At 43.1% G+C, this 288,358-nt stretch overlaps 3 protein-coding genes across 3 annotated transcripts; all 3 read left to right on the forward strand.

Annotated features, from left to right (window-relative positions):
* Nucleotides 1-7,881: 7,881 nt before the first annotated feature.
* RNF38 (ring finger protein 38) lies at nucleotides 7,882-123,852 on the forward strand (the record flags this gene model as incomplete). Its single annotated transcript, XM_084278080.1, has 12 exons — nucleotides 7,882-8,392; nucleotides 63,899-63,969; nucleotides 86,319-86,512; nucleotides 97,363-97,576; nucleotides 100,556-100,723; nucleotides 105,780-105,950; nucleotides 107,733-107,894; nucleotides 110,482-110,588; nucleotides 112,157-112,241; nucleotides 113,603-113,724; nucleotides 114,492-114,591; nucleotides 123,790-123,852. The coding sequence occupies 12 exons, from the start codon at nucleotides 7,882-7,884 to the stop codon at nucleotides 123,850-123,852; spliced, it is 1,968 nt and encodes a 655-aa protein (XP_084134206.1).
* Nucleotides 123,853-144,065: 20,213 nt separating this feature from the next.
* On the forward strand, nucleotides 144,066-158,383 carry TRIM14 (tripartite motif containing 14; the record flags this gene model as incomplete). The annotated part of the gene is made up of 6 exons (XM_084278488.1): nucleotides 144,066-144,248; nucleotides 150,196-150,291; nucleotides 151,174-151,407; nucleotides 152,436-152,598; nucleotides 154,608-154,700; nucleotides 157,009-158,383. 6 exons carry the CDS (start codon nucleotides 144,066-144,068, stop codon nucleotides 157,542-157,544), a joined length of 1,305 nt encoding a protein of 434 aa, XP_084134614.1. The 3' UTR covers nucleotides 157,545-158,383.
* Nucleotides 158,384-174,055: 15,672 nt separating this feature from the next.
* HINT1 (histidine triad nucleotide binding protein 1) lies at nucleotides 174,056-178,525 on the forward strand. The gene is made up of 3 exons (XM_084278083.1): nucleotides 174,056-174,211; nucleotides 177,304-177,408; nucleotides 178,186-178,525. The coding sequence occupies exons 1-3, from the start codon at nucleotides 174,101-174,103 to the stop codon at nucleotides 178,348-178,350; spliced, it is 381 nt and encodes a 126-aa protein (XP_084134209.1). The 5' UTR covers nucleotides 174,056-174,100; the 3' UTR covers nucleotides 178,351-178,525.
* The last annotated feature ends 109,833 nt before the right edge of the window (nucleotides 178,526-288,358 follow it).

A 288,358-nucleotide genomic window follows, 5' to 3' on the forward strand; every position in this document is an offset into this window, starting at 1 on the left:
GCTGTGTTTTGTGCCTTTTTTTCCTTCTTATGGGATCTCCTCTACCATTCCCTATTTCAGTTTTCTACCAAGTTCAGACCTTCTTAGCATTTACTGCACATCTATCCCTTGAGATCTGCTCTCTGGATATTCCCTGTCACATCAGCAAATATTTCTACCCTGTTCAGAAGTGCCCTCTTGGAAGTTGTGTTTTTTTCCTTTTTTACTTTTTTACAGTATTTGAGCTAGTGTTCTGGGGTTGCTTCATACTTTGGGATCAACAGTTCCTTGAATTGTTTCAATTAACTAGGTTTTATCTCCCAGGTTTAGGTGATATTACATCTGCTCCACAGTTTTAGGTGACGTTACACCTGCTCTTTTACAATGGCTGACTGTTGTCAAGGAATGAAGGATTTATCTACAAACAGGCAGGAAAATCTGGTCTAAGGTGAATTTATGTTTTACAGTGTTATATAGCCTCACATGCAGTATTTTCCTTGTAGGACAGAAATCTCTATGTCTGCACCAAATGCCAAGACCAAAAAATCTTTTCCAGAAGAAGGATTAGGTAGATGCTGCTGTGTTTCATTTCTCTTTGGAAATGGGTGATGTTGAAGCAAACCCTAGCACTGAAAAGCACTGTGCTCACAAAAACTTCTGATTTTGTGTTTTGGCTCCGACTAGCTGAGAGTGCCACCTCCAAACTGCTACCTATCCGGAGGCACAGTACCTCAGTCAGCAGTTGAACTTATTCCACAATGTTTTTGTCCGTGTCTCATAGGAAAAGTTGTAAGACATTTTTCTAAACCAGTTTTGATATGTTGAGACACAGACCAAAGTGCAACACAATACTCTAGTGCTACTAAATGCTTTTCCTGGTTTCAGTCAGGATTGAGTTAACTTCTTTTGTCGCAGCTTATGGAATGCTGTGTTTGAGAGTTAAAATGGGAGCAGTGCTGACAACACCCTGATGGTTTTAGTTGAGTCAAGCAGTCAAGGACTTTCTCAGTTCTCCATATTTCTCTATTCATGAGAAAGGAGGGGACAGAGCCAGGACAGGTGACCCAAATGGACCAAAGAGACTATTCCATGCCAATTACGTCATGCTCAGTATAAAGGGGGGCTGATGGGAGGAGGAGAGGGACAACTCCAGGACGCGTGGTTTTTGGGGGACGGTCGGGTTCCAGGATGACTCTGGGTGGCACGGCCTGAATTGTGGGTTCAGTGAGAAACTGCATTGTGTATCAACAGCTTCATATAATTTTTGCTCTAAAGTCTTGTTAGCATTGTTATATTTTATCTTTCTGCTATTTTAGTGAACTATCCTTATCCCAACCCATGGGCCTCTTAGTTTCTTGGTTTTGGGTTGTTGTTTTCCCCTTCCCTTCCCTTGATTCCCCCTCCCCCCACCCCCTTCATCCCTTCCTCTTTTCCTTTAAAGAGCAGGCAGCTGTGTGAATCTCAGCTCTCAGCCGGGGTAAAACCATGACAATGCTGCATTTATTAGGCAACATCTTTCTTTCTGTACTTCACTGACGGTAAGTTAATTATAGCAGCAAAGTTTTTCTGTTCCCCTTACACACTGATATTTCATGTTCTTCTATGTCATCTTCAGACATCATTTCCTCTCTCTGTCTTCATCAAACATTAACAAATGTAATGTTACATGGGGATGCAAGAGCATTCACAAATGGGATATTTTCAGTACCTTTGGTCCTCAAAGTTCCTCTGTCTGTCATTCTGAACACTTTCAACATTTTTATGGCACTTAAGGGTTGTATCTGTGAAGATACCATACATGAAGTGGAGTTGTATTTTGACTATTCTTTTATGCTCAAGAAAATTACTTAGCTGTCTTTTTTTTTTCAGTGCTCAACTTCCCAATGCCCCTCTATGCTGAAATAATATCATATTAGTACCCTTTGCTTGTGCATTTCAAAAAGTACAAAGTATTTTCAATCCCCTTGAGGAAACGATCTGTGATGTAACTCCCTCTTAAGGAAACATGCAGCGCATCTAACCCTCAGCGCTTTACAGACACACAGAAGGAGCCCTTGGTGGATACACTGAAATTGCAGAGCTAAATATAAACTCTGTTTTCAGAAATTACGCTGGTTTGAACCACTCATAACTGTAAAGCTCAAAAGAACAACTTGCCACTGAACTCCTGCCCACAGAACTGGCAGATCAAAAGCTGTGCCCATTACTGAGGGTTTCCCACTTGTCACTGTATGTGTGACCACAGCACTTGGTGGGCAAACCTGCAGAGTAACAATGAGGAGAATGAATCTTTATGAAATTACTCCCGATGAAAGAAATGCCTGCTGAGCCCTATTTTCTGGAAGCAGTCCACCAAAATGGAATGAAACTGTACTAATCCTTCCCCATTTGCCACCTGTATGTCAGTAAGTGCTTCTGTAGTCTAAAATACAGTGGCTGAATCACAGAACGTGGGATGACCCCTCTCACACTTCAGTAAGATTACCTGACAATCAATAGTTACCAGGCATCCCAAATCCTGTCCTGGTCAGAAGCCAGATGGGGAAGGGATAGGGAATGTGTGCAGCCTTAAGGAGCTGATTTGCAACATCTTACTGAAAACTGAGCATCAAAAAATTAGTGTTACAGCTATGCTTTCCTACCCTTCCCTCTGCCCAAATCCTTTTCCATTTGCATATTCCTGTTGTCTAAGTTTCCTTCATGTTTGTATTGTAATTACTGAGTGTAATGGAAGCAGCACTGCAGACTATTTCTATCATGCTTTCTGTGCATGTATGGTGAGAAAAGTATCTGTTAACCTTGGTGTAAAATAGTCATTCTGTCAAGGCAAACTCTTTCCCTGAATTACTGTATTTTGTGCTTCACATAATGGGAAATACACTCATGAACCATTTCTGTATCATTACTGCATTATAAGGCAGACTATTATCCTTTAAAACATTGGTCTAAAATCCAGTCACAGTAGAAGGTAGTGTGTCAAGCACCCTGGATGAGGCATACACAGCAACAGATTCAATCCAGGATAGCCTGCGTATTCTGCTGCCCGTCAAGATAGGGTATTTGTGGCTTGCTATTAGTGAGCATAGGACATTTTAAACAAAAAGAATTGGAAAAAAAAAAACCTGCCAGGTTGCACCATATAAACACCTTCACCACTCCTCCATTTTGTAGAGCAGGCTCCCATGCTCCCATGTTCAAACAAAGAAAGAGCTTTTCCCCACATTTCCAAGCTCCAAACAATGTATTTGTGAAATAAACGCAAATAAATCTACACACTTAAGTCAGTGTTTCAGACAAAACAAGGATGTTTTTCTGAAAAATAGTTTGTTTTATCAAAGCCTTATTCCAGCATCTTAGCTTTCACAAGGGACACCCTGGAATTCAGTGCTGGGGACCACCTTTGCAGTTGCACAAGCTCCTTGGAGGGAGCTGAACTCCCATGGCATATGGTGCTGTCTTGGGAAGGTTTGTGCTTGCCATTTTAACCAAGTAGGCTGCTGTCTTTCTTTCCTGTCATTTTCATTGCACCTCTCATGTTTACAGGATGACCATTCTCAGACTCTAAATGTAGCTGCTACAGTGTTGAAACACAGAGAGGTGTGTGTCAGGTCAAAATGTAGGCCTGGTTTGTTCTCTGATGCTTTATCACCCTGTCCCATTCCATTGAACTTTGCTGCTACAGGTTCATACAGCTAGGTATCTGTTATACGCCTCTCATGTACACAGCTGCTTCCTTTGAGGATCCCAAATGAGATGAGCCAATGAACCTGGAGCTTAGGTCTTCAGCCAGCATCAGACTTCACTACAAGCTGGTGACTCATATTTTTCATCAAGGATACAAACCTCAACCAAAGCACTTTAGTGTTGTGGTCTATCAGTATTTTTCCAGATGTCTGCAAAGTATCAGCAAGAGAATTCCACAATTTTCTAGGAACAAATCTTCAGGAGTATATGGTGCTGTGTGCAATGTGCCCATGGAAGTCCTAGAAGAACAGAGGAGCAGTATCTTTAAAAACAAAATAAGCTGAGTCTACATTTTCTCCATGATTCTTCATTCAAAACCAAAGCCACCCAGGATGATCTCTTCTGTGTACCACAACCCAGAAATTATTTAACAGACATTCTAAAGCCTTCAGCTGCTTTTATGTTCCTATTCATCCAAGAGCTTGCTGCTCAGTGCTCAAACCTGCAGAATAGCCATTAAGGACTTTTGCTGCAACCCTTATCTTCCTCTATTGAAAATGACATCAATAATATTCAACACATTCAGCAAAATTATAATGATAATTTGTTAGTTAACTGGTTTGTTTCCCCAACTGGTTGGTGAGGTCATTTCATATAACGTGGCCCTCTGGTTTTATTACATTTTTTATTATGGTACACTTCTATTTCATTACTTTGCAAGATCCCCTGCTGAAGAAATAAAGTGCACAGAAAATATTGAGATGGCCTGTAACTGATTCCTCCATCATGGGAGTGGAGTGTATGGTTACTTACAGAAGAATGGCAAGGAGACAGGCAATGGAGGTTAGTATGTTTCCAGACTCCTTATAAGAAATCCCTTTATGCTTTAATAAGGTAGCAGTTTTCTATTCCACCTTGTAGCATATCATTTACCTGTGTTGTCCTTGTCTAAGTTCCTCTGTCACATGCCTTCTCTGTACCTGGCCATGCATTTTCATTTGTCTGCTTGCAAGACTGTTCTGTTAGCCATCACATCGCACAGATTTATTGTGTTTGTCCATTCTTACATAAAAACTTCATAAGGTCATTGCCATTAGATGTTCCCGACCAGGGGCTGTCATTCTGTGGTGCTAGGGACCTCCCTGCTTGCCGCTTGTGTTTGGGTATGCAACTCTGCTTGGGCCTGCTTCAGTGGTGGAAGCCAGCCTGTTGCTGTCATCCGGATCTCACAACCTCTCTCAATCCTGCTAGCTTGGAGAATTTGGACCTTTCAATCGGCCTCACAGAGGCAGGTACTGAGGCATTGTATGCAAGATACAGAAATAGAGTTATTTTTGAAATGTGTTATACATTTAGGGTAGTTAAACATGAGCCAAAGGACAGCTCGCTCTATTCTTTTAAAGACTAATTATTTGCTCTGCTCATGACAAGAATCTTGTTCAGGTATCTCAGTAACTGCAATAGAATAAAACTGAGTAGAAGCCCATCTGTTTCTATGGAGAGCAGCAGGTCACGTCAGCCAAATAGACAATGGAAGTCTATCCAATTAGTCATTCACTCTGTGGTGGCATTCTTAAAGCACAATATTACTTATTCAAGGCATACCATGTCCTGTAACAACACAGTATCTGAAAATTAATCTGAAGCTCAAAAAATAATCCAGCATTGATAGCTCCATTACTTTGATTTATGGAACTCTCAGCTGAAGACAAAACAAATTGGTGCCAGCATCAGAGGTTCTCTAAGGTAACAGAAAACACTGGAAGACCTTCCTCTGAAATTAGAATGGAACAGATCATTGAAGAAATGTTCAAATAAAGAGGTTCACTTGTTTTTCCAATTAGTAATTCATGTTGTATGTAGTTTAAGACACTGCGGCCACGTCTGGAGTTAACAAATTTGTCATATTGTTTAGCACATGTGTGGCCTGGATGTCATGGTGGCAGTGTGGCTGATCTTATGGACTGTAATTGTATTCTAATCTGCTAAATTTTGGAGGGCTTAACAAAAAAAAAAAAAAAAAATGCAGTCTTACGTAGTTTCTTCATGATGGGACTAGTTTTAAATCAACTTGGTGTAACCGAGATGGTGGACAAGGGAAGGATGACAGACATCCTCTTCCCCAACTTGTGCAAGGCATTCGACGCTGTCCAGCATGACATCCTTGTCTCTAAATTGGAGAAACATAGATTTGACAGATGGACCGCTCTGTGGATAAGAAACTGGCTGAATGGTCACACTCAAAGACTCGTGGTCAACTGTGCAATGTCCACATGAAGGTCTGTGATGAGTGGTGTTCTTCAAGGTTCAGTACTGGGACTGCCTGTGTTCAACACCTTTGTTGCTGACATGGACAGTGGGCTAGAGTGCACCCTCAGCAAGTTTGCTGATGACACCAAGTTGTGTAGTGAGGTTAACACACCTTAGGGAAGTGATGCCACCCAGAAGGACCTTGGCAGGCTGCAGAGATGGGCCCATGAGAACTCCATGTGTGTAGTTCAACAGGGCCAAGTGCAAGGTCCCGCTTTGTGGGTTGGTGCCATCCCAAGCACATCTACAGGCTGGACAGACAATGGATTGAGAGCAGCTCTGACCTGAGGGTGCTGATTGATGACAAGATCAACATGAGCCAGCAGTGTGCAGCTCAGAAGGCCAACTGTGTCCTGGACTGCATCAAGAATAGCACAGCCAGCAGGTCGAGAGGGATGATTTTGCCCCTCTGCTCTGGTGAGAGCTCACCTGGAGTACTGCCTCCAGCTCTGTGGCCATGAAGATGATCAGGGGGCTGGAGCACCTCTCCTATGACAACAGGCTGCGAGAGCGTTGCTTGTTCAGCCTGGAGAAGAGAAGGCTCAGGGGAGACCTCATTACGGCCTATCAATACTTAAAGGAGGCCTACAGGGAAGTGCGAGAGGGGCTGATCATCAGGGAGTGCAGTGACAGGACAAGGGGTAATGGCTTCAGGCGGAAAGAGGAGAGGTTTTAGGTTAGACCTCAGGAAGAAATTCTTTACTGGGAGGGTGGTGAGGTCCTGGCACAGGTTGCCCAGAGAGGCTGTGGAAACCCCTGGCAGTGTTTAAAGCCAGGCTGGAAGGGGCTTTGGGCAACCTGGTCTGGTTGCCCAGAAAGAGATGCATGCACACAAAGACAATTTAGAGGAACCCTTAGTTACGTTCTCGGTATCTTCTCATACCGGGGGATTAGCTTTAACAATGCCTGTCTGACAGCAAAGCAATAAGCCGTCAGTCCCGTGGCAAATAAAGGATTTTACCGGCATCTCTGACTTTTTCCGCAAGCCCGCAGGCGCAGTTCTCCCCCACACCACGAGCAGCCTCTATCAGGCGTAACCCGCTGACACCTGCCAAGCTGACGGTAAAGGGATGCGGCGGCCCCCGGCACCACACGTGCGCACAAAGGCCAGATCCTCCCGGCTGCCCCCGACAGCGCAGCTGGAAGCGCCGCTCTCCAACCGCAGCACTCCCACCGCAGCCGCGCTGCCGCCGAACAACGCCGGCAGGTCGCCGCGCAGTCCCTGCAATCGCCCGCCCACCCAATCGATCGCGGTCTCCCTCTCCCGGGAAGTCTGCCCCAGCGGGAGCGGCGTGCTGCCTCGGAGAGCGCGGGGAGGGGTCCGCGGAGCAAAGGGCGGGCGCTTCGCCCGTCGCGCAGTTTGCCGGGCGCACGCCACACAAAGAGGACGGGCTGGCGGCTGTGCCCGGCCGCCTGCACAGACCGCGAGCCACGTCGAGGATGATTCCGGGCTCTGCGCGCACGGTCTGCTCGGGGCGGGCTAAGGCCCGTTGGCCCAAGGAGCCCGGCCGGCCGCTGATTTCTGCCCCCCGCCTGGCCGAAGGGGCAGCGCGGGCACTGTCGCCCGCGTGCTCTCCGTACGTCGTCGCGCCTCAGTGCGGCGCTGTTTACGAGCGGGCTTAACCCCGCGGGAGGCGGCGGCGCGCTGAACGCACCCGCTCGTTGGGCCGCTGGCGCCGCGACGGAGCGAAGGGAAGGAGGAAGCGGCGGCGGGGGAAACTTCCTCCTGGGCAGCGAGGCGGCGGCTTCTTTGCTCGTAGCAGCCCACGCGGCTCAGCACCGGCTTCCGCTGCCGGGCCGGTTGGACGCTCCCCATGCCGCCCACGTGCCTCCGCAGGCGCTGAGCGCCCCTGCCGTGGCGCTGGTCTCGGGAAGGCGGGCGCCGCCGGCTGGCCGGAGCGGGGAGAGATGCCAGTCGCCGCCCGCTCAGCGCCTCGCGGGACGCACGACGCTGGCTTCCTCGCCCCCGGCCGCCGGCGGGACCGTGGCGCCGCTCCTCGCGGCGAGCAGAGCAGCAGCGACCAGCAGCAGCCCCTCCGCCAGGCCGGCGAGGCGGGTCGACGCAGCAGATGGGTGGCTTCTTCCGCCGCCTCCTTCCTGCCTGCCTTCTCCTCCCCTCTGCCGCCCCCCGCCTCCTCCCCCGCTGCCGAGGCCGCCTCCGCCTCCCTGTCGGTTGCTTCCCTCCTCCCGGCATCCCCACGGACCCGCGCTCGCTACGGCTTCCCCGGACTCGCCATGAGCGGCGGCGCTGCTCGCCGGCCGCCGCCCCCCGCCCTCTGCCCGCCACCGCCGCGCCCGCCACCACCGCCCCTCCACGGGCCGAGCCTGCCGGAGCCGGGAGCGCGCAGCCAGGGCCAAGACAGCACCGCTGGACACGGTGCACCCCGCGCCGCTCCGGGCGCCAGAGGCCCGCCGTCAGGTGAGCGGGAAAGGGGCCCCGGGGGAGGGGGAGTAGCTCCAGGCGTCCCACCCCACTCGGGAGAGCAGCCGGCCCGGAGGGACTCGAAGTTGTTCTCCGCTGAGCACGGAGTTGTGGCCGCCCCGGGGATCCGACCAGCCCCGGTGGGGTCCGGCCCCGGGAGGGGATCAGGTTGGGACGGAGAAAGAACTCGCGCTGGTCACAGCAAAGTGGCTGCCGGCGGTCCGCGTATCGGCCGTACTGCCGCGGGACGCCCGGGGAATGCGACGGGGTGCCCGTCGCCCTCTGCGCATCAGTGGCCGGAGCAGCTATAGCTTATTCTCCGCCGGTCGGGATGCGCCGTCGTGAGGTGCAGACGGCCCGCGGTGCTGGGGGTGTTGCCTCCGGTCGTCGTACCGCTTGCCATCCCTTCCCCGCCCAGTGCTCCCATCAGTCGGGTACCGGTGCAGCCCTGTGCGTCGGTGCTTGACTCGCCTTCGTGGCGACGGTGGTTGGGTCTCAGGCCAGGCTGCGCAGTGCCCGCTGTAGCGCCGGGGCCTGGCCAGCCCTGCCCGCCCACCTACCACGGCCTGCAGCCTGCCCTCGGGCTCCGGGATGCGCCCGTTCTGCAGAAACTTGTCAAAGGTTTTTAGCGTGCATGTCCATGTTCCCGAGCCAGGCCTGCCCCTCGCAGAGGGCCGCTGGTGTCTGTGAAGCGCACGGCTAGTGGCAGGTACCCTGCGCCTAGCCCCGAAATGCTCTGAAAGTCAGGCAGCCCCTGTGGGTCCCCCAGGTGAGTGCCTTCGGGGCTCCCGACAGCTGTCTGCCCCTTAAGCGTGTGCTTGAGATCCTTTTCAGAAACGGTCAGCGGCGGGGTCTCTCTTCGGAACGGGTTTTAGGCATGTGGGTCACATGTCCCGCTGCTGCGGTGTTTGCTGGGCTGAGGTCCCAGCGTTTGAGTTGATGTGTTTCTGGTCAGGCACCGGAGCTGCTTCCAGGAGTGCAGTGGGGTTTCCCACCTACTTAAATTTAAATGAGTGTCTGTGTGCCGGCAGACACCAACGATTACCCACTTTCAGCATAGTAATTGTTTAATATGCTGTCAACCACAAATCACAAGAGGAACTTACCTATAAAACCTACCTATCAGCATAAGCGCCATGCTGCAGACTCCTGTAAATTGCCCTGGTTGAGCACCACTAAAAATACGTTCTAAGACAAGACATCTCATTTCTTCACCCTTCAGGCCAAAACAGTGGTGTCTTGTTTTCTACTGTTCTTCCATACCACTTCCTAGTTCCTAATTTCATATATACATAATGGGTTCACTTGCTGCTTTTCACAAGCAACAGCTTAGGAAAACATCTAAGGCCCCAGTCCTGGGGGTGGGGGCTTTGAAACTTAAATTACTCTTTAAGATGCACTGGAGGCTAAATTATCTAGACAGATAACTAGGCACCTACTAAGTCTTCCAGTTTGGAGAAGCTGAAACTCCTGATGAGAGGATCAGCTCCAGTTGTCAAACATATGCATGACTGTGGAATGTGAGGGGATGGATGCGCTTATAAAGATAGTACTTGTGGGTTTATTAGTGGAAAGTTGTTTGAATTCATACAAATTTCACTCCCTAGCGCTGTATATGCTAAGCAGTTGTAAGTACTAAAACTCCTTGTATGTATCGGCACATGTGAGTTTTTGTGCCTTGAGCAGTTATGCATAGTTATGTGCATTTATGTGTGGTTTTGTTCTTAAACTCAAAGCAATTACTGTGGCTTTACAGTGAGTGTCATACTTAATTTTGGCATGCCTGGAGATAGGTGCGCGCTTTCTGATTTATGTCACTATGATACAAAATAAAGCAGGAAGAAAAGGTAGCTCCTTAGAGAAAGTGAAGTGCATGGAGTATGTGGATGATTTTCAAGAGTTGTAATTGATTTTGTTAGATTAAAGCCAAACAAAAACTGGAAACTAGTATTGCAGCACTTTTATTTGAATTATCTTAAATTGTCTGGTTTTGTTACTGATGGTCTCAAATCAGTTAACTAATAACAAATAATTGATGACTGCCATACAGTTTCAGTTTAAAGAAGATTAATATAATGAAAACTAGGTATACGTACGTACATATCCTATCAGTTCATTCTTACATCTGTATGATTTTTCTGTATTTAATGAGAATTCAGGTTGAGATATGTCATCTAAACATGAGTCATCATTATTAATGTGATGCAGGATGTGGGTGGGATTAACAAGAAGGTAGATTCAGAGAGCATCTTACTGAATTTGCATTGGGAGCTCCATTTGCATGAATATTGTAATATGATGGTGCTGCTTTCTCTCACCTTGGTGTTTCTGGGATTTGTTTTTTTGTTGCATATGTTGTTTTGGTTGTGTGTCGGGGGTTTTAACACCTTCTGGTTGCATTCCTCTATGCTTCTTGTAAACCAGTTTGGGTTTTTTTCTGACTTTGTGTATGTGAAGTGCAGTAAATGCTTGGTTGTTAGAATTCCCTGAACAAGGAAAAGATTCTCCATTCTTAAGAGGAAAAATACCATTGTTGTGCTTGCATGGCTTAAAATAAAGCTTCCTTCTGGAAGTTACTTGATGTATAATGTTGAACAAAGAATCCATGCTTTGCTTTGTTTAAGGAAAGATGCAGGAAGTGGTTTTTGAAATAATAAGTCATAGGTATTTTCAGAAGTATTTTGAGCAAGCACAATGGACAGCATTAGTGTTTTCTGAGCTTCTCTAATGTACACACATGCTCCAAATATTTATTCTTAAAATGTGCTTTGCTAGATCTTTCGCAGTAGAAACCCTGGCGTCTCAGCTTTAAGATCCTGCATTGCTGTTCCTGTTATCATTGTCATTGAGTATAGGTTGAGCCTTTGCATCCTCCTTTGCAGTCATGGTGTGTGTTAAAGTAACATCTATGATCAGTTTGTTGGTAAAGTGTGTCAGGATATTTCTCTAATTTCACAGATAATCTGCAGCTGGTGGGGTTTTCTTGGTCATGGACTGTCATAATAACCAGGCTTCAGTGAAACATGGTATTTCAGAGCTCACTGTCCTAAGCATTTGGGCTTGGTCACCAGTTTTTGGGACTGTCCCAAAAAGGATAATCTCAAAAGCCGACATACTTCATCACTTTAATAGCAGAAAAAAATAATAATCAGAAAACCTTGCCTAAGTCTTTAATTATTGGCTTTTTTTCTTTTGTATTTTGTACACATGTATAGCACAAGAGTACACAGCCAGTATCAAAAAGAGCATTGCTTACACTGTTAAATGGTGTTTCTGATTGTTTGCAATATCCTTTATGAGAAAGGGATCACACTTTTTCCTGTAATAGTACTGATCTGTGCTCCAGGGGCCCCTTTTTTTTAATGGAAGGAGGGTGGGAGGAAGTTTGCTAGTTATGTTACATATTTTTTGCTAGTCTATACGCTGTGGAGTAAAGTATGAATTCTGGGAACCCTATTAAAATACTTAATAATCTGCATACCTGGAATGTTGCCTGTTAGGAATAGTACTCTTAAATAGCTTGAAGAATTGCTAAATGCACTATTTCTGTTTGTAGGGCGGCCAGGGGAGTGGCTATTAATTGACAAAGTATGGCTAGTAACATTAAGTGTGTCTATAGAACGGTTGGGTCTTGGAGAATTTATTGGACAGCGGCAGTGCAATATGACTGAACCTGCCCCAAGGAAGTGCAGTGTTCAGTTTGAAAACATTTGCTGTGTGTTTTTTCAGCACAGCCAAAAGTTATCCTTTCCCTGTGTTTTGCTGCTTTGCACCTGGCATGCTTTCCAAAGTGAAGATGTTAGAGACTTTCATTTACTATCTGCTTGGATTCTTGCTCTGTTAAGAGCACATGGGTACTTCTGCTTTCATTAAGAGCCTGTGAAAATATTTGCAGGATCTGAATCATGGTGCATTTTTTTCCCCCACCTACAGATCGACATTTTAAAGTGAATTTTATTCCTCTTGAAAATGTGTTTATCTGCCTATTTTTAGTGTGTGCAGACTCTCTATACAGATCTTCTGCATGGCATCACTTTTTTCCTGTTTGTAAGTCGATACAGCGGCAAATCAAGCATTCGGAAAGAATCTTTGTGCAGATTTAGTAGTAAGCTGTTGAACCTTTTGACTCAGAAACCCCGGAGTCTGTGATTCTTGTGCTTTGTGTGTGTTCTATTTAGTGTTTACAATATGATCTGAAAATTGCTTTTACAGATTACTTTGGAGGTTGGGTACAGGTTAGACTTCTGAGCAGTTTCAGAAATTTCTTATGATATTTGGAGGATTGGGAGTGAAGACTTTTAGCCACTGTTATGAGAAGTGTGGTGAAACCTCAAAAATCTGTGACTCGTAAAGGAGTGCCAGACTGTGCAATATGCTGCAGTGGCATATATTAATAAAGTGGGAATCAATATATATATATATGATGTTGTTCTTCATAGGTGTCTGTTGAGTTGTGCTGAAGAAATGAGGGAGGTACACTGAGAAAAATACTCCTTTCTTCATTAAAACTTAACTTTATTTTTAAAACTTTGGCAGCCTCTTGCCACCCATACAGTCTTTCACTTGCTTGACTCTTTAGTATTTTGGCTGGTCATCCATGATGCTAAGCCACAGACATCTGTATATAAACATTTATTTAAATCAGTAATCTGCAACACTTTTGGATTAATGAAATGTTAAATATATTAATTTTTCTCCTCTTAAATTTAAATTAGTCTAAAGGTGGTCGTCCATTTAGTGGTTCAGCCATTTACATTCTGCATCCTGCACTGGAGTTCTCAGGAGAAAATGTTTAGCCAGTTTGTAAATTCATAATATGCTTGTTAGCTCCTGGTCTGGAAAATGGATATTCTTTTCTCTTTTCTTTTGTTTGGGAGAGAAGAGAATGGGACAAAAATCTTTCTGATCCTGCTTTTTTTTGCAGTGGGATACAAAAAGTACTAATAATGAAGAATTTGAACACGGGAAAAATAACTCAAAGGATCTGTTGCATTTGGAACAGATTAATTTCTGGTCAGATATTAGGAAGAATATTTTCACCCTGGAGGTGGTCAAGGACTGGAGCAGAAAACTAGAGACAAGGAATGTACGACTTTGGAGATATTTAACACTTAGCCAGACAGGGTGCAGCTCTAAATTGTCCTGATCTGAACAGGGGCCTCCAGCTGTCTCTTAGCCTGCATAACTGTATAGTGCTGTAGTTGGCATGTTACCCTTTCCTTGGAGATGCCTGCTCAGGCACTGTAAATAGACTGCTTTAGTTGCAGGTGTCCAGAATTGATGGTGAGTACTCAAGTTGCATAGGCATACAAGTGTCACCTCTGTCTTGCAAGATTATTTTTCTTCAACCTTAATTTTTTCACTATGATCATTTTAACGTGCTTCCTCCCCACACATCCAGAAATACCTCTTTTTGATGAATATTTTGTGCTTAAATGCTTTTGAGTATAGCACCAATAGCTGTTTTATTTAAAGAAGTGCTAAAAGCAGAGAGCTATGGTTCTGCCTCTTTTCAGCCCTTTTCCTAAGTTACTTACTTGCTGGTTGTGTGCAAGCAGGCTGTTTCCTTCTGACAGACAGAAGTGTACACTTAAATTATCTTTTTTTTTTTTTTCACTTTTAGCAGCGTAGGGGATATTGAGTCTCGGTTTTGCTGTCATACTTGGTACACTTTCTCAGAAGGTGGCAGATAAATGAATGGAGAGATGTGTTGTTCAGAAATGGAAAGGTTTTTTCCAGCTTACAGGGTGAGTAGAATGCACAAATAAATAAATAATAAAGGTATGATCTGAGGTATTTTCATCTTTTTCTATTAGACTTTACCTAACCAATACTTAGATGTGATGAATCTACTAGAGCGTAAATCTACTATAGGAACAAATGGTACAAACAATAATTCAGTTAGTAACATAACACATGAACGTAGCAGAAACTAGGCAAGGGGCAAAAACCTGTATTATATGACCTCCTCAGGTTGCCTTCCCATGCAAATGTAAAGCTGTCATGCTTGTTCTGTTAGTCCTGTTTCTGAGCAGCTAGCTTGTGAGTTGAGAAAGGCTTTTTCATTTCTTAAAAAGAATTGTAGGAAGTCAGTGATTAAGTAGCAGACAAATTACTGAATTTCTACCCTGGAAGAAAATGCTATGGAAGGAGAGGATGCTGTCCTGTTAGGCTTACTGACCCATGGACGTACGTAGTTGCTGGGTAGTTAGCTCGTGATTTGCTTCCCAACAACAGCATTGTATAGTCTCTCTTATGGGGGCACAGGAAAGTATGTGGTGGGGGGTGGGGGGGGTCAAGGACTAGGAAAAACAAAGAAGTTGCAGGGAAGGGGAATTGTAAGCACTTGGAGGAAAACTAGGTTATTACAGGGAGGGCAGCATAAAATATAGAAGAGAAAACAGTGAAAAGCAGTTTTTGTTAAATCTGCTGCGTAACTATTGATTACTTTTGAAGATCAGCCTTAAAATATCTGTGTCATAAAAGAGAATTTTCTAAGTAAATGAGTCACCCATATGCGTATGGACTTATTCAGTGTGAATTAAATGAAGTGTCATCTGTATCTCTTACTAGCCAGCTACATGGAGGCTGTGTGGCAAAGTGAGGACAAAAGACAGTGCCAGAATTTGCTGGTGTTTGTGAGTCTCTAGTTAGGTTGAGGTTAACTGACCTTAAATCATTTTAAAGCAAAGACTTGTGCCATTTGATTCATGTATTGTTCTTTAACATTATGTTTCTGTGTTAGGTCAAGTGTTCATTTCCTATCAGTTATTTTTTAGATGCTGCATTTTCTGTTTAGGTCTGATGTCTCAGAGAGACTTTTTAGTATCTTAGTTCTCCCTTACCTTTGTGTTTCTCTTTTTTTCTGCTGTTTTACCCTTTTGGTTTCTTTCACTTAAGTTTAATAGTGACATAAAGAAGAGCAGCAAAGAAGTCTGATAGTCTGCATCAGAAAGTGAGATATAGGAAATGATTCTGTTGTTGTACAGGGCTGTAGCAGAGCTTTGTTTTCAAGGCAGCATGGCTAGTTCTAGGAGTATTTTCTATACCTAGGAATTTTCAAATTAAGGCAGATTGTCCAGCAAAGAGATACAAAAATGATTGCCTACTGAACTATTTTTAATTGTGATTGTTTGAAGATACTGAATGAATCAATTTGGATCAGAAATGCTGGCTAATTTTTTCATTTCTAGCAAGGGCCTAGAATAACCACTAAAGATTTTATGATCTCTGTGGGTACCAATAGGTGAAAATATGCTTTTTAATACAGTTAGCATGATTATTGTTAAATATCTGTTCAGTATTTAGTAGCCAGCTTCTGTGGAGCTATTGATTAGGGTTTGCCCATGCTAGCAAGTTATGCCATGCTATTTTGATCAGTAAAGCTAAAGTGGCAAAGATGGTCTTCTCAGATATCAAAGTGACTTTGAATTGCTCGTTCTGGGAGATTTTGCCCTGTCCTGAGAAACAGGGTAGTAAGTCATCAGTAGAAACATTTGGTCTGATAACCCCATTGTTCTTGGGTTATTGACACAGTGCACCTGCAGAATCACTGCTTACCAATACACTTCAGTGTTCTCTTATGTAGACCATCAGCTTACAGATGCTTGTAATTCAATGTTCCTAACATTTGTATTTGGTATTGATAACATCTGTTATTTGGTATTGATAATAAACTTCCTATAATGTTGGGAGTCCACATAGTACCTTTCTGAAGTGTTTCAGCATCCTTGTCCTGGCAGTCCACGTGACTAAATTGAGATGTAATTTCCTGCAAAACCTTCATGGTTTGTCTTTATCTTGTTTTGCCTAACTTTTGCTGTCTTGTTTTTGTTGCTCCCTGTGTTAAAAAATTTTGTGCTGCTCTCAGCTTATTTGATGCTGGAGCTTCCTGGATCGTTCTCATGGTTTTCCAGGCTTTTTCCTTGCCTTTGCTACCTCCCAACCCACGTATGATTGCCCTTTTTAAGGCTATTGCTGAAGGAATGGATTTGAAAGTGTGATTAAAAAATACTTCATTGGGGTGAATTGCACATCTTCTTGATTATTGTGTTCAGTATTCTTGTGGTCAGTGAGGCTGTTTATATTATCATAGGAGCCGTGGCATCAAAATAGGAGAGCTGTCACACAGCCTCAGGAGAGGGGAAACCAGGACATGGGTATCTGTGTTCTTCAGGGCTGTCCGCAGATCTCGATAGAAAACACAGTTCACAGACTGAGGTTGAAGAAACATTTGGGAGATGTTTCTGGGACATAAAAGTGATTCAGAGTTTAGTAAACAAAACTCTGTCTTGCTCCAACTTCTTGGGTTTCCAGTGTGGATTTTGTTTGGCAACTGGCAAAACTGAGTTTAGAACTTTGTTTTTATGCTTTTACCAAGGAAGCCTTTGCCCATGAAGCAAACTGCTATTGTTTTGAACATAAAAATATATATGATCATAAAATTGTCTTGATTGGAAGGGACTTTTCATCAAATCCAACCAGCCAAAACCACCACTAAACCATGTGCCTAAGCACCACATCTAACCAGATGGAGACTCTACCACTTCCCTGAGCAGCCTATTTCAATGCCTAACAGCTATCTCTGTGAGGAAGTTTTTCCTAATATCTGACCCAAACCTCCTCTGGTGTAACTTGACGCCATTTCCACTTGTCACTAGGGAGAAAAATGTCAGCACGCCATCTCTCCACAGCCTCCTTTCAGGTGGTTGCAGAGAGCAATTAGATCTGCCCTCAGCGTCCTTTTCTCCAGATCAAACAACCCAACTTTCCTCAGCTACTTCTCATAACATCTTTTCTCCTTTCCCCTTATCATCCTCATTGCCCTTCTCTGGATACGTTCCAGCACCTCAATGTCTTTGCAGTAGTAACAGACCATAGTGAGGGGCTCAAAACTGAATGCAGTACTCAAGGTGAGGTCTCACCAGTGCTGAATGCAGGGCAATTACTTCCCGAGTCCTACTCACCACACTATTCGTAATACAGGCGAGGATGCTGTTGGCCTTCTTGGCCACTGGGGCATGCTACTGGCTCATATTCAGCTGTCTGTCAAGACACCCCCAGGTCTTTCTCTGTCGAGCAGCTTTTCTAGCCACTCCTGCCCAAACCTGGAACATTGCTTGGGGTTATTATAACCCAAAGGCAAGATCCAGCACTTGGCTTTGTGGAACCTCGTGCCATTGGCCTTGGCCCATTAATCCAGACTGTCCAGATCCCTCTCTAGGGCCATCCTGCTCTCAAGCAGGTGAACACTCCTGCCTAATTTAGTGAATTTACTAAGGGGACACTCAATCCTCTCATCCAGATAATTAATAAAGATATTAAAGAGAACTGGCCCCAGCACTGGGCCCTGAGGAACACTACTGGTGACTGGCCAGCAACTGGATTTAACTCCATTTTCTACCACTCTCTGGGCCTGGCCATGCAGACAGCTTTTTGCCTAACAAAGAGCAGACCTGTCCAAGCCAAGAGCCGCCAGCTTCTCTAGGCGAATGCTGTGGGAAATGGTGTTCAAAGTTTTGCTGAAATCCAGATAGACAACATCCACAGCTTTTCCTTCATCCAATAAGCAGTCCATCTTGTCATAGAAGGAGATCAGGTTGGTCAAGCAGGACCTGCCTTTCATGAACCCTTGGTGACTGGGCCTGATCACTTGCTTTTCCTGCATGGTCCTCACAGTGATACCCAGAATGGTTTGCTCCATAATCTTCCCAGGCACCATGATCAGACTGACAGGCCTATAGTTACCTGTAGGTCTCCTTCTGACTCTTTTTGTGGATGGGTGTCCCATTTGCTAATCTCCAGTCAACTGGAACCTTCCCAGTCAGACAGGACTGCTCATAAAAGATGGAAAGCAGACTGGTGAGCAGTTAGGTCAAGTCCCTCAGTACCTTTGGGTGGATCTCATCTGTCAGTCAGGTTCTGGGACGGCTCTGGGTGGCATGGCCTGAGTTGTGGGTTCGGTGAGAAACTACATTGTGTATCAACAGCTTCATATATTTTTGCTCTAAAGTCCTGTTAGCATTGTTATATTTTATCTTTCTGTTATCTTAGTAAACAATCCTTATCCCAACCCATGGGCCTTTTAGTTTCTTGGTTTTGGGGTTATTTGCCCCCTTCCTTTTCCCTTCCCTTGCCTCTCACCCCCCCTTCACTTTTCCCCTGCTTTTTTTCCTTTAAGGAGCAGGCAGCTGCGTGGATCTCAGCTCTCAGCCGGCGTAAAACCACAACATCAGGGAACAACTGGTCTTGCTTAAAAGACAGAGGCAAAGGTGGCCTTCACCACCTAAGTCTTTTCCTCATCCTTTGTCACTATGTTACCAGCCCATCCACTAGAGGATAGAGGTTGTCCTTACTCCTCTTGTTATTACTAAAGTATTTATAGGAATTTTTTTGTTGTCCTTAACATCAGAGGTCAGTATAAGTTCTAGTTATACTTTTGCCCTTCTAATTTTTTTCATGCATAGCCTCATACTTTTTTGTAATTCTCATGAGTGGCCTGCTCTTTCTTCTAGAGGCCATAAATCCTCTTTTTTGCCCTGAGTTGCAGCTGCAGTTCTCTGCTCAGCCAGGCTGGTTGTCTTCTATGACAGCTTGTCTTCCAGCACATGGGGACAGCATATATATATATATATATATATCGTTCAATTTTCCCAGAGGCTGGTGCATGATAAAGAATGTGGTACACCCACTCAATGCCAAGCTCTTTGGCCCAGGTGTCTGTGAGAGCGTTTCGGAAGTGAGTCCCGTTGTCTGACTCTATTCTTTCTGGGATGCTGTGTCGCCATAGGACTTGCCTTTCAAGGCCCAGGATTGTATTCTGGGCAGTGGCATGGGGTACAGGATATGTTTCTAGCCAGCCAGTGGTTGCCTCCACCATCGTAAGCACGTAGCGTTTGCCATGGCGGGTTCGTGGGTGGGTGATGTAATCGATCTGCCAGGCCTCCCCATATTTGTATTTCATCCACCGTCCTCCACACCAAAGGGGCTTCAACTGCTTCGCTTGCTTGATTGTGGCACACGTCTCACACTCATGGATAACTTGTGCAATAGCATCCATGGCTAAGTCCACCCCTCGATCTCGAGCCCATCTATATGTTGCATCTCTCCCTTGAAATCATGAGCCCATTGAGCTATGAATAATTCACCTTTACGTTGCCAGTCTAGATCTACCTGAGCCACTTCAATCCTAGCAGCCTTATCTACCTGATGGTTGTTTTGATGTTCCTCCATGGCCCGACTCTTAGGTACATGGGCATCAACATGACGTACCTTTACAACAAGCTTCTCTAACCATAAATATATATATATGTAAACCATATATATATATATATGGTTTTGGGGTTTTTTTTACATATATATATATGTAAATATATATATATATTTATGTAAAAAAACCAAAAAAATCATGGCATTCTGATTGCTGGTTATGTCTGAACTGTGAAATTTTGCTTTGGCTATGGCATATTTTGTCTTGCAAAAACTTGGGTAGTGAAAGCTTAAATTCCAAGTTTACTCACCCTGGCAGTACAGATGTTGCTTGTGAAACAGAACCAATGCAGGCAGATTTTCAGAAGCAAATTTGCTCTACTGGCTCCTGAAGTGTAGACACAGTTCCCATCATCAGCCACAAACACTCATGCTTTAGCTTTGCAAATCAAGTATCATGGACACAGAATCGATCTGTGATCTAGTGCTCTATTTGTTGATTTCACTGTTTATACTTAAATTAAAGGAGGCATCTCTGCTTTTGTACTGTGAGGTCTGTATTTGGAAAGGGAGAAGCAAGAGACACGGTTTCCACGGTTTCCACAGATTCCCAGAAGCCCAGTGACTGATCTTCATTGTTACAGAGAAGCTACTAGAAGGCTTCCTTTGACTTTTGGAGATGATCCTGAAGCTGTTGAAGTAGGAGCAGCCTAAGAAAAGGGTAGCATGTAAAAATAATGTCACAAAGTTGTTGATCATTCAAAGTCTTGTTTAAATATACATTTACATATCTGTTGAATATTCTGTATTTTCCCACTTGCTCTTATTGCTGTTACTGGCATACTAATGCTCTCCAGGAAGGGTTGAGAGTTCAAAACATGCACAGCTGGTGGTAAATCTGGTGCCCAGGTTCTAATTCTCTTGCCGTGCATATTTTCACTTGTTTGTTTGCTGCTGGAGACAAACACCCTATGCACATGGAAGTGCTCATGAATGTACGTATCTCAATATCTAGAAGTCTACAAGTTCTACAGTTTGAGTGTTTACATACCTTGACTTCTAATAGCCTCAGTGCATTATTTAAGGTACAAAAAAAAAGGTTCTGCTGGGGAGAAAACTGGCTTTATGGCATCCTAGATTTAGGTGTGTTGAATGCATTGTAAACTTTGTGGGGTTCTTCTGTGAAACTGCCTGCAGTTTGTAACTCTGCTAGCTAATGACTTGCTATTGTGGTTGGCTGGCCTGACTTCCTAGATACTTCTCTTCCAGTTCTACACACTACTTCCGATGTTCTTGGCTTCAACTGAAATATGCGTAAAAGTAAAGTGGACTATATGTATATTTTTTAAATCTGTGTATATACTTTCTGTGTAAATCTGAGAACCCTCTGTTTTGGATTGGAGAGAGGTATGCCTTCATTAAAATCAAAAGTGCCAATATGTGTAGTCATACAAAGATGCTAGTAATAGCAGTCCTGGTCAGAAGTTAGTCAGTTAAAATGGCCATATAAACTGGCTGTAAGTGTAGTAGCTAGCCCTCTTTCTCAAAAGTATCTAATGGAGTTTGAACTCAAATGGATATTTTTGTTGTTAAGATGCTAAATGAACAACTGAAAACTGCTGAGCTATGTGGATATGTCACAGGTACTGGCTGACATTCATCTGTGTTGCTGCTTTTGCTTTCAGATGTTACCATGAGTATCAGTTGGAGCACAAGGAGCTATGGTAATAGGAGTGTTTGGGAGAGCTGGGTCTTGTTTACTTGAGAAAGGTAAGAGTGTGATGGGATTGTGGGAACTCCTAATGGAACAGTGAGAGTGGGTGATAACTAGCCAGGCAAAAACACCAGGGAATGTAATAATTAATACCAGAAGCTGAGAACTGGCAATATGGAGAAAGAGACACTAAGAAATCCAGTAGAAAGAACAGTGAAATGATTACTTCTGTAGCTTGTTACTGAATTACAAGGCATGAAGAAAATTCCAGAGTGCAGTTCTTTTACAAAAACTTAAAAATTAGAAACTAGGGAAACTAAAATCCAATCTTGTGCAGAAACAAGTTGTCACACTGTGTTGACTTACCTTTGACTGGATACTATGTGCTCATTGAGCTGCTCTATCACTCCCCTCCTCAACTGGACAAGGGAGAAAAAATACAACAAAAGTCTTGTAGGTCAGGATAAGGACAGGGACATCACTCAGTCGTTACAGTAACAGACAAAACAGACTCATCTTGGGGAAATTAGTTTAATTCATCACCAACCAAAAGTTAGAGTAGGATAATGAGAAATAATACCAACCCATCCTTTCTTCCCAGGTTTAACTGCCAGGTTTAATTCTCCCTCCTCCCCCTAAACAGCACAGTGGGAAGGGGAATGGGCGTTGTGGTCAGTTCATCATGCATTGTCTCTGCTGGTCCTTACTTCTCATGTTCTTCCCCTGCTCCAGCCTGGGTTCCCACCCATGGAAGACAGTCCTTCACTAACTTCTCTGATGTGGAGTTCATGACCGGCTCCAGTGCGGGTTTCTTCCAAAGGGTGCAGTCCTTCAGGAGCAGATGCCTTCAGCATGGGTCCCCCACAGGGTCTCAAGTCCTCCTAGCAAACTTGCTCCAGCCTGGGCTTCTGTCTCTGCAGGACCTGCCAGGACCCTGCTCCAGCACAGGCTTCCCACCTGCTTTCTGCATCCGCCTGCTCCAGCATGGCTGCAGATGGATGTCTGTTCCACCATCATCCTGCCTCACCATAGTCTTCTCACAGGCCGCTGGGGAATCTCTCCTCCAGCAACCTGAGCACCTCCTCCCCTCTTCACTGACCTTGGTGTCTGCAGGGTTGTTCCTTTCACCTCTCTCTCTTGGCTACTATTGCACAGCAGTTCTCCCCCTCCTGAACTCTGTTATCGCAGAGGCCCTACCACCCTGGCTGGTGGGCTCAGCCTTGGCCAGCAGCAGATCTGTTTCAGAGACAGTTGGCATTGTCTCTGTCGGAGATGGGAGAAACTTCTGGCATCTCCTCACAGAAGCTAGCCCCAAATCCTTGCCACGTAAACCAAATAAAAAATGGCTTAGAATAAAGACATCGTAATTACTCACATAGATAACCACTGCAGATAAACATTGCCTATCTGTATGTGCTTATCTCTTCTTTGACTACACAAGGAATAATTGAAGAGGGAAACACAACTGCTTTCCATCGTCTGTCCTGGGGCAAAATGAGGTGTGGGAAGAGACGGGTGAAAAATGTAATGTAGTGAAGCAGAGTGAACTCGGCACTCAGTCTTTTATTTATGTGTGATTGATTATGACTTCAGCAGTTTGCTGTCTAGAAAAGTTCTGCAGCTGAGAAGGGTAATGCAGTTGACCCCAAAGGCAGGTTTTTCTGTGTTACTTATCCTATACTTGTGTCTAAAATAGAAAATTAGGTGCACAGCAGCCATTATTGTGAATAAAAAAATGTGCATATACAGAAGAATTTAGGTAAAAGCTATGAATTCTACTGATGTTCTCTAGATTACTCTCTAGTCAGAGATCTTAGGATGCTCTATATACTCATAAGTTTGGCATGAGGGAAGAGTCTTGAAATATAAAGAAAATAAAATTACTAAGTTCAAAATGAAATAATAAACCAAAACCTTTTGATGTTGAGAGAGGTTGCTATACTGTGCCTTTGCTTAGCTTTTGGGGGATTTCAGATTTTTAACTTTAGCCAGAAGGCTTCCAAAAAGTTGGGGATTGTGTTGTGCTTAGTTATGTTTTTGGTTTGGTTTGGGTTGGGTTTTTTGTTTGGCTGGGTTGTTTTTTTTATTTTGCTTTTTATTGCACAGCAGAGAGAAAGCTACTACAGAACTAACAAAGATGCAGAAATAATCCAGCTGTATAAATGGAATGTAAACATTACTGTTCAGACTGATGTGTGATTTGCAGTAAAATCTACTTCTGAGTGACATGCTGCTTTGTCATTTGATAAAACTGCTACATTTTGTCCTTTTTTTGTAAATGCAGTATGTAAATTTTTGTGTGTATTTTTGCAAGACTTTTTAAAGTGGATTACATCTGTTTAATACCTATCTCATGGTCAAATGTTGATGGCTGTGATTGTCAGGGTAAACTTCAGAGAGCAGTCACATCCAATACAGGGACAGAGGGAGCTTTGTTACAGATTTTCATGTAAGGACAGAGGTCAGCAAGGTTGTTGGCAGCAATAGAGAGTAATAAACTTCACTCATCAGTGAAACCGTATGTCAGTGAAACCATCAGAGGGGTTGTGGAGTTGCCTTCTCTGGAGGCAATCAAAACTCAGCTGGATGCGTTCCTGTGCGATTTAGTCTAGGTGGTTGTGCTCTGGCAGGGGGATTGGACTAGTTGATCTTCTGAGGTCCCTTCCAACTCCTTACATTCTGTGATTCTGTGAAGACTGTGTAGGGTTTGTGAGTAAGGAGGAGAGGAAAATGGCTTCTGTCCTTGTGCATATAAGGAAGTGCTCCTTTCCAAGTAGCATTTGGTTCATATACCAAGAAGAGATGTTTAAGAGCTCTTGTATTTGTATTGATCAGTTTGTGTTGCTCTAGATGACCTATCTTATATTTTGTATTGCAGTGAAAGTTGGCCCATTTGAGCCTTTCTAAAATCATGCAAAATCTGTGGTCTGTCCAAGACACCAGTATGTTTCAAGAATTTTTTATGAAATGTGTTTGAGGAGGTCAGTTTTTTTCAATGGAATGAGTGGGTGTGGGACCTTTTAATGAACTGTTTGGTAGGTGGTCTCTCAAGAAGGCTTTAACTGTGATGACGCACAATCTCTTTAATCTAAAGAATGCAATCTGCATCCATTGCTAGCAGTGTTTTAATACTGGGCAGCCACTTTCTTTGTATTGAGTATGAGGTTGAGGACCCTTTGTGGCAAAACAGGGGAGGAAGGTGAAATCATGACATGCTGTAAGAGCTGTTTTAGATTTGCATTTTTTCAAGTGTTTGACTGCCTTTGGTTGCATAAGGGTAGGTAAGGACAGTTTTGTTTTTTTCAGAGTAGTTCATAAGAAGCATTTGCTTTGTCCGTGTGTGATTTTTCTCAGTTCATGTCATGAAGCTCTGAATTGGGTACCTACCCATTTATTGGCTGTCTAGGCATAAGGAATATGCATATGCAGTATAAGGAATGTCCTAAAAACTAACTTGTTTCTAAGGTCATAAATTCATGCACACTTAAACTGTGTGGAATAGCAGAAAATACTACCTGTTTTCAGCTGGATTCTGACCACCTCCGAAACTGTACGAATGAACTGCTGCAATTTAACAGCAGCATTAGGTGTTAACTGAACTAAATTCCTTGTCCAGGTTCACCAGCTGTTTTTACAGCTGCAGACTTACAGTATTTGGGAAGTCAGGAAGTACTCACCTTAGTGGCGGTACTGCCCTGACATGGGATCAAGAGATGTAAGCAAAGAGCTTGCAACCACTTTCAGATCTGGATAGTAATTACTAGGTGGTGTTTATTTCTGCTTCTTTTCATCCATTGTACCTGTTGGTTAGATTCCTTGAAGCACTGAGTTTCAGGGAGGGCTGGTAGCTACTACAGTGTTGAATATAAAGATCTTTTCAATAACATAAAAGATTATTTGCCCTAATTAGTAATTTATTTTAGTAATCTTTAGGAGGCTATTAGGATACAGAAATTAAACTTCAAACAGACCCATAAATGAGTAGTGATGGCATTGATTTGTATCTTTAGTTGTTAAAAAAGTTCCCCATGTAGACATATATGTAGCATGAATGCGGAACGAACATATAGTTGAGAGGGAGAGAAATAGGAATAACTTGATATTTCATGAAGAAACATTTTCTGTTGTGAAACATTTTCACACAGTAGAGTGAATGAAAAAATTCAGACACCCAGTGGTCTCAGGGTGCAGGTGTTTGAACTTTGCCTTCATTTCTGTGGTTCAGTTTGTTCATGAGTCAAAAATAATAGTTTGGCTTTCACTCTGTACCTGCAGTTTTGAGTAATCCTTGCTATTCAGGAGACTGAAGCTAGAGGCCTCAGATTTTGAGGACAGTGGTCCATTTCATCTAACCCCCTGTAATACTGTGAAGCACAGTCTTAAAGGCAGGTATATGCTAACTTCAGCTGCTGAATGGTTTTCTCGTAGTCCCAGTGCCTTCTGTGCTTGTACATAGGTGTTAGGTGCTTTTTGCCTCATTTGCACTGGCAAACGATATAAACTGTGTTTAAGGCATATGATGAATGTTAGGTAGCTTCTCTAACTTAGTAATTAAAATGCATAAAACCTGAATTGTCCTTATTGCCCAAAAGCATGTTACCATTTCACAAAAGTGTATTAAACTTATCCTACAGAACTAAACATCTGACTGCATTTTTTTTTTCCCCTTTTCTTTCAGCTGAACTGTTCATTAAAAACATTTTGGCATCACAATTACTTTCAACCTAGATGTCATTCTCGTAGGCTTTGTAGTATGCTTGCCAGTATTGGAGAGAAACAATTTCCTGTAAATCTGTGAGGGTTTCCCATCATAAGATGCTGTTTCTGCTATGAAAATAATGTAGAAAACATTGGCAGTTGGACAACTGACGATCTGTGTCTAGAAATCCAGACCAGAGCTTTGTCATTGGACTCTAGGAGAGCTAACATTAAATGGCTTTCTGAAGTAGGCTGCTGGTAGTGCTTCAATTATAAAATCTGTATTGTGCTCTCTCTCAAAGTAGGTCTTGAAAGGAGACCTAGACAGAGCATTATTAGGACCATTAAGGAGGGTCTTCCAGCCTTTCTGATGGCTTCTGAGAGACAGCCTGTATTGAGAGCACTTACTTTAACTGTTGCTCTGTGCTGGGTTCTTGTGAATGGATACTTTGAACTCATTGCAACATCCCACTACTGGGAGAAGTGGTAATCTTTTAATTACAGACAGTCCCCAGGATGAGCTTGTGTCTGGGAGGTGTTCCCTCTACTTCCTTTTGTCCTAACCTTTAGTGTTGGCCACATGTACACTTATTTATTTCCATGGTACTCAGATCCTAAGTCCTATTAATGTTCCCCTGCATTCCATCTTGTCTTATGATCCCTCACCGCTGTGTGTCTTGAGGAGGAAGAGAAACAAAGACGTAATTTCCAGAGGATATACTTAATATTTTGTTTACTGTTTCCTAACTTCTCCAGCCCTAAGTTCAGCTGCTGTTTCTTCCTCTACTTTAAATTTTCAGATACCTGAGCACAGAAGGGTTTGTCTTGTGCTACATTTCTCAGCCCTAGAAATCAAGATCTGAACCTTGATCATGTTCCAGAAAAATCGTAAGCTTAGTACCTGGCTTCTGAAACAGGAAATGGCATGCCGTGCTTTATTGCTTCATGATACAGGTTAGTCCCAGGTCAGTCTAGACTGTACCCTGTTGCTATCTTGCGGCCCTCAGTGGGTGCTTAAGAATGGAGTTTGAATGAGGGACAAAATTCTTTCCATATTACCCAAGCTTCAGAAAGTTCTGTTCAGGGACTTTCTGTGCTGGAAGTTGAGTCAGGCACATTGTGTTCAGTCAAGTGGACTTCTTTTGAGTCACAGCGAGTAAGTTTTCTTTGTCCACCCTCAGTAATGTTGCTCAGCCATCTGAGTGAGTTCCCTGCCCCCAACCATCAGCCACCCACACTGTACTTGCCACCGGTCTGTGACTCTAGTTACAGGCTCTGAAGAATGTAGTTTTCAAAGTACTACCAAACCCTGAGTATATGGCATTTTCAGCCTTGCTCTGTAGTCCTTTTCTACTAATTCCATCTATTAATTCTATCTGAAATATTTCAAAGAGATCATTTCCATTTAAGGGGAGGAAGCAAAAGGAAGCTTTTGGTCTACAAGTGTATCAGGGATTGTTTTTCTCCTTGTGTGGATTCTTTTGTTGTTATTGGCAACTGAATTTCATCTGCCACTATACTTGGCTCTTACTTGGTTTTGTTAAATCCTGTCATAATTCTGTTTTATTTATCTTCCATGTGACCCCAGGTCATGTCTGCTACTGATCTTAATAGACTAGAAAATGAGGATTGCTTTGAAATTATTAAAGCCTTATCTAGTATCACATAGCAGTGCTAGACTGAAGAGGATAAGCATTCATTAGTTGAACAGTTCTGCCCACTCTTCATCCATTGTATTTGTGTGGAACTGGCCAAGCCACATCTCCCTAGTGTGCTTTTCTGGCAGTGGGCTACTCTGTTTGCTTCTGAATGGAACATGTCCTGAGGATGTTCAGGAAGTGTGGAAGCAGTGCCTTGGCAAAAGGAACAGAGGTCTGAAACGCACAGATTAACAGAATTGTAGGGGCTGAAAGGGACCTCAAGAGATCATCAAAAACAACACCACTGCCAAAGGCAGGATCCTTAGGACAGATCGCACAGGTAGATATCCAGACAGGTCCTGAATATCTCCAGAGAAGGAGACTCCACAACCCCTTTGGGCAGCCTGTGCCAGGGCTCTGTCACCCTCACTGTGAAAGGTTCTTCCTTGTATTGGTGTGGAACTTCCTATGCTCTAATTTGAAGCCATTGCCCCTTGTCCTGTCTCCACAGACAACTGAAAAGAGGCTGGCTATTTCCTCCTGTGTCCCACACTTCAGATATTTACAAACGTTAACAAGATCCCCTCTCAGTCTTCTTTTCTCATGGCTGAGCAGCCCCAGCTCATTCAGCCTTTCCTCATTGGGGAGATGCTCCAGGCCCTTAATCATCTTCGTAGCTGGACTCTCTCCAGGAGATCTCTGTCTTTTTTGTACCATGGAGCGAAGAACTGAATATGGTACTCCAGGTGGGTCCTGACCAGGGCGGAGTAGAGGGGGAAAACCAGAGAGAGACATACATACATCTGTCTGACGTCACTCATGATTCTGGCTTCTTGCTTCCCTTAGGCGGTATTGTTTTAGCCCTCTCTGTGCTTCAACTTTTGAGATTATGTTAAACTGTTTTTCCTCTTCAAAATGGTAAGTAACTGGATTTCTGGTCAACAGCCTTGATTTTAATTGCTGTTAAAAGTTACAAAGGCTTTATAGTAACTTCTCACTGCTTCTTCAAGATGAATCTATTGATCTCGCCTTCTCCTTTCTGAAAAAGTGTCCACTCCACATTCCACTGCTGGGATTGTCTCTTCTCCACACCATTCTTAGATTATCTTGATGTCAAATGAGAGAATTTCACTTGAGTTGAATAGAGATTTGAATATCTTAAAATGCCTACACAAATCTAGTGTCTTGCTGCAAAGGTGCTTCCAGCTGTTCATGTATTCCAATTTTAGCTAGTGTTTTTAGACCTGCTTGGGAAATTTGGGTTGTCTTCTAGGTAAAGCAACTTTCTACTTCCTTGAAATTGGCAATACCAAGACCAGTGTCTCAAGTCTGCTTTGGTTTTGTTTTTTTCTTTTTTTAAACAGAGAGGAAAATAATCCGGTAATTATCCTAAGAGATCTGTAAATTTATTGAATAACATTTAAACAGTGCTACTGAGGAAAAGTCTCCTGAATGTAATTGAATATGGTCGTAGCACCCTGTGAGCAGTCAATGCTCTAATGACTGAAGAACTCAGCTGTTCAGGCATGAAGTATACTCTGCTCTGAGGGAGTGTCACAGAAGATGATCTACAGTTGAACTGGCGGGCAGAGAAAAAGCAAAAGGATTGACCATGGAAGTTGGTGTACTTCATCAATGTCATGACCATGTCCTTCATGTTTCTCAAATGAACTTTCACTGGAATCCCGAGCTTTCTGATACACGATACCTGCTGCTGTCCAGTTTAAGAAATGAATGAGTATTTGAGTCTGGCAGATGGGGAAGCTGAAGCGTTATACTTTCTGTTAAAAGTAAGTCCTCAGTGAAATGTAGATTATCATTAGTGTGCCTATTGGCCTAGATTACTGGCTGGATGTTAAAGTTCATGTTATGAATCTTGTGTTTATATTTGGCAATATGCCTCATATAGACAGTAATACCCAGGCTGAACGGAGAATGAATGAAAGAAAAAAAGCAGCAAGCACTGCAGGGAGAGAAACAGACATTTTCCTACTTGCCTTGGATGGGATAGCAGATCTAGTCATAGCACGAAAGAAATCCGCCATGTTTGGGGTTAAGAGAGAAAGAAAATGGAACATTTCAAGTAATATGTGTTGTACTGAGCCACTGGCTGCTTAAATTGTGAGTTTCCAAGAAGACTCAATAAAACTTGTGGTGTGGTTCAGTTTTTGCTGTAGCCATGCAAACATAGGACAACTTCTCTGTTTCTTGGTTCTGGGTAAGAAAAGACTGTTTTAGGAACACAGTTTAGCTCTGCGTTAAGGCAGCTAGTTGCCTGATCTATTTTTTTTCTCACCCACTGCTGGTTTTCTCATGTGAGCAAAATCAGCAGCCTCTTGTCCTGGTAAAGCCTTAACTTTTAAAACATCTTGTATAACTTAGGAAACTGCAGGTTAAAATTTTGTGATGTGTGACTGTTACAGAAATGGTTATAAGCTTTGTTACATACCATTATTTCATAGTAAAATTGGTACAATCTTTATTTTATGTCAGCTGCACTTTGCTCTTTTTCCAATTCCTCCTGTATCAAAACTCCTTCTGGGTAATTTTTTTTAGAACTTTTACTCAACCTTTTGCTTTTTCTACTGATTTGTCTTTCCTGTACTTTTCAGAGTTGTTCTTCCCTGTCTAATCACTGACTTTAATATTGTTAGCTGAACTTACTACTCTGTGAAATGTCTCTATCATAAATTTCTGCAGCAGACAAATCTGTAGACCCAGGCCTGGAGGTTGGTGTCCCTGCCTGTGGCAGGGGGGTTGGAGCTCTATGATCCTTGGGGTCCCTTCCAACCCAGATCATTCTATGATTCTATGATTCTATGATTTATATCTATGTCTTTCATGTAACTAAACTTTGTCCTGACTTCTGACTTTTCAGTTTTTCTCTTTGGAACTTGGTTATTCCTCCTGTCCAAGGACATACAGGATGCCACATATGGTACAGGTCAAGTCAGCATTGTCAGTATTTGTATGGAGTACAGGGCTGTATGTGAGATGAGATTATTTGGGCTGTTGAATTAATTCGAAACAGTGTTGATGCCCCGAAAATTTTTAATGCAATGTTTTCATAATGGCAGCTCTTGTATGTGTATATTCCTGTTTTAGTATTGGATTACAAGTCTGTGATCAGAATTAAGAAATTGCCTGCAAGGTTATCTTGTAAGGAGGGCAAGCAGAAATGACAGCACAAGGAAACCAGGAGGGGAATAATTTCGGAGCTATTCTGGTTAGATTGGCTGCGCTTCCCCCTGCCTTCTTAGAGACTTTGGGGAAGTGTCAGGTGATTAGCCTGTCCTTGCACAGGAGAGAGAAGAGGCAGAAAAATTCTGCTTGGTTGCTTGTCTGTCAGAAGGAAGACTGCCTAAGTATCACTGCCATGATTTTAAAGCCCACAGACAGGGATGACAATACCACTTTAGGGTTGGTGAGAGTGGAACAGTATATGAAACACCTCGATCCTTTTCTTCTGGTTTAGTTAGTATAGGGTACAGTTTTATAGATTTTGCTGCCTTTAAAGTATCCAACTTGAGTGCTTCCCAACTTGGGAAGCAAGGCTTCCCTTAGGAGTGTAACAAGATCAATAGACCAGCTGAAGTGCATCTACACCAATGCACGCAGCATGGGCAACAAACAAGGAATTAGAAGTCCTTGTAACTAAATGAGACTATGATGTGATTGCCATCACAGAAATGTGGTGGGATAATTCACATGACTGTGGAGTGCTGCAATAGCTGGTTATAAACTATACAGGCGTGACAAGCTGGGTAGGAGAGGAGGTGGGGTAGCCCTCTATGTCAGAGAATGCTTTGACAGCCTAGAGCTAGAGTATGGTGAAGACAAGGCTGACTGTCTCTGGGTAAAAATCAGAGGAGCACGAAATCAGGAAGATGTAGTGATGGGAGTCTACTATAGACCACCTGACCAGGAGGAGGAAGCTGATGAGTTGCTTTGCTTTTTTAAACAACTGGGAGAAGTCTCACAATCACCAGCCCTCGTCCTTATTGGGGACTTCAACTTACAAGATGTCTCCTGGAGGTACAGTACAGCAGGGAGGAAGCAGTCTGGCAGGTTCCTGGAGTGTTTGGAAGACAACTGCCTGACCCAGCTGGTGAATGAACCAACCAGGGAAGGTGCCCTGCTGGACTTGTCTGTAAACAGAGAAGACCTAGTAGGTTGGAGGATGCCAGGGGCATAGTGATCATGACCTGATAGAATTCTTAGTACTAGGAGAAGTAAGGAAGGGAGACACCAGAACAAGCACCTTGGACTTCCGTAGGGCTGACTTTGGTCTGTTCAGGAAGCTGCTTGATAAGATTCCATGGGAGGCAGCCCTTGAGGGAAAAGGAGCCCAAGAGGGTTGGTTGCTCCTTAAGAAGAAAATCTTGGTGGCATAAGAACAGACTGTCCCAGTCTGTCAGAAGAGGAGTTGGCGAGGAAGGAAGCCAGCTTGGCTGAGTAGAGATCCAGGAAGATATTCGGGAAAAGAGGGAAAAATATGAGCTTTGGAAGAAGGGGCAGGTGTCTTGGGATGACTACAAGAATGTAGTGAGAGCATGTAGGGAGGAAGTCAGAAAGGCTAAAGCAGAACTGGAACTCAGACTGGCTATTTCTGTAAAAGATAATTAGTCCTTCTATAGGTATATTAACAGTAAGAGGAGGGTCAAGGAGAATCTCCAGCCCTTCTTGGACACAGGGGGAACACTAGTGACAAGGGATGAGGACAAGGCTGAGGTCCTTAATTCCTTCTTTACCTCAGTCTTTAATAGTAAAATTGGTCATTCCCTGAGTACTCATCCTCAGGAACTGGCTGACAGGGAGGGGGAGAATAACAAAGTTCCCCTGGTTCAGGAGGAATTGATTAGTGACCTACTTGGCCAACTAGAGCAATGGGGCCAGATGGGATCCACCTGAGGGTACTCAGAGAGCTGGCAGATGTGCTTGCCAAACCCCTTTCCATCATCTGTCAGCAATCTTGGCAGACTGGAGAAGTTCCACTCAACTGGAGGATGGCAGATGTGACACCCATATATATGAAGGGCCGGAAGGAGGATCTGGGGAACTACAGGCCTGTCAGTCTGACCTCAGTCCCGGGGAAGATCATGGAGAGTGTCGTCTTGGGAGCTGTCATGCAGCACATGCATGATGGCCAGGGGATCAGGCCTAGTCAACATGTGTTTACAAAAGGTAGATCCTGTCAAACTAACCTGATCACCTTCTATGACAAGGTGACCCGAGTAATGGACAAGGGGAAGGCTGTAGATGTGGTCTACCTGGACTTCAGTAAAGCCTTTGACACGGTTTCTCACAGCATTCTGACAGAGAAACTGTCTGCCACTGGCCTGGACAGGTGGACCCTCAGCTGGGTTAAAAACTGGCTGGATGGCTGGGCCCAAAGGGTGGTGGTAAATGGAACCAAATCCAGCTGGAGGCCAGTCACGAGTGGCGTCCCCCAGGGCTCAGTCCTGGGTCCAGTCTTGTTCAACATCTTTATCAATGACCTCGGTGAAGGGATTGAATGCTCCCTCAGTAAGTTTGCAGATGACACTAAGCTGGGAGGAAGTGTTGATCTGCCTGAGGGTAGGGAGGCTCTTCAGAGGGACCTGAACAGACTGGACAGATGGGCTGAGACCAATGGGATGAAGTTTAACAAGGCCAAGTGTAGAGTGCTGCACATGGGACATAACCCCATTAAGCGCTACAGGCTTGGGGGAGACTGGCTGGAGAGCTGTCAGGAATAGAAGGCCTTGGGGGTTTTGGTTGACTGCAGGCTAAATATGAGTCAGCAATATGCCCAGGTGGCCAGGAGAGCCAGTGGAATCTTGGCTTGTATCAAAAATAGTGTGGCCAGTAGGTCTGGGGAAGTAATTGTGACCCTGTACTTGGCCTTGGTGACACCACACCTCGAGTACTGTGTCCAGTTCTGGGCTACTCACCATAAAAAGGACATTGAGGTCCTCAAGTGATTGCAGAGAAGTGCAACCAGGCTGGTGAAGGGGCTGGAGAGCAAATCATATGAGGAACATCTGAGGGAGCTGGGGGTGTTTAGCCTGGAGAAGAGGAGGCTGAGGGGAGACTTTAACACCAGCTGCAACTCCCTGACAGGAGGTTGTACAGGGGTGGGTGATGGTCTCTTCAGCCATGGGACAGGAGATAGGACAAGGGGAAATGGCACAAAGCTGTGCCAGGGCAGGTTTAGATCAGATGTTAGGAAAAAAATTTTTACTGAAAGAGTTGTCAGGGCCTGGAACAGGCTGCCCAGGGAGGTGGTTGAGTCACCTTCCCTGGATGTGTTCAGAAAAAGGGTAGATGAGGTACTTAGGGATATGGTTTAGCTTAGGATGGGAATGGTTGGACTTGATGAACTTAAAGGTCTCTTCCAACCCTGTGATTCCTTGACAACGCTTGGACTGCTTCTCTGAAAACATAACTTTGGAGGGCAATTCTATACCAGTTTTGTTTTCTCTGAAGTAGGAGTACTTGGATCACAAGCCTCCACAAAACAGCATGGTATTTTACATTCTCTTTCCCTACTGTAAGAACTCAAACTGGGATTTTAGTGAGACTGCAAAATTCTCTAGGGAATGAAGTTTCAGAGTGTTGTGTATTGAAATGCGTTACTTGAGTCTGGACAACAGGACCAGAAGTTGCCATATAATGAGATGCAGCTTTGCAGGAAGGTGTCATGATAAATCATTTGTTCTTCGTGGGGACTACCACAGCTGAAGAAACACTAAGGAATTTAGGAACATCTTTTTGGTAGAGAGTTCAGAAATAGACTGTAAGGAGAGAAACAAGGAAGTTCAAAGACAAGTTCAAAGAAGAATGGTTAAAAGGGAAGGAGAAAAGGCTCTGTTTGAAATTTTTCATTTCAAAACATGTGTCTTCCTTCTCAGTTAAAAATCATTAGTCAGTTTGAGGGGTGTAGTGAAACTCCTGGTATGCATTCATAGAAAATGAAATGGAAGTAGCTAGTGTAGTTCTATGTTAGATTTATAGTTGTCACTTAAGGAAACAGCCACATGCTTGATAATTGTGCTTTTCCTTACACTATTTTTTCTTAAATTGTGCATAGCAACTGGTTGTTCTTATATGGCTGTTTTTCTGTCCCCTGTGAATTTTGCTTAATTTTACTTTAAATTTTAATTTATTCACCGTGGAAAAAAAACTGCACTGACTGTAAATGTTTCATGAACAGAATGGTGTGGGGACCTGTTCTTGTGACTTTTCCCTTGACATCGTAAACCAGTTGCTAGTTAAAGAAGCGACTGGAACACGTGATGGTGGCTAAGCTTTGAACTGGTTTAAGACAAGAAGATTGACTGTATCTGGGTCTCTGACATACAGAGCTCATGACTGCAGTGCTGCATGAAGATAAATTTTTTTATGATTCATGAAAGTTATTCTTGCATTTAAGATCTATGTCAAATTTGACTAAAATTTTACACATTTTTTTTCCTGTGCCTTATGTGTCTTATTGCATGTACGGCTTTAGTCCAGAGACTCGGGGGGGAGTTTGCTTAATTTATAAGAGCAGTTTTCTAACTATTATCTTTGTGGTGGCGAAAACATTCAGATAGCAACCTGTAAATGTTTTGAAGCTAAAAGCCTCATTTCTGGTCTTTCATTGAAAGCAATGGACTGTCTGTATTTCATTCTTCCATAGTACACAATCTTTTTCCCCCACTCTCTATGCTGATATTTTTAGAGACCTCAATGAGAGAGTTGCTTACAGAGTATGAAAGCAGAAGGTCACTTCATGATTATTTTGAAAACTTAGAAAACTCCCCAGGCACATTGTGTGGAAACTGTAAGAAAAACATCCTGTCCTGCCTTTCCTTCATTGTTACATATGTTCTCACATCCATTTCATTATGAATCTGTAATATCTCACCTGTTGAAACTGGTAGTGGGTGTGGGAGGGGTTGTTATGAAAATCTCTATCTTCCAAGTGAAAGTTTGGTAAGTTCATGAGTGTGCTGACACGTGCCCATGCAGACTCTTGGCTGCTCCCTTGCCTGCTGGCCACAAGGCACACAGTCTGTAGAGCTGGTAGATTTGACTGCATAAAAAATAGTGAAGCAGTACTATTTCTTTTAATTTCCTGTGTTGAAGGAGCTTTTTTATTCACACAACCGCATCCTGCAGAGGGTTATGGTTAGGAAGGTAGCACAGGTTTTGGTGAAAAACAAGACCTTCCTATAGCCATTAGGTAATAGTCGCTCTCCAGAGTTGAGCTTAGGAACACAATTAGCTACCCAGTATGTACTAATTGAAGATTTTATTCTTTCATTCTTCTTTTCTGTTAGCTGATCATTGCGGATCACGTCTGCTTATTAATGTTCAACTGCCAAACCTTCAGTAGAAAACTTAGGGGTAGTTGAAATCCATGTCACTTTGCTGAAGTCTCCTGTGTGTGGCACTATTTATGCATTGTCTTGATTCTGCAGAATGAAACATTTTGTTCAGTTTTTGTTGAAACCCAAGAAACTAAAGCTATAATTTAAGTGCAGTTGTAGTTAACCCAAGATAAATCAAGAATTTTGAAACTACTTTGTAACCTTTGAGTGAGGTTACATTAAAGCCATTAAAGTGGCTTTATGACTACTATTTATTATTATGCTGCCTTTCAGTACATACTTTGTTTGAAATTTGTCTGTTTTCACACTGTCATAATACATAGAGATCTGAAATTAATGTTGTACAAGATATGGTAAGTAATTCAGCCATTTCCTGAAGTTCCCCTCTTGTTTCCCCTCTTGATACTGTTTCCCATGACATCCTGATAGCAAAGCTGAGAAAATACGGGATAGATAAATGGACAGTGAGGTGGGTTGAGAACTGGCTGATGGGCTGAGCTCAGAGCATGGTGATCAGTGGAGCAGAGTCCAGCTGGAGACCTGTGACTAGCAGTGTCCCCCAGGGCTCGGTATTGGGTCTGGTCTTGTTTAACATCTTCATTGACAACCTCAGCGAGGGAATAGCATCCACCCTCAGCAAGTACCCGATGATACAAAGATGGGAGGAGTGGTTGACACGCAGGAACACTGTGCTGCCATTCAGTGAGACCTGGACAGGCTAGAAAGCTGGGCAGGGAGAAACCAAATAGGTTCAGTAAAAGCAAGTGTAGAGTCTTGCACCTGGGAAGGAATAACTGCTTGTATCAGTACAGGCTGGGGGGATGACCTGCTGGAGAAGAGCTCTGCGGAGAAGGACCTGGGGATCCCAGTGGATGACATGTTGGCCATGAGCCAGCAGTGTGGCCTGGTGGCTAAGAGAGCCAATGGGATCCTGGGGTGCATCAAAAGGTCCATTGCCAGCAGGTCAAAGGAGGTGATCCTCCCCCTCTACTCTGCCCTGGTCAGGATCCACCTGGAGTATTGTGTCCAGTTCTGGGCTCCTTGGTACAAAAAAGACAGAGATCTCCTGGAGAGAGTCCAAAGAAGGGCTACAAAGATGATAAAGGGCCTGGAGCATCTCCCCTATGGAGAAAGGCTGCATGAACTGGGGCTGCTCAGCCATGAGAAAAGAAGACTGAGAGGGGATCTTATTAACGTTTGTAAATATCTGAAGTGTGGGACACAGGAGGAAATAGCCAGCCTCTTTTCAGTGGTCTGTGGAAACAGGACAAAGGGCAATGGCTTCGAATTAGAGCATAGGAAGTTCCACACCAATATGTGGAAGAATCTTTTCACAGGAAGAATGACAGAGCACAGGCACAGGCTGCCCAAGGGGGTTGTGGAGTCTCCTTCTCTGGAGATATTCAGGACCTGTCTGGATGTCTACCTGTGCGATCTGTCCTAAGGATCCTGCCTTTGGCAGTGGTGGTGTTTTCGATGATCTCTTGAGGTCCCTTCCAACCCCTACGATTCTGTGATTCTGTAATTTTTAATGTGATTCTGCTTTAGAGCAATTTCAAACATTTTCAAACCAGCTGGAATTTCAAAACATTTCCAGTATTTTCAAAACCTTCTGCTTACTCTCTGCGTAAGCTGAGATACGTTCTTTCCCTGCAAAGGTGAAACTAGTGAGTAATACTTTAAGCAATTGTTTAATGTGTGTTGCTGACTTCAGTTGACCATAAAAGTGTTTGTACTTAAATTTTCCTTGTTGTGTCCAGGTGAACACCATGCTCTCTATTTTGTTTTTGTCAAATGAGGAGGTTCTGTTCTGAAAGACTTGTGTTTAGTGAGAATATTAGTATCAGATTGAAAGACTCTTCCTTTTCCTTTCCCTTGAGTTTAACTGATTTCTTCCCTTCCCTTGCTGACAGATGTCAAGATGACCCCTGAATGAAATAATGCACTTTGTCCTGGTTTAGGTCAGGACAGAGTTAATTTTCTTTCTAGCAGCTGGTGTCATGCCTCTTAGGGAGTCAGGATGAGAGCAGTGTTGGTAACACACTGATGGGTTTAGGTGTTGCCAAGCAGCCAGGACTTTTCAGCTTCTCATGCTTCCCCACCAACAGGAGGGTCATGGATGGGGGGGTGGTGGGGTGGGGGTGAGAAGGGGCACCCAGGCAGCTGGAAGGGGACACAGCCGGGACAGGTGCCAGTGTCAAAAGTGGCCAGAGAGTGTATTCCATGCCAGTGACGTCATGCACAGCATGAAGGTGGGTTGGTGTGGGAAGATGCACACAGCTCTGGGATACACAGTTACGGGGACAGTCCAGCTTCGAAATGGCTCTAAGCTGTTTGGTTTTGTGAGAAACCAGTTTTGTTTATCTTGCTATAAAGTCCTGTTATTGTTATTTATCTCTCTTTGTGGTCCTAGTAAACCGTCCTTATCTCAACCCATGAGGTTTGGGGTTCTTTTGTTCCCCCCTCCAATTCCTCCCCACACCCACTTAGTGAGAGCGGCTGCGTAGTGCTTGGCTCTCAGCTGGGGTGAAATCATGACACGCTTTCAGTTATTTTTCAAAAACTCATTCATTTAGCATTGCACCAACCTGGGAACAGAAAATCAGACAATATCTAAGAATGTTGGTGGAAAACTGAGAGATTGATGTGTTAATATCCTGTAAACACACTTGTGCTTGGACATAGACACACCTGCTTTCCTCTCCTCACACCCACCATGGGGGAATAAATGGGATACAGGTTTGTCATTTTGCCTCACTTTGGCAGTTTATCACCTTTCAAATTAGCAGGTGTGAAAAATACTTTAAAAACACAAACTTGCCTATGTGCCTTAAGTGTAGAGTGTGCAGAGTGAAAAGGAATATAGCTGCCCAGTTGCAAAGAACTATGAAAGTAACATACCTCACCTTCTGCATTTTTCATTGGTACCCAGCTTTGCCATACACAGAAACATCTTTACAATTTTCTTTTTAAAAAATTAAAAGATTCTAAAATTCTGTGCTTGTGCTTCCAAAAGAAAGCAGTCCAAAAACTTCAGGCTTTGGCTAAGGCTGATTTAATAGTGTCCTGGTCCAGGCCAGGCCAGAGTTAACCTCCCCACACAGCCAGCCCAGGTAAGCTGAGTTAACCACCTGACATCACTCCCCATCAAATGGGCTGGTCAGGGAAGGGCACTCCTGGGTGTCTTCAGGGTTGTCCCAGTGGGGTCTAGTAGTCATGGGGGTCCTTGCGCAGCCCTCTGTTACAGTGGACTCAGGAAGGTACTCTGTGCTAGCACTGGGTGTGAATGCAATTTGCCATGGGCTGTCACTGTGCCCCTTTCATGGTGAATTTATCAGTAAACTGTCCTTATCCCCAAGCCACAGAGGCTCTGTGGGTCTATTTCTCCTCTCCTCAGGGAGAGAGCAAGCAAGCGGCGTGTGGCGCTCAGCTGCTGCTTGAGGCTGGCATGCTCCCTGGCATACCTCCCCTCTGTCCTATTTTAAGCTATCTTTAAGAGCAGAGTTTTAAATCTCTGGTGAGCTGTTTGTTTCTGCCAAAGCAGGGTGGTAAGCAAAGAATGAATGGCAAGGAATGAATAGGCAACTAAACTCTAAAAGCAGCTCTTCATTTCTATGTAGTTTATGGTAAAAAATCCACAACTGAAAGACTATAGGCAGGCCTGTCCTTGGCTCCTCTGTTCTCATCAGCAGCAGGACCGATGTCTGGAGGCTGTTTGCTGCTGCCAGGCCCCATTGGGATGGGGCTGGGGCTGAGCCAGGTGGGGGGCTTTTATACTGTCAGCCATGCAGAGAGCAGCGCTGGGTCGTGAGTCTGCACAGGAGGTTGCACTTGGCTTGGTGGTGCCGTAGAAAATCTGCACCCAGCAGTGCAGGCTGATGGGAGAGCAGAGCCCTGGGCCGTGGAGGCAGAGGGTGCAGTGAAGATGAGGGCAGGCCACGGAGTGTAGTGAGGAGGGATGGGGCCAGAACTGGATCTGGAGGTGGCGTGGTGGCCCAGTCCTGGATTGGGCATCCCCTGAGGCACCCTGCCGTGCCACTGTCATGGTGCTGGCCTCTTGCTGGCAGCTGGAGAGGTCTCTGTTGTGTCCATCTTCCTCTCTGGGGGTTGCCATGGCCACCCAGGGGAGCCTTTGGTGCCTGGGCTGGAAGTGAAGGGCCCGGGCACAGAATCCCTTGGCTCCTCTTGGAGTTCCTCTCGCTCCAAAGGGATGGTAACAGGAGCAGAGGGCTGGCCGTCAGCACGCCAGGCAGCAGCAGCAGATGAGGTGCTGGGCTCCTCATCCATGCTGGATCTTTCAGGGCTGCCAGAGGAGACTGGTCTGGAAGCGAGAGACCCTCCTTGGGAGGCAGTGGGGATGGAAACACCTGTAGGGTTGCCCTCACTCCGCCGGGTAGCACGAGTGGCCTGACATGCCAGATGATGACCCTCTCTGCAGCACCCTGTGAATCAGAGAATCATAGAATGCTTTTGGTTGGAAGGGACATCAAGGATCATCTGCCATGGGCAGGGACAGACTCCACTAGGCCAGGTTGCCCAAAGCCCCTTCCAGCCTGGCTTTAAACACTGCCAGGGGTGGGGCTTCCACAGCCTCTTGGGCAACCTGTGCCAGGGCCTCACCACCCTCCCAGTAAAGAATTTCTTCCTGAGGTCTAACCTAAACCTCTCCTCTTTCCGCCTGAAGCCATTACCCCTTGTCCTGTCACTGCACTCCCTGATGATCAGAAGGGAGATGTCAGGAGAGGTGTTTTAAGATTTGGAGTAACTTCTCCTTATCCTACTCTGTCTTCTTTGTGTGTTTGTATAATAAATTAGATGTGGGTTTTTTTTTATTCTGTGTTGAGTGTGTTTTAGCCATGATGCTAATTGCTGACTGATCTCTACCAGTCCTTATCTCGACTCCTGAGCCTCTCAATATATATTTTCTCCCCTGTCCATGGGAAAAGGGAAGTGGGTGTCTGGCCTGCAGCCAGGGTTAAACCACCGCACCAGATTACTCTCTCCTAATCTTTCAAACCTTGCTCTGGCGTTGTCTTTACAGATGAATTGTTAAAGCCTCCTAGTGAATATCCTGAGCCATGTAGCTCTGTGCTTGCCTAGCTTCAGGAAGTAGACTGTATGGTTTGATGGGGATTATGGGTATGCTGCAGTGAAAACCAGGCGAATACCCTGTTTCATATATAGATACTCATCCCTATGTTTTCATACTTAAACTAATTAATTGTACAAATTTTTCATGTAGGGAGTGATTCAGAAAGCATACTGATTCTGAAAAGGTTACACAATTGGGTTATCTGTGTTTCTTCATTTCCTTATCAAATTAGCAATTGGAAGACTTTCTTGACTGCAAGCAAAATTCATTCTGAACTCAAAACGTTTTTGTGATCTTTCTTCATTTTGCTTACTAATAAATGCTGAAGGCCCAGTTAAGTTCTCTTCCACTCAGGTGTGACCTCACAATGAAGTGTTTTTTGTCAGTCTGAACTAGCAAACAGCATGTCACAGAATCACAAGGTTGGAAAAGACCTTTGAAGATCATCAAGTCCAACCATTCCCATCCTTTGCTAAACCATATCCCTAAGTACCTCATCTTCCCTTATTTAAACACATCCAGGGAAGGTGACTCAACCACCTCCCTGGGCAGCCTGTTCCAGGCCCTGACAACTCTTTCAGTAAAAATTTTTTTCTAATATCCAATCTAAACCTGCCCTGGCACAGCTTTGTGCCATTTCCCCTTGTCCTATCTCCTGTCACTTAGCTGAAGAGACCATCGCCCACCTCTCTACAACCTCCCTTCAGGTAGTTGTAGGTGGTGATGAGGTCTCCTCTCAGCCTCCTCTTCTCCAGGCTAAACATCTCCAGCTCTCTCAGCCATTCCTCATAGGATTTCCTCTCCAGCCCCTTCACCAGCCTGGTTGCCCTTTGCACTGCTCGAGGATCTCAATGTCCTTCTTACGGTGAGTAGCCCAGAACTGGACACAGTACTCGAGGTGTGGTGTCACCAATGCCGAGTACAGGGGCACAATTACTTCCCTAAACCTACTGGCCACACTATTTTTGATACAAGCCAAGATACCATTGGCCTTCTTGGCTGCCTGGGCACACTGCTGGCTCATATTCAGCCTGCAGTTAACCAACACCCCTATGTCCTTCTCTGCCTGACAGCTGTGCAGCCAGTCTTTGAGTAGCGTGGACACTGTTTACTCCTTTCGGAGCATGGTATATTCAGGTTTTCTGGTTGAAATTAGTAGTGCTTCAAAGGTCATGAGAAACAAACTCTTTGATGCAGGAGACCACCAATATGTATTCATTTTTTTGGAAGGCAACCATTTTTAGTCCAGAGATCTTAGTTTGCTTGCCTAGAGTAGTAGCTAGTCCTTGTATTAGATCACTATTTTGAATTACACGATTTTCAAACAAGAAGACAGTAGCGAGCAGTGTTGTAACAAATTTCCTTAATATGAAAATGTAATATGGAAATATAATAATTTCCTTAATAAGGAAAAATATTTCCTTAATAAATTATACCACAGGTTATATTACTTGGATATGTAAGTTCCTTGTTTATATTGGTAACATCTTTGGCACTACATATTAGTTTATTTTGCAGTCAGTTTCACAGTGTCCTCCACTTAGTACCTGTGGTGCCACCTACTTAAAACTTTACAGAAATCAGCAAGCTGAATAAAAGGGAACATTTTGTGGAAGGTCTTTATAAGATTTCCGAGTTCTAATGAACAATTATTGTTCAAGCCTGTAGCCCTTCCTACTTCTGTCACATACACACCAATATGATTCTGTATGCTTAAAATTGTGGATTCAGAACTTTTACCACAACCCAGTAAGGTAAGTTCCTCTTGAACTATGTGTTTTTTAGAAGGGCAGAAGAACTAAAGCACAGTGGTTACTACTTCTTGCAGAAACTATAGACATGTTTTGTAAATTCATGGCTTTTGATTGAGCACATGTAGTTGGGGTACTGTTTGCACATTTCCTCTGATATACTGACGTCCTACTGAAGATAAAAATGCTTCTTTATATTTTGATGTGAGTCTATACTGGCAACATTGCAAATGTACATTGAAAGAAAGAACTGCTGGATTTTCTTATTCTTCAGAATGGAGACAGCACTGGTTTTTTTGAATAGTTTCATTTTCTATTGCCTCAGTATGTTCTCACCCTAAAGCAAGTGAACAGTGTATTATGTTTTTGGATCCTCATCTGTGGGTTACATGCTGTCTTGAGAAGCAGCCAGAACAGCTACAATTTAGAGGAAAATGCCATCAGTTGAGACAATTTGGATTGCGGGATAAAGGATGAGAGTCAGCACAAACTGAAAGTTCCTTCTGTATGTCAGAAGGCTATGACAGCGATGAGCTTTGGCAAAGATTGCATAGAGAGTAGAGCCCATTGTCGAGTCTCTCACCTGGGAGATACTCACAAGCCATCTTGACATCAACCTGGATAACCTGCTCATGCCAGGGGGAATGGACAAGATGACCTCCAGAGCCCCTTTCCAACATCAACTATTCTGTGATTCTTGAATCTTTTTCTCAGCAAAGACTAGTTTCCATAGTAGTCAGCAGTCATAATGGGTCACTCCTTCCACATTAAAAGGGCTGTCAACATTTTGCTCTGAAGCATGAAATGGGAAGTTGCTACTTGCAAGGATGTTTTCTTCCTTCTAGAAGTGCTGCTTCTTTTAATACTTGGAGGTGATTTTTAAGGCATTTCAAAGAAACTGAGCTAACTTCAGAAGGTGACAATCAAGTATTCTGAAGTTTGTTTGTGGAATGCAAACTTCATCACGCAAACTGTGATGAAGATCAGTGTAGGTAGAGCATCTCAACTTCTGCTTTGTATTTGGAAGCCCTCTTGCAGACCACCACCTGCTGCCTTATTGTAATGGTAAATGTGGAAGACAGCTTTCTGTAATAAGCTCTTTGAGGGAAAGGGAAAACTGAAGCAATTTTTTGTTAAAACATTTGTACCTTGGTAAAATATTTAATTACTAATTTAAAGTTAAGTTTTTTTCTCTTTTTTTTAGGCTGTCAACTGCTCTTCTAATTTCAAATTTAAATAAAAAATACAGCTTTTCAGTGACGAGAAATACTGCTTTCTGACCATGTGGTGTAACATAGTGAATTAATTTTATAATGGAAGGTGAGAACTATACTTTCATTTGAATGGCTGGGTTTGTTGTCTTTTTAATCTTTGCTGCTGCTGAAAAGCATAATCTTTCTAAAGTTTTGTCACTGGGAAAGTCTAGTCTAACTTTTTACTCTCTAGAAAAACTCCTGCTCCATGGAGAGATAGGGAGTGATGCAAGATTTTCTGCAACGAGAGTAGTAACTGCTCCTCTGGGGACAACAGAAACCTAAGCATTTATTTGTCTCAAAAGACAGACGGCTTTATTGCAGAGGTTTCTTGTTTTGTTAGGACAGTTTTCTTGAAAGCAGGGTAACATGCTTGCTTTCCCATTCTGGGTTGTCAAGAACTAGGTGGCATCTGGGTCTGAAGTTTTGCAAGGTTAATGAGGTTTTATGGGGGAAAAATAGCTTTTCAGAGAGAAGAAAAGAAGAAACCAGTTCTTTTGGAAAAATGAGGTGTTTCTGATGATTCTGTAAAGTGAAAATGCATATTCTGTCTCTGGAGTAGCAAACAGATGAGGTGGTCTAACCAAGGCACACATTCAGGTGTGTCAGCAGTGTAAATTGCTGATCATTGAGGAAAATCTGTTCATTTGTTCTTTCCTTCAGTGCTGAGGTAGCACTTCACCTTGCAAGAAGTTTCTCCCTTCAGTATAAAAGAAGAGCTACCGGAAAAAGGAAATCCATGGCATTCTAGAGTGATGTGTAAAGCAAAATAATCTGTTGGGCCAAATTTTAATTATTGTCCCTTCTAGACATAGCCTTTGTGAAATACAGTACATAAAATTTCTGGGTTTTAGTAAGAAAAATGATTGGGGTGGGACCTGTGAAGAAGTTTGCTACAGGGAAGTAGCAAGGGCAGCCCGTTCACCAGAACTTTGATAAGGAAGAAAAGAAGCATTAAACCAAAAAAAAAGCATTAAGAAAAAGCATAAAAGCAAAGGTCTTCAGAAAAATTAAGCACATCAGAACTTGTGACAGCTACAAGGCCTTCAGCTGTAAACAAATTCCCCTTGTTTGTGAAGATGGTGTTACTAAATAAGGTGAATGCTTCTCATGTGCTTTGAAAATCGCTTCAGGCATGACTGTGCATTACTGCCAACAAAAGTACTTGTAGGAGGCCCCATGTTTGGTAACCTGGTAACTTTGGTTAATTCTATTGCAACTACTCTGACTCTGGAAAGTTGTTCAGAAGTCATAAGGGAAGCACAGCAGGCATTTTTTAGTGTGTGGTTGTTGGGCTTTCTTTGTGATAGAACTCTTAACTTCTTGATACTGTTTGGTTTATGTGATAAAATGCAGGGAAAATTGGTGAGGTTTGATGAGGGTGAGAGATTGGGTTACAAGTAATCTAAAGCATTTTATTTTTTTAGAAACCAGATGTTCATATTTTTGCAACAGCTTTGATGGTTTGTCAGACCGTTGATGTCCTACAGTAGACTGTGCTGTGATTTTTAAAGTCAAGCAAACAGAAATGTTTTGTAATTCTGTTGTACGAGTATTGTCTTTGAGACCTCACTATTAGCAACATGCTACCAAAATCCTGCACCAACAGTTGAGCTACATTAATTGCCTCTCAAAGGATGTTCCCTGTGGTTCCTGTGACTACCAGTAGGTCACATACACACATATATTGAATGTAGCACTTTGTGTTTCTGATGGCCAGTGTGTCCCTTTACATGGTAGGTCCACAAACAGGTTTATGGAGCCATGGAATTTCCAGCAGCCTCCTGCAGGCTTGTACACTGCAAGTGCTGTACAGTGACTCACAAATAGTACAGCAGTTTTAAAAAGGCAGTGCTGCAGATGGAGTGCTCTGTGTGTCCTATTATATTTAAAAAGATTTAAAGTCAGATCAGGATTTTGTACAGCATTCTTGCTCCATACTGATACAGCCTCCACTTCTTCCAAGGACAGAGTCTATGTGTGGTATTGGAAAATGTTTAATAATACCTGAAGCACTCAGGAAGTGTTAGTGAATGTGAAAAACACTGGTCTGGGTCACATTACTACTTAACAGATATTTCTGATACTAAGACTTTTCCAGTGCTCTAAATCTTTGTGGAGACTGACAATCTAGCTTTAGGATGCAAACATAGAAATTCTTAGTCAAATGTACTTCTGCTGTTGGAGTGTTTTTGTGAATGTCCTTCATTATGTGGGATGTTGTTGCTTAAAAGAGGAAAGTAGCTGAGGGTTGGAGTTAAAAGTGTATTATTCTCCATGCAAAGTTCCCTCTCCTATTACAAAAACAATTTGCCTTTCTCCAGAATCAATCAGAAGCTTTTTCTTTGACCTATGCTCCTGTCCCCAAATGTCCTCACCCTTTAACTGGTCAGATTGTGTTTCTATCAGAGAGTTTTCCCTTCACTTTATGTACGTTTGCATTACCACACTGTGGAATTGTATGTATGTGGGGTTTTTCCACATTCCCTTACTTTTGATCATGTTCTGAGGCACGTATTAGGCGGAGTTGATAATAGAGGCATAGTTAGAAGGAAGTTACTGTCTCCATTTGCTCTCTAATCAGGGATCTAGATGAGCTGGGGTTTTACAGAGGAATTGATTACTGAGGAGCTTTGTGAATAGGTGGGAGCCTCAGGGAAGTCCTGCAGGTGGCCCCAGTGACACCGCTTGGAGTGTGGTGGTCCAGACTCCTGGAGAACCTGACTGGCAGCCCACCAAGAAGCAGAGGATTGCTGTGATGGGAGACCAAGGGAACTCTGAAGCATTGTCAAAACCAAACAATTTTGGCTAACTGGCAGGTTCTAATTTAAATAATGCTGTGTAACATTTTTTCCTAATCTGCTGTACTTCTGACCCTCAAATCATGCTATGTGGTTCCTTGTCTTTAAGCTCCTCTGCTTTCTATCTGCCCAAATGGCTGACCTCAGTAACTGACTTACAGTGTCCCTGTAGTAATACATGGGGTATTTTTTTCTATGTTAGCTACAGCATTTTGCAACTCTTAAAGCCTCTTTTTATTATTTTTTTTAAGCTTTGTATTTTCTGTGTAGCTGAAAATGGGAAGAATACTTTTAGATGTCACTCAGATCTTAGCTGAATGAACTCTCCTGAGGCTGGTATCCATCCCATGGGTTTATGTGTTATTTTTAGTACTGGGATAGCACAGTATTATATATTGTTCCCATTAATTAGAAGTCTAGCTTTTTATTAACAGGTACTGTATGGGGAAAACACGTTTAAAACAAAAATCCATGGAGATTAACATAAGCTGAGCTGAATCAGAAGTCTTTTCCAAAATTGTCTACAAGTTAAATCCACTTGGCAATACTGGTTACGTAGTTCAAAATACTGTTGATTTTTCTTTGGAGACCATGCAAACTGAAAACTAGGAGAGATCAAGTGTATGTTTGCTGTTGCATGTACAGGGAATTGTCACCTGTTAAAGTTAAGTGAGCAATCTCCCCAGCAGGCTACCAGACAGATTGTGTAGACCTGGTTGTAAGCTCTGATACTTCTTTGTTAGAAAGTTTTAAATACTCCTAGGGTGCCACTGAAGCACCTTAAATTTATTTAGGTGTATATACTGTGCAGAGCGCAGAACTGGCCTCTGCTGTTCAGAGGTGGTTAAAGCTGTAAATGAATTCCATCACTCACAGTGTCAGCTGGCAAAAAGAGGCATTCACTCTTCTCAGTGCAGGTTGAAAACTAAAATCCAGAAAGGTCATGGTAAAGCTCTGCATGGTACACCAAGAAGAGATACAAACCTTGATATACAACAAATACAGATTCCTTGAAATTGTGGGAGGCAAAGGTTTACGAGTTATAATAAAGTGTTGGGGAATCTCCTTGGCAAAATATTTTTTTTAAAATGCTGTGAGTGATGAGATTGGTGATGCAAATATCAGATGAACCTTTACACCATACCCCTGGAGAATTAATATCTTCTCTCCCTGTGAAATGGATCTGTAATGTGCTGTGAAAAAAAACAGCAGCACAGTACTCCTCATTTTTTGAAAGAAGCAGGCTGCATTAGTCTGAGTGGAATTAATCCTCTTAGAAGCTATTTCTGGGTACATGAAGGAGGAAAAGGATGAATCATGCTTCACCAACCTCTTGTCTTCTGTGGTGAAATGACTAGATCTATGGACAGTGGGTGAGTAGGGGCTGTCATCTGTCTTGATTCTTAGCAATGCTATTGCTGTGGCCCCCACGACATCCTTGGATCCAAGTTGGAATGGTAAGGTCTGGATGAGTGAAAAACACGGTAGATGGATGAGCTTGGAAAGTAGCAGTTAGTGTGTAATACTGACCTCTAGATAGTAATATCATGGGGGTCTATCCTGGGATACATTTAATGTCTTTACATCTCCTTGTACATTGATAATTCACATCATCAAGGCTATGAATGACTCCGGTCTGATTTTGCAGTTTATATACTTGAGATAAGGGCTGCCCTCGAGATCTGTCTAGATAGTCTGGAAGAGTGGACAGTCATGTTGTAAATTTAGTTCCACAAAGCATGTCCTGCTGCATTTGTTTGCATCCGTGAAACAATATAGGGTGAGGGTGACTGGCTGGGAAGTAGCTGCCAGAAAGCTCTTGGACATCTTGGGTGACAGTAGGCTACACATGATCAGGGAGTACACTCTGGAAGTGATGAAAGCTAATAGCTGTATTAACAGGAGCATAGCAAACAGATAAAGTGATGTGAATCCTTTTTACTTGGTACTCATTAGATTTCATGTGGAATATTGCACTTTGGCCCCTCAGTATGAAAACAATCACTGAAAAACTGGACTAAACTCAGCAGAGGACCATAAAGCACTGTGGAAACTGGGGTTTATTTGGCCTGGAGAAAAAACAACTGTGGAGCAGGTGTATGCAGTTGCAGTTTGCCTGTATCTATTTTATATCTATTTTGCCTCCTATTTTAGGTAAAGGAGTTACCTAAAAGACAGAGACAGGCTCTTTACACGCATGTACAGCAGAATGAGAGACAGCAGTCATTAATTGAATCACATCATAAATAATTTATTTTTAATATCTAAGGTTAATACTATTTTAATATTAAGATTTTGATGCTATTTTTAAAATAGATTCTTATAATACTGATACTTTATGTGGGGTGCCCACAAAGGGATATGGCAAACTTTAAAATACCCCGTGATGTTTGCTTGGGATCATGTAGCTTGTTCTGAAGTAGCAGGCTTCTTTAATTAGCGTAGAGTAATATTTGTCAGAGTATACAGATCACAGAATAGTTGGGTTTGAAAGTCACCTTTTGAGATCTTTTAGTCCAACTTACCTGCTCAAGCAGTGTTACTTGGAAGAAGTTCTCAGGACAGTGTCCAGTTGGGCTTTTCACATCTCCAGATCATGAAACTAAATGAGAATGATAGAATGGAAGGGACCTTAAAGATCATCTCATTCCATACCCCCTGCCATGGACAGGGACACCCTCCTCCAGACCAGGTTAAGCAAAACCCTATGCAGCCTGGCCTGGGACACTTCCAGAGAGGTGGTAGCCAGAACTTGTTTGGGCAGTCTGTGCCAGTGTCTCACCAACCTCGGAGAGAAGAATTTCTTCCTACTATCTCATTAATTCTAATGTAATTGATTATATGATCTGTATTCCTAGTTGTAAACTGCTTTAGTCAGCAATTTTGAGGTGATTGTAGCCCTTGCCTGTAAATTATAGTTAATAAATAAGATGCTACTTTTGGTATTTTGTAGCACTAGAACTACTTGAAAGTCTTACCAGTCCTGAAGTTGTCACTTGGCTCACTTAATCAAGAAAGGCAACAAAAAACAGAAAGAAAAAACCACCCAAGACAAAACACAAAAAACCCCATCATAACCAAAAAAGCCCCACATACCTATGTGACTTTTTCATGAAAAGAGCTTGAGTAGGGATAGCTTTTTCCCCCAACATCCTTACGTGCTTCACTACTGTAAAGTCAGATTTTTCATTCTTTTTTATTTATTTTAAAATGTATGTATGCGTTGTAGTTCTATATAGGCAGAATGCAGCTCATGACCTTTACAAGGTGTGTTTCTTTGCACTGCATATCACAGAATCATACAGAATCACAGAATCATAGGGGTTGGAAGAGACCTTGAGAGATCATCGGGTCCAACCCCCCTGCCAAAGCAGCTCCCTAGCTCATATTACATAGATAGGCATCCAGACGGGTCTTGAGTATCTCCAGAGAAGGAGACTCCACCACCTCCCTGGGCAGCCTGTGCCAGGGCTCTGTCACCTTCACTGTGAAAAAGTTCTTCCGCATGTCGGTGCGGAATTTCCTATGTTCCAGTTTACAGCCATTGCCCCTTCTCCTGTCCCCACAGACCACTGAAAAGGGGCTGGCCAATTCCCCCTGCATCCCATGTCTAACATATTTATAAACACTAATTAGGTCCCCTCTAAGTCTTCTTTTCTCGAGACTAAACAGTCCCAGTTCACTCAGCCTGTCCTCATATGGGAGATGTTCCAGGCCCCTAATCAACTTCGTAGCCCTTCTCTGGACTCTCTCCAGGAGGTGCCTGTCTTTTTTATAGCAGGGAGCCCAGAACTGGACACAGTACTCCAGGTGGGGCCTGACCAAGGCAGAGTAGAGGGGGAGGATCACCTCCTTTGACCTGCTGGACATACTCTTCCTAATGCATCCCAGGATCCCATTGGCTCTCTTAGCACACTGTGCTAACATTAGCACATTGTGGCTAAGAGAGCCAATGGGATCCTGGGATGCATTTGGAATGAGCAAGCTTAGAGAATACCCAGGACTAATCGTGGGAGACAGAAACCTGCTTCAAGGTGCAGGTGTAGCTTTTTCAGTGGGTTTCTCTATCTTGACATGAGCTCTTTACTGCCTGCCTTCTATGTATGTACTACATTCAGTTACTTTTCTGTCCTTGTTTTGGAGCTACATCCTCATGCTTACTTGTTCAGTTGGAGGCTGGGCTGCATCTTGTGTGTGCATGTAATTTTCAGTCTTGCTGTCCACTGCTGTCAAAAATACTGGTAAACTATACAGTGAAGATGTCTTTGTCTTTGGTTAGACAAAACTTTGCAAAAGTGAAAACCCTGAAAAATAAGTCTGCTGGTGACCTCCATAAATTGTGATATTTCTGGTTAAACCCGTTACCTTATCAAAAAAACTAAGCAGCTAAGGACTGTCCAAAGTGTTACTCTTAAATGCTGGGAGATACTAGTTTCCATCACTATGTTAGCAATTTTTTATAAGTGATTCTCTGCTTTCCCAAATAATGTATTTCCTTTGGAAATGCAGTTTAGCTTCCTTTTAGGCTGGCTGCTACTAACTAAAAGTTTCATTAATTGTTAGCTTTTGCTTCTCTGTGAAGTCCAGAAAAATGTTCTGAAGCTGTCAGTTTGTGTTTTTATGCTTGGTATCACACCTTAGAATCAGAAATCATACTGCTTGAGGGACAGCATGTAATAAGTGGTCAGTTTAGCAATTTCCTCTGGTTTTGCTTGGTTATTTGGTGTGATTTGCTGGACATGCAGTTACTCACTGAAGACATCATTTGTACACAGGCTTGAGAGATATACATAGCTGGGGAAGACCTTTCTATATTTACCACTATATAAATCTTTCATTCTTTTTCTCTTTGTTTTAATATTTGAGCTATGTGGGAATGATGTAATTTTAAGGTTTGAATGTTAGCTGGTTTTCATTCAGATTTTCTGAGTAAGCCTGGATAGGTCAGAAAGGTTCACAATACCTAGCATACTGCAGGTGGAGTACCCTGAGATTTAGTTTTATGCTTTAGTGTCCAGATTCTGATTATTAATACACCTGTGTATTGATAGACTATGCTTCTAGGGGTTTTTTGTTTTCTTTGTTGCCTACGGTGGTTTGGCACTGGCTGGAGGCCAGACGCCCACCAAAGCTGCTCTATCACTCCTCTTTTCAGCCAGAAAGGGGAAAAAATATCTATTGAGAGGTTTAGGAGTCGAGATAAGGACAGGGAGAGATCATTCCGCAATCAGCATCACAGGCAGAACAGACTCAACATAGAATAAAGGAAAGAAACTGTAATTTATTACACTGCACTGCACACCCAGTGACACCCGAGTCGGACAAGGAGTAGTGCAGCCAGGTCTTAAAGCACCTCCCTCCACCTCTCCCTTCTTAGCAGACTTCACTTTAGTCATGACTTCGCTCCCTTCTTCCCCTCATTGTGGCATAAGGAGGGGCAGGGAATGAGTGTTTTGGTCAGTTCCTCACGAGGTGTTCTCCTTCTTAGCTCGGGGGAGCATTCCTCACAGCCTTCCTCTGCTTCTGTGTGGGATCCCACCCCTGAGACACACTCCTCCGTGAACTTCTCCAATGTGAGTCCTTTCCCATGGGGCTTCAGCTCTTCACCAGATGGCCCAGCATGGGTCACTGCTATGGGTGCAGTCATAAACTCATAGAATTTCTCTCAGTCTTTGAAGCCCAACCTGCTCCAGCCTGGTCCTCCACAGAGTCGTAAGCCTCCCCCCAGCCCAACAAACCTGCTCCAGTGCAGATCTCTCTCTCGCTTATCCGTGTGTCTTCATCTGTCTCTACGGGCTGCAAGTGCTGGCAGAGGCTTGCTCCAATGCGGGTCACAGCATCTCCTGTATGTCTCCACCTGCTCCAACGTGGGCCTCTCCACGGGCTATGGGTAGGATCTGGGCCTTTTCCATGAGCTGCAGGGGGACACCTGCTCCACCATGGGTTTCTCCACAGGCTGCAGAGGCATCTTTCTCTCTGACACCTGGGGCGTCTCCTCCCCCTGCTTCACAGGCCTTGATGTCTGCTCAGCTCCTTACATCTTCTTACTCCCTTCTCTGGTGGCAAAAAGCAGCTGCTTGTGTTTTTTTTTTTCTCCTAAACGTGATTCCCAGAGGTGCTGTGACCGTCACTGATGGGCTCGAACTTGGTCAGCAGCAATTCTGGCCAATTGAATCAGCCAATGTTTACTCTCCAGGGCCTGCAGAGAGCTTCTAGTTGCTGCTTGCAGCAGCCATCCCTGCAGCCTCCCTTCCTCTACCAACACTTTGCTATGCAAAACTGAGACAAGGACCTTCCTCTCCTGACCCCATGTTGGCTGTGACCATTAGTTCGGGGTTCACTAGGAGTAGTCATGGTCCTCCAACTCGGGGCAACTGGAGTCTCAGAGTCCATCAACTGTGCTGAAACAGTGGCATAGAAGGTGTTAAACATTTCTGCTTTGTCTGTATCTCTGTTAGTAAGGTAACCATTCTCATGGAGTAACGGATCCATGATTTCTCTGGTCCTCTTCTTGTTACTGTATTTGAAAAACGTCTTTTTATTGTCTGCCACAGTATTGATTAGCCTCAACTCTAACTGAGCTTTGGCCACAGAAATTTTCTCCCTGCAAAGACAAACTATGTCCCTGTAATCCTGCCATGTTGCCCGACCTTGCTTCCATTTGCCATTAAATTTCTTTTTTCCACCTAAGCTCTAGAAGATCCATGTTCAGCCAAGCCAGACTCCTGTCACAGCTTCCTGACTTCTGATGTTTTGGAATTGCCTGTTCCTGTGCTTTTAGGAGGTGGTACTTCAAAAGTGGCCAGCATTGATGGACCCTGATGTCTTCAAAAGCAGTTCCAGGGGACCTTGCCAACCAGTTCCCTGAGCAGCCCAAAATCTTCTCCCTCTATCTAGGGTTGAAGTTTTGGAGGCAGTATTCTTCCTCTCACAAAAGATTTTAAATAGCACTACTTCATAGTCACTATGGCCAAGACGGCCACCTACCACCACTTCCCCCACAAGACCACCTTTGTTCACAAGCAAGAGACCTAGGACAGCACCTTTCCTTCTTGTCTTAATTAAGGAAGTTATCATCCAGTTGCTTTAGGGATCTACTGGACCTGCTGTGTCATGTTCCCAGTTAACATCTAGCAAGTTGAAGTTCCCCATAAAGACAAGGGCTGTTGATCTACAGATGTCTCTTAGTTCCTTGAAGAACAATTTAGACAATATGCTTGTTAAAACAGTCTTGTAAGGCAGACCTTTCAGTGTGCTGAGCATAAAACACTTTAGGAAAATGAGGAAAATTAAACAAAAATATTTGGTGGAGTTGCAAATTTAGCGTTTTTTTTCTTCCATATATACTATTTGTAGAACTGGTGATTTTTTTATTCACTTGTACTTTGCCACCTTTTTCCAGTCTAGAAAAATTAGGCTATTCTCTCCTACAATTTTGAAAAAATTTCCTTACTTTGAATGATTAAGCTACTAAATTGAGAGAAATCGCTGGTTTCAACTCAAAGAGGAAAAAAGGCTACAGCTTTTCAAAGAACGTCATAAAAAATTCTGACTTCATTTGCTTAGCCAAGAACTCCTCATGAGGCTTGACTGATCCTAAAACATCAGGACTATTACATACCTTTTCTAATAGTCTGGTTTATATTTTATTTTAAATACTAGATAGCTTACATTTTAATTTCAAATACACTTAAAAATAACTTTGATTATGTTTAAATTCAATGTCTAACTTAAATTTATAATGCTTTACCTGCTGTTTTGTGGTGTTCAAACACTTCCTTGGTTCAGGGATTGGAATCAAGGTTGTGCATACAGTATTTTTGTTATCTTGAGGTTTTTGGGGACAGCGTATTACAATGAAATTTCATTGGTTTGAATTTTTCTTCCTTTATTTTGAAGGGTTTGGAATGGAGATGGCTCTGGAGAGAGCTCCAGAGTAATCTTATCTTTTATATTACTGGAAAGTTGAATCTCCAGTACAAAAAGTGGGGTTTCATGTCTACTAAAGTCTCAGAAGATGTCCAGTTGGAAAAATCTTTTTTGTGTGCTGTGAAGTAATGAGAACCTGCCTGTATGCTGCATGTTTTACAGAAACAAAACCAGACCTAACCTTCAGTCTTGGGCCAAGATTTGGGCTTAGTTAAGCAATCCATACGAACTTGAGTATTGGTTCTTAGGTAGCAAGTTTTCCAGAATGTCTAAATAAAGGCAAAAGAAATGTAAACTTCTCTTTTTTTGCTTAGTTGCTTTCTTTGGTCCAGTTTACAAAACCCATTCCTTGGCTGACAGGTTTCTAATCTAGGTGTTGGGTATGTATGAAGAGTGCCTCTGTTAATAAACTTTGCAGCCTAAGGAATCAGGAAAGATGGACCTAGGAATATTTATATTTTTAGAAAAGAAAAGGCAACAATATGCAAAAATAGTGACTGACATGAACATAATAAAAAGTTGCCTTATTGCTTATTCAATAGACCAATGTGGGACTTTTGCTGACACTGAAAAAGAAGCCTATTTAACCCTGGAAGCTTTTCACCTCCATCCTAGGGTGCACAGTTGTTTCTGTAGCGTGTATTCAGAAGATGCTTTCTGTCTGTTGATATTGCTGGAGAATGTAAAGTGAATGGAAAAAAAATATACAAATTAATATTGGGTTTGCTGGGTGATGTCATAAAGATACCGGAGGGAGACAACCAGCTAAGGTTTCGAGTTTACCATTTAAAGTCTTGCTTCTGTCCTTGGGTTTTTTTGTAATGATGACAAGCTTAAGTTTTAATGGTGACAAGAAATGTAAGCCAAAGAAAGCAATTTATTCACTGCAACCAAAAAGAAGTTGCTGGAAAGTTTGCGTAAGCGGTGTTTGAATTATATTTTTCAGAGTCTTAATGAGATTCTCAAGGGAAGGTGAATTTCAAGGAAATAAATTTAATGGTCTTGTTACAAATAGAGAAAAACAAATGGCTTGAAAATACAGATAGCTTTTGCAAAAATAGCTTATATTCAGGAAGCTTAGAAACTCAAGAAAACTGCATTTTCAAAACCATTATATAACATCCAAGAAGGAAGAGAATAGAGCACTGTTAAGTGTATCTTCATGCTCTTACCTGCTTACATGAAGTTGTGCTGGGTATTTGTCTGCATCTCTTCAGCTCCCACACAGCTTATGATAAAAACTGAATTCCATGACAAGAGTAAAAAATGTTTTAAAATGCTTTGTGGCTTGCCAGTTTTATTTTTCGTTCTAGGACTGATTTACTTTCAGGAAAACTCACCTTTGAGTTATTAAATACTTGTTTCCTTTCCTTCTGTATTCCTATTTGCATATGGTTTTGAGTAACTGTGTGTCCTGGTATGGGAAGGGACAGGGTCCCTTTGCCTAGCAGCTGAGAATCATGTTCACAGAATCACAGAATCACAAGGTTGGAAAAGACCTTTGAAGATCATCAAGTCCAACCATTCCCATTCTTTGCTAAACCATATCCCTAAGTACCTCATCTACCCTTTTTCTAAACACATCCAGGGAAGGTGACTCAGCCACCTCCCTGGGCAGCCTGTTCCAGGCCCTGACAACTCTTTCAGTAACATTTTTTTTTCTAATGTCCAATATAAACCTGCCCTGGCACAGCTTTGTGCCATTTCCCCTTGTCCTATCTCCTGTCACTTAGCTGAAGAGACCATCGCCCACCTCTCTACAACCTCCCTTCAGGTAGTTGTAGGTGGTGATGAGGTCTCCCCTCAGCCTCCTCTTCTCCAAGCTAAACATCCCCAGCTCCCTCAGCTGCTCCTCATAGGATTTGCCCTCCAGCCCCTTCATCAGCATGGTTGCCCTTCTCTGCACCCGCTCCAGGACCTCAATGTCCTTCTTATGGTGAGGAGCCCAGAACTGGACACGGTACTCGAGGTGTGGTGTCACCAATGCCGAGTACAGGGGCACAATTACTTCCCTAAACCTACTGGCCACACTATTTTTGATACAAGCCAAGATTCCATTGGCCGCCTTGGCCCCCTGGGCATACTGCTGACTTGTATCCAGCCTGCAGTTAACCAACAGCCCCAAGTCCTTCTCTGCCTGACAGCTCTCCAGCCAGTCTCCCCCAAGCCTGTAAATGTTGATAACACATTGATTTCTGCCAAGCAGTCAAAGACTTTTCAGCTTCTTATACTACCTGGTGAAGAGAAGGTGGGGGCCACCAAGAAACTGGGAAGGGACATAACCAGTCCAAACTGGCCAAGGGGACATTCCATACAATACCATCTGTCATTTATAATGGGGTGGAATGAGGGGCTGAATGGCAGCTGGGGGCCTGGAGGGGCAGCTGGGGGTCTTGCGCAGCATTGACTTTGGCGTGATGGCTAAATAACTGTCTGCTGATGGGGTGGTGAATGAGTTACATGTTTTGCTTTGCATGCACCGGTGGCCAGAGAGGCTAAGCAGTGGCGGGGAGGGGAGAGGCATGTCTTGTGCATCATTGATTCATCCTTAGAGCTAAAGGAGGGAAGATGTAGATTAGATATTAGGAGAAAGTTCTTTACAGAGAGAGTGGTGAGGTGCTGGAACAGGCTGCCCAGAGAGGTGGTGGATGTCTCATCCCTGGAGGTGTTCAAGGTCAGGTTGGATGGGGCCCTGGGCAACATTGTGTAGATCCAGGACTGGAGGTTGGTGTGCTTCCTGTGTCAGGGGGGTTGGAACTCTGTGATCCTTGGGGTCCCCTTCCAACCCATGCCATTCTGTGATTGACTTTGGGTGGAGAGCCATTGTGCTGTTCATCAGTTGTTTTCTGTATATATTATTATTTTAAATATTATCTTCCCTTTTTGTTGTTTGGTTTTGTTTGGGTTTTTTTTTGGTTTTTGTTTCCTATTGAACTGGTTTTGTCCCATTTCATGGGTTCTCGCACTCTTAGGATTCTCTCCCACATCCTTCTGCATGGTGCTTAATTGCTAGCCATGGCTAAACCAGAAAACTGTGTTTGGATATATTTTGGGCTTATGGTGCTATTAGCTTCCTTTTGTAAGATGGTAACAACAGGAAGAAAGTTTCTCTTTTTATAGTAGATACTGAACTTCCTGGAGGAGAGGCTTTGCCTGAAAAAGCAAGCAAGGTTTTGCCACCTGGATAGTATTTTCTGTGGTCATTCTCACCCCACTATTTATCTTTATAAATAAATGTTATGCTGCACTCTGGAACACCATCAAATGTGCATATGCAGGGTGGGAGCATCCTCTACTGAACTATACTTGAGTAGGAGCATACCTGATGAAGTAGCCACCCGGCAACACCAAAGGGACAGTGTAACCACCCTTCCAAGCAAAACTGCCTCTGAGGCCAGACCAAATACACTGGACTTGCTACTCAGGGAGTGTTGGCAATAGTCTCAGTCTTTCACAGAGTTTTATTGCAGAAAATGACGTTCCTTGTAGTTTGTTAATGAATTATTCTATTTGATACATATCAGAGAATATCCCAGTGTTGGAGATGTGAATTTTATTGTGCAGTAGAGGAGAATGGATTAAAAAATCATCGCTAATCTTTAATCTCTGTTTTAAAGTATCAACCTTTGTCTCTCAAGTATCAATTTTTGTGTAGGGTACGTCTTCTAAGTGGCCTGTAGTACAGCAGCTTAGAGGAAATAGGTGTTTGTGCTCTAGCAGCAGAGGTGGTATGTTTCAAGCTGCCATTTAATTTTGTGCTGATTTTGGCTGGGATAGAGTTAATTTTCTTCATGGTTGCTAGTGTTTTGAGCTGTGTTTTGGTTTTGCAGTGTTGATAATGTAGAGGTGGATTTGTTATATCAAGATGTTTTTGTTACTGTTGAGCAGTGCTTATACAAAGCCAAGACCATATCTGCTTCTCACTCTGCAATACCAGCAAGTTGGCTGGGGGTGCACGTGAAGTTGGGAGGCAACACAGCTGACCTCAGCTGACCAAAGGGATATTCCATACCTTATGACATCACACACAGCATGTACAAGGGGGTTGGGAAAGAAGAAGAATAAGGGGGTGTGGCGGCATTTGGATACAGTATGGGCATGCTCTGCTGCTGTTCAGGCCAGTGCAACTGCAGTGATTGATTCCTGTGGCGAAATATTTTCTTTCTGAAGTGATGTCTAGAAAGAATCTAATTGTTATGAAACTCTGTGTTTGAGCTTAAATATTCTTTTTTTTTTTTTTCAATATAATTATTGTTCAGAAACCAGCTTGCTCATTTGGGTCTGAAGAGACCAGCTGATTCACTAGGAACTCATGAAGTCATGTCTTTTAATGCATCTTTGTCAATCTTTACATCTTCATTGGTGGTGTCACCAAGAACCTAACTGGCATTCTTTATGTAATTTGATGACAAAAGTCTTAATTGTGTCTTGGAACTATATACCCGTAAATTTTTAGAATGGAAGTAGTGTTTTGTCCAAAATTATCACTCTGAGATACAATGACAAACCCCCTGCCTGATGAAAAGAAGTAAATCTATTTTTTGTTTGCCTAAGGACTATGGAAAGAACCAGTCTCATGCTGACTGTTGTTGAATTTTTTTCTTCTCCAGGATTCAGGTTGGCTTCTTTTCTTCTCAGTGCATTATTTCTTAAACTTTCCTGGTGGCTTTAAGGTGACCCTGGCTTCTTGGAAGTGCAGAGTAGCGCAGGAGTGCAGGTGAATTCTTGGAAGGCAGAGTTTTGCTGTGTTTTGATTGCCAGCAAACTTTTAAACAAAAGTTTAGACAATAATGACAACAACAAAACAAAATCATTGTTTTGCTTCATTGTGCTCTCCAGCAAAAATGTAGACAAAAACCATAATATATAATAAGTTTAATAGTACTGTACATGTCAGGTGTGCTTATTTGTGGTCTTCCAAGGACATACTGGGAGAGTGAATTGAGATGTATCTGGTCTTAGCCTCCACAGTAAAGTAGTATGGAGAACCTCTGACTATTAGAGTACACGCTCCTTTTTCCCCCCCCAAGTGTCTTTCTGATACTCATTTCTTGAACAACAACGGTTAATAAAGGGCCTGTGGTTTTGTTTCTTTGGGTTTTTTTTTAAACCTAACAGCTCCAAATAAAAATTGGTTTGAATCTTGGAGATATTTTGCTTATAGAATCTCTGTCAGCTTGCAAGTTTGCAGTGATTTGTGGAGACAGGGGAAGCAAAGCAGTCAAAGCTTGTATTTCTAGTATTAATATAATATATATTAATATATATAAAAACTACATATTTAATTCTTTAAACTGCAAGCCTATTTTCTAGTGTTCCTGAGCCTTTTTTTACAAAGCCTTCCTATTCATGTTCTAATTATATATGCTTATCTGGTTAAATAATGTTGATCTGGTGGTAGTGTGTTACTGTCTTGTCCTTTTGCGATCTCTCCAACAAAGACTTCTCTTACCCTTCACATTTTAACGTGGGCTGTATTTTGCCCAGAGACTCCATTCTGTCAAATAACGTATTTATCTCTGCAGTTCTGTAAGTAGGAGTGAGTAACAAAGCTTTGGAGACAGTTTTGCTCAGGTTTGCACATTTACAATGTTTCTCAGGATTCCTTTACCACAGACCCGTATCTAGACGCAGACTTTCTCAGTTGTACATCTGTCTGCTCCTGTTGTCTGATCCTGAATGAAGTCTATTATTACCTTGCTAGTAACTGTGATGTTGCAACTGAATGATAGATTGTGGACATATATATGTGTGTAGGCACACATATTTTATACACCTCTGTGTATGTACATACATGTGTATGTATTTATATACACACACGCAGAATATAGGCAGAATATAGGTTGAGATGCAACACACTAGTAATTTGTAGGTGCAAGTGAATTCGTGAAACAAAATAGTTTGTTACAAACATAGACTAACATCTTGTGAAGTATATGATTTAAAAAAACCACCAAAACCCAACAAACCAAATAAAACTAAAACCAAACAAAAAACCAAAACCACAACCAAACAATAACAAAGAAAACAATCCCACAACCAAAAAAGGCATTACTTTTGTTCAGTTTCAGTAACTCAGTATTTTATTGGTGGTCCATTTTCTAGCAAACACGCGTCTAAACTAACCACCAAAGACTCCGTTGCAGACCAAGCAAGAAGGGATTTAGTTTTCCTCATATTAACTTTTAAACTTTTTTCAGTAAGCAGATTGCTAGTGCTAAATGAGTGGTTTCCCATTGAAAACATCAGACAGCAGACTCCAAAGCTAGACCTGCTAAGAGAATAGGGATAAAAATCAGTAGAAGTGACATGGGAGCTCTGAGAATCTCTCTTCACTGTCACTGCATAATGATGTTAGGGACCCCAGAGGAATGTTTTTAATTGTTCTTTGCGTATGTACACTGCATAATTCTGCTGTAAATAATGGTTTTCCTATTTTTCTTCATTTGTAAAATGGTATTGTCATCTCTATTATTTTTGAGTAGCACTGAGATGCTCAAAATAGTTATGCTTAGGATTGTAATGCTCACTGTGAAAAACGTACACAATATTTGGTTTAATGATGAGAAAAGGAAATACAGAGGTTACTATAAGCAGGGTCCGTTTCCACAAATTTGAGATAAATTTGCTAGTGTTTTTGTCTTTCAGAAGTGGATAAAGCAAAGCAAGAACTTTCTATTGCTGTGTGCCCATCGTCATTTTATGTACAAAACTTTATACCAAACTTCTTCCAGAAATGTGGTCTTCTAATGTCTGAATGATAAAGGGTACTACTCTTTCATATCCCACTATCATTTAATCCCATAATATTTTGAATATTCTGACTGCAAGAGTGAATAATTCTAAATAGTAGCTATTTATAAATAACAGCATTTTGTAAAAATAATAGAATATTGTTACAAATAATAGAGTAAGAAATTGTATTCTGCACGTATGTGTACATATACATTTACATAAGTCTGTACATATGCATAGGTATACATAAATATTTGTGTATGTACACATATATACATATTTTACCTATAGACGTGTATTGTTGCTTATGGATTTCCACAATCCGTTATTCATCTAATAGAAACCTTCGCTAAAGTATCTAGAAGCCCTTTTGTAGAATACTTTTGCTCAAATTGCCCGCTCGAAGTTTCTTCAAAATGAGGTTGGCCAGTAAAAAAGACAAGAGTTAAATACATTTGTGGAGAGAATCCTTTTTTCTTGTTTGGTGAGTCCTGTCCCCCTCCTCCTTCCTCCCACGCCCCCCCCCCCCCCCCCCTCCTTATTGCATTTCATTTCTTCTATTTGTTTTTTGTTTACAAGTAAATTTAAACCAAATTAATTATTTGTTCTGAGATTTACAGTATTACATGTACCTTTCAGGAAAAATTAAGTCAAATGCTCAGTTCTTTTTTATAACATCAGAGTATTTTGGAATCTTGTGGATTAAATTTTATTTGATGGAGACTTGGAAACCTCAGGACAGTATCTATATGCAGCTGTGACATGAACTGTTACCCAGTAGCTGTGGTAAAGCCACTTAGTCTGCAAGTGGTGTCAGTCAAGCCTAATGTGATGTGAATTGGCTCAAGCTTGTGAATGAACAACATCCAGATGTGAAGTGCTGGATGTAGCTCAACATGTTGCTGACTGGGGATAGTGCATGTGCATATAGTACTGCTTATTCAGTACTTTGTACTGTATCTAAGGTAAGAAGGGAAATCTACCACAAACAAGAAAACTCACATGGTATAAAGAGAGCAGTAGCAATTGCAGTTGAAATACAAGACAGTATATTCCTTGGGTACCAGTGTGTGTGTGTGTCTGTGTGTGTGTGTTTCTGTGTCTGTGTGTGTGTCCCCCCGCATCCCCACACATGCATATATGCAAAAGAGTGAAGGAGAAGGCAATTGATTTTCCCTCTCTCACATCTTTACTTGGTGTTTTAGAATTCAGGGGGTTTTATGCTGTTTCTTACCTGAGGTAGTGATGACAATAAGCAGTGACAAACTCTCCTTCCCTGCCCTAATATGGAAGGATTTATAGGGAGCTTGGCCATGATTTCTGCTTGGCTTAATGATGAGAAAAGGAAACACAGGGGCTGCTGTAAGCTGGTTCTGTTTCCATAAATTTGAGATACTTGTCTTCCTTGATCACTTCTGTCCAGGTCCAAAACAACACAAGGACTGCAAAGTTTTATGACAAACTAGATCTTCTGTAAGGGAAATTATGAAATTATATAGTTATGAACTAAGAATCTTTTTCCTCCTTGTTTTTTTAAATGTTGTTTTTCTCAGTATTTGCAGAAAGAAGTCATGTAAGGGAGGTATAAATTCAACAATAGCAGTTACCCTTCTCCTGTACTTTGTAGGCAAGGAAATAGCACATCAAATAAAACTTTACAGTATGAGTATGAGTTTTGTAGATCAGTTTGAGAATCACTATGGATACAATCAAACTTTAGTTTGTCTCCTTCCTTGGGCAGAAGTAAGCCTTTGCAGAGGTGTGCTGTCCTGTTTTTCCTAGGCATAAAGAAAGACCTTAAGCATGCAGAAATTGCACTACAGATAAAATGGGTATCATTACAACTTCTCTGCTTTGACCTTGGATTTTTCCACTCATTCTTAACATACCACTGGAGAGGCTGATGTGTAGTGGCTACACAGGGTGCTGAAAATTTTCTGTAGTGAAGCATATGGAACAGGACTACACTGCTGAAATATGGTATATAGCTTCCTCTTATTTCTCCGTGTGTGTATGTACTTCAGTGCTTTTTTAAAATTTATTTATGAACTAGTTCTAATATTATTCTGTTTAAGTGTTTAGAAAAATATATGTGAAGACATTGGTGGCACACTGCAAAATGTCTCTCTGCTTATTCCATTGTCAGTTTAATCCATGACTTGTCAGATGTAGCTGTTTGGCAACTAAATCTCTCTTCTGTGTGGGGAAAAAAAAAGAATGTTTGCTAAATTTGCTATTATTTTTAATGTTCACAGGAATCGGGTTATAATTTTAATTATTTATTTTTTCTCTTTTTTTTTTTTCCCCTCCCACCTCCTTTTATAGGTAGCATTGGTACATCCTTTCAATGCCACTCAATCCATCAAGATCACATTTGTAATGATGACAGTGACAAGGTGAGGCTTACATAAACGTTTCTGTCACAAGATGCATATGCATTGGGGGTTTTTTTATGTATTGCTTTTACTATACAAAGATTGTTTTGCAGGTGTAGCAGCCAGTTTTCAGAGTTAGGTTTTAAACAGTCTCTGTCATATTAATTAATACATTTTAGTCAACAATCATTTAGTCAGTTAAGGAGGTATATTTGTCTTTAGTACTGTATTTTTCCTTTTGATTGTAAACCTTTGCTATTGTAAACATTTGTGATTTGTCCTATTGATACCCTCAGTTAATAAAGAACTGCAATGTTTTTGCCACTTTTTTTGTAGGTTAGGATGTCTTGTTGCATCTGACTTCAGATATTACAGCCTAGCTAATAGTTCAAAGCCTTTTTGCAGTAGCTGTATGTTCCTGTATTGGAGTTGGGAACTGAAGAGTTTTACAGATGGGAAGCTCCAGTGCTACAGCTGTAAATATTAACCTGTCCAGTAGCATGCAAGCATTTTCCTAAGATTCTTTTGACACATTCTCAGGTTAGCTTGCTTTGAGTCAGTAATGCTGTATGTCAAATGTTCAATGATCCTTGGATCATTGTGGCATAAGGAATGGAAGAGTTTTGATGTTGAATTGCTTGTGAGACTTGCTTTCATGTTCCTGTTATTGTTGATGGTTTTATCTTAAGTGTTACTGTCCTTAAGTAATGTGGTTTGCTTAGCATTAGTTCAACATGTCACCTGTGTTACACTGTTAGCAAGTATGACACTTGAACTAACATTTTGGCTTGACATGCCCAGAAAATCACATGTATTAGTCAAATTTTAAATGATCTTTCTTGGGACCTGTCGATGCTTTGGTAAGTGCACAAATCCTTGTGTTTTGAAATTGTTGAGGAAGTTAATTTTAATAGTAGTTCCACATTGTCCCAGAACTAGTTTTCAGTGCAGGTTTCTTTTACAGCCTTATTCTATTCTCTTGTTTTGGTTTATTCCTATCTATTTTTTTCCCTGCTCTTTTTTAACATGTAGTTTTATTTTCAGGTATCATCACATTTAGGGGCTGTTTGAACCTACAGATACTGGTCAAACAGGCTATGCAGAACACACAAAATGATTTGAAATTGCCAGCAGATTAATTGGTTAACTAATTTCAGTAGTACTCACTGCTTGCAAAATTTGGTGGTGTTTTGTTTGGGTTTTTTTCTGTCCTTGTCAATGTGTTCCTGCAACAAGATTCTTGGTTGACAGCCATGCTAGTACACCAATTTAATACTGTCACTTTCTTTTAATATGCCTCCTTTTCTGTCTATACATGGGAGATCACCTCTATGATAGAATGTCTTCCCTTAGTTTTATTTCATATCAGGGGTATTAAAACTTTCCTAAATCTTAGGTGCTTCACAGGTTTGGGGGTAGGGAGTGGGAAAGGGTGTGGCAGCTTACCTGGTTTAAATTTCAGAAGAGTGCACAGCCCTTTGGGTTGTTTGACACACCACCTGCCTTCACATTAATTGAGAAACTGGGCCACAACTTCACCTTTTTGCATATTTAGGGATGGTGGGAGAAAACAATCTTTGCCATTGATTCTCCACGAACTGTAAAAGCTGACTGGAGTGGCACTTACACAAACAGCAGAAAGAATGTGCTTTGGGTGTATTTCACATCTGTGTTTTCCCTCAAATGCCAGTTTTATTTGATAGGAGCTTTGATTTTTTTGTGAGAATGCATAAAGCTGTTTGCCTTGCATTTCATAGGAAATTCTAGTTGATCCCTAGGTTAAAATGACCACTTGTTGGGAAACAAAGCAGTGAAATACCTTCAGAACCAATGTATCCGCTCTTCTCAGAGCTGAACTTTGTGCTCTTGTTTTAAAAGAGAAGATCGAGCACTTGTGTTCAGTTTGTGTCACTGAGAGGTGTAGGCCAACTAGATGTCTGTTACTTGAATTTTTTGATGGGCTTGTGTATATGGATATTCGTTTAGTTTGTTTGTTTTCCAAATCATGGTTGGCAATGTGCATATATTTTACAGTATGTTCTTCACAAGCTCAGTCTTCATTTTCTGGACAGCAGCAGCATGAAAAGAGTTCTACACCACATATAAAAGGAATGCTGCAGTCTTAATGAAAACAATTCCCAGGCTTCCTCCTCGATTACTTGATTTTTTTTTGACTTGGCACATGCGAATCTTGAATTCATGTTCAGTGACATCAGCAGGAAACCAAAGTCTTAAGATTTTTTTCATGGGTAGCCTCACTGCATTAAGAAGGGTGTGTTGTTGACAGCATTATTGGTAGTACTACAAACCTTTCTTTTTGTAGTATCAAAACCAGTACTTTGCCTTTTGTGTTATAAAAATATCTAGCATATCAAAGATACAGAGTCTATTTCCCATTTTACTTGGTGTTGCAAAGTGATTATAGTTGAGATACATCTTAAAATAATTGTTGCTTTGGAGATGGGATCCTCAAAGCATGCGTTGGGGGGACCCTTTTTCATGTTTGTAACTTAATTGATTTTTCTTTGAAGTGTAATATGCTGTGTATGTTTAATACAATCTTAAAATTCATTAATTAAAGCTGGAATTGTCATTCTTAAAACATTAAATAGCAGAACTGAATACATTTCTTCATGGCACACAACATTTAAGGAATTTATTTGTAAGAAGGTGCTACTCTTCCTTGGGATATTACTTTGCTTTAATGCCCAAACAGTGGTTTCCTACTAGTGGTGAACAGAGAGGTAAATGCAAGTGCCTTTCAATTATATTCAGTTTATTTAGCTTTTAAGTTCTATATTTTTGGGGGGTGGTTGTTTCACCAGTTGTGTACTTTCATTAAAGGATGCTTCTGCAATTTGAAAAGAAACTTCAAAGATGCAATGCTGAACTACTCTTGAGATATCTCTTTTCAGAGATCTCATCAAGTTATCTACTCCTTAGTTCTCATACAGTAAAAAACCCAAATTGACCACTCAGTAATGATGAAAAAAAAAAAAGCACCACAGTCCAGTGGAATTTTTTTCACTGGCATCTAGGTGGTTGGAAATGACTATTAATTTCCAAATGTTTACCTTAGCTTTTTAAAATTCCATTTATTTTACTTTCATAATATTATTCCAACTAGATTTGCTGTCTTATAGTAATAGTTTCTCTTTGCTTGTTACTTAAGACCCAAATACATAACATCTTTTGATTCACTATTTCTAATCTTTGAATTTCCTGGTTACAGTTGGTACATCTTCCATTTCTTTAGTAATTTCTTGTTTGTCTGCCTTTATGGGTACCCAGCCCTCAGTCTGTCATCTAGAGGGTTGTCAACTCTTTAAAATGGATCGACTTTTTTCTTCTTTACATGTCACAGAGTCGGATAGAGTAAGCCTGGCAGGTGCATCTATAGCTGAATTCAGGTATTTTGAAGTCCATCATGCTTATTAATATGTGATAAAATAAGGCTATATGCATCTTTTGTGGGGAACACATGAGGGAAAGTATGTAGAAAATTGAGACTATTAGGAGTTTCTTTTGCCCCCTCTAGTTTCAAAACAGGAAAAATTTCTTCCTGCCCAATTAGGGCAGCAATAATTCACTCCTCTGTGTGTGTGTGTTACCTGTCCATCGTCATCGTGCCCCCCCCATCCCAAATTTCAATTAATTCTGCCTGTTCTGAGAAGCTTCCCGGAGTGATATGATTTACTGACTTCCAGCCACTCCCATGCCCAGTGAACTGTCTCCTTTAAAGCACTACTCTTTATTTTGTTTCTCCGGATCAGACACGGGGAAGCTGTAACCCGACGGAAGCAGGGAGAAGGGAGGCTGATTCGGGAGGTGAAGTTAGCCAGGGCGGCGGTTTGTTCGAGAGGAGTAGCTCGCGTAGGCCCGGTGCCTTGCTTGTCCCATTCGCTGAGCGTGAAGGCGCAGCGTGGCTCCGGCGCAGGTAGCAGATGGCCGATCGCGCCCCTCTTAACGACCCACGGGCAGGTGACGCAGCCCCTGCGGGGTTTGTTGGCGCTTTTGGGTCAGCCTCGCCCCTCTCCCGCAGGCCCGGGAGGCAGAGCAGAGCCCCGCTTCCGTAAGCATGACTGGATGGATGTTCGAAGGCTCCTGTTCCATGCTTCGGTGTTGGGCGCGGGGCCCCCAGCGCCCCGGCCCCAGCGAGCGCCCCGCCCTCTCCCCCGTTGGGGGTGGCAGTGCCCAGCGCCGTCGCGCCCGGAAGCTTGCGCGGCAGCTGCTAGCGAGCGGTTTGTGTCGCGTTAGGCTGCGGGGACGGGGAAGCGTCGCGGCGGGGAGGCGCTGTCGGAACGGGTATTCACGGAGCGGCCCCGGGAGCGCCGGGGCAAGGCGGAGCGCAGAACCACACCGCCGCATCGGAGGGCGCGCAGCCACAAACCGAAACTAAGCGGGGCGGGACCTGCGCCTTCCCGCGCATGCGCGCAGAGCCGCGCCTCCGGCCGCGAGCAGCGGCGCTCCGTTGCGCAGGCGCGTAAAGCTGTCGGGCCGCTTCGAGAACGTTGGTTGGCTGCCTCGCCGCCTCTTCCGGTCGCGGCGGTGACGTACGCGACCCGGCCTCGCTGCTGCCCCAGGTGCAAACAAAGGGCGCCCCGTGTTGCCGCCCGCGAGGCGGAAGCCAGCTTCCGCGGGGCTGGGCCGGCCGCGGGGTGACGTCACCGCCCCCGGGGACGGCGGGGCGCGTGCGGGCTCGCGGCGGTCCGGAGGAGCGGGATATGGCGGGCGGCGGGGGTGGCGGGCTGCGGGCGCAGGCGGCAGCAGCAGCGCGGGCGCGGAGCGGTCGAGGGGCACGCGGGGCATTCGTCCTGTGATGGACGGAGGTCGCCGGGCCGACGCTGCAGGAAGCGGTCTCTTGGGCAGGCGGTGCGGGCCCGGCCGGGGCGGCAGCAGCGGGGCTCCTGGCCGACGCGACAGGAGGCGGCGAGGCAACCCTGACGGTGACTGCGGGGCGCACGGAGAAGGCGGAGGCGCGGCCCCACCGTGCCCCGCGGCCACAGGTACCGGCGTGGGGAAGCAGGTAGGGGTGGGCAAGGGGGGTGGGGCCGCAGAGGCTCCGCCCGGGGCCCCACGAGTCACCAGCGTCGAGCCTGGCAGCTCACGGGGAGAAGGGGCGGCCTCCGGCGGTGGGGCAGGCGGGCGTCTCGGGGCGGCTTTTGTGGGGCCGCGGGAGACTGCGGGTCCTGGGCGTCACGTCGCCGGTGGGAAGCCTGAGCGGCCCCGTGTGCCTGCGTGGAAGCCGTGCTTCCGCGTGGGGGCACCTGCACGGTGGATGAGAGCACGGCGAGGTTAATTCGGGGGTGTACGCATTTGATCTTGTTAAAAGCGCTTCATCTGCTTTGGCATAAGGTAGAAATGGAACTTAAAAAATCACCTGGCTTTCCAGAACTGAATTGCTGTGTGCTGTCTGCAACAAGGCAAGTGGGTTCAATGTGCTGCGTGCCAGTAGGTAACAAGTGTGCCTAAGGCTTGGAACAGCTGATTGCCCTCCCGCTCTTAAGAGTTTTAGGCATCTGATTCTTCAGTAAGTTGAGGAAAGAAAAAACTGTTCAAGGGAACATTGATGCTGGTAGGCATATGTTTTACAGCATTCATTTTTCAGCATGTGTGAGCTAATTCTCATCGCTGTATAGCATCAAGGGGAATTTTTTTTGTACTTAGGCCAAAAGGATGCATCTTGTTTCCTCAAGAGCTTGTGTATTGTAAAACCGATAATGCACTGAGGTTTTTTTCTGGAGACATCCATTTTCATTTATAATAGCAAGTAATATAGTAATTCCTTATGCAGAAGTTTATTGAAGTGGAAGTGATGAGAATGTTTATGAATGTATAACATTTATGTATTAGAACAGCTTTTTGAGGGTAGTGTTTGGAGCAAATGTGTATGTTCTGAAGTTCTTCAAAAGCACAGTGAATCAACTGGAATGGTAAGATGAATGCAATTAGTAATGGCCTGGTTTATTCACGCATTGCTTACTACTTGATTATGTGTTGCTGCTGACCTGCTTGTTGTTAAATGTCACTCACTGAGGCAGCTACTTTGGTTTTGCCTGAGTTATGGTATTTTTCCACACCCCATGGATTTTCATATTTCCTGGACCAGTAGACTCCTTACCTGTTTTGCAGCACTATAAGAATGAAAAATACAAACTTTTTTTTTCCTTTGAGAAGGTATTGCAACTGTGGTATTAGAGACTCCCTGCTCTGAGAAAGATCAAGAAACTTCATGTGGATGTGGGCATTAAGAGAGAGGAGGGTGCAGTCGCTAGAGGATTGTGTGTGAGGTGCGAGAACAAATAGGTGCCATGGTAGATTTAATGATTGTTGATAATGTTTATCTTCTTTAATCACCAAATCTCTAGGAAAAATACTATGCATACATAGAATACCAATGTGAAGAAAGTTTCCAGGACACTTCTAGGAGATAAGATGTGTTAAGAGATTTTACTACAACAAATGGTGTATCAATAAAAGGAGCTGTAATTTAAGGGATCTCAAGATGCTTCTGTGTAAAACTTGCTTTGCTATCTCCCTGACTCACATAGGAGCTTGAACTTTATTTACATCTAGTTCATGTTGATTTTTATTTTTTTAATAAAAGTGTAATAAATAGTAAATTGAAGTTGCAAGTTGGTCAGTCTTTGTTTTGCGCTTACAGTGGTGTGGAAGTCAGAGTATATAATAGTGTTGTCTTTTTTTCTAAAAGATGGGATTTTGGCTGCCATTGGTGGCATCAGTGTTATTGTGATACATGAAGGTTATATATTATCTGAGTATGTTTTTGTCAATATGTTTTACTGACATTACAGTAGGAGATTAGTTTAAATGATTTAAAGGTAGAGTGTTGAAGTCAAGTTATTTTTTCAACTTGCTACTCAGAAAACCTTCCAGAATGAAGAAAGTCTTAATGAATCAAATCTATGCAAGCCTTTACTAGAGCATGAAGAATTGTGTCATTCGAAAGATAAGTTACTTCTTTAGGGTTACTATTGAGTTGAACCATAAATTGTAATCTTGTTCATTTCAGAGGTGTTATACATGATTGTCCATGGAAGCTACATAGGCTAAATTCCTACTCGGAATTTGTACAGAGCAAGTCTTGAAATTCTGCAGGATTTCTCATTTAAACTTTGTGTGTAGCTCAACCATCGGCCCCTGTCCCAGAGGGATTTGAAAGGTAGGAATAAGGGTACGGGTTGGATGTGAAACTTCTCTGTTCCTATTTTCAGTCAGAGCACTGTTCTGACTGTGGAGGACTGGTTCTTGAAATGTCTGGAAAGGCAGAGGTTTGACTTAATGAGTTCATGCAGAAGTAGAGGTGGTGGATTCCTTTTCTATGTAAGCATCTGTTTCAGTGTAAATAATCTGTACTTCACGCCCATTTCTAAAAAGGGTGGGAAGGAAGACCCTGGAAACTGCTGACATGTCAGCCTCAGCTCTGTGCCTGGACAGATCATGGAACAGATCCTCCTAGAAGCTGTGCTAGGGCACATGCAGGACAGGGAGGTGATTCGAGGCAGCCATCATGGCTTCACTTAGGGGCAAATCTTGCCTTAGCAATCTAGTGGCTTTCTATAATAGAGTAACTGCATCACAGTAGACAAGGGAAGAGCTATGGATGTCATCTGTCTGGATTTCTGCAAGGCCTTTGACACCATCCCCCACAACATCCTTCTCTGCAAGTTGGGGAGATACGGATTTGATGGGTGGACTGTTCAGGGGATAGGGAATTGGCTGGATGGTCACATCCCGAGGGTGGTGACCAGTGGCTCCAAGTCCAGATGGAAGACTGTGACAAGCGGTGTTCCTCAAGGGTCTGTGCTGGGACCAGTGCTGTTCAGTATCTTCATTAATGATGTTGTCGGGGGATTGAGTCGGCAGTACTGAAACAGCAGGTTTGCTGATGATACCAAGCTGGATGGTGCAGTTGATATGCCAGAGGAATGGGATGCCATCCAGGGGGACCTGGACAGGCTGGAGAAGTGGGCCCAGGTCAACCTCATGAGATTCAACAAAACCAAGTGCAGGATTCTGCACCTGGCTTAGGACACCCCCCATTATCCATACAGGTTAGGAGATGATGTGTTGGAAAGCAGCCCTGAGAAAAAGGACTTGGGGGTACTAGTGGATAAAAAGCTGGACATGAGCCACCAGTGTGCACCTGCAGCCCAGAAGGCCAACTGCATCCTGGGCTGCATTAGGAGAAGTATGGCCAGCAGATTGAGAGAGGTGATTTTGTCCCTCTGCTCTGGTGAGACCTCACCTGGAGTACTGTGTCCAGCTTTGGAGCCCTCAACACAAAAAGATTTGGATCTGTTGGATTACATCCAGAGGAGGATCACAAAAATGATCAAAGGGCTGGAGCACCTCTCCTGTGAAGACAGTTAGGCTTGTTAAGCTTGGAGAAGAGAAGGCTCCAGGGGGACCTTATAGCAGTACCTGAAAGATGCCAGTAAGAAAGCTGGGGAAGAACTGTTCACAAGGGCATGTAGCAATAGGACGAAGGACAATGGGAGAGGAGATTTAGGTATTAGGAAAAGGTTATTCACTATGAGGGTGGTAGATCACTGTAACAGGTTGCCCAGAGAGGGGTGAATGCTCCATTCCTGGTGATATTCAGGGTCAGGCTTGATTTGAGCTCTGAGCAACCTGATCTAATGAAGGGGTCATATTGCAGGGCAGACTAGATGATCTCTAAAGGTCCCTTCCAACCCAATATATTCTATGACTATAATATGGCATATTAAAATTATGTTGTAGGCAAAGCTTGTCTGGGTCTCCAATTTAACGGGATAATATTCATGGGTTTTACTCTTTCATTTCACTTGTAAGTGTGTAAATTCCTCTTGTACTGAGCTCTTCAAAGACCAGAGAAACTTCCTTTGCTTTTTGGTGCCCTCTACTGTTTTCTCTTTGTGATAATATTGAAAGCTGGGGGGTGGTTTTTTGTCTTTTAACAGCAATAAAATGCTAAGAGCAGCACCTCTTTAAAAACAGTGGGAAAGGAAAAGAATGAAAGGAACCCTTTTATCATCTTGAGCATTTTGCTGATTGCTACCCAACCAGTTTGCCTGGATTACAGTGGAATTGTTCCTCACCTGGTAGAAAAATAAGCATCATAAACTGCTTTGCCTAATGTCTTACAAAGGTATTCCAGCTCCAGAAAACTGGTGCCTTTGCTTGTCCCCTTTCAGAGAAATAGAGACTTTCTTTCATGTTGTCTTGGCTCCAGCTGAGGTAGAGTTAATTTTTCTTTCTATTAGGTATAGTTCTGGTGTTTTGAGTTTAGTACAAGAATAGTATTGACAGCACACTGACGTTTTTTAGTTGTTGCTAGGTAGTTCTTGTGTCTACGCTAAGTCAAGGATTTTTCAGTTTCTCACACCTTCCCAGGTGCACGAGAAGCTGTGAGAGCAGAGCCAGGACAGCTGACTCCGGTTGGCCAAAGGGATGTTCCCTACCATGTAACACCATGCTTCGTGTGTAACTGGGGAAGTTAGCCAGGAGGTGGGATTGCTGCTTGGAAACAGACTGTGGATTGGATTGGTTTATTTTCCTTTCACACACATGGTGAGCGTTTGTGCATCTCTTGTATAATTGCTATTGTGGTTATTGTTGCTATTCTTTTCCCTTGTTATCTTATTAAACTGTCTTTATCTCCACACATTAGGGTTTTTTTTCATCCTACTTTCCACCCCATTGAAAGGGGAGGAGTGAGCAAGTGGCTGTGTGATGCTCAGTTACCAGGTGATGTTAAACCACAAGATATGTCCGTGGCTCCTGATTCTCAGGGGGCACATTCCAGATTTGCTGCCCTAGAACTTTTCATGTCCTGGTTCACTTGCAATAACAGTGATTTTGTATTTTTCACCACGACCTCAGATGCTGCAAAAGGTGTGCTTCATGCAAGTGCCACTTCAGTGCTTTATTTGCTTCCTTTCTGTTTTAAGTAGCTCTTCTGTCTTGCGATTCTGTTCCTGTCCCTGAAATCTGTGAACACCTCTGTCCTGGGCAAACTCAGCAATTGCATGAACTCAACCCTGTCCTTTCACTGGATCCTCTTATCTTGGTCTAGTGTTCTGTCTTTGCCAGCTGTGTTAGTTTCTGACAGAACTGGACAAATCTTTCTCTCACATTGCAGTAATAGTAAATCATTGGGGAGACAGCATTCATGGAGCAACTGACAGTGCTGTTGAGCAGATGCTCTCTCTGCCAGTTTTCATGAAGGCTTTAGAAGATGATCTATCTAGACAAATAAAAGTTAGAATTTTTTTTTTCCTTATTCAGGTTGTTTCTTTAGATGAATCTCTGTTAGGATTGTTCTTTTTAAAAGCTGTGATGCCGTGAATGTTTTTGATGAGCTGCATTTTAATCTGATTCTCAGAAATCAATCTCTTGAAAAAACATTTAAAACTATTCTGCTGGTAAATACTGAGGGAGGGCATTTCTGTTTTGATACCCTCTTTGTGGAAGGATGTTGGGAAAACACTGGAACTGAATAATTAAGAGGTTGAAGGCATAAATGAGTAGGAACAGGTATTAATTTTAAACAATGTTGTGGAAGGAACTTGAGAGAGATAGCGAAGTTCTAGGTGGGTAAGTATGGATTTGAGAAGAATGCTCATATGTGAGCACAAGGAGTCTGGCAAGACCAGTGTGCATTTGGTAGTTTTTGATGCAGCTCTCTACTGAGCATAGAATACATAAAGTGTTCTTCCTCTTTATTGGAATTTCCTTATTGTATAGAGAACAGTCCAAGCACTCTTACTCAAATATAGAAACCTAGTATAGTCTACATATTCTCTGGCTCTGCTTTTAATATGTGGATGTTTACATACATCTGTAGTTGAAATGTGACTTAACAGTTCATAGCTGTGATGGTGACTTGGTTCAGCATAGGGCAGAGCTTCAGGTTGTATAAAAAAGTACCAAATCTCTTGCATACTTTACATTCTTGTTTCTTTTTTCTCCTTAGTAAAAATGTGGGATGAGGTTTGAGAAGTGAGAAGAACATACTTATTTGACTGCATTTGGGGAAGTGAGGCATTTTTCTTTCACATATTTCATATGTATCACATATGAAACATGGTTTGTTGTGTTTCTTTTTTAACAAAACTTCCTCTGACCTTGCATGAGAATAATCCTATTTTCTGCAGTAAATTAGAAGTTCTACACATGTATAAGATGTGTCTTGAAGCTTAGGACATGCAATATTTTCTCATATTCCTCTTTTAGACTAAGTTAGCAGGAAATAGCAGGTTTTTCTTGGTTTTGCTGTCCACATAATTTTTCAGTTTTAATAAAAGGACTGAGTTCTTTATTTACTACATCTCATTGTAAGGATTATATACATTTCTAGATGACTTCTGTTAGATGATAGCCTCCCAATACAAGCATGTTATAGGAGCAGAGGAATCAGCCACTCTTGTAGTTAATGTGTTTGTAGGGCCAGTGTTGAGTTTCATGCATGCAAAAATGAAGTTCTACAAGGTACTGAGGGTAAAAGGTGTGTTCAGATCACAAGTAATGCAGAAGAGCATCTTTTACTCAAAGCTTTTTAAAAAAACCCTATGAGTTTTTACTGACCGCTTGCATAAGTTAAATGGCCCATGTAGGTTGCAAACAAATATTCTATAGTATGTTGTGCATAGCCTAAATATAATGAGCTTTAAAAAAGAATCCTTAGAGTTATTTAGGTTGAAAAAGACCTTTAAGATCAAGTCCAGCCATTACATATAGCACTGCCAAGTTCACCACAAAACCATGTGCTTAAGTGCCACATCTACACGTATTTTAAATACCTCCAGGGATGGTGGCTAAACCTGGGCAGCCAGGTTCCAATGTTCCAATGCTTGATAACTCTGTTCAGCAAAGAACAAAAGCGAAACCTACTCTACCACACTGTGAGGCCGTTTTCTCTTGTCCTTTCACTTGCTACTTGGGAAAAGAGACCAACACAGAATCGCAAGGTTGGAAAAGACCTTTGAAGTTCATCAAGTCCAACCATTCCCATCCTAAGCTAAACCATATCCCTAAGTACCTCATCTACCTTTTTTTTGAACATATCCAGGGAAGGTGACTCAACCACCTCCCTGGGCAGCCTGTTCCAGGCCCTGACAACTCAGTAAAGATTTTTTTCTAATATCCAATCTGAACCTGCCCTGGCACAGCTTTGTGCCACTTCCCCTTGTCCTATCTCCTGTCACCTGGCTGAAGAGACCATCTCCCACCTCTCTACAACCTCCCTTCAGGTAGTTGTAGGTGGTGATGAGGTCTCCCCTCAGCCTCCTCTTCTCCAAACTAAACACCCCCAGCTCCCTCAGCCGCTCCTCATATGATTTGCCCTCCAGCCCCTTCACCAGCCTGGTTGCCCTTCTCTGCACCCGCTCCAGGACCTCAATGTCCTTCTTATGGTGAGGAGCCCAGAACTGGACACAGTACTCAAGGTGAGGCCTCACCAATGCAGAATACAGGGGCGCAATCACCTCCCTAGACCTACTGGCCACACTATTTCTGATACAAGCCAAGATGCCATTGGCCTTCTTGGCTGCCTGGGTACACTGCTGTCTCATATTCAGCCTGCAGTCAACCAACACCCCCATGTCCTTGTCTTCCTGACAGCTCTCCAGCCAGTCTCCCCCAAGCCTGTAGTGTTGCACGGGGTTGTTACGTCCCATGTGCAGCACTCTACACTTGGCCTTGTTAAACACTTCCTCCCAGCTTAGTGTCTTCTGCAGACTTACTGAGGGAGCATTCAATCCCTTCATTGAGGTCATTGATAAGAGTGTCAAACAAGACTGGACCCAGGACTGAGCCCTGGGGGACGCCACTCATGACTGGGCTCCAGCTGGATTTGGTTCCATTCACCACCACCCTTTGGGCCTGTCCATCCGTCCAGTTTTTAACCCAGTTGAGGGTCCACCTGTCCAGGCCAGTGGCAGCCAGTTTCTCAGACAGAATGCTGTGGAAAACCGTGTCAAAGGCTTTACTGAAGTCCAGGTAGACCACATCTACAGCCTTCCCCTTGTCCATTAAATGTCACCTTGTCATAGAAGGCGATCAAGTTATGACACACATCTGGCTACAACCTCCTTTCAGGTTGGTGTAGAGAGTGATAAAGTCTCCCCTGAGCCTCCTTTTCTTCAGGTTGATCAACCCCAGTTTCCTCAGACACTCCTCATAAGACTTGTGCTCTGGTTCCTTCACCAGCTTTGTTGTTGTTCTTTAGATGTTCTCTGTTATTTCAATGTTTTTGTTGTAGTGAGTGGCCAAAAACTGAACAAAGTATTTTAGGTGCTGCCTCAAAGTGCTGAGTACAGGGGCACATCACACTCTGATGATCACTCTTCTGATACAAGTTGGGATGCTGTAAGCCTTCGTGGCCACCTGAGCACACTGATGGCTGATACTCAGATGTCTGTCAGTCAACACCCCCAGGTCTTTTTCTGCCAGGCAGCTTTCCAGCCATTCTTCCTCAAGCCTGTAGCATCACATGGAGTGGTTGTGACCCAAGTGCAGGGCCTGGCATGGGGCCTTGTTGAATCTTAGTTGGCCTGGGTGCACTGGTCCAGCCTGTCCAGATTGCCTCCAACCCTCAAGCAGATCAACACTCCTGCCCAATTCCGTGTGGTCTGCAAACTGTCTGAGGGTGGACTGGTTCCCCTCATCCAGATCATTGATAAAGACATTAAACAGAACTGGCCCCAGTACTGAGCATTAGGGAACACTACTTGTGACCAGCCACCTATCGGATTTGACTCCATTAACCACAATTCTTCAGGCAACTATCCAGGTTTTTTTTTATCCAGCAAAGCATACATCCATCCAAGCTGTGAGCAGCCAGTTTCTCCAGGAGGATGCTGTAGGAAATGGTATCAAAGGCTTCACTAAAGTCCAAGTAAACAATCGCTTAAACAACATCGTAGGTTTGTACTGTCATTAAGGATGGTTCTGAAATGCATAAATACTTAGTGTTTTGCATTTTAACAATAAATTGGTTAACAAGATACCGGCCGTAACTAGAGACAATGAATTGTGATTTGAAAGTAAAATTAGTATATTTCCAATAATTTTGTTCTTTAATAGGGAGGCATAGCTGGATTTTTTCTACTTACTGAAGTTTGGCTGGTGTTTTATGTTACAAGGAAACAATCTATTTGAAAAAAACACTGTGATACAAAATAAATACAAGGTGGGTTTGGGAGTTTAGCAGCATTGAAATGGTTTTGATTTCTCTGAAAAAGGATTGCAAATCGTTTCATATTTCAAAGAATTCTTGTTTGCACAGAGCAAGTATTGTAAGCAATAGCAAGTGCAAATAAATTTAAATTTGAGGAACTTTCAGGTGGCTGTGTCTTTCCTTGATTCTTAAACCTGCTTCAGTGTTAGGAAAGGATGTGCTTCAGATGTGCTATATGTGGTGCACTGTCCCTTTTGTGTGAGCAGTAGAACTTCCAAAGAAGAGACGTGTAGTCCTACTAAACACAGTTTGCTTGTTTTTTTTCTTGCTGTTAATGAGTGCTGTGGTTTGCCAAGATTTTTTACTTTTTGATATTTTTGTGCCTTTTTAGATTTAGATGCAGCAAAGAAATATTGTTGCATTTAATATGAGAAATTGACAACTAAGAAATTCTTGAAGAGTGTTTAAAGTATTTAGTGTGTGAAACTTAGGCATAACTGTTTCTTACTGTTTTTTCTTGTGTATCATAAACATCTGGTTAAATGAGAATTGCATTTCAGAAAAGAAATTAATACATAGAAAACCCTGGAAATGACTGTCAGCCTGATGTTGAATAAACTATAAATTAAATATTCAGGTTATGAATGTATTTTGATCACATGTAAAATAAAGAGGTACGTTTGGTCGAATATGTTCTATGCTATTGGTGTGCGATTTGCTGCTGCATGCCTCAGATCTTTTGCAGATGCACTTTGCTTTGAGGATTCGTTGTGCTCACTCTCAGTAAATAATGAACTGATAGTGTTAATAATAACACTATTAACCATGAGTGAATTATGGGTGGTCCAGAAAGTTTACACATGAGTGTTCTTGGTACAGCTGTTAAGTACAGAAATGATCTAGTTCATATATACCATCACAGCATTGAAACAAACAACAACCAAAAAATAATAGATGGAGTTGCATCTGGTTTATACCATGTTTTACAGTGTTGATCTTATTTTTAAAATTGTGTTCCTTTTACTAAACACTGTCATTTTTTGTTGGTTTTGGGCTTTTAATTCACAAAAATTATTAAGAGAACTGATACATGTAAACCTACTACAATAAATTTTGTGCTGGCAACCTGACATTGTAACTGTAGATTGTTTTGTATTTTCAGGTGGAATTCCTAGGTTTTTTGCTTACCACATAGTAATATTTCAGAACACAGTTGGAGACAACATAGTACACTTCCTTTCAGAATGATGAGCCTCGCTAAAGACCCTTCTGACTCTAGGAATTTAAATACATACTATTCTTCACCTGATGCCACAAGAGAGAGTGTCAGGAGGGATTTTCTTCTGAACTACTCCTCTGTGCATTTTGCTATAGCCATAGGATCAGTATTTATCACATCTCATGTTTATTTATCTCTTACTTGTGGAATTTTGAGCCCAAGTACTAGTTACTGATTTTCCTGATTGACTGTCTTTTATGAAGTTCATAGGAAAATGGTATCCCATTTACATACTCAGATGTATCTGGTGTTCAGTGGGGAAACGTGTATATTGACAGGTGTGCTTTACATCCCCAAGAGTAGCTCTTGGAGATCTACCCCAAAATACTATGTGTTGCACTTTGCTTCTTTCTTTTTGCTTTGAAAAGCCTAGTGCTTAGCATAGAGTGAAAATCAGTTACCATTTTCTTTTGTGCTGTCACAGAAGCACAGAAAGGCTGAGGCTGGAAGAAACCTCTGGAGGTCACCTGGTCCAACCCTTCTGCAAAAGCAAGGTCACCAGAGGCCCAGGACTTCATCCAGACAGCTTTTTGTAGCACCACTGAAAAGACTCTGGTTCTTTGCAACCTTCCCCCCACCCCGAGCCTTCCCTTCTCTACACTGAACAGTACCAGCTCTCTGTCTTTCATCAGGGAGAAATGAGAGATGCTTCAGTCCCTTCATCATCCTTGTGGCACTTTGACTGTTTCTCTTGTGCTTGGAAAACTGGAACTGGACATAATACTCAGTGCGATCTCTTAACACTTTTGAACCTACCCCAAGAATTGGCTTATTTTGGCCTGACTTTTAGCCACTTGATTTCTTTAAGTCATCTTTCATGTTTGGGAAAGACTCTCTTTGCCAATTTTTCATTAGACCATATTCAGATTAATTCAGTGTTTCTTCATGGGGAGGTTGTCTTGTATATGCCCAACCAGCCATGTTTCCAAGGTGTCTCATATTCACAACTCCGAAATGAAAGCTCAGGTAGAAAGAAATGGCTTTGAATGTTAATGGTAGTGGTGTCTTTCTGAATGGGACTTAGACAATATCTGCTGCATTGTTTAAAGCAGTTGTTTGCATGATAGGTTTCTGTGTGGTCCCTGGAGAGTGTTTGTGTGGACGGCAATATTAGAATTTTTGTTTTCTCACCATGTACCCACTTAACCTCCACTTTACCAGTCTGTTGTAACATATTGTGCTCACTGTCAACGGCTGTAAAATTTTCCAGTTCCTTCCAGAAAAGTCATGGTGTCTGTTGCAGATGCTCTCTTATTCATGAGAAAGGCAAAATGGTGATGTAAATGGTGGTGGCCTGAAGCAGAGATTCTGAATCCTGCTTAACACTGCAGAGGTTGAACAAGCAGCATTTTGTGCTCTAGCTGAACTGGCATACATTTGGCAGAATGAAAAACATCACTGCATTAACCAGTGTGACTAAGCCAGGAAAATGCTTTGGGCAAACCCAGTTATACTGGCAAATGATTCATACTGCTCATGTTTATTCTCTCAGCTGAAGATCCTCTGAAGAGCTTTGGCCAGTAAAAGCTGTGGGACATTACAGTGTCATGCTGCTGGCAAATCTTTGTACATAGAGCTGCATGACAACAATCTCTGTCCAACTGGATAATCTTCATTTTGTCTTGTTAAAAGCACAGCTGCTTGGCTTCATAATATTCCATCTTTACATAAAATCTTTAACTTTTTTGGCATTTGTAGAACAGGGCTCTGAATTTCCTGCGCATAGAATCATAGAATGGCATGAGTTGGAAGGGACCCCAAGGAACATAGAGCTCCAACCCCCCTGCCGCAGGCAGGGACACCAACCTCCAGCCTGGATCTACACAAGGTTGCCCAGGGCCCCATCCAACCTGGCCTTGAACACCTCCAGGGACGGGGAATCTACTACTTCTCTGGGCAGCCTGTTCCAGCACCTCACCACTCTCTCTGTAAAAAACTTGCCCTAAGATCTAATCTAAACCTTCCTTCCTTTAGTTTTAATCCATTCCCCCTTGTCCTGCCAGTGTCTACCCTTTTTAAAAGTTGATTCCCCTCCTGTTTGTATGCTCCCTTCAGGTACTGGAAGGCTGCAATGAAGTCCCCCCCGCAGCCTTCTCTTCTCTAGGCTGAACAAGCCCAGCTCCCCCAGCGTCTCTTCATAGAGGTGCTCCAGCCCTCTAATCATCGTTGTGGCCCTCCTCTGAACCCTCTCCAACAGTTCCACATCTTTCTTGTATTGGGGGCCCCAGACCTGGACACAGTACTCCAGATGGGGCTTCACAAGGGCAGAGTAGAGAGGGACAATCACCTCCCTGTCCCTGCTGGCCACCCCTCTTCTGATGGAGCCCAGGATACCATTGGCCTTGCAAGTATAGATTGTTTGCAGGTAGCATATGCAAAGTGCTTGGTTTCCCAGCCCATTAGATGCCTACAGTTAAATTTTAAATTGATGATAAATTTTCGGGTTTAACCATTCATGTTATGAGAAAAAATCATTGCCTTGTCGATATTTGTTCATAAGGAGAAAACAGGCAGCTGCAGATTTCCAGTCAGCCCAGCAGGGCTGTGTAGGGTGTACCCTTCAGATGGCACTTACTGTATAAAACCTACTAAGGAAAAAGCTATGCTTGAAAATACCCTTCAAGTATTAGATTAAAATTAAGGTCTTCCAGAGCTGCAGGATTATGGTAGTTTATTCTGTAAATTTGCGATTACGGGTTATGGAGTAGTTTCTTGGTGCACTTCCCAGGACCATTAAATGAGAATATTTGGACGGTTGGACAAGAGAGTGATTCTTCAGATACCACCATAGTTTTGGTAATAATTCCCTTCTCTGATGGTTAATCTTCCATATGTATGTGTGCAGTCCTTATAACTTGACTGAAAAAGCTCCTTGTATTTTCCTCATGCTGCTATTATCTTGGTACAATCATCACATGAGAATTGTTTTCCTAATAAAACACCAAGGCTTTAGAATTTACATTTGTGTTGGGCTTTTTTTATGACATTTGTTTGCTAATAAGTTTGGCTTAGCTTTAGGTTACTTCTTGTTCAGTATAAGAAAATACATAATTACACATTAAGTCTACATTTATATGTAGTTACAAAAATTAATTTATTTCTAATGGGGAACAATTTTGAGTGAAACTACAGTTGCTTAGTGCAGGGGGCAATTAGTTCTTACTACAGAGTTTGAAATAGCTATGCAAGTTAGCAATTTGGAATGATGGTGAAGGCTACATAGCAGTTTGCATCTCCATGGTCTTAAAGTGGTACACTCCACCTGCAGAAGGAGAGATAATCCAGTAACTGTTTTTCTAAAGCAGGCTCCTTTCTACAGGTCGAGGTATATTGTTGTTAATGCTTGGGAAAGGTGCCAGATTTAAATCAGGGCAGCAGCCCTGGGAGATCCCCAGTCCCAGGCATGCATAGAATTTATCAGGACAGCAGTAGTTACTTTGTTACTTCATTGTTGTTTTCTGCAGTCACTAAGCCCAGTGTTTCCTCCACTTGACTTTTACTTTTGCATTCCCAAGACCGCAACATACCTTATTTGCCTGAATTTCTATTACCGGTATCTGAGTGAATTTCAGCCATCCTGATGAAAAAAATTCTCTCGTACTGAAAGCTCTGACTTGTTCTATCCAGACAATAAGGTTGATTGAATAGGCAACTGGGAATGGCAGAACAAATGTTGCATGGTTCCTTTACATTTTTTTCTTTGGCAAGTTTCTCTGAATTGCCATGCTGAAGCAAGTGGTGCGAAGGACTGTCTCCCATGGGTGGCACCCCATGGTGCAGCAGGGGAAGGGTGTGTGGAATGTCAGTCATAACCTACCAAAAAGTAATTGATAGGATGGATCCAGTGTAGTAGTTTGTGCTGCTTTTCTGTGTGTTCAGTCCATGAGCTCTGGAGTAGAAGTTGTATTTTTCTGCATTTTCCGTTGTTCTGCTTGTTAACAGCATGATGTGGAAAAATTTTGGCAGGATAGTGGGGTAAAGGGGAAGGGACCATTATTGCATTTACTGCTGGATTCAGAGACTAGAGAACAATGACTGCTTTATTTAATGATTCAATAGTATGAATGAAAAGGGGCAGCAGTTACATGTGTTTAGAACCAACTAGGAGAACATTGCTTGGAGGTGGATGGCCTTCCTGTCGCTAGCACTGAAAACTCTAGGCATCATGTAGGGCCTGCAGAACTTCAGTGAAGTACAGAGTCTTAACTAGAGAGTGGTGGTTAGGTTTCTTTTGGGTTGTGTGTAAGCCCTTTTCAGTGAGCATTATTATGCTAACAGGTAGGAGGATGAAGCGTCTTTGTCCTGACCTAACAGAATTAAAACAGGCTGTAGTTCAGAGCAAATGTCTGACTGGCTATGTAAGTGCAGGCTTGGTAGGGAAGGGACACAATGCGTAGTGCAAGCTCAGTGTGACATTGCTAAATGACAAGTAGTCCTGGTTTCAGTCAGGATGGAGTTAACTTCTTTAGTAGCAGCAGATGGAATGCTGTGTTTGAGAGCTAAAATGAAAGCAGTGCTGATAACACCCTGATGTTTTTAGTTGCTGTCAGACAGTCATGGACTTTCTCAGTTCTTCATATTTCTCTATTCATGAAGAAGGAGGGGCGAAGCCAGGACAGGTGACCCAAATGAGCCAAAGAGAGTATTCCATGCCAGTTATGTCATGCTCAGTATAAGGGGGGGCTGATGGGAGGAGGAGCGGGTGGCTCCAGGACGCGCGGTTTTTAGGGGAACGGTCGGGTTCCAGGACGGCTCTGGGTGGCACGGCCTGAGTTGTGGGTTGAGTGAGAAACTGCATTGTGTATCAACAGCTTCATATATTTTTTGCTGTAAAGTCCTGTTAGCGTTGTTATATTTTATCTTTCTGCTACTTTAGTAAACTATCCTTATCCCAACCCACGGGCTTTTGGTTTCTTGGTTTTGGGGTTGTTATTTGCCCCTTTGCTTTTCCTTTCCCTTGAGACACACACACACACACAGACACACATACACAGACACACACAGACACACACACAGAGACACACACACACAGAGACACAGAGACACAGACACACACACACAGAGACACACACACACAGAGACACACACACACAGAGACACACACACACAGAGACACACACACACAGAGACACACACACACACAGAGACACACACACACACAGAGACACACACACACAGAGACACACACACACAGAGACACACACACACAGAGACACACACACAGAGACACACACACACACACACACAGAGACACACACACACACACACACACAGACACACACACACAGAGACACACACACGCAGAGACACACACACACACAGACACACACACGCAGAGACACACACACGCAGAGACACACACACGCAGAGACACACACACGCAGAGACACACACACGCAGAGACACACACACGCAGAGACACACACACGCAGAGACACACACACACACACAGAGACACACACACGCAGAGACACACACACGCAGAGACACACACACACACACAGAGACACACACACACAGAGACACAGACACACACACACAGAGACACACACACACACAGACACACACACACAGAGACACAGAGACACACACACAGAGACACACACACACAGACACACACACACAGAGACACAGAGACACACACACAGAGACACACACACACACACACACACAGAGACACACACACACACAGACACACACACACACACACACAGAGACACACACACACAGACACACACACACAGAGACACACACGCAGAAACACACACACGCAGAGACACACACACGCAGAGACACACACACGCAGAGACACACACACGCAGAGACACACACACGCAGAGACACACACACGCAGAGACACACACGCAGAGACACACACACACACAGACACACACACACACAGACACACACACACAGACACACACAGAGACACACACACAGAGACACACACACACAGAGACACACACACACAGAGACACACACACACAGAGACACACACACAGAGACACACACACACACACACAGACAGACACACACACACACAGACACACAGAGACACGCACACACAGAGACACACACACACAGAGACACGCACACACAGAGACGCGCACACAGAGACGCGCACACAGAGACGCGCACACAGAGACACGCACACACAGAGACACGCACACAGAGACACGCACACACAGAGACACGCACACACAGAGACACGCACACACAGAGACGCGCACACAGAGACGCGCACACAGAGACGCGCACACAGAGACGCGCACACACAGACGCGCACACACAGAGACGCACACACAGAGACGCACACACAGAGACGCACAGAGACACGCACACACAGAGACACGCACACACACAGAGACACGCACACACACAGAGACACGCACACACAGAGACACGCACACACACAGAGACACGCACACACACAGAGACACAGACACAGAGACACACACACACACACACACCCTTCCCCTGCTTTTTTCCTTTAAAAAGCAGGCAGCTGCATGGTTCTCGGCTCTCAGCTGGGGTAAAACCACGACACAAGTATGAATCCCACTGTCAGGAAGACTGCTTTTATATCTTTTCATGCTTCTATAGCCTACAAATGCTACAACAGGTTGGATGTAAAATGACTTAGACTTCAATTTCTTTATGTTACTGGTTTTGCATGGAAGTTAGAATTTTTATTGTTTAATATTGCTAAGATACAATAATATGCCATCACAGATCTGTGTTATAAAGATGAATATGCAACTATTTGAAGATGTTGAATTTCATGGTAGTTTAGTACATTCTTCGACAAGTGTCTTCTAATGCTAGCTGCAAATACATAACTGTGGATTGTAAGTCACTCATCTGGAGGTGGGTTTTGTTTTGTTTTGTTTTCTTGTTCTGGCATAGAGTGAAGACAGTCCTAGTCCCAAGCGACAACGCCTTTCCCATTCAGTCTTTGACTGTACAGCAGCATCACCAGCTCCATCACCACCAATGCGACCATGGGAGATGACATCAAATAGGCAGCCACCTTTGGCTCGACCCAGCCAACACCACTTCTCAGGGGAACGATGTAACACACCTGCACGAAACAGGAGGAGGTAAGCAAACTGTGTGGATTGAGAAATGATTTCTTACTCTTCCTAATTTCAACTGAAGGGAGCTATATGTCAGGCAGCACTGACTAGCTCACTCATGGTAAACATGTTAACATTTCCTTTGAGCTGTAAGATATCACAGTTGTAAGCGTAGTTACTGAAAGTAATTCGGATTCATGTATCAACTTGTAATTTGTTTGAATAGATGATCCAGGCAAAGGCATGCTCATTAGCATTTTTAATTATTTCAGTCCACACTGGAGCAGTAAGCATCTAGAAAAATGAAAAACCTTTCTCATCAGGGTACTTTCAAAGATATTAGGAGTTACTGATTTAGTACTATAATTTTCCCTGCAGTCACAATTATTTTCAGTCTAAGTGAGGATGATGAATACTGGCTGGGGAGAGCGAGGAGGTTAGCGTACTGTCAAATGCTTGCTGAGGTGATGATTCACATGTATAGTCATGGATCATTAACCTCTCAAAGCCCAGATTTGAGAAAAAATTCTAGCAGTTATGGAAAAGCAGAGATTTGGATGGCCAGGTTAAACTGGTGCCTGGGTGTATGGTAGTATAACAAAGCATAAAACCACAGATTTGTTTCCTGTTGTAGTTAAACTAATTGCCCAAAACAAGCTTTCATTGCCTCCCATTTTGCTTCAAAAATGCTAAATCATCTAGTGCAAGTTAAAACGCCCTGTGTCCCTCTGTTTACTTATGAGAAATATTGTGGCTTGTTTTGTACTGAAATTGAAGTCTGTGCTTTTTTTCATTAATATAAAATACTAGAATTAAACATATATAACTGGTTTTCTTCTGATTCCACAAATACCATTTGTTAACCATGATCAGGCAGAAGTAGTTCTGAAGCAAAAGATTTTAAAACATGATAGTTTTGTATCTTTGCTTCAAGTCTGTGAATCTGAAAGCTTTCTGAAAATAACACAGCTCATGCCAAATTTAAGAAAGAGATTGAATTAGGAATGTGCAGGCGTTATTGTGAACCAAAGATTAGGCCTTTTGTACAGTTTGTTACAGGGATGCTCTGTGGGGGCAATTGGTCCATAAAGTGTTTTCTACCTTAAAGTGGTTTGAAATGAGAGTATGCCTAGAATATGCTGCATTTGGCCATTTTTCTTGGTGTCCAGTCAGCCTACACAGATTTCTCTGAAATGTTCACTAACATCTCCTGCAGAGTAAGTAGGGTACCTAACAAGCTACCTGTCAGGTAGCTGAATCTAAACAGTTTGGATATACCGTGGGATGAAGAATAGGATGTGTAGGAGCTGAACATGCACAGGCAAGTGTCTGACATTCAAGTGCAGAGAGGTGTTACTGAGGTAGTGAAATATGCCCCACACAGAGAGACACCTCAGTGCGGAGCCATCCTCAGTCTGAACAGGAGTTGGTAGATTGGCTGTAGCATTGTGGATGCAAAGCATTGCTTTTTCTAGGGTCAGCTCACCTACTTTTGAGTAGTAACACCTGCTTTTGCTCTAATCAGAGACATTTGAATGTGCCAGTACTTTGTTTCCCTGCACTTGAGTGAGCATATTTTTTTAACTTGGGTGCACTGTTGCATTTGGGCTGGCGCAAGGTCAACTCCAGAGTAGTACTGCACCACTCAATCTTGTCCCCTAGAACAGGATCATGAAGGAGAACAACACATACATCTCTTATTTTGCAGGAGTCTTTTTAAGTCTTAGAGTGCTCTGGAGCCTTATGAGAACTAATAATTACTTTCATGGATCAAAGCTTAATTCCTTAAGATCATTGTGAGTGCATCTGTTATTAATGCTTCAGATGAGGTTATGCATGTGCTTTTGGAGCCAATTTCCTGTTTTCCCTGCTTTGTTTTCTCTCTTCCCATTGCAGAGTGGTCTCAGAGTTAATGAGGTTTTCAGATGAAGATAAGATGAAAAGTGCACTCCAGTTGCAAATGGTCATTCAGCTCAAGGGAACAGACTAGGGCAAGTGCAAACAAAACCTGAAGTGTGTGTAGTGTGGACATCACTCTGACCCAACACCATCAGCATTAACTCTTGTTCTACCAGTTCACTCCTGTTGGTCAGCACAGGCAGTGCTGGTTTTATATTATCTGGATTTTTTCCATTACCTGGGTTACTCTTTAGACCTTCTCTCTTTGTATCAGGGATTTTGTACTCTGACTAGCACAACAGTGCCATAATTCATTGTGGGGTTTTTGGTTTGGGGTTGGGTTTTTTTTCAGATTGATTGTAAGCAAATAAATATTCTGTTTAGAAAGGTAGCCTTCTGGTATGAATTTACAGAAAGTTGTTATTTTTGTCCATCTACTTATAGTACAGATAAATTCTGAATGTAAAATCATAATGCATGCCTCTATAATACAGGGAAGGCTATTCAAGTTTGTCCGTAACACTCATTGTGAAATGGGAAAATCTGTACCATTCCTGTGCTTCACCTTTCATCTGTGCTTCCTTTTCTCTTTGCCTTGAATGTAATTCTGAACTATCAAGATTTAAGAATATGTTACTGCAAAGAAATCAGTCTTGTTAGAAAACACTATGATCTGCAAATACTAACTCTGCATTACAGATACCTTTTGATTGCTGTTCCTACACATGAATAGGAATTCCTGCATTCTTTCATCTTTTCTATCCTGTCTCTTCGCTTTAACTGGGCATTTAACATATTTATTATGTGCCTGTAAAACCAGAGGAGGTTTCCTGTGAATACTTTTTGCAGCTTCGGGCACAAGTTCATTACTGATGTTTACTAGTAGTTTAGACCTATGTCTTGAGAACTCTGCTGAAGTAATTTACAATAATTCAGGATGTAGAGCTATGTACCTGAATGCTCTGAACTTTGGGGAATGAAAAGAATAGTTTCTTTATAAATCTGCCTGGGAAAGAATCCGGTTTTGCTTTTTCCAGAGGATGATACTCCATGCATTTAAAAAGCACTCCAGAATTTTTGCCAGCTTCTGCTGTCTCTCCTTTCTCATAGTTCTAGGTTCATAAAAATGTAAATCCAGACAGAGAGGTAAGAGTAATTTTATGAGAAGCTAATGTGTCTACTTCGTAAAAAGCATTTAGTGGTCTTTTGTAACTTTATTCCTGCAGCTTTTCCAAACATAACTTAAAAAAATCCTCACCTAGACATTTTGTTTTTCAGAGCGTTTCTGTTTCACAGCAGTGTCATGGTTCAGCCCCAGCCAGCCGCTGAGCACCACATGGCTGCTCGCTCACCCCTCCCCCATTGGGATGGGGAGGAGAATGACCGCAGGCAAACTAGGATTGAGACAAAAACAGACTACTGTGACAGCACAAGTTGAGGGGAGTAACAGGACTCATGACAGAATATATACAACGGGTGATAGCACAAGGCAATTTACCAATCCAATGACTGACTTGATGCTTAGCCCACACTCTGAACGTCCTAGAGCTATACTGATGCACCCCTCCCTGAGTAACCCCCTTTTATGGTAAGCATGCCGTTACATAGTGTGGAATATAGCCTGGGCCAGTTTGGCTCACCTGTCCTGGCTCCTTATTGAAATTATTTATATCTTAGTCAAAGCCAGGAATATCCAGCCATTATTCTATACTGTTTATGTCATGGCCAGATCCAGTGCTTTTAATTAACTACCACTTTCCCCATCTTTTTTTTTTAATATACACACACACACATGCATACACAAATAGCATTCCCTTAGTCTATGACCCATCCCTCTAAAATGTATGTTGAGTTAATTTAGACTGTGACTCTGGGCTTTGTATGTTGTAAGTCTGTCTGGGCAGGAGCTGTTCTGTGTGCAGTAGGCTTGGGGCATGATGCATCTGGATCTTGCAGCTGACATACGTGCTCAGGCCATGCTCACAGTCTGCGGTTGAAGGTGTTGATTTCAAGGAAGTTGCTGAGCACCAGTTGCTGAACTTGGCTCTAGTTCCATCCTTGCTCAACTTTGCTCCATTCTATCAAAATCCATCCTTCATTAGTTTGGGAAATTGTTATACTAATATCACTGATAGAGCATATGGCAGTTCTGGCAATGAGGACATTTAATGGCAGGGCTCTTTAACAATTAACATCATACAATTCAACTTACTGGCAATTCTTACCCAAAATCAGATTACCTGGAGGTACATATCAGACCACCATCCTTCCACATCACCCACCAAGCGCACCCAGGTCTCTGAGCAAAAGCAGTCCCACAGATGTGTTTGCCTTTGCCCAAAGCAGTAATAACCCTGCTTGTCTTCCCCACCATATTCTTCATGCATGCTGTGGGGCCCTTATCTCCTTATATAGTATGTGGAGGTTTTGATTGGGCAGTGCCAGCTTGATTGGTAGATGCACTGGTGTTAACTACCCATATAGTCTTTGCTAAATGTGAATTCCAGTGTTTGAAGGTCTAACCATCAATGGCTCTCAGTGTAGACTTCGTCAGTACATTGTAGCATGTCTCAATGCCATACCTTTTGGCCCAGGTGTCTACGAGGGTGTTTCAGAAATAAGTTCCATTGTCTGAATAAAAGCTGTCTTGGGTGCCATGTCACAATAGGATGTGAGTTTCAAGGCTCAGGATAGTGTTCCGGCAGTTTGATGGGGCATGGGATATGTTTCCAGCCATGCAGGGGGTTCTGTCTACCATTGTGAGTACATAGCACTTGCCTGCGTATGTTTGTGGGAGTGTGATGTGATCAATCTGCCAAGCACTCCTATATTTGTATGTCAGCCATCATCCTCCTTGCCACAAAGGCTTACTTGATTGCAGCACAGGTCTCTCATTCATGGATGGCTTGTGAGATGGTGTCCATGGTCAAGTCCACCCCTCAGTCATAAGTCCATCTATATGTTGCATCTCTTCCTTGATGACCTGAGGTGTCACAGACCCACTGAGCTATAAGTAATTGTCCCTTATGTTGCCAGTCTAAATCTACCTGACCAACCTAAATCTGAGCAGCCGGGTTCACCTGCTGGTTGTTTTGATGTTCCTCACTGGCCCTACTCTTGAGCATCTACATGAAATACTTTTACAACGAACTTCTCCATCCAGGCAGCAGTATCTTGCCACAACATTGTAGCCCTGATGGGTTGTGCTTCCATTTCTGTAACCGCTCCCACAGGGCATTATACTAATGATATTAGTTATATGTTATACTAATTGATATTAGTATAACAACCATGAGTCAGTATAGAGGTCGAGCATTGGCCACTTTTCAATTTTGGCAACATGTAAAGACAGCTGGATGCCTTTCACCTCTACATACTGACCAGATTTACCTCGTCATTCAACAGCTTCTGCGACTTTTCATGTCAGACTCTCTACAACAGCCTTGCGCCTCTGATGCTTCACCACAATGCAACAGGACCGTTTATTATGTGGTGGGGCTTCTTCAGTGCGTGTCACCTCCCCTTCTGGTGACATTCCAAAGTCTGTGCCTTCTGGCCAGTCCATGGTCAGTTCCAGAATTCCTGGGAGATTGGGGTTTCCTGTTTGAGCCCACTGTGTGATCAGTGTAACCCACTTACTCCATTCAGTACCAGTTGCCTCGTGTGTAGCGGGGACCCTCCCATTGAACATCCAGCCCAGCACCGGCAGTTGAGGTGCCAGGAAGAGCTGGGCCTCAGTTCCAGTCATTTCTGAAGTGGATCAGACCCTTTCATAAGCTGCCAATATCTCCTTTTCAGTTGGGAGTGCAGTCAGTTTCAGATCCTCTGTATCCCTGACTCCACAGCCCCAGGTCTCCTGTGGTGCTTTCTGGTGGAGACTCCAGGTAGGGCCATTCTCCCAGCTGTGGTGCAGAGTATGTTTTTAACATCTGGCCTTGCCCGGACTGACCCAAGGGCTGCCTCCTGTTTAACTTAAGCAAAGGCTTGTTGCTGCTCAAGGCCTCATATGAAATCGTTCTTCTTCCAGGTTACATGGTAGAGAGGGCTGACAATGAGACTGTAACTTGGGATATGCATTTGCCAGAACCCCATGCTGCCTGAGAAAGCTCGTGTCTCCTTTTTGTTTGTCAGTGGAGAAATAGTTGCTGTTTGGTTGATCACAGCCATTTGGAACTGTAGATACCCATCCTACCATTTTATTCTTAAAATCTGAATCTCCTGTGCAAGTCCTCTGATCGTAGTTTTATGGAGAAACCAGCTTTCAATACGATATGGGTAATGTTCTTCCCTTTCTCAGCAGTGTGTTGTCATATATAATGGTGTCATCAATATATTGCAGGTGCTCCAGGTGTTTACCCTTTTCCAGTGCAGTATTGGTCAGTCCATGGCAAATGGTGGAGCTGTGTTTCCACCCCTGTGGCAGTTGATTCCAGGTGTACTGGACACCTCTCCAAGTGGAAGAAAACTGTGGCCTGCACTCTGCCACCAGTAGGGATTGAGAAAAGAGCATTAGCAATATCAGTTGTGGCTTACAAACTGGCTAACTTTGACTACAGTTTATACCTGAACTTTCAGCAGATCTGATGGGCAGCACGACTTTGTTCAGGCTACAATAGTGTACTGTTGGCCTCCACTTTCCACTGGACTGCTGCACTCTGATTGGGATTGGTAAAGGTTGAGCAAGTTCTGCTGGTCACTCCCTGGCTTTCCTGCCAACAAATCAGATTATGGTACTAATCAGAGAGTCTCAGTTGGTGCAATATTGTCACCAGTGCACACTGTGGCAGCACATGGCATCAGCTATTCTTGAACTTTCAGCAACTCCACAGAAAAAGGGCCCTCTGAGTGACTAGGGAAAGTAGATAACAATTCAGTTTCCTCCATCTCCAAGACAGCTATTCTAAAAGCCCACTGGCACCCTTTTGGGTCCTTGATATACCCTCTCCAGAAGTAGTGTGTGCTCAGGAAGCATGGAGCCTCTGGGCCAGTCAGAATGGGTTCTTTTTCCCAGTCATTCCCAGACTCTTGGTATCCTCCTGTTAGTCCAGAAATACAGATGGGTTCTGCCTCTTCATGGCTGGATGGCATTAGGGAACACTGTGCACCGTTGTCCACTAGAGACTTGTACTCTCGTGGATCGTACATACCAGGCAATCAGATCCATACAATCCAACTAGGTTGTCCCTCTCCTCCACCTGGCTGGAGGCACGGCCCTTCTAATCCTGCTCATCATATTTGTTTCCTACTTCTTGTAAAACAGACTTTTAAAACAGAGGTCCCTTTAAGAGGATCATAGGTACAGTCAGGCCTTTCACTCTGTCTGGGGGGCTGCCTGCTGGAAGCTGGAGCATCACTTTTCCTGTAAGAATCCCTTTTTAATTGTTTTGCCTTGCAGTTCAGGTACTCATACCCCTGGGTGAGAGACAGGCTTTCCATCCCACTTCCTCATGTCCACTCCATGGTCAAATGGGTAAAACCACTAAGACACCTTGTTGATGCCTTCTATATTATCTCTCTTTAACAGAGGAATTGTTACCCCTAATAGCTGAAATAATGTTCTGTGCAGTTGAGGAGTAGGGTATGGCCTCTTGTGGTTACTGGACCTCGCAGGGCACTTTCTCCATAGCTGAGATAAGGGAGTAAGAAAGACTTTCTTTATACTGTCAAGAGTCAGCCAGATAGTTCACCCAGTGTTGGTACCTCTTGACCTTTCCAGTCTGTCCCTGCCAGTGAGTTGGCATACGGTGATGGTAATCTCCATATAAGTATGATGGTAATCTCCATTAAACCTCGTGGGTAGAGTATACCGGACTTCATTGGGATCTGTGGGTAACTGCATTATTTCTTTTTCCCGATCACCTTGTCATTGCTCCCTTCCCTAGACAGGGATCCCAGCTGATTAGTCTCTCTGCCTTCTACCCTCCCTACCTTGCCCTGTTAACCCTGCATTGAAGCATTAAGGTAACGATGTGCTCGATTGGAAGGCAACTGAAATCATTTCAGCTCACTCAGAGGCAGGGATTGGGTGATGACCTCTGGTTCTTGCTGTTCTCAGTGATAGGTGCAGTTCATCATCATCCTTGACTAAGCAAACTTTGTGTTTCTTCCTCTGTATAAAGACAACTGATAGCTGGCACAGGTTGAGTTTTCTGGCATGGGGGTATGAGTAGCAGCAGTGTCTGTTGTGGGAGTTGGGGTAGCTGCAGTTCGTATTGGTGTGGTTTCCCTCTCTTTCCCCCGAGAGCGCTGCCTAATACAGAACACTGTTTGGTAGATACTAGCTAGGGCTGAGCACAGCGCTGTGAGTTTTGCTCCTGTAGAAGAGGAATTTACTGCAGCATTTTCCTTTCAAAAATTCTATCACTTTATCAGGGCCCTGTAGCTGTTTGGGGGTTAAGTTCCAAACCACTGGAGGGGAGGTGGTCTCTAGATACTTGTCCATACTCTCCTACATGCCATGCTACCCCTGGCTTTTCAGCCTTGGGGCAGATTTCTATGTTGTATTCTTAAAACTGTATTTTGAAACCCTGAATAGGACTTGGAGGTATATTCAGGAGACCCAGTAATAGGAACATGCTGGTTTGAACGTCTTAAGTAAATTCAGAATTCTCAAAAGCTGCTACAATCAGCCAAAATGGAAAAGGGGGGATGAAAGAGCTGGAGAAAGTACACACCCCTCCCCCCCCACCATCTTCCCCATAGATTGGGTGCAATTTTTAGTTGTGTGAAATGTTGTCCATGCTATGGGTATGACAGTAATGTCTCATACAACTACCAGCTTACTCTCATGACCACGTAAGTTGACCCCGGCAGAGACTGCATACAGGTTTACATACCACAGCCATGTGACCAAACAGAACATCACTGTGAGAAGCGACTGTTAAAATAATGTTATAAATACTTAACAAAACGTTGTTTCAACACACTCCTGTTAGATCTGTCGTTCTCTCAACCTTCATACCACACTGGGCGCCAAAAAGGACTGCCATGGTTTAGCCCGCACTGCTGCTTGGTCACCCCTCCCCCATCAGGATGGGGAGGAGAATGGGCAAGGGCAGACCTTGAGGGTTGAGGTAAGGACAAGCTACTGGGACAACACAGGGAGAGGGAAATAATGAAAGGCCTTATAATGGAATACACACAGCAGGTTGTAGCACAAGGCAATTTACTCAGAAGATGCGCAGCCCACACTCAGACCTCCCCTCCCCAGCTAGCCCCTTTTTATGATTAGCATGACATACAGTATGGAGAACAGACTTGGCCAGCTTGGTTCAACAGTCCTGGCTCAGTGCTATCCTAACCAAAACAAGGACAAGCAAGAAATAGCAACTTTAAAGCAACCTTAGTACTTCAAAAATGTAACTTCTTTTGCGGCTAAAGCTCTGTGGTTAGAAATCAGATATACCAGTTTTATCTAATAAGTATATAACAGGAGCATCATACTAGTGATACAGAGGTGGAGAGTGAAACAAAGCCTCTGGGAAAGAAGACAGATACTGAGATAAATACATCAGTAAGACTAAATTTAAGACTCGATACTTAGAGGAAGACACAGCTTGTGTGTTTAGACATGGTAATTTGTAAAGCTAAAGAAGGCTATGTTTTTTGGGGTTTTTTAAATTTTGTTCTGTTTTAAGAATGCTGTGTAACGGTTTGTCGTTATGCCTTCTGTGTGATCTGTCATGAATTGGCATTTGTTTCAGTTCTAATAAAAGCATTGGTGGCAAAATACCCCTGTGAAGCAGAGCAGAAAAGTAGTGGCTTGAGACATTGTATCATGTACTCAGTGTAACATCTGAGTAGCTGGTAGTATGCTTCCCCTTCCTCAGAGTATGTCTGTTTTACACAGCACAAAAACTGGACTTGAGAAATGTCTGCTATTTGTCAGCATCAAATAAACCTAGTAATAGCAGTGGAGTAGTCAGGGGTGAAGAATCTTAAGTTACCTTCCATGTACCATTAGAGAGGACATATTTCAATGGTCACAGACCATTCTCGTGTCTTCTCTGCAGTTTGGTGCCTTCAGCCTGTATCATGAGTGGGAAACCATTTTGTCCCAGCTTTAAATGGATGTTACCTGTGGGACCTTTAATTTATATGTTGTGGAGATTGAAGGGCATGCATTGAAAGTGCTGGAGGATGTTTTTGTACTTTTCGATTCTTTCCTCTTCCGAATAAATGAAAAGAAACTTCATCAAAGCTGCTAATATTGTTAGCTGTGTGTGCATCATTTTCTGAGTGCTGAACCTGAGATGCTGGTCTTTGATTCACAGAAGTCTTGGGTCAGGATAGTAGCAGCTCTGTTCAGAGCATACACAAAATAATATAAGAATACATGATCAAATCCTGTTCCTGTAGGTCAGTCACTCAAAAGAAGTGGATGCCATGGTCTCAATAAATCTACACAGCAGTACTCCACTCAAAAAAAATAGATTTCTTGGGATCTTCTGGAAAGGCTTCTATGAGGCACTCAGTTATGTAGTGAACATGTGAGAGCTGAAAAATTCATTTGTTTCTTCAGAGGAGTCTACTGCCATCACTAAGTGAGGAACCATTCTGTGGCCTGGTTGGGGAAAGGACCCTGGGGAATTAAATGTGATCATGTAACTAAGGATTTTTACCTAGAATAAATGCATGGAAATCTCTTGAAGTTTGCCATCCTGATTTTGAGTACTTTTTTTGGAAGTCAGAGTGCCTTTTTAACAACAGGTTGATATTTACATCAGAGTTCTTCTTGTTTCCTGTAGTACATAAAACTATTGTGCTCTATTAAGCACGTTTACCCTAAAAAAAAGTGTCATCTCTAAGGCCCTGAAAAGTTCTGTCAGTGATAAGTTTTAATCCAATCTAATAAACCTGACCTCAAAATTCTCCAGTGTAAAAATTTTATTGATACCTAATTCTCTTGTGGGTTTAGTTATTGAGAAGGATTTGTGTTGATAATGTAATCCCTAATTTTTTTAATGCATTTCCAGTCCTCCTGTTCGACGTCAGAGAACAAGGAGAGATCGTTTGTCTAGACATAATTCCATTAGCCAGGATGAAAATTACCACCATCTCTCCTATGGACAGCAGCAAGCAATAGAAGAGCCACGAGCCTTTCACCCACCGAATGTATCCCCTTGCATGTTGCACCCAGCTGCTCATCCACCACAGCAGAATGCAGTGATGGTTGACATTCATGATCAGGTAAGAGTTTTAGACTACAGACAGAAGGGTGTTGAAGATGTGTTTGGTGGGTTTGGGGGGGGTGTTGTCCTTGAGTGTTTTGTTTGGGGGGGGTTTCCCCCAAATCTTCAAAATTTAATAAAGATGTTCAACAGTTTGTCAGTGCATGTATTGGCATAGTGCTTTAGGCCTCTGCTTCAAACCTTCAGAATGTAGTTGTTTTGCTTCTGAAGTTAATTTCATGTAATAAAGATGTGATGTGATACAATTAAAGATGTATTCTGTTCCATGTGAAATACCTCTCTTAGGCTTAGGAGTCTTTAAATACTTTACGTACGTTATTTAGAAGTAGAATTTGCAATACCTTTAATTTGTTGCAATACACTTAAAATAGTATAGTCACAAAGCCAAATTTACCATCCAAGCCTAACCAACTCTTTAAATCACATGAAAAGATTAGATACATAGTTTGTCCAGAAACTAAATAATTCCCCTCTGCAACAGCAATTGATACAGAATTCTGTAACTAAGGACTTGCAAAAGAAGTTGTGTCCTATTGAGGTAACCTTTGTTGTTGTCTTTGTGAAATCAGCAGGCTTGAAGTACAAAAGCATCAATTGCTACTTATTCATGAACTAGAAAGTAGAACTGGTGGTCTGGGAGTCCACTTCTCAAACAGCGTTTGCATAGAATGCAAGCCTAACATCCCTGCTTCGCATTCCGTGCAGCTGCATGCCACCAGCCTGTTGTATTGTGCCTGCAGAGCAGTTCTTGGTGGGGAAGTATTCATATTTGAAACCAGGTGCAGGGGTGGAAGCCAGTGCTACTACAGCCACCTCACAACCTTACATTTAGATGCATGATTTTGTTGCCAAACCATCTCAAAGATTCGTATTGTGCTCTTGCTTTGCATTGCAAGATTACAGCCGAGAAGCCTGGATAAACAGTTACTCCATCCCACCACCTCTATCATCCAAGCACTATCTGTGATCAGACATCAGTGTTCAAACTCACTGAGATCTTTTGTGCAGATGTCTTATATTTCAGGGCTGTAACCATTTTGATAAACCATTTTTACTATTCCTCTGAGCAGTAAATGTTGCAGAATCACATCCAACATTGCAGTGGATGCCCAACTTTTGTACCTGAGCCAGAACCAGATCAAATTCAGTGTCTCTCCTGAGACTGGCTTCTGTCATTACTGTTACAGAAGTTGAGATTTTAAGTTCTGTTGAGTGATCTTTGTTCTGTTTTGGCCCCTGTGCCTGACTGTACACTACCTGTTAGTAGGTTAGCTATCTTTACTCATTCTCATCTTCCTAATGAGTATCTGTTTTCCTTATTCTATGTTAAGCATGCATGTTTCAGTAGTTCACTAAGAAAAAGGGACCAGCCTTGAAATAACCGTGCTCCCTGACACTAAAGCATTTCAGGTTTATTAGAGCATCAGAGATTTCTTGTTTAGTGTTGAGAAAAAAAAAACAAAACCAAACAACAACCCACAAAACCCCATGAGTGTTTTGTAGGTCCAGAATACCTTTGGATCGTGGTTTGATTATTAAGGTTTAGGGAATATCACTAGCTAGAAAATTTGGTTACATGTGTTTGTTTCCCAATATAAATGTGGATACTTAGGGTTTGCTGCCTCATAGTCAAGTTTGCTTTTCCTTTTTTCCTTTTCAACTTTCCAATGAACTATACTGTTACATTTTGGTTAGGAGATTTAGCCTGAGTGTTGGTCTAAGAGCAAATCAAAACATTGGTCTCTTTGGAAGAAAGAAAATCTGCTCTGTTTTTTTGTTCTTTAAAGATACAAGTATCTGAATGATTATTGAATCGATTCCTTCAGAGCTGAGAATAATCTTTAGCTACCTGTAGGTGAACTTATATGTGGGAGTGACAGCATTCTTATTTCTTAAGGTCTAACTTTAGTATGTGAGGGACAGGTGTAATGGATTCTCAGATGCTACTGAGTGACTCTAAGATGTCTTTGAAATTACAGAATCATAGAATACACTGAGTTGGCAGGAACCCATAACGATCATCAAATCCAACCCCTGGCTCCATACAAGGCCAGCCAAGTCAGATCATGTCACTGAGTGCATCGTCCAGATGCTTCTTGAGCTCAGTCAAGCTGGGTGCCGTGACCATTTCCCTGGGGAGCCTGTTCCAGTGCCTGAGCACCCTGTCAGTAAAGAACCACTTTCTAATATCCAACTTAAACATCCCCTGCCTCAGCTTCATACAGTTCCCTCTGATCACCACAGAGAGGACATCGCCACCTGCCCCTTTGCTCCCCCTTGTCAGGAAGCCTGAAGCCACAATGAGGTCTCCCCTCAGTCTCATTTTTTCCAGGCTGAACAAACTGAGGGACTCCAGCCTCTTCCTGTAGGACTTCCTCATCCCAGACCCTTCCCCATCCTCGTTGCCCTCATCTGGACACTGTCCAAAAGTTTTGTGTCCCTCTTGTACTGTGGTGCCCAAAACTGCACTCACTACCTAAGGTGAGGCTGCACCAGTGCAGTGTAGAGTGGGACATTCCCCTCCCTGGACTGGCTGGCAGTGCCATTCTTGATGCACCCCAGGACACGTTGGCCCTCCTGGCTGTCTGGGCACACTGCTGGCTCATGTTTAACTTCTTGCTGTCAACTGAGATTCCTAAATCCATCTCAGCACAGCTGGCCTCCAGCGTCTGATCCCCAGTCTGTATGTGCAGCCAGGGTTGCCCCTTCCCAGGTGCAGAATCTGGTACTTGCCCTTGTTAAGCTAGTTGAAGGTTTAACATTTTAAGTTGTGAGATCCCTCTTGGTGTTGCCCAGAAACGGCTCATAAGTAAGTAATATTCCAGTGAGAAGAGCATTTTAATGAGTAGGAATTGCAAGCATGTGCCTTCTTTTACACTAATGTGAGTACATTTTTTTGTGATACCATATCTTACTCATCAACACTGTTAAGAGTTTATAGTAAGTTACTAATTTTTCTTTCCCCTTTTTGCTGCAGATCCATCAGGGCACAGTTCCTGTCTCATACACAATGACAACGATGGCTCCACATGGGATACCACTTTGCACAGGCCAGCACATCGCAGCCTGCAGTACGCAGCAGGTGCCAGGGTGCTCAGTGGTTTTCAGTGGGCAGCACCTTCCAGTTTGCAGTGTGCCTCCCCCAGTAAGTGGGTCTCTGTAGTTACTCCAGTTTCAATCTTAGACATAGAAATGGCACCTTGGAGCTTCAGTGTCTTGTGTGACTTTAATTGTGTTGGAAATAGCCTTTTTTTTCCCCCTTTGGTAAATTGCTTTGGTATAACAGTGTAGGCCTTAGGGCTGATAAACCTCTTTGTAGAGTATGACTACAATATAGGAGTCCTAATGGTTTTTAACTCAAACTAGATGCTGGTTTATGAACTGACTTCGTATCAGGAGCTATTCTGCATACTTTCAGATAGTAAGAGAAACGTTTATAAGGCTTTTATTAGGTAGCTCACCTAGAAAAAAATCTTACTCAGAAGAGACTTTGTTCAAAGGTGGGTTATATACATAAAGGTCTGACATTCCAAAGTCAGTTTTCTTCTGAGAACTTTTAAGATCCTGAAAGAACTCTAAAAGCTGAATGCACTCATAAAATCAGTCAAAATATTCTGTAATAATGGTGTCTCTCTGTGCCTTTCTGAGAGTAAAATAAAGTGCTCTGACTGGCTAATTTCCCAGCTCTAAGTTTGAAAGAATTTGAACTGTTTTCTCAGGAATTTTTATAATCATCCTGGAGATATGTGGTGGTTTGACCTTGGCTGGAAGCCAGACACCCACCAAAGTTGCTCTATCACTCCCCTTTTCAGCTGGACAGGGGAGGAAATATATACTGGGAGGCTTAGGAGTCAGAATAGGGACAGGGAGAGATCACTGCAGTTAGTGTCACAAGCAAAACAGACTCAACACAGAATTTTTAAAAAAACATCTAATTTATTACATACACACACACACTCACACACACACGCACGCTGAAACCTGAGTAAGATAATGAGAAGTACAACCAAACATTAAAACATCCCCCCCACCCCTCATTTCTTCCTGGGTTCAACTTTATTCATGATTTCTCTGTCTTCTTAGCTGGAGCCGGGGGGGGACACTCCTCACAGCCTTCCTCTGCTCCACTATGGGGTCCCACCCACAGGACACTGTCCTCCATTAATTTCTCCAACATGATTCCTTTCCCATGGCGTTTCAGCCCTTCATCAACTGCCCCAGTGTGGGTCACTTCTATGGGGTGTAGTCCCTCAGGCCTAGCTTTCTCCAGCTTGGCACCTCACAGAGTCACAATTCCCACCAGCAAACCTGCTCAGGAGTGGGCCTCTCTCTCCACAGGCTGCAGATCCTGTCAGGGGCTTGATCCAACATGGGTTCCAGCATCTTCCATGTCTCCTCCGCTTCAGTATGGGGTCCCTCTGTGCGCTGCAGGTGGGATCTCTGCTCCCCATCATCTTCCATGGGCTGCAGGGGGGGGACAGCCTGCTTCACCATGGTCTTTCCCATGGGGTGCACGCAAATCTCTTTCCTGCAGTACCTGGAGCGCCTCCTCCCCTGCTTCTTCACTGGCCTTGGTGTCCTACAGTTTCTTACCTCTTCTCACTACCTTCTCTGGTGGCAAAAAACAGCCACTTGCTTTTTTTTATCCTCATAAATGTGATTCACAGAGGCGCTGTGATTATCTTAGCCTTCATCAGTGTCAGATCCGTCCTTGAGCCCAGCTGGTGTTTACTCTGTCTAACCTTGGAAAGGATTCTAGAGGCTTCTTGCAGAAGAGACCCCTGCCCCCCCCCGCTCCTCCTCCAGAGTCTTGCCACACAAAACTACAAGAAGATACCTCTTTTCAGTTCATAGCACTCTCATGCTACCGTTCTGCAGAAATTTTTGTCATTAAGTGCTAACAGGCACTGGAGCTGAAGAAATGTACTGCTAGAAGTTTCAACTGTACAGATGAATGTTGGAATACTCACAGCTTTTTTTCCCCTCCTGTTTCTAGTTTAAATCTGTAATATCATACATAAAATGTATATATAGTGTCCAGTAACCATTTATAATGTTGGTATAAACATTGGTCTCTGCCAGTAGTGCATTTGCCAGTAGTTGTAGCTTAACTTTTCCTGTTGCACATTCTGTGGCCTGAGGACATGAACACTGAAACAAAACCCTTGATGTGATCACCTGTGTCTATAAGCTGCTCATCGACGCGTGAGGGTAATTTGCATTCATCTTGTCTACATGCCATTTATCTCTGTAAGTGACAGCAATACCTGCAGCATTCTGCTGGCCACTCTGGAGCATTTATGACAAGTATTTCTGTGTAACTTTCAAATTAGGGAAGATCTGTCACATTTGTCAATGTGTATCCTTGTGGCAGGATAAGAGACATCTTTTTTTTTCTATTTAGTGGTGGTATTAGTGGAGCAAAGCAATTTCAGACTGGGTACCCAGAGATTGGAACAATACTTCCATAGGGTATTCAGCAGGGCAAGAAATCAGTGTGTTGTGAGAAACAACAAAAGCTAAAACTATGTTGGGTCTTAGGGAAATCCAAACAATGGACTAATAATCTTACTCTGCGCTTTATTATCTGCGCAATTCATAAAACATTTTATAATTCAGCATTGCATCTTTCCTTTAAATAAGTAAAGCTTACTCTATAGGAGTAAAGCCTTAACCATGTTGTTTGGACTGAATGTACACCAGTTAATCAGGTGTTTTTTGAGAATGGTTGCGGTACAAGTGAATATAAAGAATTATGGTTGAGTTTATGTAATGTCAGCAGGCAGATTTTATGCTTTCTTCTGTTACGTCAGAAAATTGGAGAATAGCGTAAATTAGTAGGGGGCTCTGGAGGTCATCTGGTGTCACCTGCTAAGAGCAGCATTCCAAGGTTGGAGATTTCACAACCCATCTAAACCTCTGTTTCAATGTTTGACTCTCCTTGTGAGGAATTTCTTCTGTGTATCTGATTGAATTTTCTTTGCTTCAGTGTAGTTGCATTGGTCCTTATCTTTTCAGTTTACCCATCACAGAAGAGTCAGGTTCTGCCTGTGTGCTCTCATGAAGTAGCTGAAGACAGGGATAAGATCTTCCCATAGTTTTCCTTTTTTAAGGCCAAGCAAATCCAGTTTTGCAGCCTTTTCTTTTATGCAGTGTGCTCCAAGCTCCTGGTCATGACGATTCTGTCAGTGGACTCTGTTGAGTATGTCGGTGTCTTTCTTTGGCACTGAGAGGCCAGACTTGGACAAAGGATTTCAGATATGTTTTTACAAGGTCCAAATAGAGGGGTGGAATTGCTCCTGCGTACCCACCATTTATATTCTTAATAACTAACTTTCCCAGTATGCAGTAGGCCTTTTTGACTGCAGGACTACACTGTGTGGGCTCTTGTTTGTTTCTATTTATCTTACCCATGAGAACTCATCTTAGTTTTCTGCAAATGTGCTCACCAGCCAGTTGATCTCAAAATGTTCTGCTCCATGGAGTTATTCTTTCCTAGTGACAGGCTTCCAGTTTACCTTTGAACTTCACATGGGTCCTTTCAGCCAGTTTCTGCAGCCTGTAAGAGTACATGTGAAAAGTAGTCCTGCCATCCAGCATGTCATCTTGCTTTGCCAGCTTCATGCGTGAACTTCCCTGTATCCTTTTGTTACCTTCACAGTATTTGACTCCCTTGGTACAGATGTAACTACAATACAAACAAATGTAACTTATGAAACACCTTTATCAGTTGTGAAACTTCTTGGAAGCATGTGCTCAAGCAGCAGAAGTTTTCCAAAAGACTGAATGAATAAACAGGTAGTTTTCATTTCTTTCCACTCAAAAGATTTACTCGAAAGACTTACAGCCTTCTTTACTGTAACTTAAAAAGTGCCATGGGCATAGCACAGATCATTCCAGACATTGAAGCTATGCTGCACTTTACTATATAAAATCTTGGGATGAAACATATTTACATATGTTGCCCAAAATAGATCCTTTTTCAAATAACAGTATGTGACGTTCTAACTAAAAATTTATCTTCTGCTGTTTCAGACAACAGTTTTCAGTTTAGTAAAATACAACAAAAAATATTTTTGACAATAGAACCACTTTCCCGTTGCATGATGTAGAAAAATGTTGTTGTAGCTGAAGGTGAAGAATAATCAGCACTTGAGAAAAAGTAGTAGTCAAATCAAATTAATCTGCTACTGCTTCAGTGCACGTAAAGATTTATGTGTGATCATGATCACAGTAAATTGAGGTAATAGTCCTGCCTCCATTACTATAATCAGATTTAAAACTAGATCTCTGTACCATTTAGTCAGTATTCACAATATATGTTGTGTGACATGACTAAAAAGAAGAAAAAAATGAGATATTAGAGTCGGGTCCTCTGTCCATATTTGATAACAAATACCTTATTACTTGTTCTTTTAATTGTCAGAAATGTAACGGAAATGCCTGACACTCTGATGATGGATCAAAGAGCAGGAAGAGGAGGATGCAGGTTTTCTTCCTCCTCTATATCTAGAGTTAGAAGTAAAACTGAACACTTCCACAAGCACATTGCTGCTCCCCTGCAGTGCCTTCATCACTTCAGTGTTCAAACTCTAGTGCCTGAAGTTACTTTTGTGTGAGGAATTTCAAAGAGGAGAGACAAAGCTGTCCCACAGCAGCTGTCATATAGGGAGCTGCCTTCAGAGTATGAGGCTCCCCTCAAAGTGCAGAACTGAGCAGAGCTTATGAAGATTTCATAGTATATGAGGCAACAGGGGTTTTAAGGTGCAATCTGACATCTGAGACCCTTAGCTACACCTAGAGTTAAAAATGGTTGCAAGGCCCTTGTTGTAGCATGTTTTTTGAAGGCAGTACATGAGAAAAAATAAAATTAACTACCATAAGCGTATCTGCTCAACACTTAGGTGACTGTCTAATTCTGGAGTATTAAAAACCTTAACTCCCAGTGACCTCATGAGAAGTGAGGGCTACATTGCACTTAGCAGATGTCACACTGTGGTACTTCTAGAGCCTGTTCTTTACTAGTCATTGTTCCTTGTTTATTTGAAAGAGTTTACTATTTGTAACTCGTTACTATTTGTGTGTTTTGGAGGCTCTTCCAGGGAGGCAAGAGAACTGCTGTATTTCAATACCTTTCCATAATAAATAAAAGGAATCTTTGTGCTAGAGGCAAAAAATATGTTGTTCTCATTTTATTTCAGATGCTTCAGGCGTGCTCAGTCCAACACCTACCTGTACCATATGCAGCATTTCCACCCCTCATTTCTAGTGACCCTTTCCTTTTGCATCCTCCTCATATCTCTCCACACCACCCTCCTCACTTGCCTCCTCCAGGACAATTCGTTCCATTCCAAGCACAGCAGTCACGGTCGGTAAGTAATGCTTCTTACCCCCCTCTCTTGGTGGGGCTGGATGGGCAGATCGTGCTGATACCTGACTGGGGAAACAGGATAGGTTTTCGCACTTATGCTACCTTAGCAACTCTGTAAACAGTGTGAAGATGAAGAAATAATTGTAAAGTTCACTGTGTTTCTCTTCAGGTTTAATTAGCTGTCGTCTGTGCTGTTTCTCCATAGGCCTTTACTTCTGTCAAAAACATGTATATCTGCTTCACCAACTACTCCTTCAGGTATTTCCCAGGAAGCAGAAGAGAATCCAGAAGAGGTTCTGTAGTACAGTAGTGATATCAGATAAAAGTGTAGCAGAAAGAGAGGAAAGGAAGAAGAAAGCACAAAATTTTACTTTCATTGTATTATTTTTTTATTACTTCTCAGTTAATTTTTAAATGACCAGTGCTTTTCCTAGAAAATAATTTAAGTTGTCCAGTCATGTCCTATACTCTCTCTTCCCCCAACGCCCCTCTTTTTTTTTTTCACTTACAGAAGTTATTGATGCCTTCTGCTTAAGCAGAATTGGCTTGGTGATAGGGACTATGCAAACATGGGAAAATGTGACCCTTTTATGGATTTGGGGGAGGGGGTGGAGAGGGAAACAATTGATACTCAGTCCTGTCCTGCAGCGCTTACTGTGGGGCTATCTATATGCTCCTGTCCATTTGTTTGCCCCCTGATTAGAAGATGACAGTACTTCTCTAATACAGGAATAGAAAGCAGCTTCATTGTTAGTTACAAACACTGCTGAGACTTCTTCACGCCATGTGTCAGGTGTGAGTAGGATTGTAATCACTTTGTTATGATGATGGCAGAACAGCGGGGAAGACATGGTTTTCAGTGGTAATCTTTATAAGACTTCCCTTTAGAATGTGTATGGACTTAGGGTTTAGATTGGGTTGCTTACTTAGGCTGTCGACTAGGCTTGCCTGTCAACTTTCAGCCCTGGCAAAAAGCTTGTATTTAGTGGTTTAAGAATATCCTGTGTTTAAAGTTTGCTCAGCAAACTTCTGGAAACAGAGTATTCCTTTGGTTCCATAAGGTGGCTTTCTCAGATTAATTTCTTGAATTGGTGGAATTCAGTGCCAGGAAAAGTGTATTAATGAAACAATGGCAAGTCCTGGTTATTTGTTAAGCACTTTTGGACCTTACTGATATACTACAGTTGGTTAGATTGCAGTACAGAACTGGAATCTCATGCTTCTGAAACCACTGGACGGTGTGTTCTTTGTAGGACTGCTTGCATGACCCTCCTAGAAAAGCATCTCCTTGATTACTGAATATCATTAGCGGTTAAATCCACTGCAGTCCCCTTGTTTCCTCTCCACTTTTCAGATTTTCTGGCACAATTTCAGTTCTTGTCTATGGTTGTTTATTTTTTTCTCTCGCATAGTTGTACAGTGAGAGCAGCCTGGCAAGAAGGAGAGCAAATATTTGTCCTGAAAAATGCAAGACACAGGAAATTACAGCCACTTCTATATTTGCTAGATCGCATAAATTCCTGGTCTATAAGCATGGCTAGCTGGAAAAGGTGAATTTATATAACATGTAGTGTTGTCTTTGCTTTTTGGTAGTGTTAATGGCACAGGAATTGTTCACAGAGTTACTGTGTGAAACTGAGTACAGTTGTACATGTCATTTTTTTTTTTTACCCTAAAAAACTGACTACAGGAGCTCAGAATATACAGCTGGGATTGCAGTTCTTTATTGGGGAAAATTGCATCTCTTATTATTGCCACAAAGCCTATCTCCTGTTTTTTTTAGCCACTTCAAAGGATAGAAAATGAAGTAGAACTGCTTGGAGAACATCTTCCTGTAGGAGGCTTTACGTACCCTCCCTCAGCCCATCCACCAACATTGCCTCCCTCAGCTCCTCTTCAATTCCTAACCCACGACCCTTTGCACCAGGACGTGTCATTTGGTGTAGTGAGTATTGTTTTCTATGCTTCACTCTCCTTCATGCTGCAGTAACATTTATTCTACTGTACATTTTCTTGGAAAATGGCACTTCTTCCAGCTGTATTTTGTTACTTGCTGTAGCCGCACACTGTGGCATTTTCTTCAAGCTTGTTTTAATCAAGTTAAGGATAATTTAATGATACCAGCAAATGATTTCTGATAACATTATCCGCAGAGTGTTGTAGCAGATGTAGCATGTTGCCGCACAGTCCAGGGCTTCTAGTGTAGTCACCAATTAGTACAGTTTATTAGTACAGTCATATGTTGAGTTTCCACAAGCCAGGAATGCTTTAAAAATAGTTCTTCTCCAGAGTGTTTGCAATTTGCAGGCAAGAAGTTGTATAGAATGCTTCCATAATTTAAACTTCACCATGTTACAGAGACAGCCAAGCTTGCTTTAAGCCAGCTTTCTGGGGCTCTACAGGCAGTTCACCTGCAGCAACACAAAAAACCCAATTAAAAAATTCTGATTCAGGATAAAGTCTGTGCTGAATTTTGTGCATTTGTGGTGTGTCTGGTATTGGGTGCTACCTCTGGGATCATTGTGGTGCACTTCACACTGCAATTACTTTAGTCCTGAGCTGGTTTTTTTGGTGGTGGTGGTTGGTTTGCTTTGGCTTTTTTAAAAAACTGCCTGTGTAATGCTTGAAGAAGTTTTCAGTTGCTATGAGTCACTTTGGAGACAAAGACACTTTAAAGTTTCCATAAACTGCTTTTCAGTATGCTTGTTAGATGAATTGAATTCTAATCACAAACATTTTGGTTGGAATGAGGTTTTCTTGATTTTCAAGTTCAGTCTTTAATGTAGATAAGGAACAAAATACCATCTTTTTTGCAGATATGTAACATCTGTCCCCTCTGATTCTTCAGTTGCAGGTTGTATATTGCTGAGGTGTACAGTAGAGGTGTATTACAAGTAATTATATGGTCTTTCATAAAGCAAACTTAAATCTAAATTTATTAACATTACGATGAACTGGATGTACTTCTGATTCTTGTTCATTCAGTAAACACAACTGTTTCTAGTTGTGTTTTGGAATTGCAGAATTGAAAAAGCAGTAAAATTGATACTTGTTATGTCTAGTTTACAATCTTACTTTAAAGAAAAATATTCTGGGTCTCTAGAATTGCTTTTATATTCATATTTACATTTTATGTATGACCATAAAGTTCAGAGATTTGAGGTTAGCCGTTGGTCATGTTGGACATTCGCATTTTTTTCAATTTCAGACATTGAAGAAGAAAACCAAGAAAAATCTTAATGCCTTCAAATATGAATTCAATACTGTTACATTAATTTCAGTTTTAAAAGTTACTAGAATTATTTTAATACTTGGAATATTTCTGGGAAAACATAGTTTGCATTTAAATTGAAATCTTTTGCCATGAATGTCTCCATTTTAGTAGGTATTGCAAGGAATTTTGATCAACCATAACAAAAAAATCTACAACTAAAGAGCTTAGCATGCAAATGAAAAAACATGTTGAAATAAAGCCCAGTTCTATCTACAGAAAGGATGTATCGAAGCTTTAGGCAGGTCCAGATGCAGGAAATGTACCGATTAAACTCTCCACATACACTTGAAAGGCTTCAACCCTTCTTTAACATAAATGTAAATGTACGCCACGGCTAGTTGTGGGGGTTTTATTAAAGAGGGGAGGTGTTAAATCTTTTTTTAAAGACTTTTTTTCAGTGCTTCTGTAGTTAACCACTTGTGGGCAAGCCTGCATAATAAAACCAAGTCTAAAGCCTGGGCTTTTATATTTACAAGAGAGTGAGCAGTTCAAGTCCTGTTTCCCAAACCAGCTTGCATATAGTCCAAGCACACAAAAGCTTGCAGGGATTTCTGTTGTGTGCTGGTACGTTTCACGTGGAATGCTGTGATTGTGTCTTACTGATGGTAGTAATTTCAAATTGTGGCTGAGGTTCTTTTGGGTTTGAGGGGGAGCTGTTGTTGGTTTTGGTGGGGGTTTTTTTATTAAAAATGGATTTCAATATTCAGATTTCATTTCATGAGTAAGAAACAAAATGTTGCATCACAGACTCACAGACTGGATGAGGCTGGAAGGGAGGTCATCAGGTCCAATCCTCCTGCTCAAGCAGAGTCACCTAAAGCTGGTTGATCAGGCCTGTGTTCAGACAGTTTTTGACTATCTCCAAGCATGGAGACTCCACAACCTCTCTAGGCAACCTGTGCCAGTGCTCAGTCACTCTCACCTAAGGAAGTGTTTCCTGATATTCAGACAGAGCTTCCTGTGTTTCAGATTGTGCCAGTGGGCACCACTGGAAAGAGCCTGGCTCAGTCTTCTTTGCACCCTCCCTCCAGGTATTTGTAGACATTGATAAGAGCTCCCTGAGCCTTCTTTTCTCTAGGCTGAACAGTCCCAGATCTCAGCCTTTACTATATGTGAGATGCTCCAGTCCCTTCTTAGTGGCCTTTTGTTGGACCCTCTCCAGTATGTTCATGTCTCTCTTGTGCTGGGTAGCCCAGAACTGGACACAAGTTCCAGTTCCACAAGTTCCAGTTGAAGCTTACTTTCTTCTTTCTTGCAGCCTTACCCATCTTTCATGCCTCGAAGACTCACAGGGCGCAGCAGATACCGCTCACAGCAGCCAATACCACCACACCCTTACCATCCCAGCCTATTACCTTATGTGCTGTAAGTTCAAAGTACATTTCCTTCCACGTAAGCTATTAAGCTTCCACGTAAGCTATTAAGAAGTCACGTGACTTTCTACACAAGTCTAAGCACTTCTTGTGGTTGAACTCTAGCAGAGAACAGCATAGTTCACTAGTCCGAGTGAAGAGGAGAACTTCATTTCTCTGTAAATTTTTCAGCCTGTTTTGAAAAATACCCTTGAGCAATGAAAAATATAAGTGAACTGTTTTGTTCTATGTAGGGTTTTTTAGGGTTTTTGAGGCACAGTAGTCTCTTGTTCCTGAACTCTTCATACAATCTTGAACAAATTTTAAAACTTGGTTCTCAGATCCTCTTAGAGAGGCACAGTTACACTCTTAGATAAAAAGACTGGAGTCTTCGCTTACAGAATAAATTAGTTTGGTTTTGTTCTTAGTTATGAAAATAAGATGGGAGCTTTCTGTGATGTTATTAGTCTTTATTGGCTGAACTGCTAATATGTTACAGCTGTTGAATTTCTGTTCTGCCTGTGATTTGCTGTTTCCGGAATATATGTGGGATAATTAGCATTTAGAAATTACCTGTAGTGTGTTATTATAGACCCTCTGAGGGGAGTTTGGTTATATGAGATTTATTATTCTTCTGTTTTGGAAATGACAGTATGAAATATTTGGAAAACAATGGTGATTTTCTGTTGGCAAAGGTGACATTGGCAAGGAAATAATCTAACATTGGCACTAGATCTGTAGCTTCTCTCTGCAATTTGGATTGGCATGAAAATGGCACCAGATATCTGATCAGTGAAGTTGTCCATCTTTGCATCTTACTGTCTGAGAGTGATGTCATAGCTTCTTGCCTGTCCATCGAGAACACAATGCAGCACAGGAATTCCTTACTAGTTTAGTGGGTTTTTAGTATATTTTATATTTGCAATTTCTATACCTGTGCAATAAGTTTTGACCTATAGGATATCTTGGGGGATAAAAACATTTCTTAAATATAAAACCGGAAAAACATCTCTCTGTTGCCCCTCCATCTGAAGAGATTCTGCTTTGACCAACATCACAGTGTGGGAGAGAGCAAGTTTGTGCTTGCCTTCAGTATGAAAGTTGGTCCAGTAGTAAATCATGTTTGTCTTCATTGTGTGTTTTAGGCTTATAGAAGTTTCAAGCCTTTTGTATAGGAGAGCCCAATGAACTTAGAATTCCTTATCTTTGTCAATATTTTATGCACTTAAAGAAAGAGAACGTATTTAACACCAGAATGTCAATTCATTGTCAGTTTTCATTAGCTCTCCATTACCTTGATAATCAAGAGATTAGTTTTTTAATAATGCTGAGCCTGGTTGGAAGTATCAGTTGAAGACATGCATGTCATTAAAAAAAATAACACTCAGTATCAAAAAGTGGCAGAATTAGATTTTTCATTTGATTCTCTCACTTTTCTTGACTACAAACGTAAAAATTTTAACAATTCTGAGAAACTATTGATTTAAGAGGGATCAGTAAAGTAAGTTTACCTCCACCAGATATTTCTGTGCTTTCCTTCAGCAAGATGCTGTATCTTACCATTGTGTGCTCTCATGGTAGATCAATGCTCCCAGTGCCACCTGCAGTTGGACCAGCTTTCAGCTTTGAGTTGGATGTGGAAGATGGAGAGGTAGAAAACTATGAGGTTGGTGTGCAAACTACAGCTACCTTTAAACAAAAGATGTTAGTGCAATCAATACATAAAATTTCATTATATTATGCTTTTAATCCTGCTTTTGTCTTTCAAATAAATGTAAGGGCTGTGAAGACAGAATGCAGAAACCATCCTTTCAGATTGTTTTTCAATGCTGGATATTAGGAGTGCTTAGCTTTATTTTTATCTGTTGCTTTTTCCCAGAACAGGGTAAGTTAATGATTTTATGTGTGTAACTTTTCAGGATAGTGTTAATACACAGTTAGTGTTAATACCATAGGATGAATAAATCTAAATGTAATGTTTATAAAACTGCCTTACTGCCCTTCTTCTTGGCCCTTTTTGTGGAGGGTACAGTAATTCACATCTGTAGCTGTAGAGCCCTCTTTAATGTCCTAGGCAGTTATGAGACAGTCCCAGCTGTTGTGTCTTTGCTGGTTCTGAGACTACTGAATTCCATTTGATTTCTCTTCAGTCATCATCAACCCTTACTTTTGCATCACTTTGCCTGTGGTCCCCTTAAGAGCTCTGTTTACTCACACATTTTCAGTTTAACAGTAAGCACTTCTGTCGTAATTCCAGTGCTAGTTCAGAAGAAGAAGCATCTTACTTCTGAGAATTTGGGCCCCAGTTTTGACAGTATTACCATTTGCAGACTACACTGTGTCTTTTTAACGTTCATATGCTTTTGTTTCCCATCATGCTTATAGCAATATTTTTCCCGAGTCCCTTGTGAAGGAGTTTGCAAATTACATACATGACAAAGTTCAAATTATTTACATGAGAGATTTTTAGTTGTGATGTTGGCTTATGAAAAATGAACATAAAATTTAGTTTGAAAGTGCTTAAAGTTTGATGGTATATGTTTCTTTTCCAGATTCAGGATAAAATCTCTGTATTTCAATGCTGCTAACCCAAGATGTGGAGTGGGATCAGTACCTCTGCCATTTAATTTTTTATTTCTCTCACATGACCAGACACAATATTCTTTGGAAGCAAATTGTTGACAGTCTTTCCTTGTTACCAGCACTATTAATTTCATGGTGGGGTGAGGGGATCTTTCAGAAGCAAAGCACTCTACTAAGGTGCACATGCAGCCACTGGAGTAATTAGCATTTGGGTCCTGGAGGTTTTGAAATCCCAAAGAGAACATCTTACACAATTAGAAAGATGGTTGAATTCTGAAAGACTTTCTATGGGGCTCGTGTTGTACAGGGGGACTAAGATTCTCAACATTTCTTAATAGAAAGGTGGTTTGTGCTACCAGCTAAAGTAGTGAGGTCTCACCTCTAGTGGAACCAGAGTGTGTTTGAGTAGTGAATTTTTAAATGTCCACTTTCCATGTTTTGCAGGCACTGCTGAATTTGGCAGAACGTCTGGGAGAAGCCAAACCACGAGGACTGACAAAGGCAGACATTGAACAGCTTCCATCCTACAGGTTCAATCCAAACAACCACCAGTCAGAACAGACATTGTAAGTACACTGGTTTCTTTCAGATGTCTACAACTTAGGTGGCCATATTTTCATTTCTCTAACTTGCGGTCTCAGCTGGTCCAGAAGGGGTTTAAAAGCAGTCATGTCAGTGAACAGTTAATTTATTTTTTTGTTATTGCTTTCCTTACTTTAAAACCTCAGTGTCATCTCACATCATTTAGATATGCATCAGTTTAGTTCTTCAGTATTTAAAAATTTAAATGAGGGTGTCTAGGTTTTGTTCAGCGTGCTAGCCATTACAGTGACACTTGGAATTTAGGTTGTGTTGAAGTATTGAATGCATTTTCAAGCTGCTAGTAGAGCTTGGTTAGTGGTTTAACAGCATATCGTGGCATTTTAAAGCCAGTTAACTTCCTGCCTTTGAAAGATCCACACAACCAAGTAGAAAGGGCAATATAGATACAGAGATAGTTAAAAGTGGCTTAGTATCAAATGCTGCGTAATGTTGAAACAGCTCAGTGTAACAATTTTTTTTGATACTCCAGTTTCAATGGCCCTCAGTGTGACTTAATTGTATCAGTAGGGAATGTACTGTATGGATCATTGTTTTGCCATTTTGAATTTTGATTAAACTTCTGTTCTACTCATCTGGTCTGTGAACTCCTGCAAGCAGGAGCACTACTGTAGCTACCTGAAGGGTAAGGGAGCTACCATGTTGTAGTGCTACCTGTAAAATTTTGTATGGAGCAAGTACTTCTAGTTCTCGTGTAGCAGATATATTTGAACTGTGTTGTCTTTTTTTTCAGGTGTGTAGTGTGCATGTGTGATTTTGAGTCAAGGCAGCTACTTAGAGTCTTACCCTGTAACCACGAGTTCCATGCCAAGTGTGTCGATAAATGGCTGAAGGTAAAAAAAATTAAAAATTTAAAAATCAAAAGCCTATTTTACAGATAATTACTACATTATGTAGTTTGCGGAGAGTGAGTGGGGGTGTTTTGCTGTTTTACTTTGTCTTGTTTCACGTTTCTAATACTTAGGCTGGAAATGCCAACAGTAGAAGCACTGTCTACTTTGGGTATTTTCCAACAACTGATGAAAGAAGGGGTTTTTTGTAATCCTTGGAGAAAGGAAAAACTAATATGAAAAGAGTTATTTTCACTGATATATCTTACAGTGCTTTCCATTTGTACGAGACAATGACTGTGAATTCATGTAATCTGTAAAATTAAAGACTTGGAAACAAAAGGTTTACATAATAATTTAGGAGGTATGAATCATAATTTCTGTGATGATGATGACTTTAACTGATTTACATATCCTAAATAGCAAGAATGAGTACTAATAGCTTCCTCCCCTGATCTGCTGTTAACATTAGCTTCTGGGGCACATAAAGCGTGCTATGTGTGTACATACATGTGTGTGCATATATACAGATGTGGAAATGTTGTCTACTCGAGTAGAAATCATAGTCTTATGAAATTACGATATACCCTTCCAAGGTAATTTCAGCAGAAATGAAAGGATCTGGATTCAGGGCAGTCCAGAGAGGGGACAGAGAAAATAGCAGCAGTACAGATGGTGTGAAGATCAGGAAATACAAATAAGTAGGTGGTGATGCTCAAAAATCTCTCCAAGTTGCATTAGCCAGCTGAACTGCCAACAAGCTATTGATCCCCATCTTGCCTCACCTTTTTTTGGATATTTTATTCCATTCAGCTTTAGTTTAGTCTGTGTGTAGTCTGTTATGTAGAACATTTGAAATGGCACCGATCCTATGTTAGTACAGCATACAGGGTCTAGAGAATTCTGGCATTAAAATACTCAGTGCAGAGAATGAAAACAATGAAGTTAATATTCACTGCATTATTTGGCTAACAAGGTAGCAGGAATAATGAGAAAGATTTAAAAACTGGGATAAGAAATTGCTCTTGGGCTACTACCATACCCACAGTATTCTAAGGCTTCTAGAAAATTTAAGGCCAGCGTAATTGTTTGCATAACAATGCTTGTAACTTTCAGTAGAACTGAAAGTTTCTGAATCCATGTATGTATCTGGAATAATCAAGAGGTATGAAAACACCTAGTTGCCATCGTCAGATTAAAAACACACACGCACATGATGTACTATATCTGTGCTAGATATACGCTGGCTTATTCAGTAACTGAAAATCAAGAGCAGATTACATGGGTTCAAGTGGTATTCTCCAGTGTACCACTACTCTTCTCAAGGACTGTTCACCCTAGATTTGTCCAATGCATTAAATTTTCTAAGTAATTTGTGGTGTGGAGAAAGTATCCAGGGGTAGCATTCACTCCGTTTTACAAAAAAAATAACAGAGACCATTTGACACAGCCTGTAAGCTATGACATTCTATGTAGGTAAATTGATTATATAGGTTTTTGAAAAGGAGAGGAAATGTCCTTTGACAGTGCATTAGCTTGCCTGCTTTAATTTGTACTTCCCTGGTTAAGCAAGGTTAAAGACTTGTGAAAGAAGTCATAATACGGTGGAGCTTTTCACAGTAACCTGTCAACTCTCTTACTTCACCATATTTGGTTATTTCTTGATATCCTAAAACCTTTGGTCAAATATGAATACATGAGAAATCTGTTCTTTTGTAAAGTACGTTAGTCACCATTCCAAGGGACAGCTTGAAAACATTGCCTGTTTTCACCCTGAGGGTTTACAACTAGACAAAGAAGAAAACTTGCCTTTCTATTTAACACTCTGATAGGAAACGCTGTATTATGTAACAGAAAAGGCAAATTGTAGCTATGGTTTAACTTGGTTCTGATGAATGAACACCAAAGTAGCACAATGCTTTTTAGATTCTAGTAGCCCTGTGGATTAATTACCCTAATTGTGGTTCACTTTAGCTCTTAACATTTGCAAAATACTTAGAAATAAATCAGTTCATTGTGCAGCACTCTTTCCTTGCAGTACAAAAAGTAGGTTTGCCTGAAAGAGTGACTAGTTACGAAGGTCAATATTACGGTATTATGCCCACCTTGTTCCTCTTTTTGCACCAAGGAGTTATGTCAGGAATGGGGGAATGAATTTCCTGAAAGGCACAAGAATGCAACTAAATTTAAAACGGTTTATGTGGGATCTTGAAAAGTTACTTAAAACACAACGCTGCACCTGCCCATCAGTATTCATTTTAACCTGGCACAGTGGGTTTATTTCTGCCATTACTCCCACTGAATTCTCTGTTTCATGCCAGAAATGGTAGATACTTAATCAGTTACCTAAGCAAATACCTCTTGATTCATTAATCTATTGAATTTTTAAGAACAAGCCATTTATTTTAAAAATCGTTAATGAATTTTATCTAGAATAATGTAGGTACAAAGCAGTAAGCAACTAACGGAATTGTCCTCAAGTACTTTCAAAACTGGTAGCAAAAGAACAAGAAATACATTTTTAATTGATTTTCCAATCCATGTTTTAGAACAACTATGAAGCAATAACTAGAATATAAACTGTAAAACAGTAATAAAAGTAGAAATTACCAGGTAAAATATACCCTCATTTTACCTGTTATTTTTAATTATTTTTTTTCAGTAATAACATGTTACTTTCAATGGAATATATTGTTTGGATTTGAAAGTTGTGGCAATGATTTCTGAGCTATGGCCTGCAGAGCCACATTTCTTCATGCTCTCACTTGAATTTTAATTCAAAACTTTGTCTACCTTAGCAAAAGTTGCAGTTTGACAAGAGGTTGGTCCTGCAATTTTGGGAACTATGAACTTGTAGTGGTTTGACCGTGTCAGGAGGCCAGATGCCCACCAAAGTCACTCTATCACTCCCCTTTTCAGCTGGACAGGGGAGAAAATACCTATTGAGAGGCTTAGGAGATAAGGACAGGGAGAGATCATTCCACAGTCAGCGTCATGGGCAGAACAGACTCAGCACAGAATAAAGGAAAGAAACTGTAATTTATTACACTGCACTGCACACCCAGTGACACCTGAGTCGGGCAATGAGAAGTGCAGCCAGGTCTTAAAGCACCTCCCCCCACCCCTCCCTTCTTAGTAGACCACTTTACAATTTCTCTTCTCCCCCCAGAATGGCACAGGGGAGGGAATGAGTGTTTTGGTCAGTTCCTCACAAGTTGTTTTCCTTCTGAGTGGGAGTTGAGGGGCATTGATCACACTCTTCCCCTGCTCCAGTGTGGGGTCCCACCCACAGGAGGCAGTCTTCCATTAACTTCTCCAGCATGAATCCTTTCCCACAGGCCTTCAGCTCTTCACCAACTGCCCCAGCGTGGGTCACTTCTGTGAGGGGCAGTCCCTTTGGCCCAGACTGGTCCAGCCTGGTCTCCCACTGAGTTACAAGTCCTCCAGCAAACCTGCTCTGACACGAGCCTCTCTGTCTCTCTCTACGGGCTGCAAATCTCCTGCCAGGGACTTGTTTCAGCACAAGTCATAGAGTCTTCCACATGTCTACCCGCTCCAGCATGGGGTCTCTCCACGGGCTGCCAGTGGGATCTCTGCTCCCCATCATCTTCCAGGGGGCAGCCTGCTTCACCACAGGTTTCTCCACAGGCTGCGATGGCACCTTTCTCTCTGGCACTTGTGACACCTCTTCCCTGCCTTCTTCACTGGTCTTGGTGCATGCACAGTTTCTTACATCTTCTCACTCCCTTCTCTGGTGGCAAAATGGGGCAACTTTCTCCTAAATGTGACCCTGGCTGATGGGCTCAGCCTTGGTCAGCGGCAGGTCCATCCTTGGGCCAGCTGGTGTTTGCTCTCTGGGCCCTACAAAGAGCTTCTTGCTGCTTCTTGCAGAAGCCACCCTTGCTGCCCCCCCATCTCTACACCAGAACAAAGCAACGCAAAACCACAACAGAAATTCAGAATTCTGGGCAGGGAAGAGAATTCTTTACCCTTCACAAAGGAAATGTCTTATCATAGATGTTACATGTTTGATTTGGGCTTTTTCTCATCATTTCATAGAATGATAGGGGTTGGAAGGGACCTCAAGAGATCATCGGGTCCAAGCCCCCTGCCAAAGCAGCTCCATAGTTCATATTGCACAGATAGGCGTCCAGACAGGTCTTGAGTATCTCCAGAGAAGGAGACTTCACCACCTCCCTGGGCAGCCTGTTCCAGTGCTCTGTCACCCTCACTGTAAAAAAGTTCTTCCACATGTTGGTGTGGAACTCCTGTGCTCCAACTTGCAGCCATTGCCCCTTGTACTGTCTCCACAGACCACTGAAAAGGGGCTGGCTGATTCCCCCTGCATTCCATGCTTAAGATACTTATAGACATTAATTAGATCCCCCCTTAGTCTTCTCTTCTCAAGACTGAACAGCCCCAGCTTATACAGACTCTCCTCACAGGGGAGATGCTCCAGGGCCTTAATCATCCTTGTAGCCCTTCTCTGGACTCTCTCCAGGACATCCCTGTCTTTTTTATACCAGGGAGCAATACTCCAGGTGGAGCCTGGCCAGGGCAGAGTAGAGGGGGAGGATCACCTCCTTTGACCTGCTGGCCACACTCCTCCACACCTCAGGATCCCATTGGCTTTCTGAGCCACCAAGGCACACTGCTGGCTCATGGTCAACCTGTCATCAACCAAGACCCCCTGGTCCCTCTCCACAGAGCTCTTCTCCAGCAGGTCATCCCCCAGCCTGTACTGATACAAATAGTTATTCCTTCCCTGGTGCAAGACTCTACACCTGCTTTCATTGAACTTCATCTGATTTCTCCCTGCCCAGCTCTCCAGCCTGTCCAGGTCTCGCTGGATGGCAGCGCAGTGTTCCTGTGTGTCAGTCACTCCTCCCAACTTTGTATCATCGGGTACTTGCTGAGGGTGGATGCTATTCCCTCATCAAGGTTGTCAATGAAGATATGAAACAGGACTGGACCCAACACCGAGCCCTGGGGTACACTGCTAGTCACAGGTCTCCAGTCAGATTCTGCTCCACTGATCACCACTCTCTGAGCTCGGTCTGACAGCCAATTCTCAATCCATCTCACTGTCCACTCATCTATCCCATGCTCTCTCTCAGCTTTGGTATCAGGATGTCATGGGAGACAGTATCAAAAGCCTTGCTGAAGTCAAGGTAGATGACATCCACTGCTTTCCTTCCATCTACCCAGCTGGTGATGACATCATAGGAGGATGAGATTGGTCGAGCACGATCTCCCCTTGCTGAATCCATGCTGACTGCTCCTCATGACCTTCTTCTCATCCGATTACTTGGAGATGGCATCCAGAACAAGCTGTTCCATCACCTTTCCAGGGACAGAGGTGAGGCTGACTGGCGTATAGTTGCTGGGATCCTCCTTCTTGCCCCTTTTGAAGACTGGAGTGACATTGGCTATCCTCCAGTCTTCAGGCACTTCTCCTGTTCTCCAAGACCTGTCGAAGATGATAGAGTGCAGCTCAGCAATCACCTCCGCCAGCTCCCTCAGGAGATGTGGATGCATCCCATCCGGGCCCATGGATTTGTGTGCATTAATCCCTTTGAGATGCTCCTGAACCACCCCCACATCAAGCAGAGGGAAGCTCTTCATTTCCCAAACATTACTTCTTTCATCCAGTGTCTGTGGGTTCCGGGGGGGGGGACTTTGAAGTGAAGACCAAAGCAAAGAAGGCATTCAGTGTCTCCCCCGTCACCAGGACACCCGCCTCGTTCAGCAGGGGTCCCACATTATTTCTGGTCATCCTCTTAGTATTCACATATCTAAAATACCCCTTTTTATTATCCTTTATGTCCCTTGGCAGCTTCACTTCCAAGTGGGCTTTAGCCTTCCTAGTTGCGTCCCTACAAGCCCTGACAACATTGCTATATTCTTCCCAGGTGCTCAGACCCTTTTTCCACAGCTCATAGACCTTCTGCTTCCCTTTGAGTTTACTCATTAGCTCCCAGCTCATCCATGCAGGTCTTCTGCCTCTCTTTCTCCAGTTCTTGCTTTGTGCTAAGCTGCCCCCAACCTTCACTTCCCTAACGAGTCCATCCTTGTTGGTAAAAACAAGGTCCAGCACCCACCCTCTCCTTGTAGATTCCTGCACCATCTGTAGCAGGAAATTGTCTTCTACACACTGCAGAAATTGTCTGGACTGCATGCGACTGGCTGTGTTGCTTGCCCAGCAAATATCTGGGTAATTGAAGTCCCCCATAAGGACCAGCACCTGGGATCTGGAGGCTACTTCTAGCTTCTTGTAGAATGCACTATCAACTCGCTCCTCCTGATCAGGGGGCCTGTAGTACGCACCCACAACAGTGTGACTTACACTTGCCTGCCCCTTGATTTTAACCCACAAGCATTCGACGGAAGGTTCGTCCTTCCTCAGGTGGAGCTCAATACATTCTAGCTGCTTTCGCACATAAAGAGCCGGTCCTCCACCTCACCTCCCTAGCCTGTCTTTCCTAAAAAGAACGTAGCCATCCATGACAGCGTGCCAGTCATCCAGGCTGTCCCACCACATCTCTGTGATTGCAGTGAGATCATGGCCCTGCCACCACACAAAGATCTCTAACTCTTCCTGTTTATTACCCATGCTACATGCATTTGTGTATAGGCACTTTATCAACTCTCATCATGTCTCCCGAAATACTTGCCTGACCCCAGCAGCCTTCGTGGTATCCCCTTCCCCCTTCCTCACTAGTTTAAAGCTCAGTCAGTGAGCCCTGCTGTCTCCTGGGCAAGGATCCACTTTCCCCTTGGGGACAGGGGAGCCCCGTCAACAGTCATCATACCAGGAGCTGAGTACACCTTCCCTTGGTCAAAAAACCCAAAGTTCCTATGCCGGCACCAGCCTTTCCGCCACTCGTTCAACTCCTGGGCTCTCCTAACCTGCTCCGAAGCCATCATCCCACTAATAGGGATAGAGGGAAATATTATTTGAGCTCCTCCTCCCTCAACAAAGTGCCCTAGGTCCCGGAATTCCCTTTTGACAGCTCGCAGGCTACTCTTTGTGATTGCATCACTGCCTGCTTGAACTATCAATAATGGGTGCTAGTCAGAGGATCTCACCAGCCCTGGGAGCCTTCTGGTGATGTCTCTGACCCAGGCTCCAGGGAGGCAGCACACCTCCCTGCGTGTAGGGTCAAGTCTACAAATGGGGCCCTCTGTCCCCTTGAGGAGGGAATCACCTACCACAACTACCCTTCTCTCTTGCCTAACAGAGGCAGTCTCAAGGTGTGCAGTCCATTGCCTCACTCTAGGCGCCCGCTTCCTCTGAGGCAGAGGGGCTGCATTCATCTCCTCACTTACCTTCTCCTCAACTTTCAGGACCCCAACCCTATTGCTTAGGGAAACCTGGGGGAGTGGGGTGGGCAGGCAGGGGGAGTGCCTATGATGGCAAGCTGGGAACGTCTTCTAGCCCTCCTCAGGGTTCAGGTCACTCCCTTCTGGCTGACCAGGACAGAGCAGAGGGACCGTCATCAGTTCTGGGGTGTCTTCCTGGCACGCTTCCCTCTGGGATGCCAGGGAACTACTCCACCAGTCAAGCTCCCTCTCACACTCCCTAATGCTCCTCAGTCTCTCCACCTCTTCTTTGAGCTCTGCCCCCATGCTAAGCAGATGTTCTACCTGTTCACACCTCACACAGGTGGAATTGCTGCCACCATCCACCAGCAGGTGCAGGCTCATGCACTCCCTGCAGCCAGAGACTTGCACAGGCACACTCCTGGGCAGGCCCTCAGTCTGGGTCTCCATGCTCTTAGTGGGGCAAGCCCTCTGTCTGCTGGAGACCACATGCCAGGGCAGGCCCTCGGTCTGGGTTGCTAAACTCTTCATGGGGCGAGCCCTCTGTCTTGTGGAGACCACACTCCTGGACAGGTCCTCGGTCCGGGTCCCCACGCTCTTAATGGGGCGAGTTCTCTGCCTGGTGGAGACCACACTCCTGGACAGGCCCTCAGTCTGGGTCCCCACACTCTTAATGGGGCGAGTCCTCTGCCTGGTGGAGGCCATGGTAATCTGCGGTCTCAGGGACTGTCAGTAGGTGAGGCAGTTCCCCAGGTGTTGAGAGACAGAACTTACCTGCTTGGCCACACGAGCTACAGGGTCAGCACTGCGCACACGCTGACCTCCCCTCTCTCCCCTCTTTGAGGTTTTTTCAAGGTGATGGGTGGTGCTGGGGCCGCTGTTGCCTTGGCAACGCCTACTTCACGTCAGCCTCTCTCGCGAGAGAGCTACCGCTTACTGCTGGATGTCTCCACAGGGGCTTCTCCTGGCAGGGCAATCACTCCAAACCCTCTTGCAGTTCACGATCTGTCGCTACAGCTCTGACTGTTGTGCCAGTTCCAAGCAGTCGACCTCGTGGACAATTGCTAAATTGAAATCAGTCTTTTGTTTGAAATGGGGAATGAGAAGGCAAAAATACTTTCCTAATAGTTTAAGAAATGTTACTTCTCATTTGTCTTCTTGCTTTAGGAAAGCTATAAAAGAAAAAAGAGCCACAGGACATACTTTCAGTGAGTGCTTTACTGAAGGGCTAAATTTAGACTTCTTGTGTGTGCTACTTGAATACCTGTTTTCATTAGGTTGTCTCCCCTCCCTTTTTTTTTTCTTTTTTCCTTCTCTTTACAAAACGCCTTTTCCTTTTTCCCTAGCCCGCTTTCAGATTTGACCATGTATATAGGTTGGGTTTCTGTGAAAATAACTGAATAAACATAGTATGAAGAGATGTGGTACCTCACCAGTAGAGCCTGTGACAACATGACAGCCTCATGTAGGACATCTATTTGCAGACCAGTGTGGCTACTCTGGTTTTGGCTTCTTCGTTGCATGCATCTGATTGCAATATACTGTAACTATGAATCTTCATTAATAAAACAACCGTCATTTAGATGAAGCCTAGTTTGCTGTTCTGCTTTATCTTTAAAGATAAAGGCCATAGATTTTTTTTGCAATATAATTTTGAATAGGCAAACTTATCACCACTCTATCATAACAAAACAAACTGAAAAAAGGCATCAGCACACATTGTCTTTTCTTGTTTTGAATACTGTTGAATTGCTTTCAGTCCTTGAATGCCAAAGGTAGCAGCCATGTTACTGTCGCAAGCGTCTGGTGTTATATACCCTTCACCGTGACAATGTATTTGTTGGTACAGTAAATCCTCTTTTGTTTCTGGTTTTACAGGCAAATCGTACCTGCCCAATTTGTAGAGCTGATGCTTCCGAAGTGCATCGTGATTCAGAATGACCAGTCTAAGAGCACAAGTCTGGTTTGTGTGTTCCTGGTCACATGTGCGTATGACGTATGTATTGAACTTAATTATGTGGCTTCCAGCCTACCCTTTACACAAAGGGTCAGTGGACCTTACTTTGCACTGTGTGACTTAATCAATTACAAAGCTTATAACTAGTCTTCACAATTATGGGATTGTTATACTAACAGTGTGATTGGAACTCCAAAGATTATTTTTTTTAGCTTAATTTTGTGTGTGCACTAACATTCCCTGGTTTTTGTGTGATCATTCCAAGTGTTGCCACGAGATTACTGTGGATGTGATCTTTTAGCATGTGCTTTTTATATAAAAGAAAAAAGGAAAAAAAAAGGTAGCTCCAAACAATATAGCAATCTACCTTATATAGAGCCTTCAGATACTGTGAGTGGGGATGAATGGTGTGGAAGCGTGTTTGCTTGTGAGAGGATGCACGAAGTGTGCTTGCGACCAAGTGTGCATGTGTGTTTGAGAACCTATATACCAGCATGTACTGAGAACGTATGTGTGTAGTAATAATTATGCTGCAATGTATAATCTTGTGTGTTATTTAAACAGTACTAGTACTGTACACTGGCTCCTTTCCTTGTGTTTGCAGTTGCACACTGAATGCGATGGATGCAGCAATTACAGACATTTAGTATTTCCTTCCTAATGTACTTAGAGGTATAAAGACCTTTCTGCCTACTATTTAAACAGCTTCCCCTTCATTGGAGGCTTTAAATGTGTGCCACTAAAGAGTGCATTGATTGTTCATATATATGAGTAACCTTGGGGATTTTTTGCATATGTTACAAAGTCTGGATTTTTAAATGGCTGATTTACAAGTTATTTTATCTATGTAAAGTTGTGATACCACACAAATCATTTAGCAATATTAATATTTTAAATTGCTCATATGAATATCAGTGCTTTTCTGTTCTCCTTTTAAGTTTGTCTAGCTAGGATTGCCAGTTCTGTGCTTCTTCTGTGAAAGAAAGCAGAAAGGACATTGAGGGTCTTGTGCAACAGCTCTTCACTTTTGGCCATTGTACTTGCTAAGAACATAACCTTTTAGCTTATAAACATTGGCTTTAATCACATACATTCTTTGTCTTTTCCAAGGGAGTTTGTATACAACTAAAATAACTTCTTAAACGTTACAACTTTATTCCTGCAATTTCATGAATAAAATAAATTTTCTAGTGTTTTCTCAGAGAAGTAGAACTTCTGATTTTTTTTTTCTCATTTTGCCACAAGAGAAGGTGGGGCTTGGTCACTAGCTGCAGAATTCAGTTATAGTCCTGATGCTGCTTCTTGCCCTTCCTTATTTTGTGATGAGTGTAATATGAAGAAGGAACTCCCTTGGGTTTTGCAGTCAAGTTTCCAGAGTGCTCCACTGTAGGAGAGTATCAGAACACCTTCCAGAACAATGCTGTGAAACAGGAGGTGATAACCTCTATTCAAGTGCTCTGAATAATGTTTTATTTGGGCTATTGAAAAAAAAAATAGCTTCACTTACAACATTCAGACTGTTAACATTTTTTATATATTCTAGCAAAATATTTAGGTCTGCATATACCATAGTTATTCGAAGGATGCACTTTCTGCGAAAAGATTCTTCTCCTAAATGCTGTGTCATTACTTTGGTTGCAGCAGCACAAGCGGCACAATTAGCAATATTGCTGCAACTTGCTGCCAGTCTCAGCTTTAAGTTTATTTTTTTATAATTTCTGATGCTTTTGTATGCTGCTATGGTTTAGTATCAGTTTATAATTTCAAACAGTGTTAGATGTTCTCCATGCTGACTTCACTCTGAAGATTCTGCAGACCCGGTCACAGCTCTTGGTGCAGATAAACTAAAAGCACAATTTTGCCCTGAATATTTCAGATGCTCTTCCCTCTGTTTAGTTATGCAGGCAGTTCTCAGAAACAGTGAGTGTTTTCATACCTATCCATACTTAAAAACACTAAATAATAAAAAAAAATGTTGTTACATCAACTTCAAAATATTAGAATTTCTCCTTTCTCTCAGTGGAGTTAAAAAATAGTCTTTTCTCAGTAACACCTAGCAGGTTAAATTTCATGTAATAAAATTTATTTTTTTAACAAATAAAATCGTGTTGTTTAAAAAAATCATATGCCACATATGTCTAACAAAACTTAAGCTCTTTTATATAGTTGCAAAATAAAAAGTACTCTGTGTACAGATTTAAACGTAACTAACACTACAGTGCTCAGTATTTAGTTCAAAGCAGGGAAAGAGGAGACTTCCTAAGCTAGATGCAGATGAACAAGACCAAATCTTCTGGAGCCAAGGGAAGGTGGTCCTCTTTCTGGAATTGGAGAAATCTTCATGTGTAATACCCCTTCCCCCCCCCCCCCCCCCCCGAGTAAAACTGTGTGAGGCATTGGGAGATGTAGGAGGTGGAGGGTCTAACTGGTAAAATCCTGAAAATAACTGTTGCACTCTCATGGTTCATCTCTTCTGGAACGGTTCTTTGGTTTGTATGGGACTCTTGCAGATGTGGACTTGCTTCCCATGGTCAGTGTGTATACACAGCACACATGCACATGTTGTAACTCAGCTCAGACCAAGTCCTTTCTGTTCTGGCTGTCAAGGGAAGGGGATTAACGCTCGGCTCTCAACTGCCGTGCATTATGCACATTTGTATGAAATACCACAGCCGGCCATGGTTCCTGGCAGCACCTGCATTCCACAACCTTCTTTATGTTCATCACCTGGCCCCCGCGTCTCAAAAACACCCCTGCAACAAACAAAATTTGGAAACAACCACCTGTATTAGGTTTGCTTTACCATATGGGCACTGATGTGTTTTTTGCATAAACTGTCAGTTTAATTTGACATTTTAGTGAGTATCAAGGCCTACAGATAATTCCGGTGTCTTGTCTTGTGACTTTCTTTAAAAAAAAAAAATTAAACTCTTTTGTTGTACACTATTTTGTACAGGCTCTCAAAGGTGATTTCACAACTGTTAATGTATTGTGTAATACTTGGGATAAGATTTACCAACTTTTTAAATTTTAACTGTACAAAACACTTTTTTGACTGAGTTATCTTTGGGCCTTTGTAAAAGCTGTGGTTTTCCTTCTTTGTTACCTCATTTTGCTACATGTGTTTCAGATTACCTAATGATTATGAAAGCTTATGGGTTCTGATGGAATCATATTTTGTCAAGTGTTTTCTGTAAATCATGCTCTTACTGTGTCATTTAACATTTAGTTTTAAATATATTATAAATATCTGTAACCAAATCGTTTGAAGGCTTGATAAATTTTTAACAAAATTTGTACATTTTTTATGAGAGTTACTAGTAATGCTTTACTAGGTAGTGCAATGAATTTTTATTTTTAATCCCTGTGCCCAATTTTGGAGTTGAGAGAATTGTTCGGTAATAAATGTATGACATAAACTTACACACTTTTCTCCTGTTCTTTCTCTGCGAAAGAGTGGCGTTGCTTCCCTTCATTAACTGCATATTTCTGGGCATTGTCATGATTACTGGCAACATGCATGCGTTGTAGGGGGAAATTTTGGCACCGAGAAAGAGTCTGAGCACCTGGGAAGAACCTAGGAATGTTGTCAGGGCTTGTAGGGACGCAACTAGGAAGGCTAAAGCCCACTTGGAAGTGAAGCTGCCAAGGGACATAAAGGATAATAAAAAGGAATTTTTTAGATATGTGACTAGTAAGAGGATGACCAGGGATAATGTAGGTCCCCTGCTGAACGAGGCGGGTGTCCTGATAACAGGGGATGCTGAGAAGGTGGAGATACTGAATGCCGCCTTTGCTTTGGTCTTCAACGCTCCCCCCGGAACCCACAGACACTGGATGAAAGAAGTAATGTTTGGGAAATGAAGAGCTTCCCTCTGCTTGATGTGGGGGTGGTTCAGGAGCGTCTCAAAGGGATTAATCCACACAAATCCATGGGCCCGGATGGGATGCATCCACGTGTGCTGAGGGAGCTGGCAGAGGTGATTGCTGAGCCGCTCTCTATCAACTTCAACAGGTCTTGGAGAACAGGAGAAGTGCCTGAAGACTGGAGGATAGCCAGTGTCACTCCAGTCTTCAAAAGGGGCAAGAAGGAGGATCCTAGCAACTATACGCCAGTCAGCCTCACCTCTGTCCCTGGAAAGGTGATGGAACAGCTTGTTCTGGATGCCATCTCCAAGTAATCGGATGAGAAGAAGGTCATGAGGAGCAGTCAGCATGGATTCAGCAAGGGGAGATCGTGCTCGACCAATCTCATCCTCCTATGATGTCATCACCAGCTGGGTAGATGGAAGGAAAGCAGTGGATGTCATCTATCTTGACTTCAGCAAGGCTTTTGATACTGTCTCCCATAACATCCTGATACCAAAGCTGAGAGAGAGAGCATGGGATAGATGAGTGGACAGTGAGGTGGGCTGAGAATTGGCTGTTGGACCGAGCTCAGAGAGTGGTGATCAGTGGAGCAGAATCTGACTGGAGACCTGTGACTAGCAGTGTACCCCAGGGCTCGGTGTTGGGTCCAGTCCTGTTTCATATCTTCATTGACAACCTTGATGAGGGAATAGCATCCACCCTCAGCAAGTACCCGATGATACAAAGCTGGGAGGAGTGACTGACACACAGGAACACTGCGCTGCCATCCAGCGAGACCTGGACAGGCTGGAGAGCTGGGCAGGGAGAAACCAGATGAAGTTCAATAAAAGTAAGTGGTGAGTCTTGCACTTGGGAAGGAACAACGTTCGTTTCAGTACAGGCTGGGGGATGACCTGCTGGAGAAGAGCTCTGTGGAGAAGGACCAGAGGGTCTTGGTAGATGACAGGTTGACCATGAGCCAGCAGTGTGCCTTGGTGGCTCAGAAAGCCAATGGGATCCTGGGGTGCATCAGGAGGAGTGTGGCCCGCAGGTCAAAGGAGGTGATCCTCCCCCTCTACTCTGCCCTGGCCAGGCCCCACCTGGAATATTGTGTCCAGTTCTGGGCTCCCTGATATAAAAAGGACCAGGATCAACTTGAGAGAGTCCAAAGAAGGGCTACAAAGATGATTAAGGCCCTGGAGCATCTCCCCTGAGGAGAGGCTGAGTGAACTGGGACTGTTCAGTCTTGAGAAGACTAAGGGAGGATCTAATTATTGTCTAAAATTATCATAAGCAGGGGATGCAGGGGGAATCAGCCAGCCCCTTTTCAGTGGTCTGTGGGGACAGGACAAGGGGCAATGGCTGCAAGTTGGAGCACAGGAAGTTCTGCACCAACATGTGGAAGAACTTTTTCACAGTGAGGGTGACAGAGCCCTGGGACAGGCTGCCCAGGGAGGTGGTGGAGTCTCCATCTCTGGAGATACTCAAGACCCGTCTAGACGCCTATCTGTGCAGTATGAGCTAGGGAGCTGCTTTGGCAGAGGGGTTGGACCTGATGATCTCTTGAGGTTCCTTCCAACCCCTACAATACTGTGATACTGTAATTGTAATGCATGACAGATGTTGTTAATGTACTTTGAGAGATAATAAGAAAATTAAATGAAACGTGTGGTATTCTTGAAAGTGTAAAATCACTATAATTTAGCCTTGTATAAAGATGAAACTTCTAAAGATATTACTTAGTCAAAGGGAAGTTTGAAGGGATGGAGAAGTGCTGGTAGGCCAAGGGTCAAGTCTGTTTATCTTCCCGGACAGGTCTTCTGACTGCCAAATCTTTAGGTTTTCTGCCTTTGTTTCCTATTGAGTGTACTGCTTTTTTGGCTGTCCCAAACATGATCACTTTCACAATTAAATCCCTTAATCCTGAAACTAGCGCCAAGCTAAACCCCAGCCATCCTATAAATCTCTGAGTAGCACATATCTTGTAACCTGGCAGTTGTCCTTAATTTTGGTCATCAGTGAGGTTCTCCTCTCCCCCCACCCCCTTCCCACCCCCCCGCCCCATCTCTCTTCTTGTTTTCTTGGAATACATATACACCACCATTCTTTGAAAACATAGTGTTTGTGAACCTTACTTCCCTAGGATATCTTCATACAGTACTTTGCTGGAAATTATCTCTCCACTTCTTCCAAGCAAGCCAGTTTGTGGCCTCAGAAACCACCATGAGCCCAGTATTACAGTCTGCAGATACAATAAGCAGGACAGCACTGATCAGAACCTAGTATATCCTATCTCATCCATGCAGCTTCCGAGGGTAGTAAGCAGAGCACATGTGGGTCTGTTTTGAAATATTACATATTCTGTGTCATCTCTGGGGTTTTTTTGCAGCCTTATTGCACTACACCATTGTCAAAGCATCGTTTTTAGCTTGGGTCGTAACATCTGTTTGTCCAGTCCTCTTGTAGCAAGATCAGCAAAAAAGGGGGCCATCTAGAAGCCTGTCTCAGTTCTTACCGAAACTGGACACTGTGATAACCTGCAGGGTTTTGTCAAGAACTTTCTAAATCAAACTGCACATACTAACATTGGTAGATCTCAAATGTTGATTTTGTTGGAGGCCTCTTGCTTCTAGAATCAGCTCACTTACTGGCTTTTTACCTTTTTGTTTCTAGCTTTCAGGTTGGGGGGGAGGAGGATTCAAGAATGCTTTATACTTTCTGAAGCAAACACGCTTAAGCCCCCCCCTTCTATAGTTAGGAGCAGCTTTCTGCGATCTGCCAGCATCAAGTTATGCAGAGGAGCCATCACAGGGAAGAGAGACAACTAGTGATGGGATTGTGGAAGGAGGGTGTGGAAATGAGTGGGGGAAAGTTTGCACTTCTGGTCCCGTAGGGTGGAGTTACATGGTAGAATCCTGCACACAGTTTCTTCATTGGCCTCACCTCATTGTCCAGTGAGAGGATGGAACAGATCATCCTGAAAGTTAGATCAAAATATGGCAGGTCATTAGAGAGAGCCAACATGGCTTCACCAAGGGCAAGTCTTACCTGACCAATCTATTGGCCTTCTGTGGTAGAGTGATGGCATCAGTGTCCAAGGGAAGAGCTCCAGATGCTACCTGAACTTCTGTAAAACCTTTCTCATGTTCCCCCTCACAACATACTTGCTGCTACAGTGGAGAAGTAAGGGTATGATGGGTGTACTATTTGATGGATAAGGAATTGGGTGGGTAGCCATTTCGCTGTAGCAATTTGACCAGGTATTTCAACTACTTCGGTGGAAGAAGGTATCATGCTTGATAGGCATGGTGAACCTTGCTGCAGCAAGGTTTTCAGGATTACAGGAAGGATTCGGGGTTACTCCATTCACCAAGCCTAGTAGTGCTGCCACTGGGAAGTTTTGCAAAAAGGCAGCAGGAACAAGTGGAGGATTTTTTCAGTAGTTTCCAGCATCTTCCCCATTTCCCGCAGCCATTTATCACTCTCCTCACCCTCTTCTCACACTTCATATGTAAGTCATTAATAATTGGCACACACACATAACCCAGTCAATTCCCACTGGTATGGTCAGCTGTCTCACCATCGCTTGCTGGACAAAATGCCCAGTATACAACTAGACAAAGCCACATTGCATTGAGTGGCCAACTGGCTGATGGGTCAGGACCAGAGGGTGGTATCAAATGGGATTAGATCTGGCTGTCAGCCAGTCACTAGTGGGGTTCCCCAGGGCTCCATTTTGGGCCCAGTTCTTCTTAACATTTTCATAAATGACCTAGACTCAGGACCGGAGAATGACTTCTGTAAGTTTGCAGATGACACCAAAATGGGAGGAGCTGTTGACCCCAGCGAGGGTGGAGAAGCCTTGCAGAGAGACCTGGACAGATCAGAGAGCTGGGGAATCACCAACCGCATGAAGTTTAACAAGGGCAAGTGCCAGATTCTGCACCTGGGAAGGGGCAACCCTGGCTGCACATACAGACTGGGGACTCAGGCACTGGAGGCCAGCCTTGCTGAGAGGGATTTGGGGGTCTTGGTGGACAGCAAGTTAAACATGAGCCAGCAGTGTGCCCAGGCAGCCAGGAGGACCAACTGCATCCTGTGGTGCATCAAGAATGGCATTGCCAGCCAGTACAGGGAGGGAATTGTCCTGCTCTGCACGTGCTGGTACGGCCTCACCATGAGTACTGAGTGCAGTTTTGGGCACCACAGTACAAGAGGGACACAAAACTATTGGACAGTGTCCAGAGGAGGGCAACAAGGGGGGAAGGGTCTCAGTGGGGAAGTCTTAGGTTGAGAGGCTGGAGTCCCTCATTTTGTTCAGCCTGTAGAAAAGGAGGCTGAGGGGAGACTTTATTGCAGCCTATGGTTTCCTGAAGAAGGGGAGTGAAGAGGCAGGCCCCAATCTCCTCTCTGTGGCGACCAGTGATAGAACCCAAGGGAACGATATGAAGTTTGGACAGGAGGTTTAGGTTGGATATTAGGAAGAGGTTCTTTACTGACAGGGTGCTCTGGCACTGGAACAGGCTCCCCAGTGAAGTGGTCGCAGCACCCAGTTTGACTGAGTTCAAGAAGTGTCTGGATGATGCACTCAATCCCCTGCTCTGACTTGGCTGTCCCTGTGTGGAGCAAGGAGTTAAACTTGATCATTTTGGATCCCTTCCAGCCCAGTGTATTTGATTCTATGATCATGAGCTTTAACTGGTATTTGTATGAGGTTTGGCTGTCCCATCCATTCCTTGGAGAGGTAGGGATTAGTAGTAACACCCAGGCAGACAGGACAGGTGACCCAAACAAGCCAAAGGAAGTCTTCCATGCCGATTACATCATGCTCAGCATAAAAGTGGGGCTGGTGGGGGAGGAGTGCATGGCTCCAGGATGCACAATTTATTAACATTTGGGCCTTAGGATGGCTCTGAACTGTGCCGTCTGGGTTGTGCAGTTCGGTGAGAAACTGCTTTGTGTATCACCAGTTTTGTAGATCTTGCTGGTAAGCCTCTTTCTCTCTGCTGTCCCAGTAAACCACCCTTATCCCAACCCACAAGGTTTGCCTTTGGTTTTCTTTTCCATCTCCTTCCTGCCACCCATCCCCAGCACCTCTCTCCCTGAGAGAGCAGCTGTGTGGTATCCTCAGTTCCTGGCTGGGGCGAAGCCATCATACATGGACAAGCAAAGGGCAGAGGATACAGAGAACAGAAACTCTTCGTTCCCAGTGAATGTGCATGGATTTCAGTGCTATCTTTGTTGGACTATCTTAGGACAAAGGTGCATCGACAACCTGGTGGACAAGCAGAGTAGAAAAATTGAAATTAGAATGTTGTCTTAAATAGAGGTAGATGGGAAAAGATAATCCAAGGGAGAGGGGAAAAAAAAAGGATCTTCCTCTTACTGCTAGTTGCAGGGTTGTCTGTAGCAAATAGGTATTGCAGAAGGAATCCATGGCTGAAGCCCTATAATAAGAGAAAAGGAAGAGAAGAACAAAACAAAGTCAGTACAAGATAGTCAGAGTGGGCATGTGAAATGCCAAACAGAAATTCTGCATTTCCTAGCTGTAAGTGGCCATCCCTCTCCCAGCTGCATATCCAGCCTATGAGCTTACACAGAAACTTGCTGCCTCTTCCTAGGTCTCTCCTCCCAGTCAAGTCACATGAAATCAGCCCTGCTTGTTTTGAGCATCTTGATGCTAAATCTGCAGCCTAGATGCTGGGTGGCACTTAGAATACCATGCACTAGAGAATTTCTCTCGTCCCTGTGAAAGGAGTATCCATTGATCCTTCACAAGGCTGGGTGGCCATGGTGTAGTATAAGCTAGAAGCCATGGGAGAATGTGTTTTCATTCTGAACAATGGGCATAGTATATAACGTGTCTCTTCACATTTGCTCCAATGTCCAGCTTATTTTCTTACCCCCCAAAAAATAGTTGTTTTTTATGACAGAATCACAGAATGGTAGAGGTTGGAAAGGACCAACCTAAAGATCATCTAGTCCAAAATCCCTGCTAAAGCAGGATCACCTTAAGTAGGCTGTGCAGGATCATAGAATCATAGAATGGCATGGGTTGGAAGGGACCCCAAGGATCATGGAGCTCCAACCCCCCTGCCACAGGCAGGGACACCAACCTCCAGGCCTGGATCTACACAAGGTTGCCCAGGGCCCCATCCAACCTGGCCTTGAACACTTCCAGGGACGGGGAATCCACCACCTCTCTGGGCAGCCTGTTCCAGCACCTCACCACTCTCTCTGTAAAAAACTTCCCCCTAAGATCTAATCTAAACCTTCCTTTAGTTTTAATCCATTCCCCCTTGTCCTGCCAGTGTCTTCCCTTTTTCAAAAAGTTGATTCCCCTCCTGTTTGTTTGCTCCCTTCAGGTACTGGAAGGCTGCAATGAGGTCCCCCCGCAGCCTTCTCTTCTCCAGGCTGAACAAGCCCAGCTCCCCCAGCCTCTCTTCATAATGATCTTTGTGGCCTCCTCTGAACCCTCTCCAACAGTTCCACATCTTTCTTGTATTGGGGGCCCTAGATCTGGACACAGTACTCCAGATGGGGCCTCACGAGGGCAGAGTAGAGAGGGACAATAACCTCCTGTCCCTGCTGGCCACCCCTCTTCTGATGGAGCCCAGGACACCATTGGCCTTGCGAGCTGAAAGAGCACACTGCTGGCCATGTTAAGTTTCTCATCTACCAGAATCCCGAAGCCCTTCCCAGCAGGGCTACTGAGAAGGAAGGAAGTAGCCAATTTTCCTCAACATTTCTGCCTCTAAGGACCACCTCCCAGGAGATCTTGGCCAACAGGTCCTCAAACAGTTTAAAGTTTGTTCAGGGTCCTGATGCCACTCTTTGCCAGGCCCACATTGATCACAAACTCAACTAGGGCATGGTCACTGCAGCCCAGGCTGTCTCCAACCTTAACACCTTTAATGATTTCCCCCACATTGGTGAGCACCAGGTCCAGCAAGGCATCGCCTCTGGTTGGCCTGTCCAAAACCTGAACCAGAAAGTTGTCATCTATAGACTCCAGGAGTCTCCTGGATCTCTTGCAGCTCACTGTGTGGTATTCCCAGCAGGTATCCGGGTGGTTAAAGTCCCCCATCAGGATGAGTGCCAGTAGTCTCTCTTTCATCAGGTGGCCTGTAGTAGACCCCTATCACCAGCTGCTCTTTATTAGCCCCATGCCTAATTCTGACCCACAGGCTCTCAACCTGCTCCTGACCACTTCTCAGAGAGAGCTCCTCACAGTCTATCCACTTTTTAACATAGAGGGCAACTCCACCACCCTTCCTACCTAGCCTATCCCTTATAAAAGGGCAATACCCTTCTACAGGGATATTCCAGTTGTGGGAATCATCCCCCCATGTTTCCGTGATTGCAACTAGATCATAATTTTCCAGTGACATCACGGTTTCCAATTCCTCTTGCTTCTTACCCATGCTGCATGCATTCATGTAAAGACACTTCAGCTGATCTTTCTGACTCACTACCTGTTTTGAGGAGCATTCCCTCAAACCTCTGGGAGGAATCTGGTTTTCCCCCACTGCCTCCTAGAGGGACATTAGAAGGTTCCCGAAGGGAACAGGAAGGGGGGTCAGCAGTACTACCTCCTCTGAGGAGTCCCCAGAAGTTCCTATGGGACACTTTACAGGTATTTCCCTACAGTCTTGTAGAATTTCAGCATCCCCAAGCCCTTCTCTATCTCGTTGAATTTCACCCTCTTCACCCTTCGAATCTAGTATAAAGCTAGAGGCTACTTGCTGTACCCTAGCAAGCCTCACTGTATCCCCTCCCCCCTTCCTAACTAGTTTAAAGCCCTGTCAATGAGACCTGCCACCTCTTGAGCAAGGATTCTTTTCCCTCTTGGAGACAGGTGGCACCTGTCTGCTGCTGTCAGGCCAGGTGCTGAGTAAACTGCCCCATGATTGAAAACCCCAAAGTTCCTAAGGTGGCACCAGCCCCTCAGCCACCTATTCAACACCTCTACTTCCTTAGCCCACTTCAGGTTCTTCACTGCCCCAAACGGGATAGAAGAAAACACCACTTACACTCCCCCTTCCTTAATCAGCCTCCCTAAACCCCTGAAGTCTCTTTTGATATTTCTCAGACTTCTTTGGGAGATTTCATCACTGCCTGCCTGAACAATGAGTAACGGGTAGTAATCAGAGGGGTGAACCAGATCCAGGAGTTTTCTAGTTATGTCCTTGATCCGTGCTCCAGGGAAGCAGCACACTTCCCTACGGGTAGAGTCTGGCCTGTATATGGGTCCTTCTGTTCCCTTCAGAAGGGAATCCCCAACCAAAATCAGCTTTCTGTCTTTCCTAGTGGAGGCAGTCTTGAGGCATGGAGTTGACTTCCTCACTCTTGGCCTCCTATTAGGGGGATCGTCCCCCACCTTCCCATTTGCCTCCTCTTCAACTCCCAGCACCTCAAACCTATTGCTTAGGGGGACCTGGGGAACCAAGGTACGCAGGGAGGAGCCAGGATTATCTTCCAACCTTCTCTGTCTTTCTGGTCACACACTTCTCACTGTTCTGCCTGATACAGCTGGGGATCCATAATTTTTTGGTGAAAATTTCCCTGGTGACTTTTCCTCTGGGATGCCAGGGAACTACTCCACCAGTCAATCTCCCACTCACAGTCCCTAATGCTCCTCAGTCTCTCTACCTCTTCTCTGAGCTCTGCCCCCATGCTAAGCAGATCTTCTACCTGCTCACACCTCACACAGGTGGAATTCTGCCACCATCCACCAGCAGGAGCAGGCTCAGGCACTCCCTGCAGCCAGAGACTTGCACAGTCTCACTCCTGGGCAGGCCCTCAGTCTGGGTCCCCACACTCTTAATGGGGCGAGTCCTCTGCCTGGTGGAGGCCATGGTAATCTGCGGTCTCAGGGACTGTCAGTAGGTGAGGCAGTTCCCCAGGTGTTGAGAGACAGAGTTTACCTGCCTGGTCACACGGGCTACAGGGTCAGCACTGCGCACACGCTGACCTCCCCTCTCTGCGTCAGGTGGGCAGCGACAGGCACTGCCCTCCCTCAGGCTTTTTCTAGGCGATGGGCAGTGCTGGGGCAACCGTTGCCCTGGCAACGCCTACTTCACGTCAGCCTCTCTCGAGAGCTACCGCGAACTGCCGGGTCTCTCAGCTTCACAGGGGCTTCTCCTGGCAGAGCAATCACTTCAAACGCTCTTGCAGTTCATGATGTTTCGCTGCAGATCCGTCTGTGCCGGTTCCGAGCAGTCGACCTCGTGGACTGTCCAGGTAGATTTAAAGAAGACTCCACAACTTTTCTGGACAGCCTGTTCCTGTTCCTCGAAGTGAGGATACTTTCCTCATATTGAAATGGAGCTTCCTGTGTTCTGGCTCATGCCTGTTGCCCCCTGTCCCGTTGCTAGGAACCACTGAAAAGAGTCTGGCCCCCATCTTCTTGACACCTGCCCTTTAAATATTTATAAGCATGTCTTTACTTTGTTGATATTGGAGGAACAAGAGCACACGGATTGCTTTGGTGATCTAGGCCTCCCCTATGAAAGCATCTTCCCATTGGAACTTGTTTCTCTTTAGGAGGGACTATAGCTTTGGCCACACTCACAGCCTCTTTAACCTTGCTTGCCTGGAAGGAGACACAGCAGTGTGTGGAAGACACACTGTCCTAACCATGAGCAGGGCATTTTGCTTCCCTGTATAGGTACAGTCCTTTGTTTTCCACAGAGTGAATTGCAAAGATCTCCTATTTGAAAGTAATTGTCTTTGGCGGAATGACATATGAGACAACTCTTCTAACGATACTGTGCAAATGTAGTGCTGTCACTGTTCTCCTGAAAAGGGCAACTGTACCTATTTTTAAGCAGTGGGATCATTTATGTAGCAGTAACAGCTAGTTCCAAGAATTAATCAAATTTACTACTAAGTAAAATCCAACTTACTATACTAGGTATAGGTATATAAGACCATGAGGATGTTGTTGCATTGTTGACTGATAGCCACAGTCTTTGGTGGGTTTTAGTCTCTAGGACTGAGATAGCCAGTCTTGAGAGCTCTTTGACAAGGCAAGCCAGAAATGCCAGAGTGTCTGCTCTTTTCCCCAAGCTCTAGCATGTCACTGTCTTTTACACAGACTGTTAAGTAGGCCAATACCAGCATCATTCACAGGTATGTCTGAAGGCTACAGACTTCAACATGCAGAATGACCCTGGCAAGAGCAGGAGTTGTTGCTAGAAAAGAAGGTTGTGGAGCCTCTGGAAAAGCACTGTAGGGTAAAGTCGTGAGGGTCAGACATGTCCAGCTGGGCCTTGTGAACACTGGGTGCAGGGTCCCTCTGACCTGGACTCCCTCTGATCTGGACTGATGCCTGGGATGCTTCCTAGGGCTGATATACTATTGCACATGCTGGGGTGTTTGGATGATCTCAGCTGAAGGTGCCAGGGCAGCTGTGGGGCTCTGATAACACCCTGGGGCTGCTCTACAGATTAATGACAGGATGATGATGTGGAGTATCTATTCAGAACCTGCTGTGTCTCACTCAAGGTTGGTACTTTTATGGGTCACTGGATAAAAAACTGAAATAAACCTGCTAGACAGAAGTGTGTAAATAAATTTTGTTTTCTTTTTGATAACTGAGTTGTTTGTGGCTGAGTCAGCTGTTGGTATCTTCGTGTATATCAATATATACTAGGTATTTTGCTTACTCTAATATGATGTCTGTCATAATGTATAATAATCACTGTATTGCCCTGTACAAAATTAAATCCCCTCCTCGCCTCATCAGACTTAAAAGGCACATGTATCCTTGACTTTGCTGCCTCCTTTTCAGCTTGTAAAAGAGAAGTTGACCCAAACTTCTGGTGTGTTAGTTTCTGCAGTTCTTCCTTTAACATACAAATATAAAAACTGCAACCAAGATAATTCTAGGGTTACCTGTCTGTATTGTGAACCCTGAGGTGATCTTGCTTTCCTTGAACCACTGCAGCACAACATTAATTGCAGTTCTATCTAAAGTAAACTACTCAAGGAAAATTACATGTCCTACTTTAGAATAGAACAGAGTCATTCCATTTGGAAGGGACCTACAACGATGATGAAGTCCAACTGCCTGACCAACTCCAGACTGACCAAAAGTTAAAGCAAGTATTAAGGAAATTATTTGAAACTGACAGGTATGGGGCATTGACCACCTCTCTAGGAAGCCTTTTCCAGTGCTTGACCATTCTCTTGGTTAAAGAACTGTTGCCTTACGTAAAGTCTGAACCTCCCTTGACACAGTCTTCACAGCCACCTTGAATTTTGTGTGACCCAGAACTACACACTAGTCAAGGCAGGGCCACACCAACACTGAATACAGTGTAATAATCCCCTCTTCTGAGCAGCTGTTTACACTGTGTTGGATGTCCCCCAGAATGAGGTTTGCCTTGAGCCTTCCAGGACACAATGCTGACTTGTACTGGGCTGCTGTCAACCAGCACCCCCAGAACCCTTTCTGCAGAGGAGCTCTCCAGCCACTCTTCTCCTAGTTTATAGTGGCATTCCTCCTTCTCAGGTACAGAATCTGGCACTTGGTCTTGTTAAATTTAATCCTATTAATTACTCCCCAATGCTCTGATCTATAAAGATCCTTCTGCAAAGCCTCTTGTCCCTTAAGAGAGCCAAAAGCACTTTCCAGTTTGGTATCATCAGCAAACTTGCTGATGACACATTCAACTCCTGCTTCCAGATCATTGATAAGGATACTGAACAGGACTGGTCCTAGAACTGAGCCCTGCGGAGCACTGCTGAGGAATATTGCCAGCCTGTGGCTAGCTGCCCCACTCACTACAGCCCTGCCATTCAACCAGTTCTTCATCCAGCACACTGTGTATCTGCTCAGCTTACACTGGACAACTTGCCGAGTGAGGGACAGTATCAAAAGCCTTTCTAAAATCCAGAAAAAACTGTATCCACCACCTTCTTTTCATCCTCTAGGTGGGTGGTCTCATCATAAAATTAATTAAACCCATACTGGCTGTGCCTGATGATTGCAATGTCCTTTAAATGCCTTTCAAAGCACCCAGTAGGATCCTCTCCATTGTTGTTCCAGATACTAACAGGTCTGAGTTTTCTGAGTCTTCCCCCGTGCCCTTCTGCTGACTAGCTTCCAGGCACCAGGGACCTCATCAAACTCCCTCTGGTAGATGAGGAAGAGAGGTCCTGCCATAACATCTGCTGGCTACTTCGGTGCTCTGGGATGAATCTCATCTGGCACCACAGATTTATGAACGTTCAGTTTATACAGCTGGTCCCCTACAATTTCAGTGTCCACAGATGGTGAATTCCTGTAGTCATGCTCCTCCAGCTCAAAGGACCAGGCCAACAAAGGCCTATTGTCAGTAGTGAAGGCTTTGGCACAAAAAGCATCAACCACCTTTGCTTTTTCTTCATCCCTATTTGTCAGGGATACTTTACTTTTCCGTGGTTTAAAACATGTGTTGAAAGGGCTTTCAAGTACATAGCCAGCTCAGGTACACTACGAGGAAAGACAAAGTTTTCATGTGGTTTGTAATAATTTTCAGACTTCCTTAGTGCATACTGCCTTTATGGTGACAAGTGGAGTTCCTCAAGGGTCTGTGCTGGGACTAGTGTTTTTTAATATCTTTATTAATGATTTGAGAGTGGGATTGAGTGCACTCTCAGGAAGTTTGCTGATGACACCAAGCTGAGTAGTGAAGTTAATGTGCCAGTGGGACAGGATGCCATCCAGAGGGACTTGGACAGGCTGGAGAAGTGGGCCCAGGTGAACCTCACAAACAAAGCCAAGTGCTGGGTCCTGCACCTGGGTCAGGACAATCCCTGTTATCCATACAGGTTAGGAGATGATGTGCTTGAAAGCAGCCCTGCAGAAAAGGACTTGGGGGTGCTTGTGGATGAGAAGCTGGACATGAGCTGCTAATGTACATCTGAAGCCCAGAAGGCCAACTGCATCCTGGGCTGCATCAAAAGAAGTGTGGCCAGCAGATTGAGAGAGGGGATTTTGTCCCTCTGCTCTGCTCTGGTGAGACCTCACCTGGAATACTGTGTCCAGCTTAGGAGCCCTCAACACAAGAAGGACGTGGACCTGTTGGAGCACATCCAGAGGAGGGCCACAAAAATGATCAGAGGGCTGGAGCACCTCTCCTGTGAAGATAAGCTGAGACAGTTGTGCTTGATTAGCTTGGAGAATAGAAGGCTCCAGTGGGACCTTATAGCAGCCTTCCAGTACCTGAAAGATGCCTGTAAGAAAGCTGGAGAAGAACTGTTCTCTAGGGCATGTAGCAATAGGACGAGGAGAAATGGTTTTAAACTCAAAAAGGGGAGATTTATGTTGGATATTAGGAAAATTTCTTTGATTTGAGGGTAGTGGATCACTGGAACAGGTTGCCCAGAGATGTAGTGGAGGCCCCATCCCTGGAAATATTCAAGGACAGGCTTGATGGGGCTCTGAGTGACCTCATCAGGTTAAGATGTCCCTGCTTACTGCAGGGAGGTTGGACTAGATGATGTCTAAAGGTCCTTTCAGACCTTACACCTTCCATGATCCTTCCACAATGTTGCATAAAATGTATTTTAAAAAGTATATGTTTGAGGGTATATTTTGCTAAAAATAAGCACGATATCTATACTTAAACACATTTCTGATAGTCTAGAATAATTTTCTGTATTTTAAAATGAAATGGTGAGTTACAAAATTGTTCCTACTTAATTTACTTTCTTAATGAAAATGTTAAAACACCAAGAGCATTCAGTGTCAGTAAAATTAGGAACTTCAAAATTTTACTTGTTTTTGAGGAAAAGAAAACAAGCATGAAAATCAAACTGGTGTAGCACTATTCAGGTGCCTTCTAATCTATCGTAAAGTTAGATTACTTAAAACACACACACAAAAGATTCCAGAAGGTTCACTTGACCCGGAATAAAATAGGGCTTCCCTGCACAATCCCTCTGGAAATTGTCAACCCTGAGGAAATCCAAAACAAAATAAACTCTGATTTCTCTGGTAAAAAATCTTCCCCATCTCAAGCCAGAGGGAAGGGGGACTTCTACTGAAAACACCTCAGTTTTCTGCAGAAATGCACCCCTAGCTTGCTAAGGGCTTATGAGATTTGAAGCCAAGCAAAGGGAAGTGTCATCACGTCTCAGAACTTGAAGACTCAACCCCATTCTGACCCCATTCTGACAACACTCTGACCCCACTATCCCACCCCACCTTGTTTCCTCCAACTGGCTTTCATGATTAGATGACGCTGAAGCAAGAAAAAGGTACAACTCCCTGATTGCTTCTTGATCTTACTCCATTTCTCTCCACTGCCTGCGCTGGAAGACAACATTTCTTGTCCAAGAATAGCCTGAGGCACACTCTCATGCATTTAAGCCCTGTTTTGAAAAGTTAATGGCGTTCCCTGCAGAAAGATGAATGTGGAAGCTGCATGCAAAGAGCAGGGTCTCTTCTCTTCTGACCTCTTACAACCACCACACAGCAGTGTTTTCACAGTGTTAGACACTGAAGTGCCAGGGTGAAAGTACATTTGATTTAAGTGCATGATATCAGCACCTGACCATCCACCAGTGCTTATGCAAACATTTTATTGCAACTCTCTACAGTAAACAAAGTCCAGGAAGTATAGCTCAGTAAGTTCATTTGCAAATGTGAAATGGGAAATCATTCCCTACATACTAATAACCTGTAAATTCTAACACTGTAAGTCATAAGCCTCAATAATGTCCTTACAGTCAAACTGATTAACTGTTGGATAGATGGGTAGACTAGAAAGTGGATGGAGAACTGCCAGGACTGCTAGGTACTAAGTGCTACCATTAGATGTACAAAGTCCAGGTGGTAGCTGGATATTAGTGCTATTCCTCAGGAACTGATGTGGAGCTCCATGCTCTTTGATGTTCTAATCAACAGCCAGGGCAATGGGATGGAATATGACCTCAGGAAGTTTCTTATCATTACAAACCAGAAAGGGTGGAGGAGGGGATGAGGAATGTTAGAGTGCCTGCCAGGGTGATTCTTCTGAGAGGCTGCAGAAATGCACCAGCAGGAAACTCACAAAGATCAAGACAGGCCCCTGGGCTTGTTCAACCCATGAAAAAACTCTGCAACAATTAAGGCTGGGTACCAACAGGCTGGGGTACAACTTTGCCAGGAAAGGAGGGTCCTGGGCTGAGGATCTTCCGACAGTGCAGTCTTGTGGTGATGAAGACTCCATTAAGCAAACCCTCTTGAAGAAATCCACAAAGACAGTAACCAAGATGAAATATAGCATGTCCAAAGAGACATTGATAACACTGGGCTTCATCAGACTGCAACAAAGAACTGAGTGGTCTCTGCAACTTCTGTATCAGAGTAGATAGAGAGAAGGTCACATAAGGGCACAGTGAAACATGGCACAAGTTTTAACAAACAGATGGTGGATTTGACACTAGGAAGTTTTCACCATGGTCATACACAAGAACAGGATCCCCAGGGAGGCTGTGAAATCCTCGCCTTTACTCACTTTAAAGTAAGCACCTACACTTTTCTGTGGCTGGGGGTGTGTGAGAGTGAGTGATGTCCAGATAATCTTAACAATCCTTGTAATTCCATGACTAGAGCATGGGGGCTGAGCAAGGCACTTTTGGAGTAAGCCTTTCTAAGACCTTGATTGCCCCAGCAACTCTTTGGCAGGCATGAGCTTCCACCTGCTTTCAGTGGGATGGCCCTTGCTCCTCATATGTATACATCCTCGTGTATTAACCTATATACCAGCTTTTGGACTTTCCACCAAAATGCTGTTTTAAATACTTTTCTTTTTCTTTATTTTAAGGGGGGTCAACATTCTGAATTGTCTTTATCGGGTAATTGCCTTTATGAGATAATTGCCTATATTGGATAACACCCCCCGCCTTGTGAATTTGCTGGAGCGCTGTCAAGAGTGTTGGCTAAAGGAAGTCAGTACACAAGTTGTGTAGCACTGAACGGTTTATTTCTGCGTCTATAAATGAGATCTTACACAGGACAAAAATCTCACTGTAAAATAGAAAGAGGGAAAGAAAAAAAAAAGCATACCCTGAAGACGACTTTTTCCATTTTTCCACTGGAAAAAGTGTCCCCACGCACACCAGGAGCCAGGCTCCTCTGGCTGGTACTCGCGGCCCGGCACCGGCCCGCTGCTGGCGCCGTGGGGCCCCGCTCCGGCGAGGGGCGGCCCCGCTTCGCCCGCCGGCCCGCCTCCTCCGCGAAGAAGCACGGCGAGGCCGCCGACCGCGAGCAGCCGCTCACCTGCACGTCCGACCGTCCCTCGCCGGGAGCTCCGGGCATCCCGCCCCGCCGCTCCGCCCGCCCGCCCACCTCGCATACGGCGCTGCGGCCGCCATGGCGCAGGGAGAGCCGTGGGCGCCGGCCCCGGGGGCGCGGGTGTGCGGCACCCACGCGGGGCGGCCCCTGGAGCTGTTCTGCGAGGACTGCGGGCGCTGCGTCTGTGCCCTCTGCCCGGCCCTGGGCTCGCACCGCGGACACCGCGCCCTCCTCCTGTCCCACGCCGTCCGCCACAAGCAGGTGAGCGCCGCGGGCAGGCACCGGGCGATGTCACCGGGATGTGCCTGGCCCAGCCTGTGCCTCTCACGGAGCTCTGCGTCTCCGGGGCGGCCAAGCCTTCAGGGTTTGCCGCGGCGGCTCCTTGTTCTGTGAGCCTGGTTCCAGCGGGACAGGCCGGGCGCAACTGGCTGCGGCAAAGGGGGGGGATGAGGGGTGGGAACACGCGACACGACACCGCAGAAGCAAGTATCTTTCAGAGCTGGCTGCTTGTTTCCCCGTTTTTATCCCTCGTTTCTGGGACTTGTGCGGCTGGGATTTCTTTGCCGGGGTGAGAGGGTGTCCAGCTGTACTAGTGCAGCGGGCCGAGGGTGTTCAGCCCGCCGAGGGTGTTCAGCCCTCAGCCTTGCTTTGCTTGCCTTACGTACAGGCTGTGGAGCTGTTTTGTTGTCACATCTGCTTCGTAGGCTGTGCTGTCCTGTACGTGTACTTTGGCAGGTGTTTTGTACACCTCTGGGGAATGGGTCTTGGTGTGCTGTGACTGCACAAGGACATGGTTCCTGCATGAGAAAGAAAAAATTATCCCACCACACCCCAAGTGCATACAACAGGAGTGTAATTCAAGGGACAGTGGGGAGGCGTCGCTGGCTGACAGGTCATGTGCAGCAGCGTTTTCTCCTCAGACCTTGCGCAGGAAACCAGAGGAGCTAGGTTGCCCATGGGGACTTGTTTTCATTGCCAGGCTGCCAGTGCCTTTGACAGAAACATGAATGTCACAGGAGAAGAGGAAAGGCTATTTCTGTTTACCCCCTTCCTTTGTCACTGTAGCTTGCTAGACCACAGTATGTCATAATGCACGGGCCCTGTTCTCGGACAACCCTGTGGGCAGGGAGAGCTGGGATTGTTGTGGGTTAACCCTGGCAGGAGGCCAAGCAACCCACAGCTGCCCACAGACTTCCCCCTCCCTTGCACAGTGAGACAGGGAAAGAAAGACTGAACTCAAGGAAACGTGTGGGTTGAGATGAAAGTAGTTTAGTAAGCAAAGTAGAAGTGGAAGAAGCAAGAAGGAGAACAAAACAAGTGATGCAAAGGCAGTCACTTCCCACAGGTGGACCAATGCAGAGCCAGTTCCTGAGCGAAAAGATGGCTATCCCACCAAAACCCCCTCCCCTCCATTTTATTGGTAAGCATGGCATTATATGGCACGGAGTAGCTCCATGGTTAGTTCAGGCCATCTGCCTGCTTGTATCCCCTCGTGCATTCACGGTATAGTCCACATCTAAAACACAGCAGCATATGAGCTGCTATGAAGAAAAGTAACTTCATCCTAGCCACAACCAGCATAGGGGGTCTTCCCTAAGCTTTTTTCTTCATCCCAGTTCAGGTGCCCATTTCCTGGCCCTCAGAGGCTTCGCAAGAATACTTACAGCTTGTGTTTTGTTTTACTCCAGAGAGACTGCCAGGAGGCTTGTGAGGCCTGCATGCTGTGTTGCGAGGCTTGTAGGGGGCTTAAAAAGTAGGAATACAGAAGTTTGATGTCCAGGAGCTTTTTAAATTTTTTTCTCCGCAATTTCAGAGGGCTCCTTCCCATTCCTCTGGCACTTAGGAGCAGTGTTACGAGTTTCCTAGTTCCCACAGACTGTGAGCAGATGCATAGGTCATGCCAAGTTCCTCAGGTATTTTATTGCTCTTAATTTTATCAATGTAAGGGCAGAGGGGATCAAGTAAATAGCACAGGGGAAAGACCACTGAAGCTGTCAGAGCAACTCAGAGCACTGTTCCTGCCAGCTGGTGTGCTTTCATCCAATGTTATCACTCTTGCAGCAGGGAATTCCCTACAATGCTTGCATGTCCTTCATGACACCTGGGCAACGTGTGGATGTAGGAATTACACTGTGGCACCCTGATTTGAGGCAGAGTAAAGTGCCCAAAGGAACAAGTTGTGGTGCTTTCCTAGGTGCCTGTTGGACACAGAGGAGGAGGTGCTATTGATAACTGTTTGTCTCTGCCACAGTAGGAAGTGAGCAGGAAAGAAACTCGGTCCTGTGTGACACAGTGTCCCTTGGAAGTGTCTGCTGACATCTGCTGGCTTAGGGCTGCAGAGATTTCCGGCATGAACTGTCAAAACTTGTTGCAGCCTAAGAGATCTAACTCGATTTTGTTTGCTCAGAGCAGTTTCTTCGTGCCACACTTGTGATGTGACACCAACTAGGCAGCATGTGACAGTCTTCCTCAGTGTTTTTAGTAAATCCTAGGATTTCCTAAAATCTAAGAGAAGAGATGAGAGATATTGTGCAAGGTCCATCAGCTAGTTCATTCCTGGATCCAAGGTGGTATAAAATCATCTGGAAGGACATTCCACGTAGTCCTGAATGCAGGACATAGGATCAGGATGCAGACCACTTGATATGTGTCCTGTGAGCCTGACTGGAGCTAGAAGTGCTCAACCAATCTCATATCCATCTATGATGTCATCACCAGCTGGGCAGGTGGAGGGAGAGCAGAGGATGTAATCTACCTTGACTTCTGAAAGGCTTTCTATACTGTCTTCCATGACATCCTGATACCAAAGCTGAGAGAGCATGGGATAGATGAGTGGGCAGTGAGGTGGGCTGAGAATTGGCTGTCAGACCGAGCTCAGAGAGTGGTGATCAGTGGAGCAGAATCTGACTGGAGACCTGTGACTAGCAGTGTTCCCCAGGGCTCGGTGTTGGGTCCAGTCCTGTTTCATATCTTCATTGACGACCTTGATGAGGGAATAGCATCCACCCTCAGCAAGTACCCGATGATACAAAGCTGGGAGGAGTGACTGACACGCAGGAACACTGCGCTGCCATCCAGCGAGACCTGGACAGGCTGGAGAGCTGGGCAGGGAGAAATCAGATGAGGTTCAACAAAAGCAAGTGTAGAGTCTTGCACCTGGGAAGGAATAACTACTTGTATCTGTACAGGCTGGGGGATGACCTGCTGGAGAAGAGCTCTGTGGAGAGGGACCAGGGGGTCTTGGTTGATGACAGGTTGACCATGAGCCAGCAGTGTGCCTTGGTGGCTCAGAGAGCCAATGGGATCCTGAGGTGTGGAGGAGTGTGGCCAGCAGGTCAAAGGAGGTGATCCTCCCCCTCTACTCTGCCCTGGTCAGGCCCCACCTGGAGTATTGTGTCCAGTTCTGGGCTCCCTGGTATCAAAAAGACAGGGATATCCTGGAGAGAAGCCAGAGAAGGGCAACAAGGATGATTAAGGGCCTGGAGCATCTCCCCTATGAGGAAAGGCTGAATGAGCTGGGACTGTTCAGTCTTGAGAAGACTAAGGGGGGAACCTTATTAATGTTTATAAATATCTTAAGTATGGGATGCAGGGGGAATCAGCCAGCCCCTTTTCAGTGGTCTGTGGAGACAGGACAAGGGGCAATGGCTGCAAGTTGGAGCACAGGAAGTTCTGCACCAACATGTGGAAGAACTTCTTCACAGTGAGGGTGACAGAGCCCTGGGACAGGCTGCCCAGGGAGGTGGTGGAGTCTCCTTCTCTGGAGATATTCAAGACCCATCTGGACGCCTATCTGTGCAATATGAACTAGGGAGCTGCTTTGGCAGGTGGGTTGGACCCGATGATCTCTTGAGGTCCTTTCCAACTCCTGTGATACTGTGATTCTATGATAGTCCAGAAATCCTTGCTTTTACAGTGTGGCAGTTTGACCCTGGCCATAGGCCAGACACCCACCGAAAGCCACTCTTATCACTTCCCTTTTCAGATGGACAGGGGACAAAATATCTATTGAGAGGCTTAGGAGATAAGGATAGGGAGAGATCATTCCACAATCAGCGTCATGGGCAGAACAGACTCAGCACAGAATAAAGGAAAGAAACTCTGTAATTTATTACACTGCACTGCACACCCAGTGACACCAGAGTCAGGCAATGAGAAGTGCAGCCAGATCTTAAAGCACTTCCCCCCACGCCTCCCTTCTTAGCAGGCTTCACTTTAGTCATGATTTCGCTCCCTTCTCCTCTCCCAGGTGGCATAGGTTGGGGGAGTGGGGCGCACAATGGGGTTTCAGTCAGTTCCTCACAAGTTGTTTTCCTTTCTGGGGGGGCATTCCTCACACCCTTCCTCTACTCCAGTGTGGGGTCCCACCCACAGGAGACAGTCATCCATGAACTCCAGCATGAATCATCTCCCAAAGGGCTTCAGCTCTTCACCAGCTGCCCCAGCCTGGGTCACTTCTCTCTCTCTCTCTCCTCACATAGGCTCGAGGTCCTGCCAGGAGCTTGACCCAGTGCGGGTCACAGCATCTTCCACATGTCTCCACCTGCTCCGCCATGAAGTCTTTCCATAGGGTCTGTGCTTCCCATCATCTTCCATGGGCTGCAGGGGGACAACCCACTCCACCATGGTCATCTCCACAGACTGCAAGGGAGTCTTTCCCTCTGGCACCTGAAGTGTCTCCTTGCCCCCTCACATCCCCCAACCCCTTCTTCCTTGGCCTTGGTGTCTGCACAGTTTCTTACATCTTCTCATTCCCTGCTCTTGTGGAAAAAAACTGTCTGCTTGCTTTTTTTTCCCCTAGTCAAATATGTTTCACAGAGGCTCTGTGACCATCACTGATTGGCTCAGCCTTGGTCAGCAGTGGGTCCACCCTTGAACCCAGCTGGTGTTTACTCTCTTGGACCTAGGAGAAGCTTCTACCTGCTTCTTGCTGAAGCCACCCCTGCAGCCCCCCTATTCTCCACAAAAACCTTGCAACGTAAAACCACCAACATACAGTGTTTTCACTTGAGTGAGTTGGGGTGTCCAGGCAGTCCTAAAGGAATGTTTTTAAGAGTTGGTTCCTCAGGGTGAATGACATGGGTTGCCTCCCTGCGTTGTAGACAGTGTCTTCACTACTAGGAAGCAGCTCTTCTATTTACCTTCATAAAGAAAGTAACGTTTAACTGGAAATGCTTGGGGATGGCCTGTGTATTTGTGTGTGATCACTGCTGTGAGGGAGGGAGTGCCTGAGGTGATGTATTTTACTAGTAGAGAAGGAACACTGGGTTTGCTCTGTGGTCTTTGTCAGTCTTTGATGAAGGGAATGAGAATAAATTGAGGGAGGCTACTACCTAGTAGAATTCCTGAATCTTTGTGTGGTTCAGACCTAGAGATGTTGCAGTGAGCTGATACATGTAAATGCAGATGGTTTTGATGGATTCCAGCTGGACTGATTAACAGCTACACCTCTGGAGCTTGCTTGCCTGGTATTATTTTGATCATGGAATAGATCCTCCTGGAAACTCTGCAAAAGCACATGGAAAATAAGGAAGTGCTGATGACAGTCAGTATGGCTTCACCAAGGGCAAATCATACCTGAGAAATTTGTTGGCCTTCTATACAATGGGGTTACATCATTGGTGGAAAAGGGAAGAGCAACTGAAGTAACCCACCCAGACTTGTGTAAAGCATTTGATGCTGCGCCATATGACATCCTTATCTCTAAATTGGAAAGACATGGATGTGATGGATGGACCACTCAGTGGATAAGGAATTGGCTGGATGATCACACTCAAAGACTTGCAGTCAACAGCCGATGTCCAGGTGGAGATCAGTGACAAGCAGCATTCCTCAGAGGTTGGTACTGGTGCTGCTTAACAGCCTTTGTTGGCAACATAGACAGAGGCTCCCACTGGTCCTTTGAATAAAAGTACTTGGTTGGTTACCCTTCAGCTGCTACATGCATGGTCATGTGGCCTAGGAATACACAGTGCCATAGATATTAAAGTTGGATTTTTTTTTTAATTAGATTTCCCTGTTCTTATGAGGGAACTATACTAATTTGTACAGCTCTCTGAATCTCAGCAGTGTAATCACCCATAGCAGGTTTAATGTTGAAATCTTTATGGTTCATCACTACTGGCCTAAATAAACCTCATAAACTGATTTCTGGCTTTTACAGATGTTTTTACAAAACAGTGTTTTATTTTGTTTTGTTGCTCTATAGGAACTCATGGCATTCTGTCTGAAGGATCTAGAAGACAGAAAACATCAAGAAGTGGGTAACAGAAGAAGTGTAGAGCAGGCTGCTAATGATCTGAAGGTAAAGCATGATTTGCTTCTTCACTGGATGGTCCAAGGAGAGATTTTTCTTTCTATGTAGCTATTCGAAGACTGATGCAGCTGCTGCTTCTCAGGAAAATAATGTATTCCCTGTATCCATCACAAGCTATTACTATCAAAGGGAGAGAAGAGGGAAAGAGTCTCCAGAGTCCTGTCCCTCGCTCCCTGATCAGCTGAACATCTCTGGAAGAACAATGTTGAAATTTTTGTGCAGAGGAATAACAAATAGCACCAGCAGCATATGTTATTCTGGCTTCATGGATGTGTGTTGCATTGCACCCAACTGCATTACTGAATAGTCTGACTACAGAGTTAAGTAAGCACAGGAACTGGATCCCTGTGTTGATTCCATCTTGAGAGCTGGAATGTACGCTAAGCTCCATCACATTTATAGAGCATGAAATGGTTTGTTGCTCTTAGGAGCATATCTAAGCATCTGTGTTACAGAAATGACAGTAAGAACTGGAAGAGGTTCTGTAAAGCTTTGGGACATCACAGTGTGATACCACTTACTTTTGGAAGCTTTTGTTTCCTAGCAGCTTCCTGTCCATAGCTTGCTCTAAAGGGGGCAAAGTCCTGCTACTGAAGGACCAGGTCCCAGGTCTGCTGCTTCTAGCATTTAGTACCTTTCTCTGTTATATTCCAGCTGAAAACTGTTTTCTGTATAAATAAGCATCCTGGAACCTGCCCTCAAGCTTTTTCATCCAGGAGGGAAAGCTGCATTCCTTTCAGGGGTAAACATCCATTTCTGAAGAGATGCAGCAAATCAGTAAAACTCAGCTGAAATGTAAAATTGAAAGTCTGGGAGAGAAATGCCTGAAATGTTTATATGGAGGGGGCAACTCTTCTGCTTAATCTATAGGCACATGCCATTACAAGCAAAAGGCAGCTGTCAGACAAAGTGACTGAGCTCCAGTTACTGCTTCAGGAAGAGGAGTCTCTGGCAAAAAATTTAATTGATGAAAAGACTCAGCAAGCTCTGGAAGCACATGAGCAGCAGTTGGAGTCCTGTCAAGAAAAGCTTGCATCCTTGGAGACCCTGTCGCAGCAAATCAGACTAATACAACAGCACAGTGATCCTGTTGAGTTGCTGGAGGTGGTATTGTACGCTCTCTTTCTACCTATTCCTCTTATCCTCACACTCCCTGATAAACTGCTGTAGCGATCTCCTCTGTACATCCACAACAGTAGTTCTCACTGATTTTTAATCTTCTTTTTGTTGGATTTTGGTGAACCAATTTGGTTCCTGATTTTTGCGCTGTAAGCTGTTCCTGTTACAGCAATGATTTCAGGTCTGTATAAAATTTATGTTAATTTTCAATTCTATATAGAATTATGTGTGTCTCTTCATCTTGAAGGCAAATGCTGTATCAGGTCTTTCCTTATGCAGTGCAATATGAAGATCTGAGGAAAGACAGCTATCCTGGGAACCTTAGAAGGACGATGAAATTGTCTCATTTCTGTAATGACAAGAGATCCTTATCACTCTGAGCAATAGCCATTGTGTTATTTGGCAGTAAGACATATGTCATCATCTCTTTCCTAATGTTCTTTTTCCCGTTCCTTGGGAAGGGTGTGTGGCCTTGACACAAGCCAAAGGATGCCATTCTTCGCAGGAAAGCCTGTAGTGCATTTTTACATCCTTGCAACTTGTCAGACTTGAGAGGTTGCATTGTTGTGAGTGACACACCCAGCAGAATGCCATGTGTGCTAGCAACATACCTACATGTGAGAAGCTGCTCTTCATGGTATCAGAGAGAGTTTTTTTGTGGAGAAGGTTGGATTTTATTCTTTAGGTTAATTTTAAAACTTAGTAGTTTAAATTTCCCCTTGCTGAGATTTCCTATAAAGGGTCCTAGCCAGGCTAAACTCATTCCCATCTTGGACTGTCCTGGAGAACCTTGTTTTAACCATGACTGTTGGGTACTCCATCTCTGGGGTAGCTCCTGGCTCCACTGCCTGGAGGACCTAATGAGCTAACAGGCAGGCTGAACCCAGCAGGGCTTAACTGTTACAGCATGTATACCTACCTAGTGATGGAGCTGTTCTTGCTTGCTGGTGTGTGGGCGCTGGGAAGGAAGAGTCCTTTGCTACTAATTGGAGAATTTGTCTTTCTACCCTCAGAAGTACACAGAAATTGAGAAGGAAATGCAGGAGTCCAGGCATCTGATAGAACAATGGCATCCGGTACCTGTCTCGTTTGAGCACATACTTAACCATTATAAACACTTTGTGGCAGCTCTTCAGTCCATTCTACAGAAACCACTAGAAGCACGGCTTAAAGAAGGTATCTAGAAGAGTACTATGTATTTTCCTTTTTCCTGCTTTTCTTTTAAATAAAGTGTGGGCTGCAGATAAGAACAGGACTTTTTACCAAGTCAGCTGGAGAAAACAGCAGCTTTTCAAGCATGGGTACTGTTCTCTGACAGCATGGGTGCAATGTTGCTATAGTGGTGATTAGGAACATAAGAGATGTCTTTTTTAACTCTGAAGATGGCCTTTTTTGGCTTTAAGTTTGTCTGATGCTTTTTTCCAGCTCTATCAGAGATTTAACAAGGGCAAGTGTAAGGTCTCACATCTAGGGAAGAGCAACCCCGGGTACCAGTATAGGTTGGGGACTGGCCTGTTGGAGAGCAGCGTAGGTGAGAGGGACCTGGGGGTGCTGGTGGACAGTAGGATGACCATGAGCCAGCGATGTGCCCTCATGGCCAAGAAGGCCAATGGCATCTGGGGTGTACTAGAAAGGGTGTAGTTAGTAGATCAAGAGAGGTCCTTCACCCCCTCTAATTTGCCCTGGTGAAACCGCACCTGGAATATTGCATCCAGTTCTGGGCCACTCAGTTCAAGAAGGACATAGAACTCCTTGAAAGAGTCCAGCGCAGGGCCACAAAGTTGATTAAGGGAATGGAACACCTTCCATATGAGGAGAGGCTGAGGGAGCTGGACCTGTTTAGCTTGGAGAAGAGGAAGCTGAGGGATGACCATATTAATGTTGTATTTATAAATATGTAAAGGGTGAGTGTCAGGAGGACAGATCGAGGCCCTTCTCAGTGATGCCCAGTGATAGGACAAGGGGCAGTGGGTGCAAGCTGGAGCACAGAAGGTTCCATGGGAACAGAAGGAAAAACTTCTTCACTGAGGATGACGGATCACTGTAACAGGTTGCCTAGAGAGGTTGTGGAGTCTCCTTCTCTGGAGACATTCAAACCCATGTGGATGTGGTCCTGTGCGATTTAGTCTGGGTAATCCAGCTCTGGTGGAGGGGTTAGACTAGATGATCTTTTGAGGTCCCTTCCAACTCCTAACATTCTTTGATTCTGTGATCAGTTATTTCAATACAGCTTTCTTCTTGCAGAGCTTAACTTGCTTATATCCTTAGACCACCACACCTACACAGCATAGCTGTTCTCTCCTTTCAGTTCCTGCTGGGTGTTAGTGCTCTGTCAGGACATCTGGAGGGCATGGAGCAGTGGGTACCTGTAAAATTTGAAAGCTTTTTCTCATTGATGTATCTGGTGATTTTCCTGTCTCAGGCATTCTGAAAAATTCTCTGGGTTTTGGTACTTTACATGTGGGTTAGCATGTTCTACTTAGACCTCCTTTTGTCTTTGACCTGGTATTTCATCCTTAAGTGACCTTGAGCATGTTTAAGGGAAGGAGTTTCCTAATGAGCCACAAAGCCTAATAACGATGGGGAAACCCTGATGCTGGTTAAGCTACAGGTGAGCAGCGCAACACCAGCTGTCATGTGTCACCTAGTTACCTTTTAATAATACATTTTCTGAGAGTTGCCACCAAGAAGAGTATAACAGCTTGCTGGGGAAAATGGTCCGTGCAAATCTGAAAGACCACTGCAGGATATATGGAGAATTGCTAGGCAGTACCATACAGGTGCTCTGTAGCTAGTACCTGCAATTATCTTCAGCTGCTTGAGGGGTAGAGGAGTGCTTTTAGAGGAATGGGAGGTGCTTAGTTGGGGTTGTGCTTCATTGTGCAGTGCCTTGTCAATACTGGGGTTCAGCATCTCCATGCTATCGAAAGAGCATGGAGGTTGAAAGCATGCAGAGTAAGTAGCCTTTCCCCAGCAAAAATAATGCAGTTTGTCCCATGAACATGGAAGATAGAGTGTGACATTATGACTTTCCCCAGGGCATTGGTGTAATTTATACCTGAGGCAAAACCAAATACCTTGTCCAGAAAAATTGCCCATGATGTTTTATTTTTAAAACCTCAACATTGCAGCCATTTTCTTCCACTGTCAGGCTCCCTAAACTGTCCCTTTTCATCTCTGCCCAGATGTTTTCAGCAGCTTTAATGCCACTACAAAGAAGCAGCCTGGAACAGTATTGAAAACCATGTGCCCTGTTGATCGGTTGCTATTCTTAAAACGTAAGTATGGATGAACAAAAGTTAGAAGCACTCTGAACACTTACAGCTCAATCACTGAACAGTCAATGAATATGTGCTGTTATTATTTTATAAGGGTTCAGATTTGTACAGTGTTTGTGAGGAACAAGTGGTTGGCGCTGCGTGAAAGTCATTACCACATTTCATACCTCACACTGGCAAAGGAATTTTACTTTCTGTCTGTGAAATCTTGACCCTTTGTTTTTGGCCAGAACTGCCAGTATATGAATCAGCTAGTGGCTAATATAGTTTTGGAAGAATTTTCTATTCTCCAGATTATTGTGGTCTGTCTTTAATCCTATGTCCCTCGTGTAATGTGTTAAGGGTCAATCTACAGGTGATCCTTTCCTTTGGTGTTGGTAGGAAGGCTGTATAGTGAATTATTTCAACTCTCTGATGGGGATCCTATTGACATTTTTTTTTTTAATGAAGTGAAAAATGCCCCTTTCAGAACACACCAACCTCTAGGTGCAGGGACAGCATGTAACCCATTCTACCAGCACAGTACTGTCCCTTGCCTTCTCTATGGAATAACAGCCAGAAGTAAAGTGTCCACTTCACCACTGTCATGACCTCCACACTGGGCCAGAAAACAAGAAAACAGACTTTATCTTACAACAGGCCTTTGCCACCAGGTACCACAGTAACAGGGAATGTTACAGCTTTGAGATTAAAAACAGCTATAGCCCTCATCTGCCACAGGCCACGTGAAATTTTACACAGCAGCAACTCTCTTCATATGTCTTTGCCTCAAACAAAGCAACTGGTTCATTTCTGGTACCCAGGTGTTTTATCTAAAACACTTGGGCTGTAACCCCACCAGAAGTCTCCAAATACTGTGCATAAAGCAAATGTGCTCAGTGTTTGTTCCCTACATAGCTGTATTAATTTTTTCATTTGTGAACCATGCACATACTGTCTTAGAAACTGACTTGTTTTAAAACTTGTGCAACTTTGAAGCATCAGTGCATGTGAGTAGTGGTGCTTTCTATTAAAAATGTCACATTTTTCCTTGCAAAATGGCAGAGTCCAAGACACTAATAACTGGGGCTCTGTAGTGGTTTAACCCTGGCTGGAGGCCATACACCCACTCTAGTCACTCTATCACTCCCATTTTCAGCTGGACAGGTGGGAGAAGATAAATTGAGAGGTTTAGGAGTCGAGATAAGGACAGGGAGAGATCATTCCACAATCAGTGTCACAGGCAGAACAGGTATGACACAGAATAAAATGTCCCATCAAATTCATTACCAGAGATAGGTACACAGACAGACACACATACACTCTCTCTCTGAAAACGGAGTCAGATAATGCAAAGTAAAGCCAAATCCTAAAACACCTTCTCCCACCCCTCCCTTCTTCCCAGGCTCAACTTTATTCATGATTTCTCTCCCTTCCTCCCCACCTGAGGTGGCACAGTGGGAGACAGGGATGGGGGTTTCAGTCAGTTCCTCACAAGTTGTTTTACTTCGTAGAGCAGGGGGGTGGTGCATTCCTCACACTCTTCCCCTGCTGCAGCATGGGGTCCCACCCACAGGAGGAACTACTCCAGCATTAGTCCTTTTCCATGGGGCTTCGTTTCTTCAACAACTTCCCCAGTGTGGGTCACTTCTATAGGGTCTGCTCCAGCCTGGCCCCTCACAGAGTGACAACCTCCCCCAGAAAACCTGCTCTCCACAGGCTGCAGGTCCTGCCAGGAGCTTGCTCCAATACAGGTCACAGCATCTTCCATATGTCTCCACCTGCTTCAGCGTGGGGTCTATCCATGGGTTGAAAAGTGGGATCTCTGCTCCCCATCATCTTCCATGGGCTTCAGGAGAACACCCCTCCACCATCGGTTTCTCCATGAACTGCAGAGGAATCTCTTTCCTCCAGCACCTGGATCACTTCGTCCCCACCTGTTCACTGGCCTTGGTGCCTGCACAGTTTCTTACATGTACTCACTCCCTTCTCTAGGAAAAAATGGCTGCTTGTAGTTTTTTTTTTCCTCTTAAGTGTGATTCACAGAAGCACTGCCACTGTCGCTGATTGGGTCAGCCTTGGTCAGCATCAGGTCCGTCCTTGAGCTGACTGCTGTTTGGACCTCACTGTTGGACCTGGCTGTTGGACCTCAGAGAAGCTTCTATCTGCTTCTTACAGAAGCTCTCTCTGCAGGCCTCCCTCCTTCACCAAAACCTTACCATGCAAAGCCACGAGTCCCTTGCAAGTCCTTTGCAGGTTTTTTAGTAACATGCACTTCTTTCAGGAGCCATGATAAATGTAGTAAGTATGTTTATGATTTTGACTGCAGATGCAAGATCACCAACCTGGGAATATGACAGCCTTCACCCAAGGCTAAAATTGTCTGATGACCGTCTTGTAGTAAGCTGTAATTGGAGGAGGATGTTTTACCCTTGTGGTCCCCAGAGATTTGATAAATTATGGCAAGTGCTGAGCAGAGATGCATTCCTTTCTGGGAGTCATTACTGGGAAGTTGATGTGCTTCATGCTGGAGCAGGATGGTGGATTGGCTTAGCCTACCCTTCCATTGGCAGGAAAGGAGAATCTGAAAGCTGTCGACTGGGCTGGAATAGAGCATCCTGGTGCCTTAAGAAGTTTGATTTTGAATACTGGGCATTTCACAAAGGGGAGAGAATCCCTGTCCTGGTAGAAGAAGATCCCGATCGTATTGGCATTTTCCTAGATTATGAAGCAGGAATCCTTTCATTCTACAATGTTTCTGATGGCATGGCTCATTTGTACACCTTCCGCTGCAAATTCACAGAACCAGTTTACCCAGCCTTGAGGCTCTGGGAAGGGTCCATTGGCATATGCAAGCTAACATAAAGAATAAAGGAAAAATAAAGCCAACTATTTCATGCTCTTCCTATGAAAGCCACTTTAGCAGTGATCTACATGAACAAAGGAAAAATAAAGCCAACTATTTCATGCTCTTCCTATGAAAGCCACTTTAGCAGTGATCTACATGAACAAATCTCTGTCATATGAAAATTGTAACTGTGATGATTGTAAAAAGTAGCTGCCAAGTTCAAGAAAACCAACTAATTTTTAATCTATATGCATTTTTTAATGGGGGAAAGTGTCTGGTTTTTATAAATGATGCTGATGTACCACCTAAAGTGCCATATATAACATTTTTTGTACTTTTTTTCAACTTTGAAAATGGAAAGTCTGGTTGACAGAAGCCTGTTACAACTCAGATTTTAACCTGGATATTGCCATGTTTTCTTAAAAACACCCTTCTCCCATCTGCCTGGAGAGGCTGCAGTTGTGTATGGTAACAGGTTTGGTTTGGTTCAAGCTTCATGTTCGTATACAGCATACTGTTATAGTTAACATCATTTTTGGATAACAAATGCACTAAGTGAATTAGTTCATATTTATCTATTGTCATGCGTTTTTCGCTCGGATAATTTTCACAGGATGTTGGCAAGGGACACAGCCAGGACAGATGATCCAAACTAGCCAAGGGGATATTCCATATGACATTGTGTGCAGCGTATGAAGGGGTCTGGCTGGGGAGAAGCAGCAGCTCTGGGAGGGGTTGACTGTATGGGTCATCTGGTCAGCAGACTGCATTGTGTATCACCTAATTTGCATATTCTATTATAAATACCGTTGCTGTTACTGTCCTCGTGTTTTGTTGTCCCAGTAAACTGTCCTTATCCCAACCCTGTAGCGTGCCTTTTTCTTCCCATTCTCCTCCCCATCCCACCAGGGAAAGGTGAGTAAGGGGCTGCATGGTGCTCAGCTGCAGCTGGGGCTGGGGCTGAACCATGACAGTCTTTTTTTGGCATCTGATGTGGGGCAGAAAGGATTGAGAAGACAACTCTGACCCAAGCATGTTTAACAAATCTGTTATAGTCATTTATTATATTAAATAAATAGCTGCTGGTCACATGGCCATGGTACATAAACATGTACTTGCTGTATGCACTCACTGTGGTGCAGTTTATCACATCTGAGAGAGGGGTCCGGGTTCTCATTTTGCTGTACTGTGTGATACAGACTGACGATAATAACAATGGTCATGATGGTATTTGTATGTGGCATTGCTGTCATGCCTGTACCTTGGACAACATCTCTTGGAATTAATAATCACACCCAAGCTATGGGGAAGATAGGGTGGAATACTTTCTCCCACTCTTTCACCTCCCCTTTTTTCTTCAACCTTTTAATAACAGCTTTTGAGAATTTTGGGTACACTTAGGATGTTCAAACTAGCACATTCCTATTGTCAGGTATCCTGAAAGTGCTTCAAGTCTTGTTCAGGGTTCCAAAACACTGTTTTAAGAATACGACCTAGAGATCTGCCTGGAGGTGGAGTAGCCAGGGGTAGCATGGCATGTGGGAGAATATGGGCAGGTATCTAGAGACCTTCTCATCCCAAGTGAAGCACAACTCTGGACTGTGCTGGGCTCTGTACACTATCTACCAAATACTGTTCCACATTAGGCAGTGCTCTCGGGGAAGGGAGGGAAAGCAGTGACAGGCACTGCAGCTACCCCAACCCCAGCACCAGTCATTGACACTACTCAAACCCTAACGACAGGCACTGCAGCTGAAAAAGAAAACCAAACTATGCTGTCTAAGTCCATTCCTAACCTTTACAAACCAGTATCTCAGCTATTAGCAGTAAGCACTCCTAGGCTCAAGAGAGAGCCTATAGAGGGTATATATGATGAGGCACCCTGTAGTTTTAGCTGCTTGACCACAGAGAGGACATGAGGAAGTGTGCTGGAAACCCAATTCTGACCCTTGAGCTGCAAGGTAAAACAGTCAGAAAAGGCGATTCTTCCAGGAAAAATGTCACTCCAGTTTCCAGTGGGCAGTTCCCCAAATGGAGTGGAAGGCCTGCTCCTTATCTGCTTGAAGGCACTTACAAGTCTTTTTTGCAAGAAGTGGGAAACAAATATGATGAGCAGGATTAGAGGGGCCCTGCCTCCAGCGGGGTGGAAGAGAGGGAAAACCTGCTATATTAGACTCTGTGGATCCGATGGCCTGGCACATCAGACCCACAGGAGTATAAGACTCTAGTGGACAATGGTGCATAGTGTACCCTAATGGCATCAAGCCATGAAGAGGCAGAACCCATCTGTATTTCTGGGATGACAGCAGGATCCCAGCAGTTAACCATACTGGAGGCCAAGCAAGTCCTACTGGAAATGACTGGGAAAAGCCCCCTATAGTGATTGGCCCAGAGGCTCTGTGCATCCTGAGCATAGCCTATATCAGGAGAGGTTATTTCAAGGACCAAAAAGGATATCAATAGGGTTCTGGTATAGCTGCCTTGGAGATGGAGAGAATTGACTATATGTCTACTTTGCCCAGTCTCTCAGAGGACCGCTCTATTGTGGGGTTACTGAGGATAGAACAGCAGGTGCCAACCACTACCACAGTGGTGCATGGGTGACAATATTACACCCATCAAGACTAAGACTCCCTGATTTCCACCATAAGCCAGGAAGTGATTGGCAGAACTCACTCCCCATTTAACAGCCCCCTATGCAGAGGTCCAATGGATAGTAGAGGTTGACAGCCGATTGATCTACATGTACCACTTGTGCCGGAACTTCAATACAACTTGGAGTCCAAGGCAGCCAATTGTACACCACAGTTGACACTGCTAATGTTTTTTTCTCAACCCCTGTTGGCAGTAGAGTGCAGGCGACAGTTCGCTTTCACTTGGAGAGGTGTCCAGTACACCTGGAATCAACTGCCACAGGGGTGGAAACACAGCTCCACCTTTTGCCATGTACCTTCCAGGCTACACTGGAAAAAGGTGAAGCCCTGGAGCACCTGCAATACATCGATTACATCACCATGTGGGGCAGAACAGAAAATGTGTCTAAGAAAATGAAGAAAAAAGATCCAATTCCTTCGGAAAGCTGGATTACCGTACAGGAAACTAATGTCAAGGGACCTGCACAGGAGATTCAGATGTTAGGAATAAAACAGCAAGATGGGAATTGTCACATCCCAATGGATGTGATCAACAAAACAGCAACTATTTCTCCACTGACGAACAAAAAGGAGACACGAGCTTTCCCAGGCAGCGTGGGGTTCTGGCAAATGCATATCCCAAGTTACACTCTCATTGTCAGCCCTCTCTACCATGTAACCTGGAAGAAGAATGATTTCATATGAGGCCTCAGTATACAGCAGTCCAGTGGCACACACTGCCTCTCCTGCCCTGAAAGACCATCATGACAGATGGAGCCTAACATCATGGACTAAATCAACTCAACTGGCATTTTAGATGGATGGCCCAGGGACCAAGGGTATGATATCTGTGTGTGTATGTCAACAGACAGAAAGTGGGAGTAATAAATAAGAAGATATTGGGAAATGTGGGACATGGCCATGACATAAGATGGTGTAGAATAAGGGGTGGGTATTGATCTGGCTTTGCTGAGGTAGTGTTACTTTCCTTCCTAATACTGTGCCTAGTGCTATATTTTTAATTTAGGATGTGAATAATGTTGATAACACACTGATTCTTTGGTTGCTTCTGGGCAATGTTCACAATAAGTCTATGCATTTCCAGGGTCTTATACTGCCCTGCCAGCAAAGAGGCTGGCAGTGCACAAGGAGCTGTGAGAAGACATAGCCAGAATAGCTGACCCAAACGGGCCAAAGACCTTATGATGTCATGCTTAGTGTATAACCAGGGGTTTAGAAAACTTGGAAACTAGCTGGGCATTGGTGTTCTGTGGGGTTGAGCACTCGTGCTATGCATGACTTGTATACTTTTAAATTATTATTAAAAAGTCCATTTTAATTTTAATTTTCTGTCATATTAAACTGTCTTTATCTCAACCCATAAGCTGTAAATATTTTTCCCAATTCTCTCCCCTGTTCCACAGGGGGTGATGTAGGAGTGAATAAATGGTTGTGTGGTCGTTCTAGCTGCCTGACTGGTTAAACCATGACCACAGTAAATGCAAAACACTTGCTATTGCAGAAGGGGGTTCTAATTAGTGTTCTTGATATCTTGTTCTTAATGTTTCAGAACAATTCATTATATTATTCAAACTTTCATTTTCATTCAAATTTTCATTATATTTATTCAAACTTTGGAATTTCACCTATAGGATCTGGAGGGAAAAGTGACATAATATGCAAATTACAGCTTTTTTCCTCTGGATTTACATAATTGCGGAACAATGTCGTTCCAATATTTAGTGCAAAGAGTGAGTCTTTTTCTATCTAAACATTTCAAGTTGTATACCGGAAGGACATTCCATTTGGTGACTTTGATGCCTAGTACCATATTTGAGTAAAATCCTGTGAGAAAATTTGGTTAAAAGTTCAGTTTGTTACCAACCTGCTAACATCCTCTTTAACAATTCTTTTAAAAATTCTGTATAAAAGTAAACAGTGTAGGAAACTCAGCAAACCGAGATGCCTAGGATCAGAAGAAAGTGTATTTAAAAGAGTTTTCTGCTAAGTGGGTTGTTTTGGTTGGTTGGAGATTCGGGGGTGGGGGGAAAGGTGTGCTTGGTTGTGGTTTTTGTTGCTGTTGTTAGTTTAGTTCATATTTTTATTTCCTCTGTGAGATTTTTCTTTTAAAATGGCTGGAACAGCCTTAAGAGATTTTTACAGCCACTTCTCAGGCAGTGCCCTCTGCCTTCACAAAACAACACAACAAAGTACATGCCGCGCAGATTCCTTGCATGTGTTCCTTCAGCCTGCAGATAAGTAAGGTATTTCTGTACAAATTACATGGCTATTAAAATCCAGTCCCGTATTTTACCGTCTTTTGGTTTTTTTTGTTTCCAGTAGAAAAAAGACCAGGTTGATCAAACGTTGGTCTTACCTTTGATAACGAGAGACAGTAAAGCTATTGCAAGCATGTTTTCTATCGTGTGAACATATTTTATAACTTTGGAAGAAATCGCCCAACAGGTTATTCTCCAACTGTAGCTACTGAAGAGAAATTCTATTAAGCAAGAAAGGCCTTTAGTTTAAATCTCAATTTTTCTCCAGTGAGTTCTGAGTATATTGAGAACCAAATGTTGTGGATGACGTCTTTTAAAAAGACATTTTTGTGTTGTGCTCTTCAAGACTGCACACAGCTCTTTAGAATGAATGATGTACATGGCTTTCTGTCTATCTTGAGTGCATAAGGAGATGCAACATATTGCTGAATTTCTTTCAAATGGTGGAAATTACCTAACAGTGCCTTACATAACTTTCAGGGTCTACCAGCGCCCACATTCAAAAATGCCCAGAAATACCTCCCTAACAAAGGTACTAGCACTGAATGGTCACCCTGGCCTGAAACCTGCCCAGGTAGCCAACCAGCAGCCCCAGTGACCTTTGGGATGAGCACTTGCCTAGCCATCTGAGCAGAGCAGGCCTAACAGCGCCTTACATCACTTTAAGGTTCTACCAACGCTCAACTACAAAAATGGTGAATGTCCAGCAATAGCTCGCAAACCAAAGGTGCCAGCAGTGAATGGTGTTCCTGGCCTGCAAACTCCCCAAATAGCCCAGCAGCAGCTCCAGTAACATTGGAGCTAAGGGCTTTCCTAGCTATAAGCACAGAGCTGTTGTAACAGTCCCTTACCTCACTAGCAACCAACCATAGATCAAATACAAAAGGTGCCAGAAAGTTCCTCCTGAGCTGAAACCTCCCTTTGTAGCCCACTAGCAGCCTCAGTAACATTGGGGCTCAGGGCTTTCCTACCCATTGAAGTGCACCTGTACTAACAATGCCTAAGGAATTACAACAGCTCCCAAAGAAAAGGTTCCAACGCTGAACAATGTTCCTGACCTGAAACCTACCGATGTAGGTAGATTTCCTACCTACCAGCAGCCCCAGTGTTACTGTGGCTCATGGCTTTCCTACCTGTGGGAGCGGAGCAGATTGAACAGTTCCTTATAGCAATTTAAGCCTCTGCTGGAGTGTACCTTCAACATTGGTACATGACCAGCAATAGCTCCCAAAGGTGCAACCACTAAAACATCCCCAAGTAGCACACCAGGAGCCACACAGACACTGGGGCTCAGGTCTTTCCATGTCATAGGAACAGTTTTTGGTAACAGTGCCTAACAGCACTTTCAGTCTTCACTTGTTCCTAACCTTCAAAAATTGTAAGCAACCAGCAGCAGTAGGTCCCTAAATGAAAAATACCAGCACGGAACAATACTCCTTGCCTGAAAGCTCCCCAGGTAGCCCACCAGCAGCCCCACAAACACTAGTGCTCAGGCTTTCCTAGACGTGAGAGCCGGATGGTTTTAACAGTGCCGTGGAGGACCTCCAGGCTCTACCTGCTCATACTTTCAAAAACGGTAAACAACAAGCAGTAGCTCCCCCCAAAAGGTGCCAGCACTGAAAGATGTTCCTGGCTTTTAGCAGAGAACTGGAAGTCTCTTGAATGAGCTCAGAGCCCTGGCAGGCAACAATCCATTGGCAGGTAAAGGGAGTGAAGAAGCAGTTCCTGGAATAAACAGCTAAAAGAAAAATGCTGTTACATGCACTTTCAGAACAGCCCTGGTTATGTGCAACTGCAGACCAACTGCACTTAACTGTACAGTCTTTAATACCTTACAGGAAACCAGGTGCCTTAGAGGCAGGAAGTAAAAAAGAAGCCAAATTGCTGAAGGCAAAATGAAAATGTCATCCAGCATCCGGGGACCAAAAGGATGCAAGATAACAGGTGTCTGAGGTAGTAAAAGCATACCCTGTAGGCACATAGAAAGTGTGTGTCAGGAAAGCAGTGATCCTGAGCCAGGCCGGGGGGTGGAAGGGTTCAAGTGAGCGCTTGTTGTGTCTCACTGTCTTTTAGAATGACACCCTACTTATCTTTTCATTCATTTTCACTGAAGAGGCAATTTGTGAACTGGTGAATCACTGGTTGTGAACTGGCATGTATCAGCACCAAAGGTGTGAGAAACCAGTTTTGAACAGGGAAGGAAAATAGCAGCGGGAGCCCTCAAGAAAGCTAGGGACTGCTAAGGTCAGCTGAAACCTCAGAGTTTCATCCTAGGGTGCTTGAAGTACTGAGAAGCAGCTGCAAAGCCAGAAGTTGTCACAGCAGTGAGTTTGGTGAGAAACTAAGTGAACGGAACAGGCTAATGTAACCTTGGTGTTTAAAAACTGACCTATTTGCTTCACTCTGACTTCAGAGCACTGGAATAGGTGGCCCAGGGAGGTTGTGGAGTCTCCATCTTCAAGACCCATCTGGACACCTATCTGTGCAATATGAGCTAGGGAGCTGCTTTGGCAGGAGGGTTGGAACCGATGATCTCTGGAGGTCCCTTCCAACCCCTATGATTCTGTGATTCTAGAGAGCGTAACCTGAGGCAAGACCACTGATTTCTTAGTGCGTACAGACACAACCAGAGCTGAGAGTTGGAAGGTCTCCTGAACAAGGGACTCTCCTAAGCACAAGAGGCTGTGTTTGGCCCATCCCTGTTTGCTCTTGACCACAACAAAACCATGTCTTGAAACATGAAGATGCTTCACAGAATCAGATTGGCATTTCTCAAAGATTACTTGGGTTCAGTCCCTCAAGAATGCTAGTACAGTGGGGGGCACCCAGGAAGCTGGGAGAGGACACAGCCAGGACAGGTGACCCAAGTTAAGCAAAGAGGGTGTTCCATACCACTGGCATCATACTCAGCACAAGGGGGGGCTGGTGGGGGAGGAATGTGCAGTTCCAGGGTGCCTGGCTTGAGGACAGTCCAGCTCTGTGCCAGCTCTGAGCTGTACAGTCTGGGCTATGTGGTTTGCTGAGAAACTGCTTTGTAGCTTATCAGTTTGGTACATTGTGCTAGAAGGCTTGTGGTTATTTCTCCCTCCCTTTGCTGTCCTTATCCCAACCCACGAGGTTTGCCTTTCGTTTTTTTTTTTTCTTAACCTCCCTCCCCTGCCTATTTTTCCCCCATGGGGAGGAAGCAAGCAAGCAACACAAGGCGCTAAGCTGCCAGCTGGGGCAAACCCACCACCATCTGTAAATTGCTGAATGCAGTGGATGCTGTAAATGTGCAGTATTTCCCCTCCCATGGAGACTGGGGGATGCTTCTTCTTGTGGTTCAACCTGGGCTGGCAACTAAGCACCACACAGCCGCTCCCTGCTCTCCTGGCTGTGAGGACAGGGGAGAGAATTCTAAGATTACCAGTGAGAAAACTTGTGGGTCAAGACAAAACCGGTTTATTCGGTGAAGCAAAAGCCGTACACAGAAGCAAAGCAGGACAAGGAATTCATGCACTGCTTCCCATGGGCAGGCAGGTGTTTGGCCATCTTTGGGAAAACAGAGCTATGAGCAGCAATGGACAGCTTCAGCACCAGGCTCCTGGATGGCCTAGGCAGGCAGGGACAGAAGATAAACACAAAGTTTACTCCTTTGAAAATCAGAAGGCAGTGGTGCTACATGGCAGAGGACATGCTGCCCACCCACGCTGGAGCCTGGCTCCTCATCAGGCTCCTCGCTCACATGGGTTTGCTCACCCATGCAGGTGTGTTTCCCTGCTTACAGGCCAGGAAAACTCATGCTGGGAGCCAACACAAACAAAGGACACTCAGCCACAGTCACATTTAACAGCTGAGCAAGGAGAAAGGAGAAGGAAGGAAGCACTTGGACCAAAGGCAGTGCAGTTGCTGGCTTTTGCTAGCTACTGCAGGCTTCGGGGAATAGCAGAGGTACAAGACCCTGTGCTTTGATTCCCTGGAAAAGACGTGGGACTGTCTTTAATCTTCATGAGAGCCTTTGACTTTCCATAAAGCCGTTTTTCCCAAGGAGGGGTTTGGGTGTGTTTGGGGTGGTTTGGGGAACTCTGGCAAAGGGGTTGAGTGCTGGCAGGGACATGCTCTGCAGTGCGCTGGTTGTCACAAATGTTGCTGGCGTTTCCCAGTGCATGTCAAGCTGCACAGTCCACTCCCTGGCTTCAGCTCCTCTTCAGGGAAGGCAGGTGGCCACATTGTGCTCAGATACCTGATGAAGGAGGGCTGGGGACTGCTTCCAAACATGGGTATCCAAGGTGGATCCCGCACCTGCCCCCAGGCTGGGGCCGCCGCCCGACCCGCTGCTCCCCCCGGGACCCCGACCACAGCCTGCGGCTGCCGTCACCGCCTCCTGCGGGCGCGTCGCTCCTACGCTCCCCACCGACGAGAGGGGGAGACGCATGCGCACTGCGCCTCTTATGCTCCGCGGACCTCAGGGCACAGTGACGCGCAAGCCCTCACCCTGCTCTTAGCGTTACGGGTCACACGCATGCGCATTACCCGCCTGGCAACACACCCGGGTACTGCAGGGAGGATTCAACGCAGGCGCACGGAATCTCCGTGCCCGCACCCCGCCGCGCACGCCGCCGCCCATGCGAACACGCGGCCATCGGATGCCCGCCGCCCGTTCCGCCGCTGCCGCAGCTCCCTGTCGGGAAGCGCAGCGTTCCTGCGGCTCGGTGACACTGGCGGAAGGCAGTCCCGAGCCGCTTCGCGTTGCTCGCGCACCACGGTCGACCCTCGACGGCACCAGCCTGCGAGGTTAAGCGGCGCGGTCGGGGGCACTGCGCATGCCTGATTTTGTTATGTACCAACTATTTACTAGCTGTCCTCAGCTAGAATTAAATCCCCTTGGGCTACACACCGGACGTCCCCATCCTTTCGCATCACCCAACAAAGGCACCCAGGGCCCTGAGCAAAAGCAGTCCCATGGATGGGTTTGTCTTTGCCTGAAGCAGGAACAACCCAGACTGCCTTCCACAAAGAGGTTTTTCATGTGCTACAGGGATTTTATCCCCTTTCCACGGTCTCTGGGAATATTGATTGGGCAGCGCCAGCTTGATTTGCAGACCCCCTGGAACTCAAAAAGCCACATGGCTTTGGCTAAATGTCCCAGGTTTTCTGGGTTCCACTGCCCATTGATTTTAGCGTAGTTTTTAACAGATTTTAACCAATCTTGATATACCTTTTGAAGTTACTTCTAGTACTCCTTAGTGTCTTTTGGCATCTCTAGAATTCCAGGTACTTTATTCCAATCTTGCTTGATCACAACTGATACTCAAGCCAATCTTAGAAGGTTGCAGATGAAGCACAGGGCTGGAACTGAGAAAGGACCATCTTCTTTCCCATCAAGGACCGTATGCCTGAGCTGGAGAGGCAGAAAAGCCCACACCTTAAAAAAACACTGAAAACATCCTGGCAGGGCTCTGGAAAGATCCCTGGCCTCTCCTTTCATCTATGCCGCTCAACTCGACCTTACCCTGCCTACAATAAAGCAATGTTTGTCAAAAGTTTCTGGAAACCCTTGCCGCTTTGGAAACTGAGCACAACTTCCCTCTCTTGGGACAGCTGTGCTCTGGGTTGTGGCCACTCAGGTCTTGAAGACCTCCAGGCTTAGGGATCCCACAGCCTCTCCGGGCAACGCAGTCTCCAGTACTTCATGATCCTCACAGGGATTTTGGGTTTTATTCCTTAATGTACAGCCTGAGCCTCTCTAGTTTCAGGAGGTGCCACTGTCTCTCCCCCTCCCAAGCAGGCAGCGCAAGGAAGAGCCTGTCCCCATGGCACCAGGCTGTGTTCTTCCCCAACGCTTCCTTTGCACCTTTCCGAACCAGCCGTGGCCCCACAGACCCTCCTTCCTGCCCTGAGCCCCTCTGGTCCGACAAGCTGTCTCCAGGACTCCAAAGAGGACGTAGGACTCGCATGAGGCCTGAGGGGTGCTGAGGCCTCTGCCTAGGAGACAGGTCAGGAGAAAACCCGCAAGAGCAAGCCAAGTGCTTCCTGGGAGGAAGTCAGGGAGCTCAGAGGGCTGGCCAGCAGCCCTGGCCTGTGGGGAAAGACTGCGGGACTTTGTCCGGCCACCTCCCAGGGTGTTCGCGAGGGAACCCTCTTGCAGAGTGGGCCGGGAGACGGTCAGTAAAGGAGCAGATTATTTATCTGTACCTTTCTGTGCTTGCCTGTACAAAAAAGACCAGGGAAACTGAAGAGACAGCAGCGCGGGCAGATATTAGGAGCAAAGTATACAAGCTACTTACATTGGCATTTTAACGCCAAACAGGATTTTCCACAATTTTATTAGCAGCTTCAGAGGAAGCCCACTGAACTCCCAGACAGATGCCTGCCTAGACCGCAGTGACCTGACGGGGCCCTGGGAAGACCAGGCCAAGGCCTCAGTGGCTGCCATGAAACACTGATATCCAGCCAGCACCAGACGAGAGATGGGGGCATGGAACGGGCAGTGGCGGTGCAGTAACCCCAGGCACCTGGGCTGGGGCCGCAGTGCTGCTGAGTGAGTGCTGTGGGTGAGAATGGCGCGTCGTGACAGCCCCAAGCAATAGAACAGGGGTTCTTTTGCCAGCGAGGTGGGGGCCTGAGACCTGGTCTGCAGTGGTTGGAATGTGATGTCACCTAGTGATGGAATGTTGTGATTGGTGACCAGGCACCCCTCGCTGCTGAAAGCCCCACCTGGCCAGTTCGCACCTGAACTCTGGCTGAGTAGGTTGCTCAGTCAGAGAACAGAGCGAAAATTTTGGAGCTGGTGCCGTGCTTGGGGAGCTGCTTGCCGCAGCTCTCCGTGTCCAAGCCCAGAGCCACCAAAGGATTTTCCCTGGTCCTGCCAGGACCAGGCAGCCGGAGCACACGGGAGGAGCACTCGCAGCAGCAGAGGTGAGCTGGGAGGGGACACCTCACCCTGGGCAGCTGGGAGGGTTTCCTCCTCGAGGGGCGTGGGCATTTCTTCCAGTCCTCCTTGAGCCAGACAGTGACTGTGGCCTCTCTTCCTTTTCTAGCCCAACACCCACGGCTGCAGCGCCAGCGAGGGAGCGGCTCTCGTCATCGCCAGCTCCCAGCAGCACACCGCAGCAGCTGGAGAGCATGGCCACACAGCTGGAGGACCGCTGTCCCATCTGCCTGGACAGCTGGGACGAGGCCAGCTATGTGATGCCATGCCTCCACCGCTTTTGCTACCAGTGCATCTTGCGGTGGGCTGAAATTAAGCCCGAGTGCCCCCTCTGCAAGGGGAGGATCCAGTCCATCCTCCGCTCGGTGCAGGCGGACGATGACTTTGTGGAGCATGTCATCGCTCCACCTGTTCCACCACCAGCTGTCGTCTGCCAGGTGGGAGCAGCTCCCAGAAGTCTAGCTGCCCGCCACCTCCAGCGCCCTGGACCACCCCAGCAGTGGGATGCAGGAAGGCTGCCTCGCGCTCCCCTCCAGCCTCCAAACTGGATGAGGAGCTTCCGCGGCAGCCCAACACTCCACCGGATCTTGCAGTCCATGTTTGAAAGGCAACAGGAGGACATCTTTCAGAGCTACATCCAGGGATCAGGTTAGAAAACCAAAAGCCCTGGTAAAACTACATCTGGCCAGGGATGGAAAGGGTAAACAAGAAAAGTTTTTACAGGTCTATCAATGAGAAAAGGATGCATCCTGGGCAGCTTCAAAACCAGCATGGCCAGCAGGTCAGGGGAGATGATTCTGCCCCTCTGCTCTGCTCTGCTCTGCTCTGCTCTGCTCTGCTCTGCTGAGACCCCACCTGGAGTACTGCCTCCAGCTCTGGGCTCCCTAGTACAGGAAAGACATGGAGCTGTTGGAACAAGTCCAGAGGAGCCATGGAGATGATCGGGGGCTGGAGCACCTCTCCTATGAAGACAGGTTGCGAGAGTGTGGCTCTGGGGACACCTCATTACGGCCTACCAATATTTAAAGGGGGCCTACAGGGAAGTGGGAGAGGGGTTGTTTACCAGGGAGTGCAGTGATAGGACAAGGGGGAAGGTCTTCAAGCAGAAAGAGGGGAGGTTTAGATTAGATGTCAGGAAGAAATTCTTTACCAGGAGGGTGGTGAGGCACTTGCACAGGTTGCCCAGAGAGGCTGTGGAAGCCCCACCCCTGGAAGTGTTTAAAGCCAGGCTGGAAGGGGCTTTGGGCAACCTGGCCCAGTGGAGGGTGTCCCTGCCCATGGCAGGGGGTTGGAACTAGATGATCTTTGATGTCCCTTCCAACCAAAAGCATTCTATGATTCTCTGATTCACAGGGTGCCTCAGAGAGGGTCATCGTCAACTGGCATGTCAGGACACCCATGCAGGCCGGTGGAGGGAGGGCAGGCCTGTTTCCATCCCCACGGCCTCCCAAGGAGGACATCTGGCCTCCAGCCCAGTCTCCTCTGGCAGCCCTGCAAGATCCAGCATGGATGAGGACCCCAGCACCTCATCCACTGCTGCTGCCAGGGGCGCTGACAGCCAGATCTCTTCTCCCGTTACCATCATTGCAGAGAGAGATGATACCCAGGAGGAGCCAAGGGAGGCTGTGCTCAGGCCCTCCACTTCCAGCCTGGGCACTGAAGGCTTCCCTGGGCGGCCACGGCAACCCCCAAAGAGGAAGACAAGCACATCAGAGACCTCTCCATCTGCCAACAAGAGGCCAAGGCCACAACGGTGACCAGGCAGCGTGCCTCGAGGGGTGCCCAAACCAGGACTGGGCCACCACAACACCTCCAGGACCAGTCCTGGCCCCATCCCTCCTCACCGCACCTCATGGCTTGTCCTCATCCTCACCGCACCCTCTGCCCCCACGGCCCGGGGCTCTGCTGTCCCACCAGCCTGCACTGCTGGGTGCAGACTCCCTACAGCGGCACCAAGCCACGTGCCACCTCCTGTGCAGACTCACAACCCGGTGCTGCTCTCTGACGGTATAAAAGCCCCCCACCTAGCTCAGCCCCAGCCCTGTTCTCATAGGCCCCGGCAGCAGCAAACAGCCTCCAGACACCGGACCTGCTGCAGACAAGAACAGAGGAGTGAAGGACAGCCCTGCCTGTAGTCTTTTGGTTGTGTTTTTTTTACCATAAACTACATAGAAATGAAGAGCTCCTTTTAGCAGTTACTTGTCCATTCATTCTTTGCCATTCGCTCTTTGCTTACTACCCTGGTTTGGGAAAAACAAACAGCTCACCAGAGATTTAAAACTCTGCTCTTAAAGATAGTTTAAAATAGGACAGAGGGGAGGTATGCCAGGGGGTATGCCAGCACCAAGCAGCAGTTGAGCACCACGCGCCTCTTGCCTGCTCCCTCCCAGAAGAGAGGAGAAACAGACCCACAGAGCCTCCGTGGCTTGGAATAAGGACAGTTTACTGACAAATTAACCATGAAAGGGGCACAGTGACGGCCTATGGTAATTTGCACTCGTACCTGGTGCCAACACAGAGTACCTTCCCAAGCTCACCGTAACAGAGGGCTGCGCAAGGACACAAGGACCACCACGACACCCATATCCCACTGGGACAGCTCCCCTCCAGTCTCCAAACTGGAGTCACTGTGGGCCGCAGTCCTACTGCCAACAAGAATAGAAGAGTGAAAGGCAGCCCTGCCTTCCAATTTCTTTTTTTTTTTTTTTTTCAATAAACTATGTAGAAATTATGAACCGCTTTTCAAGTTTAGTTGTCTATTCATTCTTTGTCATTTATCTTTGTTTACCACCCTGCTTTGGGTGAAACAAACAGCTCACCTGAGATTTAAAACTCTGCTCTTAGAGACAGCTGGGTGCAGACTTCCTATGTGCTATGTCCCCCTATGTCCCACCTCCTGCACAGACTCTTCTAGTGACCAACTGACATCTCCCCTGGTGCAATATGAAAGCATTTCCTCTTGATCTATCTTTTGTTATCTGAGAAAAGAGACAGAGCCTTAGCTCTCTAGACCCTCCTTTGAGGTAGTTGTAGAGAGTGATCACGTCTCCCCTCAGCCTCACACAGAATCACTGTGATTTCTTAAGACTAAAAAGCACCATCTCCCTGTCACAATATACAACCAGATAGACTGCATTGGCAGAGGTTAAACCCTCTTGCATTCCAACTGACCTCAGGTTGCTCTGGGTGGCTGAGGGCAGCTGGGCTTAACCGTGAATGATGTCTAATTAGGTGCTTTATCATGAAGAGGTCTTCACAATTCTCAGGAACAGAATTAAGACTCAAAATGGAGTCAAGTTTTAAGTCACTTTATTTAGCCTGCAACAAGCGTGCAGGAGAAGGTGGGGGGTGGGGAGGAAAGAGAGAAGAGTGAGAAAGAGAGAGAGAGATTGCATTATCTACCACCAGAGAGCTGAGGTGTCCCATCAGTCCGAATCGACTTCACGTCAGGTGGGGGGTTTCAGAGCTGGGTGCACGGGGTGTTGCTCCACTGCGGACGTGCACACTAACGTGGCAGTTCTCCTTGGTTATATATAGTTCAATGATACTTATTCATTAGGTTACTTCATACACCAGTACATATTCATAACTTGTCCTGCTTCATATTAAAATGAGTTCCAAGAAGTGATTTCCATAAACTTTGCCCAACTGCGCCTGTGCACTGCTGTTTGGTGGTGGTCATTGAGGGTCGTGGGGATGAAGTCAGATGGCTCCTCTTATCACTGCAAGTAACCTTCTGTTTTGTAAGTTTTGTGCAGACTGTTACCCCTTGATTCTGATCCAAACTACAAGTTTGGTTTCAGCAGGTTTTCTTCAAGGACATGGGCGAAGCTTGAACTAGCTACAGTGAACTACTTTGCCTGAATTTATGACCAATTAGAGACAAGCAAGGAATTCACCTAACAGATTGGGGGGGGGGGGGGGGAGGAACTGGAACATGTGAAAGAAGTCATTTTATTTCCACAGAGCTCATAGTCCTTGAGTGCACGATTTACTCAAAATACGGTGTTAGACTCAAACACTCCAGCATTTCAACGTCCTTCTTGTAGTGAGGGCCCTGAAACTGGACACAATGCTCAACGCCTTGCCAGAGGTGAGTGTAATGGAACAATCACTTCCCTGCTATCCATTGGAAGGCTTCGCAGAGGGACTAAGACAGGCAGGAATGATGGGCAGAGGCCACTTTATGAGGTTCAACATTCCAAGTGCTGGGTCCTACACTTTGGTCACAATAACCCCAGGCAGTGTTACAGGCTTGGGGCAGAGTGGCTGGAGAGGTCCCTGGAGGAGAAGGACCTGGGGGTGTTAGTTGACAGACGGCTGAACATGAGCTGGCAGTGTGCCCAGGTGGCCAAGAAGGCCAACAGCATCCTGGCCTGTCCTGGGAACAGTGTGATTAGCAGGAGGGCTGGATTTGGTGCGGCAAGAAGGAGTGCTTCCGGCTGCCAGAGCCTGGCCTGGGCCCTTACCCCCTCTGCAGCGTGCTGTGAGGCCGCAGCGGCGTTGTTATTATTGTTGCTTCTGCTGCTGTTATTGCTGCCGCCGCCGCCCCCCCTCGCATCCCTCCGCTCCGGGTCGTCGAGGGCGGGCCAACCGAACGGGCGGGAACAAGGGAGAGAGACGGGCGGAAGAGCCAATTGCGAGGTGTAGGCCGTCGTGCGGTGACCCAATGACCGCTGCGCGGGGGCGTGGCCGCGGGAGGAACTGCTGCGCAAAGGCCGACGGTTGGGGCTTCGCGTGGGGTTGGTGTCATGGCGGACGAGATCAGCAGGGCGCAGGCTGCCCGGCCTGGGGGCGACACCATCTTTGGGAAGATCATCCGCAAGGAGATCCCTGCCAGTATCATCTATGAGGACGAGCAGGTGCGGGCGGTGTGCGGCCGCCTCCCGCTCGCAGCCGCTCGGGTCGGGGTGTGCCGTTGGGGTGCTGGGGAGAGCGGCGGGGCGGGCGCGGCTCCTCCGCACCCTGCCGCGGCCTCCCGAAGCCCTCAGGCGCCGGACACAGGCGTGCCTGGGCTTTCCGTCCCGTCCCGGCTCCAGCCCCGCGGTGGCCCCGGGCTGCGTGTGGAGGCCGGGCTGCGACGCTGACGCAGTAGGTGGTGACCGCCGGCTTTCACCGCGTCGCAGCCTTTTGGCGTAGCCGGCCGCGCAGGCTTCCCTGCCCGGGGGCCCGGGTTCGCACCCGCTCTAGGAAACCGCGGGCAATCTGCGTGTGGGTTCTGGGCCTGTGTGTCTGAAGTGCGCCGTAACGAGCGGGTTTGGCACGTAGGAAAAAGGTCTTGTGCCTCCTGGGGATCTTGTGCCATGTGGGGATGGCAAAGCTGTGCGTGTCCGGCTTTGGTGTAGAGGTAGTGCCTACAAGGGAAGAAGCGTAGAGAATCACAGCTTCTGCTCCTGTGAACAATAAACAAAGCTACAAAGAGCGCATTCCAGCATTTGTAAACCTTTGGTTGTGGTTTGTCATGGCAAGGTCCTGGGACAAGAGGAGGGCCTTTCCCAAACCCAAACCTGCAAATGGTTACAAAGCTTTCCAAAGACTGCTAAGCAGAGGGGAAAGGAAACTGCACCCAGCTAAGGTTCCTCCTCTCTTCTACCATGGAGCAGTAAGCTGAATTTACTACTTGTCTTGAGTTTTGGCCATAAGACTAACTTCTAAAGCTCTTCACAGCAGTCTGTAACTGGAATCCTGCAGGCTGCAGAAAGTGGTTTCTGTGGTGAGGTGGGTGGGACTGGGAGCATTCAGTGATGCTGGTGCACCACAGCACTCTAGGAACCAAGTTAAGGCATTACTTTATGAAAGGTGCAGCTTTTATCTCTCAAAACATAAGGAAACCAGCATCCAGAAGTCTCCTTCACCCCCCTTCCCTTGTTTTAGTTTTTTCTTGATGGTAACTGAAATACAGAACACTAAAAGGGGATTTTGAAATGAGGGATCATCTGCAGTGTGGAGGGAGTAGAAACTCAATAAAAGTCTTGGGGTGTGCTTTATAATTATGCATAGTGTGGAATGGTGCCTTGTTAATAGATACATGCATTTTCCAGATGCCATCTAGTCTCAAGAATATTGGAACTTTTAATCAGCTTGTGAAAAATATACATATGTCACTGCTTTGGTTTTGTGTAGCATGTGCATCCTTTCTTTACCTGGGTCAAAGCCGCTGAGGTTTTTCCTCAGTTGTGCCAACTTCAGCAGTGTAACCTGAGTGCTGTGCTGGATTGAGAATGTTGCCATTGACTTGCATGGCTGATTTGAGAGCATATAAGCTTCTCTGACTGCCACTAATGCAGCATATTTACTGGAAGAGTAATTTACCCATAGTGTTTCGGTTGTGTTTTTTTACCATACATAGAAATGTAGAGCTGCTTTTAGAGTTTAGTTGTCTGTAATGGATCGCATTTACTTTTGTTGACTGAAGGTATTTTTAGAGGCTGCTAGAAATGTTACAAAGAGAAATGTAGGAAGGACTTTTAATTATTAATTGACATGCAAAGAAAAGGAGATAGTAAAAAGTACAAAGTCTCTGTGGAATTAAAGCTAATCACTGTTGTTTTAGTTTAATATAAACCTCCAGTGATTCTGTGACTTGCTGTGATTGTGGTTTTGTTTGATACTACTTCTGCTCTCTGTCCCATAGAAAATTATTTGCCACAGGTCTTGATCAATTCAAAACTCTATTTAATTGGGTGCATGTAATGAGGTATTTTATTCATTCTTTGCTCACTGCCCTTCTTTGGGAGAAACAAACAGTTCATCAGAGATTTAAAACTCTGCTCTTAAAGCTAGCTTAAAATAGGACAGAGGGGAGGCAGGCAAATTAAAGCATTGTTAATTCAGGCTTTTCACCACCTTTCCTCTTGCCAAAGGCTACTGGTTCTTGTAGCGTAACTTAAAAGCGTTACAGTTGCAGAGCAAATACACTTCATTATTTCACAAATAACAAAGCAACTGGGAAATATATTAAAATATGTAATGTATGTGTTTGTAAGTATGCACTCCTTGTGGCATAACTCAACCAACAACTAAGAGATGCTTTGCTGTTAAATGTGATGGGTAAATCAGAGATGCCCTTTTGCTTAGCAGTGGCACAGTGAATGCTTGCTGTGCGCATCTGCAAATCGTGGTGGGTGCAGTAGCAAGTCCTGGTGCTGTGGCTGGCCATGTGCACACAGAGGCACAGCTTCCTTTTTCTTTGTCTTTGCTTTCTCTCCTGTTCCTCTTATGTCTTGGAAGTTCCTCATGTGAGGTGTATTGGATGTCAGTAGGTGCTGCCTGCGGTTTCTGATTGGTAGTAATTTGGATGCTTGCATAAAATTATTTGGGAGTCAACTATGTCCTGCCGGCAGCTTTTCGTAGTTCAAAAGCGATGCCTTTCCCTCAGTGTGAAATGCTTGAGGAAGAGCCAGCCTTAGGACACTGGAATAATCTTTTCCTGACTGTGTCGTGCTGCTGAGAGAACTGTAACATGGCCTCTCACCACATCACTGCAGGTTTGTCGAAATGGCCTCACTTCTTGCAAGGCACTGTTCAGAAGGGACTGGTAAACTATTAGCAACTGTTTGCCCTATGTTCTTTTGAACAGGATGTTTATAAAACGGTGAAATAAGCACAAATGTGCTTTTTATAGGCATGCATACCACCAGCTCTGTTAGCTGTCAGCATCTGTAGAAAGACGAGATCATGACCCTAATTGTGTATTAACATGCTGAGAAAACTCCAGCTTTTACATAACATAGAATAAGGTTCTTTATTTCTTCCCATGCCAGCAGGTCTTGGTAAGTTGGTGTTTTGTGTTTAGAGGTACTAATGCATCGCTTAAGAAAAAACAACATGCCTGCTGATGTTTGGAGTATATCCTAATCTGCTTAAGTGTGCATTCAATTGGGTATATTGATTGCCTTAACCTCTTGCCTTTCTCTGAAGCAACTTAGGTTTTAACTCTCTGCTGTCTCTCCAGTGCCTTGCGTTCCATGATATTTCACCCCAAGCTCCAACACATTTCCTTGTGATCCCTAAGAAGCCAATTGTGAGGTTATCTGAAGCAGAAGATTCTGATGAATCTGTAAGTACTCTGGAAGCTTCACGGACACCTAACTGTATCTGGAATTCCTTCATAATTTACTAGAATCTTTCCCTTTCCTCTTGATACATTAAAGAGAGAAAGTAGATTTTTGGATACTGTAATCCTTTTCCTCAAGGTGAGAATGGGAACAAGTTGAAGAGATTCAGTGAGAGGAGTGATAGAAAGCATAATGTGTCTCTGGGTACATGTTTGCTATGCAAAATGAGGCATTGCTTTGGAGCACGGTCTTGGTGCCTGTTTCCATGGTTTCTGTGCGGTCATATGGACTCTGATACAGGGCTGGCATTTGTGGCAGGCCAGAGATGAAAGTTAGCTGAGAGGTGCTGAATATTTAATTTGTAACTAGAAATAAGTCATATATTTTGTAAACCTGGTAAGAAAGTTTTCTGTCTGTTGTCTGAAGAAATATCAGGGGTTGTAACCAAGGACATAAACTTAGCTTCTGTGACAGCTTTGTAGTCCATTCCTACCTAGTTTGAAAAAAAAAAAAGTTACTCTTGATGGTGTGTTTTGGAATGTGTCAGCTGCAGACAGACAACAATCTGAGGAGCAGGAGCTGAATTTCTCAGAATTTTCTGACTGGCTTACCTGAGTGGTTCTCTGCACTCATTCTTTCCCTTCCTGCCCTCTCCCCTTTGTGTGTGTTTTCTGTTTGGTTTTTTTTTTTTTTCTTTTTGTTTGTTTGGTTTTTTGTTTGTTTTTTTTTTTGTTTGTTTGGGTTTTTTTGTTTGTTTTGTTTTTGTTTTTCTCCTCCAGCTCCTTGGGCATTTAATGATTGTTGGGAAGAAGTGTGCTGCTAACCTGGGCCTGACCAATGGATTCCGGATGGTTGTGAATGAAGGGCCTGAGGGTGGGCAGTCGGTCTATCACGTGCATCTCCATGTTCTGGGTGGTCGTCAGCTGGGCTGGCCTCCTGGCTAAGATGTTCACAACACAACAGTTAAATGCATGCATACAAATTACCACCAACTAGATTTAATGTGTTGTCCATCAATCTAGCCACTGTTAATGTTTATTTTTTGTATGTGTGTCTACAAAGGGTAATAAAATACTCTGCAGAACATTCGCACAATAAAGATTTAGCGTGTGGGAAACATGTCTGTCTCGTGTGCCTTACTGGTGGAGACAATTCTACAAGTTAAAGTGGTGTTCTCCAGAGTTTAAGTATGTAGCTTATTTCAGGCTGCTGAAATGCTCTGTTTTCTGTAGATAGTGATTTGCCAGGGCATGTTAAACCGGAAGGTATAACTGCTTGCCAGTCTTTCATGTCTTCTGGGAATAACACTTCTAACCTTTTTGAAAGTGGTATGTAAATATTCATGAAGCCATCGCAGACTGCTTTTAAAACTCCTGTTAAAAGTGTCATTCTTTTTTGAATTGCTTAAGATGCTGTGTAGGGGATGTGTCAGTACAATGCAGTGTGTTGGAAACATACAGCTCCTTTTGGACTCTGTGTCACTGGCTGCTTTGTAAGCCCCCAACTTCTGATAAGAGGTGAACCAGTAGTCTTACTGGCAGCTGTGGTGGTTGCATAGCACACTGGCTTTTAATTCTGTGTTGTGGTTTTGATAGAATTGAGGATTTTGTGCTGATTTGACCCTGGCTGGAGGCCAGATGCTGACCAAAGTCACTGACCACTCCCCTTTTCAGCTGGACAGGGGAGAAAAGATACATTGAGAGGCTTAGGATTTGAGATAAGGACAGGGAGAGATCATTCCGCAATCAGCATCATGAGCAGAACAGACTCAACACAAAGTAACCTAATTTGTTACACTACACATACAATTAAATCAGTCAGATAATGAGAAAGTGTGACTAGATCTTACAGCCCCAGATCTTACACCCATGCCCCTCTGCTCTTAGCACACTTTATTCATTATTTTGCTTCCTTTCCCCCTGTATTGTGGCACAGGGAAGGGAAGGGAAGGGGTTGGTTTTGGTCAGTTCCTGTGGGGTTGTTTTCCTTTTTATCTGCTGGGGCAGGGAGGCTTTCCCATGGGGCTCCATGGGGCACACCAAGTCCCTCCCTTCTCCATGAGAACCCAGTCACATAAAACATACAGTGAACTGTGTCTGTAGGGCTTCATAAGATGCTTCAAGGCGTTTCCTGTTAGCACATAAGCAGTACATGTTTTAGAATATACACTTTATTGGGTAGACTTTGTCTTTCAATGAACAGTAGTTTTTCTGTGTTGCTACATACAACATTGGTCATGCAATGATCATTGAATCTCCAAGACAATGAATTTTCCTGAAATCAGGGTTACAGCTGTTTCTGCTAGTGTAAATACAAACCAGCTATTCTTCCTGTTGAAATTGACAAGTCCCAGCGAACCTGTTTATATGATGGAAGATCTTTAGACAAATGTGTTCAGAAAAACTTGTGAGCACAACTTCTCCAGAGACATGATTTCAACTGAAGGTGGCTGGTCTGTAGTTGAATTAAGAATAGAACGGTGGTCCTGTAGTGTTACCCTGACAATTGGTTTGTATGTCCTGCACAGAAGTGAAGAAAAAACCAACACAACCCCCAGATGTACATACCTGAGTACACAGCTGAATGTATATCACAAGAACAAGGTATCATTAGCAGATACAGTGGAGTACAATAAAGGTTTATGGCTGGGAAACTTGCTGAGATACAACCTTGCAGGGAGACAGCAAACTTCACTTTAGGTATTAAACAGGGAGTTGGACATGGGCAGGTAGAGTTACTCTACATAGGCCTTAAATTCTATGTTATAGATGGGTCTGAGACACTCAGTGGAAGATGTCTCGGCATTTTCTATTACTCAAAGTAATCAAATAGATAACAAAAGGCTGTAGGCAACCTAAGGGTTGACTTTATTTAATCTTTATGAATAGAAGGTGAAAGAGGTTTACCTGAAGCATATCAAAGCTGAAATTGAATTGCAGAAATTTGTGGGCTGAGAAGGACTCAGGTCTTATGAGGGGCTCACACATAGTGGATGAGCTTGGCTTGAAATTATTTCATTGGCCTCAGGACAGTTGAAAAATACAAAGAATAAGCTGACCACTTCAAAGGATGTGTCTTCAGTTTACAGAGCAACACAAAATACTCTAGCATACAAGAGAGTGAAATATAAGTTTATTACTTCTGTCCAGCTTGAAGTAATGGCTACATTAGAGCATGGCTATGTTCAAACCCTCTGTGTGTTTAGATTTTGTTAATGTCACACAGACACTGAATCACCTTAAACTAGGTGAAAAGATTCATACCTTCAGGAATGAGTGATAGAGATGTGTTGGAAAGAGCAATGGAACACTTTGGAGGCTCCAAGTGCTACGAGAACTACGAGAGAGTTCTTTTTTCTTTAAAGTCAGTGATTGTACTTAGACTGTTCTGGTTCAAGAACTTAAAAGTATGCAGATACCCAAGTAACCCTCTGATGAATGTCAGAGAATGAGCTAAACTACTGTCCTGGTTTTGGCTAGGATAATTTTCACCAGCAACTTGGAGGGCACGAGGCTATGATGGCTGACCCAAACTAGCCAAAAGTGTATTCCATATGAGGTGATGTCATGCTTGGCATACAAGGGGGCTAGGTAGAAGCTTTGGGAGGCACCAAGAGTCTGATCGGTTGTTGGGTGAGAAATTGCATTGTATATCACCCATTTTGTTCATTTTGTTTCATTGTTATTAATTTCCTTTCCCTGTCCCAGTAAACAGTCCTTTTCTCAACCCGTGAGTTTTGCTTTTTCTTCTGATTCTCCTCCCCATCCCACTGGAGGGGTGAGTGAGCAGCCATGTGGTGCTTAGTTGCCAGCTAGGACTTACACACAACTATGTGTGTGACCTTTATGTCAGTTTTTAAAATGTCAGTCACAGAGTTAGAACTAAAACCTCCTAGGTGTGAAATTTAGCATTCTTATTGAGGTGTCAGGTCTTGCTGAGCCAAGCTGACCACATATACCCATGCAGTTCTTGAAAATCCCATGACACTCACTGTTGCAGATTTTGACACGCCATCCTGACTTAGGCTACAGTTGTCTCATTTTCTCAATTTTGATTATTTTCTTCTGTGTTGGGACTAATTTCTGTGGATCAAATTGAATTTTCTTTCAAGACCACTTTGTTACTCTTTTTATCTGATTATGGCTGTATTTGCTATGTATTCTCAGTGTTAGCATATTAACCTCCCCTGATGTTACCAAGTTCCAAAATCACTCAGGAACTTATTACAAAAAGGATATTTGGCCTATCAGCTGCTCTTTACCCTGGAAGTTTCTTGAATGCTGAATGTCTTCTTAAAGAGTGAACATAGGTTTTAATCAGTCATTCCACAATGGTAAAGAGAAAGTATCTTTTAAAGCGTAACAAAGATGTTGTAAATCTGTACACATTTTAAGCCTATGTGTTGTGAACAAAGATGTATTTAAATGATATTTTTACAATCATGGAATCACAGAATATACTGAGTTGGAAGGGACTCATGAGGATCAAGTCCAACTCCTGGCTCCATAGAGGGCCAGCCAAGTCAGAGCATGGGACTGAGAGCATCGTCCAGAAACTTCTCGTGCTCAGTCTAGCTTGGTGCTGTGACCACTTCCCTGGGGAGTCTGTACCAGTGTTCAACCACCCTCTCAGTGAAGAACGTCTTCCTAATATCCAACCTAAACCTCCCCTGTCAGAGCTTCACACCATTCCCTCAGTTCTATCAATGGTCATCAAAGAGAGATCTGGGCCTGCCCCTTTGCTCCCCTTGTCAGGAAGCCATGGTGAGGTCTTAACTGACTCCTCCTGTCTTCATTTTTCTCTAAATCTGACATGCTGAGGTACTGCTGCAACAAATCTCAAACCAAACTCAGTGTAGGTTTCATGTGACTATTTGTCACATGAATATTTTAAATGCCTAAATTGTATCTGCTGGGATTGTAGGCATTGGTCACATTATTACTTTGCACTTACTCTATTTTCTGTGCAGGATGCTTAATTGCTGAGTGTGGATATCATTAATACCTTCGTAAAAGAGCAGCTGCGTAGAAAAAATACAAAGGTACAAAGGCGATGAATGGCACAACTAAGGTGTAAAGACCACTGCCTTCTTTTGTACTTCTCTCCTCCACAAGCAGCACTCAGGGCACTCAGTGTACCCTCACTCATTTGACGGGCTGCAGCCACATGGTTGCTCTTTTCTCCCATCCCACTTTCACCTTGGCGGGCTGATTGCAGACTTCTCAGCAATGTAAAAGGGAATCCACACAAACCAAGAACCACAACCAAAGTAAACCAAAAGCTGTCTCAAAACAAGACTCTGGGATAAATGGCCAGCTGAGAGCTCAGTGAGTGGACTGATTTCATCCACCTTCATCTTCCTCAGGAATGCAGAGGCAGTAGCAGCTATAACCAAGCCCTCTGCATTTAGCTGTGCAGGTGGGAAACAGACAGTGAGGTTAAGTGCAGCATATCTTGGCTGGTTGCGCTGGATAAGACAAAGGTTTAGCTGGCTTAAGTAGACAAAGAGGGAGGTAGTTCTTACAGACGTGCATTGAAGCAGTCTGCAATAGTCTTATTTGCCTGTGCCTAAAGGTATGTTGCAGCACTGCAGCAATCTAGCAAATACAGAAACCAGCTTGTTCAAATTGTTATCATCCTCTTTTACAAATTCTCTAAGTGTGATTGCACTTATTAATGGCTAAGATAATAACGTTTTGTGACTCCAGTGTCAAGGAGCCCATTTAGGACTTTTGAAAGTTAATAGAGCATTGATGATGTTCTTCATAATAACATAACTATGCAGGTATGTTAGCTGGATGGTACGTTGTGCCAGAGGCTCCAAATGCTGTAGCTGTGCAGCATTAGCAGCCTGTACATAGGCAGAGCTGGCAGAGAACTTCATCAAGACTGATTGTGGTGTGGGCACATAAATTCCTTGTTTGGAGCACATGTTGAATTAGCATAAATGTTCAGTAATCTAGTTTATGGAAGGTGGGTTTATTTTGTCTATAATGAGCAAGGACTCAATCTCAAAAATGTCTTACCCTCCAGCAAAAAATGGCAGTCTGCAATGTTCTTTGGCATTAATGACCTGGGTATATTAGGGTGTCAGGAAGACACAATTGTGTTCATATGAGGATGTGATAACTTCCTCACATATTTTTAAATTACATTGAAAAATGAACATTTGATAGTGTGAATGAAAGGTGTTTGACAGGTTATGATTTAGTCAATTCATAATTTATTACTAGTGTGAGGTAAATCAGAGGTTAAATCAGAGGTTAAAAGCTGCACTTAATGACTGACCAATTTTAAAGTTTTATGAGTAATTCAGTAAAATATATATTATGATTACAATAGCAACCTAATTACAGATTCAGATCACATTAATTTATCATGAAATCACAGAATGTATTAGGTTGGAAGGGACCTTTAAAGGCCATCTAGTCCAACCCCTTTGCACTAAGTGGGGACACCTTGAAGTAGACCAGATTGCTCAGAATCATCAAGCCTGACCTTGAATGTTTCCAGGGATAGGGCCTCCACCACCTCTCTGGGCAACCTGTTCTAGTGTCTCATCACCCTCATAGTGAAGGAAATCTTCTTAATGCCTATCTAAATCTACCCTGCTGTAGTTTAAAACCATTGCCCCATATCCTGTCCCTACATGCCCTTGCAAACAGTCCCTCCCCAGCTTTCCTGTAGGTCCCCTTCAGGTACTTCAAGGCTGCATTAAGGTCTCCCCTTAGCCTTCCCTCTTCAGCCTGAACAAGCCCAACTCAGCCTGTCTTCGTAGGAGAGGTGCTTCAGCTCTCTGATCATCCTTGTGGCCCTCATCTGGACCGGCTCCAACAGGTCCATATCCTTCTTGTGTTGAGGGCTCCAAAGCTGGATGCTTTGAACAGCAGGTGGAGTCTCACCAGAGCAGAGTGGAGGCAGGGAATCCCCTCTCTCAGTCTGCTGGACACACTTCTTTTGATGCAGCTCAGAATGCGGTTGGCCTTCCGGGCTGTGAGTGCACATTGTTGGCCCATCTCAAGTGCAGTACTTTGCACTTGTTGTTGAACTTCATGAGGCTTGCATGGGATCACATCTGTAGCTGGTCTAGGTCCTTCTGGATGACATCTTACTAAGTATCTTAACTTTCTATAATGTATATCAAACATATATCAGATACAAATGGACAGAGATATTTAAGCCCAGTGATACATGCGATCCCATACTCATAAAGGCAAACATGCATATTTAAGCATGTATGTAAGTAGAGAGGTGGATAGAGGAACCTAGCTTATAGTTAGGAATTCCCTCTTTGAGTTTACAGTAAATACAATGCTTCATCATGCCTCAGCAAGTGATAGTTGAGACTTACAGAAGGCTGTAAGCTAGGTTATAGTTCAAATTTCCCTCTCTGAGTTTATACTGAATACAATGTTTTTTCATTCCTCAGCAATGATGAGACCAGAAAAGGCTGGGTTCACCCTGGCAGGTGATTCTCATGATATCTGTGTCTGAGAGGTGTCTCAGATCAAAGGGGAAACTACTCTTCGCAGCCCACTGTGATCCAGGAGAGCTCAAAAGGGTCTTAGTACAATTGCTGTTTATAGGGTTTGAGATAATTGACTTTTGTTAGGAACTTCTCTACTTTGACCCAGCTTGGATCACAAAATGTCATCCATCAGCTGGAGCACCAATGTACCAGGCTGTTTCTGTTACTAAGGAATAAAGAACCAGGCACATTAAGGGGGTGCCTTAATGCTATGGTCTGCTGCTCAGGATTGTGGCCCAGAAAAGGTGGACAGATTGCACCAAGTGCTAAGCAGATCAAGAAAGGAAAGAATCACACCAGTACAGATCAAAACCAGAAATAGACATCACCAGGGCCATCTTTGCAATGACAAGCAAATTTTTAACTCACACTATTGCCTATTGCATGTGTGTGGTCAAAAACCCCCATCCAAATTACCTTAAAACTAATATTCCTGAGTGAGAAGATCGGTATTCAGTTCTTTAGGGATTAAAAATTATGATGTGAAGATTTGAGACTCATGGTTGCAATAAGGACATGTTATATTACTCACACCCCAAAGAGAGTATAAATGTAATTGATTTACTATATTTAATTGTGTCCAAGAGAACAAAAAGCCCTTGTCTGTCATTTCAGGTTTTGTCTTTTTTCCTTACTGCCTTTCATCCCGTCTCAAGTCCTGCTATTTTTCAGCACATTTAGATACAACTGTTTCTATTCTAGTAAGAGTGTTTTCTGCTATCTTGTTTTTGTTTTCTTAGCTCTTAGTATCATGTATAGTATCAGTACCTTTGGGAATATGGGACATAGATGTGAACATTTTCTAGGGCTGTTTGTCATACTTTGCCCTTGGCTTCTTCCAGTGATTCTTACCTACCTTAAGATGTGGCAGCACTGATTATACATTTGCAGCATGATTGCTTTAGGTCCTAATGTCCTTTTGAAGTGATGTGAAAGAAATGAGGAGTACCTGATCTGTTTGCTGAATAGATATTTTGCTATAATAGGTGAAACAAAAAACCTCTTTCTAGGTCAAATTATGCTCTTTGGTGCAAAGATCAATTCACGATATTAACAGCAACATTTTCCAGCTGAAATCTCCCCATACTGTTTACAGGAAGGAGACCAAGGAAATTATACTGGGTTCAGAAGGAGTATTGAGAATGCCATTTGAAAAGATCACAGAAGCTTTAACCATAACACTTCAATACTTAATGTTATTCTTAGTGAAATGCTCTTCTGTTACTGAACAGGATGTTATCTCTGTAGAAGTATTGAAAGAGCAAAATGAATGGACCTTTATGGTTTCAGTCATTGTAATTTAATGGGTTACCTTGAGAAATCTTAGGCCAGAGGCAATCTCTGTTCCTATTTATATTTCCTTGCATCTGATAGTGATGTCGTGTATACTAATGAACTGGCAACAAAATAATTTGGTATATAGCATGCCCAGTCTGTTTTTACATTTTCTCACCTTTCAGGCAGAACATGTTGTACCTTAAATGCACTAACTTTTCATTAACACACCTTGTAAAATTTCAGTATTCCTTCCAGAGCTGGAGCCAGGACTCCAGGTGGGGTCTCGTAAGAGCACAGGAGAGGGGCAGAATCACCTCCCTCAAGCTGCTGGCCATGCTGTTCTTGATGCAGCCCAGCACCCTGTTGACCTTCTGAGCTGCTAGCACACACTGCTGTCTCATGTTGAGTAGAGCTTGTATATAAGAAGATTTTGTGTGCCATAGATGGTGTGAGGTAGACTTAGGCAAGCAGAGAACGTGAGACGATGTTAAATCATTCTTTTCTTACAGACAGATGAGAGAAGTGGGAAGAGGTTTGTGTTTGTACTGTAGCCCAAATGTCAGTTGTGGGAGGTATGTTTTGCAGAACATTCTCCTGGTGAATTAAGAAGAGATTCGTAGTTCATACCAAAAAGGAGTTGTGACTTCATGATGGGATACAGAAATATGTTATAGGTATTGTAGAGGTGGATGTTGCTTTTGGCATTTGAACTGAGTTTGTGTAAAGATGGCCTTTAATGTGAATAGCTGTGCTGTGTTGGGATGCTGGCTGTATCTTTAATAACCTTGTTTTCCAAAATGTGTTCCTGCATCTGCTCTGTCTCAATAAGCTTTCTCCAATAAATAATTTTCTCTATGTATGTGTTTTCAAGTTCATCTTAAGAAAAATTTTATCCTTCGCTGTTTTTGAAACCAGCTTGAGTGCTGATGTTTCAGATAATTAGAATTGACTACCAAACCATGCTTCATTTTTCTTTTATAAAAGGTAGATAGTTAGAGAAAAATGCTTTAAGTATGATTTCTAAACATAATAGTTTGTTCTGTAACAAATGCTACAGAGAGATATCAAAGTCAAATTTGTTGTAAGAGTCCTCCTACCAGCTTAGGCACTATCCTGTAGATGTTCACATACTGAGAAATATATGCACATGTAAAATAGGATTGCTTATGTGTGTAAAGTTAAGCCAGTGAATAACCCCTCAAACTATGATGGCTCTCAAGAAAATTATACCTACAACATAACTTGAAATAAGTATCACTTATAATTGATGAGAGGTCACTCAAAGATATGCTCACTCAAAAGCAGAAACATAGGAAGGAAAAAAAAGGTAAGATCTTGCTGTTGCCTGCTAAAAAAATCTACTTCCTTTGAGGGTGTTTTTTTGCCTGCCTCATGTATACATGAACTGACACTTACTCGTGAAGTCTGCACAACATTAGAAACATCTCTGCACCTTACTTAGCATTGACAAGAAATATTCTTCCGAGTGTTTTAGTATTTCACCTCATCTGGAGGACCCAGAACTTATCTTTCATGCTTTTAGAACAATTCAGAGCTACAGAAGTGCATCCTCTCTTTGCTATCCTTTGCTATCCTGTACACATCCTTACCAAAAGCTCTTCAGTTTAGTTTTCTTGCTCTGCACTTTCTCACTGGTCTCCTCACAGTCTGAAGTTGGCCAAGGAGACAAAAGGTAGTAAACGAGCTCTTTTTTTTTTTTTTTTTTTTTTTTTTTTATTTCTCTGAAGTAAATCTGCATTTTCATTGCAAGTAAGAAATCTGGCTCAGAGTGGACTGCCCAGTGGTTACAAGTGCTCTGTGTTGGCAAAGGAACAACCCAAATACTGACATTCGACCCCATTCAGATCAGTGGTATGCACTCAGAAACACATGGTAAGGACATGAATCCCTCGGAGGAAGGGTGAGGGCTCACAGCTGACATGTGACCATTTACTAACGTATGGAACACAATGTGTTTTAACACTGTATGGGAGAGAATGAATGAATGAATGAATGAATGAATGTATGAATGAATGAATGAATGAATGAATGAATGAATGAATGAATGAATGAAAAAAAGAAATGGAAACCAGGACATTGCACAGAAGTTACACACTTCTCAAGGCACTGTGAGAAGCTGACAAAATGAGTTCCTTCGAGAGTGGTCATACACTATGGTCACACAGGCACAGACTGAAAGGAGTTGCTTCCTCCCTGTGGTGGTTTATCCCTGGCTGGAGGCCAGATGCCTACCAAAGCTGCTCTATTACTCCCCTTTTCAACTGGACATGGGAAAAAATATCTATTGAGAGTCTTAGGAGTCGAGATAAGGACAGGGAGAGATCATTCTGTAATCAGTGTCACAGGCAGAACAGACTCAACACAGAAATAAAAAAAACATCCAATTTACTACACATCCCCCTCCCCCCGCCCCAAACATTCCCACCACACACACACAGAGCCATACACACAGCTCTCTTTCACTCTCTGAAACCAGAGTAGGATAATCAGAAGTAAAACCAAATCTTAAAACACCTCCCCCCTTCTTCCCAGCCTTAACTTTACTCATGATTTGTCACTCTCCTCCCCCCTCAAGTGGGACAGGGGGAGACAGGGAATGGGTGTTTTGAGCAGTTCATCATGAGTTGTCTCTGCTGGTCCTTCCTCTTTAGGGGGAGCATTCCTCACTCCCTTACTCTGCTGCACTGTGGGGTCCCATCCAGAGGAGACAGTCCTCCATGAAATTCTCCAACATGAGCCCTTTCCCACAGGGCTTCATCCCTTTACCAACTGCCCCAGTGTGGGTCCCTTCCATGGGATGCACATCATCAGGACCAGACTGCTCCAGCACAGCCTCACAGTCATAAGTCCCACCCCCAAATGGGCTCCAGTGTGGGGCCCTGTCTCTACCAGCTGAAGATCTTGCCAGGAGCTTGCTCCAATGCAGGTTTCCAACTGGATCACAGTTTCATTCATGTGTCTCCACCTGCTCCACCATGGGGTCTCTTCACAGGCTGCAGGGGGACCTCTTGCTCCCCATCATATTCCACTGGCTGCAGGGGGACAATCTGCTTCACCATGATCTTCTCCACAGGCTGCAGGGGAATCTCTCTTCAGGTGCCTGGAGTGCCTCCTCCTCCCTCTTCTTCACCATCTTAGTAGTCTGTGAAGTTTCTTACATCTTCTCACTTCCTTCTCTGGTGGCAAAAAGTGTCCACCTGCATTTTTTTTCTTCCTTTAAAGAGCAGGCAACTGCGTGGATCTTGGCTCTGAGCTGGGGCAGAACTGGACACAGTACTCGAGGTGTGGCCTCACCAATGCCAAGTACAGGGACAGAATCACTTCCCTAGACCTACTGGCCACACTATTTTTGATGCAAGCCAGGATGCCATTGGCCTTCCTGGCTGCCTGGGCACACTGCTGACTCATATTCATCCTGCAGTCAACCAACACCTCCAGGTCCTTCCCTGCCTGACAGCTCTCCAGCCAATCTCCCCAAGCCCGTAGTGCTGCATGGGGTTGTTACGTCAATTGTGCAGGACTCCACGCTTGCCCTTGTTAAACTTCATCCCATTGGTCTCCAGTCCAGTCTGTTAAGATCTCTCTGAAGAGCCTCCCTACCCTCAGGCAGATCAACACTTCCTCCCAGTTTAGTGTCATCTGCAAACTTACTGAGGTAGCATTCAATCCCTTCATCGAGGTCACTGATAAAGATGTTGAACAAGACTGGACCCAGGACTGAGCCCTGAGGGACGCCACTCGTGACCGGCCTCCAGCTGGATTTGGTTCCATTCACCACCACCCTTTGGGCCCAGCCATCCAGCCAGTTTTTAACCCAGCTGAGGGTCCACCTGTCCAGGCCAGTGGCAGCCAGTTTCTCAGACAGAATGCTGTGGGAAACTGTGTTAAAGGCTTTACTGAAGTCCAGGTAGACCACATCCACAGCCTTCCCCTTGTCCCTTAAGCAGGTCATCTTGTCATAGAGGGTGATCAGGTTAGTTTGACAGGATCTACCTTTTGTAAACACATGTTGACTAGGCCTGATCCTCTGGCCATCATGCATGTGCTGCATGATAGCTCCCAAGATGACCCTCTCCATGATCTTCCCTGGGACTGAGGTCAGACTGACAAGCCTCTAGTTCCCCAGATCCTGCTTCTGACCCTTCTTACATATGGGTGTCACATCTGCCATCCTCCATTCAAGTGGAACTTCCCCAGTCTGACAGGATTGCTGATAGATGATGGAAAGGGGTTTGGCAAGCACATCTGCCAGCTCCCTCAGTACCCTTGGGTGAATCCCATCTGGCCTCACTGATTTGTAGGTGTCAGACTGGCCAAGTAGGTGGCTAATGGATTCCTCCTGAACCATGGGAGCTTTGTTCTGCTTCCCCTCCCTGTCAGCCAGTTCCTGAGGATGAGTACTCAGGGAATATCCATCTTTACTGTTAAAGACTGAGGTAAAGAAGGAATTAAGGACCTCAGCCTTGTCCTCATCCCTTGTCACTAGTGTTCCCCCTGCATCCAAGAAGGGCTGGAGATTCTCCTTGCCCCCCCTTTTACTGTTAATATACCAGTAGAAGGACTTTTTACTATCTTTTACAGATAAAAGTCTGGCCAGTCTGGGTTCCAGTTCAGCTTTATCCCTTCTGACTTTCTCCCTACGTGCTCTGCTCTCACTACATTCTTGTAGTCGTCCCAAGACACCTGCCCCTTCTTCCAAAGCTCATATTTTTCCCTCTTTTCCCAAAGATCTTCCTGGATCTGTCTGCTCAACCAAGCTGGCTTCTTTCCTCACCAGCTCCTCTTCTGACAGACTGAGACAGCCTGTTCTTGTGCTGCCAAGATTTCCTTCTTGAGGAGCAACCAACCCTCTTGGGCTCCTTTGTCCTCAAGGGCTGCCTCCCATGGAATCTTATCGAGCAACTTTCTGAACAGTCCAAATTCAGCCCTACGGAAGTCCAAGGTGCTTGTTCTGGTGTCTCCCTTCCTTACTTCTCCTAATGCTAAGAATTCTGTCATGATCACTACGCCCCAGGCATCCTCCAACTTTCACATCCCCCACTAGGTCTTCTCTGTTTACAGACAACAAGTCCAGGAGGGCACCTTCCCTGGTGGGTTCATTCACCAGCTGGGTCAGGCAGTTGTCTTCCAAACACTCCAGGAACCTGCTAGACTGCTTCCTCCCTGCTGTACTGTACCTCCAGGAGACATCTTGTAAGTTGAAGTCCCCAATAAGGATGAAGGCTAGTGATTGTGAGACTTCTCCCAGTTGTTTAAAAAGCAATTAATCAGCTTCCTCCTCCTGGTCAGATGGTCTGTAGTAGACTCCCATCATTATATCTCCCTGATTTCATGCTCCTCTGACTTTTACCCAGAGACACTCAACCTTGTCTTCACCGTACTCCAGCTCTAAGCTGTCAAAGCATTCTCTGACATACAGGGCTACCCCACCTCCTCTCCTACCCAGCCTGTCATGCCTGTATGGTTTATAACCAGCCATAGCAGCACTCCATTCATGTGAATTATCCCACCACATTTCTGTGATGGCAGTCACATCATAGTCTCCTTTAACTACAAGGACTTCTAATTCCTCTTGTTTGTTGCCCATGCTGCATGCATTGGTGTAGATGCACTTCAGCTGGTCTATTGATCTTGTTACCCTCTTAAGGGAAGCATTGCTTCCCAAGTGACAGCTAGTTAAGTTACCTAGCCCATCAGTAGTAATTACATCTGTACTCTGAATTAGTACACTAATAGCTTGGTTCCCGCTTCCGTGGTGGAATGCTCCCTTTTTCTAGTCATCCTTGGCATAGACACACCTTCCACCTGGATGTGCGAATGCTTCAGGGTGGATGACAGAATGTCTGATGTGTGAATGGCTCCTGATGTGGCTCCTGATATCTTTTGGGTGGGATGTGAAAGGAATGATCTCCTGATGTTAGGTCCTTGCATAATCATTAGGTCCTTGGCACAAACCACTTTAAGTCTGACTGGTGGTGGTGAGGTGGTGTGGTAGGTGAGAGGAAAAGGGTTTGGTAGGTGAGAGGAAAAGGGTTTGGTAGGCTTTCTGTTTGCCAATGGTCAAGGCATATGTCCAGTACCCTACACCCCCTTTTTTAATGGCTCGTGTTTTATTTGCATATTCTCATGTTCTGTGAGTGTTCAGTAGCATGCAGGAATGCCAAATAAAGAAATACAACTCCTATATGTTCCTTTTTTTTCAGAGGGTTTTTTTTTGTTCGGTGTTCTAAGAAGTTTTAATAGGTCATTAAACAATGCTTGACCTTATCTGAGGCCTGTAAATATAGCTCATAAGGATGATACAGGACATACAGCATGATATATGGTGCAGTTGAAGCACTCTTTTCTACTTAGCTTTGTGCCATGTGTTAATTTAGGGTTTTTTTTTTTTTGTTTGGTTAGATTTTTCTTAGATGATATGAAAAATAGAACCTGAAAGTCATGGTATGGTCTTCTTTCCAATTTGTGTCAACATTTCTGATAAAATTTTATAGCAGTTTTACACTTCTTCCAGTCAATGTGCTGGACAACTCTGATAACACTCTTGCTATTTTTAATAATCCTGAAATTTACCTCTGACTTTTTTCCTTTAATTGAAACTTTTCATTTGGTTAATTAATTTTGGTGTTTTGCTAGAACAAAATACAGAATCACAGAATCGCAGTTTGATTGAAGTTGGAAAGGACCTCTGGAGGTCATCTTATCCAATCCCCCTGCTCTAGCAAGAAGACCTAGAGTATGCTGCCCAAAAACATGTCCAGATGGCTTTTGAACATCTCCAAGGATGGAGGTTACACCAGTGTGCTGGGCAATCTGTTCCCATGCTGCATCACCCTCAAAGTAAAAAGGTGTTTCCTGATGTTTAGGAGGAACTTCCTGTGTTTCAGTTTGTATCCATTGCTTCTGGTCCTGTCACTGGGCACCACAGCAAATAGTCTGGCTCCATCTTCTTAACATCCTGTTTTCAAGTGTATGTACCATATGATGAGATTTCCCACAAACCATGTCTTCTCCAGCCTTAACACTCACAGCTTAGACTTTCCTTGTAAGAGAGATGCTCCAGTCCCTTACTTATCTTAGTGACTCTTTGCTGGACTGTCTACAGTAGCTTCATCTCTGTCTTGTACTGAGGAGCCAAGAACTGGGCACAATACTCCAAGTGTGGCCTCACCAGTGCTGAACTGGGGGGTAAGATCACCTGAGCTGCTAGCAGCACTCCTCTTCATGCAGCCCAGGATAGCACTGGCCTTCATTTCCACAAGGGCACAGTGATGGCCTGTGTTCAACTCAGTGTCCACCAGGTCTCCCAATCACTTAGTATTACAAATATTGGGATTTCAAGTAGGCTTTTGTCAGATACACAGATGCATGGAAAGAAATAATTCACACGTAAATTTCCTATGGTATCTTAGTCTGTGTTGTTTCTAACTCTAAGTAGCAACCATGATGACTGGATAAGGCACTGAATGATTGACATTCTTTGTACTTAAAATGACCCAGTCTTCTACTGGAGACTACTGGCCTCTTGATAGTGAGCTAAGAATCTACCACTGCAACAGTGGAAGTGACTATGGTGATACTGAAAACACCCCTTCTATTCTGACCAGAGATGAACCTCAGCTCTGCAAAAGGTTAGATTCAAACCCAAATCTGGTGCATACATTTACAGACATTGCATGTCCTATAGAAGTGGTGGATTCCTTACGGTGGTTCTATGCTAGTGTGAAGTAATAGTGGAGCATTTTGCCATTTCCACTACTCTAACAGCAGATACTTTGGCTTCTATGCTTTGAAGGTACTTTGAAGAAGAGGGCTCTGAATGTCATCTAAAAAGCCCACAGGTTGTTTCATATTGCATTTCTGATTTCTGGCAGCACAAAATAATCTTTTAAAAATTTGTTGTTACAGTTCTGCAGACCAGTGTCATAACAGAAATCAACATTTTTGTGCATTGAAAAGTCCATTGCTCCTTGCAATGTTTTTTCAGATCCACAAACTCAGAATTTTAAAATTCCACCTGCTGAGTAACACAATGTTCCTACGAAGAGTTATAACCTACATGCATGTCTACTGGACATCTAAAGTTTTGAATGTCCAGGACTGCATTCATATACTAAGTCTTTAAATACGTATGCACATATGTATGTAAGTCAAGAATATCTGTATGTACATACATACATATACACACCTATATATATGCTACATTTTAATTTATTATTGGGCTAAACTGCATCCAAGATTTTAAAAACCGTTGAAGAGAGGTTACATCTACATCAATGTCCTATTTTACTGCAGATGCACTAGAGAAGGTAGAAGAATATTTCTTCCTATACCTCCTGAGGAAGCATCTATTTGCTAAAACATCTCTAAACAGAGTTCCCAAATTCATGGACTTACTAGAACTCACTCTGATTGATACCACTTCCATTTTTATTTGGAAGCTGGTTTCCTTCCTGATGTCAGGTTTCTTTTAGAAGAAGCATGCTGAGTGGATCATAGTGCTGCTTGTGAAAGAAGTCTGGCTTTCATCTCTGATATCAGATGGAGACTTTCCAAGTGCAGCTCAGCAGGTATCTGACTGCCCCTCCTGCTGACTTGAAACATTAAAAATGTTTTATCACCCACAATGATTTGTCTTTCCTTTTCAAGAGTCTCTTTACTGAATCCACAAGAGAAGAGGAGCTTGAATGGAGCTGGAAAATAAGGACATCTTTTCCCAGGGTAGTGTACATCTTCACCTTTCTGAGACACTGCTCCATCCACTCCAGCACAACCTTTCATAATAAAAACATCTGATGCACTATGTGAAGCTTGTTGTTCTTCATTTTCTGCGGCAGCAAACTACTTTGTTGGATATAAAGGTATAAAGATCTCAAGTGCACATGAAGTGCAGCACAGCACTGTTTGGATGTAATCCTTTGCTTCTGAAATTATGTAGGACTGTTTTTCAATCCTTGGGGTAACACCGGCAAGATGAGTTGGGTTATATGTCCTAAATCAAGATTTTTCCCATTCAGAGTCAAATAAACTGCAACTCTCAGGAGCCAAAGGGAGGCAAAATAAAGAGTCTTTTAAATTCAGTCCTGTAAACTACTTGTATGCTGCTTTTAGACTAATCCAGAAGGTGTATGGGTTTGTTACCCATACACCAGTTTCATTTATTGCTCTTAAATCCTCTACTAAGTTATCCTATCATGACAATGAGAAACATCAATTGTTATTACATTCACAAATAAAATTATGACCACTTACCACGATCCTCTTGCTTCATCCTTCTCTGGCTGTTCCCTCACGGGATAACAGAACTGTGGAGCCAGACTCCACACTCAATTCATGTGCAATTGCAGGTCTCCCTTACTCATCAGTCATTCGCCACTTTAGACAGAACAACAACAGTATCATTTTTATAATGAAAATTACAAATACTGTGATACCATTCAGAAATGTAAGAATCCTACAACCCAAATACACAGATGGACACCCAAATGTCTTCAGAAGTATACCAGTGAGGCGCAGTACCCCGGTATATGCTTTTCCACATAAGAAAGTGTCTTCATGGTTCACAAACAGCTTCCTGATGACCAGGCCCCAGAAAGAAACCTCCACATTAAATAAGACCTTTCTTTAGATGGTCCTTCTTTGTTCCCACAGTGATCCAATTGAGGCGAGGAGTCCCTCACAAAGAGAAATCTCAGCAGTAGAATTGATACCTCTATATTATAAGAGCCATGATCGTTTGCCTGGTTTTTGCCTCCCACAAAAGAGGCTTCTTCGTTTGCAATCAGGAATCCAAATTCCTGCTCATGCCTGTCAATAAATGATCTGTCAGATTGTTGATCTGTCCCGAGACCAAGGAAACTGAAGCAACTGCAGCTTGGGTAGACAAAATATACACGAACTACTTATATTGGCATTTGGACACAAAATGTTTTTTTCCACAATTTTATTAGCAGCTTTGGAGGAAGCCCACTAAACTCCCAGGAGACACTTTCTCCTTCTGCGATTTTGATTGGGCAAGATTCAGAAACATATGAATAACACCAATTTATAAACAAAAGCCTTTTTGACCTCTCCTGACTCTCACAATGCCTCATGAAGTACTCACATTAGTTAGGAGACCCTTTAAACACAAAACTCATCTCTATATAATCTTATGCAAAACAGGAGAAAATGAAGACAAGAAGTATCTCAAAAAGGAATTCATAAAAGAATAAAATAGGACTGCCTGCCTGGCATCTCAAGCTTTAAAAAACTAATGTACAGAAGCCACTACTGAACATTACTTTACTAAAAAAGCATTTATTCCCTGGAGGAGCTACAGTCTGTAGAGATCGAACTCAAATCCTTAACACGGGTACATTTGCTTTGGCTGAAGTGTAGAAGTTTAAAAAAAAAGCAAGAAAAAATGAAACAAACAAATCCCCAAATCCCAGGAAGGTCACCAAGGTTCCAAAAAGAGATGTTTTCCTTACAAAATATGGCTTGAGTGCTTGAGTCTAGCAACCAGTTGTTTGTTTCAAATTAATGGATGTCTGGTTATGGATATGCAAATTTTCCCCATGATTACTTATAAACTGTGGAAAGGAATAACTTAAAGGAAAATTATTTCTCTCTGTATTCGTGGAAGAAGGTTCCCAGAAAGAAAGGGAAGCCTCCATCACATCCAAAAAAGTATCTCACCTTCAAGCTCTCTGGTATAATTTTAAAAATCTTTTTGTCAGGTTCTGTGAAATAGCTTTAAAAGCTTCAGAAGCTGTCAGTACAACATCAATCACACAGAATCACACAGGAGGTAAGGGGTTGGAAGGCACCTCGAAGATCATCTAGTCCAACACCCCCACCAGAACAGGATCACACAAGGTCATACAATAATGTGTCCAGGCAGGGTTTGAATGGCTCCAGAGAAGGAGACTCCACAACCTCTCTAGGCAGTCTGTTCCAGTGCTCCATCACTCTCACAGTTGAAAAAGTTTTTCCTTCTGTTTCCATGGAACCTCCTGTGCTCCAGCTTGCACCCATTGCCCCTTGTCCTATCACTGACCATCACTGAGAAGAGCCTGGCTCCATCCTCCTGACACTCACCCTTTGCATATTTCTAGACATTAATGAGGTCAACCATCAGTCTCCTCTAGGCTGAAGGGACCCAGCTCTCTCAGCCTGTCCTCATAAGGAAGATGTAGCACTGCCTTAATCATCTTAGTGGCCCTAAACTGGACTCTTTGAACTGGGGGGACCAGAACCAGACACAGTGTTCCAGATGCAGCCTCACCAGGGCAGAGGAGTGGGGAAGGAGAACCTTTCTTGACCTACTAACCACACCACTTCTAATACATCCCAGGATGCCATGGGCCTTGTTAGCCACAAGGGCTCATTGCTGGCTCATTCATGGTCATCCTGCTGTCCACCAACACCCCCAGGTCCCTTTCCCCTATCCTGCTCTCCAACAGATCTGTCCTAACCTGTACTGGTAGTTGGGTTTGTTCTTCCGCAGGTGCAAGATTCTATAATTGCCTTTGTTCTGTTTCATTCAGTTTCTCCCCACACAGCACTCCAGCCTGTCCACATCTCACTGGCTGGCAGCACAGCCTTCTGGTATGTCAGCCACTCCTCACAGTTTTGTGTTTGCAGCACTCTACTCCCTCATCCAGGTCAGTGATGAATATATTAAATAATACTGATGCCAGTACTCACCCCTGAGGGACTCCACTAGATACAGACCTCCAGCCAGACTCTATCCCACTGATCACAACTCTCTGACTTCTCACCTTCAAGCAGTTCACAATCCATCCCACTACCCCATCCTCCAGACCACATTTCCTCACGTTGGGCACGAGGATGCTGTGGGAGACAGTGTCAAATGTTTTGCTGAAATCTGTGTAAACCACATCCACTGCCCTACCACCATCTATCTATCCTCCTAGTTCTGTCTTTATAAAAGGTATTCTATCGGTCAAATGTGACTTCCCCTTGGTTAAACCCTGCTGACTGCTCCTAATGACCCTGCCTCTCCCATTGAAAAAGTACTTTTGGGGGTGTGTAGGGGGGTGGTGTGTGTCAGCTGAACTCAGCCACACCCAGGAAGATAGTCTAGATCACTGCACTGGAAGTGTAAGGACAAAGCGCTTCTGAGACAAGTGGTGTGGCAATTCAAGTTGCTCCCCAGAGCACCTTGTCAAGTGGCAAAACACATGTAAAAGTGATGCACACTTTACCTGTGCCAGGAAAAAAAAATCTACTTTTTTGATTTGCAAGCCTTATAAGCAAAGATGAGGGTACCTTAGAGTCCCACCATCATGTAGAAGTCACAATGGGCAGAAAAGACTGTCCCCTGTCTTAGTTTGGCCTCTAAAGCAATAATCTGAAGGCCGTCTAAGGCACCTGATTTTCCTGGGTAACACACAACTGTTCCAATGGGCACATCATGAATCTGACCTCAGCTTTCATTTGCACAGAGCTGAAGTGTGTGCAATCTAGCTTTTGAAATATTTCAGTATAGTTCTGTGATGGCGTCTCCTCAGACATAGGCCTATCCTGAATAAAAGGAACCACCATCATGTGCACTCAGCACATCCTGATGCAGGAGAAGATATTATCCATATTATTTTTAAGAAAAGAGCAACCTTTGGGTCCTTCTTACAGACATATTTGTTGTAGCAATGTCTCTTGACTGCTATATGAGAGCTTTGGAGATGTCCCCGGACAAGGATGGGTGGCTCTTGCTTCAGCAACAATATGGATTAGGCAAAGATTCAGCTGAACCTGTTCCTTGCATATGATGGTAGTAGTTATATTGATTGAGAGAGATTCTCCATGCAATGGCAGTGTAAGTGGCCCAAGCACACCTGGTAAGCTCCCGAGACATGACAATGTGAATAAGGATTTGGCCTTGAGTGGAACAAACAACTGCTGAGGGTGCATTGGCGGCACAGTGCAGACACGGACATATGGACCCCAGTGCTAGATAAGGATCATTTGAGCTCTGGCAGCACCATCTAACCTTTGAAAAACTGTGTGGTGTAGAATAGGGAAAGGTTGACTGCAGGTTCATCTTGGCAGTTCCTGCAGTGCAGTTTTCATAGAAATTGCCATCCTGCTGAGAAACCTGTAGCACAACTGGAAATGAGGTAAGATTCTGGCTCTAGTAATTTTGTAATCATAAGTGATTTAGTAATCATAAGTGATTACTAAAAATACATTTTGGAGGTAGACTGACTTTTAGCATAAAATGCTACTAGTGCACTAGAAAACTTCTCACCTTCAGAAGCCTGGTTGCCCAGTTTGCCTCTGCTTCCTCTCTGGATGAACTGGTAACCCCATTACCTTGTCTTAGAACACAGGTCTTATGAGGAATAGCGGAGGGAGCTGGGATTGTTTAGTCTGGAAAAAAGGAGATTGAGAGGAGATCTCATCACTCTCAACAACTACCTAAAAGGTGGTTGCAGTGAGGTGGGGGTTGATCTCTTCTCCCTGGTAGCTAGTGGCAGGACAAAGGGAAACAGTCTGAAGTTGCATCACGAAAAGTTTACTTTGGATATTACGAAAAATTTCTCTACTGAAAGGGTTTTCAGGTATTGGAACAGGCTTACCAGGGAGGTGGTTGTGTCACCATCCCCGTAAGAGATTAAAATATGAGTAGATGTAGTGCGTGGTGACATGATCTACTGTTGGATCTAGTGGGGCTGGATAGATAGTTGGACTCAATGATCTTGAAGGTCTTTTCCAACTGAAACCATTCTATGATTCTATGTCACAGTCCCACAAGTGAACCATGGCCTTGCTCAACTCCTGGATTTTCATGGGGCTGTTGCAGGCAGAGGGAAGATAAAGCAACATGCCTCCAATATCTTTTTTTTTTTTTTACTTTTTTTCCACCTTGACTTACAGCTGTTTTGAAGTATGTTTGTGTCTTGGTAACTGGGAAATCTGATTAGATATCCTGGAGTCCTAATTAAGTGGCTTTTATGGTTATAGTGTATTTTGAGAATAATAACCTCTGAAAACTTGGGACCCATGTTCCATTTGGATCAGCAGTTCCTGTGGCAGTGCTGTAATTGCCTGCAGGAATTTTCAGTGTTTGCCCAGCTGAAAGAAATTACAAATACTTCGTAGCATTCAGTTTTTAAGTCTCTGGTTTTAGAATTAGGGAGACAGCTGACATCACAGAAGTGTAAGAACAGTAATAACATTCTGTTCACATAGATGGTGTCTCTTTTTGGCAAGTTCTGTATAAACTGGTGGAAAGTTAAAATTTTGCAGCCACTTTAATACCTGGTTAACACTGCAGAAATCCCTGGTAAAGATTCAGTTCATATGTGGTGGTTTGACCCTTGCTGGAGGTCAGATGCCCACCAAAGTCACTCTATCACTCCCCTTTTCAGCTGGACAGGGGAAAAAATATCTGTTGAGAGTCTTAGGAGTCGAGATAAGGACAGGGAGAGATCATTTTGCAATTAGCATCATGGACAGAACAGACTCAACACACAGTAAAGGAAAGAAAACACTCTAATTTATTACAGTGCACTGCACACCCAGTGACACCAGAGTTGGGTAATGAAATTGCAACCAGATCTTAAAACACCTTCCCCCACCCGGCCCTTCTTAGCAGGCTTTAGTTATGATTTCTCTCCCTTCTTCTCCCCTCCCCACCCCCCCCCTCACTGTGGCATGGGAAGAGGCAGGGAATGGGATTTTTTGGGGGGAGGAGCATTTCTCACATCCTTCCCCTGCTGCACCGTGGGGTCCCACCCGCAGGAGACAGTTCTCCACAAACTTCTCTGTGAGTCCTTTCTGTTGAGTGTCAACTCCCCACCAACTGCCTCAGCATGGCTCCCTTACATGAGGTGCCGACCTTCAGGCCCAGACTGCTCCAGCCTGGTCCCCCACAGAGCCACAAATCCCCCAGAAAACCTGCTGCAGCATGGGTTGGTCTCTCCACAGGCTGCAGGTTTCACTGCCAGTAGCTTGCTCCAACATGGGCTTCTTACAGGGTCACAACATCCTTCAGGTGTCTTCACCTGCTCTGCCTTGGCGTCCTCCATGGGCTGTAGATGATCTCTGCTCCCCATCATTATCCATGGGCTGCAGGGGTACAGTCTGCTTCACCATGGCCTCCACAGGCTGCAGGGGAGTCTTTCCAGTGCCTGTGGCGTCTCGTCCCCCTGCTTCTTCACTGGCCTTGGTGTTGGCACAGTTTCTCATGTATTCTCACTACCTTCTCTGGTGGCAAAAAGTGGCTGCTTGCATATTTTTTTCTCCTAAATGTGATTCCCAGAGGCACTGTGACTCACTGATGGACTCAGCCTTGGTCAGCAATAACTCCGACCATGAGCCAGCTGGTGTTTGCTCTCTTGGGCCTGCAGAGAGCTTCTGGCTGCTTCTTTCAGAAGCCACCACTACAGCCTCCCCTTCTCCACCAGAACCCAGACACGCAAAACTACGACACAATACCATGACATGGAATATATGCTAATAGTTCCAATTAAACAGCATTCACTGTAATTGCATCTCATTAGGTAAATAATTTCTGAGGGAGATATACTAATTAAGTGTTTTTCCTCATTATTTCCATTTCATATTTCCACCTGTGAATGTGGTGAGGTGCTGGAACAGATTTCCAAGAGAAGCTGTGGCTGCCCCCTCCATAGCAGTATTGAGGGCCAGGTGCTATGTGGCTTTTGGCATCCTGGACTAGTGACGGGTGTCCCTGCGCATGGCAGAAGGATTTGAACTAGAAGATCTTTGGGGTCCCTTCTAGCCCAAAGCAGTCTATGATTCTATGATTATGAAGTTCATGTTTAAGAGGAACTTACTATATTTACAGCATCTCTGGAACAACAGCTCTAAAGCTATTCAGAGCTAACCATGCCAATATTTACAAAAGACAGAGAGAAATTGCTTATGCTTCTGTCTAGGAGCTGATTTGCTTTAACATCATCATCATTATCATTGTCGTCATCTGCACTTCTTGATGTGCATTTTTTAAGATGCATCTTTGATAAAAGCAGTATTGAGCAACAGCATGCATTTTCTCAAAATGTATCAATATTTTATCATATCTCCTGCATGTTATATACAGCATACTTCTCTGGAGCAAACCAAAATTTTGGGAAAAGAAGAAGATTCATAGTATCTTACAGGGAACCTGAACCAGTTCTCTTAATACTTCAGCACATACAGTGGTAATGCACATAGCCTATGAATTGCAAAACCACTAGTCTCCTAGCTTAAATCCCTCTATTCACAAGTATGCTCTCCTTTAGACTGAGTATACCCACTAAGCCCATGTTACAGATTTCAAAACACTGACAGTTATGCAGCAGAGTTGAGAAGAAATCTGAAGAAGTATGCTCTGTGCAACATGTAACATTTCTCTGTGCTGGCCTCCTGCTCAGTATTTGGTGCTAAAGGCTGGAATATACTAGTGTCATAGACTGGTATGGGTTAGAAGGGACCTCAAAGATCGTCTATTTCCAATCCCCCTGCCATGGGCAGGGATACCCTCCACTAGACCAGGTTGCCCAAAGCCCCATCCAACCTGGCCTTGAGCACTGCCAGGGGAATGCAGCCACCGCTTCTCTGGGCAGCATGTGCCAGTGCCTCACAACCCTCATAGGGAAGAATTTCTTCCTCATATCTAATCTAAATCTACCCTCCTTCAGTTTAAAACCATTGCCCCTTGTCCTACCATGACTTCCCATTGTAAAAAGTCCCTCCTCAGCTTTCCTGTGGGCTTCCTTTAGATACTGGAAGACTACTATAAGGTCTTCCCAGAACCTTTTCTTTTTCAAGCTGAACAACCCTCTCTCAACCTGTCTTCATAGGAGAGGTGCTCCATCCCTGATCATCTTTGTGGCCCTCCTTAGGACTTGCTCCAGAAAGTCCTTGTCATTTTTATTTGGGGGTCCTAAAGGGGTCCTACATGTGGTGTCTCATGAGAGCCACAGGTTATGGATGTCTCAATCACCCAGTAGAAGTTTCTCGGTATCTCCAGCTAGCTTTTGCCTCCTTCACTGCATTGTATTTTCTCACAGGCCTTCTGGCTGTGTTTTCAGAGGTTATAGGTATGCAGCAGGGCAGGAAACTTCAAAGCAGAAAGGTCACTTAGTTGTTTTCTCAGGGAGCCGTAAACATTTCCTCATCTGTTTATGTGAGTGAGGCAACCTCTTTTCCATGGTATCAGAGTGATATATAATGGAAGCCACGCTTTAGGAAAATTCAGAGTGAATGTTCTGCAAAGGGATGTTATGAGATTTTATTTTACAAATGCTAAAGCAAAAGCTTTTTTTAAGGTCTCACTCTGAATTTTGTACAGTCCAGAACAAAGTTCTGCTCCCTGTTTTACTTCCTTCCCTCATAAGCACTTTTTGGACTATTTACCTGATAACTAGAGCCAAATGACAGTACCAATAGAAGCAATGATAATGGCAATAAATAGAATAACAATCATTTTAGCTTTAATCAACATAAAAATGTTATTACACAGACAGAAAATGCTAGTCAGTTTTCTATACCTTGAGAATACAACAAAGCCCATGTAACTTCTAGATGGTCAAAAGATTGTATCATTGAAACACCTAATTAGAATGGAGAAGGACTAATGCCTTCAGGATCTAAAGTTTATAAGGATTATTTATTCACCTGGAAACCTTCTAACCTGTTAACAAATGACACCGGGTTGTATTAAGTGTATTAACAATAACACTGAAAAAATGAAACTATCTTGAGTAGGTGAGGGTATGCTCAGTCCTTAGTAACAGGTATTCACAGGAAGCTGTATTTTATCTATAGAAATAGAAAAAAAAGGTATGCGAAGGAATTTAGGAAATGAGGTGTGAGGAATTATTCACAAAGCACCTGTGGTTTATTTGTTTTTACACCAGTTAGAATTAAAAACGTGCTATGAATTGAAAGAGGTAGTACTCAGAAGAGAACCCTTACTTCCTCCAACCCTGAAGGTCCATAAAAGCTTTTGGAAGTTTTTCAGTCTCATTGACTCAGCTCCAGAGATCTATATGTAACATCTTCCTCAGTCTAGATGTAAAAATGACAAAACTGAGCACTGAAAATAAATAAATTTCAAAAAAAGACATGAAAATATGTTTTTCAAGTACAGAGAACATAAAATTGTGATTTTCTTTGGTTTTAAGTGAAATTTTATTACTCCATATTAGCCTCTAAATAGAATTTTTTCCATGCAGATTGCAAATCCTTTGGGTTGGTACTGTCTTTCCAAGCCAATGGCTATAGCAAGACACTAGTTAGTGCTTCTTATTTTATCAGTTTTGACATTATATGACTGCTTGAGAGGGAGAGAGCTTAGGGACTGCCAAAATGCATTATCTGCTTTAAGGTTGCAGCTGGAGAATGATAATTTTATTTTTAATTGTACATATGACAGTCCAAATCACTGGTCAAAGAACAATAAACATGGTTCTTCATGACTTGAAGCCAACAGGCCAGACCCAAGTGAGAATCCCCAAAGGGATGTTGTACAATGGAAGTTATACTCCAATCTGTTTGGTTTCTTAGCCACAGAAATTACAAAGTGACTGATCCTCTTCAGAAATAAGAAAACACAAGATTGTACAACAAATAAATCTGTCAATAACTGCATGTCGTTCTGTGTTATGGGCTATATTTTCAGACAATTCCATGTGATTACTAGTGGCACCAGGGTTTAAGATTTAGCTGAGTACTCTGTGTCTCACACGAGCTTGTACAAACTCCCAGTTTCTGTGGGAGGTTTACTCAGAGTCTATCAGACTCACAAGATGCTATTCTAACTTTCCCAATGACTAGTTGAATTCTTCCTAACTAGGGATGAATCACAACCAAAAACTGCTTTTAGATAGTGTTGTTGTCATCATTGTCTTCGCCTCTTTCTGCTCCACCCAGAACAATCTGAGGTCAGTTGGAACGCAAGGGGGTTTAACCTCTGCCAAATTATTCTACATAGTTGTGGATTGTGACAAAGTTATTAGAAAATGCATTCAGTTATGGCTGATCTATACCTGTTCCTTGATGGCTATGACAGTAAACATAGATTATCATTACAAATATCTGCAAAACAAATATGGATCCATGGCCATCTTCTAACAAATTCTAATAACTGGTGGTGGCTGCATGGACAATCATCAATATGTAATACAGAAGATACAGCCCTGTAGGCTTTTGCTAAGAGTAATCAATAATTCTTTATTTCTGCATGTCGTGAAGATTAGCAGTGTTGACATTTTCCTGTTGTTTTTGATGTAAAGGATTGTCAGAGCTATTCATTTTAGGAATCCACTGGAGGTCACTGCTGATATAGCTTATCAGGAATCTCTGTATACCTTAATAATTGATTATTTATTGACATTACATGAGTGCCTGGCTGAAATCAAAGCTCAACTAAACTATCATTATGCATACCTGTAGAAAAAGTATATCAGCGGATCTGTATAATCTGCATAAAAGAGATACGAGAAGAGACAGTGTTATAAAATGTATTGACTTGGATGGTTGCTAGCAGAATCAATTGTAGAGCTCTGATCTCTGTTCTTGTCAAGGTAATTTAGTTGATATGCTATAAATGATTTATTGGATGCTTGAGATCTATTTTCATTATTCTCCATCCAGCATGTCCCTGTTAATGTACAGAAAAAAGATTTGTGTTTAGTGGCTCACTGTCAGGAAAATTTTCTCAGTAATGCCTTCTCTATTCCTTGGATTTCCTCATGACATGACGGTGAATATGAAGGATGCTGCTGCAAATTTTCTTGGTATGATAGTGAATAATAATCTGTCTCAGAAAGGAGCTACACATTAAAATATTTTTTTAAAAAGTTTTTCTGTACAAAAGTGGGGTTTTTTGGTGGTTGGGGAGTGGATTGGGAATTGCATTGTGATGAATGATTTATTGAAGCATGAACTTTTGAGGAGGCTGGTACCTCAAAAGAAGGAGGATATCCTTTATATGTTCACATACCAAATGACTCTAAGAAATGTAAATGGTTATAAATCTCATTACAGACTGATAACATGGCATGCAACTTTTCATAACCAATTGGGCAAAAGGAATAAATGTAGATCTCTTGAACATTTACATGTTCCTGTCTTCTTCAGAAATACATATTACACTTCTTATATCCCCAGTCCCCAGGGATCTTTTTTGAAGACCTATTACCTTTTCAGTCCTTTGCTATCTGGCATTGCCTGTTTGTGAAACTGGTTATTTCCCCCTTGAAGTACAGACCTGCACACCTGCCCAAATGACTTATAACTTTTTTTTTCTATACCAATTTTTCAGTCCATGAAGTTCATCTTGAATTCTGATTTTGTCTTCCAGCAGACCTGTAGAAATCCCATCTTAGCACCATCTTAGAAAGTGGCATACTTTCAAAGGCTTGTCAGGCTGCTGATGCCTGGTGGAGTGTCATCTGTTTGGTCTGAAGCAAGAATGCTACAGCATCTGGACTTCGATAATTCAGTAGTAGCTAGGGGGGTAATTTTCCAGTGCGATGCTGAATAAATCAGTTTGTTAGGTACTAAGGATGTTTTCTTAAACATGATGCTTGGAATCTGTGTAGTTTTCACTTTTGGCCATTTTTTTTCAAGTTCAAGTGTAATGGATTCATAATCTCCAACCGGAAATTTCACCAAAAAAAAACCTTACAGCTTGGGAGAAGGTAGAAGCTGCCTGGCTCTCTGCTAGATCAGGTCCACATCTGGGTGAATAATATACCAACTGCCACCAAAATCTGAGAATTCTGATCTTGTTCTCCACTGACAAATTCCGTAAATCTCAAGATTCTTTTTAATTGCTTGAATTACACAGTTAGCCAACCTGGAAAAGGTTTCAGATGGAATATTTGGTTCCAACATTATTATTTCAGTATTTGAGATTTATCAGTTGTTAAAGAATTAGTCACTGAAGGAGTTTGTGAATCATTCTGAATATTGAATACATTCATGCTCTCATTGCTAGTAATTTGTGAAAAGGAAGAAAGTGAAGAATTAAGTAAAAAATGTTAACTCACTCATCTCCAATAGGACCTTTTGTCATCTTTTAGACCTTTGTAGACTAAGGAACAGAAAAAAATGTGAAGGTTTAATGTAGAGCCCAGAGACAGTTAAAGGTGGAGTTGGAGACTTTTTAGCTTCTCTGTTTTGGTTTGATGAGGACTCCAGTTTTGTTTCCACCTTCATGTCTTTAGAGTCCTCAAGGGTAGGGGTATGGATGCAGGGCTTTCAAGAGCCATGCAAATCTCAAATTGCAATATCAACAATGAAGAGGATAAGGAAAAGAGCGGCAAGAACTGCAGTGATAACAAGTCAAGACTTAAAAAGCAATACTTGCAGTTGCTTTTGCAATTTGCCTTGGCAATGTGATTACACACAATTATAATCCTGTTGTGCTGACTGCTAATTCCGAAGCACTGCTTGTGCACAATAGAGCATAGACTGAGAATCACAGAATGAATGTTAAATACAGAACACAAAGCACTAAGCACCTTGTAAGAAAAACAGAAGGGTAGGCTGATAACATTCTGAACTAGGGATTTGGTTTTGGACTACAGTCTTAAAAATTAAATTATTCCTTATGTAGAACTACCAGTAGGAAAAAAAAAAAAACATAATGGAACCTTTTACAGGAGTGGTTTGGTGTTAATAGTGAACTGATCAGAGCCCTCTATATCTTCCACGTGCTTATGCTTGCACTTCTATGCCTGCTCATGACCTGATGGTTGACTGCAACGTGAAACATATTCTTTTGTTTGACTGTATTTTAAACTAGAACATTTTGGGTACTGTCAAAGTTCTTTGACTAGTCTAGTCACCATAGAAAACTTGATTTGATGACATTTACTTTTCATTATTAGCATCACTGTCTTTCAGATTACTTTTTCAGTTCCAGCTCTCATAACTATGACTCACCAAAAATCCCACAGAACAGAGTGCTACGCAGTTTGAGCAAAAACATTCCCAGCTCCTCCCTGGAGGCTGAACCTGTGGTTTTGCATTTCTTTTTTCTAAATATAGAAAGACCACAGGCCACAGACAATGTTAATCTCTCCATCCCAATGTACCAGAGAGATTTATTGCTGTATGTTGGCAACATGACGTCTAATTGGGCAGTGTGACACCTCCCTCAAATGCAGACTGTATGAGCTGACTTTATGAGGTTAAACTGTAAACAGACTGTGGAGATGTTTTGGGTTCTAGTCACAGTGCACAGAATCCTGACAGCCAGGTGCATTCATAAGATCCCTCAATGTCCTGCCTTCCCTTGCCCCTGGGCAGCTCTGCTGTAAAATTCAACACAATAAAGATGTAAATACCAGTGTAGGCAAAGTCAGATTTTTTAATTTTTTTTTTTTTCACTGAGCAAAGTGTCTTCCATGATGGCTAATAAAGGCTGGAGTACACCCAGGGCATATTTGTGTGACCTGATCTGAACAGTGAGCTTCACGAGATGTTCTTGTCCTAATTGTTGAGATACCATTTTTTCAGTTCAAAATCTTCAACCCCAAATCCTTTATAACTTATTCTTAAAGTTGGCTTTCTGTGACAAGGGTACACTGAAAACTAGCTGGTTCTGGGTGGAATCACTCACTTGTGAAGTTTGGTTCTGCCATTGTTAGCCCCAGTAACAACCCATCCTGGACTGCTATATTTCTGAGGCAAAAAGAAAACCATGTACCTACCCTGCCTTACTTGCTTAAGTTCTCAGTAAGTCCACAGTTGTTTACAATTTCTGGCCAGATTTCTGATGCAAGGGTGTGTTTCAAATGCATTTACATGAAAGCCAGTGGCTCTCTGAACCTGCTTTTCTAACATGGACCTTCCCATATTCCTGAAGCAGCAGTTCCTGCCTGTGGTGCAATAACATCTTCTCCTCTTCTTACATGTTTCAAAAGCATTTTCCCAGTACTATTTGATTTGTTTACTTTTTTTCTAGTTATGAATTCTCATCTTTGCTTGCTTGAATTGCTTTCATTCCATTTCAGTGAAAAAAGGCGTATTCTTTAGGAGTTCCTCAGACAGTTCAGAAACTTGAACTGCTACCTCTGAGAGTCCCATGTGACATACCATACAGTATAAGCTCTCTCGCAAAAATAAAAGATTCTGAGCCACCCCTGCAGTAGCCTGAGATATTTTTTCATCCATTTGAAAATGACTAGAAGATAATTCAGGATTTTTCATCAAAATTGTCATGCCTTCTTTCCCCTTAACCTGAATTTTCTCTGTCACAAGGCTAAAAAATAAATCGTTGGCTGCATAGCTTAGATGGGTTTGAGCAATGGCAGGGAAATAAAGCACTTCACTGCAGTACCAAGCGTGATGAGAATATCGCTTCAAGATAACTATATTAAGAATCCAGTGTGAAGGCACCAGTCTAAGTCCTGAGCTTGTGCTCTCAGTTTTGTACCTCCAAGTGCCTTGACCGAATTCCAGCATATGATTAGATTTGCTATCTGGGCCATTTGTATTATCACAGATGAAATACCAAGCAATAGCTTGTTAATTACCTCCCACAAAACAGGAGCTGGTAGAGCTTTTGCTAAGCTTGTCGCTGCTGCAACTTGCTTTTCATACATCTATATGTCGTGCACCATGCCTACATCTCCTTAACAATCTGAAAAATAAGGCTTTGTTAGAAAGGTGAAGTGATTGAGGGTTGTGAAGATTTTACTGCATCTGCATCTTTCAGATTGATAGAGCTGAGGCTTCATTTTTAATTTTAAAAATGCAGGTCAGAAGTATATACTACTGCTTTACTATCACTGACTTAATTGTGATTATTTTATATTGAACTCATTTCAATGACTTTTAGAAGACTAATATAAGTTATAGAGACCAAAAGGAATGAGTTCAACAAATACAGTCAATTGAAATCAAATAGCAAAGAGAGACTGCTTTCAGCCTGCCTGTGAAGAGAAGGCTGCTCCCTTGACCCTGCTGATCCAAAGTTGTCAGCCTCTGGGCTATATCTACCCTCTGTAGTGATGCTCAGCTGCTGCATTAAGCTATTATTCTTTTCTTTTACAGTTTGGAGATATTCTTTATTCTTATCAGGTCTTCACATTTTATTGAATACATATATATATTCATTGGAAATAACAGAAATTATAAATGAGTTGACAAGAGATTTATAAGGTTATATTTAGTTCCCGAGGAACATCCTTGAGTCTTTTTGTGAAGACACTGACAAAATCACCTCAACATACACTTAATACCACCTTCCATCATGCAGTCCACACCGGCACACAATTCTATCTGAGCACGCTTAATAATAGAGACTTAATAATGTAATTTTGGCTATCTATCTTCTTTCCTTTCTGAATTACTGCTTTTCTTTATATTTATGTAGACAAGGTCACATAATTTTCCTTCTTCATGCTTTTTCTCAGCATTGTCATATATGAAAACACTTTTTAAAATGCAGCTGTACGAATACAGTTTCAACACTAGACTATTTCTCTTTTAGTGTCTTGCTGTTATTAAGTGCTTCTGAGTGCCTCTGTTTTTTCCTAACAGCCACCTCCTAAAATAACAATGTCTTTTATTCAGCTATTTGTGCATAATCTGCATGATAGGTGGTTTTTGATTTCTGTAATTATAATATGCCTGACTGGTGCCTTCCTAATCTTCACAGCGCTATTTTTCAAGGAAATATTTTTCTATTATGTGTAAAATGTTTGAAGATTTCCTTCTGAGAACATTTAATTTGTAGCTGTTTTCTTTTTAATATGATATTATCTCAAGGAGCTGTCTCTATGTTCCTTTTCCTACCATCAACAACACAGATTGAAGATGTACTTCTTTGTGTCTAGCAATATTCCTGAAAATTTAACTATTGAACAAGTGGGTTGTTTTGTTTGTTTTTGTTTTGTTTTCTTTTTTTATTGAAACATTTTATAGTATTTGAAGCATCATAGTTGACAGAGAAGGATAAGATGGTGTAGGCAATCTTATTCCCGTGGTAACTCTGTACATCTCCAGTGCCTTTTAATCCATTTATTTGCAAAAGATGATGACACTGACATGCTTAAGAGAGAACGTCATGCATCTGGTTAGACAGCAGGGTTAAATGTACCTTTTGGTACATAAAGGTAATTTATTTCTCAGAGTGAAATAAATATAGATTTTCCATAATATTGCAGAAACCATAAATTTGAAGTTTTCAGCTGCAATTTTGATTATGCCAGTAAAACCTATAAGGTTTAAAAGAATTTAGGATCTGGCCTTTTTTATTTCTTGAGAGATACCATTTCTTTTTCTTGAGTAAGTTTCAACTTTTGCTTCCACCACTACCCATTCTCTGTAAGTCACTCAGTGCTTCCTTCTGTGTGGCCAGAAAGGTTCCCAAAGACCTGTCATTCACTTTTCCTTCAGATATTTCTGGTGCTTGACTGGCAGTGACTTTTGAAATTGTTTGGAAGTCACACTGGAAACTCACTGGGCAGAGCTAAATCTCTAAATTATAACACTGAAGGAGAAGCATACCATGTCTGCTGGGTGAATATCAAGTTAGCTTGATGATGACTGGAGCATTCACCCTGAATTTTGTGTCATTTTAGAGATAAAGTAGGGAGCAGAGAAACTAAGTGGTCACTCTTTTGCCCTTTTGCTACATGAGGCTTATGTATTCATTACACCAAATGATGCCCTAGCCACAGATTTTTAATTCCAGATCATCGGTTTCTGGTGTCTACCACAAAAAAGTTCTGGGTTTGCATGGTAAGATTTTGGTAGTGGGGTGGGAGGCTACAGGGGTGGTTTCTGTGAAGAACTTCTAGAAGCTTCCCTGATGTCTGACAGAGCCAATGCCAGATGGCTCCAAGACAATGCTGGCCAAGGCAGAGCCAGTCAGAAATGCTGATAGCACTTCTGTGGTAACATATTTAAGAAGGAAAAAAACCTACAACTAGCAGCAGCTTTTGCAGATAGAGGATGGAGAAGATGTGAGAAACTCTGTACGAGGTAAGTGAAGAAAGGGCGGGGGAGGGGGTGCTCCAGGCACCAGAGGAGAGATTCACCTGCAGTCCATGGAGAAGACCATGGTGAAGCAGTCTGTCCTTTTGCAGCCCGTGGAGGATGATGGGGAGTAGAGATTCCACCTGCAGCCCATGAGGGATTCCATGCTGGAACACGAGGAGACACCTTCATGGGAACTCTGTGCTGGAGCAAGTTCCTGGCAGGACCTGCGGACCTATTGAAAGAGGAGCCCACATGGGAGCAGGTTTGTTGGCAGGACTTGTGACTCTGTGGAGGACCATGCCGGAGCAGTCTGTTCCTGAAGATCTGCACCCCATGGAAGGGACCCGCACTCGGACAGTTAATGAACTGCATCCCATGAGAAGGACTCATGTTGGAGAAGATCATGGGCTGTCTCCTGTGGGTGGGACCCCATGCTGGAGCAGGGACAGGGTGTGAGGAATACTTTCCCTGAGGAAGAAGGAGCAGTAGAGACAAGGTGTGATGAACTGACCACATCCTCCTTTCCCCATCCCCCATGCCACTTGAGGGGAGGAGGTAGAGAAACCTGAAGTGAAGTTAAGCCTGGGAAGAAGGGAGGCGTGGGGGAGATGTTTTAAGATTTGATTATGTTTCTCATTACTCTGTTTTGCTTAATAATAAATCAGATTAGTTTTTTCTCATTTGAGTCTGGTTTTGCCTCTGATGATAATTGGTGAGTGATCTCTTGCTGTCCTTATCTCAACAAAGGAGGCTTTTGTTCTATTTTCTTTCCACTATCCATCTGAAGAGGGCAGTGATAGAGCGGCTTTGGTGGGCACCTGACCTCCAGCCAGGGTCAACACACCACATGGGTTAATTTTTCATAAATTGATTCTGAACAGAATTAATTTTCTTACTTTCTATTCATACTGCTTTCCTGTCTCTATTTGCTTTAATATTTGTGCTGGTTTTCACTGGGATAGAGTTAATTGTCTTCACAGTAGCTAGTATGGGGCTGTGCTTTGGATTTCTGCTGAAAATTGTGTTGATAATATAAAGGTGGTTTGTGTTATTGTTGAGCACTATTACACAGAGCCAAGGTCTTTTCTGCTTCTCACCCCACCTCAGCAGCAAGTAGCTGGGAGTGCACAAGTTGCTGGGCAGGGACACAGCCAGCACACCTGATTCCAACTGGCCAAAGGGATATTCCATATTGTATGATGTCATGCTCAGCATATAAAGCTGGGGGAAGAAGATGGAAAGGTGGGGGAACATTGAGAGTGATGGCATTTGTCTTCCCAAGTCTTTCCAAGTGGCATCTGTAGATGCCCTTTAAGTACTGGAAAGCTGTAATGAGGTCCTTCCTAAGCCTCCTCCAGAGAGAAAAAGACATAACTCCTGTAGTCTCTTCTCATAGTCCAGATTCTTCTGCCATTTGGCCATCTCAGGGCTCTCCACTGGAGCCTCTCCAGTCTGTCCGTATCTTTCTTGACCAGAACTGGACACAGTATTCCAGGTGCAATCAGACAAAACGCTGAGGTGTGATCATGACTCTGTCTCTGCTAGTAATGCCCCCATGAGTGCAGCCCAGGATCCAATTGGCCTTTGTTGTTGCTGTCAGTGGTGCTCTGCCGACTCATTTTCTGCTTGTTGCCCATCAGGACTTTCAGGGCTGGGGCTGACTGCTGTGGATCCTCAGCCATATAGATCCTATCCTGTACTGCACACTTGGGTGGTCCTGATCCAGATGCAGGACTTTGCATGTGTCCTCATCAAACCTCATATTGTTCTTGCTAGCGTGCTCTGCCAGCCTGTCTAGGTATGCCTGTAAGATGGGTCTCCCCTCTGATGTGCTCACCTCACTACCGAGTTTGGTGTCATCAGCTGACTTGGTGAGGCTGCTTTGAATCCCACCATGTAAGTCATTTGTGGAGACATTGAACAGCATGGGGCCCAGTGTTGATCCCTGGGGAACCCCAGGCCTGTGACAGGCTGCAGGCGTGAGAAAAACCCTGAACTGTTTCCTAATCTATACTTCTGAAAGTTAATACCCTAGGAGGTTTGTGGGTTTGTTTTTCTGTTATGCTTTTATTTGGTTGGTTGGTTGGTTTGTTGTTGTTTTTTGTCTAGCATATTTAATGTATAGTCAGTAAGTAAAATAGACTGTACTTTATGCTAGATGAGTTTATTTGGTGGAAGGCAAGAGAGGAAAGGACAGGTCTGTTCCTAAGCAATATGATAGTAGGAATAGCTAGGAGGACTAAAACTCAGTATTATTTTTTTTCAGTTGTTGGTTAGAGCTCTTGCTGCTATGCAGTCTCTCAGAAGGGATGGAGCTGGGAAAATGTCCAATTGTCTGGGTGTTCTATTAGATTATGTTGAGATTTGGGGTGATATAAGGCATCCTTTATTTGATTCTCTGGGAAAAGAACGGATGAGTTGATTTATATTTCTGTTCTGAATTACTAAGTCATTTATTTTACTGTAGTGTCAGGAGTTCTCAGCTGAGATCACATCCTGTCTGGCAGAACAAAATAAGAATATATTGTGACAACTGCAATGCCAGTGGTGTTACAAAATAAGAGTATGATGATGTCAAACTCCTTGCCCAAGGATAGAGAACAGGTCAGTGGCAGAGGTGTGTGCAGAGCTCTAGTCCTTTTTTTTTTTCTTGCTACTGGCCCACACTGAAAGCAGCTGATAGTAGAAAAGGAGACCTGCAGTCCCAGGCATCAAATGTGGAGTTTCAGGGGCAGTTTGCATTCCTCCCTGGAAAATAATGGGGGTTTGTAAACCCCAGCTACACCTGTTACCCACAGACAACTTTACTTATATGTGCCAACGTATGCATAAGTGTTCAATAAGTTAAACTTCCTCCTTCCAGAACTTTATTCTTACATCTGTCTCTCACCTGAGGTTTGCAGAACACTTTCCTTTGCTGATAGCTGTGCTTTTCTGACTATGTGACTTCAAACTGCAGTGTACAAGCCTTATAGCGGCACCTTTTCTTGTAAAAGCCAATGCTGTTTGTCTAAAAAAAAATTTGTTTTCTGTGGCAGAGACAGAAATGTCACCCAAGTATAGATATTTTCTTTAAAAAATGATTGTGGTTTTGGTAAGTAAACAATACAAACTAAAACTGAGTATAGCAAAACAAAATTTCTCTGCCAGACATTGTTCCGTACAGGTTGATAAAATACATTTCACATCCATAATCCTCTGCCACCTGGTACTCTACTTAAAAACTCTGGCATTTCTGTAATAATTGATGAAGCACTTATTTCTGTGATCCATGCTGAGGTTCTAGCTTTCCTGCTGTGTTTAATTAAGAAGATTACTTACCATTTGTCTACCTAAAATAACAAGAAGGGCTCTTGTGTGTGCTATTTCTGCTGTCTTTGAAGCTGCTGGCCAAAGGCCAGTGACCTTTCAGTAGTGATGGCCCCTGATACTGCTATGAACCCTCCCCATACAGCATCAGGCAGATGATGGTAATCTTCCCCTCCTGTCAGATCAGTGAAAAAGCAGTAGGTGCCATATTCTGTCACTTTTATGACTCATATCATGTCATCATGTCCGCGCTGACAGAGTTATACTATAGCAGGCAATTATGGATTCCTTTTATAGGTTTTCCATTTTAATCAGATTTTATATTTAGTCTTCTTTTTCTAAAAAAAAAAAAAAAAGGAAAAATTAAGATCCATGAAATTTAATGCTTTTTAACAATAACTCTCTGTGAAGAGACTGGGGCTTTTATTTGGCTGCTGTGATTTCTTACTTACTATGTGTTCTCTTATTTATTATTTTTCAGACCAGCCTTGAGGAAAGAAGCTTAAGCAATGCGAGTTCTTGGGGCGGATCATTCAATTGAAAGAGAAATGGAGAGTCCCTCTGCAGTCCTTCCCCACTCACATGTCCATTCTGCCCAGAAGAGGCTAGGAGAGGGAGTAGAAGGGGCTGCAAGACTTCCTCAGAAGTAGTTTGGCACTGTAACAGTGTGCATGGGAGAGGTGGTGGGGAGCAGGGGGGGCACTCCAAAGAAGCTGCTGCTTTTGCTGTGGAGAAGTGCTCTTGCTATGTTGCTGAAGGCAACGCTGCTGAGTGGCAGTTCACTCAGCAACATAGATGTCCTGCCAAGGGAAGGGAATAATATAACAGCCTGGAGAGTAATGATGTGCAGATGATGTTTGGGCTCGTGTCCAGCATCATGGGCTATTTGGGGTTTCACACATGAGAGTCACAATGGTAACTTGACTGCTTTGCTTTGTTTATGCAAGGCGCTCAGAGCCTGTGATGGCAGGTGTAGAGGTGAAACACTTTCTAACTGATAACACATCTCAGTACATGTCCCCTCTGCAATATTTCAGCCCTGTAGATGCAAGCTTTTTTAGGCAATGATTCTCATTCTGTCTGCCTGGTTCTAAACTAAGTTCTGGGCGAATTCTGTAAGGGACAAAACATAAATCACATTAATAAACAAGTAAACCATCATCAACAGAAAGGGTGCCTTTGCTCCTGCCCTTGCGTTACAATGAAGTTGTATAAAGCTCTGAACAAAGCTAGTGTGTGTGTTGGGGAGGGGAGATGGGGAAGGGAGGAGGTGAACTTGGAAGCTGGGCTGACAGATCACTCATCCAGATTTCCATTCTGATGTATGAGTAAGAAGTCTCTAGAATTATTCTAGGGGCAAGTTCCTAGAATACCCAATGGTCCTGTACTGCATTTCAGTACTTTTTTTTTAAATACTGCCTTGATATGTAATGAAAAAAAAAATCCACATTTCTGAAATGGCAGGATTCAGTTTTCTGAGTCATCTCCTGCAAAGAACAGTGGACAAAACTGCAATAGCTGCACAGATATCAGTAAGATTTTAGGAGTTTAATGATGGCCCAGGTGTCTCAAATTCTACCTGAGCTGTATTGTGTTGCATTTCTCTCCTATCCCTCTCCAATATTTACTGATAAAAAACAATAAAGTAAAAAAAATCTTATTATTATTACTTAATTGGTGTCCTCATCTTTTATATAAATTTTTTTAAATGCTACATAATAGATCAGGTTTTTTAATAGAAATTCCTGTATATATTGGTTTCTAGGTACCAAGAGCCTTCAAAATCATGGACCTCTCTTGTGTCTACTTGAATAGTCATCTTCTGGCCACCTCAGGTAGGTGTAAGCAATATAAATGCTCAAAGTGTCATACTCTTGACTAGCCTTCTGAAATGGCTGGGGATTAATTCCATTTTAAAATGCTGGAATAAGGAACACTTTAAAAATTGCCCCTTGCCAGGAATATTTGATATTTTAAAATGTGTAATACTGTATTTTTTGAGAAAAAAAAATGTTTTCAAAAATTTTGTGCTTTTTTAACCTTAGTCACATTGTGGTACAAAGGTGGAGGGTTTTTTTGTTGTTTGGTTGGTTTTTGGATTAGTTTTTTGTTTGGTTAGTTTTTTGTATGCCATGATCCTGAATATTGAAGGTACAGCAATAGCTCAGAACTAGATTTGATATTTTAAGTATAACACCTGCTTTTATCTGGTACTCTTCTTGGTCTGATCCAGGAAAATGCTGCCCCTCTTAGAGCAGCACTCCTGCAAAGATCTGCTCACCCTATTCCCAGTAATGAGCAGTAAGCAGCAAGCAGCTGAATTGGCAGCCTTCCCATGGTGCAGAGGGAGAGGAGGATCTTGTACTGTCACTACTTACTTCTCTGTACTTAATTAGGAGTTTGGAAGTTGTTCTAAAAGCCTGCAGCCCTTTCATTCCTGTAAATGGGAACAGTGAAGCAGGCAACTCCTTGTCCAAGTGTGATGCAGAAGCAAGGTGTTTATGTAAGGATTTCACAGAATCATTGAAGTTGGAAGGGATCTCATGAGATCCTGTAGTCCAGTATTGGTGCTCAGTGTAGGTTGACCAGGTCTTTATCCCACTGACTCCAAGGACGAAGACTTCAAAATCTCTCCGAGCAATTGGTGCCACTGCGCAGTCTGCCTTGTGGTAAAAATCTGTGTTTTCTTGCATACAGACTAAGTTTCTTGTCAGTTTGTGCCCTTTGCCTCTTGTTTTCTTGAAAGCATCTCTGAGAAGAGTCTGCCTCATCTTCATTTCCTTCCATCAGGTATTTATGCATATTGATAAGATCCCCTGCAGCCTTCTCTCCAGGCTGAACAGCCCCGGTGCTCTCAGCTCTCCTCATATGAGATATGCTTCAGTCCTATAACCATCTGAGTGGCCCTGCAAAGGACTTGCTCCAATACATCCATCTCCCTCTGTTGCTGGGAAGCCCAGAACTGGACAGTATGCCAGATGTGACCTCACTAGTGCCGAGTAGAGGGGAAGAGTCACTCCATTGACTTGCTGGTGATGCTTTCCTTAATGAAACCTCTTTTGACCTGAGGATACCTCAGATTTGTTGTTTCATACTTAAAAAGCAGCCCCAGCCTGAGCACAGGAGGACCTGCCAAGCAGTCAGTCCTCTGACCAGCTGTTGAGAAAGCTGTTTCAAGGAGTTGAAAGCATATTCTGCAACATGAGCTGATTTCAAAATGCAATAGGGCTTATGGTCATTCATCTTGCTGTCAGGGCACTCCACACAGCACAGAAAGCAGCTCAACAAGCAGAATATAAGCCCCAGATAGCAAACCCTGAGAAATGAGTTAAATATAACTCTATGAAATAGCTCTAATGTCCGAGGTAAAGTTAGCCTGAGATATTATTATGTTTGGAATTTTTTTCTCCTTTTTCAGTAGCTGTCTATGAGATAAAATATGTATTCTTCATTTCAGATTGTGAACAAAGGGAACTATACAGGTGGAAGCGGTTTGATTTTCCTGGGAAATAATAAACTCAGGATCCTCCTTCTCTGCAACTTGGCTATGCACACTTACACATGCATTGCCATTTATTGAGCATCTTTCTGTGGCCTACAGTAAATGGGAAAATGTTGTTATATGAATGCCTCTGACCTCACCCACTTCCCTGCACTCTGGGATCAAAGTTTTTTAACAATACTACTGATTTGGGTAAAGGAGATAGCAGAGTAAAATATAATCTTTCACGACCTTTAAAGTTTTGGCATTCTTTTAAGCGACAGCAGATCTTTACATACTGAAGATGACATTTTGGCACTCTTTCCACCAGAATTAATGGAGTATGAGCCTTCTACAATTTCAGGGCACCCCTGACAAGTTTGGCATTAGAGAAACTTGGATAAGCCCTGTAGTACTTTTGATTCTGCTTGTTTGTTTCAGGTTGATATAATATATATTGTATTCCCTTGCTACCATGAAAAGATCCCAGCAAGATTTTTAGAGGCTTTTGGAATATATGCTGACCTGATGCATTCATAAAATGAAAAAAACTTTTTTCTTTTTTTTACATAACCTGAAGCTGCAGACACTATAACTCAAGATATAACTAATCTTTTCTCTGCTTCTAGTTGTGGTCTCCATCAGTAATTATGATTCATACAGGAATTTTAAAAAAATCTCAAACCTTATCTCAAGTTAAAGTTAGATTACTGAATAGTAGGAAGGGTTCAGCAGAATTTTTAAGATGACCTTTAGCATGAATAATATGTAAGAGAAAAGAGGATAGAGAAAATGAGAACAATATTTAAGGGTGGGGGGAAACCCCAACATGTAGGAGAGAAAAATACAATGACTCATAATAGAGGACCAGAAAAAAAATGTTTAAAGCCAGTGGTGATTTAAGACGTTGTTTTGTTGCAGTTCGATGAAGACTTCTGTGAGCAACTGAAAGCATGATGCAGAAATGTGGCTAAATACAGAGCCTTTTTTGAAAATGTTAGTTTGTGTTAAAGCATTACAAAATCAATTGAGTTTTTCCATGTGAACTGACTAAGTAGTTTTAAAATGTCATCCTTTGACTCAGTTTTCAGCCCAGAGGGATTGGTTTGTGATGAGAATGGATCTGTGCTTGGGGGAAACAAAGAGACCACCATGGGAAATATCTTAAAGAGCACTAAGCAGGGGAAGGGTGAACATGTCGACATCAGGATTACAAAGTCAACTGTCTGCTTACTGATGAGAAGAGCCCTCAGAGTGTGGGAAATATTTTGATATTAATAATGTATCATTGAAATGCAACCTTCAGCAAAGTCTAGTCTGTTGTTAATTTCACGGTTTAAGTGGTGAGAGCATCAGTTGTCTATCAGCAAATAACAGCTGATTTAGAATCAGAAAGGCAAGTGAGAAAATTCATGGGTCAGGATAAACACAGTTTAGTAAGGGCAGGGGTAAAAAATATACACCTCAATGTAATGCAGATGCAATCACAGCAGATTCTTGTCCAACCAGCTGCCCTGGAAATACTGTCCCCCAGCTTTATTGCTGAGCATAATGTTATGTTACAGAATATCTCTTTGGTCAGTTAGGGACATCAGTCCCTGCTGTGTCTCCTTAAAGGCCCTTTTCCACCCCAACCTGCAGGAGATCTGGACACAGACACAGAGACCAATATGATCAGGTGAATGCTGTTTATTCAAACCGTTCATCTGCTTATATAGTCCCATGCCATGTGCTCGCATCCTGGTAGCTCCACCCCTGCCGTGTGCACGTGTCCGGCCTCCATTGGTTGAGCGCATACAATCACGCGCCCTGATTGGTCACAAGCCTCACAGCATGCCTGCAGTTTTTACAATTCAAAGGCTGCATTGCTCATGTGCCCATTGTCTGCTAAAAAGCCTCCAACACCAACCTACTGACAGTGGGCACAGAGTGAAAAACTGAGAAGGCTTCGATGCTGTGCTGGCACCATCTGGAAATAGCCAAAATATTATTGAGTTATGAATGCTTTTGGTTTCAAATCTGAACTACAGCACCATACAGACTGCTGTGAAGACAATGAACTCCAACCCAGCCAGGCTTGGTACACTCTCTTAGACAGACAAGCAGTTGAAACTAGTACATAGGATGGAGAAGAGGGCTGGTCACACTGAAGCAGCATGGCTGGACGTAAATTTTGTTGGATGTCTCAAAATACCTATGTTCACTTGTAAATTCATTTAGAACAGCATTTTCTATGCTGATTCACTGAAGGTGGGTTTTGTGCTTGTATAACATCTTATGGAACACAGTCCTTAGCCTTTCTTTTCATTTTTTCACTACCATTTGAGTCCACAAATGATGTATTCTTGAGAACTCTTTACTGGTGGGAGAATTGCTCCACTGGTAAAAGCAAAAGTTACTGCTCTTCATCATGTAGGTTTATCATGTAGGTTTAAATACGGCAAGGGACTCACTGTATCCAGCTGGATTTTTGTTTTTCTTTTAGCTCTGATTAGAGGTTCAGTTAATTGCCCATTCTATATTCACAGGTTGCTTATGTGCAAAGTTAATGCACAAAAGATTGGCAATGGTTTGGACTGTTTTTGATGGATGGTTAAATATCTGGTTGGTGGTGAAGGGCTTATTTTGATGAAATATGGTGGAAAAAAAGGCCAAAGATTATTTTTAGTTTCTGAAAGAGTGTGAGTTAGACAGGTGGGTAGACACATTGTTGGATTTCAGGTGTGCACTGCCTTTACTCATGGCAGCTCAGAGAGAAGGGTTGACTAAATGTAGTGCAGCTTTTAGCTGCCTGCTCTCCTAACATAAAGTTTATCATCGCTTTGTCCAAGCCAAAGGGGATCCTAAAAAATTTTGACAACATCTGAAATTTCCAAAATCTCAACCTCTCTTCCATGCCTCCTTTTTAACTGGAAATTCCACCCTCAGTCTTTGTGAGGTATTGGTACAGGCTGGTCACAGGGATGGCCAGAAGTCCTTTTCATCCCATCCACAGAGACCCCAAAACACTTCCCTACACTGGTAGTTGGGTTGATGCTACAAAGAGTGTGAGATCCCTATGGAGGAAATCTATCCTTGAGAGGCAACAGAAATTCCTCCTGGCTCCCAGGTGGTGCAGTTTAAAAGCAAGAAGTAGCAGGGAACATCCAGAAAAATATAGATGCTTCTAATACAGAAGCAAGCTCTGCCAATCCTTGGTGGAAAAATCGGAGATGATCTTTCTACCTCAAGGAGTTGACAATACAACTGTTTTGGTTTTTGTCTTAGAGGAGGGAAATAGGTGGAGCAACAGAGGAGTTGATCAGCTAATGAAACACAAGTCTGGACAACTGATTGTATTGACAATCAGTATTTATCACATTCCAAAAAAGACTGTTTGATAAGACTTGAAATCTGATTTAAAAAAATGAAACTCAAACACCATACAGTCAACATCCCTGAAGTCAGCTGTCAATCCATATTTGCACATCTGCTTCTAGGTGCAGAGAGTTATACTTCTGCATAGAATTCACCATTTGAGGGATATTTTTAGACAGAATTAAGATGCATTATTACTTCTACTTGCAAAACTGCCTGTTTAATGTCTTAGTTTTTATGTCATGTTACAGTTTGAGAATAACTGTTTTGTTGCCCCCACACTGATTCTGAGAATATTTATTACTGCAATTTTAAAAAGGCCAATTTGAGATACCTAAGAATGTAATAACTACACTATCTTTCACTGTTGCAATTTGACACTTCTGAATCTGGATTCCAAAGAGAAATTTCTAGGCTGACTGAAGTCTGAGGTCTCTTTGACTTACTTCCATGCATGCTTTTTCTAACAAGTATTCATAGTGCAGCCTTTGCAACAATAGCAGTGAATGAATTCTATTCGGATGTAGAGAAAAAAGTAAAGCAAGGGTCATATCAACAAAGTATTTTAGAAGGAAATGGATAACATAGAATGAAATATTTTTCTTTCATTAAAATGAATAGCCTATGCGTGGGTGATGAAAGTGTGCTCTTATCTTACAGAAGAAGAAAAACATACGGCTGAAGGTAAATTAAAAGATATGAAGAAGTTGCATTTAGTTTAACTTTTATCTTGTAGACCAAGGACTTTGAAAGTCAACAACTATCTCTGCTCTGCAGACAAATTTATATTTCCCTAGTCCTCTACGTCCTTTGAATTCTGCAATGATAGAGATATATATGTTTTAGTTTGGCTGACAGCCATGGTAAAACATGCAAGGTAGTTATAGAATTTATACAAAGATTTCAACAACTCCATTTTCTTTATTATCAGAAAATAAAGCCACCCTTAAATATATGAAGTGGGAAATATATATTGTATTGGAAATAATTGGGTTTTGTCCTTCAATGACACCAGACCATATATATTTTGAAAAGCAAGCATGGCTCCTGCCTTCAAGGTGTAGGAGAATGGATTTTTACCAAAGTGTTTTCCTGGATTCTCTAGCTGCTTTTATTCTTACCAAGCATGCCTTAAATTATTTTATCTATGCTTCACCATCATAAGGCCAGCTGAATATTGTGCAATCAGCACAGGCTATACTGACTTCTAAACAGTTTAGCAGTACAAGTCTTTTCAATTCTACATCAAAGATGGCATCTGCTAACAGTGGCAGTCCTGTTTGCAGTGTGCTCTGTGTTGTAGCTAGACAGGAATTCAGTAGGAACAATGGTGTCCTGGTTTTGGTCAGGATGGAGTTAAATTCATTTGTAACAGCAGATGAATGCTGTGTTTGAGAGTAAAATGGGAGTAGTGCTGATAACACCCTGATGTTTCTAGTTGCTGTCAGACAGTCAAGGACTTTCTCAGCTCTTCATGAGAAAGGAGGGGCGAAGCCAGGACAGGTGGCCCAACTGGCCAAAGAGAGTATTCCACGCCAGTTACGTCCTGCCCAGGATATCGGGGGCTGATGGGAGGAAGGCCTGGGGCGGCTCCGGGATGTGCGGTTCTTGGGGGACGGTCGGGTTCTGGGACAGCTCTGGGTGGCACGGCCTGAGTTGTATGGTTTGGTGAGAAACTGCATTGTGTATCAACAGCTTCATATATTTTGTTTTGAAGTCCTGTTAGTATTGTTACATTGTATCTTTCTGTTATCTTAGTAAACTATCCTTATCCCAACCCACGGGCCTCTTAATTTCTTGATCTTGGGGTTATTTGCCCCTTTCTCTTCCTTTTCCCTTCCCTTACTTCTCAACCCCCCCCCCCCCCCTCCTTCCCTTTAACCTGCTCTTTTCCTTTAAGGAGCAGGCAGCTGCATGGATCTTGGCCCTCAGCCGGGTGAAACCACGACAGTCTTTTTGGCACCCAACGTGGGGCCCGAAAGGTTGGGATAACGGTAGATCTGACCCTGACTGGATTGTAATTAAGTCAAAGTTGTGATAAGCACTTTGATTTAAGCAGTCTCTGGTCACGATGCTCTGGTATGTGTATAAGATTTTGCTGCCCTGTCCATTCTTTGGACAGGAAGGGATTAATAATGGCAGCTGGTATGGTGGGAGTACAGAAAGAAATATCTACGCTGCTTTCTCTTCCTTTGGGCTAAATACAACAGCTCTGGTAACAGTTTTTGAAAATTTCCAATATCCCTGGGATATTCAAACTAGCATTTTGCTGTTGTTATGTTTGGCAAACTAGCATTTTGCTGTTGTTATGTTTGGTGAATATGGTTCTGCTTTTGTTAAATATGAAGCAAAGGTTTATGAATACCACTCAAGAGTGTTCTGCGAGGCCAGATAATCACGAGTGGCAGGGTACGTGGCAGAGTATGGGCAACTACCTAGGCACTTTCTCACGTCCGATGTTTTGGAGTTTCACTCCTGAACAGTTACAGGACCCTGATAAAGTGGCTGCATATCTGAAAAGAAATTGCCGTAAGTTTCCCAGAGATGCACAGCTTACTGCACTGTGCTGGGCCCTGGCCACTATTTACCAAACACTGCTTGATGGCAGTCAGCACTGTCAGAGGGAAAGGAAGGAAAACAGACCAGCAGAAACTGCAGCTACTGTAACCACTGGGACTAACACTGAGGCCACTGTAACTTCTGTGACTAGCACTGTGGCTACTGCAACCTGCCCAACTGATGCTGCAGCTACTGCTGCCCCTACAGCAGATACTGCCAGTAAAACAAAAAATCAACCCACATCAGTGTCTGTTGCTCCCGTACGAAAGAGGAAATACACAAAGAAAGTTGTTCCTGTAGTGAAGGATGACGATGAGGAGGAAATTGAATCAGGGCCACCTGATGAAGGTCAGGATAAAGCTGGGTCATCTGATGAATCTCAGGATAAGGCAGGGCCATCCAAACCATCTCAGGATAAGGCAAAGCCATCTCAACCATCCCGGGATAAGGTTGTTCCATCTCAACCATCTCAGGATGAGGTTGTTGTTACACGATCCCTGTCCCTGAGTGAGCTGCGTGAAATTCGAAAAGATTTCAGCCGCCGCCCAGGTGAGCACATCATCACTTGGTTGCTCCGATGCTGGGATCACGGGGCCAGTAGTCTGGAATTAGATGGCAGGGAGGCCAAGCAGTTGGCATCCCTAGCCAGAGAAGCAGGCATTGATAAGGCAATTGGGGAAAAGCCTGAAATCCTCAGCCTCTGGAGACGACTACTGTCAAGTGTGAGGGAAAGGTATCCCATAAAGGAATACATCACATGTCAAACACCCAAGTGTAACAACCTAGAGGCAGTTATCCAGCACCTGAGAGAATTAGCTGTACGGGAGGTAATTTATTATGATCTGGAGAACTCACAGCTCCCCTCTGATCCTGATGACGTCCTATGCACCCCAGCTATGTGGCGTAAGGTGGTACGAAGTGCACCAGCAGGGCACACCAATTCATTGGCAACAATGGACTGGAGTGATACATATCCACCAACCGTATCTGAGGTGTCCGGCCACCTCCGGAGATATCAGGACAATGTTTCCCTCTCTGTGATCGCAGCAGTAGAGAAACTGGTCAAGCGACTTGACGAAAATGTGTCCAACTGCCAACCCATATGCAGCCATGTTGCAGCTATTGGGAGAAAGCCTCCATCATCCCAGAAGGGAGGATACAGTAGGTACACACCGCGAGAGACGCTGTGGTTTTACCTGCGTGACCATGGTGAGGACATGAGTAAGGGGGGTATGCAGCCCACCTCAGCCCTTCAAGCACGAGTAAATGAGCTGCAAGGTAAAAGAATCGCACAACGCGGTTCTGCCAGTGTCGTGGTTTCACCCGGCTGAGGGCCAAGATCCACGCAGCTGCCTGCTCCTTAAAGGAAAAGAGCAGGTTAAAGGGAAGAGGGGGGGGGGGGGATGAGAAGTAAGGGAAGGGAAAAGGAATAGAAAGGGGCAAATAACCCCAAGATCAAGAAATTAAGAGGCCCGTGGGTTGGGATAAGGATAGTTTACTAAGATAACAGAAAGATACAATGTAACAATACTAACAGGACTTCAAAGCAAAAATATATGAAGCTGTTGATACACAATGCAGTTTCTCACCAAACCATACAACTCAGGCCGTGCCACCCAGAGCTGTCCCAGAACCCGACCGTCCCCCACGAACCGCGCGTCCCGGCCCCGCCCTAGGCCTTCCTCCCGTCAGCCCCCAATATCCTGGGCAGGACGTAACTGGCGTGGAATACTCTCTTTGGCCAGTTGGGCCACCTGTCCTGGCTTCGCCCCTCCTTTCTCATGAAGAGCTGAGAAAGTCCTTGACTGTCTGACAGCAACTAGAAACATCAGGGTGTTATCAGCACTACTCCCATTTTACTCTCAAACACAGCATTCATCCGCTGTTACAAATGAATTTAACTCCATCCTGACCAAAAGCAGGACATTATCCACCCCTTATTCCATACCATTTACGTCATGACCAAATCCAACCATTTCTTGTTTCAGACACATATATATGTGTGCACACATGTATACACAGACATGTGCATACAGGTATTATTCCCTCAGTCTATGGACCATTCTTCTGAGTTTGTTGAGCGAATGAACATGTAGTCCATGATGATCTTCAGGCTTCATTCGTCGTAACAGTCTCTCGTGGTGTCAGTATGCGTCACTGGATCGTTGTATCTCGGGCTCTCAGTCGATACAGCTGACATGGTCCATGTTCTTATTCTGTGAATCAAAGACGTTCATTTTCAAAGGTGAAGGAGGAAAAAGTTCTTGGAACACCAGGTCTTGGTCCCGTCATCGTGGCACTCTTCTTTCATTGACTTGTATGACTCCGGCTGTAACTCCATTGGTACAACATACAACAACATACAGCAATAATAGCAATAATGAATGTACAGAGCAATTATTATAATACAATTTCTACCTTATTGATTATATTGGCTATTCTCACCTAAAATCAAATCCCTCTGGGGTACACATCGAACTTCTCCATTCTTCTGCATCACCCACCAAGTAGAACCAGGTCCTTGAGCAAAAGCAATCCCAGACATGGGTTTGCCTTTGCCTGAAGCAGGGATGACCCAAACTGTCTTCCCTAATATACTCTTCATATGCACCACTGGGACTCTGTCTTCTTCCACAGTACATGGAAATTTTGACTGGGCAGGACCAGGTCGATTGGTGGATCCTCTAGAGTTAACTAACCACGTGGCTTTGGCTAAATGTGTATCCCAGTGTTTGAATGTTCCACCACCCATCGCTTTCAGGGTAGTCTTTAAGAGTCCATTATATCGTTCAATTTTCCCAGAGGCTGGTGCATGATAAGGAATGTGGTACACCCACTCAATGCCATGCTCTTTTGCCCAAGTGTCTATGAGAGCATTTTGGAAATGAGTCCCATTGTCTGACTCAATTCTTTCTGGGGTGCCGTGTCGCCATAGGACTTGCCTTTCCAGGCCCAGGATTGTATTCCGGGCAGTGGCATGGGGTACGGGATATGTCTCTAGCCAGCCGGTGGTTGCCTCATACAATGATGTCATCAATATACTGCAGGTGCTCTGGGGCTTCACCCTTTTCCAGTGTAGTCTGAATCAGTCCATGGCAGATGGTAGGGCTGTGTTTCCACCCCTGGGGCAGACGATTCCATGTGTATTGGATGCCCCTCCAGGTGAAAGCAAACTGTGGCCTGCACTCTGGCGCCAGTGGTATTGAGAAGAAAGCATTTGCAATGTCAATTGTGGCATACCACTTGGCTGCCTTTGACTCCAGTTCATACTGCAGTTCCAGCATGTCCGGTACAGCAGCACTCATACCTGGAGTGACTTCATTTAGGCCACGATAATCCACTGTCAGCCTCCACTCTCCATCAGACTTCCGCACTGGCCATATGGGACTGTTAAAGGGTGAGCGAGTTCGGCTGATCACTCCTTGACTCTCCAGTTGACGAATCAGCTTATGGATGGGGATCAGGGAATCCCGGTTAGTACGGTATTGTCTTCTGTGCACGGTTGTTGTAGCAATTGGCACTTGCTGTTCTTCGACTTTCAACAACCCCACAACAGAAGGATTGTCCGAGAGTCCAGGCAAGGCACGCAATTGTTCAATTTCTTCTGTCTCCAAAGCAGCTATTCCAAAAGCCCATCGGTATCCTTTTGGGTCTTTAAAATAACCTCTACGGAGATAATCCATACCTAAAATGCACGGAGCTTCTGGACCAGTCACAATTGGGTGTTTCTCCCAGTCCTTCCCAGTTAAGCTCGTTTCAGCCTCTAACACAGTCAATTGTTGGGATCCCCCTGTCACTCCAAAAATGCTAACAGGTTCAGTCCCAACATGATTCGATGGCATTATCGTACACTGGGCACCAGTATCCACCAGAGCCTTGTACTCTTGTGGGTCTGACGTGCCAGGCCATCGGATCCACACAGTCCAATAAACACGGTTATCCCTCTCCTCCACCTGGCTGGAGGCAGGGCACCTCTATTGTTGCTGACTGTGTTGGCTGTTCACTGGTGCAGCGTTCTTCCTGACAGAATCACGTGCGATTCTTTTACCTCGCAGCTCATTTACTCGTGCCTGGAGGGCTGAGGTGGGCTGCATACCCCACTTACTCATGTCCTCACCATGGTCACGCAGGTAAAACCACAGCGTCTCTCGCGGTGTGTACCTACTGTATCCTCCCTTCTGGGATGATGGAGGCTTTCTCCCAATAGCTGCAACATGGCTGCATATGGGTTGGGAGTTGGACACATTTTCGTCAAGTCGTTTGACCAGTTTCTCTACTGCTGCGATGACAGAGAGAGAAACATTGTCCTGATATCTCCAAAGGTGGCCGGACACCTCAGATACGGTTGGTGGATACGTATCACTCCAGTCCATTGTTGCCAATGAATTGGTGTGCCCTGCTGGTGCACTTCGTACCACCTTACGCCACATATCTGGGGTGCATAGGACGTCATCAGGATCAGAGGGAAGCTGTGGGTTGTCCAGATCATAATAAATTACCTCCCGTACAGCTAATTCTCTCAGGTGCTGGATAACTGCCTCTAGGTTGTTACACTTGGGTGTTTGACATGTAATGTATTCCTTTATGGGATACCTTTCCCTCACACTTGACAGTAGTCGTCTCCAGAGGCTGAGGATTTCAGGCTTTTCCCCAATTGCCTTATCAATGCCTCCTTCTCTAGCTAGGGATGCCAACTGCTTGGCCTCCCTGCCATCTAATTCCAGACTACTGGCCCCATGATCCCAGCATCGGAGCAACCAAGTGATGATGTGCTCACCTGGGCGGCGGCTGAAATCTTTTCGAATTTCACGCAGCTCACTCAGGGACAGGGATCGTGTAACAACAACCTCATCCTGAGATGGTTGAGATGGAACAACCTTATCCCGGGATGGTTGAGATGGCTTTGCCTTATCCTGAGATGGTTTGGATGGCCCTGCCTTATCCTGAGATTCATCAGATGACCCCGCTTTATCCTGACCTTCATCGGGTGGCCCTGATTCAATTTCATCCTCATCCTCATCCTTCACTACAGGAACAACTTTCTTTGTGTATTTCCTCTTTCGTACAGGAGCAACCGACACTGATGTGGGTTGATTTTTTGTTTTACTGGCAGTATCTGCTGTAGGGGCAGCAGTAGCTGCAGTATCAGTTGGGCAGGTTGCAGTAGCCACAGTTCTAGTCATAGAAGTTACAGTGGCCTCAGTGTTAGTCCCAGTGGTTACAGTAGCTGCAGTTTCAGTTGGGCAGGTTGCAGTAGCCACAGTTCTAGTCATAGAAGTTACAGTGGCCTCAGTGTTAGTCCCAGTGGTTACAGTAGCTGCAGTTTCAGTTGGGCAGGTTGCAGTAGCCACAGTTCTAGTCACAGAAGTTACAGTGGCCTCAGTGTTAGTCCCAGTGGTTATAGTAGCTGCAGTTTCTGCTGGTCTGTTTTCCTTCCTTTCCCTCTGACACTGCTGACTGCTATCAAGCAGTGTTTGGTAAATAGTGGCCAGGGCCCAGCACAGTGCAGTAAACTGTGCATCTCTGGGAAACTTACGGCAATTTCTTTTCAGATATGCAGCCACTTTATCAGGGTCCTGTAACTGTTCGGGAGTGAAACTCCAAAACATCGGACGTGAGAAAGTGCCTAGGTAGTTGCCCATACTCTGCCACGTACCCTGCCACTCGTGATTATCTGGCCTCGCAGAACACTCTTGAGTGGTATTCATAAACCTTTGCTTAATATTTAACAAAAGCAGAACCATATTCACCAAACATAACAACAGCAAAATGCTAGTTTGAACATCCCAGGGATATTGGAAATTTTCAAAAACTGTTACCAGAGCTGTTGTATTTAGCCCAAAGGAAGAGAAAACAGCATAGATATTTCTTTCTGTACTCCCACCATACCAGCTGCCATTGTTAATCCCTGCCGGTCTAAAGAATAGACAGAGCAGCAAAATCTTATACACATACCGGAGCATCGTGACCAGAGACTGCTTAAATCAAAGTGCTTATCACAACTTTGACTTAATTACAATCCAGTCAGGGTCAGGTCTACCGTTATCCCAACCTTTCGGGCCCCACGTTGGGCGCCAAAAAGACTGTCGTGGTTTCACCCGGCTGAGGGCCAAGATCCACGCAGCTGCCTGCTCCTTAAAGGAAAAGAGAAGTAAGGGAAGGGAAAAGGAATAGAAAGGGGCAAATAACCCCAAGATCAAGAAATTAAGAGGCCCGTGGGTTGGGATAAGGATAGTTTACTAAGATAACAGAAAGATACAATGTAACAATACTAACAGGACTTCAAAGCAAAAATATATGAAGCTGTTGATACACAATGCAGTTTCTCACCAAACCATACAACTCAGGCCGTGCCACCCAGAGCTGTCCCAGAACCCGACCGTCCCCCACGAACCGCGCGTCCCGGCCCCGCCCTAGGCCTTCCTCCCGTCAGCCCCCAATATCCTGGGCAGGACGTAACTGGCGTGGAATACTCTCTTTGGCCAGTTGGGCCACCTGTCCTGGCTTCGCCCCTCCTTTCTCATGAAGAGCTGAGAAAGTCCTTGACTGTCTGACAGCAACTAGAAACATCAGGGTGTTATCAGCACTACTCCCATTTTACTCTCAAACACAGCATTCATCCGCTGTTACAAATGAATTTAACTCCATCCTGACCAAAACCAGGACAGCCAGGAAGAACGTTGCACCAGTGAACAGCCAACACAGTCAGCAACAATAGAGGTGCCCTGCCTCCAGCCAGGTGGAGGAGAGGGATAACCGTGTTTATTGGACTGTGTGGATCCGATGGCCTGGCACGTCAGACCCACAAGAGTACAAGGCTCTGGTGGATACTGGTGCCCAGTGTACGATAATGCCATCAAATCATGTTGGGACAGAACCTGTTAGCATTTTTGGAGTGACAGGGGGATCCCAACAATTGACTGTGTTAGAGGCTGAAATGAGCTTAACTGGGAAGGACTGGGAGAAACACCCAATTGTGACTGGCCCAGAAGCTCCGTGCATTTTAGGTATGGATTATCTCCGTAGAGGTTATTTTAAAGACCCAAAAGGATACCGATGGGCTTTTGGAATAGCTGCTTTGGAGACAGAAGAAATTGAGCAATTGCGTGCCTTGCCTGGACTCTCAGACAATCCTTCTGTTGTGGGGTTGTTGAAGGTCGAAGAACAGCAAGTGCCAATTGCTACGACGACAGTGCACAGGAGACAATACCGTACTAACCGGGATTCCCTGATCCCCATCCATAAGCTGATTCGTCAACTGGAGAGTCAAGGAGTGATCAGTCGAACCCGCTCACCCTTTAACAGTCCCATATGGCCAGTGCGGAAGTCTGATGGAGAGTGGAGGCTGACAGTGGATTATCGTGGCCTAAATGAAGTCACTCCAGGTATGAGTGCTGCTGTACCGGACATGCTGGAACTGCAGTATGAACTGGAATCGAAGGCAGCCAAGTGGTATGCCACAATTGACATTGCAAATGCTTTCTTCTCAATACCACTGGCGCCAGAGTGCAGGCCACAGTTTGCTTTCACCTGGAGGGGCATCCAATACACGTGGAATCGTCTGCCCCAGGGGTGGAAACACAGCCCTACCATCTGCCATGGACTAATTCAGACAACACTGGAAAAGGGTGAAGCCCCAGATCACCTGCAGTATATTGATGACATCATTGTATGGGGCAATACAGCAGAGGAAGTATTTGAGAAAGGAAAAAGGATAATTCAAATCCTTTTAGAAGCTGGTTTTGATTTTGCTCAAGGACCTGGTTGTACTTGGTGGGTAATGCAGAAGAATGGAGAAGTTCGATGTGTACCCCAGAGGGATTTGATTTTAGGTGAGACTGGCCAATATAATTAATAAGGTAGAAATTGTATTATAATAATTGCTCTGTACATTCATTATTGCTATTATTGCTGTATGTTGTTGTATGTTGTACCAATGGAGTTACAGCCGGAGTCATACAAGTCAATGAAGGAAGAGTGCCACGAGGACGGGACCAAGACCCGGTGTTCCAAGAACTTTTTCATCCTTCCCTTTGAAAATGAACATGGACTATGAACATGGACCATGTCAGCTGTATCGACTGAGAGCCCGAGATGCAACGATCCAACGGCGCATACTGACACCATGAGTGACTGTTACGAAGAATGAAGCCTGAAGATCATCATGGACTAAATGTTCATTCACTCAACAAACTCAGAAGAATGGTCCATAGACTAAGGGAATAATACCTGTATGCACATGTGTGTGTATACATGTGTGCACACATATATATATATGTGTCTGAAACAAGAAATGGTTGGATTTGGTCATGACGTAAATGGTATGGAATAAGGGGTGGATAATGTCCTGGTTTTGGTCAGGATGGAGTTAAATTCATTTGTAACAGCAGATGAATGCTGTGTTTGAGAGTAAAATGGGAGTAGTGCTGATAACACCCTGATGTTTCTAGTTGCTGTCAGACAGTCAAGGACTTTCTCAGCTCTTCATGAGAAAGGAGGGGCGAAGCCAGGACAGGTGGCCCAACTGGCCAAAGAGAGTATTCCACGCCAGTTACGTCCTGCCCAGGATATCGGGGGCTGATGGGAGGAAGGCCTGGGGCGGCTCCGGGATGCGCGGTTCTTGGGGGACGGTCGGGTTCTGGGACGGCTCTGGGTGGCACGGCCTGAGTTGTATGGTTTGGTGAGAAACTGCATTGTGTATCAACAGCTTCATATATTTTGCTTTGAAGTCCTGTTAGTATTGTTACATTGTATCTTTCTGTTATCTTAGTAAACTATCCTTATCCCAACCCACGGGCCTCTTAATTTCTTGATCTTGGGGTTATTTGCCCCTTTCTCTTCCTTTTCCCTTCCCTTACTTCTCAACCCCCCCCCCCCCCCTCCTTCCCTTTAACCTGCTCTTTTCCTTTAAGGAGCAGGCAGCTGCGTGGATCTTGGCCCTCAGCCGGGTGAAACCACGACAAATGGGAACTGGGCTTCAAACATTTTTGGTTAAAAGGGTCTACCTGCTAAATTTAAAAGGAAAATAATTTGTTAAGGAGGGGATACACAGGAAGTAATACTTGTGTATTAATTTATCTGGAAAAGCAGACTCATTCCTTGTGTCTCCTTTAAGTACATAAACCTAAAGCAGCCAATAACCTGCCTTCAAGCTTTTTTAAAGTTTTCCTTTTCATCCTAGTCTACCAGCTTTTCTTTGGCTCTAATATGAGATTTATTTTGCTTTGTTTTGCTGTTTATTTGCTTGCCAGTCCATGACCTTTTAATTTTGTTTCCCATGCGATTCTAATAATTTCAGTGCTTGCTTCCTCCATGCTTTCATAATGCATATAATTTCAGTAACATGGTTAGCAACGCTTTAGTGATATATAACTAACTCTGTGGAGTTACATTTTCCCTGAAGTGAGTTTTTGTTTGCCATGTGGAACAAGACTGTTTTAACAGAAATAAGAATAAATAAAGCAAATATTCTGACATTGTTCTAGTACTACAAACACTCCTTCAATTTCCATGGGATGGTAAGGAAGCTACCTACCTGAATGGTTAGATCTTTCAGTTACTAAAATTCCTGATGGAAATGCAAGTAGAATTGTTCAGTTTCACAGGACTCTCCTGTTTCTGCTGAGCTTTGTATTTATAATGGATATTTATAATATCCATTAATATAAAGCTACTTAATCTTTTGAAATCCTGTTATACATGCAGTAATGAAAAATGGAATAACAGTACTATGTACCACACTTTGAAATAAGTTTAGTTTAACATGAACTCTTTTTTCTTCCCTAAAAGCTGACTTACACTAAATACATATATGCAAGACAGAAAATTACAAAGAAAATTATGTCATAAAAAGAAAATAATTGAATTATTATGAGAATTAATTGAATTATTTTGAGAAGCAGATTTTGTTACTATCTTCCTCTTTCATCTCTCAGATTCTCCATGGCTTAACCTAACATCTCAGCTTCTGATTCACCTGATTCTTGCGTGGCACTACAGGTGAGTGGACAGAGAGTAGAACAAATATCAATGTTCATTCCAGCTGTGTTCTATGTATGAAAGGATCTTCTTGCAGGAGCAATACAGAAAGCTTGGCAGGACCTCAGGCATCATATCCACAGCTCCAAAGAGAAGTTCAGGCCCTGTACTGCCAGATCCTTGAGGCAGAAAAATTGTCCTAATTTGTTCCCATCTAAGACTGGCAGAGACTGCTTCTGTACTGGAGGCAATTTGAGATTGCCTCTAGAAATATCAGTCAAAGACCTTGTAGGAAGCTGGCCTTTCTGGGCATCTAAGAAGTTGGTTCTTTTTCCTCATCTGTACTAGCATTTCCATTATGTGTTCAATGCCACGTACCTGCCCATATGTGGGCACGGAACTGAGTGGGCTCTATTTTAATTTTAATTTTAGCCATGGCATTTTGCAATAATATCTTCACATTGCTTCTCCCTTGTTCTGGTCCCCCTGTGACTAAAAAAAAAAAAAAATCCATATAGAAAAAGAACAACTTGAAATATTTTAGTATTTAGTTGAAATATTTTAGTCTCCTACCAAATCCCAACACAAAGGGAAGAGTTACCCTAATCAAAACAGATTTACTGAAACATCTGAATTGTTTTTTATTGTTGTTTTATACTATTTTTTCACTCAAACTACAAATCATTGTGCAACTCAAAGAGCTCTGGTCAGTGCTGAGTATTCTCCCTTTCTCCTCTTTCTAACAAGTATTCAGGTGGTTTGATCAAGGATGACACTCCAGGAAACAAGATACAAACCTCACAACCATGTAAAAAGAACAAGGAGCTGCTGACATTTTATTATGGACAGAGGGGAGAAGCTGAGAATGGCAGGCAGTGCTTAACATGGGGTGAGTTTGAAGGGAAAGGACCCATCAGGGCTTGCAGTCTTAGAAGGATTTAGGATCTTTCAGCAAGTCCTGTGCAGTTAGCATTAAATTAATTAATGCTTAATGTCCTGTATAATTTAATCACTATAGTTTCCATTATAGCTTAGCAATTATAAAACACTAAATCAGTTGTTTGTTACATCATTAGACCTCTCCTTAAATCACTCAGTACATAAATAGAACATTCTATTAGCTTCATTTTACACTTCTGACACATAACTGGGAGTGTCACTCTACAAAGCATATGACCTGTGTGCAAAGATTTTCTGTTCTTCAAAGAAGAGTTTGAAGTCTTGTAACCTTTATCAGAGGTCTTCAGGAGTGTAGAGAGTTTTTAAAATAGGTACAAACTAATTAAGAGTTTGCAAGTGCAGGGAGTAAAAGGCCAGAGTTTTGTGTTTGCAAAAGGTTAATAGCAGGATACCCTGTGGCTGTGTACTCAGACTGTTCTTTACTGTGTCTGTAGATCATATTGTCAATTGGTCTGAAGATTACAACATGGGGCTAGCATGGCCAAGTGCAGAGTTTTGAGGAACTGACTCCCTCTGTACACAAGCCAGCATCCTATATGAGTGAAGCAGTGAACAGAAGCATCCCTCATGTCTGGGCAAATGCCACACCATCAGAAGGTGAAAGCTGGTGCTTAGGAAGCATTGCAATTATTGGGGCAGGAAAAGAGAAGGCTAAACCAGGGTCACTAGTGTGAACCAGGCAAAATTTTGGAAAACAGTCTCATGGAATGAGAATGGAGCAAAGATAAAATTCAGTAGACAACGCAAAGCAAGACAAGCAGAATTACCACTGCTGGTAACAGTCCTTGCTGTGCATTAAGAACCTCTGATGGATAACCTCTGTAAGAATATTTCCCAGCTGAGCATTTTCTGGTGAGTTAAGATGTATTGTATAATCATAACTAAACAATTCTAAAGGCACACTTTTAGTGATAAATAGAAAATTAATGAAGATGAGAGACAAGTATGATGTGAAGACTGAGAAGTGTAGCTTAAAATATGTGAAAGATTAAAAAAAGACATGTCTTAGTTGGGGAGGTGGGGGTACTTTTGTGCATGCGCGCACATTTATGCCTGCTAGCACAAATGAATTTGGCTCATTTAAGAATGAATAAAATAATAAGAATTAAGAAGGGGCTGGGGAATGATCTGTCAGTGATGATAAAATCAGAGGAACAAGTCTTCCTTTGCCTTTCATGAAAGGAAATAATTAAAATTGGCAAGAACTGACCTCCAGCTTTTCATCCAAACCTAAAGAATCAGTCTCAAAATTTCAGCACAAGGAAATGTAATTATAAAAAGTCTCAGCAGATGCTACAGAGCTTTTTTCAGAGTTCTGCACACTCCCCAGGCAAAGGAAAAACTCACATCAGAAGAAAATGAGATGAGAGATGGAAAGAAAGTAAGTTCATGTCTCACAAAATGGGTCCCCATAGACTGCTGTGCATATGTAAGAAAGTAGATTAAAACCATGGTAATTTTTATCTCATTTTTTGAATCATTTATTTGTTTACTGAATATAATTTTTGGTTCCTAATTCATGTTAAATTTTAGTAGCAGAACTGATTTTATATTCTTTTTTAGAAAAAGTCTTGAAAGGCCTTCGTACAGACTTCTTGCCTGAAAGCAATGTACAGCAGTCCTCAAAGGAGATGTCTTGCCAGCAGAGTCATTGTCAGAACGGTAGCATGATAAATATTCATCAATAGACTGTTTGAGATCCAAAGATAAAGCAAGAATAATTTTTATTCATGTTTAAAATACCAAATTCTTTCCATTAGTAAAAAGTTTAGTTTGTCTTAGATGTGTTTTTCTACACGTCCTTTGGTTCTTAAGAAAACGATGTCAGAAGAGAATAGCTTAACCTAGTGTTTAAGAGATCTGCAGCGCTTTCTGGTTACTTCATTGTATACCCCTGAGTAAGTAACATAGGACTGAACTCCAGAAACTACCTGCCAAAGGTTTGGGACAACATTTTCTCAGTTTGGAAAAGCAGTAATGCAGAAACAGGGTGTATGCTCTTACACAGGCAAGTCTGGAATGGCATCCTCAAATGGTGCCCAGCATTGAGCAGCCATTTAAAAAAAAAAAAAAAAAAAAAAAAAAGACACCACCCTTACTCCTAATCATGCTGAGGGCAAACTGTGTTTACCGGCTTTCTGCCAGGTGCTTTGGTACCAAGAGATGTAGCCTAAGTGCTCCATGGCACCACATGGGACTTTTCCTCCCATTTCATTGCAGTAGCATTATGTGCCCATTTCTTGGCTGCAGTGAAACTGCAACATGCCTTTGCAGCAGCATGTGGGGCAGGAAGTGTCTGAAAGATGGCAGGAAGCACTCCTTTGGGCAGTTCACTGAGCTCAGGAAAGGTGTTTTCATGAGCAGTTTGAAGTGGTAAGTGCAGTAAAATGTAGAACCAAAATGTTAACTCCAGTAGGATTAAAATAAACTGATCTGAAAAGATAAGTGATCTTAACCTCCTTAGTATGTGTTTTAAGAGCAAGAGAATATAGGATCTGTATGATATGGATCACATATAGTTCCTTTTCCTTAGAACTGCTGCATGTCCATCCATGCTGTTCCTTATCTTGTTGTCATTCAGCACCTTGCAGTAGAAGTCCAGGACATGTACAGGCCACTGGAATTTATCTCAAATACCAGTCAGGGATTTTGAGAATCAAAGTCTTGGATCATTGCTTTCTAAGGTAGATGCAGTCACTCCAACCTGGGAAAATAACCATAGAAATACAGCCTTTCTACAAGCTGCCTTCAAACAGAAATGGAAGGTATTTCAGATGTCTTGGTGTGGATCCATGTCCCAGCCAGGTATGAAGGAAGCAGAGGAGGACCATGAAGTGTGGCACCACAACAAATCTGCTATGTACCATGGGATTTCCTATTTTCTCTACAGTATGTAACTCTGGTGCAGCTTCTCACTGTCTGCCATTAACCTCTCAGGCTTACTGCCAGTGGGGAAAAATATAAAAAAAAGTGATTCTGATTTTGCACTTCCTTGCTCTGTCCCTGTTCACATGCCAAAGAACATACCTGAGAGGGCACTGAAGAAATGCCCCAGGGCAGCCTCTGTTGTTTCCTCATTCCAATTTGCTAACTCAGCAGCTGGTCTATTTTGGCCTTCCAAAAGGAAAGCCTGGAAATTAAAAAAGTCTCATATTTCCATTGCCTCCTTCCACATCTCTGCTTCATGTTATTCCTTTAGGCTTTCTTCATCACCCATAGTCTCAAAATTTCAAAGGAAATAATTGATGCCACCAGTCAGAAATCTAAAGTTCCTCTTCTCACTCTTTTGACTTTGCATTTGCTCTGTTTCTCCTATACTGTTCAAAGGCAAGGAGTAAGGGGGCAGAAACAGATTCAGGGCTGATTTTGCTCTTTCCTGGCTACCTGAGCCACCACAACGAAATCTGGTCCTTTGAGGCCTTCAGCAACGTCATTATCTAGATATGTATGTAGGAAACCTGGGTAAGAAGGCTTTCTAGATGAGTTAATGTCTTTATAATTAAAATGTGAGGCAAGTCCCTATCCTTCAATAAAAGCCTCGGTCTTCCAACATGTCTTTCATTTTTAGAAGAAAATACAGAATGAAAAGCCCATTATAAGATGGCCATTTCCCTTCCTTTTTGTCTAAGCCAGCTGTTTAACTATATGAAACTCATATTTGATGTACTGGAGCCTTCCAGGTTGCTTCACATCTCATGTTGAGACAGAGCTTGTGCCTCTGCCTTCCTGTTTCTGTCATGCCTTTCTGAAGTGTTTGAAAACAGGATTTAAAAAACTCCAAACACCTCTATTTTTTTAAAGTAAGCAAAGTAATGAACTACAGTAAGTATGAGAGCAAACAGTGGAAGAAATGCAAAACAGAATATCAACATACTGTACATAATGTAATAGCAAACACAGCCCTAAACATACACTAAATAACAAAGTAAAATAAGAAGTGATTTGTGGTCTGGTGAATTTTTTGGTCATGTGTTGTTCAGCATTTAAGTCAGAAGAGAATTCAACTGATGAAATGTGATATAAATATTAAACATTGCTTATTAAGTGAAATTTTACAAAGCCAAGTAAAACATAATCTGTATTTTAAGGCAATTGCAGTTTAGTACTAGAAATACTGATGTATGGATGCAGAGAGAAAGGTCATATTTTTTTACTTTACAACTATTTTTACCAACAACCATGTTGCTTTCTCAGAATTGCTATTTTAATAGTGCTTTAAGATCTAAAATGTTAAGCTAGTTTAATTATGTTAACAAGCATATAGTTTAACTATAGTTTAACAAATGTTTAATTAGTCATGTCATAATGAGTTTTCAATGAAAAGATTAGAGTATCTGTAGGCTCTCAAACTGTGGGTTAATATGCTGGTAAGATCTTCGTAAAGAAAGCAGTATTGTCCATTCTTTACAGAAAGTAACATGCCTATACTCAATATAGACAACACTGACACCGTGTTAAGGCACACACGCACACACACAAATTAATATGGTGAGGATCAGTGAGAATACACAGGGAAAAGATTACAGAATCATAGAATCATTAAGGTTGGAAAAGACCTGTAAGATCATTAAGTCCAACCATCAACCCAACACCACCATAGCCACTAACCCCAGTCCTGAAGCACCACACCTACATGTTTTTAGAACACCTCCAAGGATGGTCACTCCACCACTTCCCCAGGCAGCCTGTTTGAATGCTTGGCCACTCTTTCAATAAATAAATGTTTCTTAACATCCAACCTAAACCTCCCCTGACGCAACTTGAGGCCATTTCCTCTTGTCTTGTCACTAGTTACTTGGAAAAAAAGACCCAGCTACAGCCTACTTTCACATAGTTGTGGAGAGTGGGAGGTCTCCCCTCAGCCTCCCTTAATCCAGCCTAAACAATCCCAGTTGCCTCAGCTGCCCCTCATCATACTTGTTCTCCAGACACTTCACGAGCTTTGTTACCCTTCTCTGGACATGCTTCAGCAACAATATGTCCTTTTTATAGTGAGGGGCCCAACACTGAATACAGTACTCCAGGTGTAACTTCACCAGGTCTGAGTACAGGGGAGCAATCACCTCCCTACTCCTTCTGGTCACACTATTTCTGATACAAACCAGGGTGCTCTTGGACTACTTGTGCACATTAGCACACTGCTGGCTCATATTCAGCTGGCTGTCAAACAGCTCTCCAAGGTCCTTTTCTGCCGGGCTGTTTTCCAGCCACTCTCCTTCAAGCTGGTAGCGATGCATGGTGTTGTGACCTAAGTGCAGCATCTGGCACTGAGCCTTGTTAAACCTCATACAGTTGACTCCAGGCCATTGATCCAGCCTGTCAAAATTCTTCTGCAGATCCTTCTTACTCACTGCACAGAACAATGCTTTTGCCCATTTGGTGTCACCTGCAAACTTACAGAGGGAGCACTCAATCCCCTCATCCAGATCATTGATAAAGATATTAAACACAACTGGTCCCAAAGACTGAGCCCTGGGGAACACCATTTGTCACAACTGGATTTAACTCTGAGCTCAGCCAGCCATTTTTCACCCAGTTATGACTACACCTGTAGTAAGCCATGAGCTGCCAGCTTCTCTAGGATAATACTGTGGGAGGCTTTACTAAAGTCAGGGTATACAACATTGACAGCCTTTCCCTTACCCACTAGGTAGGTCATCTGGTCATATAAGAAGATAAGGTTGGTCAAGCAGGATCTGCCTCTCATGAACCCATGCTGGCTGACCCTGATCCCCTGGTTGTTCTGTACATACTGTGTGAGCACACTCAAGATGAGCCACTCCATAATCTTTCCCAGAACTGAGGTCAGGCTGACAGGCCTGTGTTTCCCCAGATGCTCCTTCTGGTGCTTATTGTAGACAGAGGTTACACTGGCAAGTCTCCAGTTGTTTGGGACCTCCCCTGTTTACCAGGACTTCTGACAAATGAAGGACAGTGACTTGTCAAGCTCCCCTGCCATATCCCTCAGCACTCTTGGGTAGATCCCATCTGGCCCCACGGACTTGTGGGCTCCAGGTGGCACATCAGGTCATTAACTTCTTCCTCCTTGATTATGGGCGGGTTGTTCTGCTCTCCATCCCTGTCTTCAAGCGCAGGGGGCTGAATACCCTGAGGATAATTGGTAAGGTAAAATGTCTTATTTGACTCAGTTATTAAAGACTGGGGCAAATTAAGCATTAAATACCTCAGCCTTTTCATCATCCATGGTGGCAATGTCTCCTCTAGCATCCAGTAAAGGATGGAGATTCTCCTTGTCTGTCTAGTTATGTAAAGTAGTAATGCAGCAATGCCACAATAGAAGGATGATGGAATTATTGCTCATGGTTCTCTGTTTATTCTGTTACATAGGATCTTTCTCAGATAATCCTAACTCTATTTTTAAAGTTCTAGCAGTTGTAATAATTTGGGCTGTGTCACCGCTTCTGCCAGGAAACCCTTTTTGCTCAGTGCAGGGACTGAAGTGGCATGGGAGGAGATTTCACACTGCCTGGGTGTAGCCACTATTTTCAGCCTCTCTGCTGTGATGGTGCTGCTGTTTAGAAACCATGAAGAATCTGCTCAAAGTAACTAGGAATAATGAGCACAGGGAAATCTTAGGCTGAGATGTATTACTTGCTGTTTGAGGACTCAAAGTAAAGTGCATTAGCAACCATTTAGTAATAAACATGTGCCTAGGGCCCGCTAACCTTCAAATTTAAGAATGTATTTAGGGACTATCGCCTACATTAATAACAGAAGAAACGGGTAGTTTTAAACAGTATCCAGAATGTGTCAGTAAGATACGATAGTTTCAGGGTGTACATTATTCTCAGTGGAAATTGCTCTCTTGAGTGCCTTCCCATTCTATCAGGACAGATTTAGTCCCTATCAGAGGGCACCTTGAACCTCTGGGGTTGACAATGGGCAAGACTTAGGTGAAGTGCTTCCTTTGTTCCTGTAAGAAACATGATGGTTAACTTCAGGACTTGCCAACATAGGGAGAAAACATGAAATTATTCCTTCTCTGATGTAGTGGACACCTTCAGGCACTGAAATTAGAAGTCCTAGCCATGGTTGAAAGGTACCTTGCATGATGGAGCAAATGTCGCATATTGTGAAAACACCACAGATTGGAAGTGACTTTATTCTTACTCAATCCTTGGGCTTGATCTAATTTAAAGAGAAACAAGAAGATTTCAAAGGCTGCAGGGAGAGCAAGATCAGTCCTCTGGTGTTCCCAGACCTTTCCATTTTTGCTCTTTCCTTCTAGATCTTTTTTCTACCTTTACTTTATTCTAAGCTGCATATAGAAGCAAGGTTTAGGATACCTCAGTGAAGAAATCTCACAGCCACACAAAGCAAAACTGACTCCAATGTTCCTTTTCCCCTGTACTGTAAAAGCTCTAATTATAGTCTGCATGTGTGAAAAATTTAAGGAGCTGAGGATTGTGCTGGTAGAAGAGGGACTTTGCTTTGAAGTCTACTGCACTATATTTCTAATTAATTATAGTTTAATTGATTTACTTTTGATTTAATTGACATTGACTGCAGTCCTTCTGTTCTTTGCTCTGTTGAAGCTGTAGCTAGAACACATCTGATTGTACTCAGAGTGGGTCTAATTGATTGTTTCCCAGGATGCAAAGTCACACCCAAATCTCCATTAGAGTATTTTGCTGGAGTCAGGAACACAGGGCCATAAGTTTAATTTTAAAAACCAGTAAATATCTACCATTAGTGCTGCTGTGACTGCTAGCTATGGATATAAGAATATTTCATGTTTAAATGAGTTGTGAAAATGAGCCTTATTAGTTTTAAGTATTAATATGTGACCCAAAAGTCTCAATGAAGAGATATGCTGGTTTTTTCTAACATACAGTTAATTTTCTTTATAGTGCCTACCTAGTATGGGTCTACGTTTTGAATTTTTGCTGAAAAGAGTGAAATGTTCTAATTATCACTGAGCAGCACTTACACAGTCAAGGACTTTTCTGCTTCTTACCCCACCCCACCAATGAGTAGGCTGGGGGAGCACAAGGAGTTGGGAGAAGACACAGCTGTGACAGGGGATATTCCATACCATATGACATCTCACTCATCCTATATAACTGGGGAGATTAGCTGGGAGGCAGGATCATCAATCAGGTACAGACTGGGCATCGTGTTTTATTTTTCCTCCACCTGTGGTGAGCAATTGCATTTGTGCATCACTTCTCTTTATTTATTATTGTTTTCTTCCTTTGTTATCCCATTAAACTGTCACCCCTGAAGGGTGGACAAGTGAGTGAATGGCTGCATGGTGCTTAGTTACCAGCTGGGGCTAAATCATAACAACTTATCTACCTAGTATTACTTGAGAAGACACTGACACAGCTAGAGAGAAAAGAGTCTCATGTCACCTTCTCTAACCACAAGACTACCTGTTCCTTACCTCTAGGATGATCCATCACTGTTTGCAATTTGTATCAGTAAATAACCTTTGGAAATGTAAAGAGGTGCTCAAAAGCAGTGTTGATAATTAATTTTGTGGCTTCGCTCTTTATTTCCTATACTTTTCATTTTTGTTAGTTAGATCAAAGGTCATTTTCATGAAGCAAACCTGGTTCCTCTGGATTTTTTTCCCCAGCTGTTTGTTCCTCACATGCAAGATACCTTCTCTGCTTTTTTGATTTCAGACTTTTCCACGGGAACGAATTAATGAGTATGGTACTCTGTCTAAAGTATTCTGGGGATATTTCCTTTCTATCAAGTTTAAATGACAGTGAAATTCATCTTACTTTTGAGTTTTACAAGAGAAAGTATTAGAGATTATAGTTACACCTTTCTAGCTTCTTTTCTTTCCCCCTACTTTCCTCTCATCTCCTAGCTTGACATTCTTCTCTCTGAGAGCCTTAATCTCAGTATTTGTCTCTGGTATATTTGGCTCCATCAGAAGAGGAGTGGTCATCAGGGACAGGGAGGTGATTGTGTCTCTCTTCTCTGCCTTCAGGAGGCCCCATCTGGACTCCTGTGCCCAGTTATGGGGCCTCCAATATAAGAAAGATGTGGAATTTTTCCTGTCAGCAGTCACAAAAACAACTGAACGGAGTGTCTCCTTCCTCTGCCCTTTGCTTATTCCAGACTTATGAGATTCACCAATATGAACATTGCACTTAATTTTCCTAATGTTGTCTTTCAAGCAGCGCTTAGAGTTTGTTTTGGGCAAGTCCTCCTAGGCTGTGTTTAGGTAATACAGTAGCTTAGGTGTCATATCACGAAGGGTGACAGTATGCCAAAACAGAGGCATTCACAGGGGTGAATTTAGGCATGTAGTTCAATTCTTTGCTGAGTGGGACACATAAAAGTAAATGCAACAGCATGGAAGATCAATTCTTTACTGGCAGTAATTTGTGCTGAATGTATTTCCTGTCGTGTGAGGACCAAGCTAAGTTCTGCAAAGGTGAAGAGAATAATTAAAAGGGGAAGACAAATCCCAAGAACAGATTGAAAAGTATTTTTTCTTTGTCCTTTTTTATTTTTCCCAGACATTTCTTCTTTTATTGTGGAGGAACAAGAAGAAGGAAACACTCAAATGTTTGTAATAACAATGTTAAATGTCACAAGCACATTTTATGTCTACTCACTCAAGGGGGAAGGTAAATGTACTTTGGAATTGCATACCCTACTTTGCTGCTCCAATTATTTTAAGTTCTGGTCCCTCTGCTACCCAACAATCTATTTTAATTCATTTTATTATTCAGTGGCTTCTGTTGTGTAGCTTGAAATGATATATGGTATTGGAAAAAGGAATTAAACATGCAGTGTTCAGTTAGGGCATCCTTGTTTCTTTTACATCTTTGTTATGATATACGGCAGACTTTTTCTTCTACTATTCAGAATCATACAGAAATGAAATATTGAAGGAAAGGAGCTATCAAACACCAGCAGTAGTTAGTGAGCATTTAAATATGCAAGTCCGATCCAAATCCTTACACAAGCTTTACATTGCAGAAGAAAAAATGGAAATCAGTAGGAGCTACTGCACTCACTACCTCCCTGGGTTTGGCCCACTGGCAAGCACCATTATGTTTCTAAAGAGCTCCCTTTTGTTCTACTTAGATTTTCCCAGTTTTTCCCACCCTTCTAAGATTATTTCTCAAAGCTTTTTTCTTTAAATTAGACAAGTCCTTCACAAGAAAACAGCAACATGTCTTATTTAAACAGCTGGTCCACTGATCTGGCTCTGTTGCTGTGCTCTGAAGGCTAACCCACTAACTGCCCACTTGAGTTATTTTTGGAGTGGTCCTAGGACAGATCAGTGCCATGCATGAGTACCAGGGATCCTTGCCCAAGTCAAGCACCTGGATGAAGTGATTTCTGAATTCACCAGACACTGCCCAAAAGAGTGTATTGTGGTAATCTCACTCTGGTATCACGCAGTAGATGACAGGTTGGCCATGAGCCAGCAGTGTGCCCTGGTGGCTAACAGAGCCAATGGGATCCTGGGGTACATCAGGAGGAGTGTGGCCAGCAGGTTGAAGGAGGTGATCCTCCCCCTCTACTCTGCCCTGGTCAGGCCCCACCTGGAGTATTGTGTCTAGTTCTGGGCTCCCTGGTATAAAAAGGACAGGGATCTCCTGGAGAGGGTCCAGAGGAGGGCTGCAAAGATGATTAAGGGCCTGGAACATCTCCCGTATGAGGACAGGCTGAGTGAGCTGGGACTGTTCAGCCTTGAGAAAAGAAGACTAAGGGGGGACTTTATTAATGTTTATAAGTATCTTAACTATGGGATGCAGGGGGAAATTGCCAGTCCCTTTTCAGTGGTCTGTGGAGACAGGACAAGGGGCAATGGCTGCAAGTTGGAGCACAGGAAGCTCCGCACCAACATGAAGAAGAACTTTTACACAGTGAGGGTGACAGAGCACTGGGACAGGCTGCCCAGGGAGGTGGTGGAGTCTCCATCTCTGGAGATATTCAAGACCCATCTGGATGCCTATCTGTGCAATATGAACTAGGGAGCTGCTTTGGCAGGAGGGTCGGACCCAATAATTTCTTGATGTCTCTTCCAACCCCTATGATTCTATGAATCTGTGATTCTGTGTTTTTTTCTAAATTAGGCCACAGCGTGGGCCAACATCAGCCAGCTCCTCATTGCTTCTCCAGAATACTGATGGTGTATCTTTGCTGCATGGAGTTACTGTGGCAGAAGAAAGAGAAGCAATAAGTGAGGCTTCAGTGTATTTCCTTCTTCACCATCAAATACCATAACTGAGCCTCTCTATATGTTTTCAATCAGTAAACTTAAACTCTTAATGGACAGCAGCTTCTTTTCAAGTTAAAAGTCCATCAGCTGGAAAGGAAGGTTCTGCTAGTGCTCTTGAGGACTGCCATCCAAAATGTGGGCAAAGCTGGATTTTTCTGCCTGAACTTGATTCTTTGAAAAATTCACCTTATCCTCAGGGCAACAGAATTAAAGACATAACACTGTAAAGATACTTCTTTTTCCCCTATGGAAATCAGTTTTCATAACTTTAGACAAATATCCAAGGCAAGCAGGAGCTGGTATGTCTCGTCACTAAAAGCAAAAGAGCAAGCGAAAAATCAGTGTAGGATGCACACAATTTGATTTCATTAAATGGATGAACTTCAACTAAAGTTGAAGGAGCAAGTCTGTGTAGAGATGCTCTCATTTTATTTTAAGAGCTGCTGATTGTTTTCATTTTAGCTTTATTGACTTCCTGAAGCTAAACACCAAATAGCATCTGAAATGAGAAAAATGGAATTATGGCAAATACAGTTACTTTGGTGCAAACCTGTGTGTAGACCCATTTGCTTCCTGGTCAAAATACATGAAATCAATTTACTGAAAGTCAATAGCAAACTACCAGGGTGAATGATTTGTTCTTACCTTATATCTTGAAGGTTAATGCAAGCTATTAGGCTGTTCCTTCTGATATTCCATCTGAAATAAGCCTTCTATATTTAGCACCTTAAAAAGTGTTATTTTTTATTATATTTTTAGGTCTCAAAATAAATTACACAAACTGGAATTTCAGACAGAGTGCTAAAACTAATTTTAATTATTCACTGGTTCAACAGTCTTTAAAAAAAGTCTTGACTTCGGCGGGCTGTACGGTTTGATGTTGCTGTTTAGCATCTGCATCTCCAAAATGATCTTTTTTTAAAAAAGTCTTTGATGTAAGGCAGTGCTCTACAGACATGAATTCTGTGCAGCTAAATGCTTGCTTTACTCTGCTTACATATTTCTACATCAACAAGGCTTTTTGACTTCAGTTATTGCTTTATGATTGCATACAGTGTACAGATTATAGTATTGGCTGCTATTTTGTATTTTAGATTAAACTTTGGCTTTATATCTTCTAATTGTCAATTCCTATTCTTGAATTTAATAAACAAATTTTATGTGTATTCAAATGTAATTATGATTTAATTTTCTCCACAGCTTTCATGTCCTCAGAGAGAATAATTTGCCAATTTGATAAATTTATTTCTTGAATACAGTTTGTGTTGCCGGATGCTTTCCATGCCCCTTGAAGTTTGTATTCACAATAAATTAAAAGAAAAAATCTTTTAAAAATCCTCTAATATTATATTTTACGAAGAGAAAGAGAAGACATATATTCTTATTTTTAGACCATTTCTCCTGGATGCTGGAAATACTGCTGGAAAAAAAATTGAGTACATCAAAATTTGAAATGGAGATTACATATATAACAAGCAAAGTGTTCAAATCGCAAAACTATTTCTTGAGTTTATGTACAAGTCTGTGTATTATTTCTAGGGGACTTACTATTTATAAATAACCATTGGATATAACTGAATCAGACAATCATAGAATGGTTTGGGTGGGAAGGGACCTCTGAGAACATCTTGTTCCAAGCCATCTTCTATGGGCAAGGACACCTTCCACTAGACCAGGTTGCTTAATACCCCAGGCAACCTGGCTTTGAACGCTGCCAGGGAGGGTGCATCCACAATTTCCCTGGACAACCTGATGCAGTGTCTCACCACCCTCACACTGAAAAATTTCTTCGTTGTATCTAGTCTAAATTTACCCTCTTCCTGTACTTAGGCACTACCGCTCATCCTATCACTACATGCCATTGTAAAAAGTCCCTCCCCAGATTTCCTATAGGCCCCCTTTATGTTCTGAAAAGCCACTACAGGGTCCCTCCAGAGACTTCTCCAACTCTCTAACCCTGGCGTCCTAAGGAAGGTGCTTCAGCCCTCTGATCATCTTCATGGCCTTCCTCTGGACCTACTTTACCAGCTCCAAACCCTTCTTATGTAGGGGGGCCCAGAGCTGGGGTGTCATGAGAGCAGAGTGGGGGGGCAGAATCAACTCCCTTGACCTGCTGGCCACACTTCTCTTGATGCAACCCAGGATCCAGTTGGTCTTGTGGGCTGCATGCACACACTGCTGGCTCATGTGGAGTTTCTCTTCACCAGAGTCCCCCAAATCCTTCTCCTCAGGGCTGCTTTCAAGCAATTCTCCACCTGTTTTTGTGCTTGGGATTTGTGTGCTACCCCAGTTGCAGGACCTCACACTGATCTTTGTTGAACTTCATGAGGCTGGCATAGGGCCATTTCTCAAGGCTGTACAGGTCTCTCTGGATGGTACCCTTTCCCTCTAGTGTGTCAACTGCATGACCTAACTTGGTGTCATCTGAGACCTTGCTCTCCCCTTCCCTTTTTTTCCCTCAACCTTCCTTCTTGGCTCTGTATAAACACTGCTCAGCAGTAACAAAAATACCTCTACATTATCAGCACTCTTTTCAGCACGAATCCAAAATGCAGCCCCACAGAGGCTGCTATGAAGAAATGACCTCTATCCCACCCAAAATCAGCCCAGTCTTACCTCCAAACCTGGGGAAGGGAATGTAGTATATTTTTTCTTTAAAAGGCTTGTCTGTCAATGAAACTTTTTTTGCTATAGATATACTGGTGGGAAATTTCAGTTAACTGTGCAGGTAGACATTTGGGTGAAAGCAAGAAGGTGAATGTATGTATTGTAATATATGACTGAGGCAAACATCTGAGCTGTGACTATGCTGACAAGAGATGGATGTGACAATACTGGAAGATTCCAAGAATTCATCTGTTTTTACTGAATTGTTTTTGCCAACTTTTAAAGTAAAAGATTTTTTTAAAAATAAAAACAATTTAGTTTTTCTGGAGAAAACCTAACAACAACAACAAAAAATCTTTGACTGATTTTAAAAACCCTATTTAATATTTTCCAGATGAAAGATGAAAAAAGTTCAAATTTTGAAATGTATAAAGCACTGTATTTGGCTTGTATACTTTCCTTTTTTTTTTTTTAATTGTCAGCTGAAAAGGTTGCTTATTTGCATGCTTTATGTTAAGGTTGAAAATGTATTTTATTTATGTCTTGCCATGTGGTAATAGAGAGATTTTTCAGCTGAGATGGTCCTGCATGTTAAGTGCAGGAGTTAAGCACTCTAAATGAATTACCAGTCAGTGCTTCTAAGCCAAATTATCTCCAGGTTTCTTGAAGATGGGAGGGGGTTATGTGAATCAGAAACGTGAAATGAATATATTTTCTGAGTCTTCTGCAAGATCTGCAGCTTTTGCTGTCACCAAAACCTCACAGGAGTAGATTTCCTTGTAATTCCCAGCAATTTTGTCTATAATCGATATGCATCTGTCTGACCTTGTTCAGTCTAATATATTATTTCTTGCATCCTTTTAAGAGTTAGACACTACTTTCTGCTTATGGGCATTTGATTTTTGGGTGTATCTTTATCTTAAACAACTGATTCATGTGCAAAATGAGCTCACCTGCACTGGAGGAGCAAAGGAAAAAAACCCATGGAATTTAGGGGTTAGATTTCCCACTGTTTTAATACAAAACTGTAGGCTGATTTCACAAGCTGCTCTCTCCAAGATCAACAAGGCAGAGCATTGTAAACAACACAGTGGCTGTGCTGTAGCACAGTGAGCCTGGAGATATGTGGAGTTGAAGTATTCTGAAACCAAAATATTCTGATTACATCTAAAACTTTGTTGTATATATGATAGCTTTTATAGTCAAGACTCATCCAAGAAGTCTAGAATCATTCCAGGGTGAGTTACTTATTCAGAGGTACTTCAGCATTGGATAGTGTTTTGCTGTGTCAACATAAAGGGGCTTGCTCTGAAGTAATTTTGGGCTATCCATTCGCTTTATGTAACTTGTACGTGGGGATACGTATTCTCTAGAGGGACATCCATGCAGTCCTATTACTTCCAATACATCTATACAGTTGTGACTAGGGTTGGAACACACTATTGTATAGACTTGGTTTTGTATCACTTATGTTACCATAGTTCAATATTTTTTCTTGTTTTGCCACAGCTCAGTAGTTAAACTACAGGTAAGGAGTGGTAATGACCTGAAAAGAATACCCTTTGGCTTGAGCCACATGCATTTTGGGACAGAGCAAGGAATATTGCAATTAATTGTAGAATGGTCTGGGTTGGAAGGGATCCCAAGGATGATAGAGTTCCAACCCCCTGCCACAGGCAGGGCCACCGACCTCCCGGCCTGGATCTACACAAGATTGCCAGGGCTCCATCCAACCTGGCCTTGAATACCTCCAGGAATGGGGCATCCACCACCTCTCTGGGCAACATGTTCCAGCACCTCACCACTCTCTCTGTAAAAAACCTCCCCCTAATAGCTAATCTAAACCTTCCTTCCTTTAGTTTTAATCTATCTACCCTTTTAAAAAGTTGATTCCCCTCCTGTTTGTATGCTCCCTTCAGGTACTGGAAGGCTGCAGTGAGGCTGAACAAACCCAGCTGCACCAGCCTCTCTTTGTAGGAGAGGTGTTCCAGCCCTCTAATCATCTTCGTGGCCCTCCTCTGAACCCTCCTCAACAATTCCACATCTTCCATTGGAAGTTGTCAGTGACAAGGCATATGAGACATCTGTGACTGGGGATTGTCTCAAGTCTCTGTTTAAAGGCTTGGAAGAAAAGACACAGCTAGATGGATAAACCCCCAAGCTTCCATGCACTGAAATCAGACTCCGGTGTGACTGCATAAACACTCTGTATAATTTAATTTCTCTATGATTCAGATGAGATGCATGCAGGAACCTGTCTGTGAAATGCAGAGTCATACTTAATGCAGGAAAGATGTGGCTGTGAAACTAGAGAAATTACTTTAGAGTTTTATCTTGTTTATTTTAATTTCCCAGATAACAGCCCTGTCCTGTCCCACTCAGGTGCCCAGGGATGTTAAAGGAAGGAAGCTAAGCATTTTATTCTGGCATCTTTCAGTAGAATTAATTGAATTTAGAAAGGATCAGTTTGATTGAAGTCTTGAGTGTGACTGATTACCAAGTGTGACGAGATAGGAAGATTAGAATGTGGCCATTATTGCTGTGGGTCAACGAATCAAACTTATGGATCCTAATGTCACCAAACTCAGATGTGTTTGGAGGTGGATCCAGTTCTTATATTTGTACTTTCCCTAATGTGGTTTTCCTTGTCCCTGTTGCATCAATAGCCAGTGTACAAGTACGGACTGTTCACCATGGAGAAAGAAACTCTCAGGCAGATCTCAACAGCTTTTATATAACCTAGCACTGGTTGAATTCATCCCATAAAGCATCGGATGAAAGCCATACGATAATTATTATTATAATCCGATAATAATTAACTAGCCAGTAACTGTGCTGCCCAGGATATTGTATCAGTGTTTCTTGAGTGTCAGGAAATTGGATCTGGGCTTTGACTTGGAGTGATGAACTGCTACTGTGTAAACTTCCCCAGAGCTTTATTAGTTATAGGTTTAGATGTCTATTGTGATACATTTATGGCACCTAAGATGGAGGCTGGTAGTGTGCTCAATGTGGTTTGTACAAAAATCAAAAGGGATAGAAGATCCCCAAACGTTTCTGAATTTTTCCTTACAGCTTCCTGAACAGTCTTCCCAAAACTGTATCTGACAAGTGTACATTAGATTCCTCAGCCCAGGCTGAGACAGGACACCATCTGTGGCTTCTTGGAATACGTGAGCCTCACGTCTTTCTATGCTTCATTCCCTTCATATTCCTCTGGCATCCACTATTGCTGAATTAGGGGTGTGAAAAGATTACATCTCTCCCGGTTTCCAGTAGCACCTCTTTATGGACCTGTTGCACAGGATGCAACTTGTAAACTTGGTGATACTATCATACCCCATTAGCTACTATGGCTGCAAATCTCAGAAGATGTTGAAAAAACCCAAATTTTGAAATCCTGGCTGCCAGGTTGGTGAGTCGATCTCCTTTCTCACATATGTTTTCTATTTTTGGGGTAGAGAGGCCACACAGACAGCAAAACATCTTCTGCTCCTTTTATCCCAGTCTTTCCAAGAAAGAGAAATGGAAACGCTATGCTGAGCAAGTGCAAGAAAAGGAGTGAGATCTGGGGTCTCTTTTACTTGGAGACTCTATGGCTATCCAACTCAGCTTTACTTTTGCTTAAAACTGACATTACAAGCTTTTATTACTTGAGGTAGTTAATATATACACTAACTTCTTGGAGGAATCTGTTTTAAAAACCGCAAGATCCGTGTAGCAGGTGTTGGTACGGAAAAATAATTACATTCCTACATGAGCCACATTTCCTTACTTGTGTAGGCAAGTCAGCCCCTTCTCTGTGTAGTGCATTATTCTCTGCTGCAGGCATGAGATTCCTACTTTACTGCCATCACTGGAAAAGATCTTTGCAAGGTCAACAACAAAAGTAGATCCAGTACAGGCATGGTTAGTCATTTGTCATTTCCTACTTCAGTAACCAGGAATGTGCTGTTAGAAATCTGCAAAACTGTCAGTTTTGAAATGAAACTCTTATTCAAAGTCCTTCATTTGAATATTGGATCTTTTCCTTCCTCTCAATAAAATTCTCTGAGATAAAAGAAATGCATATTAAAAAAAGTTTATGTTTGTGTAGAAGTCCAAACACCAGCCAAACACACTTAAAGGGAGAAAAAAAAAAAGTCATTCCTTCCCAGGAGTTATTTACCACTTTGCTAAACTAGCACTGCATATCTCAAGCAGTTTCCTCTTCAGTAACCCTCTTTTGCACATGTTAAATTTAATGGAAAAATGCTAACTAAAATTGACAAGAATAGGATCACACACACAGTGTGCAAAGAACTCTGTAAACAGACAAACCTGCCATCCCTACTAAGTCCTGGGCTCTGAGCAGCTAGTGCTAAGATACACTTAGTTTTGCTTAGGGCAGTATGGTGAGTCTCACAACTTTCAATCTTTTTAACTTCATCCTGTGACAAATGTTAGCTATCACTGAGGAACTGTTAAAGTGAAGCAAATTATGTGTCTTTTTTTTTTTTTTAATACACATTTTCTAGTGTAAGTGGGTATGTCCCAGGCACTGCAGATAAACAGTATGTCCTACTCTGAGCCAGCAGAAAGCTTCTGTAGGGTGCAGAGGGAGATGGCAATCTATCAGGGGTTAGACTGCACCTAGACTGCACCTATGCAGCCACCCAAACATAGATGTGTTTGGATGGACAAGCAGAAGAACAGCTCTGCAAAATCATTCTGCTCTTGTCAGGGGAGGGAAGCATCTTCCCCATCCCAGGAGTAGCCACTCTTCTCCACTCCTTGACAGCAAAGTAGGTGGTAGGTCCAATTGGTACCTCTCCGTAATTTTCTTCTCTAAGGTAAACTGCTTGCCTTGCTGGAGCCTATATTTGGCCCTAGTCATCTCAGATGGCTGAACTTGTGACAAAGTAATATAATATTTGCCAAAATGCCTCTTTCTGGAGACAGGAAAGGTTTTCAGCATAAGGTTCCTAAAAGGGAAGAGTTGGATGTTATATGTAGCATTATGAAAAGGTAGCGTATGGGAGCACCAACACTGACATTTTAAGAATAAGAACACCATTCCCACCTTCTGGACCACTTGAAGTTCATCACATGCATGGTAGCAAATACTTATCTAATGTACATGCTGATGTCTGAGGTTCCATTTGAGTTCAATCATGAGTGATCACAGGCATGTGCATTAGAGAACATCGGGATCCCAGAGCACCAAGTGGGTGTGCTGCAGAAAATACTGGGGTTTCTTTAGAAATCTGACTCTTCAGAGTGGGTTTTTTTGTTGAAGAAACTGTAATAAAGTCTAAAGAAATAATAAAATGGGTTCTAGCCTGTATAGTGGAAAGTTTGAGAAATTTTGGGCTCAGTTCTTGATCCCTCAGAATGCTCTGTGTGGATATGTCTCTTGTTGTCCGATCAGTTACGCCATGTGCAAACTGTGACTAACTTCTCAACCATAAATTGTGCCTTTAGTCTCTTGTACTCATGGTTTCAGCTATTTTTTCACGAACACTGCACTGCTTTCTGCAGAACTGTGTGTTCTGGACACAGTCTCTTAAAATACTTGCCTTATGGTAATCTTTCTAAGGTGCTAGGCACTGGCTGGTGCATGTGGTGGAGGTGTTTTGTCACTAGCCAGTTTTTGTTATAGAGAAGACCAACAAGAGAGGCATATTTGCAATTTTGTGTTAACTAACACTAGATTTTAAACCCACATCTATTAACTGAGGATATTTCTTTAAGACTGAGCTAAATATTCAAAGTAGACCCCAAGATCTCCCAGATGTGGAAACCTATTAAATGAGAAAAAACTCACTGCTTTTGAGAGCTTTTGAGCCAGCACTGCTTTACATCTTTTGTCATACTTGGCAGGGCAGGTTAGCAGAGGTGCTGGGAGTTGAAGATGATGAGCTCTTTGGACGTACAGTTCACCCACCAGGCATGTTGCAATTGCAAGGCAAAACACATTAAATCTTTAACCAGACATTGTCTTACAAGGGCCTAATGTATTTCTGCATGTTTTCTCAGCAGCTTGCCAGTGTGAGGGCATGGTCATTTAGTGCATTTAGTGATGCCTGATCCCACAGAAACTTTTAGAAGGTCTGGAGCTTCAGACATTGCCATTTCCCTGAAGCAATTCAGATAGGAATCTTTCTTGTCTTTCCATTTTTTCCAGCAGTCCTCAGACTTCTGTGACTTGTGGCAGTGCCATCTGCCCAGAGTCAGGAGCATTGGCACAGGGAGGAAAGTTCTTTAAATTGTAGAACTGTTTGTCAGCTTTCTACTCTGTGCCAAGACTGAAGGGCACTTCAGGCTTGATATTGGCTTGATGCTAAAGGTAAGAGGGAGTTTTGGATCAAACTCTTGCTTCATATGAAGCTTTTCATTCTTGCTTTGGCCTTGTTCATGCAGTCTTCTCCTTAGTTTGCCTGCCCTGATTCACTTGGCACCTTGTGTCTGCAAGGGTATGCGTGGGCAGAGAAGCAGCAGTAAAACACCACTTCCAAGTACAGCAGCTTTGTATATCATAGAATTGTATATCATAGCAAAAATAAATTATTTGGACAGACACATATGAATTGATGTGGTTGTTGGATATCTACTATGTTAAATAACCCTTCTGCTAGGCACTATGAAGTAATAAAAATGTTGAATTAAATTTTTAGGTTTCAAAAAGCCTCACAAACCTCAATTGTATTGGAAAAGTTTTGACTAGTTGTATCAGAGAGCAAGCCTGGCACCCTAGTTCTCAGTCTCAGTGCTGCGTAAAACATATAAAAATGGTCCTTAAAGGGTAAAGAGGATCATGAGTGCCTCTACCTTGTTTCTTGAGTTCCCTGATGTGCCTTAAGACAGGAGGGAAGCAGACAGCAGTGTAGAGCTCTGGTGTTCAGATGTTTGCCTCTGACAGGGAAATGATCTGTCGGGAATGTAAGTGGATTATAAACTATTTGCATTATTGTCCAGGCCACAGATTTTAACCGATAACCTTGTTCATAACAGTCCTGCTGGTGAATGTTAAAATATGGAAAAAAAAATCATCCTTGAGACTGCTGAAAATACACTTAGAAAGCTCAGAAAGCCCTGAATAATCCAGATATACATAAATGTGCACACTAAATGGATATTCGTTGAATGGGAGAGAGTGCCCACATATCTTTCTTCATCATATTACCTGACTGAATTAAAAACTAAACCCTGCTTCTTGCATCAGTTTCTGAAAATTTCTATTTGCACAAGTATTAACTTTACCTGTACAATTTGTTCCTTTGCTGGAAAAATGCTGGTGTTTCAGTGGGCTGGGTTTTTGGTTTGTTTGGGGTTTTTTAGATAGAAACAGTAGGAAATGAAAAATCTCTAGTGGCCTGCTTCAGTTTACCATATATAGGAACCTCAAACACACAGTAACTGAGAAATTAACTTATCTTTGCCCCTAGGAAATAAGATGGACCCAGGAAGGGAGATAGCTTGTAGCAGTGTCTTTCTGTACTTTTTAGACTTAACTAGACTGCAAGGTAGTATTTTATTTTGGTGCAAGGCAAGTATTGGGTGTTATATGAATTGTGGTGTTGCCCCCCTCACTGCTGGAGGCTTGCAGAAATGCAAGCAAAAATGGAGAATGAAAACATGACACAGTGCAAGGACTCAATACACCTGTGTGTGCAGCCTTGTGTCTGTGCAAGTAGTTAGCTACAATAAGAACTGGAAGGGCAGGAGGCAATGTCGCTGGCTGGCTCGTTGTCTCACCAGTGCAGGAAACTGGCTAGCACTGAGAGTAAGAGTGTGGGGCGTCTGTGTGGCATGGGGTGTACGAACATCTCTCTACTTTCTGTAGAGTCAAGCACCTCCCAGAGTGCTGTCTGTATGAGTTTAAGGGGTAAACATCTTGTGTGTGTCTGTGTGTGTGTATCTACATTCCAAGAGAGACATTAGCTCTTCAGGTCTAAAACTGGCCTTCCTCATGTAACGTATTTCAGATCAAATCACTCAGTTGTAGGCTTGTCGCACAAAGGTTCCATGATCAGCTATGACTATATCACTACCCTCAGCATAGAATGTAGTTCTACTATTTAGACACAACATCCAAGGATGAAAGCAAAACAGTTCACCCTGCGTCTTCATCTCCCTTACCGTTACAAATTCCAATACACTGCAAGTGTCCCCATAAGTCACTGTCCAGTAATTAATTTCTGCTATGCCAAAGGCATTCAAAACCACAGAATAGAACCACTCAAGGGAATACTGTATTAGCTGGAAATTAAAGTTTAAAAGGCTCTAGCTCTTGTTTCTCTTGCAGCTGCTGCTTTAAAAGTATTTCTAAATGGAAAATGGAAACTTGCTATTATAGGGAGAAGAGAAAAGGGGAGATTGACTATTCCTCTGTGACTTAAAATGGTTGTTCCACAACAACAAAGCCAGGGACAATCATGAGACACTAATCCATGAAGTATCTCTGGAAAATAAACAGCTCATTAAGGAAAGAAAAAAGATGTTATTCCTGCCTAATTAGTAAGACCTTGTTCAAACAGAGGATAATATCAGCTGGGTAGTTTTATGTCACTGATGGCTTTTGTAAATTTTTTTTTTTTTAAGCAGTGGACCTGGAAATTCTTTGAATTATTAATGCTCAAAGCTAGACAGTTTATCAGATTTTTAGTTTTATCCTGTGATTCCCTTGGACATATTTCACCAAGGTTATAAATTAATCTTGTCTGCAGGCCCTCTTTGCTGGATAAAAGAAGTCCTGCTTTGTCATGCTCCTGCTTCTAGTTCCTAAATGAAGGAGGACCTCGAGTTATGCATGGCCTGAGTTTACTGTGCTAGAGGTAACCTCTGCGGTTTGTGCTGACTACCAGAGCTGCAACATAAACGCTTTTGTGACAACTAAGGGATTTTGCAAAGATGATTTGCAAATCATCATTTGGGAAATCTAAGTCCAATCTCTCTGACCTTATATGGGAAAATTCCCCCTTGTGTTCTAGAGAAAGAGGAGTCTTTTAGGCTTTCATTGCTCCACAGTGCTCCAGAAATGTAGATGTTATGGTTAAGGGGACCTGCATGAAGTCCAGCAACCACCTGAAAAAAAGTTTTCCTTTAGCATACTCAACCCTCATCATGCTCTACATCAAGCCCGGTGCCAGCTGGTTCATTTGGGGCAGCTCTCTGCCTACTCCTTTCCCAGCAAACTAATAATGCCAGTGAACAATAATAACACATGCAGTTTGAGGAGCATATGAACAACTTACAAACAACATGTCTAGAGCAAATTGCATTTTACCTGATTAAAATTTATTTTAATGCATGTACTTAATTTCATGACGGTTAGCTCTGGCTTTCACCAACTGCAGCTGCTATTTCTGCAGCTCCTCTTTAATACTACTGTCAGTATTTCTGGCATTTTCTTGCAGGCCGGTGGAGACGCATGGATTTCTACTTGCAGGCTGCTGTAAAAGTGGTGAGGGCTGGTTGCCACCTTCTTTGTCCACGTGGGGGCACTCTTACCAAGTGCTGTAACCCCTTACAGCTGAACTGCTTCCCAAATGCTGGGTATTTCCTTGGCCCAGGCGGTTTTCCAGAGCACGTGTAGCTCCCACGGCATACATTCATATTTTTCGTGAGCTCTAACACCGATCTCCACATTCTCTGTTGCCTGAAGATTTTGGTTTTGTTCGTTTTAATGTACATTGTTAATAATCCTAAATTAGAGACACATAACATTATCAGTCACCCAGAGGTGACATCTTGGGGTACAGTTTGTGAGATACCAGTCTCAGAAGCAAAGTCAGTTTAGAGTTTTGTGATATAAATTTCTGGATGTTTCAAGAAAAAAAGGCATTATCCTTACATGAATCCTTTCAGTGGTATAGTCCTAGTGCCTGGTCTTCCTCCTCTCCGGATGCACTTATTATGTTTAGAATAAACCCATGTCCTGGTCAGAAACAGCTCAGAGCCTTGGACTATGACACTAATTTGCTTCATCCTTTGTGTGAGCTCAGGCTTCTGAGTGCTGTTCCTCAGCTCAACACAACCACTTCTAACTGACGTCTGTGAGAAACACTTCAAGGTACAGTTCAGTGAGGTTGTGGCCAAGTGTTCAGAGAAAAGGAGTGGAAACCTTGTGCCAGCTTTATTCCTTAAGTGAGCAATTCAGGAAATTATGTATTCTGCCTGGACTGGGTAATTTCTGTTGTTTAGAGAAGTTTCTGCTTTGTCAAAGGCTAGCTCCCTTTCAGGACCCTCTGCCATTTTCAGAGTTCTTCAGTCCTTTCTTCTCCCACTCCAAACTGGGCTTGTACAAGGGACCCAGTTAAGACTTGCAACTCTAACATACCTACCTACCTTCCTCATCAACTTAACTCTGGATCCTTCAGCACAGACTCTTCTAAGCTTTTATAATTTTTTCTGTCCTCTGCATTTGAAGACAACATTTTGTTTTTGGGGTTTTTTTTACTTTTTTCTTCCCCCTTCTTCTTACATTTACAATTAGCTCTCCTTTGGGGCTTCCTTGTAGTTCGACTGGTTTCAAATGCTTTATTTCCAGCTGCTGCTGTTTTCACACATCACTTGGAAACTACATGAAATGCAGACGGCTTTTCCAGAATGTGCTTTCACTGCAGTGATTCTTCATTCAGTAGGCTGTTAATTAGTTACCTCACACCATGTCTTGTTCAGAGACACTTTGAGACAGAATTTCACATAGTTTTTCTTCTTTTTCTTTGGGGTTTTTTTCCTGTCTCCAAATGCTAATTCAGCACAGCAACAAGTTCCATCTAGCAGCTCCAAGAACTTCAAAATACGGTTCTCTGCAGATAGCAAAACAAGTAGTATCGTGGAGGCTGGTGAGACATTCTTAAGAAATTCCAGTCTTGTTTTCATTTCCTGATGTAAAATTTGCAAAATACTTACTCCTTAACTCTCACTCCCAGCCAAAGTTGTGAATGAACAAAATTCATTCATTGGCCATGGATACTCATATTTCTGTAGGAATATTGAGTGTGGGTGCTTTCTCTCTGTGCTGTAAAAAATATCACTGGGCTCTACCAGTGATGTATTAGTTGGTCCAGGGTCTCTCCACAGAAACAGAAATATTCCCTTAATGCAAAAGTTTGGCTGCTCTAAGCTATTGGCATAGATAATAACTTAAAGTAAACCTCAGAGATAGTAAGGTCCTGAGGTAAGACTTCATGATTTGACTCTGTAGTAATAGTTGAACACAATAAAAGTCTTGTCTTGGAAACGGTCTGTGGTATTCAGAACAAATGCAGAGCAGAAGCTAGGCTTTGTTCTAAGTATGATATGAGTACTCTTGTGACAGACTCCCTCTAATAATAGAGATGCACATGCTAAATCTTTTAAAGAGTTATCTGCTAACATAAAAAAGCTTAAGCTGCTATGTCTGGTTCAGCCTTTGTCTTGGGTTTCTATTTCTGATTAGCAACTGCCTTCCAAAGCACATACTGACTTGTGGAAATAGACTCTACAACCCAGAAGGTTGTACAGTAGGTATGTTTATTACATGTAGAGGCATGAAGGATCGCTCCACTACAGACCTGCATGCCAAATGCAGCAATTCACCTTAGTTATATACAGTAGAATGTTACATATTAACGGCATGTCACAATACACCTATACATGTGCATAACCTGTCCCCGCTACGTATTAAAATTAGTCCCATGAAGTCATCCCCACAAACTCCTCCCAATTTTGCCTGCGCACTGTCTCCTGGTGGTGGTCATCGAGGGTCTCAGGGTGAAGGCTCAGAGTCTTCACCAGGTTGGACCTTTCACTTTCTCCTCTGGCACATGCATAGCTGTGATCTTTCCAGTTGGGCTGGATTATCCTCCTTATCAGTCACAGGCACCAGCTTCCTTGGGATGCTTCCTCCTTATCAGTCACAGGAGCCACCTTCCTTGGGATGCTTGGGTCATGAGTCACAACCTTGCTCCCACTTATTTTGTTTCCCTGATCGGCTTTTCCTCCCAAGCATCTTGCAGTAGTTAGTAATTGAATTTACTCTTATTTATGTGTTAGTTATTATAAATGTGATTTCATATGTTCCCTTGTATACTCCCCCATCAATATGAGTAGGAGTATGTGAAAATATGAGAGGCACGGCAAATCAAGGAGAAGACTTGTGCTCTCTTCCTGTGCTTCGTTTGCTCTTTTTGTTTTTTGTGTTGTTTTTTTGGTTTTTTTTGTTTTTTTTTTTTTTTTTCATTCCTCTGGAGAAATTGTCCCCTATATTTAGAAAGGAAAAAGAGTAAGTAGCTGAGAAACCTCACCTGCTTCCCTCTATCCCTTCTCACAGGGAGTGGGCTGTACTCTTTGTGGTCACTCAGACCCAGGCCATGGGCCATAAAACAAAGCCTTGGGTGGCAAGCTAAGAAAGCATGTGAGTGGGTGAAAAAAAATGCCCTGTCACCAGTGTCTTTGCATCCATTTTTGATGCACAGTTGTGACACCTTGGTGTCAACTCTCTGACCACTATTGCAGTCCCTCTGTTTATGAGAGGGAAACTGACAGATAATGAAGTGTAGTTTGGCTTCTGTGGTCAAATTAGCTCACAGTGTCGGGGGGGGAGGTCAGTAGCTGCTGGCAGAGACAATGGCCCAAACCCTGCAGTTCCAGGGCTGTGTGCTCCCACTTTCAGCATTGACAAGCAGCTAGCTCTCCAAGGCCCTGCCCTGACTGATATGGATGCCTTGTTGTAGTTTGTCTTCCTTCTGACACTCACAATTTCTTCTTGTCCCCTCTCCCTTGCCCAAACTGGGGAGGGAGCACCACTCACTTGTGGATTAAGAAAGTACACTCTGACTCAGATGAGCACCAGGCTCCTATGGGACTGCAGCTGGAAGAAGTCTTGGCACTATATTACTGCATGCAATTTGATGGAAATAGAAAGCTGCTGTAGACTTGATGAGGCTTCAAGTCAGGCTGTGGAAACACAGTGACCTTCAGGGTTGTTAAAGGATTCTTGCCGTCTTTATTACTGATTTTTTTTCCTTTGCTGAAATTAAGAGACAAAAGAAAGCCAACTCTTGTGAGTAAAATATCATTACTGCTGCATTCTCTCAGTTAGCTTGTAGCCCATTCATCTTTCCTACCCTTCTTTAGTTCATTTGTGTTGCTGTCACATTTCTGCATCTCCTTTCTTGTGGTTTGTGTCTTCATTTTGACTAATAGCTTATGTTACAGTCTTCTTTGAGTGTGTCCAAGAAAGTTGGAACTAAAGTAAAACTTTTTGAGCTCTCTTCGGAACATCATCCAAGTACATGGGCTTTATTAAGATCTTCTTCCTCTGGGTAATTAGACCTCGGAACCTTCCCTATGGAAGTGTAGTAACTTAATTCCTTAGACCTATCATAGATCTCTTGCCATTTTCTTCTGTAACACAGGATTTGCATTTTCAGTGAGGAGCACTTATGAATCGATCAACCTTCTCCCTCCTGCGTACCACACCCTTTCTGTCCTCAGAGGCAGGCAGAGTGCCCTCATGCAATTCAGTTGTGCAGCAGCTAAGGAGCAGATCAGTCACCTCATCGCTCCTTATCTCATTCTCCTTCAGTGATTCAGGCAGTAGCAGGATCCTCCTGAAAGGGAGGCTGGACAGAACAGGCATCTTACACCTGCTTTAGTCAGTTAGAAGTCTGTTATTCCTATACCCTTATGTAGCAACATCAGCATTTACTGCTGCAGCACCCAGCACAGAAATTTGTCAGCTGATTCTTTTCTCTCAGAGTTGCAGGAAGTGGAAGTTGCCTGTTGACTGTTGTGCAGTAGAACTACCTTTTTAACTTGGATCAAGTTAATGAACTTCAGTTCTAGTTCCAATCAAAATTCTAAAATTGTGTTTTGCTCACAGTAGTTCTCTTTTAAGATCTTGTGATGTATTTCTTCTGCCATCCCAAACCAATGATAAGCATTGAGATAGAGGGTTTTCTCTGAGCTGAGTTTTCTGTTATTGACAGCAATAATGGAGGATAATTGTATGTGGGGACAGTACAGGCCATGTGGAGGCTATGCATGCATCTGGGCACAAGAAAGAAAGGGGGATGTGTCTTCTCTGGCTCTGTGCAGATGACTGGCACAAATGAATGAGGGAATCCAAACTTTTCTCATGGCTGTTCTAAGAGGAATCTAAAACAGAGTCCAGTACGGCCTTCTAGTTAAATGCCACACCAGCATTGTACTGTGGTGCTGTAGATCTCTTTAGACTTGCTGTTTCAGGAGGGTAAAAAGGAATGGGTGAGCCACAGGAACTTCATACCGGTGCTGAGAAATTGTGTGCCTGTTTTTTCCTTTCATTCCTTTTTCCCAAAACCTGCTGTATTTTCATTGGAAAGGATGAGAAAAGATATCTGTGATTAAAAAAAAAACCCTCAAGATAAAATTAGATTATGTCATTCAATAGCATGAATAAAATTATAACAAATACTCGAATATATAAAGATATAAAAGTGTTGTGGTGTATCAAGATTAATTTTTTCTTTTTCAAAATATTAAAACTTTAATGTAGTTGTACATCTTTTATTAACTTTAACTGAATAAAATATGAAATTTACTTCACTCGCATAAATAACTCTGAAAATGAAATAGTCAAATCAGTAGTCAAGGAAATTACATTTAATCAGATTAGAATATATATGACACAGATGGCTGGTATTAAATTAAAACCCAGTTCATCACTACATCTACCAAAGAATGGATAAAAGGAAACTTGCTTCCAGCCAGTTTAACTCTTTTTGCCCTACCTGCAGGATCACCCCTTGGCCACAAATATACACTACTCTGCAGTTGCAATTTGAATTTCCTCTTCACTGGAAAGCACAGCACTTGGTATCTCCTGTGTGTTTGTGGGATAGAGGTGGCAATAACAGCCTAAGGTGAACACGGACAAGGTATGGTAGGATGTTTTTGTGTAGAAGTGCCTAAGGAGTCGGTGGCAGAGTGTGTTTGTGGACTAGTGTTACAAAGATACTGCTGCAGACTTGCTATGTTTCTGAGGTAGCGTAGCTATAACAAAGGAGTGATTGAAACATCTCCAGCTCACTTTTTACTCGACATATTTTATAATGCTCTACAATGTTCTACAAATCCAGATGTTAGTTGTTAAATATCTATTCCATAGTGTTTCAAGTCTAATGGCTTTATGTAAAAGAATTGCAACATAGTGAATTGGCTACTACTGCATTTAATGCTGCTAAATTAATTTATTTTTTTTAACAACTTTGTCAGTCACAATATCACCAGGGTGTTTGCTTTAGTATGATTAAGTTACATCAGTACTAGTCAAATCTCTGTGTGGCTGTAACCATTCTCTGTGTCCTTTTGGACAAGAATTACCCTTTTCACTTTCTTATGGCTTCACTCATCTACTTCCACTGGGCATGAAGAATGACTTAACTGAGATACAAATAAAGTTTTGATTTTATTGTTTCCTAAATATATATCTTCCTTACCAGTATCTGTTCCAGTTCAATGATCAGACTTATCTGTTCAATTTCTATGTTTGGACTGCGGCAAGCTGGAAACTTGTACAAGAAATCTCATGGGATTTGAATAAATTGCATCTAAAATTCTATTTTGTTAGCAAATTTTCTGGCAGGTTTAACTCTCCGGGCTTCAGAAACCCATCTGTAATAAAGAGGTGTGATGGCAGCACACATGTACAAATACAATGTTCATTTGAGGCAAATAAGTATCATTGGTAGCAGAGCATATATTTACCTAAATTGCTGAATGGCAAATATTTTGTTTTAACATTCATTTAGTTTGGTTTAAAATTTGGATTTGAGTAGCTGACCTCATCATTCATATAACTAGATAGTTATGTCTGTAAATGCTGCTGTATCCTTGCAACCCAGTGCTGTCCAAATTCTTCCTGACGGGTGATTAAATCTAAGCCAAGAATCAGTATTATGCCACTGTTTTCTGTGTATGCTTCTCCCTATGATGCTTTTTTCTTGATTCTTCTATGTAGTTCAGTAATATCTCAGTCTCTGGTAGTTCAGCTCTTCAAGTTAGACTAAGATCTACCTCAGTAATCACTCAGCTTGAAAACAAAGTACTGCCTCTGGTTATTTCTTACTTCCTAGACTTTGCTTTTGCTACTGTACTATGAAAGTTAATAAGTTGCTAGTGAAGTTCATCTCTTTCATTATCTCTGAATATGAAACATTTACCTATACAAATACTTCTTGAGCTTACCTAGTGTATGAAATTGGAATAGTCTTTCCTCTCTGTGTACTATACTTATATGTCCAAGCACTCTTAGTACACACACAGATGCATTTGTTCTACCGCTTTTTCCTTCTCAGAGGCACTTCAACTGCTTTCTATTCTGAGGTTATCTTTTTACATTTGCAGAATTCTTGTGTGTAAAGAACAATCACATAAAGTCAGGAGGTGTTTTTCTTTATTGGGAAAGCTTAGGGGAGAAACAAGTGATACATTCAGCTTTCTGTAGTCATGCATAATTGCTTACACTAATTGAGTATTATGAAAGCCTGTATGTATAGTTAAAATTAAGGCTGTTTGTGATCTCACTTATGGGTCCTTATCAGGTTATACTAATGAGTAGGTTTGTTAACTCTTGGGATCTCATTAATTAGTTTTTGGCCCAGTTATTGTTCCTATTAAGCTGTGACTATACAATTCTGCAAACAGAGCTATAGAGGTTTTGTAGAAGACACAGGATGGGATGTTATATTACTGTATCTGACTTGCTTGTTTAAATAAATACAAAATAACAACTTCATTTGGTAATAGCAAATGCAAAGAAATAGTGGACACCTTGTTTGCTGTTTAGGAGGAGAAAGAAGTTTCTTCATTTTGTGATCCTGCCTTGCATTAGCTGGAGAACTGGCATCAGAATGTCTTAATTGTACTTGGGAATCTTCACCACCATCTTTCCACCATCTGTCCCTCCTTCTGAGGGTGAAGAATTACTCTGGAGTGCAGAGGCAAACCTGAAGTTAGGATGACCAAAGAAAAGAATTACAATAAAAGCTTCCAATCAACTACTATAAATAAAACTAAGTTTTTGGCCAGAAAAGAGTGTGGTGACATCACATTGCTGCACTTTAAAGCACCTATTGAAAGGATTCCTGTAATTCCAAGAAGTGCATGGAGCACACTAGCAGTGCTAGGCTGTTAAAAGAAAGGCTACAAAAATAGGCCTGAGGAACTAACTTAGTTCACATCATCAGAGGAAGCTGTCTTGTACTAAGGCAAGAAGGAGGTATTAGGGAACATATAAGACTAAGGGCTAATGCGATGCAGTGACCAGAAGCTGAAATTTGAAAATTTCAGTATTAAAATGAAATACAAATCTAACAGGATAATTAAGCATATAAACAGGCTAGAACAGAAGGTGCTGGATTTGCTAATGTTTGGTAACTTCGTAAAAGATGACGTGTCTACAACATTAATTTGAATTCTGTACCCTAAGTATATGGCTCAAACTTTGATCAATGATTTTTATAGTAAATCTTGAAAAATACAGCACACACAGATGATGTGCATTCAGTATGCTGCTTCAGTATACTGATTTGCATATGTATGTGTACATACATATGCAATTTTGGTCTTCATGCATCTCAATGTTTTGACAACTTAAAATCACAAATATTTAAATGGCAGCAATATAAATGCATGTCTGGTATATGTCTGCATGGCACTAACCTTCTGGGGATAAAAATGTACTGTGTGCTGTGTACAGTCTAAGAAACCCAGAGAGAAATCTTTTTGGTTAATGACTCTTTCAGCTCATGCAGATACTGGACAAGAGTCCTTCTAGGCAGGAATAACCTGCTTTGGCAGGGGGGTTGAACTCGATGATCTCTGGAGTTCCCTTTCAACCCCTAAAATTCTGTGAATCTGAGGAATCTGTTGTTCTCCATCAGCTTTTTATTCTGTATACAAATGAAAAAGAAGAAATAGTGCGTGATGGATTACAACAGACCCCTAGAAATTGTTTCATTGTCCCTGTTAGTGATTAGAATTTGTGTAGAGGTGAAGAGACCACCAAGGCTCCCAGGCTTTGGGGTAGTGCATGAACCTACTCTCCAGAGCAACCATTTCTTTCATGATACAATCAGGCTGAGAACTTGTTAACTATATCTTATTATTGTGGACTTCCTCCATTTTGAATTTTATTTCTTTTCTATCCCATATTGCCCTCCTGGTTTTCCTGAATATGGGATTCCCAAAATACAAGACAAGAACCCAAAGCAAAGAAAATTAACAAGCTGGGAAGAAACTGTGGAATACAATAATAAGTACATTAAAGTTCTCATTGCATACTGTGGAGACCACACCAACAGCATTAGATGAGACATATAAAACACACAGCTTCTGTTTCTTTTCCTCTACTCATTTCATATCTATTATGTAGGCTCTGTATGGTCTACATTGATTATCGATAAACCCACTTAGTTATCAGAAGGGCATATTTGCAGAGTGTATCCACTCTAGAATTTATCATTTAATTCAAATAAAGGTGAAATGGTTTGTACAGGGTGTAGCCTAAAAGCTGTTTCCTACAGAGGCTACAATTAATGAAAGCATGCTATAGCAAATATAGAGTATACTGGCTATGAATATAGAGTACAGGAAATGCAAAGAACAAGCCAAATTAGACTGTAGTGCTGTGTTTGGGCTACTAACTACATAAATGCATTATTTAAAAAAAAATAATTATGTAATCAAAGATAGTAATGGAAGCTGAGGCAGCTGAACTTCAGTGGGTTAACTACTACTAAATTTGGGACTGGGAAGACAGGCTAATCCTGGAATAGACTGTTTTGTTTTGGAATTAAAGTAATTACCTCAGTTTGTTGTTCATTCTCCCTACTTTGCCCCTGCACTTAAATAAATTTGTCTTGGGAAAACATTGTTATGGCAACATATTTTTTCCCAAGTTAATCTCTATATTTCAAATATACAAGTTATATTACTATGAAAATGGAATTAAAGAAATATATAAATACATTTTTGTTGCCTCAACATCACTGTAGATCCCTTTTCAGATCAGAAAGGTATTGTGTTATGAAGACCAATGTCAGATACACAAAGCTATTGTCACAGATGTGTACACAGCTCTGCTGCTGCCATGAAACATTTAGGTGGAAGATGTGCAGGGAGAGCTCTTATGTGAGAAGGAAGAAAGAAGGAAGTGCATTGGAGGCTTTCTTTTGTCTCTTAGCAGCAGGAAGGACAAGGGAAGACTGAGCAAAGTTACCCTTTCCAACACTGGCGGCTGCCAAATTCACAATAGACTCTAGATACAACACCGCATAAAATCCAGGATGTCTGATACTGTCACAGGTAAAAATAAGCAAGGGGGGTGGGGGCATGTTGCATTGCTGTCCTGCACAATTGTATGCTTTGATTTTCCAGGACTGTTTTTCCCTTCCAACATCTCATTGCTGCATACTTTACTAATACAGCCTTCAGAAGTTTATCTGTTGAAGAAGGAGGCATTGTGACCCCCTCTATTAAGTCAGTCATCACCTTTGCTTAAGCTTGCTAAACAATGTGTTTATGATATGCCTGAATGAAAAAAAAAAAAACTTGACTTGCAATTGTTTGCTTAAAATTTTATGCAAGGGGATAGTATATCTTAATAAAAATTCAAGATTTTATAGTGAATATAATTGACAGTCTAATAACTGTTAGTCGAGATTTACTGGTGGAAGGGAGGGGAGAGGAGGGAGAGAATTAGTCAAATTCTTATTTTGTACACTTCTCTATTCCTCCAGGGTCTAAGGCTGATAATTTCATCCTGTTGGTGGGATGCTGTGGCAATTCATCAGTATCTGGGGTCATTCACTAGGAGGAATATTATATTTATGTGATTTTTTTTGCAAAGTTTCACCTGGGATCATTTTTCTTTGCTTGTTGACATGCTTCTTCATTTTCTCCATTGATCTACAACCCATGTTATGTCTGAATTTGCCCTTTTATTGTGCCCATTGCAAAATTATTTATTCCCTTTATTACTCTGAAAGCCAGTTTTGTCTGGCCTCAGATCTTTCTTCAACTGTCCATTGGCAAGTTGCTTATACCCTAGGGTACCTGTGCCAAGTCTTTGCCCTTCCACTTTTCACTCCACACCTATACTATTACGCACCACATCCTGTGTCTAGGCTTCTGAAACCCCCTCCTACTGCACCAGATCTCTGTATTTTATACACTGCCTCATTATGTTAGAGCCATAAATATCTCATTATACAGAAAATAAGGGCTTGATACTGATACTTATGTAATCCTATGTAGGTACCATAAGAAGAAAGTAAAATAATCCAGCAAAATTGCTGTCACCACTGAACAAAACAGGTGAAGCAAATCTGCAGATAGTTTAAGAAAAGTTAAGACAGAGGAACTCTGACAATCCTTAGTCCTGCAAATTATTACATGCTTATGGCTGGTAGCCAGTAATGCCAATATTATATTACAGGGTTACTTAGTTACAGAATGTCTGTGTTATTGTGCTAAGACTAGTTCATCTGGTTCATTCATCTGAGACCACCTCATGAGACTGAATGTCTACAAGTCTATGGGGCTGGATGACATGCATCCCAGGGTTCTGAAGCAGGTGGCTGATGTGGTTGCCGAGCTGCTCTCCATCATATTTGAAAAGTTGTGGCTGTCAGGAAAGGTCCCTGGGGACTGGAAAAAAAGATCAAGTCACTCCCATTTATAAGAAAGGGAGCAAGAAAGACCCAGGGAATTAGAGGCTGCTGAGCCTCACCTTTGTGCCTGGGAAGATCGTGGAACAGATCCTCCTGGATGACATGTTGAAGCACATGAGGGATAAGCGCGTGATCCAGGACAGCCAGCACGGCTTCACCAAGGGAAGGTCGTGCCTTACCAATCTGGTGACCTTCTATGATGGAGCGACAGCATAAGTAGATAAAGGGAAGGCAACCGATGTCATCTACCTGGACTCGTGCAAGGCCTTTGACACAGTGCCCCACCAGATCCTTATCTCTAAATTGGAGACATGTGGATTTGATAGTTGGACCATCCAGTGGATAAGAAACTGGTTGAAAGAATGTAGCCAAAGTGTGGTGGTCAATGGGTCTATGTCCAGGTGGACGCCGGTGACAAGCGCTGTCCCCCAGGGGTCTGTCTTGGGACCCGTGCTCTTTAACATATTTATCAATGACATCGATGATGGCATTGAGTGCACCCTCAGCAAGTTTGCGGATGACACCAAGCTGAGTGGTGTGGTTGACACAATAGAAGGAAAAGAAGCCATCCAGAGGGATCTTGACAGGCTGGAAAGATGGTCCCGAGGGAACCTAATGAGGTTCAACACTGCCAAGTGTAAGGTCTTGCACTTGGGCCGGAAGAATCCCAGACATAGGTACAGACTGGGAGAAGAGCTTCTTGAGAGTAGCCCTGCTGAGAAGAACTTGGGGATTGTGGTAGATGAGAAACTTAACATGAGACAGCAGTGTGCTTTTGCAGCTTGCAAGGCCAATGGTATCCTGGGCTCCATCAGAAGAGGGGTGGCCAGCAGGGACAGAGGGGTGATTGTCCCTCTCTACTCTGCCCTCGTGAGGCCCCATCTGGAGTTCTGTGTCCAGGTCTGGGGCCTGCAATACAAGAAAGATGTGGAACTGTTGGAGAGGGTTCAGAGGAGGGCCACAAAGATGATTAGAGGACTGGAGCACCTGCCCTACGAAGAGAGGCTGAGGGAGCTGCGTTTGTTCAGCCTGGAGAAGAAAAGGCTGCGGTGAGAACTCATTGCAGCCTGCCAGTACCTGAAGGGAGCATACAAACAGGAGGGGAATCAACTTTTTTAAAGGGCAGACAATGGCAGAATAAGGGGGAATGGATTAAAACTAAAGGAAGGAACGTTTAAATTCAATCTTAGGGGGAAGATTTTACAGAGAGAGTGGTGAGGTGCTGGAACAGGCTGCCCAGAGAGGTGGTGGATGCCCCATCCCTGGAAGTGTTTAAGTCCAGGTTGGATGGAGCCCTGGGCAACCTTGTGTAGATCCAGGCCTGGAGGTTGGTGTCCCTGCCTGTGGCAGGGGGGTTGGAACTCTATGATCTGTGGGGTCCCTTCCAACCCATGCCATTCTATGATTCTATGATCTCCAAGGTTGTCAGCACTAGCATTTCATTCTTGAAGCTGTTTATCTCTTACTTTCCATGATTCTGGAATCAGACACCATTATTTTGAAATTTGTCATGGATGTGTTCATGAGGCTATATAAAATTCTCAGTCTTCCCTTATCTGTAGGTTTTTGTGTCTCTTCATCTGTTCAGAGCAACAGCTTTTGCTTTATTATTTCATTTAGAAAAGATTTCTAATTTTTACAAATTATGGTCGATGTTTTTTCTAGTCATACAGGATTACAGCAAACACTGAGCTGTTGAAGACTTTAGATGTGCTTTCAAAAAATTATAGTCCAAAATGTCATTATATTTTATACTCTGATTTCCCATCAAATTCTCCATCATTCTCTTTAATGAAATTTGCCATTTTTTTTGATACAAGCTTGTGCTTTGCACTGACTTTTGTTTTCCATGCGGACAAAGAAAACTCACCCTTCTCTCCTTCTCATTGAAAGAGAACTATCTGGACTTTTGCTTCAATTTCCAGGATAGGAATAAATTCTCAAGTATCAGGAATGATTTATGCAGATCTGTTTTTAGACTTGGGCTGTTCATGCTTGACTACATGTAGGAGTGTGCCTGCTGTGTCTATAGTCTGTCAGTGAAGAGCCTTCATTGGTGAATTCTTCCAAATATTTGTGAAAATGCATGAAGCATTTTTCCCCTTCATGATACATTAAAAAGATAGCAGTATGTATTTATACTGCTTGATCATTTGCTGATGTAATTCCTAAGTGTACCTGCAATGGATTCTTCAAACTACCCTTTGGGCAATACTGTATCATTGCCTTTTGTAGACTTTTTATAATATTGATATCCACTTTAACAGGACTTGACAAGTTGCACTGCATGTACACACTGTGTGATTGGGAGGATTTTATGTATGGAAACAGGAATGAACTACAAAAGCAGATCTTAATCTCATACCCCAGGTGTGTGCTTTGAGGGAGCTTTGAAACAGTTCATCACTGTACGATCAAAGATTCAGTTTGTGCTTCTAAGCTTTTTGCATCAGATGGTGCATCTGTCACATTAAAGAAGCTCTGTTAAAATAGTGGTAAAAAACATCTGTCAGGGGATTTGCTGGATTTAACCAGAAAAGGGTAACTTTCCTCTGCCTGTGGAGAGAGAATGATTAGCAAGGCATGTGCACACAGAGGCAGTGAGAATTTATTAGTCCTGGTCTATGAGTAAACAAGATTCTGTAAGATTAGATCTTAGGTTGTAACATACAGTGATATTACCTGGTTATGTGATGAACTTCAGCAAATTCAAGTCTTCACACAGGATTTTTCAATTAATTTTCTTTGTTTCAAAAACATCTTGTACACTCACACCACACGCCACTGTTTTGCACTTCCCGTAAGTGCCATTAGTGGTTTCTGAAGGTATGTAAATGCATTTTCAACTTCAGTGTTCCTCAAGATTTTTTGTGGCTAGCACTGCTATTGGAGGGAAACTAAATTAGCTTGCAAAAAGTTTGTCATTTATGTAACTACATTTCTATATGTTGATGAGATTTCACCCCTTCTATTTTACAGTCAGCTAATTGATACATCTTTTTGATGTTTTTTGGCTGAACTAGTTCCATCAACACCACTGTTTAGGGCTTCTTTGCTATGTGTTTTCATCTGGCCAAATTTTCTGATTCTCTCATGTACAGGAAGAGCAAGATCTCTTAAGGAAAAGGACAATACAGTATTGGTCAAAGTAGCCTACAGTATCTGGGTCCAAGCAGGTAAGGCTTAGCCACCTTGAAAGACTGCTTTCTGCAACCTATAATGGGCAGTAGTTTTTACTACAAAAAGGGCTGAAAGTTCCCCTCTTAGCAGAGTACTGCTTGTGAATTGCCCTGAACTTGTTCATGAGTCAGCATGGACAGGCCTCTAAGAGGCAAACAGTCCCCAAAACCAGCTTTGCCAAGAGTCCTGTCAGTCATTTGTAAGTACTGAGAGAGGATTCAGAATTCAAACCAGCCTGTTTGTTCTCTTTTTCTCACCCTTAAAGCACTTCAAAATCCTGTGTCTCACAGGCAGTTTTGTACAACTCCTGTCCTGGGACAGGACTTCTCCCTGCAGTAACCACTTCACAGCAGTGATAACGGTCAGGTCAACAATACATTAATTACTGATACAAATCTGTGGCCTCAGGGGTTTTCAAGAGAGTAGAGGTTTTTAAGATGGGTCAGTCTCATTTTTCCCCTCACCTTTAGCCTCTGGCTCATTTGGCTCTTGGGCTGGACCAGAGCTCCAGCTTGCTCTACACAATGCCCATGGTTCAGTTCAGTCTTCCTGCCTAGAATAATAAATTGAACGCTGTCATGTATCCAGCCTTAAAAACTGAATTTGTCTTTGTCCCTTGCACGTTCAGTTAATATAAAAAGTGGTTTAAAATTTAGATTTCCAGTTGACTGATTCCAGGACTATGTGACTGCCTGGGGCTGTGCTTTCTCTGGATGCTGGGAAAAAGCCAATTTTTTGCATCTGTTTAGTTCTTTGAAAGACACATAACATAGCTCCACATCATAAATGATACAGAACTCAAGCTGGACATATTTAGTATTACTTAGGAGATTTTTCTTGGGTTTGTGTTGCTCTAACAGCAATCCAGACTAACAGGCTAAATCCAGACAGAACTTCCAGTAACAGATCTCTTAAAGCCCGCATCAAAGTCAAATCTCACAATTTATGGTCCCTGAGAGAAGGATTTAATGACCTGATAACCCTCAAACCAGTGCTAAGATTTTCTAAGACTTTTCAGCCTCTCTATCTCTCCTCCAAACTATTGGAAGTCCAATTGTAGTATTTTAATTATTTGTGAAACATATGGCATATAATGATAAAAGGAAATTGATATGATAAACATATGTCACTTGTAGCTAACTGTAAAAAATCATGGACATAGGTAGAATAGCACATGCCAGGGAAAAATTGTTCGATATTCTCACTATTGATATTTCCAAAACACTGGACCTGGAAGAGAGAAGTTCTGCACAAACACTCTTCCAGTGGTGTTTGCTGTTCAGCTGCATATGTGTCTCCTTTGGGAGCAGGCTTGCTGTCTCAATTTAAGAAGACCTTGACTAGCCAGATTTGACCCTTCTACATTTTCTGTTCTTCTGCTGGGATTTTTCTAGTTTAATGTTATAGGGATAAGAATGCCTTTTATGTATCTTAATGGTTGATAATGTAGTCTATGAATATTCTGGGGCCATCTCAAAAGAAGCTGGACTCTTACTAGGAAGTTGAAATGAATGATCCACTACAAAATTTTCTGCTATGAAAAGCCATTCTAACTGGCACTGAAGGTTACAGTTGTACTACATTTATGATAACAGAAATGGAAGTAAATTTACATAGTTCCCTGAGTGTTTGCACTAGCAATAGGAAATGCTTCTTATAGCAGTGAAGGCTTCTCTGCTTGGGTTTGGAGCAGTCACTTCAAAGAAAGCATGAAGGAAACTGAGAGAAGTAGCAGACAAAGAGCAAGAGAATATCAATGAGTGGGAAGCAATGGCAGAAGTTGCTAGGGATTACCTGAGGCTGAAAGTGCTCGGAAAGGATTTGTGTGACAGGCTTTCTGGTTAAATTTTGAATCTTTGTCCCTTCATGGATTATAGTTTTGACATCAACTGTATAACCCTGATGCATTATGTTGATTATGCCCAGGAAATGGTTGATATCAGTGCTAAAAATATGTTTAGTCTATTGGGATGTCAATGACTGGTAGAGATCTCTCAGTCACAGAAGGGATATGTACAAAAATCTATGGAGCTTTAATCTCTTTTCTCTGGAAATAAAAGAGAGGGAGGTCCCCAATTTTAAACCAAAACAGTTATCAACTGAAAAACACCTTTTTCCTTTTTGGTAGGTCTTTGTGTAGAAGGAGAAAATGTAGGGAAACAGGCAGGGATGGGGCCAGTTTCTTTCATCCTGGTAAGGGTTATAAATAATCTGTCCTTATACTCATGAGCCATTTGCATACAAGCAGCAGATTTAGAAAAAGTTTGGTCAATTCCCAGTTGGAATGAAAATCAGGCTTTATAGCTTCTAAGTTAGAACCTTACACTGTAATTTAAGAATTCGTTCTCTGCTAAAAGGAAAACGAGAATTTGCGAATATTTTGGAGAAAAGAGAGAAGTCATCTGTTTTGAGGCATACCAAAAGCAGGCACAGCACAACGTTTTCACCGAGGACGGGGGGACGGGGCGGGAAGAGGGACTTGTTACTGTGTCCTGGCCACCTTGGCCAACCTCCTCTTGTGTTGCAGCTGCTCTTGCAGTGTAAAGGAAACTCAGCAGGGGTTCAGCTGCTGTTGCAGTTTTGTGAGACTGTGCTGCTGAGACTTTTTTTTTAAGCAGCAGTTACAGTTTTCTGCCAGCCTAAACTATAAACAACGAGCAATTCAAGGCCAAAGTCACAGTCCGAGAGATAGTCAAGTGTCTCTGAGAATCACATATAGGAGAAAACAACCCAGAAGCAGCTGCATTTTGCCACCGGAGAGGAGAGTGAGAAGATGTAATGAGCTGTGCAGACACCAAGGCTGGAGAAGGGTGGGGGAGAAGGCGGCCCAGGTGCTGGAGAGAAAGATGCCCCTGCAGCCCGTGGAGAAACCCATGGAAAAGGCCGAGACCCCACCTGCAGCCCGTGAAGGGTCTCCACGCTGGATGGAGCAGGTGGAGACATAAGGAGATGCCGTGACCCTATGCTGGAACAAGCCCCTGCCAGCACTTGCAGCCATGAGGAGAATCAGGGATACTGAGAGGAGAGAGAAATATTTGTGTTGGAACAGGTTTGCTGGGGAAAGGGTTGGAATCCCTTGGAGGTCTGGTACTGAGAGACACTGTGATAAAGAGATAAAGCCCTATGGGAAAGGATTCATGTTGGAGAAGTTCGTGGAGGACTGTCTCCTGTGGGTGAGACCCCATGGTGCAGCAGGGGGTGGGTGTTAAACGAATGCCCCCCCCCGGCCCAGAATGAAACCATCTTGCCAGGGACTGACCGAAGCCCCCATCTCCCAGCCCCTGCCCCCCTGTGCTGCAATCGGGGGGAAGAAGGGAGCAAGATCATGGCTAAAGGGAAGTCTGCTTAGAATGGAAGTGTTTTAAGATCTGGTTGCTTTTGTTTTAAGATCTGGTCACACTCCCAACTCCGGTTCTTCACTGTTCTTTGTAGTGTAGTGTAATAAATGAGGTAGTTTCTCTCTTCTTCACTTTGTGTTGAGTCTGTTTTGCCCATGTCATTGCTGACAGAATGATCTCTCCCTGTCCTTATTTTGTCTCCTGAGCCTCTTAACATATATTTTCTTCCTTGTCCAACTAAGAAAGGGAGTAATAGGCTGACTTCGGTGGGCATCTGGCCTCCAGCCAGGGCTAAACCACCACAGCTGCTCACACAGATGCTGCGTTGCCCTCTGTGATTCTCCTTCAGAGATAGGGGGGAATCTTAGCCAGAAGTCACCTTTTTAGTGTGGAATTTATTAACAACTGTTTAGATGGGATTCTCATCCTAGCTTCTGAATCAAACTTGAAAGAAAATGTCAATAATAACTTGTTATGTTCTTGAGAATAAAAGCAGGTATTTACCAAAGAAAATTACTGTGTATGCTTTGAAAGGAGATTTTCAAAACAGGTATGAAAATCCCAGCCAGTGTTTCAGTGGGGAGGGTCTGGTTTCTGCAGAGGTGTCCCCTTTCACAAGGCTTTGCAGCAGGGTGCTGGTGGCTGAAAAAAAAAAAATGCTGTGCTGTAAGGAAAGCATACAAGAGTTTTCAAGACAAAAATACAAGTGGAACATGTCATCTGAAGACATTTGTAAAGCACAGGAAATGTAAACTCAAAGTATGTAATTGGATCAGTTCACAAGATGCTCTGGTTACTTTCATGGCTTTTCCTTTCTTAAGAGGTGGAGAAACAGGGACTTCGCTAACTCTCTAGACCATCCTGTCCAAAGTTATCCTGCTGAACATCTGCATCTGAGTCAAGCCCCTGACTGAATGCCACCAAGGCAGGTGTTTATTTGGGACTGCAGTCTTTGATGCTCTTAGCTCTTGTGGAGGATGCCTGCCCCATTGTAGGTGACATTTTGGAGCAGCCAGACCAAAGCATCAATACTACATTGAGGGTTGAGGCCTAGGTCCTCCGTGCTTCTATTGGTACACTGCAAAATTCTCATCTTCTTCTATCCAGATGGGTTTTCTTTAGAGGAAGAGATTGTCCTTATTTCTACAGTAGGAAAAAAATATTAGGACTTGTGTTTGCAGAGAACATGTGAGAACAGATAATTGCGTGATAGTCTCAGAGCTCCTCACAAGCTTAAATACCAGAAAGTAATCAAAATATCCCCATGTTCATGACAAGATTTTCCCAGATTTATTTTCTTCGTTCTGAAAAAGCTTTTCTAAAGGAGGCTCTGGGTTATGTTGCAGGTGCCTTGTTTTGCCAGCTCCTTAAAAGAGCATCCTGCCCATTCTGAGTCTGTTGAGTCTGATATGGCTGATTTAGTGTAGAAAGAGCAGGATAAATTTTGGAGCATACAAACCTAGAAAAACCCAGACAAGGCAACTGCATGAATAGCCACACCTTATGTATCACGTCATCTCTTTGCACCTTATGTGGTCATGTTTTACTCCTCAGCACCATTATCTTTAAGCTAAGTAAGTGCAGTGACATCTCCCTTATGATCTTTTTATGCAAGAGTCCGAGACTTGTTTGTTGACTTTGCTGGACTAAAGCACTGAACTTTGCAAAAGCTGATGTCTACTGTTGTGAAAACTTTTAAAAGAAAAATAACTAACATCTAAAACAAGACTCTTCCAGTCCACCTAACTTTTCCATTTTGTCTTTGTTTCTTTAACTGCATGCTGCTAGCTCCTTCAACTGAGAGAAATAGAAGTTTTTGAATGCAAGAGATATTTAACAGAGAAAAATATTAAGATTGCTGAACATATCAGATCAGGATCCAAATGGTATTTTAATTTAGCATTAGACATTTGTTTTAAAAGCTATGACCACAGTAAACTTGTCTGGTATTAATGCAAATGTCATGCATTCCCACAGGAGACCCATTGAAATTCAGCTGTAATTAATATACCATTGCAGCAAAGTGCCAGTGAAAGGTCATACTTTCTAAGGCTTGTCCTTTCAAAACAATTAAGCAATTAATTACCGTTTGCTAACCTCTTGCTCAGTTAAATGCCACTGTGGCAAATAGGTGCTGTTTCTTTATATCCTGTTATTCCTGTTGAATTACCTACCTGGCATTTAAAAAATTAACTTTTCCTTTGTGCCACAAATTTACATGTCAAATGAGGTCATTGAAATTAACATGCTAATAATACAGCTTGCAAGTTTTGCTGCTAGCAAATCTTTGGTGGTCTTAATATATACTACCTATCATTAATGGGAAATAAATTATACAACTTAAATATCTGAAGCTGCAGAATGCTTTCTGTGAAGTTCTGTGCACAGACCTTCAGTAAGAAGAGTACTCCTTTTAGCTGTGTAACAACCTTTGCATAAATATTTTAATTCAGTTACTTATTTTTAGTTTTATCCATATATTTGCTGATCACTTCCATTTCTACAGACAGGCTGTAAGTGTTTCTGACTTGAAATAAACAGCTATTGTTTGCTTTATTGTCGGGGGTCTTGGGACTGATGGTACAAGTATAACAACCACCTTTCTTCTTTATTCACTGGACAATTTCTGTTTTGAGGATGGTTTGTTTTTTTCATACCCTGAGAAATGTGGACTTGGCACCTCCCATGCAGATTTGTTGCTTGACACAGCTGCAGTTGAAGGACAAACTTTCTTACAGCACATCAAAGCGAAAAAAATATGCAAATTCCCACTGAGACCAATGTGGCACATTGCTCTGATGGAGCAGGACTAAGCTTGCCAAGGAAGGAAAGGCTTCTGTATTCACTAAACTGAGACAGAAGGCCTTGACAGAACACTGCTCAGTACAAGAATAGCAGACCAACTGGAAAGCTGTTGATGAAGCAGTAACCACAGCTCTTGAACTATTTATCCACTGAAGCAATTTTATGGTTTCTTAGCACTTAATCATTTTAAATTACTAACAAACCTGATCTGTGGAGTAGCTCTGAGATCATTAGACTGTGATATACTACAAAGGATCTTGGCATACCTCATAATTCATCCCTAAAAGAAATAAACACACTTTTCATGGAGAAAAGTCTCTCCTGTAGGAATACATTCACAAGCTTACCTTTTTCTTCAGAGGTATTTTAGCATGGGTCATTTTTCTTTTTTAGCTTTCTTCTCTGTATGTTTGAAACTTGTAACTGTCTGGACCTGGAAATCAAAAATTACCTGTCACTTGGGAAGTTTGGGACAGTAATAGTTACAAAGGCCCAGGTCTTCCACTAGGCAATTTACTATGGTTGAGGAACGTGCTTCATTATGAATAATCTCCACCTGAACAAATTTTATGAGGCCACAGCTCAGATTTGAGAATGAAGACAATGTCAAAAGTGATTCCCTGCAGTACTTTCTCTGCACGCAGAAGTGCTGCCTCTAATCCTCTGTTTCTGTCCCTATGTTGACAAGGATGTTCATGCAGTTGGATACCTGGGCCATGTGCAGTACCCAGCATCCGTATGGTTATCTCACTAGGGGAGAGCTGACAGAAACATGCTCTGCAGAGACAAGCAAATGTTTACCTGAGTTCTCAATGTGCTGGTATTTTAGTAGCAGAATAAGGTCTATATTGATAGGACACCCGAGTCACTAGCAGTAACGGATTAAATTTATCAAGAGTGGAAACATCTTTGTGAAGTTATGCCAATTTGATATGAACATATTGAAGTTCTGAAAATATTTTTGAATATATTGATGTATGGAGAACAGACTCTTGAGAGTCCTTCACTGAGCATAGAGACTAAACTAAGAATTGGACACAGGTCTTAGCTTTAAGGCAGTCAGTTTCACTCTTACCCGTGTTATCTGTACCTTGGGTACTGATAGTTTATTTTCTTGACTAGTTTATTTTCCTGCTTATTTTCTTTCTGAAGGAGCAAGTAGCAGGAAGTGGGCACCTGGCTTTTCATCCATGCCTTCTAAGCAAGTATACCTTTGTTGCTTCTTCCTGTTTTGTGCTGTGTAGTAATTGTTTAGATTAACTTAGATTACCAACCTCTTCTGAAAGCATAAATGGGAAGGTTCACAGAAGTGGCATTTAATCTACTAACACACTTTAGCTTCTAAATATTGTTTACTTCGAAATTTTAGTATTTGCTGTTTAGAAACTGTAACTTGCTTAGATTAAATTGTGTTTCATTAGGATTAGCATGTTCCATTAGGATACACATCTTAAAATATTATAGATTGCTCTTTTTTATAATATATCTTATTTGTAGAATGTCTCAAGTGCTCATTACTTGGGCTAAGGTATGATTCAGCACAAGTAAGACAACAAGAATTCTACATCAAGGCTTTTAGTCCTTGCAGGATACCCGTCAATCACATTTCTTTCCCCAGCTGCTTAATATTCGATCTTCCAAATCAGTCTGTGAGACACGACAGGAAGGATGGATGGACAGATTTTGTAGATGACCCCTTCCAGGCTGGCTGAATTGAAGCTTTGTATGCTCAAAATATTAAGAAATCATCAATAAAGATATTAAAGAGTATGAGCCCCAGTACTGACCACTGGGGAACACCACTTGTGACCGGTCACAAATTGGATTTATCTCCATTCACCACCACTCTCTGGGCCTGGCCATCCAGCTAGCTTTTAACCCAGTGGAGTGTACCTGTCCAAACCATGGGCAACTATCTTCTCCAGGGGAATACAGTGGGAGAATGTGTCAAAGGCTTTGCTGAAGTTGAGGTAGACTATATCAACAGCCTTTCCTTCTTCCACCAGACAGGAGCTGGTCATAGAAGTTGATGATGTGTGTCAGGCAGGACTTGCCTTTCATGAACCCATGCTGACTGGGCCTTATCACCTGATTGTCACATACATGTCCATACATTAAACGTCTGGGGTAACATGACAAAAGCATAAAACAACTTTTAAGCACTGAGTTTTAATTTTAAGAACCTTTGATTTAACCCACTAGATAACTTTGCTGTGCTGTCATATAGTTAACAAAGTCACTAAAAGACCAAGTCACTTATGAAGTGCCTAAAAACTATAAGGGGAGAATAGGGAGAATTACCCCAGACATTTAATTACATTTCATTGCCATGCAGTGTAGTAAAACCAAGAATTGATTGTATTTAGATATGCAAAAAACCTCACACTTGTTCTCTGTGGACATATGACGATTAATAATTGTACTTCAGCATGATGGAAATTAGAACTTAACTCCATGTTTTGTTACAAATTTCTTTTTTTCAGCTAACCTCTTGAAGCAGGGAACATCAGCAAGGAACTATATAAAGTATGTGCAAAGGACCACAATGTCAGCACATTGTGCGCATTGTGACACCTCAGGAGAAACAACATGTCCTAGAATGGAGAGATTACATGGTCGGAGAGGGAGAAAGAACTGTAGGGACCTCAAGTCTGCAGAACCGTCTCTGTGGCTTTGTTAGCAACACAAAAACTAAAGCTCCTCAAAGGGACCTGTGATAAAGAGGAGTAAATGGAATAAACTCCCATCAAGTGTATTCGAAGCCCACCAAAAGCTTATGAAGCTCATGCTGGAGTGGGTGATCAGAGTTTGCAGCATTTTTATACCATATTCCTGTCCAAAATCCTTCACCTGTTTACCTATGGATTAGGTATTTCCAAGGTTTACAGGCTCAACCAAGGCATCTTCTTCACAATAGTACATAATATAATACACATTGCTTGTCTGGCAGGTTCCTTCTTCCCATTGCTGAAGAAAATTAATATTTATAAGCTTACTGAGAAAAATGCCTGTATCTTTCTAAGTTACTATTGTTTATCTTACATAGCCCTTAACTGTTGGTGCATCTTTGTTTTGTCTAGGCCCATTGAAGTGAAATATGTTACTGCTAGGCAGCTGAATAGTGGGGCTTGATTGGAACTCAGGGCGTATTGTTGGGTTGTCTCTGATGAGATGGGGACTCTAAGCAAGCCAAGGCTGAGTTACAGTACAACCCCCCATGAGTCGCCTGTGAGCCAGATGATTCCTTATGTTCCACCCCATGTCTTGAGTCACAATTCAACCACTTCTACGTTGTCATTGTCCAATATATGGGTATAAGTTTCATCTGCATCTTTTAGCAGAGCTATGTATTCCTCAGTTTCTCATTGAACCTTTATCCAAGAGAGCAATTTTACCATAATTCTTTAACACAACCAACAGCAAAACTTATTACAATAAGGCAAATTATAATCATTAAGTGTTCCCCCTTATCTTATGTGCTATCTGTTGCATATCTAGATTGACAAATGTCCTTTATCTTCCTATTCCTAAATCCCTGACAAAGGATTTCCAATGAGGCAGCCTGTGTCCTTCACTTCCCAAGTCAGCATAGGAAAATACCACAATGCATTTCAGTTTGCAAAAGCAACATTCCCCACCATTTTCCACAACCTTTGTTCAGTTCAGTTGTGGAAGATGTAATTGTGGGTTTCCCAATCACCAGTCGGAAACCAGTTAATTCAGTTACAAACTTATTTTTATTAATTTAGCAGGCGACAATAAGCTGGGCAGCGCTGGGCGGCCGGAGAGTCTCAGCTCTACCAACAACGCGCATGGTCCCCATCCAAATTTAGGTTTTTATAGTCTTTAAGTTCCGGGTCCCAATTGTTTCACTGAGGCTTCCGCTTGATCTTCTGCACATGAGCTAGTTGTCGTTAGGGGGTCGTCTTCTACCTCCTGGTGGTCGACAGGATGAAGTTGCTCCTCTTCCTCACTTGTCCCTTAATTGACCCCTCTCCCATATTTGGTCATCTTTAACAGCAAGCTCATTCATTGGCTACTTGATTTCTATGGTTTCCACTTCTAAGTTACCTATAACTCAATTCTATGCTTCGTTAGCAACTTACAATGTACGTTACACAGTCATTCTTACAAAATCAGAATGTTACAACCTGTTTCAAGGTACATGCAGTTTACTGAACAAAGGCTCATCTATCACAGAAGATGTTGAGCAAATGTTGAGATACCCGAAGTTCTTTTATACTGCTGAAATCAGGAGACTAACTGCCTTTTTATAATTCCATAATTCGGTCAGCCTAGAAAAATGCAGTATTGATCCTACCTGGGAGAACAGACTAATAAATTAACATTTGACTTGGGGAAATCAAAATCTCTGTGCTGATGCAGGCCTGACTTGCAAGATATTGGATACAGCTTTTGTGTTGTGGCTTTCAGTTTAGACTAAAATGCTGTACGTGATGGAGAGTCTCCCATGAGGACCAGTAGGAATCATATTACTGCTTCAGCAATCTGATTATTTTGAGGCATATAAAATTTTGGGTGCAATGCCGCTCTGGAAACGCATTGTTTACAAATAGGAATTTCTCTTCAGAATAGATAGAAACGTCTTGTTCTTTTGGGGAGTGGGACCTGTTTGTCTGTAATCAGAAATGGTGACTTACAAGTAATGTACAATAGAATGGTTGTGGGTTTAGAGTACACTGAAGATCCAAAGGCATCGATATGCTGCTGCTGATTTTACCCCATGGTTTATGGTAAAACAGAAATATTAATTAAAAGCTAGTATACGATTCAAACAAGTGAAGAAAGCAGTCTCCCTTGAAAAGATGTATGTGTGGGGCTGTTGGTGACTGATAAAAAAAGCAGTGTGTGGCAAGTGTTGAGAAAGAGAACACATGCAGACAATTAAAAAGAATGAAATTAGTCACTTCCTGTATGAAATGGAACAGATAACATAAACTTTCCATGCCTTAGTTTGCTATATCCCTTGAAATCATTTTCTACCTGTCCTTGGCCTCACCAATGTCACTAATATCATCAAAAAATTTGTCACTAAAAAGGGGACAAGGAAATATGATGAAAAGGTGCAACTGGTAGCACAATCACTGTGGAGAAGAAAATAAAAATATTGGTATAAAGTGAGAACAGAGTTAAATCCCTTATCTTCTGAGGTCATAGCTTGCTGAAAAAGATCTTATTTATTCTATGAAATAGTGTGTAGGTCTGGTCTCCAGGAAGATCACATCATCTGCTTTGTATGAGGGGAAAGGAGAGGTAGAAAGCCCTGATGGTTTGCACTGTTAACTGTTGCTTGATTATCTGAGAGATCCTTCTGCAGGGTTTCCAGGGAAGTCTCAGAAGTGCGCTTTCTACTGGTACTTCATACAAAAACAGCTTCTGTCTTCTTTTCCTTTTGAATGCTATCTCAAACGTACACAGAATTTAAACATCAAAGTCTAATCAGGGGAAACTACTTTAAATGTGGCTAAGCCAAACAGCTAGGCCAAATGGCTCTAGATACTGATAGAGTCAACTAATACTTAAGGGTTAATAACAGTGCAATTATATAGCTTGAAATGACCTTGCAAAACCATATAAAACTTCAGCTGTTACGTAAGATGAAAAAAAGAAAGGAAGTCTAGCAGAAAGAACTTGCTGAGAAGATAGAACAGACATGCTGACCTTGTTAAAGAAACTAGTATAAGCAAGTTTTGGGGAAAAGGCAAAAGTGCACAGCAAGGAAGACATACAGACTTCATCCATGAGACCCTGGCCCACCACCAGCAGGAAGCACTATATGTGTGCAGCTAAAGGCGGAGACTGTGGAAATGATTTCTTGGGATTGCTTTGAATAACCCAACCTTTTCTTGGGATTCTTATGTATATTCATGACTTCGTGTAATAAATATCCGACTGCTTGTTTAAAGGGTGTGCAAGCTGGGAGGCAGGAGCCCCTTTGCATCCAGCGCTGCAATAAACATACCTGCTTTATAACTCCTCATGAGTTGTGCAGTTAGATTCCGTGAGTCAATACTTAGATATTTTGTAAGAGTACACAGATACTTAAAACATGCATCTATACCTGTTGTGTTTAAGACAGCACATATTAACAGTCATTTTTATCATTGACTCTACCTGTCACAAGGAAGAAGAGTGACCATCACAGGTGGCCAGTATGGAGAACTGGTAGGTCAATGGAAGAGGGTAAATTTGGTAAGAGGAAAGAAAATCTTGCCAGGTATCCAGAGTGATCTGCCCTAGAAGGCAGTGCCAATTAGTGAAAAAAAATGCTTTCTTTTTTACTTTTCTCCTCTTTCTTTCCTAACTGTAATATATCAGCAGTTCATCCTCTTCTGCAGTGGCTTTGCTCAACCCTGCTGCTATAAAAAGGAGACTGAAGCTTGGTTTGGTTACTCTGGGTAGCTCCATATACTGCAATGGGTGAACGCAATTCTCACTCCAGGCGTCAGAATCTAGGAGGAGGGATTATTGATATCATTTTACAGTTGGAGGAAAAGAGACAGAAATGTTGATATACTTTATTCAAGGCCAAAAATAAGTCAGAATTGAAAGGCTTTTGGAAGCTCCTACCCTCCTTAAAAGTAGAGAGGTTTTTTTCATCAAGTAGTTTTCAAAATGCTGCCTTTTTTCCTCTATCTCAGATAAAGTGTGCTCCAAGACCTCAAGTACTGATGGGTGGGTTTAAAAGGATCCACACAAGTCAGGTTGAGTTCCCACACTCTCTCTTTAGAGGCAGGATCCACATTATTGATCCCTACCTTTGGCTTTGCTTTTTTCTTATCCGTTTTCATAGAATCTTTAAGGTTGGAAAAGACCTCCAACATCCTCTAGCCCAGCTGCCCCCTCATCAACTATTTTTTTTGTATTAAATTAGAACAGAGATATGTTGTCTGACTTTCTCATCCTTAAACCACTGAGACAGACATTAATTCATATCTCTGCTCTAAACCACATAGATGCGAGACCCAAACTTTAACAGGTGATGGGTTATTCTGCATTGCAGCAGCTGTTTGAGAAAATGTTTTGGAAGGATTTCCTTTCTTCTGTGCTGAACTGAGGATTTTCAGCAATTACAAATCTATGGGAGGAACAGTTAGACCACAAAGTTCACCTGTTTCAGAGTGACAGCACTCTCCACTGCTATAATTTTATGAGCATTTTTAAAAAAAAACCTGAAATTCTTAAAAGAAAATCATGGCTAGTCCTAGTTGTTGTTTCTGATATGTTTAGAAGCTTATTAAAGGCTGCAGGGTTAATGTGTGCTTTGCAGTATCTTTGATATTGAGTGTGCGTAAGAAGTAATTCAAGATGGATTGAAATTTTGAAAAGCTTTATTTGAAATTTTTGTAGAGCTGTGCTTTGGCACTGGCTCAGTAGAAATCTGTGGCTGTATCACCTTAATTCTCACAATGTTTCATTTTGACAGGATACTTCTATTTGACAATACCTTCCAGGAACCTCTGTCAACAGGAAGAGTATGTTGTCCTCTCCAGAAAGCCAAAGGCTTCCAACTTATAAATAAAATAAAATTTAAAAGATATTGATATTCCACTAATATAGCACAGTATCAGAGTAACTCCAGCTACTGTCATAAGATAGAGCAGAATTTGACAGTTGTGCAGGACATACTATAACTAGATGCCACACAAATCTCTGTAGTGCTACTTTTGCATGAAGTAGAGGGTTTAGGTCAGAACTAACATGTATACAGTTTGCTTAAATACTTTTTCCTCTAATCCTGTTTGCATAAGCAGCACACTCCTTGTTAGTTTGTTTAACTTCAGTCAAATTCGTAAAAATGTTTGACGACTCAGCCCATGAGCCATGGGACAGTTGGAAAGGACTACGCATTTGGCCCTGGCTCTGTCTCAAAGTAATTTCAGATGGATAAGGATAAACTCTGTTTTCCTTTTGTAAAAATCTGTGCTCTCGTATTTCTGTGTCTATGATGTATCCTCCCTTGTACACTTTGTTTATTTCTGAAAAAACTTCAAGTGTCTGCAAGGGGGGAGTTGTGATCTTGTCCTGTCCAGTCCACCTCTTCTAGGCCAAGTAATCAGGGCAGAAAGATTGCAGCATTTACCTGCCAGACTACAGATTCAGCTATAAAGAGACGGAAAAGACATACTCACATGCAAATGCTGAGAAAAGCTACTTTAGCTTCCTCCATTCTCTTAATTTTCATGTTAATGGCCCACTTTCTTCCAAAAAATCCTATTTCACCAAGGGCAGAAGGATTCAATATCCTTTTTGCAGCAAATTGAATTGTCTTAAAAGATGGTGCATCTTTTGCATGGACAGAGCTTGGTATGATGGTTAATTTCCTGGCTTTTTTTACACTGCTTGTCCTTTAGATAATAATACCTAAGAAAGTACAGGGTAAATGAAAAAGAATGGTAACATACAATCCGGCAGTATTATATAAATAATCTTCATGGGTGACATCAGTTTTTCTCATCTTTGAGCTAGGCTAGACAAACATTAAAATTGAAGCGTTTGCTTCCATCTTGGTATAACAAACTTTCTGTGCAGACTGGAGCAGCTTTACTTATCTTCTACATCCCTTTGTCTACTACTGACCTCCTTTATCAGAGAAGTACTGCCTTTCAGCAGCAGCTCCAGAGGTTAAACCCCTAATATATGTAGCAAAATTCCAGTTCTCAGCT

Source organism: Gallinula chloropus (assembly GCF_964237585.1).
Source record: "Gallinula chloropus genome assembly, chromosome: Z".
Classification (NCBI taxonomy): Eukaryota; Metazoa; Chordata; class Aves; order Gruiformes; family Rallidae; genus Gallinula; species Gallinula chloropus.

Coding starts and splice junctions, on each gene's coding strand:
- HINT1 (XM_084278083.1), top strand. CDS start 174,101: ATGGCGGACGAGATCAGCAGGGCGCAGGCTGCCCGGCCTGGGGGCGAC. Junction 174,212..177,303: donor TCATCTATGAGGACGAGCAG/GTGCGGGCGGTG, acceptor CTGTCTCTCCAG/TGCCTTGCGTTCCATGATAT. Junction 177,409..178,185: donor CAGAAGATTCTGATGAATCT/GTAAGTACTCTG, acceptor TTTCTCCTCCAG/CTCCTTGGGCATTTAATGAT.